We start from the raw sequence: 253,169 nt of genomic DNA, 5'->3' as shown, positions 1-253,169 counted from the left end.
GTGTTGCCTTCCAAGAAGTTGTGTGCACCTAAATTCGAACCCATTACACTTGTATCTGCGTGTTGGTCAGGAGAGTGTCCACTACACTGAGTAAAATAGAAGCATTAAAGGCGAACTGTAAAACGGCCTCCGTCTTTGTAGTTGTTTTAATCTATGTACGTTTAACTTCTTTGGCACCGTACATAACCAACCGTGCTAATCGGAGGTGCAGGGGAAGGACAACAAATTATGGGTCTCTGTGTGAGTCTGAGTCTCTGTGCGAGTCTATGTATGTGTAGTGTAGCACTGAAACACGCAGTCTTGATTAAGTTATATATATATACATGTATATTTATTATATAAATAGTCCACCCGACTCGATGACGTTATCAGGTGGACGCAGGTTGACTATATACAACTGGGTGACTATGTAGCTGCAACATGACATTCACTATATATCTGACTATATAGGAGTCGTCTATATAGTAGCCACGGCGAAGATATATAACTTCTTTCCCAGCCTTCCAAGAACATGAGGGCAATCCACAGCGACGACGGTCCGGACCCCGAATCCCCACGGCAGCCCCGAGCCCCGCTACGCACTCCCTTATATCTCACTTCGGCTGGGCCACGCCCCTATTCCCGAACCCTCTTCTGTCAAGAGTTTTTCCTAGCCTCGCTTGCACCTCGCAGGTTACTCCCTCCCCCCGCGGTGACTCCTCATCCAGTTACCTCACTTGACCTTGCCTGTCCTCATCACTGCAATCATTACTCACGGCCACCAGGCCACGCACCATCCTTACATATGTATGTACGTTGAACTTCTTTCGCACCGTATATAGCCAACTGTGGTAATCGGAGGTGCGGGAGAAAGACAACTAAACACCAAAAGCAGTTACAAAGACATTCGTTTTAAATCTAGACAGTTGTGTTTTTGTCTTTTTTTGTGGTTGTTCGTGTTGTTGTCGTTGTGCATGTTTTTAGTTGTGTTTGAGCGGTTGTACAGTGTGTAGTTGTGTCGGCGCACATTTTGTGATGTATATTTCAGTGGCTGTTACGCTGGTTTGGTCGTCTGCGTGCGTATCTGGACGTTAATTTATTTACGGACCCGCCCAAACAGCTCGCTCTGATTCGATGAAAATAAAACAGCCGGCAAAAAGCCACAGCTCACTTTGATTCGATAAAAATAAATAATTAACACGCCCGGAAGAGAGCGATAGCATAGGTTTGGCAAGGTCTGCGCCGCAGTGCTGCAGTGCACTGTGGGCGCAGACCCTGTGCTGTGTGAGTGTGGTGTGTATGCAAGTGTGCGAATGGTAGTTACGCTAATATTACGTATATTTACGTAAAAAATGGGTGCTGCGTGCTGCGATTAGTGGAGTCCCCAAACAACTTTACCTTACGAGTAGGCAGGGGTCGCTATACAGTGAGTCTTAGCGGACTAAGCTGGCAGCTTCACCTGCCGGGACCACGGCCAGTTGCTTAGCGCCCCCTACAGTTTCGCACATAGGTCAATACCCCCATGGGGCAACCCAGCTGACTGTTTGATGGGTACAATGGGTATTTTTTGGTTTATCCGGCTTATTAGCATTATTATGTATTGACGTTGATCACGTCTCCATGGACGGCTTGCTGTCTACTTCGGTTGTGTAATTCAGATGTTGTGCATGCTGCTGCTGGTAAGGGCATGTGTTGCATAATATGCAGCACGTGTCCGCGTATCATGTTTGCCACGGATGCAGTTGGCGTTACTGTACATTTATCATGTTTTGGAGTGCCAATTCCATGCACTTTTAAATGTAATACTGTCTAAAAAGCTTGCAGCCCGGCCCCCGCTGCTGTCACTCTCTGGCCGTTGCACAAGCCATATCGGAATTTGCGACATGCTAAATCAATGAGTACAGTGTGACACCACCCGGGTAACTCCCGGGATCAAAATGGGCATTGGAAAGTGATCGCTTTATTGAGATGATTATGGTACTACCACAGGGTATTGTGAACGGTTCAGGAGGAGGAGAGGTCTGGATTTGTAAGTCTCACAGTACCGGTAAGAAGCGCCGGGTGGGGGATGCCCTCCACTGAGGTACAAATTCTGTCATTATTAGTATACGATCATGCAATGTTTCTATCTGCAAGCTGTCATAACTGAAACGATCCCCGTTATTGGTCGATTGAGAGTGACCCACACCTCTGATACCATATGTGAGGAACCCAAAAATCTGATGCATACGTAAAACACCGACAATGGCAATACGTAAATGTAAAAACACCAACTAAATACATTTTTTATGAGGAAAAAATAGGTGGCCCCATAGCGGATCTGTCTGTGTGTGTAAATACAGACGGAGGATGCAGGGGCCAACCTGTGTGCGATCGGAACGGTGCAATTGCTGACCAATGTCACTGTGGATGGCGCACACTCGCTGACGCACACCGGAGCTGTGTCTTTGCGATGCAAGGGCATGGTGGATGGTGGAGCGCATATGGATGGTGCGTTACGAAGAAAATAAAACAAAACAAACCGCTGGAAGCAGCCATGCGAGCAGGCTACCTTGAGAGCGATCGCGAATGGGTTGCGTGTCTGGAAGAAGCCTCGCTCTTTCAGATGCCGTACCAGCTTCGTCAACTCTTCGCTACCATTCTGCTGTATTCCATGCCAGCAGATACGAAGGCTCTCTGGGATAAATTCTACGACGAATTGGCTCGCGATTACGAGTACCAGTACCGCCAGCTGACCAACAAAGAAGAAATGGTAAATCTTCTTGGTTCTTTCGGTAAAGTCACGTAGAAAGGAAGTAATAAAATAATAAAAATGAAACATAATAAAATAATTCTCACGACGTTTTGGCCACAACGCAAGCAGCCGTCCTCAGGTGAAAACCAGGTCTGTCGAGGCGACAGCGTCTGAATGAAACAGCACACGTGCTTGGAGCATATATATAAGCTGGGTTGGAAGGGGGGGAAAGGGCGCCTTGACAAAAATGTGCATATCAAGAGGAATTTAGCATATTTATGGGAAATGCAGGTATGTGATTAGTACTACTTATGCCCGTGCATTATGCAGGATTAGCAGCATCAAAGGGAGGGGATATGGGAAATGCAGGTATGTCATTAGTACTACTTATGCCCGTGCATTATGCAGGATTAGCAGCATCAAAGGGAGGGGATATGGGAAATGCAGGTATGTGATTAGTACTACTTATACCCGTGCATTATGCAGGATTAGCAGCATCAAAGGGAGGGCATATGGGAAATGCAGGTATGTGATTAGTACTACTTATGCCCGTGCATTATGCAGGATTAGCAGCATCAAAGGGAGGGGATATGGGAAATGCAGGTATGTGATTAGTACTACTTATACCCGTGCATTTTGCAGGATTAGCAGCATCAAAGAAAATAAAAGAAATGGTAAAGTTCAAGACCCTTCACAGCCTCCACGAGTTCCTCACGGCAGGTGGGATGGGCAAAAGGCTAGTTGTTAAATAATCGACTTGATTGACATTTATTGTAGACGCTGTCTGCCGCAGCAAGGATTGTGCCAAAGCCAGTCCACAACTAGTGTGTGTGTACAGTGAGGGAAAAAAGTATTTGATCCCCTGCTGATTTTGTACGTTTGTCCACTGACAAATAAATGATCAGTCTATAATTTTAATGGTAGGTTTAATTGAACAGTGAGAGACAGCATAACAACAACAAAATCCAGAAAAACGCATGTCAAAAATGTTATACATTTATTTGCATTTTAATGAGGGAAATAAGTATTTGACCCCCTCTCAATCAGAAAGATTTCTGGCTCCCAGGTGTCTTTTATACAGGTAAAGAGCTGAGATTAGCAAGATTGTAGACCTACACAAGGCTGGAATGGGCTACAAGACCATCGCAAAGCAGCTTGGTGAGAAGGTGACAACAGTTGGTGCGATTATTCGCAAATGGAAGAAACACAAAAGAACTGTCAATCTCCCTCGGCCTGGGGCTCCATGCAAGATCTCACTTCGTGGAGTTGCAATGATCATGAGAATGGTGAGGAATCAGCCCAGAACTACACGGGAGGATCTTGTCAATGATCTCAAGGCAGTTGGGACCATAGTCACCAAGAAAACAGTTGGTAACACACTACGCCGTGAAGGACTGAAATCCTGCAGCGCCCGCAAGGTCCCCCTGCTCAAGAAAGCACATATACATGCCCGTCTGGTTTGCCAATGAACATCTGAATGATTCAGAGGACAACTGGGTGAAAGTGTTGTGGTCAGATGAGACCAAAATGGAGCTCTTTGGCATCAACTCACCTCGCCGTGTTTGGAGGAGGAGGAATGCTGCCTATGACCCCAAGAACACCATCCCCACCGTCAAACATGGAGGTGGAAAAATTATGCTTTGGGGGTGTTTTTCTGCTAAGGGGACAGGACAACTTCACCGCATCAAAGGGACATGTACCGTCAAATCTTGGGTGAGAACCTCCTTCCCTCAGCCAGGGCATTGAAAATGGGTCATGGATGGGTATTCCAGCATGACAATGACCCAAAACACACGGCCAAGGCAACAAAGGAGTGGCTCAAGAAGAAAGCACATTAAGGTCCTGGAGTGGCCTAGCCAGTCTCCAGACCTTAATCCCATAGAAAATCTGTGAAGGGAGCTGAAGGTTCGAGTTGCCAAACGTCAGCCTCGAAACCTTAATGACTTGGAGAATATCTGCAAAGAGGAGTGGGACAAAATCCCTCCTGAGATGTGTGCAAACCTGGTGGTCAACTACAAAAACGTCTGACCTCTGTGATTGCCAACAAGGGTTTTGCCACCAAGTACTAAGTCATGTTTTGCAGAGGGGTCAAATACTTATTTCCCTCATTAAAATTCAAATCAATGTATAACATTTTTGACATGCGTTTTTCTGGATTTTGTTGTTATGCTGTCTCTCACTGTTCAAATAAACCTACCATTACAATTATAGACTGATCATTTCTTTGTCAGTGGGCAAACTTACAAAATCAGCAGGGGATCAAATACTTTCTTCCCTCACTGTATATGTGTGTATGTGTGTGTGTAGCAGTGGGAGTGTAGGTATAATGGTAGTGTATGTGTGTGGTAGTGTGTGTGTATATAGTCCATCCGGCAAAACAACCCCCTACCTCCTCGCGGTGCCGGACGGGCAACAATGTTGTGGACATTGCTATGGAGGGAGGGCCAATGCCCATTGGCCCTCTCCCCTAATGGCGTCTGTGACCACCCCAGTGGCTAAACGGGGGCTCTGGACGGGTGCGAGGGGCTGGTAACCCCTCCACCTTCAATTCATTACCAAGAAACCACGACTTTAACAAAAATATGTAACTAATAAGCTTGTGCCGGAGGCCCCGTGGGAACAGGCGTCTATGACGTCTCCTGGCCAAACCCCAATTGGCGGAGCCAGGAAATTGAATCTTCACCCTCGGGGCTCCTCCAGAAACAACTAAAAACCATTTCGGATGGCCACGTGGAATGTTCGAACGCTCACTGCGGAGGAGAGGCTGCCACTCCTTTGTCGGGAGCTGGACCGGTACTGCCTGGATCTCTGTGGAATTCAGGAGGTCCGGTGGACCGGTTGTGGCTCCTGCCACCATGAGGGGTGGACAGTCCTCCACTCGGGACAGGAGACTGCCAAACAACAGGGTGTGGCTCTTCTTCTGAACAAAAGAATGAAGGGGGCGTGGGAGCGTGGCGGTGAGGTGTGGGAAGCTGTAAGCCCCAGGATACTTTGGGTTTGCCTTCCCATCAACCGGAGGCGACGAGTGGTGGTCATGGTTACTTATGCCCCCATCGAAGATGAACATCCGTGGAGGGATGCAGGCAAAGCCCATGAGTCAGATGCCTTCTATGACCTCCTGTCACAGGTGCTGGCTAAAGTGGCCACACGGTACAGAGTCATCTTGTTGGATGACTTCAATGCCCGAGTTGGTCATGATGCTGACACCTGGTCTGGAGTGATTGGAAGGCATGGGCCAGATCAGCTCAATAACAACGGTAGGAGGCTGCTAGATTTTTCTGCAGCCCATGGGCTTATAATTACCAACACGCTCTTCCGGCATCGGCGCAACCACACAACATCATGGATGCATGCCGGGTCCAAGCAAGAACATCTGCTGGACTACATAGTGACGGATCAGCGGATGCGAGCACATGTCCTTGACACCAGGACCTACCGTGGAGCTGATCTGCCCTCTGACCATCGACTAGTCATCTGTAAGATGCGCCTGCCATTCTTCCACTCCGGTGGCGGGTGTACACCCAGGACCCCATTCCAACCAAAAGTGGCCTGGTCTCAGTTAGCCGATGAAAGTTGCAAGCGAGAATTTCATCATGGCTTGCCGCTGGGGTTGGCATTGTCCCCCACTCCTCCTGATGTCGAGGGTAAATGGGCGAGGTTTATTACTGTGACTCATGCAGCTGCAATTGCTGCTTTGGGTACGCAGTCCAGACCTCCCCAGAAACCCTGGCTGACAAAGGAGGTGTTCAGGTTAGTTGAGAAAAAGCGACAGGCCCACTCTCATCGGCTACAGCATCCCACGTCAGAGAATGAGGAGGTTTACCGCAGCCTTCGCTCGGAGGTTCAGAGAGCCGTAAGGCGCTGCAAGGATGGGTGGTGGTCGCGGGTTGCTGAGGAGATGGAGATAGAGTCTGCCTCAGTGGCCCGCGATCACAAATCACTATTTAACTCCATCAAAAAAGTAACCTGCAGCGCCACACCTATTTCCATCATTAGGGGAAAAAACGGTAATCCAATCTCCGACCCCCAGGAACAGGTTTGCAGATTTGCTGAGCATTTCTGAGGTCCTGGGGGAGGGGAAATCCCTCAGCCAGGAAAACATCATGGCACAAAGTGGGGATAACCCTGCTGAGGCTGCGGTGCCTCAAATATTGGAAGAGGTCACCCCCTGTGAGTGGCTGGCTGAGGTGCCATCTGTTGAGGAAGTACTGAAGGCGATCCGGAGTCTGAGACCAGGAAAGGCACCGGGCAGAGATGATCTCCCAAGCGAAATGCTGAGGGAGGGTAACGTTTGTGCACAGACTGCCCTATATGACATGATAACAACAGTCTGGACCACTAGACGGGTTCCGCAGGATTGGAAGGATGCCCTGGTGGTCCCCCTCTTTAAGAAGGGGGACCGCACAGACTGTAACAACTACAGAGGCATCTCACTCCTCAGTGTGACGGGAAAGGTCCTGGCAAGGATTATTCCACATCGCCTTGCTAGGCACGCTGAGGAGAGGCTTGCAGAGCCCCAATGCGGTTTCAGGAAAGGGCGGTCCTGCACAGATGCCATATTTTCTGTCCGTCTGCTACAGCAGAGGTGTAGGGAATTCCAACAAGACCTACATCTCTGCTTGATTGACCTGGTCAAGGCCTATGATACTATCAGTAGGACTGGGCACTGGGTTGTTCTGCTCATGATCATTAAGTACCTTCATGATGATGAGCGGGACCGGGTAAAACTACGTGGCTGGGAGTCAGAGCCATTCCCTGTACACCTCGGGGTGCGGCAGGGATGTCCTCTGGCTCCCACATCATTTAACATATAATTTGACCCCGTAGTTCGTGAAACCTTCAATAGCTGTACCGGGGGAATTTCCATTTGGTACAGACAATGGGAGGCTGATCGATTCCCGGGTGCGATCAAGGGATGGCTCCCTATTGGTCAACCACGTTATGTATGCCGATGATTTGGTAATAGCTGCTCATTCAGTGGAGGAGTTGGAGACGCTGCTGCTGAGACTGGAGCGAGACACTAAGAGGTGGGGTCTTACCATCAGGCTTAATTTTGGAGCTTTCGTGACTGCAGGAATTACTCTTTGGTTTTTTCGGTAAAGCCACGTATAAAGATAAAATAATAAATTAAATAATAGCATACGATGTTTCGATTGCAACACAAGCAATCATCATCAGGTATAAATAAAATAGCAATACAAATCTAACCAGAAAACTATAGACAGACATATAAGCAGACAGATATCACCAAGATACATAGAGAGAGAGCAACACATAGGCACACAGAGAGAGCGTCTCTGTGACGAGGCCTTAAATAGAGAGAAGGGGGCAGGGGCGGAGAGAGGGAGGGGGTTAGAGAAAATTAGCATGTCAATGGGTAGGACGACGGGTGGTAAAGTAAGAAAGCTTGAAAATTAGAACAGGAGAGAGACACATTAAATTAAAAAACCTAGCAAAATATCGAAATGTAATGTAATGCAACACATAGAGTCGGTCAACACACAATTAACGCATAGCCTGGTCGATTACGTATTTCAAAGATTGCTAAGTTAGAATTTAGGTGTGAAAATTCCAAAGAGAGACAAAACACAAAACACGAGGAACGGAGACACACAGACAGAGCAGAACATAAGAACGACAAAAAACGAGTGGAGACAGAAAAAGTACACTAAATACACTTCTACGGGGAAGTTTTAAGTTGATCTTTTTCTCTCTCTCTGGGTTTTTTGTTTTCTCTCTCTGCCTGTGTATTTAGTGTACTTTTTCTGTCTCCACTCGTTTTTGTCGTTCTTATGTTCTGCTCTGTCTGTGTGTCTCCGTTCCTCGTGTTTTGTGTTTTGTCTCTCTTTGGAATTTTCACACTTAAATTCTAACTTAGCAATCTTTGAAATACATAATCGACCAGGCTATGCGTTAATTGTGTGTTGACCGACTCTCTGTGTTGCATTACATTACATTTCAATATATTGCTAGGTTTTTTAATTTAATGTCTCTCTCCCGTTCTCCTAATTTTCAAGCTTGCTTACTTTACCACCCGTCGTCCTACCCATTGACATGCTAATTTTTTCTAACCCCCTCCCTCTCTCCACCCCCGCCTCCCTCTCTCTATTTAAGGCCTCGTCACAGAGACGCTCTCTCTCTCTGTGTGCCTATGTGTTGCTCTCTCTCTCTCTATGTATCTTGGTGATATCTATCTGCTTATATGTCTGTCTATAGTTTTCTGGTTAGATTTTTGTTGCTATTTTATTTATACCTGATGATGATTGTTTGTGTTGCAATCGAAACGTCGTATGCAATTATTTAATTAATTATTTTATCTTTATACGTGACTTTACCGAAAGAACCAAAGAGTCTTACCATCAGCCCTACCAAAACTAAGCACCTGCCTGGGTATTTTGTACCATCGGACACTCCACCCACACAACTCACAATCGGTGATGGGGCAGTTGTGGAAAGAGTGGAAAGTTTCCCATACCTGGGCAGTGTGCTTATGACCGGCTCCAGTTTAACAGCAGAGGTCTTCACTCTGAATCAGTCGAGCAGCAATATCTTTTCATCGGTTGCGTAACGCTGTGTGGAAGCTACCTGGTCTGTCGCTCCGCACGAAGCTTCAGGTCTTCTCGGCCACAGTCATTCCCTCCCTTCGCTACGCTTGCGAAACGTGGACCCCCCTAATGGAGCATCTTCGCCGGTTAGAAATATTTAGGCTGGCCTGCCTACGATCCATCCTGGGTTTAACCAGGCTAGATTGTGTGAGGAGCTCACAAATCCTTGAAAGATCTGGGCAAAGTTCCATCGGTGAGCTCTTCTGGCAGGCAAGGCTGCGTTGGCTGGGTCATGTAGCCCGCATGCCCAGCCACCGCATGCCGAAACAGCTTTTGTTCGGCCGGATCGAGGGGGCTAAACGGGCGCGGCACGGGTTAGAGAAGAAATGGAGTGATGTGGTACAGGAGGACGTGGAGCTGAGTGGACTTGCTGATGACTGGTACCAGCGGTGTCAAGATCGGCCTCAGTGGAGGAGGCTCGTGAAGGACGCTACTGGGCAGTTGGAGGCAGTCGTCCTCCAGCAACAACGGAGGGCGGAGGAGCGACGCTCACAACAACGAGCGGAGCGCCGGGTGGCTAAAGCACAGCAAGTTGGCACAGTAGGGGGCACAGGTGGTGCATCAGCCAGTTATCTCGGTCATCTCAGTCAGTCGACCCGTGGCACCTGGGTCTGCCCCGTGACCTCCTGCCAGCGGGCGTTCGACACTTCACGTGGCCTCAAGGTGCTCATGGCCTGGCACAAGCGTCGTGGTAACATCACCGCCACTTAGTGGCGAATAGTGGTTGTTGTTGTTGTGTGTAAGCGGTAGTGTAAGTACAGTATAGTGGTAGTGTGTGTGTAGCAGTGGGAGTGTAAGTATAGTGGGAGTGTGTGTGTAGCAGTGGTAGTGTAAGTATAGTGGTAGTGTGTGTGTGGGGGAGCGGTAGCGTAGGTATAGTGGTAGTGTGTGTGTAGCAGTGGTAGTGTGTGTGTGGGAGGGAGCGGTAGTGTAGCGGTGAGCGTTCCACGCTACAAACCCGGCGACCCCGGTTCGATTCCCGATCACGGCTAACACCAGTGACGAATATCTGAACTGGCACTGGGCCTCCCTAGGTCGACTCAGCTTCAAATGAGTACCGGGTGCAGTGGGTAAACATCGCCACTGGGGATACAAAGGTGGCCGGGCGTGGTGCTGGCCACCCACTCCCTCATGTACTGTTTCGGCCTTCATAGGTGATCGCTAACAGCACTTGCCCCAATAGTCTGTTTAGGCTACAAAAAATATCTTTGTTGTAATATTAATAAACTCAAATTCCCTCCCCCCTCAACTACGGTGCTGTAGGCGGTAGAGCGAGATGTCTCACAATCGGAAGGTTGCAAGTTCAATTCCTGGGGAGCTGAATCATCTCATCACCACTCCAGGGTAGATAAAATCGGTACTGGTTTGTAGGAAAGTCAACAGTGGTTGTCCAATGGACAGACTCACCCCTGTCATGGGAATGTGGATTTTACACCTCCGGCTCTGGGTTCAATGCTCATTTGAGTAGGACACCACTTTGATAACTACCTCAAAATAATGATTGTCAAACAGAACTTGTCCTCAACACGATCATCAGCCCTGAATTCTGATACCGATGCCTACCTTATCTTAAACTGTATGTGGAAAATACAATCCATCTAGTTGGTTATTTCCGGTTGCCGAACGAATACATTGCACTCATTACCCACAAAGTGCTTGCCACAAGTGAACCACAGCACCTCGCTGATCTCATCAAGCAGCATAAACCATCACGCGGGTTTTGGCTTAGCCATCAAACAAAGAGGGTGGTCACCGCATCACACGCTTTCAGATGCGCTTCTGCAGCCGTCTGGAACGCTCTTGCTTCCAATATTAGGAAGCCGCTGGAGCTGTATGCACGTTTAAATCTAAACACAAAAATCAGTTCCAAAGAAATTAGTTCAAGACTCCTGAGGAAGAGTATCTCAATCTAGATTATTTAAAAGTACGTAGGGCCGGTGGATTTTCTCTCCTTCAAAAATAGTTTTTTTTGGGTTATATCGCGTAACTATGTGTCGTTAAATTTCGAATTAAAGCTTTCGTGACTGCAGGGATTCATCTCTATGTGTCGTTAAACGCGCCACCACCTGCCACAGCCAATTGGTAAGGTTTTTCACGTAAATAAAACACGTCAATTAGTTACTAGTTCAGTAAACCCACATTTACAATTCGAGTAGGATAACAGGTAAAGTGTTAACTTGAAGATAAACAAACTTTTAATGACATTGTTAAAAAATGAAATAACCCTGTGTCTTGACTTTTGGGCCACCCTGTATTGAGCCATACCGCGATTGTGCTGCGTCCAACATCAGCACTGTGACGCACATGCAAACGACCGCTGCGACGATCATGGTGACTGACTCGCAAACGTCTCTCTCAGCGTAGGGTGGGTTTATTTGAATAACGTGCACCGTCAACCGCTGTCTGTGTGCTGCATAACGGTGAACATGCAACTCCACATCCAAACGCTGAAGCACGATCGTGAACCCTTCACTTCGCATGCCTGGCCACTGGGCTCTTTTAATCGCCCACTCTTCCTCCTACACATATTCTCAGCATCCACCCTATGATTACAATTTTTTATTTTACCAGGTAGTAGCAAGCTGAATGCCCATTTGTACCCACATGTTGAAAACTAATTTCCTTCTCGATTGAAAACTCTAGGTTGAAAACTCATTATTTAGAAGTGCTTTTTGTTTTTTATTTGTCCCATCCCCCCGCACCTCCAATGACCATGGTTTTTGTTAAACGCTTTCTTTTATTTTACCAGGTAAGGCCCACTACGGAGCCATGTAGCTCTTTTGCAGATGCGACCTGGCTATCACAAATGATAGCTCAAACAAGTGTCTTATCACGTGGAAATTTATAGCAGCCAAATACTATAATTGCGTGATGTTGATTCTAAATGTGGAGGGAAAAACCGGACGACCCGGATACAAAAATTAATACGATCACGGGCAGAGACACGCAAACTGCAAATATACAGCAGGCATCAGTGTCTGGATCTAACCCACAACCTCCTTTATCCCAGGCGAGGTAATTAACATCTCGCCACCCACACTTGTCATGCTCTCTGCCCAGGCTCTGGTTTTTCCCTTCAGATTTAGAAACATGCATTGAAATTATTTAGATTATTTTGCTGCTTACTCTTAGTTCTTTCGGTAAAGTCACGTAGGTAAAAAATAAAAATATATATATAATAAAATAAAACAATGAAAATCACGACGTTTCGGAGGCAACACAAGTCTCCGTCATCAGGTGGGACCGTCACAGCCAGATTAGCTGCATCTTGTGAGGGAGAGATTCAAGATGTAGGCTCTTAAGTACCAGTTAAGGGAGGAGGAGGGGAGGGGCTTATCAGAATGTGGTAGCCAATGAATGGAAAGTATCCATGGAAAGTATCCATTCATTGGCTACCACATTCTGATAAGCCCCTCCCCCCCTCCTCCCTTAACTGGTACTTAAGAGCCTACATCTTGAATCCCTCCCTCACTTGATGCAGCTAATCTGGCTGTGACGGTCAAACCTGATGACGGAGACTTGTGTTGCCTCCGAAACGTCGTGATTTTCATTGTTTTTTTTTACCTACGTGACTTTACCGAAAGAACTAAGAGTATGAATCCTTGCAGTCACGAAAGCTTCAAATCTAGAATTATTTTGCTGCTATAAATTTCCACGTAATAAGCCACTTTGTTGAGCTATCATTTGTGAACAGGTTGCTTCTGAAAAATAAGTTAATACCTCAATGGGCTTTGCCTGCTAGGAAGGTGATGGTTTAGTTTTATTTATGTGTTGGGGTGATTTGTTTACCTTTCTTGTACCTTGCACTATCATATTTTTGTATTGTTTGTTGTAGTAACGTTTTTACCACGTGCCCCTACTAGACATCTGTGAAAAAGAGCTTTATAGCTCATCAGATTCCTCCAGTATAACTACGTATTCTGATTCAGATTCTGAAACTCCTCCACCCCATCTCTCTCGCTCTCTCATCTCTCTCTCTGCACAGCCGTGTTTTGCTCCTTCACACTGTGACGCGTTACCGTTGCAAACCACACGCACAGTGAATTTGCTATGAAGAAGAGCCACGTGGAAAGTTGCAATGTCTAACGAAACATGATGCAAGCATTGCACACCGAACGAAAATACATTGCAAACAAAACAAGTTTGGTAATGCACCGTCGGATTGGGACATTTAAAAAAAAAATGAAAGCACACAGATTATCGCACCCATCACACTGTCCCCATCACTTCATAGTGAATAAAACATTTAACTTTTTTGTCTAAGATCGATGATGTGATTGACATACATCCATTTGAAGAAAATTTAAAAGACATACATTTTTAAGTCCTGGTAGTTCCTTTCTTGTTGGAGAGACAAAATGCTGACCAAGATTAAACGTGAATATTGGCACAAGCTATTCAGAAAAATGTTGCTGCGCAAATGGTGAAGTTACACAGACTCGATGCACTGAACCATGGTCATATTAATCTGTCCTTCACTTTACATGAATTACTTATATGTTATGTAATTACGGCCCAATTCAACATTATTCACAGTTTCAATCAAGCAAGGGGGACACACAGTCCCACCTACACAGTGCCCTCTGAGATTGAGTACGTATGCACTTTTAAATCATCTACATTGAAAACTAATTTCTTGAACTGCTTTTTGTGTTTAGTTTATCCTTGCCCCGCACCTCCGATTAGCACGGTTGGCTACGTACGGTGCAAAAGAAGTTCAACATACACACTCACACGTGAATGTCTGGATAAAAAAAATCAATGCTTTTAATCCTGCACACGAGGCGTTATCCTCTTGGTTGTGTAAATGTTGATGTTTAATGATTATAAAAAAAAACGATGAGTGCCCGAGGTGAACCCAGTGTCTGAAAGCCAAACGTGTGTGCATTGGCTGCAAAAGAATTCTGTATTAGCCCACGTTTGTTTGCAGTTCAGCACGAAATCTGTTTCAGAGAAATATTTACTAATTTGCCAACTGCTGTGACCCTGAGGCTTGCCGCATTGTTTTCGGCCAAAAAAATTAATCCTCCCCCACATCAAAAAAGTCATCACGCAAATTTTTACACGTAGAAGTAGTCGTAGTCTTTCGCGACCAAATGGTATTCACGAATAAAGGTTTTTTGTGTTAGATCACATAAATATGAATACCCCATCGTTTGAATAATAATGAATTTGCACAGCTTTGTCAATCCAGACCTTTGACAAAGTCATACCCACACCATATCAGCTGCTTAGCCATGTTAGGCCATACTTTAGAATGTTTGGCCATACTTTAACAATGTTTGCCCGTGCTTTTACAATGTTTGGCCATTATATAGAATGTTTGGCCATACTATAGAATGTTTGGCCATACTTTAAGAATGTTTGGCCATACTTCAGAATGTGGGTATTGCCCTCTGAATTAAAAAATCTCATGAGAAAAAGTTTTAGTTGTATTTGATTTCAAAATGAGTCATCTTGGTTAAAATTCAGATTCGATTCCATTTTTGGCGCCAATTAATTGGTCCCATTGTAGTAAACACACACCGGGGTTAAATTCACAATCACAGTAACGTGCGGATAGACCTCGCTTAGCACGTCCCCCCATAGAACGACGATTCGTTAGAGCTCTTTTTGTACTTGAGAAAATGTTGTATGAAAATAAAAAAATGAAACTAAACGAATCTACAAAGCGCTTTTCGAGCGAGAACGGTTCAGCGGGGTCGTCCGAGAAAACGTCCCCCCACCCCCATCATTAGCTCAGCCAATAAGAGCGACGCATGGCTCTGAGCCAATCAGCACCACCACCACCCAACCCCGCCCCCCCGTGATTCGATTATCACAAATTGTGGTCACGATTACATTAAAACAAAAACAACAAAAAATCTGTTTGTTTAGCCAGGTGAGAACTCACGAGACCAGGAATCAGAGTTTCAGGCTCCTCCTAAAAGAAACCTCACCACAGACATTTAGACCGAGGGCATCGCTAAGACCATGGAGGTCTCCTGGAGCACTTCTCTGAGAATGACCCAGATTGGGAGCGCTTTGACTCCCCCCACCACCGCCATGTAGTAGTATACTGGAATGCAGTCATGAGTACAGTACATAATACTTCATGGATGATGTTTTAATATTATTTTCACTGATTTAACATTTATCGTCTACATTATTATTATTATTAGAGATGTTACCGATAGACCAATGAAGCCCCTCGTATATATATATTGCTCATACGAAAGAAATAACTCCGGTGTGTCGGGAACGCGTTCCCCCCCGTACGCACAACGGTTTGACGGTTTGAGGGCCCCCTGTTTTTAGCACCAAATCGACGAGCGCTCCTTCCTCCGGGAAAGCGCGTGCAGAGCGCTAAGCGAGGTCTGCCCCGCCGTGCAGCTGTTGAGAGCGACCGTTAAAAAAAAATGTGATCGTCCTCGTGACTTTTAGAAGAGGAGCCCAAAATCACAGAGGGCAAGCGACGAGGCAGGGTAGACGCCGAAGGCGGGGTACAGGGGTTGCGCGAAGCTACCCGTGAACGAGTGGAGCAGCGCCATCGACTGCGCATTGTAAAACGCGATAGTGCCGGCCTCGTAGTCGAGGTGCACACCCAGAACCTCGAGCGGCTGGCGAACGTCGACGACCACTTTGTTGCCGTTGTGCCAACCGGAAAACTCGCCGTTGGCCAGCGAGAAGCACCAGGACACGGAATTGTTACCCAGCACGTTCCTCTCGTTGTGCCGCTTCCTGCCGATGGAGCCGTAGGCGACGCCCACCTCCCACTGAGCGCCGCACTTCACGTACACCTCCCAGTAGTGCTGGCCCGACGAGAAGCTCTCCGAGCAGAGCACCTGGAGGACGCACTCGAACCGCTGGGCGTTGTCCGGGTAGTCCTGCACTTCCTCCGAGTACGTTGCCATGTGGTAGTCTTTGGAAATCAGCAGGTTGGGATGCGCAGTGCTGACGTCCATCACCAGCTTGCGCTTGTCTGCGGAAAAAATAAATAAAGCCAAGGGTTTTAAGTTCGGTTTACACCGGTGGTTCTCACGTGGGGGGGGGAGGGGACACGGACCCCCTGGGGGGTTGACGTGACAATGTTCCAGGGGGGTTACGTGAGGCGATTTATAAACGTGTAAAATTATATTGTACGTGAGAATCATTGGTGAATCATCATCATGTATGAATCTGCCAATATAAAATAACTACGATAAGATTTTAATCCGTATAGTAACCTACAACGATATAAAATACCTTTCTAAACTCATCGATCGTAAACAATGTGGTGTCCAAGAGTAACCAGCAAGCGCGAATAAATAACGTCACACGCATGCAGAGCATGCATTGAATTTCTTTTTTATTCGCTTGCAGTTGCGAGCTGGTTAGGATGGCATTACAAAATGGACAATTGGTTAAAATATTTATGATCATTATTCATACATTTATTTCTCAGAACCATGTTAGGTCTGTTGTATATGTCGGATTACTAAATTTTGATAAAAATAATAAAAAGTAATGAAATTGTAAAAAAGTTCATAAATCGTATAAATTATGCTAATGTATGTATTTATATGCATAAATTATGATAATCACGGAGATAATCATAGTAATTTATGGAAATGCTTGCGATTATGTTAATGTGTGCAGTTATGAAAATTAGGCTTAGCTTCGTTATCCAGAGTTGTATCAATTGGGATAAAACGATTATCTTTGATTAAACATGTACTGATTATCTTAGTGTGTTTATGTTATGTTAGGTCTCCAAATTCATATCTCATCGCAGGATACAGTTCTTATGAATAAGACAGTTTTGCATGGACTTGTAAAGAAACACTCGAGATACTTCTGTGTTAACAATTTTTATTCTAAACTAACATATGACACTCTAATATGCAAAGGCAAGAGTATACGTCAATATATTCATTGGCGAGATTATGTAATTAACGAAACTGAAGGGCTAACACTCTTCTAACAACCGTAATTTCTACTTTCCCACCAGACATCTCAGTAGTTCCCCCATGTATCGAGCACAGGCATGCAACGATATTCATGAAGGCAATACAAGCAACTGATTGTATCCCAAAGGCGAAGCATACGTCAATCGATTCGTCGGCAAGATTATATTTGTTAACGGAATGTTTGAGACAATGGTGGTTGCGGGCGTCTGTGTTGGTGGAAGAGCGAATCTGGCTCTGTTTTAATTAATTCTTCGGCGAGACTCTATGACAAAGAAACAGGTTTGACACGATATTCTCTCTCTGTAAACGTGTTGATTCGCAATGAGGATTTCGAGAGTTTTAGTTTGCATCGACGAATCTATTGGTCGTTTATGCGATAAGAGAAACGAAAATAAAAGGCAAGAAAAACTTTACACTCTTATAATCGACGGATTCTTAATTACTCAGAGGGCCACGATTCCTCACGGCCAGCTGGTGTTCCAACTTTATAATTAGTCTTCTGATGATTGTCTAGGGTTGGTCCCATTGTGAGAGAGGTGGATTGTCTCTTGGATAAATTATTGCATGCCCCGCGGAAAGTAGATGTGTGTGTGTGTATGTGCTTCCTTGAGGTTGTGAGTGGGGGAGGTGATACGACCGACTCGGAGATTTTCCTCTCGCCCGTGCAGGTTGCAGCCGCGACTTTCTCCCCTGGGAGATGAGCGGCGTCGGCCCGCTGCTGTTCGTGGAGAGGCTTGCCCGCTGGGTGGTGCCCGGCGGCGCTTGGCGGCGCTTGGCGGCCCTCAGCGCAGGCACCCGTACTCTGTGACTCTGACGGCGCGGTGGCGCATTCTTTGTAGCTGACGGCACGGTGGCGCGTTCTCTCTCTCCACTGCTGGATGACGACTCGGTTCTCGTTGGTGCTGGTCGATCTGTGCGTGTGTATTAAACACACGGCGCATGCACTGGCGCTGTCCTCTTCCTCACGGCCGTTCGATCAGGCTTCCTCCACTGCTTCGTGCTCTCTGCTTTGCTCGCTTGGTCGACGCTTGGCGATCTCCGCCCTTTCTCCAGGTTGCTTGCTGGTTGTCGCTCTGGCGATGAACGATGCTTTCGTTCGTTGCTGGGTGGACGTTGGGTGTCTTCGTTGGCTCGAGAGCGATAACTGGAATCTCCGTCAGTTTCACTCGCAGCTCGGCGGCTCAGTGTAGCGATTCTTCTTAGGTGGTGCAGACCTCAGCTTGTCAATGCACGTCGCTACCCCGCGAACATCGTCAAAATGGATGACGAAATAGCTCCTTCGTTGGCGGCGACGAGGTGAGATGGGGGGGGGGGCTGAGCCCCGGTGGCATATTGTTGAAGGGATTTTGCCTCAGCTTATATCGGGAAAATCCACTCGTTTTTTTTCGAGTTGTTCAAAGGACCGGAACCATAACTTTTTTTTTGTTTGTGTGCGTGGACACATCTGCATCCGTGTGTGTCGTGTGTGTGTCCATCCGTGTGTGTCGTGTGTGTGTCCGTATGTGTGATTTATTGGAGGAATAAGGTTCTTCAAAGAAACAGCTGTCCGTAATAATTCTGGAAAGAGGGGGGGGGGGGTTCCTCGCGAAACGGCGTCACATGTGAGTCATCCGACGAAAACCGGACTGACATTCGCGTTTGCACCGAGATTGCAAAATCATAATCCACGTTTTCGGTTTGGATTATGAATAATATTGGTCGCGAAAGCCTACGCGTTAAGCGAGTCTATAATCCCTTCCCTCGCTCTGGGCGTTTATCCTTTGTTTCACACAGCTTTAAGTTGTTCGTTTGGTTTGGAAGTTAAAATGAGACTCACTTTGCTGCTTAGTATTATTGTGATTTTATTGTAAGTGATTCAAGGTATGTTGTAGCCGTGTTCACGGTATTTCCATCGTGGTTTGATTTCTTTATGGGGAGATGTTATTTGCTCGTGTGCGCAAATCTTGCTTTTCGTGCTGCAGGGAGACAAAGACGGCTGTGCTCGCTCTCCCCACTCGCTGCAGTTGTGTGTCTTTAATTAGAGTGAGGATCGATAATGTTTGCTTAATCTTCATGGCTAAGTTGGTAACTTGTATAACTAATATGGCTCGAAACCCATTTGTTTGCTTTCTTGTTGCCAATTCTATTTTTTTTTAGCCGTTAAGAATATAATTATATGTGTCTCTTGGTGCCTGTTTCTTGTATTGTGAGGGGGCCTTTTGAAGTGTGTGTATTGTCCTAACACCCTCTTGCAATTTCCCCCCCCCCCTATTTCCTCTTGTGTGCAATTCGGGGAGGTTTTATGACATGTATGGCTGTCTCTGTCATGCTTTCTGGCCTTTTGAAGCGAGGTGTGCGTGCATCTGTGGAAGTGGGGAAACGGGTTTTCGCTCGTCTTTGTTTGCTACCAAGTTGCTTGCTTGGTGTCTGTTAAAAAATATATATATTATTGGCAGAATTATTCTTAATATTCATTTTTGAAAAAGGAGCATAGATACAACAGGTCAGGCAAGGAGATACTCGGTTGAAACTAAATTCAACAAGGGGTGCAGTAGCCAGAAAAGGTTGAGAACCACTTGAGGAAATCATCTCAGTACGGGGGCATGGGAATTAAACGATGGCAAGAATCCTCCAAACACCACTGCTGAAAGCTTAAAATTATTTTAAACGCACAGACACTTCAATTTGCGAACTGCAAGTCGCTCACACGTACTGAACATCCTCCACGGGTAGAGATTTCTCGTCTTTTGCATCTTGTCCATCTGCGCGAAAATGCTGTCCAGCCACGACAAGTGCTCCGTGATGCCGCGCTCGTCCAGGGCAGGAGGCTCCACCTTGTCTGGGATCTGCGTCAGCGCCGCGTCAATCCTGCACCACGACCCGCACGGCAAACACACGCGCGCGCACGCACGCACGCACGCACATGCATGCACAAACGCACACGCACGCACACACGCGCACACACGAACGCACGCACGTACGCACACGCACGTGCAGTCATTTAGCTCTGTCTATCGCTCCTGGTGGATCGTGCAACGATTATCTGAACCGGTCCTAGGCCACCCCTAGGTCAACTCAGTCTCAAATGAGTACCCGGTGCGGTGTGTAAACATCGATACTAGGGAGACGAAGGCGGCTGGGCGTGGTGCTGGCCACCCACCCCCTCATGTGCCGTGCCGGCCTTGATAGGTGTTTGCTAAAGGCACTCGCCCCAACAGTCTGTTAAGGATATACAGGGGATCTTTGTCTTTGTGTGAAGGTGAACGGTGGATCATTCACAGCCCCTCGTCCATCCACTGCTGAATGAAGGGCCGCCTCGCGAAAATTTTTAATCGGGCAAGTTGTTTAACCGTACTTCATGCCGGTCGGCGCGTTGTGGTGCAAGTAGGGGACAAGGATCGGTTTAGACATCACCCAGAGCAGCTGACGTTAGCCACGGCTCGGACTCGAACTCGGGTCACCAGGGTCTTATCGCAGTGCACTAACCACTGTGCCACTTTCTACTCCCCCAAAAAACACACACATGGCACAATTAGTGAGAAAATGTGAAATAATTACCTTTGAGAATGTATTGGATATTCCTAAAAAAACAAAGACATTTACATTATTAATTATAACACACAAAATGCATTGTTCAATAAAATTTAATGCATCACGTTGGTTATAGTATCATGTGATATAAAGTAAATCTTTTTTCGAATGGATTAATAGCAACAGATTAAAATGTAATTTTCAGATTAATTATCCACTCAATTGTCTGTTCAGAAGCAAGAGTGGATCTCGTCCGTTCCTCCTAAAAAGGAGTGAAGACAACGGCAGATTGTTTCCGATGCAGGCCACGGTTTGGGATTCATGGCCGCACAATTCGCAGGCCGCTTAATCTTCTGATGCGCCATTTGTGCATCAGGTGGCCATGTCGGCCATGCCTTGTCCTGATTAAGTAAATGACAACACAAGTTGCACAAATTTGGATTCCTATTGGTGTCACAATGCGACCGCATCTCCAAATGGTGTACGGAATCAGTGATCATATTATTTCACGGAAAGGGTAAAGGAAGGGGAAGGTCTGCGAGCCTGGACCTGAACAGGGGCATGGAGTTGACAGCACAGATGGCTGGGGGGGGAAAGGGAATTTCAGACTGTGGGGTCAGCGGAGGAGAATGAGTGACCTCCCACTCAGTAAAATTTCATTGGGTGGGGGGGGGGCTTTGACAGAAAGCCTTGTTTGGTGGAGCGGAGAGTGTGCGGAGGGGGAGTAGAGTGAGATGGGAGGGGAAGGGGCCAAGTCTTGAGGATGGTGAATGTGATTTCGAAGTTGATCCGGGATAAGCATTGGAAGCCAGTGGAGGGATTGGAGCACTGGAGTGATGTGGACCCTGGTTTTGGGTTGAAGTGGGAGGTCTAAGCCATGACATTTTGTATCTTCTACGGTTAGGAGATGAGGGATTTTAGGAGGCTGCAGAGGAGAGTGTGTACAGTTTAACACGTAGTAGTAGTAGGCTTTCGCGACCAATATTATCCATAAGAGGTATTTTTTGGTTAGCTCACATATAGATGTGTCGTTAAACCCGCCACCACCCGACACAGACAATTAGTAAGGCCATGTAAACAAAAACATGCTAATTAGTTACTAGTTCAGCACACCGGAGTGTTGGAGGTGGGTTGTTGTGGGTTTACTTTCCAACACACAACCCGTGAGTAATGAACTAGTTAACCAATTGGCACGTTTTGTTCACATGACAAACCTTACTAATTGTCTGTGGTGGGTGGTGGCGGGTTTAACGACGCATTTACATTTTTATATTTACGCGATCCAACCCAAAAAAAAACACCTCCATTATAGTGAGAGTTGCAGTTATCGATTCGGGATATGATGAAAGCCACGGATGAGGGTCTGAGCAGCAGCTTGGTGCAAGGATATGGCGGAGACTTTCGCAGGTCGGAGGAGTGAGGCAGGGAGATAATGAGAACTTCTTAACCCTTTCCCGTTCCGATTGACGCACGAAACAGAAGAAAAATAAAATAAAATAATTTTATCTGTACTGAGGCTCCCAAAAGGCCATGCGGGAGGGGTGTGTGGCAGATTTGGCGCTGGCTATAGTAAAGTGCGGCGGTCGTGTCACTCCGGTTCTCTGCGATGACTAACAACGTCTTTAAAAACAACGAAGCGCTACTACACCTCTCTTAATAAAATTAACGCTGAACCGCTCGCGCGTTCCCAAGATCCAGCAGTGAACGGGACACCCACCAACCCTGCAACTTGCGGTCGTCTCGAACACGGGAGAAGGGTTAACGCCGGCCTCGGCGGGGGATAAGCAAAACGGGACGGATTAGCAAAAACATCGAGATGCTGACTACGGTGCGTTGCTAGCGTGGGCCCCCTCGTGGAGTAGACGACGGGCAATTGTTGCGGATCTCTCTCTCACTGCATCTGCACACCGATATTGCTGCTGCTGCACAGGGCGTCCTCTCACCTGCACGAACGACAAGCTGTCCGTCGTCTGCAGCAGCTGGCGCGCGGCGGCCTCCAGCGCCTGGATCTCGGCGAGGCGTGCGTCCAGGCGGTCGGCGTCCTGCTTGGTCTTCTGCAGCGCCTTGGCTTGCTCGCCGCTCAGTGCCTGCTTTGCAGCCTTCGCCTCTCGCTCGAGGAAAGCCTTCACGTCCTTTTGCCTCCCTTCCACCTTGCCCACGTGGGCCGTGAAAGCAGTCTGTCTCAGGAGAAGACCGAATGCGCGGGCGTGCGTAGGGGAGTCATTACGAACGATGAATGTCCCTTCTCCCCCCCCCCCCCGGTACCTCCGATTAGAGCGATTGGCTACGGTGCGAAGGAAGTTCAACGTACACATTATGGCTGAGGTGGCTGAACGGGTCAGGGGGTTAGAGCTGCGAGCTTGGGACACTGAGAACCGCGGGGGTTTGAATCCAGGTTTTAGCCACCCCGTGGTCGAACTGGGTTCTCAATGAAAGCACGCATGTTGAGCGCCTCGACCCAAGTCAGCAACGCCCGAGCGGGAACCATCATCAAGGCAGAAACGTAAATGTTAGGTAAAAGTATCATTAACCAGGTCTGGATTTTTCGATGGCGCAGCCATTATTGCAACCAATGGAATTGAATTTCAAGAACTGATTGAAGAACTTAACAAAGGAGGCTGCAACGCTGATAAATTGAATGTGATTCGAGTAAAGAAGACAAATCTAAAAGAAAATATACATTTAAAAAGACCTTCAGGCTATACTGTGACTCACACAAGACATGCCATCACTTAAATTACCTTTATTTATTTATTTATTTATAACAATTTAAAAGGCAATATATTACAAGTGTCAGATTTTTTTTTATTGGATTCAATAAAAACATTTATTGCAATAATGGCTTCATGCAAAATAAATAACTTTGTCACTGTAGTTGTGTTTACACAGTTCATCATTTTTTAAATAAATTCCGCAAAGCAGCGCGATAGGGGGGTCATGGCCCCCCGAGGCGTGATCGTTGCAGGGTGGGTGTTGAGGAGATCGAGCGTTGCTCCCTCTGTCAGAGGAAAGATTTTTTTTACTATTTTTATTTTACCAGGTAAGGCCCCACTGAGCTGTATAGCTTTTTTTCAGAAGCGACCTGGTTATCACAAATTACAGCTCAACAAAGTGGCCTATCAACATCACTTGGAAATTTATAGCAGCCGAATATTCAAAAATGCGTGATGTTGATTCTAAATGTGGAGGGAAAAATCGGAGGACACGGAAAAAAATCCTCGCGAGCACGGGAAGAGAGAGACACACACACTCCAAATATGCAGCAGGCATCAGGGTCGGGATCAAACTTCATCGGAATAAACACCTTATCAGAATAAAGCACACGCAGTGTTTATCCATTTCGATGGATAAACTACCACTGTTGTCAGTAACAGGGTAGTCACCTACGTTTATATAAAACATCAGAAAACTGGAGCTGCATGGCCTACTCACCAACCAAGTCAAATAATTCTATATTTCTTATATATTTATGTCAGTCGGTATTATTGTTCAGTTAGAACTACCCCAATCACTCAAAATTAGACCGATTCCCTAAACACTATCCAATACACAACCGTGTGACAAGTGGGATTACCAGAGAGAGAGAGACGGAGTGCATACACAGAAAGAGGGAGTGCAGGGAGAGAGAAGAGAGTGCACAGAGAGAGAAGAGAGTGCAGAGGGAGAGGGAGAAGGGAGTGCAGAGAGAGAGAAGCGAGTGCACAGAGGGAGAAGGGAGATAGAGAGAGTGCAGAGAGAGAGTGCAGAGAAGGGAGTGCAGAGAAGGGAGTGCACACAGAGAGAGATGCGTGGTCCAAGGAGCCCATGAGCTGTAAACTTTTCACCGAGTCGCTCGTTTTAGCCACGCACTTTTGGTTCCGTTCCACTTGAGAGGTCCGTCCGTATTTGTAAGCGATTCAAATACTGCCAACGTACTCAGAAATACACCTATAATGTGATGGACATCCTAGTACAATACCAGGATTTGAACAAATATTTGTCGGCATTTCCCATTAAAAATATCGTGGGGGAAAAAAAAACACGCTTAAGCACGCGTGCCTTGATGTTTGCCCGTGAATATTAACGAAACTTTGAATATCGAACTTGGGGGTATGAAATTTAAATAAATAAAATTTTAAATCATAAATTCCAGCGGGCTTCATGAAACATACATCAACGATTCAGGTACACAACACAGAGGACATGAAAGGGGGTTGACACCAGCACAGCCCACACAATACGGATTACAGTGCAATGGAAACCTTAGACCGAATGTTTCATCGCTCTGATAGCCCTGTATGAGAAGCAAAAAAAGGGATTGGGGGGATGCCAAAATGCCCTAAATGAATGCTCTTAAGAATGAATGCCCACTGGGGGAAGAGGTAGTGAAGGGGATCCATGTTTGGTGGTACACTTCCTTCCTGCCCCTTAGTTCGGCACGTAGATGCTCTAGAGAACATGCATTAACTTTTAAAATAAGGTCGGACTTGTGTGCGCCGTGCCTCATACAGTTGTGCGCAGTGCAGCACAGCACATGCGTGTGGCTGGTACCTGCAGTCCCATGCCACATTAAAAGTTAAGAGTTGGAAACAGATTTTTTTTTGGGTTAGATCGCGTAAATATGAATGTGTCGTGAAACTCGCCACCACCCGACACAGCCAATTGGTGAGGTTTGTCAGGCTGAGTGCTGTTTGGAAGCGTATTATCAAGTAATACACAGTTTAACTGCATTCCTATCTATACTGGTTACCATACATCAATGATGATTAATTGAGCAGCCAATAAGAGTTATTGCGATTTTTGCACCCAAAAATGACAGGATGTACATACATAATGTAAATACATAATGCACATATATAATGTGCATGCATAATACGCATGTGTGATATGCATACAAATGTATGTTGAATAACTGTGAATAACCCAAGTAATAATATAGATCCATTGTAATATATGACATTAACCCACCCCCGCCTCTGGTCTTCGCACACCTGATTGGCTCACAGTGATGACATCACATTTACCCCCACCTCTATTTAAGACCAAAACAGTATGAGGATATCTCCACAACTCTGTGGCTGTCGCCTGATGATGCTGGTTGTTGTTATAATTACTAGCGAAACGTCACGGTATTTGAATTGTAAATATTGTCGTGGGTGTATTGTCCAACATGAGTGTGCTGAACTATCAGTTAACTATTTGGTTATTTCGGTAAAGTTTTTTCTTGCTGTGGTTGTGCCACCTGATGACGATTGCTTGTGTTGCGATGAAAACGTCATGATCTATTATTTTTCTACCTACGTGACTGACCGAAAGAACCAAAGAGTATGGATTCCTGCAGTCACAAAAGCTTAAACTCAAGATATCAGCTAACTGGTACGTTTTGCTTATGTGACAAACCTTACAAATTGGCTGTGTCAGGTGGTTGGAGGTTTCACGACACATTTATATTTACGAGATCTAACCAGTGGCGGCTCGTCAATAGAGGGCGCAGGGGCGCCGCCCCCATCAAGATTCAAGAATATACATATGTAGTGGTGATACGCGCTGGGTGTGTACGTCATGTGCCAGCGCGTATGTACGTGTGTGTGTGGTGACGCGCGCTGACGGGGAGGAGCAGGCGTCAGTGCGCGGGTGGGGGTAGTGCTGCTGATTGGCTGTGTGCCGGTGACGCGCTGAGAGGGAGTGATCGGGTGGCAGCGCGGTGTGATTGGTCGAGGAGTGGAAACACGCGCTGGGCGGAAACGGATCGTAGAGATAGCGCGTGGTGATTGGGTAACTGAGGAGCGGTGCCGACGTTGAGGTCCGCATCCGCTCCGTCTCCCGGGAGGAAGAGATATATAAGATGATGCACAGAGGAGTAGAGGGCAGAAGTGGAACCATCTAAGAATGAAGACGAAGGTGCAGAGATAGAGCCCGGAGAGGAGAGTAATGGAGAGGAGAGGAGAGTAATGGAGAGTAGAGGAGAGTAAGGTATAAGTGTGTAGCCAGAGAGAGAGAACGGTCTACACGAGCTGAGTAATGTATAGTGTGTAGCCAGAGAGAGAGAACGGTCTACACGAGCTGAGTAATGTATAGTGTGTAGCCAGAGAGAGAGAACGGTCTACACGAGCTGAGTAATGTATAGTGTGTAGCCAGAGAGAGAGAACGGTCTACACGAGTTGAGTAATGTATAGTGTGTAGCCAGAGAGAGAGAAAGGTCTAGTACGAGCCGAGTATGCATACGGTGTAGCCAGAGAGAGATGCAAAGTCTACACGAGGCAAGTGGAGAGTGTAGCAGAGGCGCAGAGTCTACACGAGACGAGAGAAGAGTGTAGCCGAGGCGCGGAGTCTACACGAGGCACAGAGAGCCAGCAGCACAGAATCTAAGAGAGTCAAGAGAAGCGTAGGGCGGAGAGAAGAGGTCACGAGTTGTACCGTTGTATGGTGACCGCATTGTGAAGAAGAGAGGCCACGCGTTGTATCGTTACAAGTCAAGATTTAATAAAAGAAGTGTGTTCCCGTCAAGGAGTTTCCTGCCGTCATTTTCCAATACTTCACATATACAAAAATTATATAAAAATACATAAATAAAATATTTTTTTCATACGATGTGCCGGCTGGTAGTAAGAAAAGCATCAGCATTTAATAAAAACTGGCTTTAATCGGTCAACTATTTTCTATGTTTTTCAATGTGTTTCATGCGGGGCGCCGGACAAATGGATGTCTATGTGAGACTTTAAATTTTCGGACAGCATGTGACCTGAAGCTGGTCTCTAATTGGTTTCTTAAAGATTCTCCTCGGGGCGCAAGTCGTTGCGTCCCTGGCCAATCAGAATTGGATACATGTTATTTTATCCAATCTGATTGGTTCTCATCACCTGTCATTCAAATTTACGCTCTGGGCCACTACTGCGAGTGCGCAGGCGACACCACTTCGACACTTGCTAGGCTGATCAAATTTTTTGTGTAAACAATGGCAGCAGTTCATCCAAATTCTGTAATTTATTTACAAAAAAACCCTTTCACAAGGCTTTCGCTGGAAGAAATAAAAAAGATAAAGGATCTCGGACCGGACCAACCCGATTTACAAATCCAGCAGCAGGCCAGTGACAGAGGACGAAGCTACACACGAAGCTTCACCCGCGCTTGTTATGAGAAACAGAGGTGGCTGGCTGGATGTGATGTTAGCAATTCTCTTTTTTGTTTTCCCTGTCTTTTATTTCAAAGTGTCGGCACTGAAGTTTTGTGGACAACGACGGGGGTAAGAGACCTCAAACATCTCTCTGACAAATGCAAACGTCATGAAAGTAGCCGCAGCCATATTGATAATAGCATGAAACTAACGTTTTTATGTTCAAGTAGGAAACATGCTTTTTGGTACTTTGGTCTGAAATGAATATAAAAGAGAAACATTTATGTTCAAGTAGGAAACATGCTTTTTGGTACTTTGGTCTGAAATGTATATAAAAGAGAAACATTTATGTTCAAGTAGGAAACATGCTTTTTGGTACTTCTTTTGGTCTGAAATGTAAATAAAGATCATCAAAATTTATATTCAAGTAGTCAAAATGGTTTTTGGTACTGCTTTATATTTATTTGCCCCCCTCAATAAAATAAAAAAAATGCGCCCCCCCAAAAAAAATATCACCAGCCGCCACTGGATCTAACCCAAAAAATGACTTTATTATGGAGAGTAAGAACTCATCTGCAACGATGGCAGCTGTGTAGGGATTGCCACCAACCCCTGCGTGCAACCCGGTACAGTCCAGGGTTTGGCGTTTGTGCAGCAGGAATTGATTTTGTACCGACATCTGCTACTGGTATCTTGTTCAACTTAATCGCAGTTTTACTGCACAGCTTTGACAGACCATTCTCTCTCCTCGCCCCTCCCACTCCATCCTGTCCCTCCCCTCTAATCCTTTTGTGACCCCACGTGTGCCCTCTGTTGCAGTCACTCATTCCTCGAACCCTTGCACCGCCCCTTGGTCTCGTGGATTCTTCTCCGGGTCCTCCGGTTTTTCCCTCCACATTTAGAATCAACATGCATTTACAGTATTTGGGCTGCTATAAATTTACACGTGATAAGCCACTTCGTTAAGCTATCACTTGTTGGCCTTACCTGATAAATCACTCTTTGTAAAAGCGCCTTGAGCTAAGGCGCTCTAAAAATAAATGAGAAATATGTCCGGGTTTCATCTGTCGGAAAGGTGGGGTGTTGTGGCTGAGAAATGTTTGAAAGGAGAGCGATTACCTTCATGTCGCGGTCTCTGGCCGAAAATTCCAGCTTGTTGTCCCTTATTGCTTTCATTTTACGCTGCAAAGCGTCCAGCTTGTCCCTTAGAGCTTTCTGAAAATAAAGGTTGGACAGAGATTTCATCAAGGAGCATAAACCATGGTCGCGCGAACTCCGGTCATCCTCACAGCAGCAGCGGCAGCTTTTGGCTGGACATTGAACAAAGACGGTCGCCACATCATTGCGCGGCGCTTGCAGATGCGCTTCTGTGGCTGTCTGGAACGCTCTTCCTTCCGAAATTAGGAAGCCATTGGGAGCTATGCACTTTAAAATCATCTAGATTGACAAACTCATTTATTTAGAACTGCATTTTGTGTTTATTTTGTTGTCCTTCCCTCGCACCTCCGGTGAGCGTGGTTGGCTACTTATGGTGCGAAAGAAGATCAACATACATATGCTAAATCGCAGTAGTTATCTGTTGGTTGGGTGCAGTGTTTAGAGTGTTGCCACTATGAACCCAGCCACGACTAACATCACTGGCGAGTGGCTTCTGAACCGGATCCTGGACCCCCAACCCCCTCTTCACCAACCCGAATATTCCTTCGGCCCCCAACTTTAGACTTCAAGCCAGCGTGAAGTCTGGTAAAACCACCCCCATGACCTTTAGCCAGCAGTGGCATGATAGAGATCTATACATTATGATATATAGCATTATAATGATTATTATATTGATGGATGTATAAGAACTCGCGTGGCACCGTGGCAGGCTGCTCTGCCGATATCAGCCAGGGCAATCATACAAAAGCAGACCAGACATAAGCTATGGGCTGCACATTAATCAAGCTGGGCGTTGTGACGTACGAAGAGAGTTCGCTGAACGGACGCTGCTGGTGAGAGGCATTTTTTTTTGTGCTGTGTTTTGACAAAGACTGTGTTGCAGCCATCACGATGAATGCCGGTGCACCAAACGCAAAGAACCCCCATCACAGTCAGTGGTGGTGGTGGCACGCCCCCATCTGCCACCTCCTTGTGGACCAACCTATGTGATTTTGAAAAAAACAGTGGGGAACCCAGTGGTGGACCCATTTCCTATTGTCCATCCAAATTCCGCCATGTTGAATGCATCTCCAGGTGCGGGACGGCAGCTGGTCACCCCAACCGGTGTTTTGCCTCTCAAACAAAAGACACAACCTCAACAGCATTCATCGGCTGCGTCCCACAGTTATTTAACGCGATTGTAAGCCTCATTAATGAGAAGGATAAAAAAAATACTTTAAAATCACGGCCAGGTTATTTCCCAAAGCACTCCAGGCAATGGCACTGCTTCGACGTTGTATTTGAACGTATGCAAGTGGCATCAGTGGCGAGATGTTAACTACCTTGCCTGGTATACAGAAGGTCGCGGTTTTGATCCCGATCCTGATTCCTGCTGTATATTTGTAGTGTGCATGTTCTCCCCGTGGTCACGTGGATTTTTCTCCGGATCCTCCGGTTTTTCCCTCTACATTTAGCATCAACATGCGTTTAGAGTACAGTGGTACCTCGGTATACGTCGTTAATTCGTTCCAGAAGGTAGGACTTATACCGAAAATGACGTATACCAAACGAATTTTTCCCATAAGAAATAAAGGGAAAGGAAACAATCCGTTGCAGAGTATAAGAAATTATATTTTATATGGCATATTATACATTAATGGGGTTGTATAAAATAATTTAGACACTACTTATTACTAAAATTCATACATAAATTAAAATAAATGCATAAATACATTAAAATCAGTTTATTTTTATTTTTACATCACTTTACCTTGCTGAGAGGAGTTGATAGCCTACGAGGATGGTGGTGAGGAAGGGGAGGAGGAGGAGATGTTATTTTTTGGAAGGAGAGTCCCCTTCCATTAAAACTTCAGGAAGCTGAAATTCTGGGGTTTTTTCTATTTCACTTTTCTGTCTTTTTTCTTGACTTGGACCTGGTTGAGTCTCTCCAGGTTTGAGTTTTACTAAAAACCTGTCCATTGAAGTTTGTTTTTGCCTTCTTCTAAGAATGTTCCTGAAGTGTGCCATTGTCTGGTCATTCCACACAATACTGTTACGGCTTGTTAGAGCCATAACAGTATTGTGTAAGCGGGTACTGTACGCTGTGACTCATCCCGACCCATACAAGTTCTAGCAAGCGCGTCGTATCCCAAACAAGACGTCGTATCCCAAGACATTTATTTTCTCATCAAAACACGACGTATACCAAATTCGACGTATTCCAAAGCGGTCGTATACCGAGGTATGACTGTATTTGTCTGCTATACATTTCCACTTGGTAAGCCAATTCGTTTCGCTATAATTTGTGATCGCCAGGTTGCTTCTGAAAAAGAGCTATAGAGCTCAGTGGGCCTTGCATATTAAAATAAAAAAAGTTTACTTTTAGTGTAAACACATAACGGTGACCTTAGCTTTCTTATCATTCCCAAGGCATCAGATGGCTGTCTTGACAGCCCAGGACACACAGCGTCTGCGGGCTTTTACTCTGCTCTCAATTTAACAAACGTTGCTAGGATCTCAAACGCATCGCTTGATGGGCAAAATATGCAACTCTGCGCGTGACAAATTATATTCGTAAAATATATATATATATTTCTGCAATGAAACAGTCACCTAAAGTATTTCCCCAATGTTTTTATTTAGTATATGTGCTACATAGAGAAATCTTCACATTCCCCAATTAATGCGATGAAGGAAGTAATTTACCCATTTACAGGCACATTTCTACGGGGAGCCAAAAAAAAACAACATCAACAAAGACAGCTTGGTGATCATACAAACGGCCAATTAGCACAAGCAACATGTTAAAATAATAACATCCTGACAAGCCGTTATTTTGAACCATTATAATACGTCTAATTAGCGTACTTCCAACTTCAAATCGCAGACAGATGGCCCCTCGGCAGGCTCCTGGCTGGGCGGGTGAATCGAGGGCAAAGCTGCAGGTGCGGGAAGCTGAGAGAGCTCACACGATGGGTGTTTAAGTGCGCGCCACACACTCGCGTCTCCTCAAACGAACAGAACCGTGAAAAAAAAATAACAACCCAACAGACAATTGAGGCTGACTGCTCATCTACGTTCCGGCAGGAGAGTGCTACTCATTTTTGTTTTATCAACCCTGGAGGGACAATGGGCCCAGTATAACTCCAATCAGAATTTAAACTGCAAGTTAAACTTCACTAGTGTTGTATTTGACCAGGTAAGGCCCGCTGAGCTCTACAGCTCTTTTTTAGAAGCGACCTGGCCACAAATGACAGATCGACGAAGCAGCTCATCAGGTGGAAATTTTCGCAGCCAAATTCTCTAACCGCACGTTTCTGCTCTCTCAACCGCTGAGCCATCCAGCTGTTTTAAAACTGAACTCCGAGTATAAACATGCCATGAGTAAATAAGTACATTTATAAATGCGCCAACTTTTATAACCCGTGGTTATCCCGAGTGCGCAATATTCACACATTCTAAGCCCGATTAAAGAGTTCTTTCTCGCATTTTCTCCTGAACTTGTTCAATGTCTTTAAAGAGTCTCGAACACGCAGAGGTAGTGAGATCCAGACCGATGGACCCCTGACTGCAAAGCTGCGAAAGTCCAAATCTCGCTGTCCCAGTGTGCGGAACGATCACGGGGGTCACCATGAGCTGCCGAATGAAGATGGCGACGATTGACAGTGGAGGGTGACGGCGCAGAACCTGCACCATTTTACTTTTCAGCGAACGACGAATATGAGCAGCGGTTACATCCTGAAACCAGCAGCATGGATACACACAGACAGGGTGCACAATTCTGCCACGTGTGAACCGTAAATACCATCATATAAAATCCTCACTGGCGATGGCAATAAGCTAGAGGGCAGTGGTTTTCAGAGTGTGGTTCCTGCACCACTGATGGTCCGGGACGGTCCACGGGGGCTGTGATGCAAAATGAAGGTAGGCAAGTTCGACACGTAGCCTTTTTCCACCAATATTATTCATAATAAAGATGTTTTTGGGTGAGATCGCGTTAAATATAAATGTGTCTTTAACCGGCCACCAGAATTATGGTGGCTAGTTGTCATTACCAGGGAAACGTCACGGTACTGAAATTGTAAATGTTGTGGATTTACTCTCCAACACACCGGTGGGCTGAACTAATGAGTGTGTGGGTGGTGAGGAAGGGAGGGGATGAGTAGTGAGGAAGGGAGAGTGCAGTATGTGAACCACCCTACAATTGCTGCACCACACACGTTTTTAATGAGATGATGATGACGACGATATTATTATTATTATTACGGTCCGTTCTCCTATAACGCGGTGCTAGTTGCATTCCTGAAGAACACTGTGTTTTTTTGAAAAAATGCATTATAATAAACAATATATAATATAGGGTAATTCAACAGTCCGTGATAACACGTGAGATGCATACGCAAGCCGAACAAAGACTGAGGCATATGGGTAGCATCTAGAAACATCCAGCAGCATCCCAATGCTTTGTGTGATGCTTAGCTGTGCGACATCGTTCCATTCACTTAATAGCATTATATCCAATTCTCATCCGCGTTATATATATTTTCAAAAATCCTGATACATTCATCACGTTATATCCAATTGGCATTATGAAAACAACACGCGGTGTTGAGGGAGAACCAGACTGCATTTGGCCAGATGCTTGTGCTGTGGCAGCGCGCGGGTCTCGGAACCAGGTCATGAGTTCAAATCCCGTTCAGGAGTCAACTCAGCCTATGTATGTTTAACTTCTTTTGCACCGTACATAGCCAACCGTGCCAATCCGAGGTGCGGGGGAAGGATAACAAACTAAACATGAAAATCAGTTCTAAAGAAATTTGTTTTCAATCTAGATGACTTAAAGGTGCATAGCTCCAGTGGCTTCTTAATATCGGAAGGAAGAGCGTTATAGATGGCCGCAGAAGCGCATCTGAAAGCGCAGCGATGTGGCGACCGTCTTTGTTCAATAGCTTAGCCAAAAGCCGCTGCTGCGAGGATGAAGTAGAATACCACTTTGCGGAACAGCGATTCGAGATAGTTATTAAAACCGGTCCCTGCCACCAATGCTGCAGAGTTCCCACTACTGCGTCAGGGGGACTGCCAATGGAGATGGCGCGCTGCCCAGCTCACTGCCTTCCACTAAGAAGTAGGCGGCAGCACGCTGGCTAGGAAAAGTTAACTACCTCGCCTGGTATACAAGAGGTCGTGGGTTCGATTCCGACCCTGACGTTTGCTGCATATTTGGCGTTTGCTTTTTTCTTTGCCCGTGGTCGTGTGGATTTTTCTCCGGGTCCTCCAGTTTTTCCCTCCATATTTGCAATCAACATCACGCGTTTAAGAGTTTCTGGGCTGCTATAAATTTCCACTTGATAATCCATTTCATTGCGCTATCATTTTTAATTGCCAGGTCACTTCTGAAAAAGAGCTATGGGGCCGTCCATAAATTACGTCACGCGATTTTGGACGATTATTGACCTCCCCCTCGTCACACGGCGTCACAAAAAGTCAGACCCCCCCTAAAATATGACGTCACAAAGCTCTGCCCCCCCCCCCCCCAAATAAATAAAACATGCTTAAAATCGCTTTAAACTATTGTCAATGTAGTGCGTATTTAATATGGCGCTGCACTCTGATGTTGTAGAAAACATTTATTAAAAAGTGTATTTAATTAAGTAGAACGTGTTGTCTATACTTATTTAAAGTTGCGCATTTTCATGTGACGTCACATTTCTCAACCCCCCCCCTCGTCATACATCGTCATTTATGGACGGCCCCTATATAGCTTACTGGGCCTTACCTGTTAAAATAAAAACATTTGTTTCGTTTATAGCTGCACTATTTTGGATGTTCCAAAGGCCTCGGTATGACATGGGGGCGGCTGCAGCAGGCCTCGTGATGCCACGGGCCGGCTGCGGTTTCACACCGCGGTGGGATATGGCTGGACACGCTGCTTTCCACCGTGAGTGCGGGAGGCGATAACAAACATTGCAATCGCCAGCGCAATAGATACGCTGAGAACGACGATAGGGAGCTACGACTTAGCGTGCGCTGTGCTCCCAGCAAGCGAGTCTGTGAAAGCGGGAAGCACTGGCCACGAGGAATGGGGGGATTGAATGCTCCGTTCTCATTACGTGACCCCCACCGCTCTGACCCTGCGCTGCTTCAACACGGTGGGGTGGGGGTGAAAACAGCCTGCGGAGAATTTATTTAGGGTTGTGTCGAGTCGCATGTGTGTCCCGTATTCACGCGCGTGGAGGAGGCACCGATGCACACACCCACAGCTTATCAGTGTAGGCAATGTCTTGAAGGCAGATTGTAGATGCATATGTACGTGTAATAAAAGACTCCGTCAGGCACTGCTGGTCTCCGTTGGTCTTTTATTTAGGTTCTTTCTCCGCACTCCGCTGGTCCTGTCCGCGGACCAGCGTCGTCTCGCGCGCGCCCCGCACGCGCTCCCTCGTCAGCTCCTCCACTCTTCCTCACACCCCGCTGACAGGGGACCAGCGTCTCCTCGCGCGCGCCCACGCACGCTCCTCCGTTAGCTCCTCCACTCCCGCACTCCGCACACCGCTGGCCGACGGCGTGCTGAAGGTCCTTCAGCCACATGGCCGATGGCGCGGATCTCCTCTCACCACCCAACGTGGCTCAGCCTCTTTACTCCCGCAACTCCCCCGATCTCTTCCGGGCTCCCACTTATATCCTCTCCCCCACGTGACCCTGACTCCTCCCCTTCCGGATCGTCAGATCCGGCCTTCCCATACTGCCCTGCTGGCTCCACCCCCATTCACCTCGCTTCCAATTGGAGCCGAAGTGAACGGCGGCCCCTCCCACACGCCCCCCATACTGGGCTCCGCCCCCCAATACCCCGGGCCGTGTGATTGGGCCAGAGGCCAGCAGCAAACCCCATTTATGCTCGCATTACATACGTATGCATTTACTAAAAACAAAACCATTTTTATCTTACGAGGTAAGGGCCACTGAGTTGTACAGCTCTTTTTCAAAAGCAACCTGGCTGTGAAAAAATTATAGCTAAATGAAGTAGCTCATGTGGACATTTATCGTAGCCAAATACTCTAATCGCATGGTTATAAATGTGGAAGGAAAAACCGTAGGACCCTGGAGAAAAATCCACACGACCACAGGGAGAACATGCAAACTCCAAATACTGTATACTTTCTTCAAGGTCAGGATCAAACCCAACACATTCCTGCGGAGGAAGCTGGTAGGAACGTTGAATTGCTCGGTCAATGGCCAGGGTCAACGGGCGTGGTGAGGGCGGGCACAAGCCGGCGTGAGTAGGTTATACGTTGAGTTTTATAAGGGCACCACGGGGTGACCAGCCCCTCCCCCCACCCAGCCTCTCCCCACCCCACCCTCCCCACCCAGCCCCTCCCCACCCAGACCCTTCCTGCACGACGGACGGACACAATAATCCCCTGTGGGCTGGTGTAACCAGGAGGTTCCTACCAGTATAACCTCCTGCATACCAGGCGAGGTAGTTAACATCAGCGGTATTGTAGCAGTTAACGTGATGCGCTATGAACCCGGCGACCTGGGTTCGATTCACGCTCATGTCCAACACCAGTGAAGATTATCTGAACCGGTCCTGGGCTTCTCCTAGGTCGACTCAGCCTCAAATGAGTACCTGGTGCAGTGGCGATACAAAGGCGGTCGGGCATGGTGCTGGCCAAACACCCCCTCGTGTACTGTTCCGGCCTTGAAAGGTGCTCGCTAACAGCACTTGCCCCAACAGCCTGTTTAGCCTAAACGGGTGATCTTTGTGTTTGTGGCAGTGTCACCCAGCCTCCATCCGTTGACTCAACACACACGACCGCCTGCGTTGGTGAGATACGAGGCCCTGATTCAGCAGGAAAATTAATCTTAGGTCTCTAAAACTTTGTAAGAAATGTTCAGTGAGCAATCGGCTTGTTGTTGTTGTGTGCGATTACATCACCCGAACGGTAAAAAGTAAAATTCGCAAATGGTTAAGACGGCGCAACTGGTTTTGCTGCTCCACCCAAGGTATGTACACAGGACGTTGAACTTGTTTCGCAAGCGTGCGTAGCCATCGTTCTCATCGGAGAGGTGCGGGGGGGGCTCAGGTGAAGAGGCCACACCTGCGGAGCGCCAGGCCTTCACTCCCACTGGGAGGAATGTGCGTGGTGTCAGAGGCCATCGAGTGGCTCTGTGAGGGCTATAAAGAGACTCAGCGTAGTAAAAATCCACTGGCCAATACAGACCAACGCGATACAAGTGTACAAGCTGGTCCAGATGGGTCTTGTGACCCCCAATTAATTGGACCCCTAACAATAGTTTTCCATTGAATATTCATTTTGTTTTAAATAAACCCTACTATTAAAAAAAAATTACGTTTTTAGAGAATTCAACGGTGGGTCACGAGACATCTGGACCGGCCTGTACAATGCTGACGTGAATTGATGGAGCCTTCGCCTGGCAAGCTGCTCTAATCAGCTCCAGCGAGTGGCCGTGAGCAGGTGAATTCGCAGGGCTGTCTGCGCCTTCAAACAACAGCGCACGGGGCCATCGGATTCCGGCAGAAATGGTATGGCTACCGACGGTGCTAATGAAGTTCAACATACGTACATAAGAATGATGATGAATGTACGTTCATGTTGAACTTCTTTCGCACCGCACGTAGCCCAACCGTGCTCATTGGACCAGTGCAAAGCGACGTTTGAGTGACTGATGTCACTCAACTCAATGACATCCCAGCGACAGGCTCTATCCACTGCTCTCGCCTGGCGGAGTTCCAACCGAAATATTTCTCCTTGCGCTCCACCACCAACTACCACCACCAACCACTACCAAAGACAAAGATCCCCCGTATAGCCTTAACAAACCGTTGGGGCAAGTGCTGTTAGTGTGTACATATGAAGGCCGGCATGGCACACGAGGGGGTGGGTGGCCAGCACCACGCCAGGCCACCAACCACCCAAACACAATAACCACCCACCAACCACCACCACTACCACCACCAACCACCACCAACAACCATCACCACCCGATCACCACGACCATTAACCACCCGACCACCACCACCCTCTCTCTCCGTCTCACCTTGAGCACGGGGTCCTCCTGCTCCACCCTCACCGCTGCGTGGTTCCTGTGCGCGCCCACCGTGGTGCAGTCGACGCAGACGAGCGCGCCGTCCTGGCGGCACACGTAGCGCAGCCTCTCGCCGTGCTCGGAGCACTTCCTCGCCGCCACGTCCACGGCGGGCTCCACCACCACGTGGTGGCCGTAGGCAGCCGTCGAGTGGGGCAGCGAGTGCTCGGCGCAGAACGAGAGGTCGCAGGTGAAGCACGACTTCACGGCCGCGCGCATTTGCGGAAGGCACAGGGCGCATTGCGGCTGCTGCTGCGGTTTCTGCTGCTGCTGGTGGTTGCGGTGCAACATTGGCGGGGGGTTGTCATCGAAGCAATCCCGCAGCGCCAGCTGCTTCACCACGTTGGCGAGCACGGTGTTCTTCTGCAGCGAGGGACGCGCCGCGAAACGTCGGCGGCACTGCGGGCACGACGGCGCTGCGCCGGCACCCTCCTCGGCCTCCCAGCAGCGCTCAATGCAGCCCTGGCAGAAGTTGTGGCCGCAACCGAGCGTCACGGGCTCCGCGAACTCCTCCATGCACACGACGCACGTCAACTCCTCGCCCAGCTGCTTCAACCTCGAGGCCATCGCGGGCGGGCGGGCGGGCGGGCGGGCGGGTGTCGTGGCGAGCTCAGTACACCAACGTTGCCGGTCCCCCCAGACCCCCTTCACCCAGAGTGAGTTGCGATCACGGCGAGTTTGTCGCAAGGGCGACTTGTTGATGTTGACAGGCGTGAAAGGAGAGTCAAAGTCACCAGGGCGACTTGTTGGTGGTGACAGGCGAGAGAGGTGAGTCAAAGTCACCAGGGCAACTTGTTGCGGGCGACAGACGTGAGAGGAGAGTCAAAGTCACCAGGGCGACTTGGAGGTGGTGGTGGCTCCAAGTCGTTGGTGGACGCGCGGGGAGAAGTGGCGCGGGGTTCGCGCGGCGGATTCCTCAACCTGGCCAGAGGTGTCTCGGCGAGACGATGCCGGAGTGGTCGAGATGAGAGAGGCGATGGCCGGAGTGGTCGAGATGAGAGAGACGATGGCCGGAGTGGTCGAGATGAGAGAGACGATGGTCGGAGTGGTCGAGGTAAGTGAGAAGATGGTCGGAGTGGTCGAGATGTGGAGGGCCGTTGCGGGGTTGAGAGGCTGCCCTCCAATGCCCTCTCCACCCGGGCGGTCGAGGCGAGGCGCTTGAGGAGGAAGTTGAAGTCCCCAAACCGAAACCGGACGACAGCAGCAGCCGCAGTAGCAGGGAGGGCCTCTAGCGAAGCTCTCCCCGACTCCAGCAGCCCCACAAGGCTCACAAAGTCACGAACAGCGCACACATTGCTATGAAAACACTCACAAACTCACTCGCACACAAACTCGTGACACTCGCATGAACACACACAAAACGCATACACTCACGTGAAAACAACAGCCTCACACATACACACACGAGCATACAGTAAAACCCGGAAAGACACCACACACACCACACACCCCCTACAGCACCAACACGGGGGGAGGTTCTCATCATCGCTCGCCACGAATGAGCGCCACCGCCTGGAATCGAACTTGGCAGGGAACGGGGTTCTTGGTGGCGGCCGCGGCGGCGGAGCGCAGCGCTTGCAAATATCGCATTATATCGTCATCACATTATCATCGTCATCACATTATCATCGTCATCGCATTGTCATCGCATCATATCGCATTAGCATTATTGCATTATTATGGCATTAATATTGCATTATTATTGCATTATCGTTGCATTATTATTGCATTATTATTGCATTATCGGGATCGCATTATTATCATCGTTATCGCATTATCACCATCGCATTATTATCATTATCGCCGGCAATGAAAGTGCCACAGAACCTCTCAAGAGTCGTGCTTCTCAAGAGGACCTCTGGGGGTTGAGTCCGTACGCATTTGGTAACCCAAATGCGTGGCTTGCGTATGGGGGGGTCTACTGACAACGTACGCATAGGAAGGGGGGGTGAAGCCTCGATAATAATTTGTCTACATTGGCCTTCAAATGTTAGATAGTCCGGCTTAAACACGTTAATATGATTCATCCTTGATCGTTCTGCGTGGATTAAACATCGGCCGTTCTATAGGATTCGGGGGGGGGGGGGTGTAAAAAGTCCGCGTGCCTACAGGGAGGGGGGAGGGGTCAAGTTTTGACAGATTTTTGCGTTCGTACTAAATGGATGGCCCCTAACGTGATAACAATGTCCCGGGTGTTCTTTTTGTACTCGAGGTGAAATTATATCATACGCGAGAGTCATCGGTGAATAATCAACGTGTGTGAATCTGCCAATGTAAAATAACTACGATTTAAAAATGTTAATCCTCATGGTAACCTAGAACGATATCAAAGACCTTTCTAAACTCATTGATCTTAAACAATGTGGTTTTGAAGTGTCCGTTGATTTTTTTTATTCGCTTGCAGTTATTAACCAGTTAAGTTATACCTCACAAAATGGACAATTCGAATATTGACCTTCATTATTCCTACATTTATTTCTCAGAACTACGTTGGGTCAGGCAAGGGGGGTAACACTCGGTAGAACCACTGACCTTAGAGGATACCTTGTGGTGTATCGTCATCATCACCGCACCACAACAGGTCATAAGTAGAACGCTGGTGCGAGTCACATGAGTGGGAAATGCATTTTCCGAGGAGCAAATGTTTAACGTGGCTCGAAATTGTAAGGCACGCGTGTTCTCTTTGTGTATGAATGTTTAAAGGCTCTTAGATAAGTTGTAACGGTCCAGTGGGCAGGCAAAAGAAATGAGCGCCACAGTGGCTATGAGATGTTAACTCCCTCGCCTGGTATACAAGGAGATCGTGGGCTAGATCCCGACAATGACGCCTGGATATTTGGAGTTTGCATGTCTCTCTCTCAGTGATCGCGTGGATTTTTCTCCGGGTCCTCCGGTTTTTCCCTCCACATTTAGAATCAACATCACACGTTTAGAGTATTTGGCTGCTATACATTTCCACACGATAAGCCACTTCGTTGAGCGATCATTTGTGATAGCCAGGTCACTTCTGAAAAAGAGCTAAATAGCTTAGTGGGCCTTACCTGGTGAAATAAAAAATAATCTTGAATATGTTTATTCATAGGTGAGTGATTACCACGATCAACACCTTCGTGGTGGTGAGATGTTAACTCCCTCTCATGGTATACAGTAGGTCGTTAGTTCGATCCCGACCCTGACACCTGCTGTATATTTGGAGTTTTCGTGTCTCTCTTCCGGTGGTCGCGTGGATTTTTCTCTGGATCCTCAGTTTTTCCCTCCACATTTAGAAACAACATATTTGGGCTGCTATAGATTACCTCACAAGCCACTTCGTTGAGCAATCATTTGTGGCCGGGTCGCTTCTGAAAAAGAGCTACATAGCTCAGTGGGGCCTTACCTGGTAAAATAAAAAAAAATAGATAAATAGCTTTCCCCCATTCAGTTGGAACATTTATGCACGAACAGTCCGTAACTCATTTTCCACTCTAGTCAGTCGGCCTTCCAAACCAAGCCGCGGGCGCGGAAAGCCGTGACTCCGGTGGCACGACGAGCACACTCACATTTACATTTCTAACAGGTTTTTTTCTTCTCTTTCCTTTCATTCCTTAATAAACAGAAAATTGCTTCCCGAGTTTTGCCGCTTTGGTGGCTACGCGCACACCTGCACGCCAGTGACACGTGGCGCGGCAGGTGGTTTCTGTGCTTGTGTTCAATGATCCACACAGAGACAAAGATCCCCCGTGTAGCTTTAACAGACTTTTTGGGCAAGTACGGATTTGCAACACAGGACCTCTAGTTAGCATGGTTGGCTACGTACGGTGCAAAAGAAGTTCACCATAAAGTAATTAAATACGACGTTAAAGGGGGAGTCATAAATTGGGTTATTGCTGTATTAACTATAAGGTGTAATATTTGCGTGACGCCGCCGGCCGTCGAACATATAGCAACAAAGATTAATCGTAAATGTACAATGTATCACGGAGATAGTCATAAACAGTAATTGCGTTAAAGACAAATCCCTTCAATATAATGGTCTCGATATAGGTATTTCAAGGTGGAAATGTGATGCTGTTTAAATATTGAATCAATTTATATCATCTTTTCAGATGAGAAATAGATTTTTTTTTTCAAGAGAAATGACTTCTGTGAAGCAGCGTGTGCCCTTTATGGATGGTACGTGAGCACTGGGAATGCAACAAGTCCAGCACGATGCTAAGAGCACCGCACGCCTCCCTTACACGGGGGAGGCTAAACGCACAGTCCCGGGGGGTAGGCAGCATCATTAATGTCGCTAGAGTGGAGCGCGGCCAGTGCATGTTAGTGACACGTGAAGAACAATCTGCTCAAATCAATCTTCGCTGTGGCCTTCGCGGTTTCGCATTATACGCTCTCGTGTGTAAATGGATCGTTGATATTTTGTCATCTTTGCCGTTTATTTTAACAACTCGAAAATCAATGTTTGCCGTTTAATTTATGATCGGCTGGTTAGCCGCTGGGGTTAGAGTGACTGATCCGTTTGGGCTGCAAGGTTGAAACATCCCTGGGGTGGTGATTGTGATGACTGTTGTAACACGAAGCAACAGATGAGCCGAATGTACTCTGCTGCTCTACGAACGCAGCTCTTGCTGCTGCTGCTGCTACCATCAACGAGGGAGGAAGATAATTGCCATTGGTGCCATTGCTGCTGCACAGGGCGCTATCAGTATGCATGCGCGTTGTGAGTGGCATTTCGAAATGCGTGACCCTTATCCACATTGTGGAAGGGTAGAATAACTCGGAGGATCGTTTTAAGCTGCAGATGATGACGATGATGGTGTGGGATGTTTGACGACGTGTCATCTTTGCGACTACCCGCGAGAGACGGCCCATGATGATGCGATTCAATACCCTGCACCGAATGGCAAATTCATCATGTCATCCGCAACAACTGTGGATAGCAGTGATATTTGGGGATGCAACGAAAACTTTTTAATCTTAAAATAATTTTAAGCTGCAAAAAGGGTCACAACTTATCATTGCAAATCAAAAAAACGTAACCGTATGCAAATTTCATAATTTACAGTGAATTGACCAGCCTGGCGGCACTGTGAGTAGCGCGTTCGACTCGTGATCGAGTTCAAATTGAACCCCGAGGGTTGACTCAGCCCATCGACTATCTGGTCGATAAAGATGCATTCCAATTTGTGAGAGGTCAAACGTAATAACTTGACGGAGCGAATCGCATTTGCCACAGGAGTAAGGAACTTCCACGAGGGGTTCCGTTGTTGTCAAGGAGATGTGCACCATCATGTTGAATGTGAATGTTCATTTGAACAAGAAGACAATGACTTTTCTTGTTTGTTTTTATTCAACCCGAATCAACAGTCATGACAGAAGGCACGTCAACATACGGGTCTGTTCTCCTACAACGCGGTGGTAGTTGCGTTCCTGAAGAACACCGCATGATGGAAAAATCGCGTTATAATAAACTATATAATATAGGGTAAAGCAACAGTCTGCAGTAACACGTGAGATGTGTACACAGGCCGAACAGACTGAGGTGTGTGGTTAGCATCCAGCAGCATCCCAATGCCTTGTGTTATGCTACGCCAAGGTAGCCGTTACGACCGCATATTCCTACTCACGCGACGTAGTTCCGTTCACTCGATTTGCGTTATATCCAAGTCGCATCCGCATTGTAAAATGCATTTCCCTAATACATTTGTCGCGTTATGTCCAATTCGCCTTATGAAAACAACACTCGGTGTTAGAGGAAAACTACGAGTAAAACTTTGCATGTCCAGGGAGTGCGCCCTGAGTAGTTCATTCTCCCCAAATACCGGGTTCGAGAAGAAAATTACCTTTAAATAATGAACCAACGTCAGCGTGTAGAAGGATATCTTGTGCTTTTGTCCATTCTTTACAATATTCCGGAAAAGCACGCATACGGACCACAAAATGCACTATATCGTGCGCGAATCGTCGACCATCAACCGAATCGGGACAGGGCATGGCCGACGCGGCCACCTGATGCACAAACGGCCCATCAAAGATTCGGCGGCCTGCGAGAGTGCGGCCACGAATCCCAAAACCATCGACAGCATCGTAAACACTCTGCCGCTGCTGCTGTATTCACTCCTTTAAAAGAGAAATGGACGAGATCCACTCTACTTCTTAATAGACAATTGAGTGGATAACAATTCTAAAATTACATCTCTAATCTGCTGCCTTTAATTAATACGAAAGAAGACGATATCATATATGTTTTGTGCGCACGACATCGTGGTAATTTTCACAATACGCCATGAGCTCAACCAGGGGCATGTACACAGCAAATGTAATGTGGTATCTCCGAGCGACCAGCAGCATCGCAACCCTGAATGTGCCCCCCTTTTAATAATATATTTCAGCAGTAGCAAGGCAACATTGTGTTTGTGTACAGCACCGGTGTTAGCCTCATTATAAACAGCACTGCTCCGTTACCTTCACCATTATGACTCTACCTATTGCTGGTAATGGAATGGGTGTGGGGGAAAGGGGGGAGTCAAGGATGGGTGATACATCTGGCAGGGTTTTTCCAAATGACAGTTTCCCAGCGTATAAACATCACATCTGCTGGACCTTAACCTTGACCCACTCACTTGCCAAATTTCTGGGAAAAAAATTGTTTACCAGGTAAGGTCCACTGAGCTATGTAGCTCTTTTTCAGAAGCGACCTGCTATCACAAGTGATAGCTCAACGAAGTAGCTTATCACATGGGAATTTATATCAGCCAAATACTCTAACCGCACGTTGATTTTAAATGTGGAGGAAAAAATAACAGAGGACCCGGAGAAAAATCCACGCGACCACGGGGAGAGACACGCAAACTCCAAATATACAGGCGTCAGGGTCGGGATCGAACCCACGACCTGCATACCAGGCAAGTAGTTAGCATCTCGCCAACATGGAGCCCATCGAACGCTGACTTCCAATTAGTTGAAATTACCTATAAGCGCACGCGTTATTGTGTTGTTGCTCATAATTAATTTGAAGGCTTTTTAAAATATATATTTCAGGAGAACCATAATCTTATCAGTGGGTGATACATAGTAATGGTTAAATCGTGCCCATTAGGGTGATTGGCAGGGCTATAATAAGCATGACGTATAATCTTATCGTTTGAGTAATTGTCTCTTTATTTAATACTCTATAAGCAACAACAAAAAAGACCTGTCAGGTGCAATTAACAATTTCAGAATAAAATTTTAAAATTTCATGCCTCTTAAATGTCTTACAATTTAGACGTGCGTAACCTCGAATATTACTTGAGAGCTCGCTGTTGGTTTCTTAATTGTCCAATGCGATGGACACTGTTTGGTAAAGAGTAACTGCATTGAGGTGCAATATTAAAACAATAAACGCAATCTGTGTGTGGATGTTAACATGACTAGACGGTTGTGAGATTGCCGGTGTGGTCATGTCATATGTTTTGGACAATCAAGAAGGCCGTGCTTATCTAAACACATTTTTAGATTTTACCAGATAAGGCCAACTGAGCTATAGAGCTTTTTTTTCAGAAGCGACCTGACCATCACAAATGATAGCTCAACAAAGTGGCTTAACACGTGGACATTTTTCGCAGCCAAATACTCTTAAATGCACGTTGATTCTCAATGTGGAGGGAAAAACCGGAGGACCAGGAGAAAAATCCATGTGACCATGGGGAGAACATGCAAACACTCCAAATACAGGTAGTCCCCGAGTTACGATGGTCCGATATTTCGATCTTACGATGGCGATAGCGATATGACAAAATTGCCATGAACAACCTAACATCGTTCAAGTATGCAGACGACGGACATAATCTTGGTGAGTACAGTACAATGATACGTTACGATACGTTCAATGCATGTATGATACGTAGCTTTAGCGATTTCATTTTAGGGTTACCACGATACGATACGTTCAATGCATGTTAAAAGTTTTTATATAGATAGGATTGTTTCCTGAAAAAACTTTCTATTAAATTGCAGTTCATATAGGTAGGCTAATAATTTACCTGTTTTTTTTACTTTACATTTTACTGTGCAATACAGTATTGTAATTAATAAATACATACCGTATATAGTTTATACAATACGGTACTGTAAATTGCTCTGTTTTGCTAAATTATCACCATTCTTTAAGACTCCTGGGTAGGCTAGGCCATCTTCGACTTACGATATTTTCTATTTACGATGGGGTCGTCGTAACGCATCTCCATTGTAAGTAGAGGACTACCTCTATACAGGCGTCAGGGTCGGAATCGAACCCACGACCTCCCATATACCAGGCGAGGGAGCTAACATCTTGCCACCGCGGCGCCCTACGTGTAGTACACACACGCACAAAACACGAAAACAAATTTACAAATGTACATGAACCTGCCGTGAGCCTTACGTGTGCGCTGGGAGAGATGGATCTATATATAGATGGTGTGGGTTTGCAGAAATCAATGTGTGACTTGATTTTCATGCCGGGTGACCTTCGGAGACTCCACCTTTCTTGCCCCCCGTCCCCTCCCAGACGCTTCCTTCTGTGGATTGACACAGCCCTCTGTGATGGCTGTACAGAGAAAAACGGTTTCATGCATACACAACAGCCACCATTCGCCACAAAGTGGTGGTGATGTCATCGCAGCGCCTGTGCCAGGCGAGGTCCCAGGCTAGGTCCCAGGCTAATGCATACACGACAAAGACCCCCCGTATAACCTGAACAGGTTTTTGAGGCAAACGCTGTTAGCGAGCACCTATGAAGGCTGGCATGGCACAAGGGAGTGGGAGGTCAGAACCACGCTCGACCACCTTTGTCTCTCCAGTGACGATGTTTACACACTGCACCAGGTACCCAGTTGAGGCTGATTCGACCCAGGGGAGGCCCAGAACCGGTTCAAATATTCACCAGTTTATGGTGAGCGGGAATTATTAGTGAGTGGGAATTGAACTTGGGTCGCTGGGTTTGTAGCACAGCGTGCTAACCATTGCTCCGACACTCCCCACAAAGAGAAGGAATACGCATACACACAAAAATACAGTATTGCTCTTTTCAGGGCGGTAACTTTTGATTTTCTGCACGGATTGTGACATCGCGAAAACATGAGTGTCAGGATGCATTTATCGAGCAGTGGATAGACGACAATGACGATGCTGATGGTTGAATGCTACTATATTGGCTGAAAGGCCAATCTGCTTTGTATCCTTGATCTCCGCAGGCAAAACTAAATGCGAGATACATTTTATATTAATGCATGGGAAGGCGACCATGAAGCAACGCAGTCACGTGGTCAACCAGATGCTGTCCATCCCATGAGAGAGGTGTTATGACGATATCAAAACAGAATGAGGTGAAAAGCCATTGTGAACATCAACGGTTTCCCAAATACTATAGAGTAAAAGCTGGGTATAATGGGAGCAATGGGGGCGCTATGGTGGCGAGATGTTAACTCCCTCGCCTGGTATGCAGGAGATCGTGGGTCCGATCAGAACCCTGACGCCTGCTGTATATTTGGAGCTTGCGTGTCTCTCGGTGGTCCTGTGGATTTTTCTCCAGGTGCTTTCGAGTATTTGGCTGCTATACATTTCCACGTGATAGGCCACTTCATTCAGCTATCATTTGTGGCCAGGTCACTTCTGAAAAAAGAGATATATAGCTCAGTGGGGCCTTAGCTGGTAAAATAAAAATACAGTAGTTTAGTTTTAACACACTTGACTGTGAGTTCCATTTGGGATGTTCGTTCAATCCCTTGTAAGTGTTTCTGTTGTGTGTAGAAGGGCCTTGTGTGCATGTATGTGTGCGTGCGTGGATGACGCGCGCGATTCATTGCCACGCTGCCTCATGTGCAGCCTCGATCATCGCCGCCTGGCAAACGTAACGTTAATACGACAGGCGGTCCCCGCTTTTACGTCACAACGCGTTCCTTGAAACCTCGTCGTCGTAAATCAGACCCTTATTTTCCCCACAGACGGTAGAAACAGTGGATACATCACTAGCCGATGTGTTTTTCCTTTTATCAGCCGCATCTAACAGGGTTTAATTGGTAATCGTCCACAAAAAACACTCGGGAAGAACAAAAGCTCCACGCCAAATCACATCGGAAACCCGACCCACAGACTCCGTTTCAATGCGTTCGGAGTTGTGTCAGAAGATGTGTCGTAAGTCAAGTTTCTGCGTCATAAATCTATCGACGGTGGCGTTATAAAAACGTCGTAGATGTGGATCTTCGTAAATCAGACCGCCTGTATTTGTTTTTTCCGAGGGACATGACATGACCAGCAGTAAATCTGAAACTGCGGGGTAATGAGCCGAGCGAGACACATTGGGCTTTTACTGCATGACACAGTTACTTCGACTAAAGCTAATCATGAGCATCGTTGCACATTAACTATAACCAGATCAGATAACTCCATACTCTTTGGTTCTTTCGGTAAAGTCAGATAACTCCAGTTATGGAGGCGTTTGTTGAGTGCATTTTTCAGAAGGGTGGTCGCTGAAAATGCATGACGATCTTCTTTTCACAGTCTCAGGCCATCTCAGATAGCCTCCGAGGATATAAACGTCCACATTGGACACTCATGAACAGAGTTGGTGAGACATCATCCCAATGTATGACCCACAGAGGTTGTGGAATTGTTGGCACTGGATCTGGCTGCTTTCCCCCAGACTCGTTCTCTCTCTCTCTCCGAAAGTGAATAAAAACTGTGCGTGTTTTTTAAATTCCTATTGTTAAAACGCAATTAAATGCAAGGAGATGCACTTTCAACGAAGTTCATTTGAATAAAGTACGCCTACTAAAAAAAAGTGAATTGTACATATGCGCGTTGAACTTCTTTCGCACCGTACGTAGGCAACCGTGCTAATCAGGGGGGAAGGACAAACAAGTAAACGCAAAAGCCGTTTTAAAGAAATTAGTTTTCAATCTCGATTTAAAAGTGGCTTCCCAGCAAAATGAACACTGCGTAATATTCACTGCATATGTGTGTGCATGTTAAGTGGTATTTGCGTGTATCTGTTGTGTATATCAGCATTACCTGTGTGCGCATGTCAATCCTTAGCCGGGGTTTCATTTGTCCGTCTCTCGTGCAGAAGGACTCTGCATCACAACAGCCAGACACAGGTCACCACCGCACAGCAGAAACACTGCAACGCGAGCAGCGAAGCCAGAGATGGCAGCTTTCTTAATTGTATCGCTTATGCGACCTATTGTGTACAGTGATAACAATGTTTTTTTATAAGGCGTCATTCATACAAAATGGCATCTCACGATGCAATAATACGAATGTGTAGCACGTGTACGCATCCAAACCCTACACCGACGATTAGCGCGATTGGCTGTGTACGGTGCAAAAAAAGTTCAACGTGCATACAAGAAGTCAAGAAAAGCAAAAAAATAACCAAACAAGACACGGAGGACACCCAGGCCAAGGTCAACTCAATTAAAGGCCAAAGTAATCCATAAGGTGTTTAAATGGGACTTAAATAATAGAAGGCAGAGCCCATCCCGAGGGTACACGGCGAATTAGGACGACTGCCCCAGGCCCCGCACTTTGGGGGGCCCCCGCGCGCTTCAACGGCACGGTGGTGTAAGATGGAACACTTCCGGTTTAGTTCGATGGCGTTGGGGGGGGGACCCACATGGTGGGATTTTCCCCCATGCCCGGGTGGACGCCACAGTGCCACGTGTGACGTGTGCGTCCGTGCACGTGTCCACGCGTTTGCTCACTGAAAGTCGCGCGCCTGGGTGAGGTGTGCACGCGCGCGGGCAATCTCGTCGGCCAGCCTCCTGAGGTCGTCTCCCTCGAACGCCGGCAGGATGGGATCCTAGGCCAACACGGAGAGAGAGGGGTGGGTGGTGGTGGGGACGGTGGCAATTAGGGTCTGGGCAGCTGGGGATTTACAGCGCCACTGACCTGATGATCTCACGATTCTCGTAGCTTTCCGGTTGTGTACACAGGACATTACCAACGCACACTGAACAGCATTAAAAGTATTTGGCTGCAATACATTTCCACGTGATGATAACCCACTTCGTTGGCCAGGTTGCTTCTGAAAAAGAGCTACATGTAGCTCAGTGGGCCTTACCCTGGTAAAATAAAAATACAAAGTTTGGTTCATTGATATTATTTTGGATGCGTAAGACGCGCACGATGACGAGCGTAGACGCGCGAACATCATCGTCGTCGTCGTCACGTGCCGCCACCGAGCTCTCACGTGTTCGTCGCTGAAGCCTCCGGCGAACATGCGGTGAGCGGCCAGTTGGGCGTCCGGCGCGGGGGCCGGCCACGAGTGGAATCGGCCGCCTGAGCCCACGGCCAGCCTACGCAGGAAGTGGCGCGCACACCTGGAGGGTGGGAGGAGGGGCACAGATGCAGTGCCCGCATCGGCTACAGCACCCACATCGCTCACATCACCCGCATCGCTCACATCACCCGCATCGCTCACATCACCCACATCGCACAAATCAACCACATCGCTCACATCACCCGCATCGCACAAATCAACCACATCACCCACATCGTTCACAATGCTCACATCGCTCCATAACACTCACAATGCTCACAATGCTCACATCATCCACATCACCGACAATACCGTGAACACATCCTGCGTCTTCGGCCAGGTAGCTTAGCGGTAGAGCGAGCGGCTCGCAATCGAAAGGTTGCGAGTTTCAATTCTTGGTTGGAGGCTGACTCGGCCCATTATATCTGCAGGGTCATGAAAGTGAGAACCACATTGTGGGGAAGTCAACAGTGGTTGTGCTGTGTATAGACTCGCCCCCCTGAACCATAGGAATGGGGAATTTCCACGCCACCATAGGAATGAGGACTTTTCACCACCGCCTTAGGGCTGTAAAACAGGAAAATTCACTTCGACTTGGACCAATGCATTCGGCTCGGGACATTTTAGCCCAAATTCCACAACGAGGAAGGTGTAGACAACAACCCATGCAGGGAGCGGAGTTACAGTCGGGGTAGCGGTGGGGGCAGGAGGATCCACACGTACGGATCGTGGCAGTGGTAGGCGACGGTGTGGATGGTCATGGAGCCGTGCTCCCCGCCGAGGCGTTTCGCTTCTTGCAGGACCAGGTCTCCGCTTGTGTCCGGGCGGCCGTCCGACACCACGTAGAGTCCCCGCACGCCCTCCTGGGAGAATGCCGCCTGCGGATGCGCGCACCACCAATGGGCGTGGAACGGATTGAGCGGCGCGGCTGCCGTGCGCTTCGTCGCGATCCGGCGGTGGGTTTTGCCATTTCACCGCGGCCGGCAATCGGACCCAGAGAATATTTATTTTGGCGGAGCTGGCAGAATGCTAAATTTTCATAACGGCAACGTCACTGCGCATCGCAATGAGCAGTGCATCTCGTTTATTGCCGCTTTCAAAAACCGAGAAAGGGCACACGCGCGCGATGCGGAAGGCATGGCAGTCGTCTTCTCTCATGCACAGCTGTGCCAGCGCAATCAGCGTTGCACACTTGGTGCCCGGGGAATGCGGCCAGCATGAAAATGGTGGGATATACGGCAGCGTCGCTGGTTGTGAATCCGCCTCCCTCCCCCATCGCAGGTCGCGGTGCTCGCTGTGCCTGTGGAGCCAGCCAGGCCCGATGCCTAAATGATGCCATGCGGTCAGCACCGGGCATGGGTGCTGACTGGCAGCCTGCTAATAGCAATACCCCGCCATTCGCCACTTAAGTGACGGTGATGTCGCCACGGCGCCTGTGCCAGGCCAGGTGCACTTTGAGGCCACATGATTTATTGAAGGCTCGCTGATGGCAGGTCACGGGGACAGACCCAGCAGGTGCCATGGGTTGACTACCTGAGATGACTACTGGCAGATGCACCAGCTGTACCCCCTACAACAACAACCGCCATTCGCCACTAAGTGGTGGTGATGTTACCAGGGCGCTTGTGCCAGGCTATGTGCACTACACACTGACTTGTGATACAAGCACTCCCGTCTATAACGACATCGCACCACGACCCCCCCTCCCCGCTGGGTGTAATTGCTTTGAGCAATGCGTAGCTTTGCTGGGTCGGTAACATTTGAAGAAAGGATAATGAATGAATGAATGTATAAAGGAAGGGTGGGGGGGGATATGCCATAAACGCTTTTTGTAGAGAGAGAGGATCGTGGCAGATGTCACGGGTTTTTCAAAAGCGCAAAAAAAACAAGAGTAGGTTTTCGTCACAATTTAAAAAAATTAGGCATTCTTTACGCACGAACGCACGTTCGGTTGGGCAAGTCAATGGCTGTGGATGCGTGCGTTGTTAATGATTGTTGTACAGGCAACACCGCAACGTCAATTCACCGCCCATGCTTCTTTCCTCCTGAAAATGGATTTGAATCTTTTAGTACTATCAGCCGTTGGGCTTTCCAATCCCAAAATATGAATTCACTTTTTTTAAATGAGGGAAGGCTGCTCAAGGAGCCCTGAAGGTCGGTGGACTAAACGAACGTTACCCGTACGTGGAGAGATGAAAGGTCTACTTATTTATTTTATCGTACAGTTTGATTCTCCTGTAACGCTGCGTGTTGTTTTCATGATGCTAATTGGGTATAATGCAATGAACGTATTTGGGAACGCATTTTTTTACAACACGGATGGTGAATTGTATATAACGCAATTGAACGAACGGAATTACATTGCGCGAGTAGGAATAAGCGGTCGTACGGCTGCCTCGGCGCAGCATCACAAAAGGCATTGGGATGCTGCTGGATGCTTCTAGATGCTACCCACGCGCCTCAGTCTTTTTCCGGAGTTCTTATGCATTTCTCACGTGTTATCCCGGACTGTGCTTTACTCCGATATTAAATATTTCATTATAACGCGATTTTTCCATAACGCACTGTTCTTCAGAAACACAACTACCGCGTTGCAGGAGATCAAACTGGACATAGCAATAATGCATTTTTGCGGTCGTCTGGAATGCTCTTCCTTCCGATATTAGGAAGCCACTGGAGCACTTTTAAATCATCTAGATTGAAACTCAGATCCTTAGAACTGCTTTTTGTGTTTAGTTTGTTGTCCTTTCCCGGCCCCTGCACCTCCTATTATCAAGGTTGGCTAAGTACGTTTGTGGAAGAAGTGCAACGTACAAACATGCATATGTATGAGGGTATGATTAACATAATTAACATAGATAAATGTGTTACCATGCCCTTAAATGACCCCTTCCCAGATCTATGGGGGGGGGGGGAGAGAATGCTTTTGGCTGCAGTTGTGCAACAGCAGAACAAGTTTGGCAGTCACCGTGCATCACTATGAAGAAGAACCCCGGTATGTATACGGGTTTAACTTGTTTACTGGGCTTCGACTTCTTCTTCTTGCGTGTGATGGCAATGTGGTTCAGGAGAGCTGAATACCAATGTCGACGTCTGCTGGCCACGAAAGGGCTCCAGGAGAGAGTTCGTGCAGTTTCGATATTCCAGCATTGAAGCGAAGACTACAAAGGTTTGCTGTGTGTGGAACTTCTTTCGCAACGTACGTTGCCAACCATGCTAATCGAAGGTGCGGTGGGGGGGACAACAAAGTAAACACAAAAAGCAGTTCTAAAGAAATGAATTTGTCAATCTAGAATTAAAAGTGCACAGCTCACAGTAGCTTGCTAATCTCAGGAAGGAAGACCGTTCCAAACAACCGCAGCAGCGCAACTGTTTCATGGTCACAGTCGCACTACCGTAGCATCCCTTTATTTTTCGAAATTTTCTTCAAAGCCTCTCTGTGAAAATCCGTTTGTTCTTTCGAAATGCGTAATGACATTAACGGAGTGACTATACATACTGGGCTGGATGTAAATATTCACTGTTTTACACTTGCCGTCTTCATACGTACTTGTGCAGTAATGCGCATCTTTAAGTGACCGTATGGTTGCATGCATGGGAAACATCTGTGTGTGTGCGTATACGTGCGTGTGTGTGCGTGTGTGCGCGTGTGTGTGCGTCCGCGTGCGTGCGCGTGTGTGTGCACGTATGCATTGAACTGTGAACAGGGGGAGCGGTAGTGAAGTGATTAGCGCGCTGTGCTATGCACCAGTTCGATTCCCGCTCACGGCCAACACCAGTGACCATTCACTGAACCGATCCTAGGCCTCCCTTATGTCACCTTAGCCTCAAATGAGTACTTGGTGCGGTGTGTGAGCATCGCCACGAGGGAGACAAAGGCTGCCGGGCGTGGTGCAGGCCACCCACCCACTCGTGTGCCATGCCGGCCTTCATAGGTGCTTGTGACCAGCACTTGCCCCAGAAATCTGTTAAGGATATACGGGGGATCTTTGTCTTTGTCGAACTGTCAACAGGAGGAGCGGTAGAGGAGTGGCTAGCATGCTGTGCTACGAACCCGGCGACCCGAGTTCGATTCCCACTCACGGCCAACACCAGTGATGATTATCTGGACCAGTCCTGGGCCTCTGTTAGGTCAACTGAGCCTCAAAAATGAGTACCTGGTGCGGTGTGTAAACATCGCAACTGGGAAGACAAAGGTGGCCAGGCGTGGTGCTGGCCACCCACCCCTCGTGTGCCGTGCCGGCTTTCTTAGGTACTCGCTAACAACACTTGACCCAAAAGTCTGTCAAGGCTACACGAGTCTAACAGCACACATTTCATTTCTGATCGTGAACCACAACACTGTTGGCAAATATCCTAATCCGTCCTGGGGGGGTCTGCAATAACCTTATATAAATATCTCGTGCGGCGTGACAATATTAGCACTGGCATGACAAATGTAGTGGTGTCGCGGCGCTGACAGCGCTGCCCTCACAGCTTCACCCTCGCAGCAGTGGCGGCTTTTGGCTGGCCATTGAACAGAGACGGCCACCGTGTGGGGGGCTTTATTATATCGCGAATTTTCCGTAACGCGGTGGTCTTGAGAAACTACCACCGCGTTAATGGAGAACAATGCACATTAGCAATAATGCGCTTCTGCGGCCATCTGGAACGCTCTTCCTTCCGATATGAGGAAGCCACTGGGAGATATGCACTTTTAAATCGTCATCTAGAATCACAAAACTCGTTTCTTTAGAACTAGATTTTTTGCGTTTAGTTTGTTGTACTTACCCTGCAATACAAACGACACTATACACTACACACTACACTACGCTACACTATACACTACGATACACTAAACTACTTTACACCACCACTATATTAAATAGAAAATGTATTTCTTTAGAACTGATTATAGTGTTTAGGTTGTTGTTCTTCCCTCGCAGCTCCGATTAGCGCGGTTGGATACGTATGGTGCGAAATAAGTTAAACATCCATACGTACATACATATGTACGTACATCCCGGGTGATGGGGATACGTCCACCGTCGTTATGTAACACAACTGCTGATGGAAGATACCCGCGACACCGGTTCGCATGGCTCAGAAAACGGGGTGGGGGGCGGGGTCGCACTCCGTGTGGGTGTGTGGATGCGTGCAAACCCGCAGCGCCCCCAGCGTGTCGGTGCCACCGTGCGCCACCAGGGAGGAGACCCAGCGCACGGCGTCGCGGCACGACTCGTCCGTCACCTCGACCGGCCGCTCCTGCCAGCACGCCACGTCGCCCGAGAACCGTATCATGTTGAACCTGCGCACACGCACGCACGCGCAGACACACACACACACAGACACACGCACACAGACACACACATGCACACACACACGTGCAGACAAGCACACAGACACATAACAACCGCCATTCGCCACTAAGTGGCGGTGACGTCAACACGACGTTCGTGGCAGGCTATGTGCACCTTGAGGCCACGTGAAGTGTTGAACGCCCGCTGGCAGGTCACGGGTGTTGTATATGTTGGTTATCAAAATTTGTTATGTTGTATGCGTGCGTGGGTGAAATTATTATGTTGTATATGTGGGTTATGAATATTCAGTGAAAATAATAATAATCAAATGAAATTTGGCCAAATGTGTAATTATCCGGAAATATGTTAATTTATGTAATTATGCACATTTAATTATGCCAATTCGAGAGGTAATCGTAGTAATTATGCGAGTGGGTGTAATTATGATAATGCAAGTCGTTATGATAACCAGACCCCGCCTCGGTGACGAGGGTGGGTTACCGATCGGAATAAGGCAATTAATCGTATGCAGTTATGCAGGTGTGGTGTAAGTATGCAAGATTAACTTAGATTAACTCGGCATCGTTGTCTAGGTTCGTCTCATTCTCGCTTATATTTTAGGTCCCCGGTTCACCCCGTTATCGCTTTAACATTTACTGAGTATGTATTAGTGTGTTTATTAAGGTCACCAAGTTCAGATCTCAACGCAGAAGCAGATCTTATGCATAGATTTCAGGAAAGAATCACACAACCACTTCTGTATTAATCAATTTATTACTAATTCAACCTCAACTATGATATAGTATGCGAACTCTCCATCCCGGAACGTTAACACGGCATCAATACAGTATCATCAACGATTGTCTGATTTCACTTTGACAACGGCACATGGATCCCGCATAACGCGATGGTTGTTAGTGAGAGAGAGAGTCGTTAAAATATGCAAATACTATGCTAAGAAAAACCTTAACGTTAATGAATGATTATACTCAATATTGTTCATGCAGTACCGCACTCCTTATTGATCATACGCAACCCTTATCACGTTGTTAGCACCTTGGGTCACGGGACAGTTGAATATTCTGTAGAGGATGCGAGTACGTGCGGCGATTATGACTGAAAGATACTTGAAAGATTATACGGCGATAAAAAAAACACAATCAAAACAGTTATTATTCTTAATGGCACCAATCTCAACAGATACATCGGCAGGTTATCTGACAACAGAATGGCTCGGAGTAAGGGCCTGCGACGGTGCTCCTTTTCCGAAGATCGTTATCTTATACCAAGTTTACTAATTGGGGACCAGATCACCTGATAAGGATCTGGTGGGCCACCACTCCCCACGTGAGCGTGGCTCGGCGGAAGGAGGTGCCAAGAATCAATTCGTATTGATGGATCTGTTGGGAATTTATGCGATTAAGAGTACAGCCCACTAAATATTAAAGATAAAAATTACGAATACACTTATAAACGACGGATGGCCATCACTCGGTCTCGTTGTGATGCCTTCACAGCCACGGATGGCTTATGTGTTCGAGTGTTTTTGAGTGGTAAGAGTTGTCTTGAATAGTCAGTGTTCGGAGTCGGTTCTTTATGTCAAACAGACGCCTGGTGGTCGTGTGGTGAGGGGGCGGTGCGCGTCATACGTATCAGTCGCTCCCCTGTCACCGTGGTGAACTGGTGGATGCCCGTTGATACGCTGTCGCAGTTCGGAACCCGGTCGGTAGGTGGCGCCCACAGCTCGCTCGCAGCGTGCAGTGTTGGGTCGTCGACCAGGGTGAGCACGAAGCCTCGTCGCCAAACCGCGATTCTCACCACTCCGGCGGCAGCAGAGACCTCCGACTCGGCAGAGGTTGACCCACGCAGGCCGAGTTGAGCTGTCAAGCGGGTCTTGCCCGCCTGCAGAGGAGATGGGGAGCCGCTTGAGTCGAGCCCCGAGAGCCGGCTCCGGTGAGCCGATCGAACTCGGCTGAGTCCCAGACGAGCTGAAGAGTCGAGCCGACCCGCTGGTCGCAGCTCGCTCCTGAGTCGACCCTCCCGGTCGAGCCCCTGAGTCGACCCTCCCGGTCGAGCTGAAGATGAGTCGAGCCGACCCGCTGGTCGCAGCTCGCTCCTGAGTCGACCCTCCCGGTCGAGCTGAAGATGAGTCGAGCCGACCCGCTGGTCGCAGCTCGCTCCTGAGTCGACCCTCCCGGTCGAGCTGAAGATGAGTCGAGCCGACCCGCTGGTCGCAGCTCGCTCCTGAGTCGACCCTCCCGGTCGAGCTGATTTCCAATGCTCAGGGTCCTTTCTTTTATGCCGAAAAATCCCTTTGGGTCCTGCCCACAAGGCGGGGTTTCTTTCGATTTTTGCTGTGTCAGGATCTGTCCGTAGGTAGGTGTGTCCATGTGTGTGTCCGTACGTCCGTATGTCCTTGTGTGCATCACCCACGGTATATTCCGTTGTCATACTCCCTCCATAAAATCCACGAGCAAACAATCAGATGTTACAAATTGCCTCGAAGTCGTCTCTCTGTCTGGGTGCGATATTATCTCTTGTCTGGCCTTCTTCATGAACCAAAACACAGACGTTACAAATCGTCTCATAGGCGTTTTTGTCCGTGTTGCACGACCTGGAGGGAGGGGCAACACTCCCTCCGACCCTCACCGATGCACAAAGAAATGGTTAAAAAGTTTTAAGTTAACATTTGTCCCTTACCATTTCACAGTTATGATTCGGTATGTAACCTAAGGTCTGTCGTTTCCCATCGTGGTGCTTGACCCAAGTGGAGGTGCCTCCCCGAGCGCATACACACTCCCATCCCGCGCTGCGGGGATACAAAGACGGCCGGGATCTCCCTTTCTCTCCGACCCTGGGTTTAACATCGCTCTTTTATTATGTATTTTATATTCGACCTGGTGGTGATTCATCCCGTTATCCTGGCTTTTCATAAGTTTTACTTTTGTCTTTTCATGCATAGGCTTATTATTATTAATTTATTTCCGATATCTTAGGTTAAGGGGTAAGTTTCTTGATCCTAGGAATTCGTATTCCTTGGTGTCTGCATGGTTATATAAGCGGAATATAGTTTACGGTGAATAGCGTTAACATTGATGTTATGTACGATATTATGTATTGTGATGTCTTTAACTTAACTTGTTTATCAGGGCTTTACTGACATGAAGTTGCATTTCATAGCCCCGCAGTCTTTGCCCCACCCTGTCTCTGCTCGCCGTTGTTGTTGCTGTCCAGCTGACGCCGTTAACTCAAGGCCTCATTAATTTCCGTCACTCCTTGTAGGTGAGGGCGGTTGAACCTTGGAGTCAGTTCTGGTTTTTGTCTGCCTGCTTCTTCTGGTGTCCCCTGACCCCGGGAGTTATTATTTCTACTTTTATGGCCTGTCGAAGCCCGACTCGCTGTTGCTGGGCTGGTGGGTCGCTGGGTTGGTGTCGTTCCCGGCTTTTTGCTTACGTTTGCAGTTCGCCGTGCTCTTAATTTCCTTCCCTCTTCAACCTTATATCGACTATTCGCTCCTGTCTGGGTGCGATTCAATTTTGACTTAGGAAGGTGCTGATTGTCATATGCTTTGGGTTGAGTTGTATAGATGGAAATAACATTTCATATTGACTTAATGATGGTGATGGTTCAGTAGGCGTAACTTGTGGCCTGGTTTAATTGGAGTGGGTGTGAATATCAATAACTTTAGCCTATCCTGTTGTTAAATTCCGACTTTAACGTTACTTTAATAGCAATACAGAATAATTGAGCTTTTTGTCTTAACTAGGCGAACGCGAACTTCTGGTGACCCCCGCAGCCTTGTTATTCAGCTGAGTCTGCATCCTTGAGATATACAACGCTCTTATTCGTCTCACTGTGGCCATCCAACCTTCTGCTCTGGGAGTGTTATTCTTAATTTCAGGTCAAAGGCCCCCTCACGTTCAGACGTGCAGGGTTGTTTACATCAGCTCCCTCCCCTGTGCACACAGCCTTGAGCTGACCCACTTCGTTTGACCACTCACCCTGGATTTATCTTTCCTTGAGGCAAGGTTGCAAATTCTGCCATCCTAGCCCTCCTCCAGTTCATTACTTAACAACCCCTGGTGTTTTGCAGTTTGCTGCGCTTTGGTGTGTTTTCATTCATTAAAAAAAACAAGTAAAAAGATAATATATAAAAATATCATCAAATATTATTAATATCAATTTTGGAAGAAGGGGTTAGTATACAACATTCCGCCCTTTTAAAAATGACCAGTGGTCAAATGGCCACGGGTTATTTTAAAAAAAAAATGTATACCCTTCTTCCATCAAGAACCATCGATTGTCCTCAAGTTTTGCTGCTATTTCCTTACAACGCGCGCGTACGTGTCACAACTTAACATGGTTATATGTGACAAGAGAGAGGAAAAAAAATATATATATTCTAAAGGAAGGTAAAACGATAAGGGAGGGAGAAATTATTCTATTGACTACGTGTTATAGGAGATATCGTTAAAAAGATAGTTTCTACGGTTATTCTTGGGTGGCATCATCAGGCCTTGGCTCCCTTCTAGCTTGGCAAGGTACGTTAGCAGGAGCATGAGCAGGAGGGCTGCCATTTCCTGGAAAACATGTTACACATTATTGTAGTGTGATATGCCCATTAGTTTAGTTCCCCCCCCCCCCTTTTTCCACCTTTATTCCTCATCTTGCTCCACCAGCACAGGGTACGGTTTGATTTGGTTGATGTGCACCCACTTGTATTGCTGCTCTCTTCCTGTCTTTGTGATTTTTAGCTGATATACTACTGGGGACATTTTGTCAACAACCTCGTGTGGTCCTGTCCAGGAAGGCAGGAATTTCCTGCACTTGTTTTCTTTTCTCGTAATTGAGGTACCACACCTGGTCTCCTAGCTGGTATTCTGCGTGGCTGGCTTTTTGGTCATAGTATGCTTTGCTCCCCTGAGCCTCTACTTGCAACTGGTCCCTGACCATAGCGAATGTGCTCTGTAGGTGACTATTGAGTCCCGTCAGGTATTCAGTTGGCGTCATTGCCGTCGGGGTCTCGTCCTCCGCTGGGACATATAACAGGTGTACTGGGAGGGTCATTAGCCTCCCTGTCATGATCTCGAAGGGTGTCCTGCCTGTAGCTCGGTTGGGTGTGGCTCGCATGGCCATCAAGACTAGGGGTAGTTTCGTATCCCAGTCGCGGCCCGTGGTAGACACATATTTCTTTAGGAGGCTCACGATGGTCCTGTTGGCTCTTTCCACCTGTCCTGAGGATTGTGGATGGTATGCGACATGCAATTGTCTTTTTACTCCCAACATCTTCCACACTTCTGTGATGACCTCGGCTGTGAAGTGGCTTCCTTTGTCTGAATCGATCGTTGACGGTAGACCCCATCTACTGAATATTTGGTTGATCAGTAGGATAGCGGTCGTTTCCGCGGTGTTGTTGGGTGCTGGTAAACACTCTGTCCATTTAGAGAATGCACAGGTCACAGTTAGCATGTACTTGTTCCCTTTGGTTGATCGGTTGACAGGTCCTATCCAGTCGATTTGTAGGTTGGACCAAGGATAATCTGTTCCCCTCCTCTGTAGGGGTGCCCTATGCTGTGAGGTCGTTGGCTGGTACTTACAACACACGAGACAGTTGGACACATGTTTGTGTATGTCTTCCCCCATTTTTGGCCAGTAGGCCACCTGTCGCAGCATCTGTCCCGTATTCACCTCGCATCGGTGGCCGCTGCACGGTTCATTGTGGGCGTGTTGTAACATTATTTCCCGATATTGAGAGGGGACTACCCATCTAGGTCGACCGTCTTTTTCGTTTGTGTATACCAGTAGCCCTTTCCGCATTGAGAACCTTTTGATTTGGCTATGCATGATCTCGAGCTCTTTGTTGTCATTCAAGTTGTCAGTAGTGATCGGTTTTCCTGCTGGATCTTGGATATGATCGGCGAGTGTCTTTAGTGTTTCGTCCTCTTGTTGCATTCTGATCAGGTCTTCGGAAGGCTAGGCACTGTTCAATTGGGCTCTGGTTCCAGCTTCTGCCGGGTTCTTCCCACTTCTTGTGACCAGTCTTATCACGGCGATGTCTTGGTTCGTCGACTCTTGTTGTCCGTCTCTGTCAGTTTGGTCTTCTAGCTTCCACGGGGTGCCTTCCAGGCTTCCCACTTTTGCTATGGCATCTGCTTGGTCGTTCCCAGTTTTCTCTTGACCAGGTATCTTGGAGTGCCCTTTGACTTTCTTCCAAAATATCTTCATATCCTTGTTCTGAACCATCTTATCTATGGCCTCGAATAGTTCTCGATGGTGAATTGGTTTATTCCTATGGTTCTTCATCTCGTTTTTTTTCCATATGGGTAGGTGGTGCAGGAAGCTGTGCTGTACGTAGTTGGAATCAGTGCACACCACCATGGTCCGTATTTGGTTATCGGATGCCATTTGGACAGCGATGTGTACCCCGACCAACTCTGCATACTGGTTTGACTTTGGTCCCAGCTGAAATCCCTCTTGAATCCCTGTGAGTGGGCCAGTTTCCCAAATGACTCCTGACCCAGCGTGAAGCTTGTTCTCCCTCATCTGGGAGCATCCATCGATGTATACCACTGGTAGGTCGGCACATGTCTCCTTCCTGAAGGGCAGGTACCTGTTGTCCTCCGGGGGTATCTTTTCATCCTCTGCTTCTACGCTGTCAAAGGTACAATCATGTAAATCGGCAAGACCTTGGGCCATTGGACTTTTCTTGTTTTTTGCGTATTTCACTGTGATTGGTAGGCCTTGGAGTGTCAGTGCCCAGCTGGCTATTCGGCTGCTGGTTACGCGGCCCTCTCGAATCTTCTTACTGTTGAGGTATGCCAAGGATTCATGATTCGTTTCCAGGATGATCTTCTCTCCGTGCAACAAGTTCCGAAAATGTTGTATGGCCCAGATGTTTCCAAATATCGCCTTCTCACACTCGGAGAACTTCATCTCCACTCCCCGGAGGGCTTTGCTGGCATAGGCAATAACTCGTTTCTCTGCTTCCTGTCTCTGGCACAGTACCGAGCTGATACTATGATCTGAGTATGCGGTCTCCAGGTAGTATTCTTTCCCTTTCTCTGGGTATGCTAGGCAGGATGCCTCTGTGATCTGTCGTTTTAATTCTTTTTCTGCGGCTTCCTGTTCCTGTCCCCACTCCCATGGTTCGTCTTTTTGCAGTAGTTTGACTAAGGGTCGAACGATTCCTGCGTAGTCGTCCACGAACTGTCGAAGGTAGTTGCAAATCCCTAAGAAGCTCCGAAGGGTCGTGACTGTGGTGGGCGATTTGAGTGCGAGGAGGGCTCCAAGTCTTTTGGTTTGGGGTAACATTCCCTCAGTGCCGACCTGGAGCCCGAGGTAGTCCACCCTTTTGCGTGCCCACTGTCCTTTTTGTATTGAAATCTTTGCGCCTGCTTCCTTTAACTGCTCGAGGGTATGCTGGAGGCTCTCGAGGTGTTCTTCCCATGAGGAGTCCTTGACCAGTATATCGTCGACATAGACGATGGTACCTCGCTCTTTTGCGTCGTCCATTGCCTTGTGTAGGAATGTGTTAAAGTCCGCAGGTGAATTTGAGTATCCAAATGGACATCGGTTCCAAGTATACTGTATTCCATTGAATGTAAATGCCAACTTGTATTGATCCGCTTCTTTCACGGGCATGGTCCAGAAGCCATTTGATAGATCCATGGTGGTGAGAATTTTTGCGCCTTTTATTTGGTTGAGATTCTGGTCGATCTCTGCCATTGGCCATCGAGATAGGGGAACCGTTTTGTTGAGTTGCCTATAGTCGATGGTGAGTCGCCACTTGCCTGTGGGTTTCAATACAGGCCAAATCGGTGAGTTGTAGGTTGAGTTGCATTCTCGAATTATATTCTTCTTGAGTAGGTTCTCCAAGGTTTATTGGATTGATTCGTAGGCAGCCAGTGGAATCTTGTATTGTTTCACATATACCGCTGGCGCTCCTTCCAGTGTGGGAATAGATACCACGTGTAGGTCGGTTTTGCCGCAATCATAGGGGTCTTCTGAGAACAGGAAGTGGTATTTGTGGAGCAGTTGACGAAGCTCATTTCGTTGAGTGTCGTTCTCGAGGGCGTCTGCTGCTTCAATTTGTTGTTCGATTTGTTCTTCTATTATGGAGACTCCTTGTCCTGGGTCTGGGTCCAAGGCCTTCGTGGTTTCGGGCGGCTCGGTTGAAAGTTCCTTTTGCGTTACTATCGGTTGAGTTGCCTTGGCTTCATCCGAGGGTAATACGCTCTTGCCCTTGTGTTCTCCTTCATCGGTTTGCAGTTCGTCGGTTTGGCCTCCAGGGGGCGGTATATACTCCATGAGGGGACGGTCATTTGGTGATACTGACTCTAAGTCGGCTTCCTTTCGGTCTTCTCTCAGTCTGTTAGTCATTAGCTGAGTGATTCGAATTCCTGCTGGGAGCTCGTCTTCGTTCCTGATTGTCGTTGATAGGTCGTTGAGCTCTTGTGTTATCACTTGGATTCCCGTGGAGTCTCTCATAACGTCTTCATCTTCTGAGTCCCTTTGTTGCTCCGGCATTGACTGTGCCCAAATTTGTCGGGATTCAAGGTTCATAATGGGTTTCAGGCGATTCAGTAGTTCTATCCCAATGATCAGCTCTTTTCCGGGGTTCCGTACGACATATAGGGGATGGTTCATGTTGATTTTGTTGAACGTCAACTTCGTCATAATTTTGCCCAATGGTCGCATGTGGGTCCCTTCACATCCTGAGTAGGTAAGTTTACTTGGCATCATCTGTAGTGTTTCATTCTTCCTCTGGAGGGCAGTCTGGAGTTCGTCAAATAATTCTCTGGATATCATGGATATTTCTGCTCCAGTATCACAAAGGCCCTGGCTGGTCAGGGTGTCTTGCAGTATTACTTCCACGTGGACTCGTCCGACTGGTCCTACGGGAATCAATTCCCCCAGATGGTACCCTTTTCCCTCTGGTACCACTTCGGTGATTGCTTCGGGGCTTCTTGTCTTCCCTACGTTCACTTGGGCTACCTTTGCGCTGGGTGTGTCCTCCTCCTGTGTGGGTATAGTTGGTATTCTTCCCTTCGCTATTTGCATGGGAGTCTTCATACTCCCTAGGAGCTCTTTTTCCATCCTAATGTGGTGAGCATATCGATTCCTGTTAGCTAACGGTGGTCTATGCTCTATTGTTAGTGGAGGCGGCAGTGGGGGACGATATGGTGACTGGTTTGGTGGGCGTCGGCCTCCGCGGGGTAGGTATGGCCCGTCACTCGCTTTTCCTCCTCCATAATTCCAGCCTCCGCCCTCTTCTGCATTCCATGGTGGTGGCGGCCGTGGGTGCCAGGTTCCTCTGGTCTCGTTCCTCCCCCCACGTGGAACGTTATTCAGCGTGTTGTGGACGGGTGTTGATTCTATTGGGTTAGGCGCCCTCTCCTGGGGGAATTCATGTCCACCCCGTGTGGCGCTAATATTATTCCTTGGAGATTCGCTTCCCTCCAGATCGAGGCATTCTTTATCTCTGGTGACGATGTGGGTTTTGGCTATGCTAGTGGTTTTCCGTCCGTTCACCCAGGCCGTGTGGGCCTTGCTTTCAATCTGGCGTAGGGAGGCAGTCTCGGGGTCCAACATCATTCCTACTATTCTCACTATTTCAGGTCTCAATGATTGAAAGAACATCACTTTTAAGACTGTCTTATCTCCCTGGGCATTGTCCACGTCCCCTGCGTAATATGCTTTCTTAAGGCGTAGGAGATAATCTCGTGGGTCTTCGTCTACACGCTGGGTCATCAACTTTGCCGCGTTCCATCCTTCGGATAGTGTGGAGTATTCCCCAAATCTCTTAACTACTGCTCGGCTCAATTGTTTTTGGCAGGGAGGCTACCCATGGTCTGGCGGGTTCATGTAGGCTCCTTGATAATAAACATGCCTTTTCTGCTGATTTACCCAGACCCCGGATCTTAGCCTCCTGGTCTACTGTAGCTATGTGAGTGTGTATGTCCCTGTTCTTGTTATGTGGATCGAAATAGGGAATTCTCACGAGTGCTTTGTCCATTAGTTTTAGTGTCTTACTGTTAAAAGTGTGTTGTTCGTCATCAGTGGTGTCGGTTCCTGAGGAGTGCTCACTTGAGCTAACCTTGTCTCTACTATCACTGTTGTCATGTTTCCCGTGTCTGTGTCGTGATCTCCCTCTGTCCGATGATTCGTATCTGTCCCGTTGCTTGTGTCTCTTGTTTTCCTTACGTGGGTCTTGTGATTCGTGCTTGTGGGTTGGTGTGCGTGGTCTCCTTGAGCGGTGTCTATGTGGTGAGTGTTTTTGTCCTTGACCTTCATGCTGCCTACTACGTGTGTGGTGCCTGCTAGGTGAGGTGTTGTATTTATGTTTGTCTTGTGCTTCATGGTTATCGGGATTCCTGTCTCTGTCATCTGTGGTGCGGGTGGTTTTGCGTGGGTGATTTTTACGGGTCATGCGTCCCTCTGGTGAGCTCTCTCTGTTACCCATGTCGTGTTGATAATGTTTACGTGAGGTGCGTCTCTCTGGTGAGCTGTGTCTGTCATCTGCATCATGTCGGTCATGTTTGCGTGAGGTGTGTTCCTCTGGTGAGCTCTCTCTGTTACCCGTGTCGTGTGGGTCATCGTCAGAGGAGTCAGTGTCAGATGAGCCGTCACCATCACGGTGGCTCTGCTTAACATAACTTTTGTAGTGCCTTTTGCACCTGTAACGTGGGTCAACTTGGCTCGGTGATTTCTGCTTATCCCATGGCTCATGCTTGTGTGATGTGCGTCTCTCTGGTGAGCTCCTGTTACCCGTGTCGTGTTGGTCGTGTTTGTGCGAGGTGCGTTTCTCTGGTGAGCTGTCTCTGTCATCTGCATCATGTCGGTCATACTTGCGTAGCGTGCGTCTGCCTGGTGTGCTGTTTATGTCATGTTTCCCGTCTTGCACCAGCTCCGCCCTTTTCCGCCCTATCATTACAGTGTATCCTGATGACTTAGGGTTAATTATTTGTCTCTCTCTAACGTTGGGGTGGTCGGCCTCATGTTTTCCCGTTTGTATTATTATTTCCTCTTCTCTCTCCTCGATTTGCGAGGGTGTTACTTCATCAAAATTGCTTTGCACAGTAGCCATACTCATTGTGGGATCTGGCCCTGGGCTACGTCCACGTGGCTCGGAGTGTGGTAAATTGTTACTCCCGTATGTGTTCTGTGTATCAGCGTCTGGGTGTTTCACTGGTGCATTTAGTGCGGATTCTTTCTCTCTCACGAGGGCGTGCAGACTCTCTACCTGCTCCATTAAGGACAGTTTCTCTTGTCTTTCCCTTTCAAATTTTTCCTCATTCCATAATCTTTCTCTGTCTGTCTGTGCGAGGAGATACGAGTCTACCCTCGCTATTTCTGCAATTTTTACGTCACGTTTGGCTTTGCCACATTTCATCACGTCCTTAAGTAGTTTCCTTCTATGGGCCTTAACATCTTCTGTATGGCACCCCTCCCATATATCTCTCTGCTCCGTCTGCTGGCTAGCAGTCCGTCCAGTACGTTTTAACACAAATTCCCGATACTGTTTTTCCATAGATTCCATCTCCTCCTCAGAGGTCCACTCTGTATCAGTGTTATGCGTTGGTGTGTCAAACTCAGAACGTTGTGGATCCTGTGCCATCTCTATTACGTAGTGTGGTTAATAGACTTAAGAGTGTATCTTAATTCTAACATCTCATGTGCGGCGTGAGTTACTCTAGAATTCCCCTTCAAAGCACATATAAACAATTGTATCACAGGATGCGTCAGTTCAACTCGTGCAAATAATCTCAGCCCAGCTGTCTTTGTTATACTCTGCTACTCTGGTATTTCCTTAGAGGGCGTTTTTTGTTTTGTTTTACGCCCGTTTACAATCACAAGGCAACGTTAGTTCACAACACTTTGATTAACACAACAGTGATTCGTTCCTGAATTCATGCATAAACTGTCTGCGAGAAATCCCGAACGAGCCCCCATTATGTTGTATATGTTGGTTATCAAAATTTGTTATGTTGTATGCGTGCGTGGGTGAAATTATTATGTTGTATATGTGGGTTATGAATATTCAGTGAAAATAATAATAATCAAATGAAATTTGGCCAAATGTGTAATTATCCGGAAATATGTTAATTTATGTAATTATGCACATTTAATTATGCCAATTCGAGAGGTAATCGTAGTAATTATGCGAGTGGGTGTAATTATGATAATGCAAGTCGTTATGATAACCAGACCCCGCCTCGGTGACGAGGGTGGGTTACCGATCGGAATAAGGCAATTAATCGTATGCAGTTATGCAGGTGTGGTGTAAGTATGCAAGATTAACTTAGATTAACTCGGCATCGTTGTCTAGGTTCGTCTCATTCTCGCTTATATTTTAGGTCCCCGGTTCACCCCGTTATCGCTTTAACATTTACTGAGTATGTATTAGTGTGTTTATTAAGGTCACCAAGTTCAGATCTCAACGCAGAAGCAGATCTTATGCATAGATTTCAGGAAAGAATCACACAACCACTTCTGTATTAATCAATTTATTACTAATTCAACCTCAACTATGATATAGTATGCGAACTCTCCATCCCGGAACGTCAACACGGCATCAATACAGTATCATCAACGATTGTCTGATTTCACTTTGACAACGGCACATGGATCCCGCATAACGCGATGGTTGTTAGTGAGAGAGAGAGTCGTTAAAATATGCAAATACTATGCTAAGAAAAACCTTAACGTTAATGAATGATTATACTCAATATTGTTCACGCAGTACCGCACTCCTTATTGATCATAAGCAACCCTTATCACGTTGTTAGCACCTTGGGTCACGGGACAGTTGAATATTCTGTAGAGGATGCGAGTACGTGCGGCGATTATGACTGAAAGATACTTGAAAGATTATACGGCGATAAAAAAAAACACAATCAAAACAGTTATTATTCTTAAAGGCACCAATCTCAACAGATACATCGGCAGGTTATCTGACAACAGAATAGCTCGGAGTAAGGGCCTGCGACGGTGCTCCTTTTCCGAAGATCGTTATCTTATACCAAGTTTACTAATTGAGGACCAGATCACCTGATAAGGATCTGGTGGGCCACCACTCCCCACGTGAGCGTGGCTCGGCGGAAGGAGGTGCCAAGAATCAATTCGTATTGATGGATCTGTTGGGAATTTATGCGATTAAGAGTACAGCCCACTAAATATTAAAGATAAAAATTACGAATACACTTATAAACGACGGATGGCCATCACTCGGTCTCGTTGTGATGCCTTCACAGCCACGGATGGCTTATGGGTTCGAGTGTTTTTGAGTGGTAAGAGTTGTCTTGAATAGTCAGTGTTCGGAGTCGGTTCTTTATGTCAAACAGACGCCTGGTGGTCGTGTGGTGAGGGGGCGGTGCGCGTCATACGTATCAGTCGCTCCCCTGTCACCGTGGTGAACTGGTGGATGCCCGTTGATACGCTGTCGCAGTTCGGAACCCGGTCGGTAGGTGGCGCCCACAGCTCGCTCGCAGCGTGCAGTGTTGGGTCGTCGACCAGGGTGAGCACGAAGCCTCGTCGCCAAACCGCGATTCTCACCACTCCGGCGGCAGCAGAGACCTCTGACTCGGCAGAGGTTGACCCACGCAGGCCGAGTTGAGCTGTCAAGCGGGTCTTGCCCGCCTGCAGAGGAGATGGGGAGCCGCTTGAGTCGAGCCCCGAGAGCCGGCTCCGGTGAGCCGATCGAACTCGGCTGAGTCCCAGACGAGCTGAAGAGTCGAGCCGACCCGCTGGTCGCAGCTCGCTCCTGAGTCGACCCTCCCGGTCGAGCCCCTGAGTCGACCCTCCCGGTCGAGCTGAAGATGAGTCGAGCCGACCCGCTGGTCGCAGCTCGCTCCTGAGTCGACCCTCCCGGTCGAGCTAAAGATGAGTCGAGCCGACCCGCTGGTCGCAGCTCGCTCCTGAGTCGACCCTCCCGGTCGAGCTGAAGATGAGTCGAGCCGACCCGCTGGTCGCAGCTCGCTCCTGAGTCGACCCTCCCGGTCGAGCTGATTTCCAATGCTCAGGGTCCTTTCTTTTATGCCGAAAAATCCCTTTGGGTCCTGCCCACAAGGCGGGGTTTCTTTCGATTTTTGCTGTGTCAGGATCTGTCCGTAGGTAGGTGTGTCCATGTGTGTGTCCGTACGTCCGTATGTCCTTGTGTGCATCACCCACGGTATATTCCGTTGTCATACTCCCTCCATAAAATCCACGAGCAAACAATCAGATGTTACAAATTGCCTCGAAGTCGTCTCTCTGTCTGGGTGCGATATTATCTCTTGTCTGGCCTTCTTCATGAACCAAAACACAGACGTTACAAATCGTCTCATAGGCGTTTTTGTCCGTGTTGCACGACCTGGAGGGAGGGGCAACACTCCCTCCGACCCTCACCGATGCACAAAGAAATGGTTAAAAAGTTTTAAGTTAACATTTGTCCCTTACCATTTCACAGTTATGATTCGGTATGTAACCTAAGGTCTGTCGTTTCCCATCGTGGTGCTTGACCCAAGTGGAGGTGCCTCCCCGAGCGCATACACACTCCCATCCCGCGCTGCGGGGATACAAAGATGGCCGGGATCTCCCTTTCTCTCCGACCCTGGGTTTAACATCGCTCTTTTATTATGTATTTTATATTCGACCTGGTGGTGATTCATCCCGTTATCCTGGCTTTTCATAAGTTTTACTTTTGTCTTTTCATGCATAGGCTTATTATTATTAATTTATTTCCGATATCTTAGGTTAAGGGGTAAGTTTCTTGATCCTAGGAATTCGTATTCCTTGGTGTCTGCATGGTTATATAAGCGGAATATAGTTTACGGTGAATAGCGTTAACATTGATGTTATGTACGATATTATGTATTGTGATGTCTTTAACTTAACTTGTTTATCAGGGCTTTACTGACATGAAGTTGCATTTCATAGCCCCGCAGTCTTTGCCCCACCCTGTCTCTGCTCGCCGTTGTTGTTGCTGTCCAGCTGACGCCGTTAACTCAAGGCCTCATTAATTTCCGTCACTCCTTGTAGGTGAGGGCGGTTGAACCTTGGAGTCAGTTCTGGTTTTTGTCTGCCTGCTTCTTCTGGTGTCCCCTGACCCCGGGAGTTATTATTTCTACTTTTATGGCCTGTCGAAGCCCGACTCGCTGTTGCTGGGCTGGTGGGTCGCTGGGTTGGTGTCGTTCCCGGCTTTTTGCTTACGTTTGCAGTTCGCCGTGCTCTTAATTTCCTTCCCTCTTCAACCTTATATCGACTATTCGCTCCTGTCTGGGTGCGATTCAATTTTGACTTAGGAAGGTTCTGATTGTCATATGCTTCGGGTTGAGTTGTATAGATGGAAATAACATTTCATATTGACTTAATGATGGTGATGGTTCAGTAGGCGTAACTTGTGGCCTGGTTTAATTGGAGTGGGTGTGAATATCAATAACTTTAGCCTATCCTGTTGTTAAATTCCGACTTTAACGTTACTTTAATAGCAATACAGAATAATTGAGCTTTTTGTCTTAACTAGGCGAACGCGAACTTCTGGTGACCCCCGCAGCCTTGTTATTCAGCTGAGTCTGCATCCTTGAGATATACAACGCTCTTATTCGTCTCACTGTGGCCATCCAACCTTCTGCTCTGGGAGTGTTATTCTTAATTTCAGGTCAAAGGCCCCCTCACGTTCAGACGTGCAGGGTTGTTTACATCAGCTCCCTCCCCTGTGCACACAGCCTTGAGCTGACCCACTTCGTTTGACCACTCACCCTGGATTTATCTTTCCTTGAGGCAAGGTTGCAAATTCTGCCATCCTAGCCCTCCTCCAGTTCATTACTTAACAACCCCTGGTGTTTTGCAGTTTGCTGCGCTTTGGTGTGTTTTCATTCATTAAAAAAACAAGTAAAAAGATAATATATAAAAATATCATCAAATATTATTAATATCAATTTTGGAAGAAGGGGTTAGTATACAACACGGGGCAGACCCAGATGCCACAGGTCGACTGACTGAGACGACCACCTGTACCCTCTACTGTGCCAACTTGCTGTGCTTTAGCCACCTGGCGCTCCGCTCGTTGTTGTGAGCGTTGCTCCTCCGCTCTCCGTTGTTGTTGGAGGGCGACTGCCTCCAACTGCCCAGTAGCTCTAGATTTGAAGCTTTCGTGACTGCAAGGATTCATATTCTTAGGTTTTTTCGGTAAAGTCACGTAGGTAAAAAATGTAAATTAATAAAAGTAAAATAAAAATAAAAATCACGACGTTTCGAAGGAAACACAAGCTTCCGTCTTCAGGTGGAACCGTCACAGCCCGACAGCTGTATCAAGTAAATGAGGAATTACAGGAGATACCACTCCGTATATATAATGGTTGAGGGGGGCAGGGCCAGGAACGGCACACTTTTATTAATATGGTAAGGTGAGGCTTAAGACTAAGACTAGACTGCATAACAAATGACTGAGCCTTTGTTATGGAGAGGTGCGGTTTGTGACTAACGCATAGCCTACATAACAAATGCTGCAAATGAGACCGAGCCTCTGCCATGTAGATGGTAATAGGCTACATAACAAAAGACTGAGCCTTTATTATGGAGAGGTTCGGTTTGTGACTAAGCCTGGCCTACATGACAAAAGTGTGAAAAAAGAAAGCTAAACCTGGTAAAACAGAACTGGCTGTCTATCAGTAACCTGTAATAGTTGTCTGTCAAGATGCCCAGTAGCGTCCTTCACAAGCCTCCTCCACAGAGGCCGATCTTGACACCGCTGTTACCAGTCATCGGCAAGTCCACTCAGCTCCACATCCTCCTGTACCACATCTGGGCATGCGGGCTACATGGCCCAGGCAACGCAGCCTTGCCTGCCGTAGTAGCTCACCGATGGGACTTTGTCCAGATCTTTCAACGATTCGTGAGCTCCTCACACAACCCAGCCTGGTTAAACCCAGGATGGATCGTAGGCAGGCTAGCCTAAATGTTTCTAACCGGCGAAGATGTTCCATTCGGGGGGTCCACGTTTCACAAGCGTAGAGAAGGGAGGGAATGACTGTGGCTGAGAAGACCTGAAGCTTCGTGCGGAGCGAGAGACCAGGAAGCTTCCACAGAGCTTTACGCAACCGATGAAAAGACTGATTCAGAGTGAGACCTCTGCTGTTAAACCGAAGCCAGTCATGAGCACACTGCCCAGGTATGGGAAACTCTCTACTCTCTCCACAACTGCCCTATCACCAATTGGGAGTTGTGGGGGTGGAGTGTCCGATGGTACAAAATACCCAGGCAGGTGCTTAGTTTTGGTGGGGCTGATGGTAAGGCCCCACCTCTTAGTGGCAAGCTCCAGGTTCAGCAGCAGCGCCTCTAACTCCTCCTCTAAGTGAGCAGCAATTACCAAATCATCGGCATACGTAACATGGTTGGGCAATAGGGAGCCATCCCTTTACTGCACCCGGGCATGGATCAGCCTCCCATTGTATCTGTACCAGATGTAAATTCATCTGGTACAGCTACAGTGTGGGAAAAAAGTATTTGATCCCCTGCTTATTTTGTACGTTAGCCCACTGATAAAGAAATGATCAGTCTATAATTTTAATGGTAGGTTTATTTGAACAGTGAGAGACAGAATAACAACAACAAAAATCCAGAAAAACGCATGTCAGAAATGTTATAAATTGATTTGCATTTTAATGAGGGAAATAAGTATTTGACCTCTCTGCAAAACATGACTTAGTACTTAGTGGCAAAACCCTTGTTGGCAATCACAGAGGTCAGACGTTTCTTGTAGTTGGCCACCAGGTTTGCACACATCTCAGGAGGGATTTTGTCCCACTCCTCTTTGCAGATCTTCTCCAAGTCATTAAGGTTTCGAGGCTGACGTTTGGCAACTCTAACCTTCAGCTCCCTCCACAGATTTTCTATGGGATTAAGGTCTGAAGACTGGCTAGGCCACTCCAGGACCTTAATGTGCTTCTTCTTGAGCCACTCCTTTGTTGCCTTGGCCGTGTGTTTTGGGTCATTGTCATACCCATCCACGACCCATTTTCAATGCCCTGGCTGAGGGAAGGAGGTTCTCACCCAAGATTTGACGGTACATGGCCCCGTCCATCGTCCCTTTGATGCGGTGAAGTTGTCCTGTCCCCTTAGCAGAAAAACACCCCCAAAGCATAATGTTTCCACCTCCATGTTTGACGGTGGGGATGGTGTTCTTGGGGTCATAGGCAGCATTCCTCCTCCTCCAAACACGGCGAGTTGAGTTGATGCCAAAGAGCTCCATTTTGGTCTCATCTGACCACAACACTTTCACCCAGTTGTCCTCTGAATCATTCAGATGTTCATTGGCAAACTTCAGACGGGCATGTATACGTGCTTTCTTGAGAAGAGGGGACCTTGCGGGCACTGCAGGATTTCAGTCCCTCACGGCGTAGTGTGTTAACAACTGTTTTCTTGGTGACTATGGTCCCAGCTGCCTTGAGATCATTGACAAGATCCTCCTTAGTTCTGGGCTGATTCCTCACCGTTCTCATGATCATTGCAACTCCACAAGGTGAGATCTTGCATGGAGCCCCGGGCCGAGGGAGATTGTTCTTTTGTGTTTCTTCCATTTGCGAATAATCGCACCAACTGTTGTCACCTTCTCACCAAGCTGCTTGGCGATGGTCTTGTAGCCCATTCCAGCCTTGTGTAGGTCTACAATCTTGTCCCTGACATCCTTGGAGAGCTCTTTGGTCTTGGCCATGGTGGAGAGTTTGGAATCTGATTGATTGATTGATTGCTTCTGTGAACAGGTGTCTTTTATACAGGTAACAAGCTGATATTAGGAGCACTCCCTTTAAGAGTGTGCTCCTAATCTCAGCTCGTTACCTGTATAAAATACACCTGGGAGCCAGAAATCTTTCTGATTGAGAGGGGGTCAAATACGTATTTCCCTCATTAAAATGCAAATCAATTTATAACATTTTTGACATGCGTTTTTCTGGATTTTGTTGTTGTTATTTTGTCTCTCACTGTTCAAATAAACCTACCATTAAAATAATAGACTGATAATTTATTTGTCAGTGTGCAAATGTACAAAATCAGCAGGGGATCAAATACTTTTTCCCTCACTGTATTGAAGGCTTCACAAACTACGTGGTCAAAATAGATATTAAATCATGTGGGAGCCAGAGGACATCCCTGTCGCACAGGTGGGGGGGTTGGTGGAGCCGTAGCAGGCTGGAATGCCAGCCGATTGTCGCCAACAAAATACTGCAGTGGGGTGGAACGATGGTGGCTGGAGGCATCGAAGCGTAACCAGAGGCTAGACATGAGCTGCCTGAGGCTGCAGAGACCTTGGCCGTAAGTAAAATGCTTCAGACACCGCCGGAGGTGATCTTTGTGAATTTAATCACGTGTCTGTCTCATTGCTGGTTGCATACAAAATCAGCCCCAAACTGTTATCTCACAGCTGTCCATGTGACTATTCAAATCCAAATTAGACTTTTCTCATCTCTGCCATTTATTTTGAATATATGCGTACATATGTTGAACTTCTTTCATACCAGTTTAACATATAGGCTTTTGCGACCAATATCATCCATAATATAGGGTTTTTTCTGGGTGAGACCATACATAGCCAACCATGCTAATCGGAGGTGCAGGGGAAGCACAACCAACTATGCGTCTCTGAGTTGAGTCTCTGTGTCTGTGTGAGTCTATGGGGTCTCTGTATGTGATTATATATGTTCTTTCCCACCGTACGTAGCCAACCGTGCTAATCGGAGGTGCGGTCCAGACACACAATGGACCATGGTGCGGTGGTGGCCTTCAAACCAGCAGTGGAGTGACAAAAGGGTGAGGGGGGGGCAGCGGTAACAATCAGCACCTGGTGCAGCGGTGACGCAGCTGGTCCCAGACAAGGCTGGTGAGCTCCTTCTGAAGCTCGCAAAGGTGAGGCGTCATGGAGCCGGACACGTCGATCAGCAGGCACACGTTCGCCTCCAGCACCACGCCAAACACGCAACGGCTGCCTGCATGGCAGCGAGCGCGCAACACCAAGACGTGAGATCGCCCCCTGCTGTAGCCTCCAACAGGCTGTTGGGGCGAGTGGCAGCCACGCCCGTGAAGGCCGGAGGGTGGGTTGCCCGGCACCATGCCCGGCCGCCTTTGTCTCCCCAGTACCGATGTTTATCTACATAGCGCACCTGGTACTCATTTAAGGCTGAGTCGAGTTCGGGGAAAGCCCAGGAAAGGTTTGACCGGTTGAAATGACTGTTGGCCGTGAGTGGGAACCGAACTCGGGTTGATTGGCTTATTATTACTTCCATACAATTTCTGGATGTTTAGGTCACAGGCAACGCTCTCTCTCTGCCCTTTCTACACTCTTAAACCATGGGCCACCGTCACGAAGCACCACGTGCTCAGTTGAACCAATCAGGCTGGCTGCTTCCACGTTGTCGAGATGTTAACTACCTCGCCTGGTATACAGGAGGATCCTGGGTTCGATCCCAACCCTGACGCTTGCTGTATATTTGGAGTGTGTATGTCTCTCTCTCCCTGTGGTCACGAGGATTTTACTCCGGGTCCTCCTCCGGTGCTTTCCTCCACATTTAGAATCAACATGCATGTATGAGTATTTGGTTGCTTTACATTTCTACATGATAAGCCACTTCGTTCGGGCTATCACTTGTGGCCATGTCGCTTCTGAAAATAAAAATGTTTAGTTTAGTTTTATGATCAATGCTGGGGCTTTTATGTGCGTGTTTGTAGCTTAGATACCTTGGAAGATCTAAAAGTATTCTCTCACTTGTGGACTGCTTAGGCTAGCGAAGCTTTGTTGGCTGTCATGTGGCTTTCCCAATAATATATTTCAGTAGACTCTCGATTATTCACGTGCGGTTTATCTGATTTGCGAATTAAACGCGTACCTGAGATTTTGACGTAAATTAATAACTCATGTAATTTCCATTAAGCCCAAATTAATAATCTGAAAACAGTTTCACATTGTTATTCTTGGAAATGTTTATTACAAGTCACATGAAGAAATATGTGTTACGAAAATCCGAAATCCACGTGATTGCCTCTACAGTATAGTAGTTGCAGATCTTTACAACGGTGAAGTTTGATGTTGATTGGCGTGGCTCTGCTGCTGTCCACTTAGTGGGCCGAATCTTCTGCGTGGGAGCAGGAAAGTGTTATTATCACTGAGCACGTGCATCATTAATCAGTCGATTCTTTACTACAAATTAATATTTTAACAAACTACATTTTCTTAACGTAAACATAATTTTTTATCAATATTAGTTGTTTTTGGCATAGAGATCCGCAAAAAATAGATATTTTTGGATTATCCACGATTTTTAATAATCTGCGGCCGTCCTCCCCCTCATTAGCGCGAATAATTGAGTCTGCTGTGGTTGGTTGCATGGAAGGCCTGAATTGATGTGGCATAGATTAAGACAACATGGCAGGTGTCAGTGGTGTCCTTTGGCTGTTTATTGCGGAGGTCGATAAAATAACCGATATTGATAAATAACCATGACTGGAAAGCTTGCAGCAGCAAAACTTTCACCAAGAATGGAGGACCGAGATGCAACAATGAGCAGAGCACTGGGAATGTGAAAGTGCAGCAAAGGTGGCACAATGGAAACCATGAGCAATGTATTGTGCCAGTCACCGCCCCCTGCCCCCCCATCTATTAACCCACAACCACACACTGTGCCGTGACCTCCCGCCTGCCCGTGTGAGCCTTCTCCAAATTCACTTGGCTTCAGAGTGCACCTCACCAGGCCAAACGTTCAATGATAACCACTACTTAGTTGTGAATGGTCGCTATAAACTATTTTTATTTTACCAGGTAAAGCCCACTGAGCTATATTAGCTTCTTTTTCAGAAACAACCTGGCCATATCACAAACGGCAGCTCAACGAAGTGGCTTTTCATCATCGCGTGGACAAGCAGCAGCCAAATACTCTCAAATGCTGACTCTAAATGTGGAGGGAAAATAAAACCGGAGGGACCCAGGGAGCAAAATCCACGAGACCCGCGGTGCGGTTTTTGGCTTGCCAGCGCCTTTTGATAGAAACGCCTTGCAGGGACTGATTCTTTGAGCTGCAGTGATCCAATGATTATGTCTGATGTGGCTATTGTTCACAATTGCACCCAATAAAACAAATAAAATAAGGGTAGGTCGTCGTGGTATTGTGCGTGCGGCTCGCGTGCGGGATGGCGGCGCGCTACCGGACAGGAGCCAGTGGAGGCGTGCAAGATAGCGCCGCAGGACCCGCTGCAGCACCTCCGCGTATTCCTCCAGCTCGTGCAGCCCAAACTGCAGGTGCCGCACTTTGCCCTGGCACGGCGACAGGACACATGCGCGCGCACGTGTACACTGTGCATTCGTAGGCGACAGTCCGCACGGCGAGTCTCCCTGTTTAACGGGCCGGCGGTAGATGCGTACCTCAAAAAAAAAAGGGCAGCACTCAGTGGAAAATGCGTTCAGTGAAAACTATTTCCCCCATGAATTCTGTAGTAACGATAAAGTTTGCCCAGATACGAACTACTACTATGCACGCACAGCGCGATGGCGGGACAAATAACTGAGGGTACGCCGCCGTGTTACTGCATCTTTCCGCGTACCGTATCACTGCACTTCTCAGCTGTACCGCTCAAGAAAGTAGTTCATCATCGGCCGCTCAGAAACCATGTTATAACGGAGCACGTTCCGCATTATAACGGTTTGGTATGCAGGTCACAGGTGGCATGGCATGGAGGTCACAGGTGGCATGGCATGGAGGTCACAGATGGCATGGCATAGAGGTCACAGGTCTGCTCGTGTTCCTGCCCCCTTGGCATCAGCGTAGTTCTTGCTGATGGGCAACGTGACCACGTATGACGCTTCCACATGGCCTCGCTGCTAAACACTGGAACTCATTAGCCTCGTGTTCTTTTTCTCCCCTATGTTGACAGTGAAATATATTTAATCTGATGTCAATTGTTTACTCTGTTCACATCTGCATTGCTGAAATTTAAACTTTTTTTTAAGTGTTGCCTTATTCCGCAAAGAATGATAAAAGGAAATTTAACACGCTAGATAAACCTGGCTAATCTAGCTAATGTAACTGCTAATAAAAACACATTTGTATAGTTGTGCCAGTGGAAAAAACTAAATGCAAACGTTTCTAAGAATTAAAATGAGTTTAATGAATTGTGACAATACATTTCAGCACTTGCATTAAATCCAAAATTCACAAACGAACGGCAAAGCAATTCGCCACGACATGGAACAATGGTGCCGTGGGCTTTCTGCCCCTGCGCCAAAAAGGGTGGTTGACGTTATGCCTGTTCAGCGCGCGGCTGGAAAAGGCAGGGAATAGAAACCGGCTTACGAGCGCGCTGCTACTCCGTTTGACGCCTGCACAGCAAAGGGACCCCGGTGGAAACCCATGGAAAGGGTGGAGCCAGGGGCGACCAATTCACGTGGGGCGGAATAGGGAGCTCTCGTTTGCCGCGTCGGGGTTCAGAATCAGAATTTTATACTGCAGGAGGAATCCGATGAGCTATGAAGCTCTTTTTTCACAAATGATCAGTAAGGAGCACGGGGGTCAAAACATTACAACAACAAACAACACAAACACATGATAGTAGTGCAAAATTGAGAAAAAGGTAAGCAAGTCACTGTAGATAAATAAATAGAAATAAAGTTTGTACAGGTGGTATCCATCGATGTACGAATGTTCAGTTTTTACGAAATGTCGCTTGAATAACAATTGACAAATTATGAACATTTTTCGATGAACGAAATCGAATTTCTGCATTGACGACGTTTGACTAAGGCCACGCGCCGTGAGATTATCAAACTAACCAAAGAACGAGATTTGGAATAGGTGGACAAAGCCTTTGCCGTTGCAGCACCAACGTTTTGGAGCAAGCTTGTTTGCTCCCTGAACATCGTAAATCTTCAAAAAATATTCTGAAGCATACGATTAGTGCTGGATATGCACATTTGCAAATGTGATTTGTAAATGTTATTCTTAACAAGGTGTCAAATGTAAAATGTATTGTATAATCAAACTTGATTTGAAGCTTTCGTGACTGCAGGAATTACTCTTTGGTTCTTTCGGTAAAGTCACGTAGAAAGAAAATAAATTAAATAATAGTATACGACGTTTCGATTGCAACACAAGCAACCATCATCAGGTAAGAATGAATGTGAAAAAACAAACATAGTAAACTTAGAAACACAATGCAACACAACGCAGAGAGCCGGCCAACACAACAGCCAACACCACACCTGGCTGACCACGCTCCTCCAAAGAATGACAAACAGAAAGACAGCGCCACTGTGTCAAGGCCTTAAATAGAGAGGGGGGAGGGGTTGGGGCAGAGAGAGAGGAGGGGGGATTGGGGCAGAGGACAATGAGAGAGTTACGTGGAATTCCGGACCATAGTGGCCAGAGGAGAGACAATGGACTATAAACAAACCACCACGGCAATATTTAGAGCAAGAAAAGTTTGAGAAAGCAAATTTAGTAAAATTAGAAAGTGTAATGCAATGCAACACAGAGAGAGATGGTTAACACACAATTAACGCATAGCCTGGTTGATACGTTCTTCCAAAGATTGCTAAATTAGAAGTTAAGTGTGAAACAGACAAGCAAGGAAAAATATAGAGAGAGAAATAGGAAGTTTGCCAACAAATTGTGTAAAATTATGATCCGGAATTACACGCAACTCTCATTGTCCTCTGTCCCCCCCCCCCCCTCTTTCTCTGTCCCAACCCCTACCCCCTCTCTCTATTTAAGGCATCGACACAGTGGCGCTGTCTTTCTGTTTGTCAATCAAGCAGAAGTTTACTATGTTTGTTTTTTCTCATTCATTCTTACCTGATGATGGTTGCTTGTGTTGCAATCGAAACTTCGTATTCTATTATTATTTGATTTTATTTTCTACATGACTTTACCGAAAGAACCAAAGAGTTTAATGTATAATTTTATTGAGGGACTGTGTGTTGTACTTGGTGTGATCTGGGACTGTATTTGCTGTTTTACTGCCTTTCCCAGGCTTCGGAATTTATGTAGTAATACAATTTTTACTTACATGCGTTATTTTTTTATTTAAAGGGCACCACGGTTGTGGTGTTATCGTCCTTGCCTGGTATGCAAGAGGTCGAGGGTTTGACCCTGATGCCTGCTGTATATTTGGAGTTTGCGTGTCCCTCTCCCTGTGATTGCGTGGATTTTTTTCTCCGCGTCCTCCGGTTTTCCCTCCGCATTTAGAACCAACACGCATTTGGTGTATTTGGCTGCTATAAATTTCCACGTGATAAGCCACTTCGTTGAGCTATCATTTGTGGCTAGGTCTCTTACGAAAGATAAGCTAATAGCTCAGTAGGCCTTGCCTGGTCAAATAAAAAAATTGTTTTAGTTTTAACCACCACTGGGCCGACCGGCAGGGCGATGTGTGAGAGGCAGTTCGTGAAGACATGAACGTGGACATTCATACATTCCGTTTCAATATTCAATCACTTGAAAACTTGTGCATTTTCTGGTAATAAATAAATAACAAGCCGGTGCGAGCCAGAGTGGAGATGCAAACCCCGGTGCTGCCAGACTGCCAAATAAACAACATAGGGGATCCATCATTACCCTTAGTGGATTGGTACTCGCGTGCCAGATCGTACAACCCTATGTTATTGTCAAGAACGTCTCTGTGGTGATGAACCACCCGTGCCAGTAGCAATGTATCTCAATGCTACTGTAAGCCATTTGAAAGTTGGCCTTCTAACTTTTTTTTGCAGCTCAAATTGCAACTTATACTGCAAAGAAAACCAAAAATTCTACTTGCCAAAATAACGGAAAAAGAGGGCACATAATTACTCATTCCAGATATGACTGCATTTTAAGGCCGGACCCAACGGGCGAACGGGGTGCGATCACAAACGAGGCCACGCTTAAAAAGGGAGCGCTCCATGGAAGCGTAACGGATTTACGATACTGGCAGTGGTGCAGTCACGGGGGTGGGAGTCGTGAGAGACATCGAGATCTGGCGGTACGCAGAAAGTCGGCAGCGCCAACGCAAGATTCACGAGCGACAGAAGCCTAAAAGTGTTACAGGCTTTTATTGCTCATTTGACAACTCTTCCGTTGGCAATAAAGACTCAATTGAGAATATGATTTTCCCTGCATGTCTTATCTGTATTACTGTGTTTTTCCCAGTGTACTGTCGTTGTTCGTGAAGGCGCATTTATATGTTTGTAAAAATGTTACTATTTTTATTCGAGATTTTAATTTAGTGTTTCGTGGGAAACGGTGTATTTTACCACTGGCACTTTTTAAGACTAAATATTGCACTTTTTTATTCCTTACTTAGCTCAAAGCCTTTAAAATAAAAAATATATATTAGAAATTATATTTCTTACCTTTTTCAATCATTGTATTATTCATTTATCTTCCTCTGCTAATTCTGTCATGGAAACGGTGTGTGTTTTTATTGGTGAAACCCGACTTAGGAGCTCACAGGGTACTTCAAAATAAACTAAAACTGTCTGTAAACGAAAGGGGACAAATTGTGTTCGAGAGCACGTATGAAGACCCGGATTGTACATGCGGGGGTGGTATGGGCCTTCATCTCCTCGTTTGTCAATGTTAATACCACCACAATTGCTATTCATTTTAAGCTGAGCCTACCTAGAGGTGCCCCTGACCAGACCAGGTACCAATTTGGTGTAACCCTTATTATCCACTCAATCTCTCTGCTGCCTCTCATTTACATGGAATGACGAAGGGCTGTTGCCTGAAACGCCGCTTATCGTGGGTGTGATCCCGATCCTGATGCCTGCTGTATATTTGGAGCTTGCGTGTGGTATCTCTCTCTCTCCCCATGGTCACGTGGATTTTTCTCCGGGCCCTCCGGTTTTTCCCTCCACATTTACAATAAACGTCACGCATTTAGCGTATTTGGCTGCTGCTATAAATTTCCACACGGTGATGATAAGCCCACTTCATTGAAGCTATCATTTGTGATCGCCAGGTCGCTTCTGAAAAAGAGCTACATATTTTTCGATTTAAAGCTTTCGTGACTGCAGGGATTCATCTTCTTGGTTCTTTCGGTAAAGTCACGTAGAAGGGAAGTAATAAAATAATAAAAATAAAACATAATAAAACAATTCTCACGACGTTTCGGCCACAACGCAAGCAGCCATCCTCAGGCGAAGAATGAAACACCCCAAGCTTGGAGCGTATATTTAAGCTGGGTTAGAGGGGGGGAGGTGGGAAGAAGAGCGCCTAACAAAATAATTTGCATATCAAGAGGAATTCAGCATATGGAAAATGCGTAGGAGGTGGGCGGGGGGGGTTCCAAATCAATACTATGCCCGTGCATTATGCAGGATTAGCAGCATCAAAGGGGGGGGGGGGGAAGGGGGGGAGCATTAACAAAGGAAAGGAATGTTAATAGTATGTAGCTGTAGTTACTAAACAACCACGTAAAAAACTACAGTATAAACTGCATGACAAACTAAAGTATAAACTACATAGCATCATCAGTAAACTTACTATACTCTACAATAAGCTGAGTTACTAACAGTAAGTAATACATGAAAATTCTACGTTGTAAAAAATTATATAATATGCTTCCATCTAAACTTTATTCTCTTACATCACACGCGTCTATACCGTACTATATACTTCCATAGGCAAAACCAACATTAAATTACATACTGTATTGCTATAAACCACCCTATACCTTATACATTTTTAATATAACACTATGTATTATTCTACCCACCCTAATGTGTATCAAAATGGTTTATTACGTCCTTCCAGTGATTGCTAAGCCAGAATCCATCTTCTCGGTTAAAATTGTCTCTGTGTTTGTAAATGTGGATCGCCTCATGTACGAATCTCTCATGATAGCCAGATGGCTTGCAGAGAACCTCTGTCTTGGAGAAGTCAATGTCATGTGAGCCCACTGAGTTGTAACAGTGATCTGCCACGGCTGAGGTGTTTGTCCTACAGTGTTTCAGGTCAGCTTTATGTTCACGGATGCGGTCCGAGACATGTCGTTTGGTTTCCCCAATGTAACTGCTACCACAGAGGCAACTTAGTTTGTAGACACCAGGGTACTGTATGTCTGGAACCACATCTTTTACAGACGGTACCAGATCACGGATTTTATGTACTGTGTTGAATCGGACCTGGATCTTGTGTTTAATCAGGATTTTGGAGATCTTTTTTGTGACCCCAGCAATGTAGGGTAAGGTGATGGTCTTGAAAGGCTCCTCAACAGGATCCTTCTTGGTGGTTGGAGTGATGGCTTTGCGGATTGTGTAGTCGGAGTAACCATTAGCCTTAAGAGCTTGGCGTACGTGTTTGAGTTCACTGGAAATGTGTTCATGGTCGGTGATGCATTGGGCTCTATGATATAGAGTCTTGATGAGGGAATTCTTCTGGGATGGATGGTGGTGGGAATCCGGTTTTAGATAAGCATCCGTGTGGGTGGCTTTCCTGTAGACAGAGTGGCTCATTGAACCATCAGGTCTCCTTTTGATTAGGACATCCAAAAAGGGTAGCTTGCCATCATTTTCGACTTCCATGGTGAATCTGATGGCTGGGTGTATGGAATTGATATGGTCGAGAAATTGGTCTAGAGCAGGCCGGCCATGTGGCCAGATGACAAAAGTGTCGTCTACGTACCTCTTCCATAAGGTCGGGCGTAGAGTGGCATTCTGGATGGCGTCCGTCTCAAATTTCTCCATGAAGATGTTGGCTACAACCGGAGATAAGGGGGAGCCCATTGGGGTGCCCTCAATTTGCTTGTAGAAGGTTCCATTCCAGGTGAAGTATGTATTGGTTAAGCAGTGTCTCACCAGGGGGGGTACCCCAGCATTCAGTCCTTGATGAACCAAGTCTTCAATGATTGCGATGGTGTCAGGCACAGGCACCTTGGTGAACAAGGAAACCACATCAAAACTGACAAGCAGGTCGTCTGGGGACAGGGCAATCCCCTTGATTGTTGATACCAGGTCAGTAGAGTTTAGTACTGCAGAGGTGGTTTTTCCCGTGAAAGGCCGTAGGATTTCGGACAAAAAACGAGCCAGTTTGTAAGTCGGGGAGTTGATAGTAGAGACAATGGGACGAAGAGGTGTATCTTCTTTATGTATCTTTGGCAAGCCGTACAATCTTGGTGGCCTGGCTGCAGAAGGTTTCAACGAGAACTGTTTGGTCTGATCAATTAATGCGGTTGAAGCAGAAATGATGTTGTTGGTTTTGGAGACGAGGCTGTTGGTGGGGTCTCTTTTTATTTTTGTATAGCTGCCATCGGTGAGTAGTTCTTGAATTTTGTTGTTGTATTCTATTTTGTCCATGATGACAGTGGCATTGCCTTTGTCGGCTGAGAGGATGACAATGTCATCCCTCTTTTTTAATTGAGCTAATTCAAAACGCTCATCTTTGCTGATGTTGCTAGCTGGCATCTTAGCGTTTTTGAGGGTTACAGAGATTTCCGATCTTGCTACGTCTGCAGCGATGTGACTCAAGCCCTTGAGAGCTACATCTACTCGAGCAATTATATCATTAACTGGTATGTGTCTAGGTGTGACTGCAAAGTTTAGTCCTTTAGCTAAAACGGATTTCAAACCTTCAGAAATAGGACTGTTACTGCGATTAATTACGACTTTGTTAACATCTAGCTTTTCAATGTGTGGGTCCGGTTTCTTGTTTGAGAGGCGGTTGAATTTGGAAATCAAGTTGTCCTTACATTTAGTCGACATAGCGGCAGCTGAAGAGGCAGTCATTTTTTCCACATGTTCCCAATCCGATGTGGACATTGTTGCACTCAAGGATAAGTGTGATTTGTAGAGTGTCTTGTCTAACTGATCTAGTTCGGTGCGCGTAAGTCTGATTTTCTCTGAGATAAGAGCTAAGCTAGTTCTAGACAGAATTCGTTTCGCATTAGAAGAAGTTACAGCAGCAGATGTTAGTGTAAATGCGTTCGGTATTACCTTAGAGTCGCGGCATCTCTTCAGAAAGGTGAGAGACTCGATTAGCTGAGCCTTCTTGTCCCGGAGCTTGTTGAAGGATCTCAAAGTTATGTGGAAACCCTCCCCGTAGAGGCGGTTAAATTTCGATTTAAAGCTTTCGTGACTGCATAGCTCAGTGGGCCTTTTTTCAGGCCCATAGTAGTTGATTGTTTGGTGAAGCCCATAGAGGAATTGTTGTCCCTCTCTCTGTAGGGGAGGGCAACGGAGGGAGCCGTTCACAGGTTCTTACATTGATGCGCACGCTGGGGAAGATGCTGCAGTACTTGGCGGAGATGCTCTTGCGAAGGGAGCGCACGACGGTCTGGCGATGGTTGCAGTCCGGTCCCAACATGAGCCTCTCCACATCCAGACGTAGCTTCTTCAAACCAAACCTCTTGAGCCACTGAATGGGGGTTACGGTAGGGGGGGGGGGTATACGGCGTAGATTAGAGCGAGGACAGATAGCAAAAGGGGTGAGAGATAACAGGGTGTGTGAGTGCAGAATGTGATTGGAAGCGTCAATGATATTGACAAAAAATGCTTTATCTCAAACGCCACAGGAGTGCACAGTGTAACAAAGCACCTACTGTATTCCAAATGTATACACGCGCATGTAGATATGCTATTCGTGTCTCCAGATTGTAATGTGTACATATGACTTAAAGAAATATACATTTGTGGTTATATTTTTCAGGTTGTTGCTCATTTGTGAATTACATTCTTTGATACAATCTTTTTTTGAAGTTAGCAGAATCAGAATGTGTTTATTGTGGAGGAATCCAATGGGGTATAAAGCTCGTTAACGCAAATGTCCGGTAGCATTTCACTTGTAGAAAAAAGGGGAGGGGTGGTGGGAGCTGAAGGGGAGGGGTGGTGGGGGTGAAGGGGAGGGGTTGGGGGTGGGAAGGGGAGGGGTATGGGGGGGTGAAGGGCAGGGGTGGGGGGTAAAGGGGAGGGGTGGGGGGTGAAGAGGAGGGGTGGGGGGGTGAAGAGGAGGGGTGGGGGGGTGAAGGGGAGGGGTAGGGGGGGGGTGAAGGGGAGGGGTATGGCGGGTGAAGGAGAGGGGTGGGGGTGAAGGGGAGGGGTGGGGGTGGATAAATGTCCGAATGAACGATTCGGGCATTGATTATTATCAGTTGGGCATTGATTATAAACATTGATTATAATTCAATGCCCAACTGAAAGAGAAGCCATGAAGGGATTCGGGGTTTGGTGATTAGCTTCTTCCCTGCCCGTTAATTTTGCACACTCAAATGTTCTAGAGCGGCTATTTTTTGACAATGTATCGACCCATACCTGCAACGATGGGAGGGCGTGCTGACAACGATTTTGTTTAAATGTTCTGCAGCTCTTGGAGCATGGGGGCGGGTCCACTGCTCTCACCTGGCTGGAGGAGAGAGCGTTCTCCCCTGGCGGGAGAGTGACGTCCGGGACGGCCTTCCTGACACTGCGGTTCTGCGCGTAGCTCTTGTACACAACGCCTGCTCCCGGCACCGCCACGCGTGGACACAATCACACTCACAATCACACACACAGTCACAACGACAACAACCGCCATTCGCCACTAAGTGGCAGTGATGTCACCATGGCGCTTGTGCCAAGCTATGTGCACGTTGAGGCCACGTGAAGTGTTGAACGCCCGCTGGCAGGAGGTCACGGGGCAGACCCAGGTACCATGGGTCGAATGACTGGGATGACTGGCCGATGCACTACCCAGGGGTCGGCAACCTGCGGCTCCGGAGCCGCATGCGGCTCTTTTGAACCTTGACCGCGGCTCCGGGGCGGATGCTAGCGAGGGGAGGAGGCGCACTGTGACACCTGCTCTGGCGTTGCCGCTGCTGACAGGTCGCCGCTCCGCTCCACACTGCCCGCCCGGTGACAGGCAATAACGTTGCCGTTGCTTTGTCACATGTTTGGAAGAAGTAAAAACCTTCCTGGGCAGCAAAGAGCTCACCTTTGCTGAGCTGGAACAGCCAGAGTGGCTGGAAAAATTACATTTTATGGTAGACATGACAGCACATCTAAACACGCTAAATACAACCCTTCAGGGGAAAGGAGGCACAGCCCTGCACATGCTGGAGGAGGTTTTGGCATTCGAGCGCAAGTTGACAGTGTTTGTCAAAGATTTACAGAGAGGTACACTGTCTCACTTTCCCTCTTTGAGAGAGTTCAAACAAAGTCATGATACGATAAATTTGGAATATTTCAAGTCTGCAATCACCACAATGCAAAGTTCGTTTGGGAAACGATTCTGTGAGTTCAGAGAGGAAAAAACGACATTATCCTTCCCTGTCACTCCCCTGGCGATCGATCCATCCCTATTGAATATGACTGCATTTGCAGGTGTAAGTCAACCTGATCTTGAGATGGAACTGGCCGATATAGCCGACAAAGATATATGGGTGTCCAAGTTCAAATGCTTGACCGCTACTCTTGAGGATGTTGCCCGTCAGAAGGCCATTCTGGCTCAGAATCATAAATGGAGTGATATTGAAAACCTTCCCAAACAGGACAAACTTGTATTCGAAACATGGAATGCCATCCCCAACACTTATATAAACATGAAAAAGTATGCATTTGGAGTCCTGTCGATCTTCGGCTCCACATATGTATGTGAGCAGGTCTTCTCCAACATGAACTATATTAAAAACAAACATCGATCACGCCTCACAGATGACAGCTTGCAAGCCTGTGTGAAAATGAAGGTGACGTCTTGCAGCCCTGATGTGCAGACACTGTGCACTGAGGTTCAGGAGCAAAAATCCCATTAACCAGGTAATTTAGCTATTAATTTGCAAAAATATATTTTACATTGTTAAGTGAAAAAGTCCTTTTTTTATTCAGATTGACAGCTGATCCTGTATATAGCAATAAGGTAAGAAACAATATATGCAGTGTTATATTTGTTTTAATAGTTGCAATGGTTTTGCGGCTCCCAGTTTATTTTTTCCTTCGGAAACGGGTCCAAGTGGCTCTTTATGTCTTAAAGGTTGCAGACCCCTGGCACTACCTGTGCCCCCTACTGTGCCAACTTTTTGTGTTTTAGCCAACCGGCGCTCCACTCGTTGTTGTGAGCATTACTTCTGTGCTCTCTGTTATTGTTGGAGGGCGACTGCCTCCAACTGCCCAGTAGCGTCCTTCACGAGCCTCCTCCAGAGGCCGATCTTGACATCCCTGGTCGCAGTCATCGCCAAGTCCACTAGCTCCACATCCTCCTGTACCACATCACTCCATCTCTTCTCTAGCTCGTGCCGCGCCCGTTTAGCCCCCTCTATCCGGCTGAACAAAAGCTGTTTAGGCATGCGGTGGCTGGGCATGCGGGCTACATGACCCAGCCAATGCAGCCTTGACTGCCGGAGGAGTTCACCAATGGGACTTTCAAGGATTTGTGAGCTTCTCACATAATCCAGCCTTGTTAAACCCAGGATGGATCATAGGCAGGCCAGCCTAAATGTTGCTAACCGGCAAAGATGTTCCATTAGGGGGGTCCACGTTTCGCAAGCATAGATAAGGGAGGGAGGGCATGACTGTGGCTGAGAAGACCTGAAGCTTCGTGTGGAGCGACAGACCAGGTAGCTTCAACACAGCGTTACGCAACTGATGAAAAGATAATGCCGCTCGACTGATCCGGAGCGAGACCTCTGCTGTCAAACTGGAGCCGGTCATGAGCACACTGCCTAGATATGGGAAACGTTCCACTCTCTCCACAACTGCCCCCTCACCAATTGGGAGATGTGAGGTTGGAGTGCCTGATGGTACAAAATACCCAGGCAGGTGCTTAGTTTTGGTGGGGTTGATAGTAAGACCCTAGCTGTTGTATCTATGCCCCTATTTCCAAAAATTAATATTAAGAATAATTAGGGCAAATTTTTTTAAATTAAATAATGAAAACAACCCGCTAACCCTCGCATGCCACACCAAAAAAAAACGTGGAAGGCCATTAAACGGCAAGACTTCGGAGCACAGAGAGATCAGAGATATCCAGATGGACAAAAGGTCGATGGCCTAACCTTCCCAAGACGTCTGGAGATGCACGGATAACGTGCAGAGCAGAGAAAAACAACTGTTGCAACTCGCGTTTTCTTTAACGTTTTCCTTAACGAAAAGTAGAAACTTAAAAAGAATCAACCAACGGTATAAGACTGCAGCCTACAATAGGGGCTTTTTATTAGTAATTCCCTTATTTTACTCGTATTCACCGCATATATATTATTTTGTATTGTATGTTTCTATCTACATGACCTTACTAAAAACTAAAGAATACGAATTCCAGCAGTCAAGAAAGCTTAAGTGGAAACTTAGTTACACTTAACATCAGGACATTAAAATATAACTCGAGTAAAACAGTGCAATCCCTGAATACAGATAGACAACAAACGTCAACATCTCCTCGGCCACCTTTGTCTTCCCACGATTCGGCACGAAAACAGGCCCACAATAAATCCGTGGAGGGAACCTCTCTGGTCGCGAGGAGGGGTCGGGGGGACGTCTGTTTTTCTGTTGTTGTTTCTCTCGCAAGAGATGCGAAGAGGGGAGGGGTTCACGTTTTTGAGTTTTAAACACAAATGCACAGAAGTCTGTGTGCAGTCTGGTTCGAGTCGCGCTCAGTCTTGCAACTCGGCTTGCGGCGCAGCGTTGCGAGGGAGGCTGAGTTGGGGCACGTCGTGCCTCGAGGAGAGATGGGACGACGAGGGGTCGTTAAGGCAGAAGTCTGAGTTCAGCCTGGGTCGAGGCTGGGTTTCAGCCGTGCTCCGGCTGGCAGAGCGTCGTGAGGGAGCAAACACCGATACCGATGGCCGGTGTTGTTTCTCGCAGAACGAAGTGGCGAGGTGTGGTTAAGTGCGAGTGAAGCTTGCGAAATTCCAGCTATCATTCTCGTGAGAGAACCTGAACCAACGAAACCCCTGAAGTGAGAGCGGGAGAAGCATCAGCGAGTACCCGCGTGAAGCTGGTAGCTGCACGCCAAGGGAGAAAGAGTGTCAGCACTGACGACCTGCGGATGAGCTGCGAGCGCTATTGGGCACCGCCGAAGGCGAGCATCGTGCCGACTCAACAATCATCCAGCAGTGGAGAAGTCTGGAGCTGCCACCAAGAGAGAGAGAGAGCGCCATCAAGCGCCAAGCAACCAAGTTTCCTCAAGGAGCGTCGTGCCGACGCCACTAATCTAGCAGTAGAGAGAGAGAGCGCACGAGCAGCACACCCGGGCATCACCGAGCGTCGTGCCAACTCGTCATCCAGCGGTGGAGGAGCTGCGCGCTATCCGACAACGGAATCATCGCCCACCACGATGGCGAACATCGTGCCAACGCCGCTCAATCTAGCAGCGGAGAGAGAGTGCACGAGCAGCACCAAGCCCCAGGCGCCATCAAGCGCCAAGCAACCAAGTTTCTTCAAGAAACATCGTGCCAACGCCGCTCAATCTAGCAGTGGAGAGAGAAAGCAGGACGGGCTCGCTGCGGCCACGCCCAAGCGAGAGGGAACCTCTCTGGCTGTTGGTGGTATAACCCCTACCCCACCCCTCGCAAGCTAATGACACAACTCCCGGCTATAAAAAATAATAATTAATTTTACAAGGAGACAATGCACACACAACACGCACACGAATAAGACTTTCAAAAAGTTATCTTTGTGTTTCGAAAAGGGTTGCAATTTCAAGTTGGTACGTTCAATATCAACTGATCGTGCAAAGCAGTTGCTGCCGTCGGGTTACATAAATAGAAATGTTTTAGTAATTTAATTTCGTTAATTGCATAATCTTGCCGATGAATCTATTGACGTATACTTTTGCCTTTGCATATTAGAGTGTCATATGTTTGTTTAGAATAAAAATTGCTTAACACCAAGTGTTCGAGTGCTTCTTTCCCAGTCCATGCAAAACTGTCTTATTCATAAAAACTGTAACCTGCGTTGAGATATGAATTTGGAGACCTAACATAACATAAACACACTAAGATAATCAATAAATGTTTAATCAAAGATAATCGTTTATCCCGATTGATACAACTCTGGATAACGAAAATAAGCCTAGTTATCATAACTGCACACATTAACATAACCGCAAGCATTCGCATAAAATAATACCAGAAGCTCCATGATTATCATAATTTATGCATAAATTAGCATATTTTATGCGAATTACGTATTTTCGCAATTTTATTACATTTTATTATTTTTATCAAAATTTAATAATCCGGCATATACAACACACCTCTTAGTTGCATGCTCCAGGTTCAGCAGCAGCGCCTCCAACTCCTCCTCTGAGTAAGCAGCAATTACTAGATCATCGGCATACGTAACATGGTTGACCTATAGGGAGCCATCCCATGACTGCACCTGGGCATCGATCAGCCTCCCATTGTATCTGTACCAGGTGGAAATTCCCCCGGTACATCCATCAAAGGCTTCACGAACTACGTGGTCGAAATAGATGTTAAATAATGTGGGAGCCAGAGGACATGCCTGTCGCAGGTGAACAGGGAATGGCTCCGACTCCCGGCCACGTAGTTTTACCCGGGCCGCTCACCATCATGAAGGTCCTTAATGATAAATAAAATAGAGATGTAGGTCTTGTTGGAATTCCCTACAGCTCTGCTGTAGCAGACAGACAACATATGGCATCTGTGCAGGACCGCCCTTTCCTGAAACCACATTGGGGCTCCACAAGCCTCTCATCAGCGTGCCTGGCAAGGCGATGTTGAATAATCCTTGCCAGGACCTTTGCCGGCACACTGAGGAGTGAGACATCACTGTAGTTGTTACAGTCTGTGTGGTCTCCCTTCTTAAAGAGGCTGACAACCAGGGCATCCTTCCAATCCTGCAGAACCTGCCCAGTGGTCCAGACTGTTATTATGATGTAATGTAGGGCAGTCTGTGCACAAACGCCACCCTCCCTTCCTGGTCTCAGACTCTGGATCGCCTTCAGTACTTCCTCAGCAGATGGCACCTCAGCCAGCCACTCACAGAGAGTGACTACTTCTTCCAATATTTGAGGCACCGCAGCCTCAGCAGGGTCGTCCCCATTTTGCCCCATGATGTTTTCCAGGCTGAGGGATTTCCCCTCCCCCAAAATCTCACAGAAATTCTAAGCAAATCTGCAAACATGTTCCTGGGGGTTGGAGATTGGATCACCATTCTTTCCCCTAATGATGGTGATAAGTGTGGCACTGCAAGTTACTTTTTTTATGGAATTAAATAGTTATTTGTAGACGATGAGAGTCGGTCTGTCGCTTTTCCTCAGCCAGCCTGAACACCTCCTCTGTCAGCCAGGGTCTCTGGGAAGGTTTGGACCATGTACCCAAGGCAGCCATTGCAGCTGCATGAGCCACAGTCCTAAACCTCGCCCATTTCCCCTCGACATCAGGAGGAGTGGGGGACGATGTCAACCCTAGCCGCAAGCAATGATGAAATTCTCGCTTGAAACTTTTAGCAGCTAGCTGAGACCAGGCCATTATGGGTTTGAATGGGGTCCTGGGTGTACACCCACCACCCGAGTGGAAGAATGGCAGGCGCATCTTACAGATGACAAGTCGATGGTCATTGGGCAGATCAGCTCTACGGTAGGTCCTCGTGTCAAGGACATGGGCCTGCATCTGTTGTTCCCATCACTATATAGTCCAGCAGATGTTCTTGCTTGGACCCGGCATGCATCCATGATGTTGTGTGAATGCGCCGATGCCGGAACAGCACAAAAGTCGAGCAGCCTCCTACTGTTGTTATTGAGCTGATATGACCCATGCCTTTCAATCACTCCAGACCAGGTGCCAGCATCATTACCAACTCGGGCATTAAAGTAACCCAACAGGATGACTCTATCCCGAGGGGCCACTTTAGCTAGCACCTGTGACAGGAGGTGATAGAAGGCATCTGGCTCATTGGCCTTGCCTGCATCTCTCCACTGATGTTTATCTTCAGTGAGGGTATTAGTAACCACGACCACCACTCCTCGCCTCTGGTTGATGGGAAGGCGAGCCCAAAGTAGCCTGGGGCTTACAGCATCTCACTGCCACGCTCCCACGCCCCTTTCATTCTATTGTTGAGAAGAAGAGCCACCCCCTGTTGTTTGGCAGTCTCCTGCCCCGAGTAGAGGACTGCCCACCCCTCATGGTGGCAGGAGCCAGAGCCGGTCCACCGGACCTCCTGAATTCCACAGAGATCCAGGTGGTACCGGTTCAGCTCCCAACAGAAGAGTGGCAGCCTCTCCTCCGCAGTGAGCATTCGAATATTCCACGTGGCCACCCGCAGTGGATTTTTGCTGTTTCTGGAGGAACCCCGAGGGTAAGCATTCAATCTCCTGGCTCCGCCAAATGGGGTTTGGCCAGGAGCCGTCATAGACGCCTGTCCCCCCGGGGCCTCCGGCACAAGCTTTGTTGGATATTGTTTTTATGGTTTAGTGGTAATTAATTGAAGGTGGAGGGGATACTAGCCCCTCGCACCAGTCCAGATCCCCCTTTGGCCATTGTGGTGGCTACAAATGCCATGAGGGGAATGGCCAATCGAAATTGGCCCTCCCCCCATGGCACTGCTCACCACAGCGTTACCGTCTGGCACCAATCACACTCGCAATCACACACACAATCACACACAATCACACACACACAATCCCAATCACACACTCACAAACACACTCACACAATTACACACACAATCACACTCACAATCACACACACAAACACACAATCACACACACAATCCAATCCTTTCATAGAGGTTTTTTGGGTTATCGCTAAACCCACCACCGCCCGACACAAATGTTGTGGGTTTACTCTCCAACACACGACCGGTGTTGTTTATTTGATAAACCTTACTAATTGGCTATCGGATGGTGGCGGGTTTAATGACACATTTATATTCACGAAATCTAACCCAAAAAACCTCGATTATGGATAATATGGTCGGGAAAGCTTACATGTTAAACTGACAGAATCAGAATAGAATATTTATTTATACTGGAGGAATCTGATGAGCTATGAAGTTATTTTCCACGGATGTCCAGTAGGGGCATGGGGTAAGAACGTTACAAAAACAAACAATGTGTAGAGGAGTACTGCGGTGACCCAACGAGGGGTAACCGCGGGGAGGGGGCCAAGCAAAAAGGGGAGTGCCAGAAGGGCGAGAGAGGAGGGTAAGTAGAAAGAGTGAGACGTCTGCTAGAGGGGGGAGCCAGGTAGAAGGAGGACAGCCAGGTAAACGGGAGGAGCCCGGGCTAAGGGGATGAAAGGGGAACCTGGACGGAAGGGGAGATGGGTCAGAGACAAAGGAGAGCCAGGAGAGAGCGAGGAGCCAGGTAGCAGGTAGAAAGGCTCCTGGGCCGAGAGACAAAGGAGGCTACGGGTGGAAGGGTACGAGGTAGCCTGGACGAAGGTCGAGGGAGTCAGGAGAGAGGGCTAAGAGACAGGGAGTCGTGAGTACCCGTGACGGAACTAAGAGTGCGAATGTTGGCGTGAATAAATGGCAAGCAGCCCTGAATATTCGACCCTGGTCTCCGTCTGAGTCTACAATCCCACAGGGCATCACGAAGCACGACTTTACAAATGCAAAAACACGATAGGAATGCAAAGTATAGGAAAAGTAAACAAATGACTTTAAAAAATATATAAATAAAACTAAACGATTTTTTCAGCTAAAGCCCACTGATCTATTAGCATATTTTTCAGAAGCGACCTGGCCACAAATGATAGCTCAACAAAGTGGCTCATCATGTGGAAATTTACAGCAGCAAACTCATTTAAATAATCTAGATGCATCATTCTAAATGTGGAGGGAAAAACCGGAGGACCCGGAGAAAAAAATATATGCGACCATGGGGAGAGAGACACGCAAACTCCAAATATACAGCAGGAGTCAAGGTCAGGATTGAACCCATGACCTCCTGCATACCAGGCGACGTAGTTAACATTTGGCCACTCCAGCACCCAAGAGTAATTCCTCTATCGTGTATTCTGCTCTAGCTCCCACCCACTGTGTATATTAGGAAAGGCTGTGATGCCATTCGCTTAATTGACCTCCTGCATACCAGGCGAGGGAGATAACATCCCACCAGATGGGAGCATTGTACACACAGAGACCGTGTTGTGGGCTGGCCTCAATTAAGAGTAGCGTCTGTCACCTGCACATTGACCCGTGGAGCACCATGCTCGCAGAAGCTCCTCTTAAATCAGTTTTCAGCGTAAAAATAACATCTCATCACAGTGGTGCCCATTAAATAAATCAAGAAAAAGTAGGAAACTATATCACTTGAAATTGTATGAGTACATCAATTCCCAAGCTTGCAAAAGGCAGTTTAAACAACAGTAACAACAGTCCCAGACCACACGCCGCCAGCATCAGCGCATCTCAAGCCCTTTGCTGCCCACGGCAAGAACAATCTCACATCCTGAGCTCGTGGCTCTGACAAAACCGTGCTGACAAAAAATGGTGACGTCATCTTGACATGCAAATTATGTATGGGGCACTGCGGTGGCTAGATGTTAACTCCCTCATCTGGTATACAGGAGGTCGTGCATTTGATCGACCTCCTGCGTGTTCTCCCCGTGGTCATGTGGATTTTTCTCCTGGCCCTCCGGTTTTTCCCTCCACATTTAGAAACACGCGTTTAACAGTTTTTGGGCTGCTATAAATGTCCACGTGATAAGCCACTTCGTTGAGTTATCATTTGTGATAGCCAGGTCGCTTCTGAAAAAGTGCTACATAGATCAGTGTGGCCTTGGTAATAAAAAAAAAGATTTCATGAAAAAAATAGAATAGATGCTGGTATTCTTGCTGGCTTTTGCTGCTGTGCATGTTATCATTTATATACAGCAGTTGGCCAAAAAGGGTTATGTACATGATGAACTTCGCAAATGACGACTAAGTTTACGATTTACTTTCTTAGATTTTGCTCTGACCACTTCGGCTGTTACAAACGACTGAAATATCAGGGGATGTGCGCGCGGATGACGAACGCCATGAGTAACGGCAGGTGGAGTTTCGACCGAGACGAGGCGTAGCAACAAGGCCGGACGTGGACGCGAGCCAGTGTTAAATCCACTCCGCCATTCGGCTCAGCACACCCCCCCCCCGCCCCCCCCGGTGCCGGCACTCACCTACGTGGTTTCCATCGTCCGTGTAGAATGCACTGTGGGAAGTGGAGCCACAGAAGCGTCTACCACCTCCTCCTCCTGATCCCCTCCTCCTCCTCCTGGGTCTATCGGCAGAGGCCCCTTGTCTGGGTGGGCACTCTGGGGGGCCTAACCACACACAAAGAGTCAATCTTAATTTTGGAGCTTTCGTGACTGCAGGAATTATTCTTTGGTTCTTTCGGTTAAGTCACGTCTAAAGATAAAATAATAAATTAAATAATAGCATATTACGACGTTTCGATTGCAACACAAGCAATCATCATCAGGCATAAAAGAAATAGCAACAAAAATCTAACTAGAAAACTATAGACAGACATACAAGCAGACAGACATTACAAGGACACACAGAGAGAGGACACATATCGGCACAAAGAGAGAGGTCGTTTCTGTGACGGTGCCTTAAATATAGAGAGGGGGGCGGGGGCGGAGAGAGGGAGGGGGAAGAGAAAAAATTAGCATATCAATGAGTGGACGGCAACGTGATGCTGCTGCAAGTAAGATGACGACGCGGCACGGCACGCAAGCTTGAAAATCAGGAGAAAGACACACTACAATTAAATAACCTAGTAAAAGATCGAAATGTAATGTAATGCAACACAGAAAGTCGGTCAACACACAATTAACGCATAGCCCGGTTGATTACGTATTTCAAAGATTGCTAAGTTAGAATTTAAGTGTGAAAATTCCAAAGAGAGGACACAGGCAGAGATAACAAATAGCCAGAGAGAGAGAAAAAAGGATAAGCTTAAAACTTCCCCGTAGAAGTGGTTCAATCTTAATTTTGGAGCTTTCGTGACTGCAGGAATTATTCTTTGGTTCTTTCGGTTAAGTCACGTCTAAAGATAAAATAATAAATTAAATAATAGCATATTACGACGTTTCGATTGCCTGTGTCCTCTCTTTGGAATTTTCACACTTAAATTCTAACTTGGCAATCTTTGAAATACGTAATCAACCGGGCTATGCGTTAATTGTGTGTTGACCGACTCTCTGTGTTGCATTACATTACATTTCGATATTTTACTAGGTTATTTCATTTTAGTGTGCCTTTCTCCTAATTTTCAAGCTTGCGTACCTACCGTACCACGTCGTCATCTTGCTTACCGCTGTCTGTTCTCTCTGCCTGGGTCCTCTCTTTGGAATTTTCACACTTAAATTCTAACTTAGCAATCTTTGAAATACGTACTCAACCGGGCTATGCGTTAATTGTGTGTTGACCGACTCTCTGTGTTGCATTACATTACATTTCGATATTTTACTAGGTTATTTCATTTTAGTGTGCCTTTCTCCTAATTTTCAAGCTTGCGTACCTACCGTACCACGTCGTCATCTTGCTTACCGCTGTCTGTTCTCTCTGCCTGGGTCCTCTCTTTGGAATTTTCACACTTAAATTCTAACTTAGCAATCTTTGAAATACGTACTCAACCGGGCTATGCGTTAATTGTGTGTTGACCGACTCTCTGTGTTGCATTACATTACATTTCGATATTTTACTAGGTTATTTAATTTTAGTGTGTCTTTCTCCTGATTTTCAAGCTTGCGTGCCGTGCCGCGTCGTCATCTTACTTGCAGCAGCATCACGTTGCCGCCCACTCATTGATATGCTAATTTTTTCTCTGCCCCCTCCCTCTCTCCGCCCCCGCCCCCCTCTCTATATTTAAGGCACCGTCACAGAAACGACCTCTCTCTTTGTGCCGATATGTGTCCTCTCTCTGTGTGTCCTTGTGATGTCTGTCTGCTTGTATGTCTGTCTATAGTTTTCTAGTTAGATTTTTGTTGCTATTTCTTTTATACCTGATGATGATTGCTTGTGTTGCAATCGAAACGTCATAATATGCTATTATTTAATTTATTATTTTATCTTTAGACGTGACTTAACCGAAAGAACCAAAGAACACACAAAAAGATCTGCCCCCCGTAATAGGCTTGACAGACTGTTGTGGAGCAGCACCTATGAAGACCGGCACGGCACACGAGGTGGTGGGTGGCCAGCATCACGCCTGGCCGCCTTTGTCTCCCCAGTGGCAATGTTTACGCACTGCACCAGGAACTAATTTTAGGCCGAGTCAACCTAGAGGAGGCCCGGGTTCAGATAACCGTCACCGATGTTGGTCATGAGCGGGAATCAGTCTCGGGTTTCCGGGTTGGTGGTGAAGTCTGCAAACCAGTGTCATCGCTCCCCACACACACACTTATCCCCACACAACAACAAGACAAAGACAAATATCCTCCGTTGTAGCCTTAACAGACTGTTGGGGTAAGTGCTGTTCGCAAGCACCTATGGAGGCCAACACAGCACATGAGAGCGGTGGGTGGCCAGCAGCACGCCAGTGCCGATGTTTACACACCGCACCAAGTACTCATTTGAGGCTGAGTCGACCTAGGGGAGGAGGCCCAGGACCGGATCAGATCATCGTCACCGGTGTTGGCCGTGAGCGGGAATCTAACTCGGATCGCCGGGTTCATAGCACAGCGTGCTAACTACTGCACTCCCACACCACACGCACGTGCATAGCCATTAAAGCAGCTTGGCAAATGCAATGGATAGCATTGCATGCCTACAAACAGATTGGCATTGTTAAAAATCCCACACTCAAATCGGCACTGGACAGTTCCCAGGTCAACTGGCAATGCTATAGTATGAAAAATAAGACTAGAATTTACCCTTTCTGGGAAAAAAATAGGCGTTACTGTGTTCAAACACCAAATAGAAAGCTTTTGCAAGGAATCAAGTCTTCATTAACCACACGTACTTGTGGTGAACATGCAAACAAACACGCTCTGATAATATAGGAATTGTCTTTGAAACTGATTGGCCTACACCAGAGACAGCCTTCTTTATGGCCTAGTCCAGGGGTCGGCAACCTACGGCTCCGGAGCCGCATGCGGCTCTTTACGGGCTGCTTCTTGACGATATGTACGTATGTACAGTATGTACTCAGATGCATTGCGGCTCTTGAAATACTGAATTTTGTACCGAATTGGAAAGAAATGGCTCTTCTTGTTATTTTGGTTGCCGACCCCTGGCCTAGTCTCACCACCAGTGTCACACCAGAGAATGCTTTGTCAGCAGTGATGCTAATTCCACATTCATGTGAAGGGGTTCCTTCCATGTTGCTGGCCTGGCCTCAGCGCTGCCTCCCGGCCCTCGCTTTAAAAGCCACACTTCACAGCAGTCCCGGGATATTGACCGTGGATGGGATATTGACCGTGGATGTGATCTACACGTGCAAGATGAAAGTACCACCCGCCTGCAAGTGCACACTGATGCCGCCGCTTGTAGAAGAGCCCCCACGAGAGCGAACTCGAGGGTACTCGGTCTGCTCTTGACGCGTCGACCAGACATGTCTGAAGAGGGGTGCCACGGTGGTGAGAGTATCAGCAGCAGTGCGGTGTTTGTGGTGGTGATGGTATCAGTGTGGTGCTTGTGGTGGTGATGGTATCAGTGCGGTGTTTGTGGTGGTGAGAGTATCAGTGCGGTTGCTTGTAGTGGTGAGGGTGAGCGCCAGCAGCAGTGGTGTGTGGCGTGACGCACGTGCCGGGATGACAGCGCGGGCGCTCGCTGGCCGCCACGCCCCCACGAGGGGGCCTCCAGAGCCAGGCTCCTCCCTGCCAGCGCCACCTCCAGCACCAACTCCAGCGCCACCGTCCCGCGCAGCCTGCACACGGCAGCCAGGGCGTGACGTCTCTCGCTCGAGGCCCCGCATTTAAAGAAGTCGGTCTGAAGGTGATTGTATTCTGACGGTACTGTAATGCCATTCGCCAAGAAACGTATTCGTGATGAAATGTCCTCCATCAAAGAAAAAGCCCCCCATCGCTAACGAAGCACAATGTGCGCAACTGGGGAGTCCAGTTGTACGCCATCACGATTGTTGAACTGTTGAAAAACGTGCATCCGTTTCCAATGCAAGTGGATAATATCAGAATCGGAATATTTATTTACATACTGCAGGAGGAGGAATCCGACGAGCTATAAAGCTCTTTTTTCACAGATATCCAGTCAGGGGCACGGAGTCAACGTTACAACAACAAAATACATAAAATAGCAGTCGTGCAAAGTACAAGAAAGGTAAACAAATCACCAAAACACATACAAATACAAACTAAACCATCCCCATCCGACCAGGCAAAGCCCACTGAGGTATTAACTTATTTTTTCAGAAGCGACTTCGCCACAAATGATAGCTCAACAAAGTGGCCCATCTTTGGGACATTTATAGCAGCAAAATAATTTAAATAATATCAATGCATATTTCCAAATGCGGAGGAAAAAATCGGAGGGCCCGGAGAAAAAAATCCACGTGACCATGGGGAGAGAGACACGCAAACTTCAAATATACAGCAAGAGTCAGGGTTGGGATCGAACCCACGACCTCCTGCATACCAGGCGAGGTAGTCAACACCAGCACCTGTGAGTAACTCGTCTATCGTGTATTCTGCTCTAGCTCCTACCCACTGTGTATATTAGGAAAGGCTGTGATGCCCTTCGCTTAATTGACCTCCTGCATACCAGGAGTGGGAGATAACATCACACCAGACGGGAGCATTGCACACGAAGAGACCGTGCTGTGGTCTGGCCTCAATTAAGAGTGGCGTGTCATCTGCACAGTGATTCGTGCAGCCCCATGTGATGACTCGGAGGCCTGATGCGCATGCTCAAAGAAGCTTCCTTTACACCAGTTTTCAGAGTAAAAATGGAAAGACACTGGAAAATACCACCATAAAACATCCTCGCCATGCATTTTCTTCTTGTTTTGTACAGCTGCTAATGTTAGATGCAGAGCCAATGACTACAATTTTACATTCAGGTGGTCAAGCCAGATAACTGCATCAGTAGCATCGGAGTAGTGGTATCACTGTGATGTCTCCTTCGTATTTGTGGATTGGGACATTGCGTCGTTATACGTTGTATGGTCTGTTCTGGATGACCGCAGTCGCACACTGGAGAGTTTTCCATTTGTGTGAGTCGGTGAGTGGGTGAGTTGTTGTGACCTGCAGTATGGTGAGTGGGTGAGTTCTTGTGACCTGCAGTGTGGGGAATGGGTGAATTTTTGTGACCTGCAGTGTGGTGAGTGGCTGGGTGAGTTGTGACCTGCAGTGTGGTGAGTGGGTGAGTTGTTGTGACCTGCAGTGTGGTGAGTGGGTGAGCGAGTGTGTTGTTGTGACCTGCAGTGTGTGTCAATGAGATGACACAGTCAAGTCTGGCAGACTAAGCATTCAACGTGGGTTGGGGAAACCAGTAATGTGAGTGCGTAACAAGCTGGCGTGTTCAGTGCGAGGAACGTACCGCCCTGGCAAGAGAGAGAGCCGTGGGCCTTGGCTGCAAGAGCCGGGCAGGGCTGCGCTGCTCCCTGAGGGCCAGCATCTTCTTGTCCTCTATAGCCGCCACTCTCTCCACACCTGCCCCTGTGTCGGTTTCTCTCTCAGCTGCCGATCTCTCCTCCTGCCCCCCCTCCCCCTCCTCGTCCGAGAGGGGGCGGCCTGCACGCTGCTTGAGGCTCTTTATGAGTTCACCGCACTGGACAGGGGATAGGAAGAGGCATCACGCACTGGGCAGGGGGAAGGAAGAGGCATCACGCACTGGGCAGGGGGTAGGAAGAGACATCACACACTGGGCAGGGGGAAGGAAGAGGCATCACGCACTGGGCAGGGGGTAGGAAGAGACATCACGCACTGGGCAGGGTGTAGGAAGAGACATCACGCACTGGGCAGGGGGTAGGAAGAGGTATCACGCACTGGGCAGGGGGTAGGAAGAGACATCACGCACTGGGCAGCGGATAGGAAGAGACATCACGCACTGGGCAGGGGGTAGGAAGAGGCATCACGCACTGGGCAGGGGGAAGGAAGAGGTATCACGCACTGAGCAGGGGGTAGGAAGAGGCATCACGCACTGGGCAGGGGATAGGAAGAGACATCACGCACTGGGCAGGGGGTAGGAAGAGACATCACGCACTGGGCAGGGGGAAGGAAGAGGTATCACGCACTGGGCAGGGGATAGGAAGAGACATCACGCACTGGGCAGGGGGTAGGAAGAGATATCACGCACTGGGCAGGGGGAAGGAAGAGGCATCACGCACTGGGCAGGGGATAGGAAGAGACATCACGCACTGGGCAGGGGGTAGGAAGAGATATCACGCACTGGGCAGGGGGTAGGAAGAGGCATCACGCACTGGGCAGGGGATAGGAAGAGACATCACGCACTGGGCAGGGGATAGGAAGAGGCATCACGCACTGGGCAGGGGGTAGGAAGAGGCATCACGCACTGGGCAGGGGATAGGAAGAGGCATCACGCACTTGGCAGGGGATAGGAAGAGGCATCACACACTGGGCAGGGGATAGGAAGAGGCATCACGCACTGGCCAGGGGGTAGGAAGAGGCATCACGCACTGGGCAGGGGGAAGGAAGAGACATCACGCACTGGGCAGGGGATAGGAAGAGGCATCACGCACTGGGCAGGGGGTAGGAAGAGGCATCACGCACTGGGCAGGGGGAAGGAAGAGACATCACGCACTGGGCAGGGGATAGGAAGAAACATCACGCACTGGGCAGGGGGAAGGAAGAGACATCACGCACTGGGCAGGGGATAGTAAGAGACATCACGCACTGGGCAGGGGGTAGGAAGAGACATCATGCACTGGGCAGGGGATAGGAAGAGGCATCACGCACTGGGCAGGGGGTAGGAAGAGACATCACGCACTGGGCAGGGGATAGGAAGAGGCATCACGCACTGGGCAGGGGGAAGGAAGAGACATCACGCACTGGGCAGGGGGTAGGAAGAGGCATCACGCACTGGGCAGGGGATAGGAAGAGACATCACGCACTGGGCAGGGGGAAGGAAGAGACATCACGCACTGGGCAGGGGGAAGGAAGAGACATCACGCACTGGGCAGGGGGTAGGAAGAGGCATCACGCACTGGGCAGGGGATAGGAAGAGGCATCACGCACTGGGCAGGGGGAAGGAAGAGACATCACGCACTGGGCAGGGGATAGGAAGAGACATCACGCACTGGGCAGGGGATAGGAAGAGGCATCACGCACTGGGCAGGGGATAGGAAGAGACATCGAGCAACAGCTCTGAAATATTACGGTCGCAAGTCAACGTCTGTTCGCAGTATATTCATCATCATACTCCAGGCTGCTATTATCACATCATCGCTGCCATTACAATTATCACATTTCTACACATGGCCATCATCACATTATTATGCATGGCCTTCATTACACCTGCCATCCACTGTCACTCTCCTTGCTAAATATATACAAATGCAGCGGGAAGTAACATGATGGGTTTTTTTGGACTGTCTTTTCTTTCAAAGTAAAAAATAAATGTGCACAGTTTGCGAGTTATACCTAGAGTTGCCTTCCCTCAAATCTACGGTGATCACGTCCTGTGTGGCAATATTGATTATATAACATTCACAATCATTGAAGGATCGCAAAACATGAATAACTATATCTTAAAATGTGAATTTAAGGGGCATATGTGACAAAAACAAGATTGAAAAAAAATAGTAGCTAAAAACCACAAAACCTTTCAGCAAAATGATTTAGCGTGTTATTTGTATGAACTGAAGTTACATATTCCACCGGGAAAGGTTCCTTTGAACAAAGAAGATGTGTGTACCAGATCGAACTGGGTGGTAAGACTTGTCCTTTTTTTTCAAATTAGTTTTGCAGGTATAGTTGATCATCGATCATTCGGCACCCACGCGATTTATCCGGCAGCTTCCAAACATTATCCGGCAGTCCTGGGCCGATCCGGCAAAACCGCTCCAAAGGGCTGTAACCCAGTCGGGCGATTGGCACCGCGTGCATGACAAAAAGTAGTTATGTTTCATTTCAGTGTTAAATATTATATACACTACATACAACTTAAACAATAAAAATACTGCACGTATATACATCACCCCATGCAGAGTTTTCGAGATTGGAGTGGTAAATATGGCACAGTAAACAGAGTAATTTTTTACAGGATATTTATTTGTCTATTTGTATGTTTAGTTATGCCAATTTTACATAGTATACTAAAACACAAAAAACATAACAACACCTAAAAACATGTCATGCAAGAATGTGCAAATTATAAGTGATTTTAAATAACGATGATGATGATGATGCAGTGATTATCCGGCGTTTTAGAAAATCCCGTACCGGCCCTGGTGAGACACTGCCTCACCAACACTTACTTCACCTGGAATGGAACTTTCTACAAACAAGTTGAAGGTACCCCTATGGGTTCTCCCTTATCTCCAGTTGTCGCCAATGTTTTCATGGAAAATTTTGAGACAGATGCCATCCAGAAATCCACTCTACGTCCGTCCTTGTGGAAGAGGTACGTAGATGACACGTTCGTCATCTGGCCACATGGCCGACCAGCTCTGAACTAATTCCCCAACCACATCAATTCCATATACCCAGCCATCAAATTCACCATGGAGGTGGAAAAGGACAGCAAGCTACCATTCTTGATGTTCTAATCGAAAAGAGACCAGATGGCTCAATGGGACACTCTGTCTACAGGAAAGCCACCCATACGGATGCATATCTAAAGCCTGAATCCCACCACCATCCATCCCAGAATAATTCCCTCATCAATACTCTACACCATAGAGTTCGATGTATTTACGACCATCATCACCTCGCCAGTGAACTGGAACACGTACACCAACCTCTCAAGATGAATGGATATTCAGACTACATAATCTGTAAAGCTATCACCCCAACCGTTGGGAAAGAACCATCTGAGGACCCAATCAAAACCATCATCTTGCCATACATAGCAGGGGTCACTAAAAAGATTTCCAAAATCATGAGCAAACACAAGATCCAGGTTCGATTTAACACAGTACATAACATTTGTGATCTGATCCCATCTGTGAAGGATGTGATCCCTAACATGCAATACCCTGGCGTCTACAAACTAAGCTGTATCTGCGGTAGCAGTTACATTGGGGAAACTAAGCGACATGTCTCGGACCGTGTTCGTGAACACAAGACAGATCTGAAACACGGAAGGACCAATACCTCGGCCGTGGCTGATCATTGTTTTAATGCGGTAGGCTCACATTGGCTATCAACAAAGATTCGTTCATGAAGCCATCCATATATACAGACACAGACACAATTTCAACCGAGAAGATGGGGACAAACTGGGCAATCATTGGAAGGACATTATCAACCAGTTTAAGTCATAACTGGCTATGATGTTCCCATCCTACCACTTTCCGATGTTAGTTGTGCTTTATGCCCATCTCACACGCTTTCACAGGATTTACACCAACACAGCCACTCCGCGCGCCGACTACCCTCCGGTTGCGGCTCTGGGATTTTTTCATTAACATGCTCTCTCATTAACATGCTAATTCTCACCTGGCAGCCCTTTGATTGGTGGAAAATCAACCCCCGTTGGGTTGGCTGCCCACAATTTGCATTAACATTGGCTGCTGACGTTGGGGCTACGCCCATTTCAAGCCCTTATAAATAATTTGCCTTTGGTAGGTAACCCCCGTTTTCTTGAAGACGACCGCTTGTGTTGCGATCGAAACATTGTTGTTTTTTGTTATATTCTTTAAACCTATCTACGTGACTTTACCGAAAGACCCAAAGAATATGAATTCCTGCAATCACGAAAGCTTTAAGTCAATATTTAAGTGTTATTTAGACAATGGTCAGCTAGTTTTGGAATATCTTCTGGTAAACCTGTCTTCTTTAGCAGTGTATCAAGTAATTTAAGTGACTTGTTAACTGGAACCTTAGTGAACAGAGAAATTACATCAAAATATACCAGAATATCATTAGGGTTAAGTTTAATATCTTTAATCACATTCACAAGATGTTCTGAATTTCTTATAAATGAAGATGTCCTTCCGATGTAGGGCTGTATTTGTTTAGTTACATATTTTGCTAATTTATATGTGGCAGAGCCTATTGTACTTACTATGGGTCGTAATGGGATACCGATTTTATGCATTTTTTATAGCCCATACAATCTTGGTGATTTTGAGGGCTGTGGCTTAATTTGGTATTGCTTAGTCTTGGGGAATAATGAATTTGCAATGATTGCATAAGTCTTGTGTTCTAAAGCATTGGTTGGATCTCGTTGAATTTTAATATAGGTATCTTCCTCCAGTAAATCTTAAATTTGATTCTCATAATCTGATCGGGACATCACTACAGTAGTACGGCCTTTATCAGCTACCATAATTTGAATTTCTTTATTTAATCGAAGCTCTCTTAAGGCTTTTGCTTCACCAAAGCTAATATAAATTTTTGGTATTTTGCTATTCTTAACTAATTTGGCAACCTCGTGTCTAGTCTTCTCTGCCTCGTTATGTGGAAGATGTCTTACAGCCAATGGTGGAGCCAGGATTTTCAGGTAGGGGAGGCAACCCCTCCAGCAATGAAAAATGATAGGAGTTGTTAGTAATTAATGGCACAGCCATCGATCGAGGGTCGAATTCGAACCATGTGTGATCGGCATCGCGCTCACTGAAGGAATACCTTCAGGGAAGTCGTGTACTGTATACGCAACTGCGCACAATTCTGTGAGTCACTTATAACTGCTTTGCCGTTACTTATTGCCTATTATGAACTCAGACTATTGTCCTATCATCTCATAGAGTCTCTGGCACATAATAATACGCTACACAGTGGCAGTGGGGGTCGCAAAATGCCGATTTATTACTAATAAACCCCAATGATCCGATCGAAATTATGGATTTCGATCGGATCATTTGGGGGGCAAGTGCCACCCCCCCCCCCCCCCCACTGGCTCTGCCAGTGCTTACAGCTGGAATTCACTAAACAACAACAACAAATGTGCCTCAAATTATTTTGCACAAAGCATTGTTCTTTTACACCGATATTCACTGCTCACTTGAGACTTCGAGGAAGCTCCGATAAAAGTACATTTTCAGGATGTATGTATGTTGAACTTCTTTCGCCAACCGTGATAATCGGAGGTGCAGCACTCTTGCCTCTCCGGACGGGTGACTTGCTCAGCGGTAGAATGAGCAGCACGCAATAGTATGGTTGCGATTTCACATCTTGTTTGCGGGTTCACTAAACCCGTCATCCTTCCGGGGGTCGATAAAATTAGTACCAATTTGTTGGGAAGTCAACAGCTGTCTTATGGATAGACTTTCCCACACCATGGGAATGTGGAATTTCCACAACTAGCTCAGGGCTGTAAACAGGAGATAGTGACCGCCTCAATGCTCATTTGAGCAGGAAATCACGCTGACTGGATGTACAAAGACAAAGATCCCCCATATAGCCTCAACAGATTATTTATTACTGTTAGCGAACACCGGCATGGCACACGAGGGGGTGGGTGGTCAGCATCACGCCCAGCCGCCTCTGTCTCCCGAATAGCGATGATTACAAACCGCGCCGGGTACTGATTTCAGGCCAAGTCGACATAGGGGAGGCCCAGGGACCGGTTCGAATAATCGTCAACGGTGTTGGTGGCCGTGAGCGAGAATAAAACACGGGTTGCAGTTAGCGTGCTAACCGCTACACTACTGCTCCCCACACATCCACTCACCTGCCACTCACCCACACTCAATCTATTGTAATAATAACGTCACTCAATTCAAGAAAACGTGTCATCTCTTATTTACGACAAACTCTGATGGTGATGTGATTATTGTTGGGCCATTCGATGGGGCTGTGCTCAGCGATTGTGCGAGCAACAACAAAAATAACGTGGAGCGAGGTTCGTAGCGCAGCGTAGCGCTAACCGCTGCACTTGAACTAATGTGCTCTCTTTCCAAATTGAAACTTTCCTCAATCTTTCACCGTGAGCTTTTCCTCGCTTTCACAAATTGCACTGTCACGCATTTCACCGCCAAATGCCATAATCACAGTCACAACATGCACCAATATTATCCATAATCAAGGTTTTTTGGATGAGATCGCATGATAAAAAATGTGTTGTTAAACCTGCCACAAACCCGACAGAGGCAACTAGTAAGGTTTGCCACTTAAACAAAACGTGGTGCCAATTCGTTACTATTACAGCACTAACCGATTGTGTGTTGGAGAGTAAACCCACTACAACATTTACAATTATAGTGTAGTGTATAGTGTAGTGTATAGTGTAGTGTATAGTGTAGTGTATAGTGTAGTGTGTAGTGTAGTGTATAGCAGAGGTGTGGACTCGAGTCATGTGACTTGGACTCGAGTCAGACTCGAGTCATGAATTTGATGACTTGCGACTCGACTTGGACTTGCATAACAATGACTTTGTCCCACCTATGAGATGTGGACTCGAGTCATGTGACTTGGACTCGAGTCAGACTCGAGTCATGAATTTGATGACTTGCGACTCGACTTGGACTTGCATAACAATGACTTTGTCCCACCTCTGGTGTATAGTGTAGTGTATAGTGTAGTATACTAGTTCAGCACATACCGGTCGTGTGTTGGAGAGTAAACCCACGACAACATTTACAATTAATTTGTAGCCATCACGTGTGAAGTGACAGGCCACCACAAAGAGGGACTTGCTGTAAAATGTCAACAATACAGTTAGTTGATCATCGATTATCCGGCTCTGCGTGATTATCCGGCTTCCAACATTATCCGGCGGTTCCGGGCCAAGCGAGAAATAAACCGCTCAAAAGGTATAAACTCAGTGTGGCGATCAGCACCGTGTGCGTTAAACAAAAAGTAGCTATCCTTGATTTCAGCCATACAGTATATTATATACAGTACATTATACACTACATACAACAACTTAAATAATGAACATTTTGCACGTATATACATTTGAATCGAACAAAGACGGTCGCTGCATTTCGTGCTTTCGCATGCGCTTCTGCGGGTGTCTGGGACGCTCTTCCTTCTGATATTACAGAAGCCACTGGAGCCATGCACTTTAAAATCATCTAGTTTGTTGTCCTTCCCCCACACCTCCGATTAGCGCGGTTGGCTACATTTGGTGCAAAAGAAGTTCAACATACATAGTTTTAAAAAACGCCTCTCCCATTGTCACCACCGCCTCCACTCTAGCGCCTGCATTGCTCCTGGGTCCCTATCTTTGGAGAGCGTCTGGAGATTCAGTCACATTGAGATCCTTTATAACCACGGCTTGTTTGGTGCTGTAGTTATCAGTTGCAGGAAATTGGATTTCCCCCCATTGCCCCCTTTGCTGTGCTCAGCATGTTAAATGTTTTTTTGTTTATGATGATAACAAAAAAAAAATTTGGGTTTGAAAAAAGTTTTTGTTATTTGAAAGCTGTGTTTCACTTTGTGCTTTATTCTGCTGAGCACCAATTACAAAGAGACAAATATCCCCCGTTTCGCCTTAACAGACTTTAGGGGCAAGTGCTGTTAGCGAGCACCTCTGAAGGCCGGCACGGCATGCGAAGGGGGTGGATGACCAACACCACGCTTGACCGCCTTCGTCTCCCAAGTAGCGATGTTTATACACTGCACCAGGTACTCATTTTGAGGCTGAGTCGACCTACGGGAGGCCCAGACCAGTTAGAAAATTCGACAATGTTAATTGGTCGTGAGCGGGAATTGAACTCTGGTCACTGGGTTCGAAGCGCAGTGTACTAACCATTGTGCCACCGCTCACCATCTAATACACAAGTATAAAGACAAAGATCCCCCATATAGCCTTAACAGACTGTTGGGGCAAGTGATGTTATCAAGCACTTATGAAGGCTGGAACGGCACACAACGGGGGGTGGGTGGCCAGCTCCATGCTTGGCCGCCATTGTTTCCCTAGAGGCGATATTTATGCACCGCACCAGGTACTCATTTGAGGCTGAATCGACATAGGGGAGGCCCAGAATCGGTTCAGATAATCGTCACTGGAGTTGGCTGTGAGTAGGAATTTAACTTGGTCGCCGGGTGCGTAGCGGAGTGCGCTAACCAATGTGCCACCACTCGAAATCTAGCACACGCCCACAATGTCACTGATGTTGTGGGTGACAGTGGAGTCACTAGCTTTAGTATCACAACACACTGAACAAACAAGCGGACAATTTGGCTCCTTCACGTAGCTGTCCTTCCGAATACGCATCCTGTCAGCCACACAATCGCCTTCTCGCGGAGCACATCACTTCAGCGACATTGCTGGTACAAGCTGGCCAAAGCACCGGCTTCAACATTCGGCATCTCGTGAGCAGAGTCAGACCTGTTTGAGGCAATACTAGTGGACTGCGTTGGGTCGCTCAAGGTTTCCCACAAAGTCTACAATCTGTCGCCTCCCTCTTGTCGCTTTCAGGCGAGCTGCTGGATTCCGTATAAAAGTTCAGTGTCCTCGGACCCTACAATATCCTACCTTGCACGGTAAAGCCGTACAATTGCAACCGAAGCTATCCGATATTCTCAATAGGTTTTCCTGCGGATCTCACCACCAACTGCCTGGCCGTTTTGCGCTCTCTTCCAACATAACGTGCAGGATTCAAATAGTGTCGTCAAGTTTGTCTGCGAGTGTTAACTGGTCCGTGAAGTTATATTTTTTTTTAATGCTCACCGAATCTGTGTGCCATCAAGTTATGATATTGTGACGATAAACCTCTGTATTAAATGTTCGTTTCATAGCGCTTAATTTTAATTGGTTTCCAAAATGTATTGTAAACCGTTTACGCTACATTCTTCATGTGTGCAGATATATTTTATGTAAAAGGACGTCCCGGGTGAATTATAATTTTATGTCCGTGTCTCCCTTTCAGCTTCGACGAAAAAACGGTGTCCAAAGTGACGGCGTTTCTCCTGTCGGTCATCACTCAAGAGTCACGCATCTCAATCGGCAAAATAATTTCACGGCCTCAAATGTACGGACGTGAGCTTAAAAAAAAAAACACATCAACACGCACGCAGACACACCGCAGCTCCATTTACAATTTTTCTTGTTTGCACGTCATCGTGAAAGCGAAAGTGAAAGCAAAAATGGCACCTTTCGGGAGTAAGCGACGGCCGTTTCCATCTCGGCGAGCAGGAGCTGGATGTCGTCGCTGTCCGTGATTCCTGTCGCACCGCAACACAGGAGAGGGGACGGCCGTGTCATTGTCGTCGTCGCCGAGGTCACGGAGTGGGGGGCAAGCGCACGCAACCCGGGAAGAGGAGAAACAAAACGCCAGCGCTCCCGTAAATAGCGCAAGTGACCTTTGTAAGGGTTTTCAAATCTAGATTGACCTTTGTAAGGGTTTTCAAAAAAAAAAACCTGCGCAATTAACGAGCAGTCACAGATTTTTTTCGATTCGTCGTCTGAAAGGGGTTTACGTGCGACAATGACGAAGGTGCGCAAACTCTCTCTATGCGAGGTCAAGCACACGTTGCTCCATTTTAAGCGGCATCGATAAAGAGTGATTTTAAACGTGTAAAACGCACACGGATGCTTGGAAAATAAACTCCTGTCGTGCTTGTGAATCCATGATTGTCACTTCTGAGGTCTGCGTTGCACTTGCATAACGTGGGCTAGTTATGCAAACATGAGCACCCCTGATTCATGTTAGTGAAAACTATATTTCTGCCAATGTTCTGTGGGAAACACGCCAAATTGGAAGAACACCACGGCAGAAACTGATTTAAAGTTTCCCCGTTATTTGTCATAATAGTGCTCACCGTAAAAAAAAAGCCTTTTTTTCCAAAAATGGATTGGAGCATGGACAGGGCCAAGCCAGAAATATCAAACAGCTCCTCCGTGTAATCAAAGGTGGTGTGGAACCCTCCACTGGAACTACCAAAAAAACAGAAAAGGAAATGTCTGTGTGCAAAAAAATCCGCCTGCTATTTCCACATAAATAAGGCCATTACGGAAGCATACATGGCTTTCTGAAATGGCCTTTTTTTTGCTCCCATCACCGCAACCGGACGTTTGGCCGTGGATTCTGTGGTTTGTCTGGAATGTTTGCAGCTCATTCGCTGAACCCCCCCCACCTCCTCCTTGCAAGGCGCGTGCCTGAGACACCGAAGATTATTTGTGTGCCTGTGGCTGAAACACAGATTATCAATCACAGATTCGCGACCCTTATCTAACCCGCACTTATTTTTTATAATGTTTTACTATTTCTTATTTCACCAGGTAAGGCCCCGCTAAAGCTATACATCTCTTTTTCAGAAGTCGACCTGGCCATCACAAATGATAGCCCAGCGAAGTGGCTTATCACGTGGACATTTATAGCATTGGCCAAACACTCTAAACGCGTGATGTTGATTATAAATGTGGAGGGAAAAACCGGAGGACCCGGAGAAAAATCCACGTGACCACGGGAAGAGACATGCAACTCCAAATATACAGCAGGCGTCAGGGTCGGGATTGACCTTCTGTATACCAGGCAAGGTAGTTAACATCTTGCCACCGTGGCACCCTTTAGCTCTGCCATGGCCATGCCAGCTTTGTGTGTTGTTTTTTTCCTCCTCCATGAGCACAGGAGGCGAAATTAATGAAAATTTTACACACAAGACTGAGGCTTGACTGTGTAACAGTAAACCCTTCCACCACTCACTACGGGATAATTTTTTGCCTGTATCAAGACGATAGGCTTTACCCCTTTCCGGCAATAACACAGGAGACGTTCAGATGTTCACCTACCAAATAGACACACCTATTGCAAGGCACCAGGTCTGCATTAACCACACATGCTTGTGGTATAAAACATGCAAACAAACACGCTCCGATGCTGTGACGCATTGTCCTTGAAACTGATTGGCCTACACTGGAGCTGCAGCCTCCTTTATGGCCTTGTCTCACCACCGGTGTTAGACCAGAGAACAACGCATACCTGTCGACCCATATGGTTTAGCCTGAATTTTAGTACGAGGAAATTGAGTTTTCAGGTCCATACGGCGTACAGCCGTTTCCATATGGGTAAAAAAAAAACATCATTTGTGTCTATTTGTTTGTGTTTCTCCCTTGTGATGGGACTTTGTATGATGAACGTTAAGTTCTGTAATAAGGTAGGCACTGATAAGGGGTTGACAGGTATGACAACGCCACAAGGCGAACAGCACAAAAGGCAATGCAAATATCAAGGCATTAATATCTCGGGTTGAGCAGTTATATATTCACCTTTATATATAACTTGCCGAGAGTTTCTGCTCGTTTTGCACGTATTCAGGCTTCGCCAACAGCTTTCAGGGGCGTAGCGCCGTTTGCATCTTTTTTATGGCTTGCCCGTTGTTAAAGCGCGTTTCGTATCTGAATGTTTTAACTTTCAGTGGTTTGAGAAGCCAAACGTTGTTGTGAGAAGTTATAACTTTTCTTATGCCACAGATCAAGGGCCATAGTTGATGCCAGCCCTTCATAGCTACATTGTGCCATCTACTGCCCTGCTCTGGTATTTTTACGTGATTTCGACCTTTGCAGCGAAAGCAATTATTGAGGAAAATGTCAGTTCGCGCAGGACTTTAAGTCGTGAAATGTCACTTCGCAGGCCATGTGAGATATTTTGTAATGGTTGAATAAAACCTACATTTTGAGAGAGAATAAAAATATGTAATGTAATGAAAAATCAAGAAGTAAAATGTTAGCTCTCAAGACGAGTTTGCAAGCATTTCCCAGTGTCGAGGTTTGCATTTTCAACTGAGACACATTCGAAAGGATCATCAATTGAAGAATATTGAGAGGTCTAAATGCAAACAAGATAGAAACTGCAGGATTGTAGATGGTCATGTAACTAGCATTCGTAACATTGCAATTAGAATCTAGAATTTCCCCGATGATATATAATAATTAAAGATTGTGCAATATAAACTGAAAATCTCAATTCCGTGAAATGTTGGTCTAATAGAGAATAACATTCACATTTAGCAGTTTTTTTTTAATCAAAGTACAATGCAGTAAACCCTCGCTATGTGCTAGGAGAGGGGACGTAAGGCTGGGGGGGGGGGGCAAGTGGGCGGGGCTGGAAGTGGGAGGCCGAGAAAGCTGGGGATGCGGGGGGAAATTAACTCGGAACAAAACACAAAGTTTTTCACTATAAATCCTTTATATGCGTGGCGGCTAGAGTCCTCTCGTCCTCTGGCTTGAGATGGCTGCCACCTATGGGTCAGATGATTGCATGGCAGCATTAAGCAATTGGTAATTAAATATAATATTTTTGTCCTAAAAAGTGTAAAATTTTGGAAAAAATATTTCACGAACATTAATTGTCACGCAAAACGAGTCTGTGTGCAAAATGTCAGCTCGATTGGATCACGGGAAGTGGGTTAAAAAATGACTGAAAGATTTGCACGGTCCTAAGCAAGCAAGCAAGTGAAGTTAATATAAAGGATTTAAAAATAGACTAGTACCCGGCAGATATGATAGACACAACCATAAAGCAGTTACGGTTTTACCTAGTTAATAACATCCTTCCAATGATTGCTAAATTTGCATCCATCTTTTCGGTTGAAGTTATGTCTATGTTTACAGTGAGGGAAAAATGTATTTGATCCCCTGCTGATTTTGTACGTTTGCCCACTGACAAAGAAATGATCAGTCTATAATTTTAATGGTAGGTTTATTTGAACAGTGAGAGACAGAATAACAACAAAATCCAGAAAAATCCATGTCAAAAATGTTATAAATTGATTTGCATTTTAATGAGGGAAATAAGTATTTGACCTCTCTGCAAAACATGACTTAGTACTTTGTGGCAAAACCCTTGTTGGCAATCACAGAGGTCAGACGTTTCCTGTAGTTGGCCACCAGGTTTGCACACATTTCAGGAGGGATTTTGTCCCACTCCTCTTTGCAGATCTTCTCCAAGTCATTAAGGTTTCGAGGCTGACGTTTGGCAACTCGAACCTTCAGCTCCCTCCACAGATTTTCTATGGGATGAAGGTCTGGAGACTGGCTAGGCCACTCCAGGACCTAATGTGCTTCTTCTTGAGCCACTGCTTTGTTGCCTTGGCCGTGTGTTTTGGGTCATTGTCATGCTGGAATACCCATCCACGACCCATTTTCAATGCCCTGGCTGAGGGAAGGAGGTTCTCACCCAAGATTTGACGGTACATGGCCCCGTCCATCGTCCCTTTGATGCGGTGAAGCTGTCCTGTCCCCTTAGCAGAAAAACACCCCCAAAGCATAATGTTTTCACCTCCATGTTTGACGGTGGGGATGGTGTTCTTGGAGTCATAGGCAGCATTCCTCCTCCTCCAAACACGGCGAGTTGAGTTGATGCCAAAGAGCTCCATTTTGGTCTCATCTGACCACAACACTTTCACCCAGTTGTCCTCTGAATCATTCAGATGTTCATTGGCAAACTTCATACGGGCATGTATATGTGCTTTCTTGAGCAGGGGGACCTTGCGGGCGCTGCAGGATTTCAGTCCTTCACGGCGTAGTGTGTTACCAACTGTTTTCTTGGTGACTATGGTCCCAGCTGCCTTGAGATCATTGACAAGATCCTCCCGTGTAGTTCTGGGCTGATTCCTCACCGTTCTCATGATCATTGCAACTCCACGAAGTGAGATCTTGCATGGAGCCCCAGGCCGAGGGAGATTGACAGTTCTTTCGTGTTTTTTCCATTTGCGAATAATCGCACCAACTGTTGTCACCTTCTCACTAAGCTGCTTGGCGATGGTCTTGTAGCCCATTCCAGCCTTGTGCAGGTCTACAATCTTGTCCCTGACATCCTTGGAGAGCTCTTTGGTCTTGGCCATGGTGGAGAGTTTGGAATCTGATTGATTGATTGCTTATGTGAACAGGTGTCTTTTATACAGGTAACAAACTGAGATTAGGAGCACTCCCTTTAAGAGTGTGCCCCAATCTCAGCTCGTTACCTGTATAAAAGACACCTGGGAGCCAACACTCTTTCTGATTGAGAGGGGGTCAAATACGTATTTCCCTCATTAAAATGCAAATCAATTTATAACATTTTTGACATGCGTTTTTCTGGATTTTGTTGTTGTTATTCTGTCTCTCACTGTTCAAATAAACCTACCATTAAAATTATAGACTGATCATTTCTTTGTCAGTGGGAAAACGTACAAAATCAGCAGGGGATCAAATACTTTTTCCCTCACTGTATATATCTAGATGGCTTAATGAACAAACCTTTGATAGTAGCCAGAAGGTTTGCAGAGAAGGATGATAAGCTACCATTCCTAGATGTTTTGTTTGAGAAGAGACCTGACGTTGGGACACTGTCTACAGGAAAGCCACCCACACAGATTCCTATCTGAAACCTGATTACCACCACCATCTGGCACAGAAGAATTCCCTCATCAAAACACTACACATTTGATGGTCTCTCCCAACTCTAGCATTGACGTCGCCGAAGAGAATCAGCTTGTCAGTTTTTGGTGTACTCTGAAGGATTTGGTTGAGTTGGCTGTAGTAGGTCTCCTTAGTGTCTTCTTCAGAGTCCAGTGTAGGTGCATAGGTGCTGATGATGGTTTCATGTTGGTCTTTTGCGCGTTTCAGGCATAGGGGCATAAAACGCTCATTGATACCAATTGGGAGCTCACTTCAGCTGCTGATGAGCATGTTGTCTATTGCAAACCCTACGCCATGCAGGCGTCGTTCATGTGCTGGTTTACCCTTCCAAAAGAAGGTGTAGCCTCCACTTAGCTCGGTCAGTTGGCCTTCATCCGCCAGACAGATTTCGCTGAGCGTGGCAATATAGATATAAAATCGTCTCAGCTCGTGTGCCACAAGAGCTGTTCGGCGCTCTGGACGTTGCGAGTTTGGGTTGTCTGTGAGGGTCCTGACATTCCAGGATCCAATGTTTAGGTTATATTTCTTTTTGTTTATTATTGATGCTCCCTCTGGTCGCGCTAAGCTAGACAGGATGTTGCTAGGCAGGCTATGTGTAGGGCACCTTTTCTAGTCCCCTCCCCATTTGGGGTGAGCAGAGGGGATCCTCGTGGGTTGCTCAGTCACAGCCAGAGGTCGCAACCAGGTACCCGATACCCGTACCCTACCCTATACCCGGCTACCCGTACCCGGCCGGGTACGGGTACCCGTTTGCGACCCTGGTGCGGCCGGGTACGGGTACGGGTAGGCCGTGAGTCACTGGTGAGTAACCGTTTGTCACTCATTTCGGGTAGGGTACGGGTATGGTTAAGGAATCAAAACCAGTTTGCGACCTCTGATCACAGCTACAGCTGCCGGGATGTACTCCTGCCTAATCCGAATGCATGACGACCTAATAGCTGCCGCCTTGGTGCTGGGTTGTGACTAGGAGCTTCGAGCTGTAATAGGTCTGCCCCGCTCGCCACTTGCCAATCGCCCAAGGGCTTTAGGTGTGTAGTGTGGTGGTGCGATGGCACAGTTTCCCTGGAGGGTGCCAGTGCATGAATTAATTTAAGTGCAGTGTCTGTTGCACACAAGCTACCGCACGGGGCTTAACCAGGAACCAATGACGAGGCAGAACACCAATAACGATTGGAAGGCTTGTCCTGAAGCACCAGACATCCAGTGGCTCCTCCGCCATATGCCGTTGGCCATCTGGACCGTAGCTCATCCACCCCACCGAGGTGGCCACTTGGTATCCACCCGGGATGTTATCAGGGTTTACTCCCTTAGCCTAAGTGGCTAACCAGAGCCCCGTTAGCCAGCGCGTTTCCAGGTGAGTCCAGGTTACTACTGTACTATACATGTTACGACATTTGAAACTGCCAAGAGTAGGCACGCCACCTCGGCTGCCCGCTCAGTCCTCAGTCTCACAGTAATCCTGCTGTGAACTCGCTATAGTGCGTGATTACTTTCTATACGTACTTACAGTCGACTCGTTTAGACATTTTGGTATAAACCAGTGGACTGTTGGGTCCATTATTAAAAAGAGCACGAATGCAATCGGGGACAATGATGCAGGTGAGCACTATCTCCCAGAGTGCTAAAATGATAACAGCTGTGCGACGTTGTTATCACCTGTGTTGTTATCAACTTGTGATCACCTGTGTTATAACCTGTGTTATCACCTGTGTTGTTATCAACTTGTGATCACTGTTGTTATCACCTGTGTTATCAACTTGTGATCACCGTTAATATCACCTGTGCGTCGTTGTTATCAAACACCCAGCATTTCCCGAGGAGTCATCCTCCTGAATTCCTCAACATCACCATCAACTCCATCGTCATCGTCAAATCATCATCAACAGGTAATTTTAAAAACACATTCATAACACTATATAACACAATTTTTGTTCCTGGGTAGTAATTGTTATTTCGTAATTGCTTATGCCTAAAAAGTATAGAAAATGGCTATTATTCCCCATAAACTTTGCTTTTGTGACCAGGACAGTAATATTTTGAAATGTACCTATTTTCAATGAGAAAACGGGCGAATTTGTGTCTTTTCGTTCACATAAAGTCAGCAAAAAACAACATATGAATAAAAATGAACATGTATTTATACTAAAGTAATACAAAAATGACATAAGCAATTAGGAAATAACGCTTGCTACCCAGGAACAAAACAAAATAAAAAAAATTGTTACACAGTGATAATCATTTGTTATTTATTTTAGTAATTGTTGTTAAACATTTACCATTTAATCCACCTATGTTCACTCGTGCCAGGAACCATAACCCCATTTTTCCCCAACGGAAGAAGGTTTTCTGCATTCGCCAGTATTTTCAAGAGCGTGACCCTCGCGGATAGAGAGGAGGGTTTTCTGCGTGGGCTATTTGTTACTTGAAGACAAGTGTAAGCTACAAACGGCATCATTTTACATGCTTGTTCGTGTTTAAAAACGTGAATTAGCACAGTAAGAGTAGAGGGAACGTGTAATAGATTTATTTGAACACGGTTGCTGGGCACAGTCCCAGAGACACGAATACATGAGGCGAGCAGTAAAAAGACAGCACTATAAAGGTTGTAATAGAGAAGTTGTTAACACTATCCTTGAAATTAAAATGGTTGTTTTAAGATTATGGGAAAAAAAGTCGATGGGAGGGAATTCCAAAGTGGATGAATGCAGTGTGGTGAGTGGGTGGGTGAGTGTTGTTGTGACCTGCAGTTTGGTGAGTGGGTAAGTGGGTGAGTGAGTGTTGTTGTGACCTGAAGTGTGGTGAGTGTTGTTGCGACCTGCGGTGTGGTGAGTGAGTGGGTGAGTGTTGTTGTGACCTGCAGTGTGGTGAGTGGGTGAGTGAGTGTTGTTGTGACCTGCAGTGTGGTGAGTGAGTGGGTGAGTGTTGTTGTGACCTGGAGAGTGGTGAATGAGTGGGTGAGTGTTGTTGTGACCTGCAGTGTGGTTAGTGGGTGAGTGTTGTTGTGACCTGGAGTGTGGTGAGTATTGCTTGACCTACAGTGTGGTGAGTTTTATTGCCACTAAGTGGCGGTGACGTCAACATGACGCTTGTGCCAGGCTATGTGCACCTTGAGGCCACATGAAGTGTCGAATTCCTGCTGGCAGGAAGTCACGGGGCAGACCCAGATGCCACAGGTTGACTGTGACTGAGACGACTGGCTGATGGACCACCTTTGCCCCCTACTGTGCCAACTTGCTGTGCTTTAGCCACCCGGCCCTCCGTTGTTGTTGGAGGGCGACTGCCTCTAACTGCCCAGTAGCGTCCTTCACAAGCCTCCTCCACAGAGGCCGATCTTGACACCGCTGGTACCAGTCATCGGCAAATCCACTCAGCTCCACATCCTCCTGTACCACATCACTCCATCTCTTCTCTAGCCCGTGCCGCGCCAATTTCGCCCCCTCGATCCGGCTGAACAACAGCTGTTTAGGCATGCGGTGGCTGGGCATGCGGGCTACATGGCCCAGCCAATGCAGCCTTGCCTGCTGAAGGAGCTCACCGATGGTACTTCGTCCAGATCAGTGCCGGCCCGAGCCTCTTGGGGGCCCTAAGCAGAATTTGATTTGGGGGCCCCCCTCCCACCACGCAGACTCATCTGTGCTAGAAGATTATTGACACAAATGTCACACTATAATGTTATAGCGAATATTATAAACGAATACAGTGAGGTTATGTATTAATAAAAAATAAAAACAACACTTAAAATACTTCACTCTTTTATTAAAACTTCTGAATACAAACGGTCACAAAAAACATATTAAATAAATTATTTGCAAATGTGCATTAAATGTGCAATCTTTTAAATAAAACCAAAATAGACAAACATTAATCTAATCAAAAATAGAATGTTACAAAAAAAAAGATACTTAAATAATGAAAGCAAACATAAGAACAGCAAGGGTTCAACAATGTCAACTGTACAACAATGACCTCAAAATCGTTCCTTCCTAGCTTTTCTGGAGGCAAAGTCACTAATGACATCATTGTATGGTATTGCTTGGCCAACTTTGTTATTAATACTAATGACTGCAAGTCCACTTAGTCTTTCCTGGGCCATTGATGATCTCAAATATGTTTTTATCAATTTGAGCTTGGAAAAGCTCCTCTCTGCTGAGGCAACTGACACAGGCAGAGTGCAGGCTATCCTGAGAGCTACCCAAAGATTTGGGTAAAGCTCACACATCTCATTTTGTGAGAGGTATGTGAGAAGCTCAAAGGCAGTCATCATAGTTTGGGGAAGTTCAGGAAGACAGAATTTTCTTGTCTTGAATCATTTATTCATTCATTCATTAATTCATTTATATCACTTGTTTAAGTTATTTAATTGTAAAAAAAAAACGATTCGGGGGCCCCCTGGTGGCCAGGGGGCCCCAAGCAGCCGCTTAGTTCGCTTATGCCTCGGGCCGGCCCTGGTCCAGATATTTCAAGGATTTGTAAGCTCCTCACACAATCCAGCCTGGTTAAACCCAGGATGGATCGTAGGCAGGCCAGCCTAAATGTGTCTAACCGGCTAACATGTTCCATTAGGGGGGTTCACGTTTCGCAAGCGTAGAGAAGGGAGGGAATGACCGTGGCCGAGAAGACCTGAAGCTTCGTGCGGAGCGACAGACCAGATAGCTTCCACACAGCGTTACGCAACCGATGAAAAGATAATGCCGCTCGACTGATTTAGAGTGAGACCTCTGCTGTTAAACCGGAGCCGGTCATGAGCACACTGCCCAGGTATGGGAAACTCTGCACTCTCTCTGCTGTAGCAGACGGACAGAAAATATGGCGTCTGTGCAGGACCGCCCTTTCCTGAAACCGCATTGGGGCTCCACAAGCCTTTCCTCAACGTGCCTAGCAAGGCGATGTTGAATAATCCTTGCCAGGACCTTTCCCGGTACACTGAGGAGTGAGATGCCCCTGTAGTTGTTACAGTCCTGCGGAACCTGCCCAGTGGTCCAGACTGTTGTTATGATGTCATGTAGGGCAGCATGTGCACAAACGCCACCCTCCCTCAGCATTTCTCTTGGGAGATCATCTTTGCCCGGTGCCTTTCCTGGTCTCAGGCTCTGGATCGACTTTAGTACTTCCTCAACAGATGGCACCTCAGCCAGCCACTCACAGGCACCGCAGCCTCGGCAGGGTCATCCCCACTTTGTCCCACGTTGTTATCCAGGCTGAGAGATGTCCCCTCCCCCAGGACCTCACAGCAATGCTCAGCAAATTTGCAAACCTGTTCCTGGGGGTCGGAGATTGGATCAGATCACCGTTCTTTCCCCTAATGATGGTAATTGGTGTGGCGCTGCAGGTTACTTTTTATGGAATTAAAGAGCAATTTGTGATCGCGGGCCATTGAGGCAGACTCCATCTCCTCAGCAACCCGCGACCACCACCCATCCTTGCAGCGCCTCACGGCTCTCCGAAACTCTGAGTGAAGGCTGCGGTAAGCCTCCTCATTCTCCAACATGGGATGCCGTAGCCGATGAGAGTGGGCCTGTCGCTTTTTCTCAGCCAGCTTGAACACCTCCTCTGTCAGCCAGAGTTTCTGGGAAGGTCTGGACCATGTACCCAAAGCAGCCATTACAGCTGCATGAGCCACAGTCCTAAACCTCGCCCATTTCCCCTCGACATCAGGAGGAGTGGGGGACGATGCCAACCCCAGCCGCAAGCGATGATTACATTCTAACTTGCCACTTTCATCAGCTAGCTGAGACCATGCCACTAAGGGTTTGAATGGGGTTCTCGGTGTACACCCACCACTGGAGTAGAATAATGGCAGGTGCATCTTACAGATGACAAGTCGATGGTCAGTGGGCAGATCAGCTCCACGGTAGGTCCTGGTGTCAAGGACATGGGCCCGCATCCGCTGTTCCATCACTATGTAGTCCAGAAGATGTTCTTGCTTGGACCCAGCATGCATCCATGATGTTGTGTGGATGCGCCGATGCCGGAACAGCATGTTGGTAATTACAAGCCCATCGGCTGCACAAAAATCTAGCAGCCTCCTGCCATTGTTATTGAGCTGATCTGGTCCATACCTTCCAATCACTCCAGACCAAGTGCCAATATCATGACCAACACGGGCATTGAAGTCACCCAACAAGATGACTCTATCCCGAGGGGCGACTTTAGCTAGCACCTGTGACAGGAGGTCATAGAAGGTATCTGACTCATCGGCCTTGCCTGCATCCCTCCACGGATGTTCGTCTTCAGTGGGGGCATAAGTAACCACGACCACCGCTCCTCGCCTCTGGTTGATGGGAAGGCAAGCCCAAAGTAGTCTGGGGCTTACAGCTTCCCACACCTCACCGCCACGCTCAGAAGAGGAGCCACTCCCTGTTGCTTGGCAGTCTCCTGCCCTGAGATGAAGACTGTCCACCCCTCATGGTGGCAGGAGCCAGAGCCGGTCCACCGGACCTCCTGAATACCACAGAGATCCAGGCGGTACTGGTCCAGCTCCCGACAGAGGAGTGGCAGCCTTTCCTCCGCAGTGAGCATTCAAACATTCCACGTGGCCACACGTAGTGGTTTTTTGTTGTTTCTGGAGGAGCCCCGAGGGTAAGGATTCAGTCTCCTGGCTCCGCCAAATGGAGTTTGGCCAGGAGACGTTATAGACGCCTGTCCCCCCGGGGCCTCCGGCACAAGTTTATTAATCAAAATTTTCCGTCGTGGTTTAGCGGTAATTAATTGAAGGTGGAGGGGTTACCAGCCCCTCGCACCCGTCCAGAGCCCCCTTTTGGCCGGTGGTCACAAACGCCATGAGGGGAAAGGCCAATTGGAATTGGCCCTCCCCCCACAGCACTGCCCACGACAGCGTTTCCCGTCCGACACGACGAGGAGGTAGGGGTTTGTTTTGCCAGACAACGCACGCACACTAATACACGCACACACGCGCGTGCACATGGCACCTTGCTCGCTGAAGCAGTGTAGACGGCCCCTGCCGGCGCGTGCCAACGCCCGCAAAGCCTCGGCCGTCTCCGCGCCGCTGGCGTAGCAGGCGGGGCCGCTGGTGCCGCCACCACCGCTGCCACTTCCCCCCGCGCTGAAAAGGCAGGCGTGCAGCCGCACCTCCTGGCCCAGGTTGACCTCCTCCACGTAGCCGCACACGGCCGCCTGCATTGCCACAACAGTCGATAGGGGGTGCCATAATTCGCAATATGTTTCATCGGCGCATTGTTGTTGTTGATTTTATTTTACATTTATCTAGAGAGTGCCTTAACTCAAGGCGCTTGCACGTCTTTTAAAAAGCGGTCACGACAACGGTAGTGGTTAAGATGGCAAAGGGGCGGTGCGAGGGGGGCCGAGGAGTGAGTTAGTGACCGCAACGGAGGGCACGCAGGGGAGGGACGGCAAGGAGTGGAGGGGCGAGGGTTAAGGAGGGGGACTGCTCAACGTGCAGGGGAAGTTTATTAGTATTGTTATTTTTATTCCCCAGGAAAGCCTCACCGAGTCTCGAGATTTTTTTTTCAGAACGGTCCTGCTATGTGTAATCCCAAGTGAGTGATTTGTACAAAATTTTACAGCATTTCAGATGTTTTTTGGCCAATATCCATAACAGATGTTTTATAGCCTTTTAATCTGGCAACAAAAAAAAGTGTCAGTTTTGTTGCCAGATAAAAGGGTAAAAAAACAATTATCATATTTTGCTACTGGCAAAGGAGCTTTCCTCCCATAACAAGCAACACAACAACAAAAACATACTACGTAACTGGTATTAGTCAAACAATCCCAATGCTGAAAAGTTACATCTTCAATTTACTCAATTTCACATAAGCAACATTACCCCACTACTGAGTGTTGAGAACTCGGCGAGGTATTCCTGGATAAACAGGCAAAGCAATAATAATAATCATAATACAGTCAATCACCGATTATCCGGCAGCTTGGGGAGGGGTGCTGGATTTAGAAAAATCCAGGATCACTCATCATCATTATTTAAAATAGCTTTTTTTAGCTGTTGTGGTGTCTATGTTTTTTTGTAGTGTTAAAAAAATTGTTTACTATGTGAAATTGGCATAAATAAACAAATAGGCAAGTAATAAATATCCTCCTGTAAAACGTGACTATATTTACCGTACCGTACTTACCACTCCAATCTCGAAGACTCTGTATCATGGGGTGATGTATATACGTGCAGTATATTCATTGTTTAAGTTGTATGTATGTAGTGTATAATGTACTGGAAAAATATTTGACACTGAAATCAAGCAAAGCTCCTTATTTTTGTCATGCACGTGGTGCCAATCCGCCGGACTTGGTACAACCTTTGGAGCAGTTTTGCCGGTTTCGCCGGATCTCCCCAGGACCGCCGGATAATTTTGGAAGCAGCCGGATAATCACGTGCTGAATAAATCGATAATCAACTGTAATAATAATAGCAACACGAATAACAAAATAAAATACGGTTACCGCCATACCAGATCCTGGTCGGGCACGCCGCTGGTGAAGACGTAGATGCCCTCAGGAGGCCCCTCAGGGTCCTCCAGTACCAGGCGCAGTGCACCCAGTAAGTCCCGGCCACCCCCGCACCGCCACTCCAGCACCCAGCTGCCGTGAGATCCACAACCACGGCTGATGCTGACGCGCACTTCACACGTCGGTGATCGCTCGCGGCCGGTCTCACGATTGGACGACCGATTATGTTGATAATAAAGTTAACACGTAGTCGTAGTAGTAGGCTTTCTCGACCAACGTTATCCATAATAAGAAGTTTTTTTCGTGCATTAGATCACGTAAATATAAATGTGTCGTTAAACCTGCCACCACCTGACACAGCCCATTTAGTAAGGTTTGTGACGTAAATAAAACATGGCAATTTGTTACTAGTTCAGCACACTGGTGTGTTGGATAGTAAATTCTAGCTATAGCCTGATGAGGCTGGTTGTTGTTATAATCACTGGCGAAACGTTGTACTCGAATTATAAATGTTGTGGATTTACACTTCAACACAGAACTGGTGTGCTGTACTAGTAACTAATTGGCACATTTTGTTCACGTGACAAACCTTGGTAATTGGCTGTGTTGGGTGGTGGCGGGTTAAACAACACATTTATATTCACACGATCTAACCCAAAAAAAATCTCTATTGTGGATATGTTTCAAATAATTCTGTACTCGCGCCATTCTCATAGTGCAAGGCCATCACGAAGGTGCAGTGTTTCACAGACACAATGTGCATTAGTCTGCCAGTAGAAGACGATGATGAAGATGATGATGACGATGATAATGCTATGTAATCCCAATTCAGTAATGTGCGGGCAATTTTTTTTATATTGGGAAAAATTTGGATCGTGATAGCGGCACAAAAATGGTCTATTCATTTCCAATGATGTCATGGGTTCTTTAACGTCCACTGTGAAGCGGACGGGGAGTAGTATTTTATGGTTTGTACGCTACTGCAGTATTAACCACAGCAAATTCATGCGCTATACTATATATTTTTTTGTATATATATAAAACTAAACTATATACTAAACTATACTAAAATAAACGATATTTAGATTTTTACCAGGTAAGGCCCACTGAGCTATGTAGCTCTTTTTCAGAAGCGACCTGGCCACAAATGACAGCTCTTATCACATGGAAATTGTATAGCCGCCAAAATACTCTTAACACATTTTGATTCTAAATGTGGAGGGAAAAACCGGAGAACCCGGAGAAAAATCCATGCGACCACGGGGAGAGTAAGATACAAACTCGAAATATACAGCAGGCGTCAGGGTCGGGAACGAACCCATGACCTCTTGCATACCAGACGAGGTAGTTAACATCTCCTAGCCACCGTGATGATGATGAGAGACATGCAAACTCCAAATATACAGCAGGCGTCAAGGTCGGAATCGAACCCACGGCCTCTTGTATACCAGGCGAGGTAGTCCACCGTGGCGGCATGCTACCGCTGGGCCCCCGCGTTACCGCCCCCAACGCTTCCTCCCCACAGGAAGGGCGTTCACAGCGCCCACACTGACGGTGTAAGTGGGGGCTCCCTATGGCGAGGGACACGGTTAAGCGACAATTTCTTTATATATAAATGACAGACACCATTTGGTTGCGTAGAAGTAAAATAGCAAAATCAACATCATCTAACAAGGGAATCAGTCAGGGTGACTAGAATCAGCGAACCTTCACCTCAAAGGCAAAGCGCTCGCATTAGAAAGCCGCAAATCAAGCGCATTGTGACGTCTGCCTCAGCTGTGTTTGAGGAGGCGCGTGTGTGCGTTTGACAGCTCTCATTCTCCACCGCTTCTTCAAGGTAGCTGTCACTGATTTCAAGGCGCGTGCGCTGTGGACCCACCTCCAGGCCGCCTGCAGGTTCTCGGGGCTCGGGGGAACCGGCGAAGGACGAAAGGCTTGAATTTCCATCCCGAAGCTATTGTGGGTAGCGCACACGCACACACGGGCACGTCCACAATGTAGCTATCATCAATGCAATCAGACTTGAAACTCACGGCGTTAAGGCTGAATAATTAAATGTTTTCTTTTATAACCGTGCAACACAGTAGCAGGAACTTTAATATTTAAATAGTTAAAACGAATGAGAAGTGTCCATAACAGGGTTTTTTTGTGGGTTAGATCGTGTGAATATAAATGTATCATTAAACCCGCCACTACTCGACAAAGCGAATGAGTAAGGTTTCTCAAGTAAACAAAACGTGCCAATTAGTTACTCGTTCAGCACACCGGTTTTGTCTTGGAGAATAAATTCACTACAATATTTACAATTCGAGTACCGTGACATGTCGCCAGTAATTACAACAACCAGCATCATCAGGCGACAGCCAGAGCTGTGGAGAAATTCTCCTCCTGTTTCGGTCTTAAACAGAGGGATAAATGTCATGTCATCACTTGTGAGCCAACCATGTGTGAAGGCCAGAAGGGGGGTTAATGTAGTCATATAAATTAAAATGGATATCTATTATTCGTTCGGTTATTCACAGTAAAAATGTATAACATACATAGGGGCCGTCCATAAATGACGTCACGCACCTGGGGGGGGGGGGGGGTCAGACATTTGTGACAATGTGTGACGAGGGGGGGGGGGTTTGAGCAATGTGACGTCACATCAAAATGCGCAACTTTGAATAAATATAGACAACACGTTCTACTTAATTAAATTGATTTTTTAACAAATGTTTTCTCCTACAACATCAGAGTGCATCGCCACATTAAATACGCACTACAATGACAATAGTTTAAAGCGATTTGAAAATATGGTTTTGGGGGGGGGGGCAGAGCTTTGTAACATCATATTTGAGGGGGGGGTCTGACTTTTTGTGACGCCGTGTGACGAAGGGGGGGGGGGTTAAAAATCGTCCAAAATCGCGTGACGTCATTTATGGACGTCCCCATACATAATTATGTAATTAGCACACTATTTTGAATGTTTGGCTTTAAACTCTCACTTCCAGATTGGATTGCAACGTGAACTTTAGGCTCAATAAATCCACGTTTTTAAAGCCGTCAGGAGCCAATGTGTCTCTATTGGCGTTTTTTTTGTCCACAATTGTAACATTTCAATTATATATGCAACGCCGCAGTAGGAGTCTGTCTCTTTCCCTCCACGAGTGTTTGATTCTACGGCAGTCAACCAGAGGCATCCCGCGCGGATGTCACGACGTGCGTTTGGATTTACACGAGCACACACAGACGCTGCAGTGCGAAGCTATCAGAATCAGAATATTTATTGATGCTGCAGGATGAATTCGATGAGCTATAAAGCTCTTTTTCACAAATGTCCAGGAGATGTCCAGGAGGGGCATGGGGAAAGAATGTTACAACAACAAACAATACAAAAACAGTAGTGCAAAGTACAATAAAGGTAAACAAATTACCCAAACACACACAAAAAAACTATACCATCCCCATCCTACCACGCAAACCACACTGAGGTATTAACTTATTTTTCAGAAGCGACCTGGCCACAAATGATAGCTCAACAAAGTGTAATATAATTTGGAGATTTATAGCAGCAAAATTATCTAAATAATTATCTCAATACATGATTCTAAACGTGGAGAAATCAGGGTCGAGATCGAAGCCCCGACCTCCTGCATACCAGGTGAGCAAGATAACATCACAACCAACGTGGCGCCCCTGGAATAAATAAAACACATTCACATTCAATACTCTTTGGTTCTTTCGGTAAAGTCACGTAGGTATAAAATAAATTAAATCACGACGTTTCGGGCGCAACACAAGCACACAAGCATCCGTCATCAGGTGGGACAACTACAGCTAGAAACAATTGCTGAAGTGGGCAAAAGGGCTGCTGTAACAAGAGGCTATATAAGTTAGAGAGAGGGACGGAGCCACTTCTCCCCCCCCCCCCGCATTTTGTCGTGCTCGTGCCTTGCTCGCCCTGTAATCCCTCTAGCTTGCAGCACTCCACTCCCCCTACCCCACACCCCCCTCTCTATCTCTCCTCCCTGGCTCCTCGTGACTTTACCGAAAGAACCAAAGAGTATGGATCCCTGCAGTCACGAAAACTTCAAATCTAGACATACGTTCAAATTGCATCATCTTATCTCGCTGACGTGGCTAAGAAGGTGCTGATATATTTGCAGCATGTTCAGAATGTGGCTGCTAGGGTGTTAACCAGAACACCTTCTTCACATCGTATTACACCCGCTGTGGCCTCCTGCACTGGCTTCCAGTTTCGCATAGAATACAGCTTACAATCCTATTGTTAACTTACAAAACCATCTTGCCCCAGCTTACATCATTGACATGCTGCACCCCCATGTGTCCCCTCAAGGTCCCTAAGATCTGGGGGATGATGCAGATCTTCTCTCCATTCTCAGGTTGAAGCTTCTTCGGTCTATGGGTTACCGAGATTTTTCCCCGTGTAGCCCCCAGGCGATGGAATGCTCTTCCACGATCTTTGAGTCTTTGAACATTTTTAAAACGCGTCTTAGAACCTATTTATATGCTTCCCCTTATTTGACTTTTAGTTAATTTAGTAAATGGATTCTTAAAATATGTTTAAAATAGAATTCGTTTTATGCTGAGTTTCTGCTGCTGCTGCTGCTGTGTCCTGTACAGCGCTTTGAGATCCTTGATGAAAAGCGCTATATACATGGAACTAGCGGGAAGTACCTGCCGTTGCCCGGGGGAAAAATATATTTAAAAACTTCTCAAAACTTAAAAACATAACATATACATACACAAATACGAAGCTATTGTAAAAACCCGGCGTGCGGACTCTATAGTCGTATCTACCAACTCTGCAGCAGTATATATTGACTATAGTAGTAACTGCACACATTGGGGTGGGAGGGGGAGAAGAGGACATCACACTTTGAAGAATTACCTCAGCGTTGTGTCTTTTTTTTTGGCATCAAAGCGAATGAGAATTTTTCCCCGTCCCCCACCGATCGCGCGTGTGCGTTGCTATGAGAACCACGACGTTTCGTGCATGCGAAGATGCGTGCTTTGGCGCGCGCTCAGCATAGTAATATAATAATTAATAGTACTAAATTGTCAATTTAACTACTTTAAAGTTACAAATGTAAACCCCAGTTAAGACGGAAAAACGTTTAACGAACTACATGTAAAGTTTGCACACAATAACCCTATTCTTTATAATTCATATTATTATATATTTTTTAAGCAATTTAATGATACATTTAAATAAAACTTTGATCATTATCCGGTTAATTAAAATTAAACCCAACGCGCAGTGGGAAAAAACACAAAGGAATCAAATTTTTTGGCTGCTGCAGCTCCTTACTATTAAAATTTCCCTCCCTTTATTACTGCGAATCCTACTTCCTCCCTTTATTACTGCTAATCCTACATAATACACGAGCATAATATGACTTTGAGACCCCCCCCCACCACCTACACATTCCACAAGTAGTGACGAATACCATATCTGCATTTGCCATAAATATGCTAAATTCCTCTGTTGATATGTAAATTCCTTTGTCAAGGCGCTCTCCTCCTCTAACCCCTGCTTAAATATATGCTGCCAAGCTTGGTGGTGTTCATTCGGACGCTGTCTTTCCGACAGCCCTGTTCTTCACCTGAGGACGGCTGCTTGCGTTGTGGCCGAAACGTCGTGAGAATTGTATTGTATTATTTTATTATTTCCCTTCTATGTGACTTTACCGAAAGAACCAAGAAGAAGAAGAAAAAAAGGAATCGAAGGTTGTAGATTTCTTTAGAATCGGCATATTCCCGTTTAATCGATACCACAAACGCTCACCATATATCGATTCTCGCCAGTCCTGTATGCGGGTTGATGCCACACACTTCATGGTCATTCCCTACCCCCCCCCCCCCCCCCAAAATACAAAAGCCTATTTTCATACGTTTGTATTCAGTATGGGAGCTACACATGTGTCAAATTTAAAGTTTGTAGCATGTTGGGAAGTATGCTAAACATTTAGAACAGACACACATATTCACAAATTTCCCTTTTAAAAATAAGATAATTATTTAGATTTAAAGCTTTCGTGACTGCAGGGATTCATATTCTTGGTTCTTTCAGTAAAGTCAAATAGAAGGGAAATAATAAAATAATATTAATATATAACTCTCATTGTTTTAGATTTATATTATTTTATTATTTCCCTTCTACGTGACTTTACGGAAAGAACCAAGAATAAGATCATTATTATCATCATCAATTCCAAAGCTTCAGAAAGGGCAGTAAAGCAACAGCAAAAACAGTCCCAGACCACACCAAATTGTACACAAACTCGGAAGCATTTGCCCTCGTCGAGTGCAAAGGCAGAGATAACGTTTGTACAACAACAACAAATGTCAAATCACGATTTATTATCAAATTATACTCAAATCTTTTGTTACCATGCCGAAAGTGCAATACAACTCGGACAGGAAGTCAGCTGCACTTCTTACACAGAGTGAAGACGTTCACTGGGAGTGAGGTGTTCACTGGGAGTGAGGGTGTTCACTGGAAGTGAGGTGTTCACTGGGAGTGAGGTGTTCACTGGGAGTGAGGGTGTTCACTGGGAGTGGGGGTGTTCACTGGGAGTGGGGGTGTTCACTGGGAGTGAGGGTGTTCACTGGGAGTGAGGTGTTCACTGGGAGTGAGGGTGTTCACTGGGAGTGGGGGTGTTCACTGGGAGTGGGGGTGTTCACTGGGAGTGGGGGTGTTCACTGGGAGTGAGGGTGTTCACTGGGAGTGAGGTGTTCACTGGGAGTGAGGGTGTTCACTGGGAGTGGGGGTGTTCACTGGGAGTGGGGGTGTTCACTGGGAGTGGGGGTGTTCACTGGGAGTGGGGGTGTTCACTGGGAGTGAGGTGTTCACTGGGAGTGAGGTGTTCACTGGGAGTGGGGGTGTTCACTGGGAGTGAGGTGTTCACTGGGAGTGAGGGTGTTCACTGGGAGTGAGGTGTTCACTGGGAGTAAGGGTGTTCACTGGGAGTGGGGGTGTTCACTGGGAGTGAGGTGTTCACTGGGAGTGAGGTGTTCACTGGGAGTGGGGGTGTTCACTGGGAGTGGGGGTGTTCACTGGGAGTGAGGGTGTTCACTGGGAGTGAGGCGTTCACTGGGAGTGAGGTGTTCACTGGGAGTGGGGGTGTTCACTGGGAGTGAGGTGTTCACTGGGAGTGAGGGTGTTCACTGGGAGTGGGGGTGTTCACTGGGAGTGGGGGTGTTCACTGGGAGTGGGGGTGTTCACTGGGAGTGGGGGTGTTCACTGGGAGTGAGGTATTCACTGGGAGTGGGGGTGTTCACTGGGAGTGAGGGTGTTCACTGGGAGTGAGGGTGTTCACTGGGAGTGGGGGTGTTCACTGGGAGTGAGGTATTCACTGGGAGTGAGGGTGTTCACTGGGAGTGAGGTGTTCACTGGGAGTGAGGGTGTTCACTGGGAGTGGGGGTGTTCACTGGGAGTGAGGGTGTTCACTGGGAGTGGGGGTGTTCACTGGGAGTGAGGTGTTCACTGGGAGTGAGGGTGTTCACTGGGAGTGAGGTGTTCACTGGGAGTGGGGGTGTTCACTGGGAGTGAGGTGTTCACTGGGAGTGAGGTGTTCACTGGGAGTGAGGGTGTTCACTGGGAGTGGGGGTGTTCACTGGGAGTGAGGTGTTCACTGGGAGTGAGGTGTTCACTGGGAGTGAGGTGTTCACTGGGAGTGAGGGCGTTCACTGGGAGTGAGGGCGTTCACTGGGAGTGGGGGTGTTCACTGGGAGTGAGGGTGTTCACTGGGAGTGAGGGTGTTCACTGGGAGTGAGGTGTTCACTGGGAGTGAGGTGTTCACTGGGAGTGGGGGTGTTCACTGGGAGTGAGGGTGTTCACTGGGAGTGAGGTGTTCACTGGGAGTGAGGTGTTCACTGGGAGTGAGGGTGTTCACTGGGAGTGAGGGTGTTCACTGGGAGTGAGGTGTTCACTGGGAGTGGGGGTGTTCACTGGGAGTGAGGGTGTTCACTGGGAGTGAGGTGTTCACTGGGAGTGAGGGTGTTCACTGGGAGTGAGGTGTTCACTGGGAGTGGGGGTGTTCACTGGGAGTGAGGGTGTTCACTGGGAGTGGGGGTGTTCACTGGGAGTGAGGGTGTTCACTGGGAGTGAGGTGTTCACTGGGAGTGGGGGGCGTTCACTGGGAGTGAGGTGTTCACTGGGAGTGAGGTGTTCACTGGGAGTGAGGTGTTCACTGGGAGTGGGGGTGTTCACTGGGAGTGAGGGTGTTCACTGGGAGTGAGGTGTTCACTGGGAGTGAGGGAGTTCACTGGGAGTGGGGGTGTTCACTGGGAGTGAGGTGTTCACTGGGAGTGGGGGGCGTTCACTGGAAGTGAGGTGTTCACTGGGAGTGGGGGTGTTCACTGGGAGTGAGGGTGTTCACTGGGAGTGAGGGTGTTCACTGGGAGTGGGGGTGTTCACTGGGAGTGAGGTGTTCACTGGGAGTGAGGGTGTTCACTGGGAGTGGGGGTGTTCACTGGGAGTGAGGTGTTCACTGGGAGTGGGGGTGTTCACTGGGAGTGAGGGTGTTTACTGGGAGTGGGGGTGTTCACTGTGAGTGAGGGTGTTCACTGGGAGTGGGGGTGTTCACTGGGAGTGGGGGTGTTCACTGGGAGTGAGGGTGTTCACTGGGAGTGAGGGTGTTCACTGGGAGTGGGGGTGTTCACTGGGAGTGAGGGTGTTCACTGGGAGTGAGGTGTTCACTGGGAGTGAGGCATTCACTGGGAGTGAGGTGTTCACTGGGAGTGAGGCGTTCACTGGGAGTGAGGGTGTTCACTGGGAGTGAGGGTGTTCACTGGGAGTGAGGGTGTTCACTGGGAGTGAGGGTGTTCACTGGGAGTGAGGGCGTTCACTGGGAGTGAGGGTGTTCACTGGGAGTGAGGTGTTCACTGGGAGTGAGGGTGTTCACTGGGAGTGAGGTGTTCACTGGGAGTGGGGGTGTTCACTGGGAGTGAGGTGTTCAGTGGGAGTGAGGTGTTCACTGGGAGTGAGGGTGTTCACTGGGAGTGAGGGTGTTCACTGGGAGTGAGGTGTTCACTGGGAGTGGGGTGTTCACTGGGAGTGAGGGCGTTCACTGGGAGTGAGGGCGTTCACTGGGAGTGAGGTGTTCACTGGGAGTGGGGTGTTCACTGGGAGTGGGGTGTTCACTGGGAGTGAGGGTGTTCACTGGGAGTGGGGTGTTCACTGGGAGTGGGGTGTTCACTGGGAGTGAGGGCGTTCACTGGGAGTGAGGGTGTTCACTGGGAGTGGGGGTGTTCACTGGGAGTGAGGTGGTCACTGGGAGTGAGGGTGTTCACCTGGAGTGAGGTGTTCACTGGGAGTGGGGGTGTTCACTGGGAGTGAGGGTGTTCACTGGGAGTGGGGGGCGTTCACTGGGATTGGGGGCGTTCATTCACTCTGCGTGAGGAAACGATGCTGCCGTGCCCCGCAGCTGCCAAACGCAACACTAAAACAGCGGCGTGCACGGCACTTCACAGACATAACAAACTGTGTCAGAATCAGACATAGGCATGCACAAGCCGTGTACAATTTGTCCCAAAAAAAAAGATCAATCCCGACCCCAACGCCTGCATGTATTTCTACCCGTGGTCGCGTGATTTTTCTCTGGGTTCACCGGTGTTTCCCTCCAAATGTATAATCAACGTGCGTTCAGAGTATTTGGCTGCTGTAAATTTCCACGCGATGAGCCACTTCATTGAAGCTATCGTTTGTGGCCAGGTCGCTCATGAAATAGAGCTGTATAGCTTAGTGGGGCCTTACCTGGTAAAATATATAGTTTTTACAGTTTTAGTTTATATGCGTATCTGTGCGTGCGAGTGTGCGACCCACGTGATGATGTTGAACGACTCTTTGCCAGTGAGCTGCGTCTGCAGTAGCAGACGCATCGAGTGCTGGACATGCACCAGGTAATCGGCATTCATCTCGGATAGGTCCACCAGCACTGCCAGCCTGTGCACACACACATATCACACCCTGTCAATTTCCTGGGTACGTCTGAGAATATCAGATTCGCAGTGACTCTTCCAAAGCTGCACTTTAACAACCGTTTGATTAAAAGACAGAGGTATCCATAATATAAGTTTTTCTTGGATTAGATTGCCTAAATATAAATGTGTCTAGATTCAAAGCTTTCGTGACTGCATGCATTACTCTTTGGTTCTTTCGGTAAAGTCACGTAGAAATAAATTAAATTATATAATAATAGAATACGACGTTTCGATTGCAACACAAGCAATCGTCATCAGGTACGAATGAATGAGAAAACAAACCGAGTAAACTTAGAAATATAATGCAATACAACACAGAGAGTCGGCTAACATAACAGTCAACACCCTACCTGGTTGATTACGTTCTTCCAAAGATTGCTAAATTTGAGAGAGAGACAAAACACAGACACGGAGACATAGACAGACACACAAGCAGAAAGAGATAACACAGAGACCCACAGAGAGAGACACACACATAGGCACACAGAGAAACAACGCCTCTGTGTCGAGGCCTTAAATAGAGAGGGGGGGTGGGGCAGAGAGGGGGGGGGGGTAGTTAAGCACACTGGTGTTCTGAACTAGTAACTAACGGGTAACTAATGGCACGTTTGTTTACGTGACAAACCTAACTAATCGGCTGTGTCGGGTGGTGGCGGGTTTAACGACGAATTTATATTTACGCGATCTAACCCCAAAAAACCTCTTATGAATTATATTGGTCGCAAAAAGCCTACTGCTACAACGTGTTAATCAGAGAGAGATTTGTTTGCTGAGTGTACCTCAGAGGTGCATACAATTAAGCATGCTGTAATTAAGGGCAACTGGGAGACAGTCTAGAATTTGACATGCTTTGAAGCTTACTCTTCAATTGTGTCTAATACGTTTTAAGGGGAAGTTTGCTTCATGATGGACAACTGACATCAAAGCCTGACCCTGTGGGTGGGATGGCTTTGTGTGACGACAGCTCTCGTGTACAAACAATAGTGTTATGCTACACGTGTCAACAGCATACAAAGCTCTAACATTCACCACTTCTAAATACGCAGGGTGGCCCAAAAAGTCAGGACATGTAGGGTTATTTCAGTTATCTTAACACTGGCATTTAAAACATTGTAATTATTTATTCTTTAAGTTAATATTTTACTTGGTGTAGACCAATCAGTTTCAAGGACAATGCATTTATTATCAGAGTATGTTTTTGTTTGCATTCTGACCATAAGTATTGTGGTTAATGCAGACATGATTCCTCGTAAAAAGGTTTCAGTTTTGTTGCCAGCAAAAAGGGGAAAAACCTATTTTTAAAATTTTACCTGTTATCATTATATATATTTTTCGGAAAGGTCACCTCAAATAAAGCGCTAAATTAATTGAGACAAGCATAATTGATGAATGTTCAAAGGTTACACACCTGTAATCTTAAAATTAATTTCACAAGATAATTCATGCAGGAATTAATGTTTATTAAATTAAACAGTCAAATGTAATTTGTTAAAATAAATATAATAACCCGATGTGTGCTGACTTTGAGCCACCCTGTGGGCAAAGACAAAGATCTCCCATATAGCCGTTAATAGCCTGTTGGGGAAAGTGCTGTGAGCGAGCACCTATGAAGGTCGGCATGGCACACGGGGAGGCGGGTAGCCAGCACCACGCCCGGCCGCCTTTGTCTCCCAAGTGGCAATGTTTACACACCGAAATAGGTACTAATTTTAGGCTGAGGCGACCTACGGGAAGCCCATGACCGGTTCAGATAATCGTCACTGGTGTCGACCGTGAGCAGGAATCGAACTTGGGTCGGTGGATGTATGTATGTTGAACTTCTTTCGCACCGTACGTAGCCAACTGTGCTGACCGCTTTGCTACGCTCGAGATATCTGAATATATATGTAGTGAGTCCAACTGAGTCACATACATTATTCTTCAGAGGCAACACATTTATTGCAACACGTAAATACAAAGGGGTAACTGCCCCTTTACCAGATACAGCCTGGGGTGGTGACCACCCAGCTAACTACACTATACGTAGGAGTTACAGCGACGAAGAGTCGGACCCTCACGTGCTGATGCCTCGTAGGACGTACAGTGAGGGAAAAAAAGTATTTGATCCCCTGCTGATTTTGTACGTTTGCCCACTGACAAAGAAATGATCAGCCTATAATTTTAATGGTAGGTTTATTTGAACAGTGAGAGACAGAATAATAACAAAAAAAATCCAGAAAAACGCATGTTAAAAATTTTATAAATTTATTTGCATTTTAATGAGGGAAATAAGTATTTGACCCCCTCTTAATCAGAAAGATGTCTGGCTCCCAGGTGTCTTTTATACAGGTAACGAGCTGAGATTAGGAGCACACTCTTAAAGGTAGTGCTCCTAATCTCAGCTTGTTACCTGTATAAAAGACACCTGTTCACAGAAGCAATCAATCAGATTCCAAACTCTCCACCATGGCCAAGACCAAAGAGCTCTCCAAGGATGTTAGGGACAAGATTGTAGACCTACACAAGGCTGGAATGGGCTACAAGACCATCGCCAAGCAGTTTGGTGAGAAGGTGACAACAGTTGGGGCGATTATTCGCAAATGGAAGAAACACAAATGAACTGTCAATCTCCCTCGGCCTGGGGCTCCATGCAAGATCTCACCTAGTGGAGTTGCAATGATCATGAGAACGGTGAGGAATCAGCCCAGAACTACACGGGAGGATCTTGTCAATGATCTCAAGGCAGCTGGGACCATAGTCATCAAGAAAACAGTTAGTAACACAGTACGCTGTGAAGGACTGAAATCCTACAGTGCCCGCAAGGTCCCCCTGCTCAAGAAAGCACATATACATGCCCGTCTGAAGTTTGCCAATGAACATCTGAATGATTCAGAGGACAACTGGGTGAAAGTGTTGTGGTCAGATGAGACCAAGATGGAGCTCTTTGGCATAAACTCAACTCGCCGTGTTTGGAGGAGGAGGAATGCTGCCTATGACCCCAAGAACACCATCCCCACCGTCAAACATGGAGGTGGAAACATTATGCTTTGGGGGTGTTTTTCTGCTAAGGGGACAGGACAACTTCACCGCATCAAAGGGACGATGGACGGGGCCATGTACCGTCAAATCTTGGGTGAGAACCTCCTTCCCTCAGCCAGGGCATTGAAAATGGGTCATGGATGGGTATTCCAGCATGACAATGACCCAAAACACACGGCCAAGGCAACAAAGGAGTGGCTCAAGAAGAAGCACATTAAGGTCCTGGAGTGGCCTAGCCAGTCTCCAGACCTTAATCCCATAGAAAATCTGTGGAGGGAGCTGAAGGTTCGAGTTGCCAAATGTCAGCCTCGAAACCTTAATGACTTGGAGAAGATCTGCAAAGAGGAGTGGGACAAAATCCCTCCTGAGATGTGTGCAAACCTGGTGGCCAACTACAAGAAACGTCTGACCTCTGTGATTGCCAACAAGGGTTTTGCCACCAAGTACTAAGTCATGTTTTGCAGAGGGGTCAAATACTTATTTTCCTCATTAAAATGCAAAGCAATTTATAACATTTTTGACATGCGTTTTTCTGGATTTTGTTGTTGTTATTCTGTCTCTCACTGTTCAAATAAACCTACCATTAAAATTATAGACTGATCATTTCTTCGTCAGTGGGCAAACGTACAAAATCAGCAGGGGATCAAATACTTTTTTCCCTCACTGTATAGCTTCCAGCTTGCAGAACGAAGTGACCCTGGTACCTCTCAGGGACCCACTTTATATCCTCCCGGGTCGGGGCCGGCTCCGCCCTCGGCCCCGCCCTACTTCTCGAGCGTTCTAGCTCACTCTCCATCAACCTCGAGAGCTCTCCCTGGACACATGATCACCCCCTAGCCCTCCCACCTTGGGCCTTCTCTGTGCATACTCCGGATCACGTGTCTATGGGGTCAACCGAAGTGCCATGGCCCGGGGCAACTCTGTCCCTGGGCTGACACTCTCCCGCTCCCCCTTGTAGGAGCCCGCACTACACGCCATGCGTGGTGCCCGCGCTATCCCAGCGCTCACCAAGCCCCGCTAGGGCTGGTACTACACCCATCTACGGGGTGTAGGCGATGACGGTGCATCGCACGCTGTGCTGTGCGAGAGCCGGTCTCACACAGCAACCCACACAGTGACGTAGGAACATCGCACGCCACGGCCCTCCCGGGCCCGCACCATGTCACTACATCTACACACGCAATAGACGGAAGGAGACTTTGTAATAACTTTTTGAGAAGAAGCGTTCACCGCGGCCGTGCGCACCTCATCTCACACACTGTGCCCCAGATGCGACGACTCCCGGACGACAGCCAGCTGACGCGTTGCTCGTAGGTCCTCACGGCCTGGCCCAGCCGCTTCTGTGATGAGAGAGAGAGAGAGGCGTGTGCACACAAGAGCATTTGTGGCCCATAGCGGGCCAGGGCTCCCATCAGTCCAAATACGTCTCCCATCAGTCTCCGTGTTACAAAACTCTGGTGGGGTTTTACGCGCGCACGCGTGTGTGTGTGTATGTGTGGCAAGCGACTAAATTGTCTGCTCACGATTGACTTCGGTGTTTGGGGTAATGGGTAAGGGGGCGATGGGTCATCAGTTACTTTAGGGCTGCCGAGATGTGTGAGTTCTGCTTTACCGGGCCGAGGCTGCACCTGTGTGAATTGTATTATGCAGATCATCGATTATCTGAGGAGGGGGAGGGGGGGTGCTGGATTTTCAAAAACGCCAGATAATCACTCATCATTATTTAAAATAACTTATTTTTGCACATTCTTGGATGACATGTTTTTAGGTGTTGTTGTATGTTTTTTGTGTTTTAAATTAGTTTACTACGTGAAATTCACATTAACTAGATAATGAACCAGATCATTAACTAGATAATGAACTAGATCATTAACTAGATAGTGAACTAGAGCATTAACTAGATAATGAACTAGATCATTAACTCGATAATGAACTAGATCATTAACTCGATAATGAACTAGATCATTAACTAGATCGTGAACTAGATCAGGGGTCGGTAACCTACGCCTCGGGAGCCGCATGCGGCTCTTTGGCTGCCCCCTTGCGGGCAGCCATATATATTTTAAAAAATCTTAAACACAATTGTACGTAAAGATAACTGATTAAATATGGCAGGGAATGGGGTCACAGTGGAATGTCTTGGTCACGACAAAATGTGCAACAGCCAAACTGTGTCGTTCAAGAATAACTAAGGGAGGACAAGAACTAAATAGACAACAGTTTATTCCATCACCTATTTTGTTTTTTTAAGTCAGAATGTGTGTTGTCATCTGCTGTATACCTGCTGTGTCTGATGTGTACAAGTAGCTCTGCGTGGTGTGATGCGTGGTGTGCTGCGTGGTGTGATACAGCTCTCATAACTTTTGGTCAAAGACAAAAACAAAAAAATGGCTCTGGAAGTTTGCCGACCCCTGAACTCAGATCAACAACTGCAGCAACTTGGAAAAAAAGGCGAAGACCGCGGCCAGAAGAACGAGACGAAGTACGTCGTACGGGTTGCGCGCACAAGTGAAGAGGTCAACAGGGTGCGAGAGATTGTCAACGGATTCCAAAGGTTCCATGGTATCGGTGAACTGCAAGGCGGCGTGTAGAAATCAGCCGTTATTTGTCGTACTTGGTAGTTGTGGAGCATCGGGAGATCCACGTGCATGTTTTTCACCGTTCCGTTGTGCCATTCGAACTGCGTCATTGCTTTCTGAAATGCACAAACGCGTTCCAGTGAACACGCACACACACACACCACCGTGCGCACGCTGTCACGCAAAGGGGGCATTCCTGCCATCCTCCCATCACAACAAGTCACGGAGAAACGAGCCATCGCCAAAACGAGGACACGGACGCCCTGCTTGGTCGGCCGTATGGAGGCGTCCATTAATTTGACAGGCACGATCGCATCTCTATTCAATAATGAGTGCGCTTCTCACTTCAACATCTAGTATTGCTTTTATTGCATGCATGTACGTCTGTTGAACGTCTTTCGCACCATACATAGCCAACTGCGCTAATCGGAGGTGTGGGGGAAGGAAAGCAATACTAAACACAAAATGGTGTTTTGAAAGTAATTTGTTTTGTCAATGTAGATGATTTAAAAGTGCGTAGCTCCCAGTGGCTTCCTAATATCGGTAGGAAGAGCATTCCAGACGGCCGCAGAAGAGCATCTGAAAGCACCACACGTCTTGTTTGTGAAGTTTGTTTGCTCCACTGTCTCAAATGGAACATCACATTATCACTTGCATATTAATTTAATATGTTGTAAATAATAAACTAAAAACTAAACTATTAAAAATTTTACCAGGTAGAAACCACTGAGCTATGCTGCTCTTTATCAGATGCGACCTGGCTATCACAAGCCCAACGGAAGTGGCTTATCACGTCGAAATGTATAGCAGCCAAATAATCTCAAGCGCGTGATGTTGATTCTAAATGGGGAGGGAAAAACTGGAGGACCCGGAGAAAATCCACACGACCACGAGGAGAAAAACATGCAAAGTCTAAATATACAGTCGTCAGGGTCATCTCGCCACCGCGGCGCCCTCGTTTATCACACGCACTTTCGAGACACATATTTTGAGCAACGTCTGTTAATGCTGTACGGTATTCATAAAACCATATCTGTCAACCCCTTATAAGGGGCTATCAGTGTCTACCTTATTACAAACCAATTCAGACCTTATTGGTCACCCCGTGCCCTTATAAATCTAAAAGTTCATCATACAAAGCTCCATCACAAGGGAGAAACATTAATAGACAAAAAAATGTTGCCCGTATTGAAACGGCTGTATGCCGTATGGACCTAAAAACTAAATTTCCCTGTACAAGAATACGGGTAAACCGTATGGGTTGACACGTATTTATAAAACTGCTGGAGCAGTGCATCTATTGAGACACACATCGCAAGTATGCCACGTCATCATAACTGTTGATAAACAGCCTCGGGCAGACATTTTAGTCTGAGTCAACCTCGGCGAACTCCGTGCCAGGCCAAATGCCATACAGCAAATGCCACTGTCATGCATAGACAAGAATAGAACCAGGGTGGCTGCAGCAGTAGCAAAGTGGATAACCATAACATCAGGTGACTAAAACATACATGCATATATTAGTTTCTAGAGATATATGTAAACACACATAAGCTCACATACACACGAAAAAACAACCCTAAGGCTTCATCTTCTTGGTTCTTTCGGTAAAGTCACGTAGAAGGGAAATAATAAAATAATAAATATTCTTTTTATTTGTATTACTTTATTATTTCCCTTCTACGTGACTTTACCGAAAGAACCAAGAAGATGAATCCCTGCAATCACGAAAGCTTTAAATCGAAACCCTAAGGCTGTTAGTAAGTAGCACCTATGAAGACCGGCACGGCACACGAGGGGGTGGGTGGCCAGCACCATGCTCGGTCGCCTTTATTTCCCCAGTGGCAATGTTTAAACACCGCACCAGGTCCTCATTTTAGGCTGAGTCGACCTAGAGGAGGCCCAGGACCGGTTCAGATAATCGTCACCGGTGTTGGCCGTGAGCGGGAATCGAACTCGGATCGCCAGGTTCATAGCGCAGCGCGCTAACCACTACACTACCACTCCCCACACAGACACACACACAAGGACACATGCATCTAACAGATGCATCCAATTACTAGGTTTAATTTTCTAAAAATAACTGAGTAAATGATTGCAACTTCACGGTTTCGTGTAAACTGTTATTTTAGAGTGAGAAGTCTTTGGTCGTATGTTTAAGATTGGTGTGACTTGCTGGACATCTGTGAAAAAGAGCTTCATAGCTCATCAGATTCCTCCTCCAGTCGCAATAACGATTCTTGTTCAGGTGTGTGTGTGTACACAGAGTGTCTGAGAAGCGGCTAGGGTGAGGATCGCGTCGTAGTTGGTGTCGAGGGGGGAGATGGGGAGAGGGGGAGATGGGAGACGGGGAGATGGGAGATGGGGGGGGGTACAAAAGATGGCGGGGGAGGGGGAGACGGGGGGGAGGAAGACAAGAGATGGGGGGGGGCGAGGGGGGGAGACGGGGAGACGGGGAGACAGGAGGGGAGACGGGGAGATGTGGGCAGGATGTGACGACTGGGAGACGAAGTGGGGGGGGCGCTCACTGCGTGCACCGTGGCTGTGACACTCTTCTGCAGGATCGGCACGAACCCGTGCCGCGTGGAGAACGCGTTGGGCGCCAGCACCTGGTACAGGCCCAGCTTCTGCCCTGTGGGACAAGAGTCACGGCTTAGGGATTCTCTCCCATCGTCTCTTACCAAGCCCCCTGATAACCTTACTCTGCTTGAAGAAACGCGTTCCCGCTCTTATACGTTACAGCTCTGACAGTGCCGTAACGTATGCTGGCCGCTTGACTTCTTCAAATGTGATGAAAAACACATTACATGTACACAACACACGGTCTCATATTCTATGGATAACATACAACAGCTCAACACACAAACGGTGACATTGAATGTCGTTATATTTCAGACGTCGCCCATGCGGGGTTATGCAAATGTGTGCTGTTGCTGTCGCCAGAGAGTTTTGATGAGTTGGTTGTCAAGAAATTATTATCTGCTAGAGCTGGTTCGCGTCCTCATGCAAAGTGTGTAAATAGCACACATAACAAATCAAGGCGCAGTTAACACATTCCAAATCTTGTTAAGATCCATCGTATTCTGCATAGAGTTATCGTTCTTTGTTCTGTCGCCGTTAAAGCAACGATTAAAAGATAAAATCTGCATCAGTGTCCTATAAAAGTATTGAAGGAATTGCATGGGAGAGAAAATGAATCAGAACTCCTCACTCATCCCATATTAAAAATGAGCCAAACCCTCACAGGCCAGCCAACGGCATGATCGCGACGATTTGACATTTTAGCTTCTTACACGCAGGACGCTTGGCACGTCTGCATGCATCCAATCGATGGCTGCTACGACTGAAGACTGCCCAAACAGAATTCAATTCCGAGGCCAATCTGATTTTTATATCAAGATTTTTTTCAAAATAGCCCATGGATAAATCTTCACTGTGCAGTCGTGACTGTCGCATTATAGCAATTCGTTGTAAGGGCCAGATTCTGCCAAGTCGTCCAGTTACCGGCCAAATGCTGTACGGCCACATTTATCACAGCTAATGAAATGGTGAGGAGTGATTCTTAAATTGGTATCAGTCCAAATTCAATAAAACGATGATTGGATGTGGTTGCTATTGCAACATCTCACAGTTTAACGATGTCAGATATTTGTTGAGTCATGTTCTTTTGTTGCGGAATATTTCTGTGCAGCCCATGAGAGGAGTTGCAATCTGTACACAGGAGGCTGGTACTGTATGTCTGTAACAACTTGTAATTGGTTGGCATGCGTGTCGCGTGCTAAAAAACGCTATGCATTCATCACTAACACCCTGCCTTAATAGAAAGCAAGTATGTATCTAAAATAATAGGCCCTTCTTCATGGCACACAGAGAAGCCCGAGAATGGATAAAAAAAAACAATTATTCTGATAATCAGTTTTAAATTGGAATAAGAATAATTACCTAATAGTAGCTATTGGATAAAAGACAAACCCTTCAATAATCCAAAAAGTATTACCTTACTAAATCAAAGTAAGGTAATAAACATTTGCTTCCACAGCGCCAAAGAGACATAAAGGTCAATTTCAAATTTGAAAAGAGGGTGGCGGCAGATGGCGGTGACTCTCCTCGTGGCTAGGAGGAGTTGACTACCTCGCCTGTTATGCAGAAGGTCGTGGGTTCGATCTCGTCCCTGACACCTGTTGTATATTTGGAGTTTGGGTGTCTCTCTCCCCGCGTAGATTTTTATCCGGGTCCTTGGGGTTTTTTCCTCCACATTTAGAATCAACGTCACGCGTTTAGAGTACTTGGCTGCTATACATTTCCACACTTCCTTGAGCTATCATTTGTGGCCAGGTCCACTTTTGAAAGTATAGCTCAGTGGGCCTTACCTGGTAAAAATATATAGTTTTGAGTGAATTTCCCAGGGCGGACGATGCTTTGGGGTCGCTCGACCCGCAGGGTTCCACTGCTGCTGTGAGCATCACAAACGTGGAACCACGATTCGGGACGGAATCTTTTGATTATCCCACCTCTCTCGACGAGGTGGGACACTATTTCTGGATAAAACAACGACCGGGTCGTTTCTCTCTTAAGAATCTCAGAATGGGTCTTTGACACACACATAGATGTCTACTTTTAACAACGTACACTTCATGTAACGTACATTTTATATTTGTATTCGTGAGGATGGGAAGTCCTATGAAAATTATATTTTATTCCATTTATTTTTGTTATCACAGTTGCTTAGCATACGTGCAAAGGTCCAAAACGTCAAACAGCCAGTAATGAACAGCACTTTTGAAGTTGTAATAGATGAGGGTTAACTCGTTTCTCGAAGTGAGCGAAGTTATGGTAATTGGCAGAAACACGGAATCGGTACCTGATACTCCTCAAATAAAAGTGAGCAAGTCTGATGCCTACGTGTGATGTAGAGGATTTTTATTCACGATGTAAACGATTATAAATGTTTCTAAATTAAAGTTATCGATATTTTGTAGATCTCTAAAATAAATCCGTTTGTGTGGAGGTGCTGGATGGATTGTTGCAGGATCGTGGGAGGTGGCATTAGCTCAGGGAGGCCTTCATCCAGCAGTGGACTGGTCATGGCTGATGATGATGACGATAATGAAAATACTACATATTCTCTGCACACTGAGATAAACATAATGTACATGCATTGTATATGTTGATTAACTGTGAATAACCCAACCAATAATAGGTACTGCATTTTCTCAGATTAACATGATCCATTGCAACTTATATGACCACATTAACCCCCCTCTGGTCTTCACACCTGATAGGCTCACAGTGATGACATCTCATTTACCCCCCACCTCTATTTAAGACCGAAACAGGAGGATGTCTTCACAATTCTGGCTGTCACCTGATGAAGCTGGTTGTTGTTGTAATCACCGGTGAAATGTCACGGTTACTCGAATTGTAAATGTTGTTGTGGGGTTTACTCTCCAACACACAACCGGTGTGGTGCTGAACTAGTAACTAATCCGCGCGCTTTGTTTACATGACAAACCTCACCGATTGGCCGTGTCGGGTGGCGGCGGGTTTAACGACACATTTATCACTTACGCGATCTAACCACGCCACATTTTGCAACTGCGCCACAAGATCATCCCGAAGGTAGGTTTCGCTTCGAGAGTCGCGAGAGTCACGCAGAGCCCCCACCCTGTTCCTCACCCTTGAGGCCGTGCCGCTGAAGCCACTGAGCCGAGGTGCTGGGCAGGAAGGTGGCGGCCGGCGCCAGGACGAGGGGACTCTCGTGGCCGGGTGGCCGTGGCAGCGAGCGCGACGCTGGCAGCCGCTCCGCCTCCAGGGAAACCTGCAGCAAAGCGGTGCCCTCTCCACGCTCAAATCAATTCCGCGCAAAATCGATCCATGGCAAGAAATAAAAAAGTATACACCGTCGTCGTGGCTCAAAGCCGTCGGTGCGTGTAGCGTAGCTTAGCGTGGGGTGGCAGCCAGGCAGGCGAGGAAGGTGCCTTTCCCACCACCCCCCCCAGTCCCACCGGTGGCCAAAGCTACGAGCTGAGGGGGGGCCCTCTTTGACGACCACCACCGGTGAGATTTGTTCTCAACAACAGTGTCAAAAATTTAATTTACATTGGACGTTTTATTTGAATTTAATTATAGAGCTGTAACGTTAATATTGCAAAGAGGTACTACTACTGCTACGGAGCTGTAGCGGCTGTATTTTGCGAGAAACGGGAGTGCCCCCTGCGGCGTTAAATATTCGAGACCGTCAGCTTAATGACGATGAATTTGGGGCAAGAGGAGGCCGCAATGTATAATAGCCTCTAGGTGCGAAGTGACAAATGTACAGGCGCACCTCGCTTTATTGTGCTTCATCAGATCTCAAGATAAATGTCGCATCTCAAGATTCTCAACGTAGCAAGAGAATAAGATTGGATGAATAATCACGTACGTACAACATTTACAATCTGATTGGCTTATCATCATCTGTAACTCCCGCTTTTTGCATGTGAACTTAGCGAGTCAGTCGGCGTAATTAAACTTTTCTATTTATTTACGGGCATCATTTAGTTAGGCATACTGTAGCTGCATTGCGCGTTGAATATAGTGTAGTTTAAACATGTTTTAAGGCTTTTATATGCATTCGTAGGTGAAAAAAAAGCATGTGACTTGCTTTATTGATATTTTCGGTTTATTGCGGTGCTCTGGTCCCTAAGGAGCAATTATACAGAGGTACGCCTGTATGTATGTTCAACTTCATTCACACCCCGCTGATCTGATGTCGTTACGACTGCGCCACTGCATTGATGCCACCACACGTCGCTACCAACACTCTCTACCCTCTGCCAGATCCCATGGCTGCTCAGCAGTCGGCACACAGCCTCCACAATATCCCCTGACAGCCTCCCATCATCTCCAATGCCTGTCTCGCGTCCCACCAAACGCTACCGTACATACGTGTATATATGTTGAACTTCACGATACAAGTTTGTGAAAACGAGGGGGGGCATAGATGTATGGGAATAGTACAGTAGAACAATGGATTTTACTGTGATGCCCTCTGATGACAATGCTGTTCCACATCGGACCTACAGCACCCATGTGTGGTGGTCACCCAATCAAGCACGATCCAGCCTGAACCCTGCGAAGCTTCTGAGATCCTATGAGACTGGGTGCATTCTGGGTGATCTGGTCACAGTGAGAGTGCATCATTTTAAGGATCCTTCAGCAGGCGTTCTCAGACCTCGTAATAGTGGCACTCACCTGTTGCATGATGCTAACGATGGTCTCTCCCAGAATCCCTTTCCGCATCTCTCTAATCTTGCCCAGGATGTCCATCGCAGTCTGCAACTCCTGCACGAGCAACTTAATGTCTGTGCTGCTGTACATCGCCTCCTGTTGAAGCAGAATCGATGCGGTGCATGCACGCGGCACACGCTGAGCGTTTCTCTCTTGCTTGCAAAAAACGAACATGGTGAGTGTTTTTTATTTGGTGAGACCGCATTTGGCAGTGGGGTTAGATCGCATAATTATAAATGTGTCATTAAACACCGCCACCGCCATCCGACGCAGCCAATTAGTGAGGTTTGTCAGGTCAACTAAACGTGGCCAATCTGTTACTAATTCAGCACTAACCAGTTGTATGTTGAAGAGTAAATCCACTATAACATTGACAATTCGATTAACCGTGACGTTTCGCCAGTAATTACAACCAGCCTCATCAGGCGACAGCCAAAGTTGTGGATAAATCCTCCTCTTGTTTCGGTCTAAGATAGAGGGGGGATAAATGTGATGTCGTCGATGTGAGCCAATCAGGTGCAAAAAGCAGAGGGGGGGCGGGGGGGAGTTAATGTAGTTATATAAATTCTAATGGATCTCTATTATTAGTTGGGTTATTCATACTCGAATTGTAAATGTTGTAGTGGGTTTACTCTCCAACACACAACCCGTTCGTGCTGAACTAGTAATGAATTGGCATGTTTTGTTTAAGTGACAAACGTTACTTATTAGCTGTGTCGGGTGGTGGTGGGTATAACGACATGTTCATATTTACGCGATCTAACCCAAAAACAACTCTATTATTACTGATATTTATAGCAGTTGATGTGTCGGGTCGGGCAGTGGTCCTTCATCACTCGCTGTGGGTATTAGACTTGATGCCTTGCAGACTTTATGATGCCTTGTAATAGGTGTTGTCTGTGGTCTCTGAACATCTTAACATGTCCTGTTTTATTTCCAAAAAGGGTAAAGCCTATAATTATTATTGTTTCACCATTGTGATACTGGCAAAAAAGGTCCCATAGATATCCAGTTCTGTAAAAAAAATATTCAGAGCCTGCCTTTAACACCAAAACCAAACTTTTTGCAGCAAATAAAAAAACCCTTATAAATAGACCAAGGCTTCATCATCTAGTCTATGGAACCCTTTTTTCCAGTATCAAGATGATGAAAAAAATAATAGGCTTTATCCTTTCCGGCTTCAATCCAGGAGGTGTGAAGATGTTCACACACCAAATAGGCACACCTATTTTGCAAGACATCAAATCCACATTGCGGCTGACTGTGGTGTAAGCCAATCAGTTTAAAGGACAACACGTACATTAGCGATGCATGTTTGTTCACATTTTTTACGACTTGATGCCTTGCAATAGGTGTGTCTATTTGGTGATTGAACATCATAACACCTCCTGTATTATTGCTGGAAAGGATGAAGCTTATTATTTGTATTATTATAATCTTCATCTAGTGTCTGTATATAAGGATAACCAGGCTATCCTTGAAGGCACACCAAAATTATTCTCCCTGTATTTTATATTCTGTATATATTTTTTTACACGTAAGAACGTGCAATGGTAAATGGACATGTTGGCGGTACACCGGTGCAGCATAACAACACACTGGTCCTCATAAAGCAGTCTTACGATGTCGCTGTTGCCCCCTGAGTGAGCTGCAGGACTCTCCGTCAGACGTTGCCACATTGAGATTCAGCAGCCGTTTTTCCCATTCGAACGCGTGGCGGTGACACCACCACCACGAGTCGTAATCATTTGATGCCACGGTCCGCCCAAGAAATAATTCCGGAAATGAATCAAGGAATGACCATCAGACCAAGTCGAGGGCACGAGGAGTCAAATCTTTTGCCTTTGGAACATGGAGCCAGCCAATCATCAGCAGGACTGGGTGCTACTATATGGCAAAAGGTCGTGTGAAGCTTCATGTTACAGCCGGTCATGTAAACATTCGTCTTGCCACCGCTTCGGCATCACGAGAACCGATGTTGACACAGTAGGGGGTTGTGAATCGCGGGAAAATTAATATTTATTGCAACAACAACAAAAAGGTATTCCACGCACCACTGCCGGTGTACCACCAAATGAGTTAAAATGGAACTTTGACGTTTTGGAATTTACCAATGGATTTTTTGTGTTGGGACCGGTGAGCACAAGAGCTGTTTGTGAGCAGAGCCCGAGTGCTGGGGAACGCAGCAGTGTAAGGCGATGATAAGCCACTTTGTTGAGCTACTATCGTTTGTGGCCAGGTTGCTTCTGAAAAATAAGTTGATAACTCAGCGGGCTTTGCCTCCAGGATGAGAGATGGCTTAGTTGTATTTGTATGTGTTGGGTGATTTGTTTACATTTCTTGTACTCTGCACTATTGTAATGTTTATAAATATTCTTAGGTTTTTTCGGTAAAGTCACGTAGGTAAAACATCAAAATTAATAAAAATAAAATAAAATAAAGATCACGACGTTTCGGAGGCAACACAAGTCTCCGTCATCAGGTGGGACCGTCACAGCCAGATTAGCTGCATCAAGTGAGACAATGATTCAAGATGTAATCCCTTAAAAGCGAGTTGAGGGGGGAGGAGAGGGGGGGGGGGGAGCTCATCAGAATGTGGTAGCCAATGAATGGAACGTATCGGGAGGGAGGGGGGCGGGGCCAAAAGGGTGGGCGACGGCGTGGAAGCGATTGTGCGCAAGCGACAAACTGCTGCACACGCCAACGCATTGGACAGAGAGGGGGGAGGGGGAGGCCTGATACACATGATAGAAAAGAACGAAAATGCCCATGTTTATACCAATGCTGGCTGAACAATGAAGAGATTACTGTTAAACACTGGGGATGTTAACACTCGGTAAAGTAAAGTAAAATAGTGCCTGTCAGATAAGATGGTCCAAAAAAGTGTAATTAAGTCTTTTTTGCGTGGTTAATAACATCTTTCCAATGATTACTAAGTTTGTACCCATCATCACGGTTGAAATTATGTCTGTGTTTGTATATTTGTATGGCTTCGTGTACAAACCTTTGATGGTAGCCAGGAGGTTTGCAGAGAACCTTGGTCTCGGAAAAGACAATTTCATGAGAGCCCACCGAGTTGTAGCAATGATCGGCAACGGCCGAAGAATCAGTTCTGCCGTGTTTCAGATCTGACTTGTGCTCGCGGACACGATCAGCAACATGACGTTTCGTTTCTCCAATGTAGCAATCACCACAAATGCAACTCAATTTGTAGACTCCAGGATACTGTAAGTCAGGAACGACATCCTTCACAGATGGAATCAGATCACGGATTTTATGCACTGTACTGAATCGGACTTGGATCTTATGTTTGTTTAGAATTTTGGAGATCTTTTTGGTCACGCCTGCTATGTATGGTAACGTGATAGTTTTGGTTGGAGTTTCATGTGGCTGTTTCTGTGTGGTGGGAGAGACAGCTTGGCGGATAGTACGGTCAGAGTATCCGTTCATCCTGAGGGCCCGATGTACATGTCTTAATTCACCGGTCAGGTGGTGTTGGTCAGAAATGCCATGGGCTCTGTGGTATAGCGTTTTGATGAGAGAATTCTTTTGAGATGGGTGGTGGTGGGAATCCGGTTTCAAGTAGGAATCTGTGTGGGTGGCTTTCCTGTAGACAGAATGTCCCAAGGATCCGTCAGGCCTCCTCTCAAACAGAATATCCAAGAATGGTAGTTTACCGTCTTTCTCCACTTCCATGGTGAATCTGATGGATGGGTGTCTAGAATTGATGTGGTCCAAGAAGTGGTTCAGTGCTGGGAGGCCATGTGGCCAGATGACGAAAGTGTCGTCCACATACCTCTTCCACAAGGAAGGACGCAGGGTGGATGTCTGGATGGCGTCTGATTCAAACTTTTCCATGAACATGTTGGCTATAACTGGTGACAAGGGGGAGCCCATAGGGGTACCCTCATTCTGTTTGTAGAAGGTGCCATTCCAGGTAAAATAGAGACACATCCATGCGGATGTAGCAAGAGTGAAATAGCTACTATTCTTAAGAATGCTAAGAAACCCACTAGTAACATCAGCAAAAACGAACGCTCTGAACTCGCGGACCTAAAAAAGAGAGATGATATAGTCATCCTCTCGGCAGACAAGGGCAATGCCACGGTCATCATGGATAAAGATTCATACAACAACAAAATCCTGGACCTTCTTAATGATGGGAGTTACTCCAAAATTAAAAACGATCCTACTAAAAGCCTAACGACGAAAACCAACAGTATCATCACGAGTTCGACTTCCCTAATCGAACCAAGCAAACGTCCCTCTCTAAAACCATCGGCGGCTAGACCTCCCAGACTCTATGGTCTTCCCAAAATCCATAAGGAAGGCACCCCGCTACGACCCATCGTGTCGACGATAAACTCTCCTACGTACAAACTAGCCCGTTTTCTATCAGATACTCTGCTCCCCTTCACAGGCAAGACCTCTTCGGCAGTACTCAACTCAACCCAATTAGTCTCTATGGTTAAGGACATGGTACTATCTCCTGATGACATCCTCGTCAGCTTTGATGTAGTATCTTTGTTTACCAAAGTCCCAGTACCGGACACCCTAACAATAATTGAGGACTTAGTCCAACATGGATTGAATTCTGATGTACCTGCGCTGGTTAGGCATTGCCTCACCAACACCTATTTTACCTGGAATGGCACCTTCTACAAACAGAATGAGGGTACCCCTATGGGCTCCCCCTTGTCACCAGTTATAGCCAACATGTTCATGGAAAAGTTTGAATCAGACGCCATCCAGACATCCACCCTGCGTCCTTCCTTGTGGAAGAGGTATGTGGACGACACTTTCGTCATCTGGCCACATGGCCTCCCAGCACTGAACCACTTCTTGGACCACATCAATTCTAGACACCCATCCATCAGATTCACCATGGAAGTGGAGAAAGACGGTAAACTACCATTCTTGGATATTCTGTTTGAGAGGAGGCCTGACGGATCCTTGGGACATTCTGTCTACAGGAAAGCCACCCACACAGATTCCTACTTGAAACCGGATTCCCACCACCACCCATCTCAAAAGAATTCTCTCATCAAAACGCTATACCACAGAGCCCATGGCATTTCTGACCAACACCACCTGACCGGTGAATTAAGACATGTACATCGGGCCCTCAGGATGAACGGATACTCTGACCGTACTATCCGCCAAGCTGTCTCTCCCACCACACAGAAACAGCCACATGAAACTCCGACCAAAACTATCACGTTACCATACATAGCAGGCGTGACCAAAAAGATCTCCAAAATTCTAAACAAACATAAGATCCAAGTCCGATTCAGTACAGTGCATAAAATCCGTGATCTGATTCCATCTGTGAAGGATGTCGTTCCTGACTTACAGTATCCTGGAGTCTACAAATTGAGTTGCATTTGTGGTGATTGCTACATTGGAGAAACGAAACGTCATGTTGCTGATCGTGTCCGCGAGCACAAGTCAGATCTGAAACACGGCAGAACTGATTCTTCGGCCGTTGCCGATCATTGCTACAACTCGGTGGGCTCTCATGAAATTGTCTTTTCCGAGACCAAGGTTCTCTGCAAACCTCCTGGCTACCATCAAAGGTTTGTACACGAAGCCATACAAATATACAAACACAGACATAATTTCAACCGTGATGATGGGTACAAACTTAGTAATCATTGGAAAGATGTTATTAACCACGCAAAAAAGACTTAATTACACTTTTTTGGACCATCTTATCTGACAGGCACTATTTTACTTTACTTTACCGAGTGTTAACATCCCCAGTGTTTAACAGTAATCTCTTCATTGTTCAGCCAGCATTGGTATAAACATGGGCATTTTCGTTCTTTTCTATCATGTGTATCAGGCCTCCCCCTCCCCCCCTCTCTGTCCAATGCGTTGGCGTGTGCAGCAGTTTGTCGCTTGCGCACAATCGCTTCCACGCCGTCGCCCACCCTTTTGGCCCCGCCCCCCTCCCTCCCGATACGTTCCATTCATTGGCTACCACATTCTGATGAGCTCCCCCCCCCCCTCTCCTCCCCCCTCAACTCGCTTTTAAGGGATTACATCTTGAATCATTGCCTCACTTGATGCAGCTAATCTGGCTGTGACGGTCCCACCTGATGACGGAGACTTGTGTTGCCTCCGAAACGTCGTGATCTTTATTTTATTTTTATTAATTTTGATGTTTTACCTACGTGACTTTACCGAAAAAACCTAAGAATATGAATCCTTGCAGTCACGAAAGCTTCAAATCTAGAATTATGTTTATAAATAGTTTGTTGTAACGTTCTGACCCTGTGCCCCTACTGGACATCTGTGAAAAAAAGCATTATAGCTCATCGGATTCCTCCAGCATAAATAAATGTTTTTATTCTGATCACCTGACTGCCAGAACTGTAACAGTGGTACCGGCCTCCCGTCATCTTGGCCAATCGTCCCAGCAGCGTCTGCAAGCAAATCATCGCGAGTGTTAGGTTTGAAAAAACGCGAGACGTAACTCGGTCCGCTCTTGACGCTTAAAAATCACGCCACCCCTTCTGGATCGCAGCAGCGGCCTCACTCCACGCCACAAGCACAAAGGAATGCGAGAGGTGGAAGCGAGAGTCTGTACTGCGACTGACATCAAAGAGAATCATCTAATGCAGGACACTTCGACCGTCGAACTTCCCAGCTTCAACCTTCCACGCCGCCAATGGTCGAACATCGACAGAATCGGGACCGGGCGCATGGCGGATGCGACCAGCCGATGCACAAATGGCACCGTCAAAGATTTGGCGGCCTGCAAGCGGTGCGGCCATGAATCTCAAACCATCGACCGCCATCGTAAACACTCCGCCGCTGCTGCTGGCTTCACTCCTTTAAAGGAGGAATGGACGAGATCCACTCTTGCATCTGAACAGGAAACTGAGTGGATAGCAACATCTACAATTACATCTATTAATCTGCCACTATTAATCCATACGAAAGAAGAAGAGTTTAAATTGATAGTGGCGACGATGCAAATACCGGTTTATGAATTATTAATTGCACTTCATCTAATCCGTGTGTCTCTCCATGTTAGGAAATGTATATGTGTCGTAATTATCTAACCTTATAAAGATGTATATATAGCACCTAATTCCGAGGTGCTTTACAAGGCGCTATAGAACGATTATAAAATTTTACCTAAGATGATCGTGGTTGAAATAAATATAGGGTTTATTAAAAGTCGGGGTGTAGTTATGGTGACAGGAGAACAGGTGGGAGTGGTTAAGGGAGGGTTGGGGTAGTAATAGGGGTAGTGATAGGGGTTGGGGTAGTGATAGGGTTTGGGGTAGTGATAGGGGTTGGGGTAGCGATAGGGGTAGTGATGGAGGCTGGGTAAGTGAGAGGGGTTGGGGTAGTGATAGGCGTTGGGGTAGTGATAGGGGTTGTGGTAGTGATAGGGGTTGGGGTAGTAATAGGAGTTGGGGCAGTGATAGGGGTTGGGGTAGTGATAGGGGTAGTTATAGGGGTTGGTGTAGTGATAGGGGTTGGGGTAGTAATAGGGGTTGGGGTAGTGATAGGGGTTGGGGTAGTGATAGGGGTTGGGGTAGTGATAGGGGTTGGGGTAGTGATAGGGGTAGTGATGGAGGCTGGGTAAGTGAGAGGGGTTGGGGTAGTGATAGGCGTTGGGGTAGTGATAGGGGTTGTGGTAGTGATAGGGGTTGGGGTTGGGGTAGTGATAGGGGTTGGGGTAGTGATAGGGGTAGTGATGGAGGCTGGGTAAGTGAGAGGGGTTGGGGTAGTGATAGGCGTTGGGGTAGTGATAGGGGTTGTGGTAGTGATAGGGGTTGGGGTAGTGATAGGAGTTGGGACAGTGATAGGGGTTGGGGTAGTGATAGGGGTAGTTATAGGGGTTGGTGTAGTGATAGGGGTTGGGGTAGTAATAGGGGTTGGGGTAGTGATAGGGGTAGTGATAGGGGTTGGGGTAGTAATAGGGGTAGTGATAGGGGTGGGGTAGTAATAGGAGTTGGGGTAGTGATAGGGGTAGTGATAGGGGTTAGGGTAGTGATAGGGGTTGAGGTAGTGATAGGGGTTGGGGTAGTGATAGGGGTTGGGGTAGTGATAGGGGTTGTTGTAGTGATAGGGGTTGGGGTAGTGATAGGGGTTGGGGTAGTGATAGGAGTAGGGGCAGGCCTGGTCATAGCTGGGGGGCAGGGAGTAGCAGTAGCAGCAGGATGATGATGCTGGGCTAGGGTAAAAGCGATGGGGGTTGTTTAAAGGGAGAAACGGAAGCAGGTTAGATAACACTGCGTCATTTTGGAAGCAACTGGTGTTTGACACCAGTAGCCATCAGTGTGTGACAAGACCATGCGATAGTTCCTTGAGGCTACGGCGTGGAAGAGTGACCGGGCGAGCGGACGAGCGACCGAGCGTGCAAGTGACTGAGCGACTGAGTGGACGAGCGTGCGAGCGAGCGAGCATGCGGCACCTGGGCGTCGTGGCTGCTGCAGTCGAAGGCCACCGTGTGAAAGGGCAGACTCCTGCCCAGCAGACTCTCCTCCACGTAGCCACACACCAGCTCGGGACTCTGGTCAGGGCTGCCAAAATAAGTAATATTTAAAAAACCTTTTTAAAAACACACTTTAATTAAATGTACCGTACTAGTAATGGAAGAACTCCACGACTCCAGGAAGTGGCCACGAAGCTTGCCATAACATAAGGGACCATGGTGATTTACAGCCCAGTTGAGCGTGGACAATTAGACCCAAGCCGAAACATAACACAATATATATTTTTTTATTTTTAATGATAGAATATAGTATTGTCATCAATATGACATAAGTATACCAAGATTGCAGTCGATACCACATTGGGAAGTGGGTAAAAATTGAGTTGCCAGATTTGAGGATACAACTGACAGTGAAGAAAAAGCGTGTAATAAGCCGTTCGTAGCCGTGGCAAAAAGGGAGAGTGAGAAATAGTTTTGTGATGCTGCTGCTGCTGCGCTGCATTCGCGTTGGCAGTGGTGCACAAGCACAATCAACACAAAAACAAACCAACACGTCCGTCAAAAAACACTGCGGCCTTAAATGGAAATATATATAGTCGGTGACGTTTTAAGCAGGAGGTCCTTAATCACAAATATGTTGAGGTGCAAATGACGACGCAGAGGCAGGTCTTCAGGTAAGGGCTTGCGCCGGTTATTTATTAAGGGTTTAGATCACTTCCCCAAGGGTAGGGGTCCTATACTGGGTCCTTCACACGACCCTTCACTCGATCTGTTCTTAGCTCGGCTAGCTCCAGAGCTCTCTCCCTCGAGTCGGATCGGGGGTTCAGCCAACACCGACCGACCGAGAAGAGTAGCACCTGCTATGACGACTGCCGGCTTCTCTCCGGACTCCTTGAGCTCTACCCCTGCCTGGCTCTTCGACCGTTCTCTATCCCGGGCTCCCGCAGTGACCCCGCTTTCGTCACGGGGTCCCCCTTAGGTACCTAGAGGAGACATGACGTCATCGCCCTGCCCAGCGCACATGACGTCACGTCCAAAGACATCATCGCACTGGACAGCGCGCATGACGTCCCGTCCCCAAATTACTCCTCTACACATAAATCTAATTAAATTAAAAAGTAAATATTTGTAAGCTGTGAGGAAGGGCCGTAGCCCGAAATGTCACCTATTATATATTTTATTTTTCCTTTTAAAGGCCACTGTTATTGACAACAAAAATCAGTCTATATTGCTCATGCATCAAATTGGCAATATCAACCCTATTCTTGGATCTTTCGGTAAAGTCACGTTGAAAGGCCGGCAGGGTTACAATAGAGTGTGGGTGGCCAGCACCACACCCATAGTGGCGATACTTATACACACAGCACCGGGTACTCATTTGAGGCTGAGTTAACCTAGGGAAGGCCCAGGACCGGCTAAGATAATCGTCACTAGTGTTGGCTGTGAGCGGGAATTGAACCCGGGTCACCAGGTATGTCATGCAGTGCGTTAACCACTATCTACCGTTCCCCACGAGGAAATCAAATATACACACACACGAGTTGAGGAAGTGGGCCGAGTACAGTTAAACCACTCTCCCTGCGCGGGTTTTGGATTCGCGAGTTTCACATACAGGGACTCCTCTACTTACGAAGATTCGACTTACGAACTTTCAGAGATACAAACCTGTCCCATATCTTCTTGGTTCTTTCGGTAAAGTCACGTAGAAGGGAAGTAATAAAATAATAAAAATAAAACATAATAAAACAATTCTCACGACGTTTCGGCTACAACGCAAGCAGCCGTCTTCAGGTGAAGAATGAGACACTGCCAAGCTAGGAGCTTATATATAAGCTGAGTTGGAGGTGGAAGAAGAAGAGAGCCTTAACAAAAGAATGTGCATATCAAGAGGAATTTAGCATATTCATGGGAAATGCGTAGGAGGTGGGCGGAGGGGGTTTTCAAAGTCATATTATGCCCATGCATTATGCAGGATCAGCAGCACCAAAGGGAGGGGGGGGTAGCATTAACAAAGGGAGGGCATGTTAATAGTATGTAGAAGCAATGACACATGTGAATGGGAAAACGGTGGCAGGAGATCCGCAGCGGAGCAAATAATGCATTCCCTGTGGAGAACACAAGATACACAGTTAATGCCAGTGAGTGGACTGCGGTCTGAAAGTCACCATAAACGTGAACAACAATCAATTAAGATCCGAAGTGGTTTATTACGTCCTTCCAATGATTGCTGAGCCAGAATCCATCTTCTCGATTGAAATTGTCTCTGTGTTTGTATATGTGGATCGCCTCATGAACGAATCTCTCATGGTAGCCAGATGGCTTGCAGAGAACCTCTGTCTTGGAGAAGTCAATGTCATGTGAACCCACTGAATTGTAACAGTGATCTGCCACGGCTGAGGTGTTTGTCCTACCGTGTTTCAGGTCAGCTTTATGTTCACGGATGCGGTCCGAGACATGTCGTTTGGTTTCTCCAATGTAACTGCTACCACAGAGGCAACTTAGTTTGTAGACGCCAGGGTACTGTATGTCTGGAGCCACGTCTTTTACAGACGGAACCAGATCACGGATTTTATGTACTGTGTTGAATCGTACCTGAATCTTGTGTTTAATCAGGATTTTGGAGATCTTTTTTGTGACCCCAGCAATGTAGGGTAAGATGATGGTTTTGAAAGGCTCCTCAGCAGGATCCTTCTTGACGGTTGGAGTGATGGCCTTGCGGATTGTGTAGTCGGAGTAACCATTAGCCTTAAGAGCTTGGCGTACGTGTTTGAGTTCACTGGCAATGTGTTCCTGGTCGGAGATGCATTGGGCTCTATGGTATAGAGTCTTGATGAGGGAGTTCTTCTGGGATGGATGGTGGTGGGAATCCGGTTTTAGGTAGGCATCCGTATGGGTGGCTTTCCTGTAGACAGAATGGCTCATTGAACCATCAGGTCTCCTTTTAATTAGGACATCCAAAAAGGGTAGCTTGCCATCTTTTTCGACTTCCATGGTGAATCTGATGGCTGGGTGCATGGAATTGATGTGGTCGAGAAATTTGTCTAGAGCAGGCCGGCCATGTGGCCAGATGACAAAAGTGTCATCTACGTACCTCTTCCATAAGGTCGGGTGTAGAGTGGCAGTCTGGATGGCGTCAGTCTCAAATTTCTCCATGAAAATGTTGGCTACAACCGGAGATAGGGGGGAGCCCATTGGGGTGCCCTCAGTTTGTTTGTAGAAGGTTCCATTCCAGGTGAAGTATGTATTGGTTAAGCAGTGTCTCACCAGGGGGGGTACCCCAGCATTCAGCCCTTGATGAACCAAGTCTTCAATGATTGCGATGGTGTCAGGCACAGGAACCTTGGTGAACAAGGAAACCACATCAAAACTGACAAGCAGGTCGTCTGGGGACAGGGAAATCCCCTTGATTGTCGATACCAGGTCAGTAAAGTTTTGTACCGCAGAGGTGGTTTTTCCAGTGAAAGGCCGTAGGATTTCAGACAGAGGTTCTCTGCAAGCCATCTGGCTACCATGAGAGATTCGTTCATGAGGCGATCCACATATACAAACACAGAGACAATTTCAACCGAGAAGATGGATTCTGGCTCAGCAATCATTGGAAGGACGTAATAAACCACTTCGGATCTTAATTGATTGTTGTTCACGTTTATGGTGACTTTCAGACCGCAGTCCACTCACTGGCATTAACTGTGTATCTTGTGTTCTCCACAGGGAATGCATTATTTGCTCCGCTGCGGATCTCCTGCCACCGTTTTCCCATTCACATGTGTCATTGCTTCTACATACTATTAACATGCCCTCCCTTTGTTAATGCTACCCCCCCCCTCCCTTTGGTGCTGCTGATCCTGCATAATGCATGGGCATAATATGACTTTGAAACCCCCCCCCCCGCCCACCTCCTACGCATTTCCCATGAATATGCTAAATTCCTCTTGATATGCACATTCTTTTGTTAAGGCTCTCTTCTTCTTCCACCTCCAACTCAGCTTATATATAAGCTCCTAGCTTGGCAGTGTCTCATTCTTCACCTGAAGACGGCTGCTTGCGTTGTAGCCGAAACGTCGTGAGAATTGTTTTATTATATTTTATTTTTATTATTTTATTACTTCCCTTCTACGTGACTTTACCGAAAGAACCAAGAAGATGAATCCCTGCAGTCACGAAAGCTTTAAATCGAAACTGTCCCATATGTCCAGTTGCCTGTTCGGACCGAGAGTCGTAAGTTCAACCGCCGCGCAATAGGTGGCGGTGGTTGCTCGGTGTCAAGCACCGGCTTTAGGCCGCTGTACGTGAGCTGTATCGTTCAGTTTCGTTCCGACAAACGGGGCACTACTTTTTCTTTTGCTCAATATGTTCAACGTTAATAAAAGGTATCCAAGCAAAAAGTTATCCACGCATTATCCTGCAGTTAATCAGAAAAGTGTAATTTATTGGCGCACTATATTGACTGCGTATTGAGACATATAAAACTGTTGAGCTCGATTTTCAACCAATCAGCATCGAAAATGTAAGTATGTCAGAGCCAAAATCAAGCCAATATCACTACGCACATGTAAACATGGAGGAGGACTTAAGCAGCGCAGCTTCATCTGATAGCGGCGATCAAGCTCGATTAACACAGGTATGTTTACTCACTTGAATTGAATGTTATGCAAGCTAATATATTGCCAACTGGGTTTATAATTTATTCTTCATATCTTTAATATAGGACTTCTTCGTGAGGCAGCTCAAATGAAATCAGATGAGAGCATTCTGACACACATTCGTGGGAAAGACTGCATTGCAATCGAGGTCCGATACCACAAATCCTGCTATCGAGATTACACAAGATTTATCAGCAAAACTGAAAAAACATATAGGTAGGTACAAAAAAATGTTTGTTCACAAATCTGTGGGGTCACTCCAATTACATTTACATATTGCCTGTGAATGCATTGTAATTCCATAATCAAATTATTTCTCTATAGAAGGTAGGGCTTTAAATATACATGTCCTATCTAATGCTCTGACTGGAGCCTTCACTTAGCAACAGTGAGACGTATGCTGGCATGGTATTTTGCATATGACCGCCAAAATTATGCAAGGTACCTATCAGCATATTGGGTCGAGATGATCAATCTTCCAAAGACTCATCCACACTGCTATGAAGAAGTTACTGCAAAAGGAAACTGGACAGTACAGCGTAAGGATGCTAACAGGTTCTCATCCATAGCTTGTGACCAAGCAATAGAACAAATCTGCAACCGTGATTCAAAGACCAAAGGCGGCATAACTAAGATAACATTGAACAGAGGTGCCGTCCAGAAATGAATACTGTCTCATCCTGAACGTTCTGCAATCACAAGGCAGTGTGAAATGATGGCTGGAATGCAACATGAAGAGAGGGGTCATAAAGAGTTGGATGCAACAAGAATTGCAAAAGACAATGCTGCTGTTATATCTTTGGTTTCAGCGGTTGAGTCTATGATCAATCCCTTGCTGCCTCGTGAAGATCTTGTATGTATTAGCTCTGGTGTTGTTGCTACAAAGACTATCAGAGATGACATACAAAGTGCTTGTGATAAAGGTGAAACAGCTCTGAAAATTTTCATCCAAGATCGAGTCCAGTCATCAAAAACAGACTTCTTCTCTCCAATAAAGTCCTTGAAGCTCACTACGTTTGGGGATCAAATGAAGAAATCATCCAAGACAAAAGATGGAAATCAAGTCATTCTAAAAAATGACAGGAGACTCTTTGCACGACTGTTAGTGATAAGTCAATCCCTGTCTGTAAACTTGAAAGAGATTCTGACATATTCACTTGGCAATATCTCATCCCCGCTAGCAAGCACTGATGGTTCATTAGCCAAAACAAATAAGGCTGCTTTTCTAGCTTGTTTAGAATCAAAGAACAAGGACTGTCATGTGAACAAGACTGTTGGTGATAATGGTGCCCTACTGATAGATGACATGGCATTGATCAGGAGTCTCAAGAATATGCCAGACACATTCGGTGAGCTTGCTGATGATCTTCGTCAACTTATGATTAAGATGGGTAGAAAGTTCAGTTGTCCAAGGGTCGATTTTGTCATTGATCGCTACCCGGCAGTGAGCATCAAAAATGCTGAACGATCAAGACGTGCTGTTGCTGGACAACAATTACTGCAAATATACAGCATCAAGCAGAAGACTCCAAGTCAGTGGACCAAGTTTCTAGCCAGTGGTGAAAATAAAGAAGCCTTGACAGACTTTCTCTTTGAGACATGGAGAACTGTGCCTTTACAAGCAGCTGGAAAAGACATAGCTATCTTTGTGGCACACAGAAATGTATGTCATCAACTCACTCTTAAATATGGAATTATGTCTGTCAAAGAGGTAGAATCTTTGACTTATGACCATGAAGAAGCTGACACGAGCCTCCTACTTCATGCAAAACATGCCTGGAGTGAACTTTATAATAAGATAATCATCCAGAGTCGTGACATTGATGTTGCTATCATTTCACTTTCAATAATGGCTAAGCTTCCCTCAGCAAAAATGTACTTTCTGACAGGAACAAAAGACAGGCAAAGAATGTTAGATCTCCAGGCTATTGGTTCTGCTTTGGGTCCTTCACTAACAGAGGCACTGATAGGACTACACACATTCACTGGGAAAGGAAAAGAGAAACCACTAAATATAGTGTCTGGAAATGCAGAGTACATCAGTGCATTTGTTGCTCTTGGGAGGCAATTTGAAGTGGACAGCACCACATTTGTGACCATAGAACGTGTTGTGTGTGAGCTGTATGGAGAAAAGGTATCAGATGTTAATTTGGCCAGATACAATAGGTTCTGTGTCCAGGCCTCTTCCGAACAGGCATTACCTCCAACTAAATATGCACTTACAGAGCACTTCAAGCGTATTCTCAGGTTTTTTCGGTAAAGTCACGTAGGTAAAACATTAAAAGTAATGAAAGTAAAATAAAACAAAACAAAAATAAAATTCACGACGTTTCGGAGGCAACACAAGTCTCCGTCATCAGGTGGGACCGTCACAGCCAGATTAGCTGCATCAAGTGAAGCAATGATTCAAGATGTAATCCCTTATAAGCAAGTTGAAGGGGGGGAGGAGAGGGGGGGGGGAGTTCATCAGAATGTGGTAGCCAATGAATGGAAACGTATCGGGAGGGAGGGGGGGTGGGAGGGGGAGGGAGCCAACAAAAAATTTGGCGACGGCTTGGTTGGCTCCCTCCCCCTCCCACCCCCCCTCCCTCCCGATACGTTTCCATTCATTGGCTACCACATTCTGATGAACTCCCCCCCCCCCTCTCCTCCCCCCCTTCAACTTGCTTATAAGGGATTACATCTTGAATCATTGCTTCACTTGATGCAGCTAATCTGGCTGTGACGGTCCCACCTGATGACGGAGACTTGTGTTGCCTCCGAAACGTCGTGAATTTTATTTTTGTTTTGTTTTATTTTACTTTCATTACTTTTAATGTTTTACCTCCGTGACTTTACCGAAAAAACCTGAGAATATGAATCATTGCAGTCACGAAAGCTTCAAATCTAGAATCACTTCAAGCGTGCTAACTACCAAGCTGCAATCCACAGGAGAGCATTGGATCCTTTTACAAATGCTCCCAGTCCAGACGGCTTTGGATGGATTGTCAAGGATGGTGATCTCATCATATCATGGATGACTAAAGCTTCTCAACAGATTTTGGGGTCACTCCACTGTGGGTGTAAGTCTGGTACTTGTACAGGTGGAAGGTGCTCATGCACAAGGCTGACCTGGCCTGCATTGACCTATGTAAATGTGTTCATTGTGACAATGTGAGATTAACTGAGGATATTGTTTCATGTGAATCTGATAGTGAGGACAGTGATCTTGATATTTATTGATATGTATATGATAATAAAATTAATATAGGACATATATATTTAATATAAATCAATCAAAATTAAATCTTGTTTACAATAATCATTGCTGTGAATATGTACATGTAGTGCAGTTGCTGCTCATGTATGCGAATTGACAATTCACCATTAAATGTGTTATTTTGAAAAGTGCTTTTTTTATATATTATATTTTGGCTTAATTCTATTTATTATTCAGATTTTACCTCAAATATTACCTTTCGATTGGAACAACATAATGAGAAGTAATTGGGATGTTAATGCTACAGCAGAAGTTTTCTTGATAATCTTATCATGTTTACTGTGCATATGTAGTAGGTTCGAATTAGGTGCACACACACGCAGCTTGGAGGCAACACTATTTATTAAACGGTAAGTAATATAACACTGTACATAAGGTGGTGAGCACCTTCCTCAACTCACTAACACTCTGGAACACGACACAGACTGGACCAGGCAGGCAACGGCCTGCCTGGCCCAGGACGACTCGGGACTTGACGGCCGATGATGTCTTCACTTTGGAGTACAGTACAACAGCCTCGCTCTGCGTTCACACCACGCTTATATCTGCTTTGGCGTGGCCGGCTCCGCCCAGGCGTGGCTGGCTCTCTCCAGGCCACGCCTCCCTTCCCAGGACACGCCTTACTTCCCCCACCTCTGGGAAGGTCCGGATCCCTCCAGCACGTGACCCCACAGGCACCCCCTTGGGGCCCCCAGCCGTTGTAAAGGCCGACACAGTAGTGACCATTCTATGTCACTACATCACCCCCCCCCCCTGTATAAACACACAGCCGTCCCCGGCTGTAACACAACTGTGAAAAATCGAAAAGGTGTGCCTCCGAACCAGCAACATCAATAAATGACCGGCGACCGATAAGAAATACAATCACGTAATATATACAGAATCGACGAGGGTAAAAGGGAACCGCACAGAAAACGGGGAATTAACAACAAATATACATGAAAACTGGCTAACCCACTTACGCTCCAGCACAGCCCCCCCCCCCCCGTTAGAATCACGCATGCAATGACAGTCACCCATTAGCACCCCCCCGCCTTTCCGACGTGGCGTCACAACCAGTAGCACGCGTCGGCCATATCGGGGGGGGAATTTCCATGTTACCACCCCACCGCCTTTCCGACGCGGCGTCACAACCAGCAGCACGCATCGGCCATATCGGTGGGATTTTAACCCAGTCTCTCTCCAAGACTCGCATCGCAGCATATAGCTGTACCGACCGAGCTGAGACGACCCAGTCTCTCTCCAAGACTCGCATCGCAGCATATAGCTGTACCGACCGAGCTGAGACGACCCAGTCTCTCTCCAAGACTCGCATCGCAGCATATAGCTGTACCGACCAAGCTGAGACGACCCATCGTTCACTCACTGCACAACATGCACCCTAACAACTGAGGGATACAGTCTCAACGTAACAGGACAACTCCACCTGAACCTTACGAATCTCTAGCCCACTGTTTCAACGCGCCTCGGAGGGTCTCAACCTCCGAGCCGTCAGGTCAAGCTGTCAGCCATAGCATGACGGGACCACACTCCCCGAGCCATGTGAGCGCACAGCCCACAAGGCTAGACAAGCCACAGAGTGTCTCGATCTCCGGGCTGTCAGGTCAAGCCGTCAGACACAGCATGACGGGACCACACTCCCCGAGCCATGTGAGCGCACAGCCCACTAGGCTAGACAAGCCACGGAGTGTCTCGATCTCCGGGCTGTCAGGTCAAGCCGTCAGCCATTGCATGACGGGACCACACTCTCCGAGCCATGTGAGCGCACAGTCCACTAGGCTAGACATGCCACGGAGTGTTTCAATCTCCGGGCTGTCAGGTCAAGCCGTCAGCCATTGCATGACGGGACCACACTCTCCGAGCCCTGTGAGCGCACAGCCCACTAGGCTAGACATACCACGGAGTGTTTCAATCTCCGGGCTGTCAGGTCAAGCCGTCAGCCATAGCATGACGGGACCACAACGTTCATGTTAGACACGCAACTCTCACTGGGCCATCCTGGTCAGGACCTGCGCCCCAAGATAGGTGACAGCCAGCAGCACAATTCCAAATCCCTGGCAGCACGTCACCATCGCAATTTAACACCATCACAACACATACAATTTGAATTATGATCCCCCACAGAACTGATCCAATGCCGAACAGGAACGCACAATTTGTGACGATCCCGAATATTCAATGGTCACAACAATACACCTCACATCCCGTATCCGTACACATCATCTCCGAGACTCGCATTGCAGCATGCAGCTGTACCAACCGAGTAGAGAGAGCAACGCAATTTGACAGCAATTAATGGAAACGCACCCCGATCGATGTAGAACACAAGGGGCATTCCCGCACAAAAGACATCATCTGTGCAACAACGGACAGGGGCCAACCAGTGAGGTTGAAACACACCGAACCTGTCATTTCAAAAACCCCTTCAACATTAACCATGGGACTCAGGGCATTCGAATTTTGAGAGCAAAAAAACTATACACAAACCCCAAGAATCGCCGAATTGATTAATACAGTATATGCAGTATATGAAATTCGTACAGTCAATCATTTGGCGCAATGCTCCATCCAGTCCCCACATGGCAACACACACAACCAATACTCCAGACAATCCGTACATAGTAAATAATCACAAGCAAGTACCCAACAGTCCCTACACTGTTAACAATTTCAAGCAAAGCTCCATACGGTCTGTACATTGGCAACAATGACGATCAAAGTTTCTGACAGTTACAAGTGACAATCACGAGCGAAACTCCATACAGTATACACAATAACAATGGCGATTTCGCAACACAGCGATGTAACAACACGAGTCATTAACACGGCAACATAAAGGATATCAACGGAACTCGGGACACCAACAACGAATTAATCATTAACTACACCCAGAAGATACCGATCTCGACGCCGTAATTAACAACAACACTGTTACAAGCAGAAACCCGCATGGTCGCCGCGTCATTTTATCACGCACACAACCGGACGAACACGCTCCGCAAACCAGCGAGTAAAAAAAAACCCCGCGATCGCAACCCGGCACACGCAAGATCGGTGAAGTTATTATTATTTTTCTCGTGTCATGTCACGACTCGCCTGGCAAACTGTGAATATCGGAGGGCGGCAAGGTGGAGCACTGGGACGGCCCGAAGAATCTTGCATGGTGAACACGGCCTGCTCTTGCGAACCCCCATCCACAAGACGGGGGCGCCACCTGCACGTGTGGAACTCCCCCTCCGCAGGCGTTGATGTCGGCGGGAGCGGCGCTTTGGCGGGAACAGCGCCCCGACCCGCCGCCAAAATGGCGGGAGCGGCGCTTTGGCGGGAACCGCGCCCCGACCAGTCCTCGAGTTGGCGGGAGCAGCGTTTTGGCGGGAACCGCGCCACGATCAGCCGCCGAGTTGGCGGCCCCACCGCGTGGCCCGCATGCCTGGGCCTCCCCCCGCCAGCCCCCGCAGAGACAACGGTGTCCTCTCCCCGAGGCTCCATCACTCCGTTCCCGATGGCGGCGAAGCAGCGGTGCGATGCCAGTCCCGCCGCTCCGCATGCAGCGCCATCTCTCTCTCTCTCTGTCACCGGGGCTGCCATCCCCGGGGCTGTCCGAAGGATGGTCGTCACACCATCCCCGTCGTACGAAGGCGTCCAGATGAGTTTTGTCTTTGTTTTTCGTGTGCCCATTTTACTTCCCTAGGATAACACCTAGCAATATTTATATTTCCACAACTTCTGACACCAAATGTAGTAGGTTCGAATTAGGTGCACACACACACGCAGCTTGGAGGCAACACTATTTATTAAACGGTAAGTAATATAACACTGTACATAAGGTGGTGAGCACCTTCCTCAACTCACTAACACTCTGGAACACGACACAGACTGGCCCAGGACGACGACTCGGGACTTGACGACCGATGATGTCTTCACTTTGGAGTACAGTACAACAGCCTCGCTCTGCGTTCACACCACGCTTATATCTGCTTTGGCGTGGCCGGCTCCGCCCAGGCGTGGGTGGCTCTCTCCAGGCCACGCCTCCCTTCCTAGGACACGCCTCACTTCCCCCACCTCTGGGAAGGTCCGGATCCCTCCAGCACGTGACCCCCCAGGCACCCCCTTGGGGCCCCCAGCCCTCGTACAGGCCGACACAGTAGTGACCATTCTATGTCACTACACATAGATAGCAACTTCAGGTATATCACACATTTCAAACTGGTTTATTTTGTACTTCAAGTGGTAATTCTGCATTTTTGGGTTTATATGATAAACAGGTTTAAAAGTGCAAAATTCCCTATGGTTTCCCTTTTTTCAAAATGGGCACCTTTAGCATCATTTTTCTCAAAAACTGCAAGGTTGTGTGCGGATAACTTTTTCCTAAGGAATCTCTATATATTTCTGATGTTAAATATTAAAAAAGTAGGTAGTGCCCCACTTGGTGGAACGAAACCCTATTTCTAGGCCTATTTTAGGCTACCGACAGCGGCCTACTTGGTTTGAGTCTTAGGACCCAAACACTGAAATGTTTGCTAAGGTGTCGGCAGCTGTTCACGATGCTATTTCCTGTTAAAAGTTGATTTGTGAAGAGAAGAAGAAGAGAGCAACTATTGCAGATATCTCTTGGTAGGTTTTTCAGAGTACAGAGGAAACACAAGCACCAAGGGGAATTAATATCTACATCTGCAGAACGTGAAGAACCAGTGGCATCTACATCTGCAGAACATGAAGAACCAGTGGCATCTACATCTACAGGAGATTATACAACTTTTAAAGCCATTCCCCATGTTTAGTGTACGTACAGTACAACATGTTTGGAATCGACGAGAGTAAAGTTGGACTCATGAACAAATCGACTGACGAACAGACCTCTGGAACCTGACTCGTTCGTAAGTAGAGGAGTCCCGGTATTCACAAACAGCCACACTCGCCCTCGTGGATTCGACGGGAGAGTATTGCTTGCCTCATTGGGGACGCAGCGCTCAAACTCGAGTTATCGACACGCAACTGAACATCGCGATGCATGCCATCTCAGGTACACTGAAGTCGACGCCGACCCAGTGGCTCCCAGTGATCATCCACATCGCTCCGCCGCAAGTCCGTCATGAAACAGTGGCCGTCTGTTAACCAACGTCATTTCTCGATTGGGATCACACGGGGCTTGCAGGCCAGGTGCCGAGTCACCTTCGTGGACACGCAGAGACGGCTGTCGCTGAGAGCGACCTTTCAAAATGAGGTGAGATGTAAGTTACTAATCGCGTGTAAAGCACGCTCTCTCTCTCTCTCTGAGACACCCCAGCAATAAATGTGGGGCACCGAATCAAACATTTAAAGTATCACTATAACTCAGGGGGGTCGGCAACTCGCGTAACAAGAAGGGACTATTACTTAACTTGATTCCTCTGTTTGTCGTGGTCAAATCTTGTAATCAAAATTTCGTCCACTTCCCGTTGTCCAATCAATTCCACATTTTGCATACGTACTCAGATCCGGTGACAATGCATGCCTGTATCAAAATTAATCAATTAATTCGCTACTTTAAAGCAATTTACATTTTGTATGGACGCCTTATTATTTATATATATATATTTGTGTAGGTTAAAAACGCCGCGGTCCTTAAACTGTGGAATCGGCTCGCACAAAAGGCAGGCGCCGCGTGTCTCAGGCGTCATTGACGTACTTCTCGACCTGAGTTAAACAAACCGTTGAATAAAACCGTTGCTTTTAAAATACTTTTTAAAAGGAGTTTATTTTTGCTCGAATTCGGTTTGAGACGGTGGCGAGTCCTTCGTGAATAGATAATAACGTCATGAAGCAGCAGCGGTCCCTAACGAGCCGGCATGTGGCTCCGGAGACGCAGATTGCTGACCCCTGCTCATGGTGAACTGGACTTCCATGGTGAAGTGGACTCCCATGGTGAACTGGATTTCTATGGTGAACTGGACTTCCATCGTGAACTGGACTTCCATGGTGAACTGGACTTCCATGGTAAACTGGACTCCCATGGTAAACTGGACTTCCATGGTGAACTGGACTCCTATGGTGAACTGGACTCCTATGGGAAACTGGACTTCCATTGTAAACTGGACTCCCAGGGTGAACTGAACTTCCATGGTGAACTGGACTCCCATGGTGAACTGGACTCCTATGGGAAACTAGACTTCCATGGTAAACTGGACTCCCATGGTGAACTGGACTTCCATGGTGAACTGGACTTCCATGGTGAACTGGACTCCCATGGTGAATTGGACTTCCATGGTGAATTGGACTTCCATGGTTCGGGGTCGGAAACCAAAAGAAGAAAGAGAGCCTATTTTATTTCAAGAGCCGCACTGCAGTCCCTCAAGAGCCAACGCGTGCGGCTCCGGAGCCCCGCAGGTCGCCGTCCCCACATTAATAACTCACGTTAAGCGGTAAAATGTAAAACGGATTCCTCACATATTGACCTGTCACCCGAGCAGCGGCTCCTTCCTCACACAAATCACTCAGCCGCCCCCCCACCCCCTCCACCCCTCACAAACTCCGTACTCTCTGTAAATCACTCAGACCTTGTCCCTATCCTGCAAATGTTTTGGACCCCCTTCAACTTATGGGTTATTGCAGTCTCCCTCTTGTGAATCACTTGGGCCTCCCTGCTTCATCACGAGAGTGCAAGCCACCGATCATCCCCACCTCCCCCCCCCCCATGAATGAATGAAGCAATTCGCTCTGTCGCCTTAATAATGAATATAAATAATTCCTCATCCTCCATCCTCCTCCCTCATGGCATCGTTACCTTCTGATGGTGGATGTGGCGCGTCTCGCAGAACAACACACACGCTGTTAGCTCACTCGTGTACACCCTCCACCCCCTGTATTTCTGAAGAATAATGTTGCCCGTGCGCAGATGCCATATTTTCCACGGATAAGTGGCCCTTCCCTCTATGAGCCCCGTAAGAAGCGCTGGCATGTAATAGTGCAAAACTTGGCTCCGTGAAATTTTTGAGAGAGGAAATGTTCATGTTTTCCTCATGCAGCAATTTCTATTTTTTTACTTACTACACATTAAGCTGCTTTGGCATTCAGTTTCGCGGCATTTACGTCAATCAGTCAGTCGGTCGGTCGGTCAGTCAGTCATTCAGTCGGTCGCTCGCTCGGTCGTGGCAGAAGGGTTTTTATTGCGTCGGTGATTTTTATCCTGACGAGCCAATTTGGAAAAATCCGCAGTTGTCCAAATTAATTGTTGCTTTTTCATCGTGATGTGTCGTTTTTTTTTTTAAACCCCCCAGTGCACTCTCTTCCGTCTCTTTAATGTGATAATGCAAGGCAACAAACACTCGAATGTGCCGACAAAAATAAAAAATAAAACATTGGCATCTATCACCTGCATGACATTAAGAGCAGACAGAGAAAATTAAGAAAGAATTTTTTTTAAAAAAAATAACATAATTGTGGAGGTGCATGAATTGGAATTAGACTGAGATACAGGACAAGAAACAAATGAGAGAACATACACCCACACGTTAAAGATAAGATGTTGATTGTGAAGGAAAGCAAATGGACTTGAATGGGATGACCGGTGGTCGAGACTGCCTTGAAACAGTGGTTCACTGCACACAACCTAGCCCTTAATCCGAAAAATTCAGTGGCCATCATGTTAGGTACCAAGCAACGTCTCAACTCATCAGCACTCCCAACACACATACACATCTTCGGTCACAGCATCAGATTCACCGCTCACTTCAGCTTCCTTGGTGGCATCCTAGATTAAACTTTATCCTTCGACCGTCAAACCAACCATATCATCAGTTCATGTATCTTTCACCTCAAGGCTCTCAGACACCTACATCCTCTCATCTCCACTGAAATTCCCAACACATTGGCATGTTGCATAGTTGGGTCTCGCCTTGACTATTGCAACTCCGTCCTAGTCCGGACCTCCACTGGCAACCTAAAAAAACTTCAAAGACTACAAAACAACCTAGCACGTGTCGTCATTGGCTATACTCTACTCATCCCCGTCTCGACTCACTTGCCTGTCTCCGTGCCCTCAACTGGCTATCCATCGCCAGTAGGTTCATATACAAGATCGCCTGCCTCTGCCACGTTGCCTTCACATCTGCCTGCCCGCCGTACCTTTCTTCATTATTGACAACTTGCAGCTCAGCACACGGCAGATGCCTGGCAACGCGACTCACGACCTCCTCTTGATACCAAGATCCAGGATGGTCATGTCTATGCGCCGCTTCTCGGTGGCACATTCGCAGCATCACCTCAATAGCCTCCTTCAAGAGAGACTTAAAAACTTACCTCTATAACCATACTTTCGAGCGACTCTGAGCTTGGCTCCACGCCTCTGAGTTGGGGCCGTTACATCCACAAATTTGCGCGTGTTATAAATTGCATTATTATTAGTAAACCCATCACACGTGGCTGATGCTGAAGTGGGCATTGGCTAATTATTATGGATAAACATGCTGCCCATCGTACGGTACACTTCCACAAGGGGTGTAAAGTGAGCGGGAACTTTGCGAGGGTCTATGGCAGCGTTTGTTGCAAGGCCACCGCGGGGCCACTGGCAAGGTCCCTGAGTGGCCTTTAGTGCCGGCCCCTGACAAGCGGCCCCCCGACAATACGGAAGTGTGAAAATCCCCCCTCCATCACCACGTCGTCCTGCTGTCACCAATGGTTTCGAATGTGTGGCGGCCAACAAACTGATGATGTCTTATCAGCAAAAGTAGCCCCCTCTGAAAATTAGTGAAGAACACCGCTCTACAATCTCATGGCCGAGAGACGGTCGTTTCCCTTCTGTGTGCGCGGTGCACACGAGAAGGCTTTAGTGATGCTTGAGCAGGGCCCTGATAGAAACACTATTGGTGTACATGTGCCCAATGGTGTCTGTGTCTGATAGGGGCGCCGTGGTGGCGAGATGTTAACTACCTCGCCCAGTATGCAATGGTCATGGGATCGATCCCGACCCCGTGTCTCTCTCCGCATGGTCGTGTGGATTTTTCTCCGGATCCACCGGTTTTTCCCTCCACATTTATAATGAACATGCGATTCGAGTTTTTCGTTGCTATAAATTTCCACACGATGATGATAAGCCACTTCATTGAGCTATTGTATGCGATAGCCAGGTCGCTTCTGAAAAAGAGCTACATCGCTCAGTGGGCCGTACCTGGTGAAATAAAAATAGTAAAATAGTTCTTAAATCCCCTCCTCCTCTCTCTGTCCACTCAGCGGTATTTTTTTTAGCTCTACTCCAGGCAAGGGTAACGGTCAGGGGTAGGGAATGCTGTTGGACCGCTAGGGAGGGTAGGTCACAATTCTAACTCCAGGTAAGGGTTAGGGTCAGGGATTGCTGGTGGACCTCTAGGGAGGGAAGGTCACGTTTCTACTCCAGGTAAAGGTAAAGGTTAGAGGTCAGGGAATGCCGGTGAACCACTAGGGAGGGATTGTCACGGATATACTCCAGGTAAGGGTCAGGGTTAGAGGTCAGAGAATGCCGGTAAACCACTAGGGAGGGATTTCGATTTAAAGCTTTCGTGACTGCAGGGATTCATCTTCTTGGTTCTTTTGGTAAAGTCACGTAGAAGGGAAGTAATAAAATAATAATAATATATATATTATTATATTATTTTTATTTTATTATGTTTTATTTTTATTATTTTATTACTTCCCTTCTACGTGACTTTACCGAAAGAACCAAGAAGATAGGGAGGGATTGTCACGGATATACTCCAGGTAAGGGTCAGGGTTAGAGGTCAGAGAATGCCGGTGAACCATTAGGGAGGGATTGTCACGGATATACTCCAGGTAAGGGTCAGGGTTAAAGGTCAGAGAATGCCGGTGAACCGCTAGGGAGGGAATGTCACAGTTCTACTCCAGGTAAGGGTCAGGGTTAAAGGTCAGGGAATGCCGGTGAACCGCTAGGGAGGGAACGTCATGGTTCTACTCCGGGCAAACGTTAGGGTCAGGGAATACTGTTGGATTGCTCGAGAGAGAAGGCCACGGTCCCACTCCAAGTAAAAGGCTCAGGGTTAGGGGTTCACATCCAGCAGTATTAATGAGCACGCCGGTCGACTGTAAAGTGGTGTGCGTGATGGGGTAAAGCGTGGGCACGTCCGCCCCTTTCGAGACGTCTCTCGTCAGCGTGGAGGAGTCAGCCTCAGTACCCTGAAGCGGGGCACTCCAGAGCAATTGCAGGGGCTGCGCCTTTTCCCGTGTTTGCCTTCGTTCAGTCAGGCTGATATAAGAATCGTAATAATCAGAATCAGATGTATTTAATACTGGAGGAGGAACCCGATGACTATAAAGTTATTTTTTCAGAGATGTCCAGTAGAGGGCGCGGGTCAGAACATTACAACAACAAACAATACTGAAATACGATACGAGTGCAAAGTATACGAAAGGTAAACAAATCACTTTAAAATATACAAATAAAACCAAACTAACTTTTATCTCACCAGGTAAAAGTCATTGAGGTATCAACTTATTTATCTTTCCACGGTGGCAAGATGTTAACTACCTCACCTGGGATACAGGAGGTAAATTATAAACTACTTTTATTTTACCAGGTAAGGCCCACTGAGCTACAAATATTTTTTTCAGAAATTACCTGGTCACAAATCATAGCCCAACGAAGTGGCCTATCACTTGGGCATGCGGAGGTATATTCTAAGCCTGATAATTATCAGAGGGCATGCAAAGCATGGCAGGTTTTCTCCAGGAGCTTCTGAGCACCTATCACTGTAGCTACATTACAGAGTTGTGCATTTAATACTCTGTATTTTGCTTTCTCACTCTCCTAATTTGATGGAGAATCTTGTGGCCTGGAGAAAATACTAGCTCGTAAGGCAGTCAATCGTCCAATTCGACACGGCTGCCTTGCAATTCATGAACGACATTTTGCTGGCATAACATTTTTAAATCTCCACCATAAAACTCAAAACACAAAACCACTACAACGTGAGGACCCTACAAAAAAACTACGGACACACACAGGGGTCCACCTCATAACAGCGATAATGAATCTCCGTGGCCCGTTCACCCAATCTGTAAAAAAAAATGCGATCGATGTAAACTGAAAATCCACAGGGACGTTTCAAACCAAGATAAAATCGTCCCCGAGTTACCAGAAAACTAAACTACCAACATCGAAAACCCCCCGGGGGGCCAAGCACCCTTCAATCACACGCCACCGCAGTCACCGTGACTCCGTCAGCTCCACAGGGGTGAAACCCCCATTCTCGATTTCCTCACCACGAGCCCAGGACGAGCAGCACGGAGGAGACGTCGGGAGCGCACAGCGCCCGTTTAACCGCGGCCAGCACGTTGTTTCCTCCGCTGCCCGCCAGCTCGCTCGCCCACTGCCGTGCCTCGTTCACACTACAGGGCGTTCACACGCGGGGAGGGCGCGTTGAGCGTGATCGTGAGACGAAGACAAATGCATCGCGCAACCGCTGCCATGCACGAGGAGCTCGCCGCAGAATGACATCCGGGGCATGAGGGATGATGGTCACGATGGAAGCTATATGCACGCATTCTTTGTTGGAAATGAACCCTTTCCCGTTTCCGGGACTATAAAAAAGAATACAAAGTATAGGAAAGGTTAAAAAATAACTTTTTTTTTAAATATACAAATAAAACTAAACAGAAATGTATCTCACTAGGTCAGGGGTCGGCAACCAAAATAACAAGAAGAGCCATTTCTTTCCAATTCGGTACAAAATTCAGTATTTCAAGAGCCGCAATGCATCTGAGTACATACTGTACATACGTACATATCGTCAAGAAGCAGCCCGTAAAGAGCCGCATGCGGCTCCGGAGCCGTAGGTTGCCGACCCCTGCACTAGGTAAAGCCCACTGAGGTATTAACTTATATATCTTGCCATGGTGGCAAGATGTTAGCTACCTCACCTGGTATATAGGAGGTAAACTATAAATTATTTTATTTTACCAGGTAAGGCCCATTGAGCTATGTAGCTGTTTTTCAGAAGTGACCTGGCTCTCACAAATTATACCCCAACAAAGTGCCTTATCACCATGTGGAAATTTATAGCGGCCAAATACTCTAAACGCGTGTCAATTCTAAATGTGTAGGGAAAATCCGGAGAAAAATCCACGCGATCATGGGGAGAACATGCAAACTCCGCATATAAAGGCATCAGGGTCGGGATTGAACCCAAGCCACCGTGCCGCTGAGACGACCGCAAATTGCAGGGTGGGTTTCCCATTCACCGTTAAATCTCTGGAACAAGCGAGCGGTTCGGCGTCAATTTTATTTAGAGGCAAAGCGCCGTTGTTTTTAAACACGTTATTCATGATAGAGAACTGTAGCGACACAACCGCCGCACTCTACGATAGCCAGCGCCAAATTGTGCCACACACCTTCCCGCATGGCTTTGTGGGAGCCTCGGTACCAATAGTTATGACATACGTAAGTCATCGGAATGGGAGAGGGGTTAACACTGCATTAAGAGACTGTTGTGAAGTTAAGCCAAGCACATTCTCGTGTGCTTTAAGATGTTATGTGGGAAAAAAGGCCACGGTGTGCTTTCGGTGCGTGATAAGGTTGACAGCATCGTTTGTAAAAATCTCTGTGGCAATTTTTCATTCGAAAGTCGATGACAGTATATCATCCGAATTGTACGCTCGCAGAATGGCATTTGAGAGCCACCATCGGTTACACGTGGCACGATGACATTCACAGCGGGCTGGAGATAGGCTACAAGTTAAATCGTTGTGCGGGAACGGCTCAATATAATTACGTTACGATAACCGATTTGTATTGCAGGATCCGAAAGGCAAAGTGAATAAATGAAACCAAGGATTTACTTTACTTTGACCACGTATGGCAGATTAAATCAGAATATTGTATCACTGAGTGACCGAAAAAGGAAATCATCACTTGTAAAAGCGTGTATCATCGCCAATGAATTCCTTTAAAGGTCTATCCGCACCTCCGAATAGCACGGTTGGCTATGTACGGTGCGAAATAAGTTCAACATACATACAGTACACACAATCCGCTGAAAGGTTCAGCTACATGTGTTAGCACGTACAAGCTTCATTTTATTTACTGTTTACAAATGTGTTTCGTTTACGAATGTGGCTGTAATGAGCATTAACATACTGCAGTTTATATCAGTTTTATTTTCATAGCGTGTCATTGCACTTCGCTTCACTTATTTTCATTCCAGCCGAGTAAGTTCCGTTTCCGTCTGTCCACTTTATACCCTCGCTTGTCGTGACGGCCTCTTAATATGTTTTTACCCTGAAACCGTCTCATCACCTTTCTGTACATCTCACTGCAGTTTAACTATAATAACTCTTATTATAACGTTTGATGGGTGTCAGTTTTCCTTCCCTGCGAGTTAAGCGTCCTTCACACTCAATGAGACAGGGTTCCATTCGTGTACATACTCGGGTTGCCGCGATATTATATTTTGTATTCATGCTACGAGATCAAATTTCATAACTTCGCATTTTGTTACGCAATCTTACTGTGTCGTGCTTGTGCTTAGCTGTAGTACTTCCAGCGTAAATTGAGATTATAAGTTATTCAACTGCAATTAACCAAAACATAAGCCTGCCATGAACATGTCTGACCGTTATAATCTCTCGTGCTTATTATAACGCACAAGTTGTCAATTAAACGAAGAAATAAGCGGTTAAGTTACACGAGCTAATAAAATGATGACGTCATGCAACCATCATTCCATGAGTTTACTCCAGAAAACATTTAGCAATAAGTGAGACTGGTTGTTTTTAGTAAAGCATCGTGAGCCTATTTAATAAATGTTTACACATAAAGTTCTGGAATATCAGATTCTACTGGATATGAAGAACTTGACCTTTTTTTATACAGTTGTGATAACGTGCGACACACGTGGTTTCTTCGTTACTTAAGAGCCTTTATTCGGACACGGCACTATCCCGAGGCCCGCACTTCGGTTCTTGATGCACCAACTTCCCCTTCTCCCCAAAGCGTCGCCTCTCCTATCCCCTTTTATATCCTCCGAGCCCCCTTTCTGGAAGCTTCGCTCAGCCCATTTCACTCAGCCAATCCTCGTCCTCCAATGGTCGTCTCCAATCAACCCTCGTTTCCCGCCTTTTACGTTTGAATCTCTCCTCCAATCCCCTTTGAATCTCATACCCTAACCCATCGGCTTTGAGGCCTCCCTGCACCAATCAGACGCCTTGATTAACTTCCAGACTTTCCGCACGCACGCACGCTATCTCAGGTAGGTGGTCTGTTGCCTCGGTCATGCTTTGGTCATGACACGGTTATGCAATGTGCAAGCAGAGTGGAGCGGTGGCGCAGTGGGTTAGCGCACTGCGCTTTGAGCCCAATCACCCGAGTTCGATTCACGGCCAGGGCTAACATCGGTGGCGAGTGAGAGTCCTGCACCAGTCCTGGGACCCGCCCCTCCCTCCACACTAATCCGCCCTGACCACTCTGGGGGTGATGGATGGCCACACGAGCAGCCATGTCCGACAACGGCATGGGGGAATCTTCATCCATCCGTGAGTTGACAAAGGGGCAGTGAATGGCTGTTGTTGTTATGACGCAGTGCGCAGCGTAGCCGGGATATGTTTCATTTTACAAGGCTGTTGTCCGTAGATCCGCACTCTGTATTTGTCTGACCTGTTGTTGCTATTACCATCCCTAGCACAGGACCGACCTGCCTGGAGAAGAAAAGTACAGGACGGTGCAGTCCTCTGTGAGAGTAGGAGAAGCTCCTGTGCTATCTTGAAGAGGCAGCAGCGCAAATCTACCAAGGAAGGACGTGTGGTTGCACCTCAGAGCTCTACATCCTCCCTGACCTGTCCAGTGTGCCACAGAGAATTCTGGGCACGGATTGGCCTCTTCAGCCATCTGCGCACTCATCAAAACCCAACAAAATGACAAACGTGCCATGGTCATCATCAACTTTGATGGACGAACAAGAAGAAGAAGAAGAAAGAAGAATTACCATCGGACATTCCTAAAAAGCTGTGGCCCGCGTCTGATTGTTATTCACACAGTCGATCGTCGACGATCATCGATGATTATCCGGCGGTTTCGGGGGGAGGGGTACCGGGTTTCCAAAAACGCCGGATGATCCCCCGTCATCATTTAAAATTGCTTATTTTTGCACATTCTTGGATGACATTACGTTTTTAGGTGTTGTGTATATCTTTCTTTGCTAGTATTTTACATTTTGCCATGTGAAATTGTCATAAACATACAAGTAGACCAAAATGATTGTATAAGGTTCACGTATTTACTGTACTGCACTTACCACTCCAATCTGAAAAACTGCATAATGTTGTGATGATGTACGTAGCACCACGACGCTCTTGTATCAACACAACCAAGCGTGTTTGGCAATCGCCGGAGTGATGCAGCCTTCAGGCCCGGTGCTCCGGCGAACGCCGAATTGCACGCAACTTTTCGCCGGATCGCACCGTGTATAATTTGTTTTTATTACTGTAGTTATTAGTCACGAAAGATGGATATACATGCAGTATATTCATTATTTAAGTTGTATGTTGTGTATATAATATTTGACATGGAATCAAGCATAGCTACTTTTTTTTGTCACGCACGCGGTACCGATAGCCAGACTGGTTACAGATTAGCCCGGGACCGCCGGGTAATGTTGGAAGCCAGATAATCACGTGCCAGATAACCGATGGGTCATATTTCGCACCCAATTTGTATTAAAAGCATTCAATGTAGCTGCTGCCCAAAAGTGTTTTGAACCCCACCATAGTTTCATCTCTTGGCATTCTGTTATCTCTGTCCTCATTTAAAATGACTCCATTAAAATCACGCATGTTTCAGTGTGAATGTAAGATTACAACATAATTTTTATCTGTAATTGTGGATTGCTTTGTTGTCTGCCGACTGAGTCACCCTTAAAAAGAGCTTCTTAGCTCGACGGGCTTTACTGAGGAAATCAACTTCTAAACTGAATCTAAACTAAACAATTTTGTATTTTACCAGGTAAGGCCCACTGAGCTGCGTAGCTCTTTTTCAGATGCACCCTGGCCACAAATTATAGCTCAACGAAGTGGCTTATCACATGGAAATGTATAGCAGCCAAATAATCTAAACACGTGATATTCTAAATGTGGAGGAAAAAACCGGAGGGGGACCCAGAGAAAAAACCATGCGACCATGGAGAAAGAGACATGCGAACTCCAATATACAGGCATCAGGGTCGGGATCGAACCCATGAAAACTCTGGGTCCTCAGGTTTTTCCACTCAGATTTAGAAACGTGCATTTGGAGCATTTGGCTGCTTTAAATGTCCATGTGCTAAGCCACTTTGTTGGGCTATCATTTGTGGCCAAGTAGCTTCTAAAAAAGAGCTCTACAGCTTAGGGGGCCTTACCTGGTTATAGTTTACCTCCTGTATACCAGGCAAGGTAGTTAACATGTCGCCACCATGGCTTCAAGCTGGGATGCTTTCTAACTTCTAGCTGGATGCCTGTACATCCCGGAGTGACGCGGGCGAGCTTACATGCGCAGGTTGACGTGTCGAGCCGTGTCCCACAGTGGCTTATCTTTGCTTCCACAGCTCAGCAGGTACAGCTGCTTCCTGTAGCACAGCTGCTCATCCACCAGTTGCTGTGGTGACATCGGCACAGGAATGCATCGACAATCGCACTCCAGGAGCATGACACCCACACACGCAGGTGATTCCACTTCGCAAACCAAGCTCACGACGGCAATGCACTCAAGACACCACGCGTGACGCCACACTCGATGTGCTGTATATAAAATGTGAAGGTGATAACTATTCAATTTTTTTTTCTGTTGACACTGTGGCTCCTCGGCGGCGAAATGTTAACTACCTTGCCTAGTGTACCGGAGGTTGTGGGTTCGATCGCGACCCTGGCACCTATATATTTGGAGTTTGCAGTGTCTCTCTCCCTGTGTTCACGTGGATTTGTCTCCGGGTCCTTCTCCGATTTTTCCCTCCACATTTAGAAGCATGCATTTAAACTCTTTGGCTGCTGTAAATGTCGACACGATAAGCCACTTCGTTGAGCTATCATTTGTGGCCAGGCCACATCTGAAAAAAGCTACATAGCTCAGTGGGCGTTACCTAGCTAAATAAAAAAAGTTTATCGTATAGTTTATAGATTTAAATTTTCAAATAACCTTTTTCTTGACGTATAACGCATTTATACAGCACTAGAATAGCGCCGTTTATGCGCAGGCACATGTGCGGTTTGTTCCACGCGCTGCTTTGACGTTTGTCTGCCGGCCGAGTCGCCCTTTGCCGGGAAACAGCTTCTGAGCTCAATGGGCTTCACTCGGTGGGAAAAGGAAACTTCGGGTCCTGTTTCGACGTCGTGACATTTTCCTCCATCAACGTGCCCGAAAAGAACCCCCCCTTTCAAAATGGGTGAATTGTCTCAATGGGCTCTCATCAATGGTGGTTATTTATTCACTCGTTTCACCACTGAGACCAGATTTTAAAATATTTAACAAGCTGATGAAACCAGCCCATTCAGACAGAAACAAGTTCCTTTGAATGTGTTGTATCAAATGCTGGTTGGGGGCTGACACACGGCCCATCATCCCTCTCGGGGTCAATAAAATAGGCAATACTTTGTGGGGGAAGTCAACAGTGGTTGGCCTTCTCTCTTCAGTTATTTTCAAACGTCTTTCTCGCGTCTTCTTTCCTCGGTTGATGTTTAACAATTTCCGCCTTTTCATGCATAGCGCCCTGAGAACAGTTGTTTTAGGGCGCTTCATGAATTTAATTATTATTGTCTCATGAAGAGACTCACCCCTGCCATCGGAAAGTGGAATTTCCACCGCTGACTCGCGGCTGCAAACGGGGAGACGACCAGTGCCTCTAAATGCTCGTTTCGAACTGGAAATCAACTCAGAATTTAATTGTGGCCTTTAACCCTGCCAGTCGGCAACCTGAGTGAAGGCCGCTCTGCCAGACCACACGGATGAAGAAAAACCCCGTCTGGGGCCCGAGGCGATGCAGCCACGCGCTCGAAAACGTCGAGTGAATCCAACCACGTTGCTCCTGGTTCATGTCGCAATGACCCACACACGGCGGCGGTTTGGAGGGTACCCCCCGATGAAAAGTGGGGGGGGGGGCAAGGCTTGACGTTATCCCGATGCAAAATTGTCATAACCCGGGCCGAAAAAGCAAAATGCGTGAAAGTTACAAAACTCTCCTTGGCTGTGCTCGTCGAGAGAGGTTACCAGAAGCGACGTCCTGAGATCCGCGAGGCGTCCGGGCACACAGTTAGCATCGGACGCATCCACGATGACGGCCACGCGAGTGCCCTGCACCAGGCCAAACAACTGCACGGTTCCAAACGTGACCGGCAGGGAGCGGGCGGTGGGGGGGTACGGGGAAACGCAAGAGAACACAGAATTGATGTAGTAACACCGTCCACCGCCAACAAACTTGATTGTTATCTGTAACAGAGGTTTTTTTGTTAGGTTGGATCGCGTAAATATAAACATGTCATTAAACTCCGCCACCACCACTCGACACGGCCAATTAGTAAGGGGTTTTTCACGTAAACAAAACGTGCCAATTAGTTACTAGTTCAGCACGAACCGGTTGTGTTCGAGAGTAAACCCACTACAACATTTACAATTCGAGTACCGTGTAAATTCAACGGTAATCACAACAACAACCAGCATCATCAGGCGACAGCCAAAAATGTAGATAAATCATCCTCCTGTTTTGGTCTTAAATAGAGGTGGGAGTAAATGTGATATCGTCACTGTGAGCCAATCAGGTGCAAAGATCAGAGGGGGGGGGTTAATGTAGTCATATAAATTACAATGCATCTCTATTATGAGTTGGTTTATTCACCATGGCATTGGTGGCCAGATGTTAACTACCTTGCCTGGTAAACAGGAGGTCGTGGGTTTGATCCTGACCCTGACGCCTGCTGTATATTTGGAGTTTGCATGAACATCTCTCTCTATGTACACATGAATTTTTCTCCGGGTCCTCCGGTTTTTCCCTCTACATTTAGAATCAAAAACACGCGTTTAAGAGTATTTGGCCACTGTAAATTTCCACGTGATAAGCCACTTCGTTGAGCTATCATTTTCGGTCAGGTCACATCTGAAAAAGAGCTACATAGCTCAGTGGGCCTTTACCTGGTAAAAATAAAAATTGCGTAAATAGTTTTAGGTAGTGTGTAGCGTTGTAGGACCATAAGAAACGACAGAGGCAAATGGGGGCTCTCATCCATCGGTGTGAAAGACAATGGCTGATGATGATGGTGACATAGAAGGGAAGTGTATCTTTCTATCACGATGAACATGATGTTCCAGAGGTCTCAACAGGTATTTTATTTATTTATTGACGGTTGTTGTCAGCCGTGACAAAATAGCAGGCCTCGTGCGACACAGCTGCAAGCTTATTGACTTTTCCCCGCCTGCCATCGCTTCACCAAATGAATCGTGAACATTTCCCAAACGGCCCTCGCAACGGGATAGGCGTGCTGCATGTGCGTTTAGATACACGGTGGCGAGCGCTTTCCTCCGTCCCCTCCGCCTGTTACAGGAAGCAGGTGCGAGCAGATTCAATGGGTCGCGGGTGCGTCGCGACGCATCACAGTCAGCAGAGGCACCTGAAATATTCTCCGCATACATCGCCATCAATTCCACGAGAGGGTGGCTGTCTACAAATCCGCATTTTGAAATGTGAATTGTCACACAAAATAGCCCGTGATGTGGTTTTAGGGCTGCCGATTATCTGACGTACATTCAAAAACTTTACAAGTACTCTCTAAACTATACACATACGTAGTTATAATATTCAACACTATAGATGAGGGAAAGTTATAATTGTTGTTATCTCTGGGGGCGCCACGGTGGCGAGATGTTAACTACCTCGCCTGGTATACAGGAGGTCGTGGGTTAGATCCTGACCCTAACGCCTGCTGTACATTTGGAGTTTGCGGTGTCTCTTTCTCTCCGTGGTCACGGGGATTTTTCTGCGGGTCCTCCGGTTTTCCCTCCACATTTAGAATCAACATCAAGCGTTTTTGGCTGCTACAAATGTCCACGTGACAAGCCACTTTGTTGAGCTATCGTTTGTGGTCAGGCAGCTTCTGAAAAATAAGTTAATACCTCATTTGGGTTTTACCTGGCAAGATAAAAAAATAGTTTAGTTTCATTTGTATATTTTATCTTTCCTTTACTTTGCACTCCTATCGTTTTTTTAGCATTGTTTTTTGTGACCCACCCCGACTGGACATCTGTAAAAAAAAGAGCTTTGCAGCTCATCAGATTTCTCCAGGATAAATAAAGATTTTGATTATCACCACGATCCTTCATGGTCCTGCAATGCCACCACGTACAATCTGTATCGCCCATGGCATGCTCTCTCCTTAGGCTGCCATTCCATCACCAGTCTCTTCAATCTACTGTCATCCATTCTATCGGTGTGTGTCATTTCGACTCACTTTTATTTTTGAAGAGAGTAGGCCATCATGTGCCAGCGTTATGGTCCGAATTTGCCGAATTTTGTAAATGTCCTACCCTGTGATAGCCTTTCACTATAATCAGGGAAGCATACCAAAAATACTAACGCTGGGAGTATTTATAGGATCCCTGAACGTACTGGAAAATATCTACTTGATGATGAACCTCTGAATCCACTAATCAACATGCAAAAGTAAATACGCAATTCCCAGTCCCTATACAAGTGTAATGTAGTAACTCGGTGGGAGACGACTTCACGGGTAACACACTCTTTATTTTACCAAACTCGTTCACAGGTGACTAAGACCTACTTTGTATCTCGGGTGACAAACACCCACTTAGTATCTCGGGTGACAAACACCCACTTAGTATCTTGGGTGACAAACACCCACTTAGCTACCCTGGCGACTAACGCCCACTCAGCTACCCTGGCGACTAACGCCCACTGAGCTATTCGGGTGACTAACACCCTCTTAGCTACCCTGGCGACTAACGCCCTCTTAGCTACCCTGGCGACTAACGCCCACTGAGCTATTCGGGTGACTAACACCCTCTTAGCTACCCTGGCGACTAACGCCCTCTTAGCTACCCTGGCGACTAACGCCCACTGAGCTATTCTGGCGACTAACGCCCACTGAGCTATTCGGGTGACAAACACCCTCTTAGCTACCCTGGCGACTAACGCCCTCTTAGCTACCCTGGCGACTAACGCCCACTGAGCTATTCTGGCGACTAACGCCCACTGAGCTAATCGGGTGACAAACACCCACTTAGCTACCCTGGCGACTAACGCCCTCTTAGCTACCCTGGCGACTAACGCCCACTGAGCTATTCTGGCGACTAACGCCCACTGAGCTATTCGGGTGACAAACACCCTCTTAGCTACCCTGGCGACTAACGCCCTCTTAGCTACCCTGGCGACTAACGCCCACTGAGCTATTCTGGCGACTAACGCCCACTGAGCTATTCGGGTGACAAACACCCTCTTAGCTACCCTGGCGACTAACGCCCTCTTAGCTACCCTGGCGACTAACGCCCACTGAGCTATTCTGGCGACTAACGCCCACTGAGCTATTCGGGTGACAAACACCCTCTTAGCTACCCTGGCGACTAACGCCCTCTTAGCTACCCTGGCGACTAACGCCCACTGAGCTATTCTGGCGACTAACGCCCACTGAGCTATTCGGGACACTCCCTGCCCGGGCTGTCCGTCTTGACTGTGGGTCCCCAGGCCGACCCACGTGGGCGTCGGACCCCGGGTCCCACAGTCTCGCCTCCGAGCCACACAGGGCCCCGGTCCCCACAAGGACGGCGGGACTAGGGGTCTCGGGGCACCTGGTCTTCAGCTCCGTCTTCTGGTCTTCAACTGGGTAACTCTCCCCGAGTGCTCTCGCGCGTCCCCCTTTATACCCCACCTGCGGACGTCGCTGCGAGCACCCATCTTATTCGACCAATCACTGGGCGCTGGCTACGATCCTGTTTTCCCACATCTCAGCGTGCCTCACCACCCACACCGCGCCGCCCCGTCATCTGTCACTCCCGGCGCGCGCGTCCACACCACGCCCACAACGCGTGCCCAACCCCGCACCCCGCGCCGCCCCGTGATCCATCACTGTCACAGTCGGCGCACGTCAACACCACCACTACATCACCCCCTACCACATAGCTCGCAGCCGACCCGGCTGCTATAAAAATATACAAACCCCCCTGTGTGCCCCGTAACACAACACAACAACAAGAACAACAACTAACGTAACAACACAACACAACGCGAACACTACCATCCGCAACCATCAACCAATGCCACCGCGACAACAGAACAATATATACAATCCGGCGAGTGACAATAGCAATGTGTATGCAGAAAGAAAAATAAATGGAAATTTTTTTTTTTTTTTTTTCTCTCTCGACTCGTGCAGCGTCCCATTCTTTCCGAGCGTCCCTACAACGGGACATTACCCCGGCAGAGGGGAACACCGGGCGAGCTCGGTGTCGAAAAAAAATGTCTTCATGAAAATTGTTGTGCCCTAGCCCGAGTCCGCCTTGCCGGTCCGTCGTACGGCACCAGACACGGTTGAACGTCCGGTGGTGCCGGCAGTTCAGGAAGACATTGGCCAGGCATCGAGGACCCGTGCGTGCCGCGGGGTTCAGGTTCCCGACGGTCAGCAGCCGTCAAGCCCGAGGCACCTGGGGGTGGGTCAGGTGGAGACACGTGAGGAGCAGCCTGCGACACCTCCCTCCCCAAGTCGACGGTCACATCACACGCCCGGTCGTTACGGCACAGAACGGGGTCACACGGTGCCGCATAGGGCTTCAGTCGGGAGGGGTGCACGTACCAACGGCGTTTTTCCCATTTAATCTGTATACTCTGGGGTCGTGCAACCCGCACAATTTCCACCGGTCCCCTCCAAGGTCTCAACAATTTGGGGGACGTAGCCAATGGTGCATGTGGACAATGCAGCCAGGCCTCATCGCCTGGTTTCCAATCATGCGTATGCACCCTCCGCCCATGCAATCTCTCGTTCGCGATTTGCCGAGACCGCGAATTCAACCTCGCCGCCTCCCGCGCTTCAGTCAATTTGGCGATATTAAATTTGATGTGGTCTGCCAATTTTGATTTTGCACGTGGCTGGGAAATCCCCAGTTGGACGTCCATGGCCGGATCGGCCTCCCGCCCATACATAAGAAAAAATGGGGAAAACCCCGTCGCCGCATGAGGGGCCATTCGATAGGCCGCGAGTACCCCCGGCACCTGTAAGTCCCAATCAACCTGATCGTCGCAGACCTGTTGGCACAGCATAGACGTAATCGTCCTGTTCAGACGCCCAACCATCCCGTCAGTCTGCGGGTGGTAGGGGGAAGTACGCACTTTCATTGTACCCAACAGGTCGCACACCTCGCGCAACAAAACGCTCGAAAAATTCTTTCCTTGATCCGTCAGCAAGCGTTCGGGGGCGCCCTTGTCCAAAACATAACCCTGGACGAAGGCGTCCGCCACCGCTGCAGCCGACTGGTTGGCGAGTGGCCATGCCATGGGCCATCGGGTGAAGTATTCTACGCCAACCAGCAGGAACCTATTTCCCCTCGGTGTAGCAGGAAAGGGCCCCAAGATGTCCAACGCAACCAATTCGTTTGTGCGCGAAACTTGAATGGATTGCAGCGGTGGATTAGCTGCCAATGGTGGCGGTTTTCTTTTGGCGCACCCTACGCATCCCTTAAGAATGTTCGCCACGTCGTTACCCATCCCCGGCCAATAATAGTCTCGCTGGATTAGGGCGAGCGTTTTGTGAAAACCCAGATGCATGAGCCGTTCATGAGCTGCCAGAACGACCCTACCCCGCATAGCAACAGACACAACGAGCACGTGACGCCGGGACATGTTGTCCCACTTCATCAAAAGGCCCTGTCTGCACACCCAGGAACCGACCCGCGCATCCCCTACCTCGGGAGCGCCAACTTTTCGACGTAGCGTAAGTAGGGAGCTGTCGGACATTTGGAGACGGCCCCACTCGATGAGGGGCAACGACAACAGCGAATCCCTCCCCGTGGGAGCGTCGACTCCCAATTGCACTTTGGACAAGTTAGCAGAACCGGCACACAATGAGTCCAACCACTCTGTCCCCTCATCACTTGGAGGATGCGACTCGACAGTGAAATCCGCTTGAGCCACGAGCCGTTCCTCAACGGGTAGCGGCGCGGCGTGAGCCAGCACCGTTCCCTGCGCAATTACGGCCGGCCGCAACCCCGTATTCAGGACCCTTACGAACGGCTCACTGTCCCCTCTCACCATGGTTTGAGCAACCGCTAAGTCGAGGCCCCTTCTGGCCCTGTCAGACGGCCCCAACAGCACCCCCTGTGCCACCGCACCCACCTCGAGTGGCTTCCTCAACCGAAGGGGTACCAACATTTGCGATCCCGGGGGCACCCGTACAGTCTGAGTTGGCAGCGCCTGCACCGTCGCACAAACCGTGCGTATTTTGGTAGGGCTCGTCAAGAACGCAACCCGCCGACCTGACGGAAGCTCAATGCAGGCCTGATCTATGAGAATTTTGATGGGCATTTTGGACAAAAAGTCCGTACCTAGCAAACAGGGAACGGCCAGCGATGATGATACAAAAATAGGGCCCGCCAATTTGACGTCACCAATGCAAATAGTCGCCCGAATCTGGCCGATGATTCCCAGGGATCCCCCATTCGCCGCATAAAATGGCACGTCCACTGGCAGAAGGGGTCTACTTTTGACGGGAAGAATGTTATAAATAAGGTCCGAAATTATAGTGGCCGACGCACCCGTGTCCACAAGCACCCGGACCTCAACCCCGTCAATAAACCCCGTTACCACGGACGACCCGGCCGACGCAGCCACTATCCTGTGGGCCAATTCGGACCATTCGACTGCTTGCGGGCCGTGTACGGACCCCCCTCACCGAAATGAACCCCCGGCACCCAGCCGCGAACCCCCCACCGCCAAGCGGCGACCCGAATGTGCCGTGTTTGTGGACCGAGCGTGTGAGGTGCCGCGACTTGCCGGGTTTTGTTGGGATGCCTTGTGGGCCTGGTCGTCGTCCCGACGTGGTCCTGTGGCGCGCTGACGCGGGGCCCGGCACCCGGCTGCGACGTGACCCCGAAGGCCGCAGTTGTAGCAGACGACGAGGGACGTCGTAGGTTTCGGTTGCTCCAGCTTGCGGGATGAACATGTGGGCGAACGACCTCCCGTTCTCCACTCCCCCGGACGCGATGCAGCGAAGGCCTGCTCCTGATCCGCAGCTGGCTGAGGTTCGGCGATCGTGGCGGCCAGTACCGCGTTCCCCGCCAATTTGCAGACGACCCCCGGCTTGCGTTTGGGGACCTCGTACGCGTGAATGCTCGTGGCGATCGCCAGGGAGCAGATATCCATTTCGTCCGCCACATTGATGGGGACCCACAACTCGTGGGCCAACGCCAGCAGCTGCTCCGTCACCATGGCGTCCTTCCCCTCCTTATCCATGCGGGGAAAAGCTGCGTCCGCCAAGGCGAGCAGTGCCGTGCGATAGGCGAGCGTCGTTTCTCCAGCCACCTTCCGCCGATCGTAGAACTGGTGGCGACACGTGGAGGGCGGTCCGAACACCTTCGCCATCAGGTGTAGTGCGGCCTGGAGCGTAGAGCGGGACGACCTTGCAGCAGATGTGAAGGCTGCAAGCGCGTCGTCGTCGAGCATCGCTGGCAACGCACGCAGGGCAGTGATGTCGGACCACCCCGACATCTCCTGATGAGCGAGGAACCTTCGTTGGAAGGCTCCCCAGTCGCCCCCATCCGCCTTGAACGCCGACAGCGCGGGCAATCTTTGCTGGAGGACCCGATCGTCGTCGACGTCGGAGAGATTTTCCCGCGCTCCGCTGTAGTTGTGTAAAATGTCGGCTCGGTTGTCAGGCGCAAAATGGAGAGCTCCGGCGCGCGCTGATGACGTGGGCTGCGCTGAGCGGAGGTCTCCGGCCACGTGGTGTCCGTGCTTCCCGCCAATCGATGGCGGCCCCTCAAAAACGGCGGCAACTTCCAGACTTTTGGCGCGAAGCGCCTTTTGGCGGGATCCCTCCAATCTCGCTTTCTCCACCAACCCCGCAGCCGTTTTTTCGCTCGCCGGAACGGAGATGTCCGCCAAGACAGCGGCGGCGGCGAGTAGCAACTCCGCCAACCTGGAGTGTGCGTCTTGGAGGCTGGTGTCGGAGGCGAGCGGAGCGTCGGCCATCACCGCGAAGTGCTGCATCGGCGGCAACTCCTCGTCCTCTCCTCCCGAGGTTGGTGTCCCCGGTACGCCGTCGTCTTCCCGACCTCGCTCGTGGGTACGGGTAGTCTTCCTCGTGTCCATTCTTCTTGAAGACAGGTTCACTTCTGACGCCAGTTGTAATGTAGTAACTCGGCGGGAGACGACTTCACGGGTAACACACTCTTTATTTTACCAAACTCGTTCACAGGTGACTAACACCTACTTTGTATCTCGGGTGACAAACACCCACTTAGTATCTCGGGTGACAAACACCCACTTAGTATCTTGGGTGACAAACACCCACTTAGCTACCCTGGCGACTAACGCCCACTCAGCTACCCTGGCGACTAACGCCCACTGAGCTATTCGGGTGACTAACACCCTCTTAGCTACCCTGGCGACTAACGCCCTCTTAGCTACCCTGGCGACTAACGCCCACTGAGCTATTCTGGCGACTAACGCCCACTGAGCTATTCGGGTGACAAACACCCTCTTAGCTACCCTGGCGACTAACGCCCTCTTAGCTACCCTGGCGACTAACGCCCACTGAGCTATTCTGGCGACTAACGCCCGCTGAGCTAATCGAGTGACAAACACCCACTTAGCTACCCTGGCGACTAACGCCCTCTTAGCTACCCTGGCGACTAACGCCCACTGAGCTATTCTGGCGACTAACGCCCACTGAGCTATTCGGGTGACAAACACCCTCTTAGCTACCCTGGCGACTAACGCCCTCTTAGCTACCCTGGCGACTAACGCCCACTGAGCTATTCTGGCGACTAACGCCCACTGAGCTATTCGGGTGACAAACACCCTCTTAGCTACCCTGGCGACTAACGCCCTCTTAGCTACCCTGGCGACTAACGCCCACTGAGCTATTCTGGCGACTAACGCCCACTGAGCTATTCGGGTGACAAACACCCTCTTAGCTACCCTGGCGACTAACGCCCTCTTAGCTACCCTGGCGACTAACGCCCACTGAGCTATTCTGGCGACTAACGCCCACTGAGCTATTCGGGTGACAAACACCCTCTTAGCTACCCTGGCGACTAACGCCCTCTTAGCTACCCTGGCGACTAACGCCCACTGAGCTATTCTGGCGACTAACGCCCACTGAGCTATTCGGGACACTCCCTGCCCGGGGTGTCCGTCTTGACTGTGGGTCCCCAGGCCGACCCACGTGGGCGTCGGACCCCGGGTCCCACAGTCTCGCCTCCGAGCCACACAGGGCCCCGGTCCCCACAAGGACGGCGGGACTAGGGGTCTCGGGGCACCTGGTCTTCAACTCCGTCTTCTGGTCTTCAACTGGGTAACTCTCCCCGAGTGCTCTCGCGCGTCCCCCTTTATACCCCACCTGCGGATGTCGCTGCGAGCACCCATCTTATTCGACCAATCACTGGGCGCTGGCTACGATCCTGTTTTCCCACATCTCAGCGTGCCTCACCACCCACACCGCGCCGCCCCGTCATCTGTCACTCCCGGCGCGCGCGTCCACACCACGCCCACAACGCGTGCCCAACCCCGCACCCCGCGCCGCCCCGTGATCCATCACTGTCACAGTCGGCGCACGTCAACACCACCACTACACAAGCACGGTTGGCTACGAAATAACTTGAACATACATACACACAAATTAGTGTAACGAACCTTGTGCAGTGAAATGAACCCACGGTGGCATTCACTTCTGTGCCTCACCCATTCCACTTTTGGAAAATTACAAAAGATAACATTAAGTGTTTGACCTTCCGTCGTCAAATGTACATTTAATACACAGTACCTTCCTGCTGTCTTGCAACAGCCACTTGATCCTCTGATGATAAAGGGCAATCATTCTGAAAATAAAAATCAACGCTGGACGGTGAGGATCGATGCGCGCACGCACTCAATCGCGCTCACGTTAATGATTATCGCTACGCACATCCACACGTGTTAGGGAAATGTAATGTTTACTTGCATAATTCCTTTTGGTACAGTCACAGTCGTGACATTGGAAGTCAACACTTGTTCTATGAATAAAATCACCCCCGTCATAGGAATATGGAATTTCCATCACTGTTTCAGGGTTGTAAAAAGGAAATGAGCAACACCTTAACGCTCATTGTGCGATGTTTTGTACAATGTATCAATGAAGACGATCGTGAAGAGGCTTTCCGGCTAGTAACTAGTTAACACGTATTAACCGGCACTTGCCCTTAACCATAACCGCAGTGCTCCGCTCTGTCACCTCATCGTACTTGTCAATGAGCCACATCTCCACACCTCGCAGGTAACGGCGAGCCCTATTTCATGAAAAAAATACCGCCTTACAAAAATAAAAGCGAAGACCATGGAGGCTGTGCGGTGACGCGTTGTGTTAACACTCGCGTCTTCATCCTAGACGTACCCACAACGTTACGTTACGTTACCAAAAATACCACTCAACGCAGTAAACTTAAACACAAATGACAGAGTACAATAAGATGCAGTTCACTATACAAACAAATAAAAATACTGTACATAAATAATATATTGTACTCTACAGTTCAGTATATTTATTTAAGCGCGACACAAAGCGGTTCCAGGTGGAGGCGAAGGCTGAGAGGTTACAGATAACGAGATAAGACGAACAATTATGCTGTCAGCAACGTGAGTGGGGTTGAGGTGACGCAAATCAGGTAGCGGTGTTCATAATAACGCGACGACAGATTTGCGAAACGTCGTCAAAGGGAGAGACATATATCGGGTATGCTTTGTTTCACAAAAAAATATATAAATATACAGACATATATAAAAACTAATGCACAGCCAAAATTTATCCACGGAAACTCCCGACTGTCTGCAGCCATTTCATGAATAAAAGGAGTTGTGCAGGCAATGCCTCCATTCATCTAAGCCTTTCACAATCACCGGCCATGGATGATGATAATGGATTGATGGAGCTGGTGATGATTATCAAAACAAGCAATCTACTGGACATCAGCACAATAACGTGGCTTTATGTACGATTTATCGTAGAAAGTTGTGTGTATATATTAATATATACAATATTAAATATGCTCTTGACCCTTTTCCCGTTCCAAGACGTCTGCAAGTCGCAGGGTGTGGTGGTGTCCCATTCACCGCTGAATCTCGGAACGCGCGAGCGGCTCGACGTTAATGTTATTTAGAGAGACGTAGTCGTGCCGTTGTTTTTAAAGACGTTATCGCCGAGAACCGTAGCGACACGACCGCCGCACTCTACGATAGCCGGTGCCAAAACTGCCACGCGCCCTCCCCCGCGGCCTTGTGGGAGCCTCGGTAACGATAAAGTTTTTTCATTTTTTGTTTTTCTTCGGGTTCCGTTCCGATGATCTGTACATATACAACACCGGAGCGGAATTGGAAGAAAAACTGCATATATTATCAGAGCACGTTTGTTTGCATGTTCACCACAAGTACGTGTGGTTAATGCAGACTTGATTCCTTGCAAAAGGTTTCTATTTGGTGTTTGAACATCTTAACACCTCCTGTTTTATTGCCAGACAGGACAAAATCTATTCTTTTTTTATACCGATGACAAGTATGTTATTGGAACGGGAAAGGGTTCAAATTGCCATACATACAGAAAATTGTCTGTCGCAACATTTTTTTTTGTCCAACACATTATTGAACGTCATGCAAAATTAGACAAATTATGTCAGACGGCTTATGAGTATCACTGCCTAATCATGCGCGATTTAGTTGAAGACAAATGCAGTTCACTTACTGGTGCAGTTTGGTTTCGAACTCGGCAATGACATCAGCACTGAAGTGTAAATGCTCCTGCATGTCTGGCCCAGGGCTCCTGTTGAAACACAAAACAGCAAATGACAGCGCAGAAGATTCACCCGCCGCCCAGTTCATCGGCGGCATTGCAGGTGCACGAGCTGTCAAACAGCAAACTGGATGCATATGCAATTAAAAATAAAAAGTCAGAAAAAGTATTGCAAGCACAATCTTTCCTTTTTTTTTACTACCAGCTAACTTTTATAATCTATCTACATTAAACTTCTTGGCACCATACGTAGCCAAACTTGCTGGGAGAAGGACAATAAACAAAAAGACAAGAAGTAGGTCGAAAGAATGAGTTTCCAATCTAGATGATTTAAAAGTGCATAGCTCCAGTGGCTTCCTAACATCGCGTTCCAGACGGCCGCTGAAAGCGCGTGATGTGGTGACCGTCTTTGTTTGATGGCCAGCCAAAAGCTGCCGCTGTGAGGATGACCAGAGTTTGTGTGATGGTTTACATTCCTTGACGAGATCACCAAGGTGTTGTGATTCATTTGTGGCAAGCACTTTGTGTGTAAGGATTGCGACCTTATAACGAATTCGTTTGGCAACCGGAAGCCAGTGCAGCTCGGCGAGCACTGGCCGGACATGGTGGGAGGCCTTTGTGAATTAATGTCATCACAAAAATGTGCACCTTTTTGGAACATGTCTTTTTTAATGTTCTGCTGGGTTATCCGGAAAGCCTCACAGAGTCTCAAGACTCTTTTTCAGGAGGATGCTGCAATGTTTTTGCAGAACGGGGGCGATGTTATGTAATCCCAATTTTGGCATTGCAGTGGCCAGATTTTAACTACCTCGCCTGATATAAAGGAGGTCGTGGGTTCCATCCCGACCCTGACGATGCCTCTATACTTGGAGTTTGCACGTCTCCCTCTCTCTCTCTCCCTGTGTTCATGTGGATTTTTCTCCGGGTTCTCCGGTTTTTCCCTCCACATATAGAAACATGCGTTTCGAGTATCTGGCTGCTATACATTTCCACATGATAAGCCACTTTGTTGATGTATCATTCGTGGCCACGTCGCTTCTGAAAAAGAGCTATATAGCTCAGAGGGCCTTACCTGGTAAAAATAGTTTAGTATCTTGCTGGTACATTTTCAGCGTGAGATGTTTAGTGAATACCAGCAGCAATGAGGGAAAGCTGCAGAACTCCGGAGAAAACTCGCGCATAACAGAACAAACTCCACGCAAATAGACGCCCGAGTCAGGCATCAAACCCATGGCCTTCTTGCCGTGAGGCGCAAAGTGTTACCACAACGCCAACCCTGCTGCCCCAGAAGGTGTTCATATAACACTCACGTCAACGGGATATTATACAGAACCAGAGTAATGCAAAGTGTTGAATAACGCGGAACAGAGCTGCGTGACCGTAGTGAGCAAACCTGCGAGCTCTGATCTGTCCGTGTCTGGATGTCACCGGTCGTCTGTTGCCTTATATGACTGCTACCGTGCCCACTGGCGATGTGGAAGTACAATGGGTGATTGTTAAGGTAGCAGGCAAGTGCACACACAGGCAGGGTATAGGTGAGTTAAACGTCATGGTCGCTAGCACTCAGGGGCATTTCAATGTCAGCAACATGGCACTGGGTACTGACGAGGGAATGGGCAGCGTGGAAATAATGTGTGAAATGTCCTGTAACGCGCACAGTATGTAACTTGTCCCGTAACTTGTTTCTGCAACTTGCAGTGTGAATTCCACTTGTGCACGCTACGTATTAGTGTCTCCGAGCGGAATTCGTCATTGGCAATCCAATGGTTATCTTCCTCGCCTGTTTTGCAGCAGGTTGGAGGTTCGATCCTGACCCTGAAGTCTGTATATTTGGAGTTTGCATGTCTCTCTCCCCATGGTTGTGTGGATTTTTTCTCCAGGTCCTCTGCTTTTTCCCTCTACATTTAGAAATTTGCGTTTAGGTTATTTAGAGTTTTGGCTGCTATACATTTCCACATGATAAGCCACTTAATTGAGCTATCATTTGTGGCCAGGTCGCTTCTGAAAAAGAAGCTAATAGCTCAGTGGGCTTTACCTGGTAAAACACAAGTATAGTTTTATTTGTATTATTTTTTTAGTGATTTGCTTACATTTCCCATACTTTGCACCCCTATTGTGTTTTTGTATTGTTTGTTGTTGCAACGTTCTGACCCTGTGCCCCAACTGGACATCTGTGAAAAAGAGCTTTAAAGCTCATCAGATTCCTCCTGCAGTATAAATAAATATTCTGATTCTGATTATCACCACTATCCCTCATGGTACTGCGGTGTCACATACAATCCCTATTACGTATGGAGTGCTCCCTCCTTTGGCTGCCATTCCATAATCAGTCTCAATCTGCTGTCATTCATTCTAGCGGTAGACCACAGCACTTTCCCACCCGCTCTGCTGTGTGATGCGTACGTCAAAATCTATGTTTTAATTCTCAGAACAGGAATGTACACAAAATGAAGTTGCAGAACTAAGTTGAATGTTGATGGGATTTTTTTTTTTTGGCAGTCATCGGTGATTGGGCTGAGGCCATCGACTCGCTACGGTTGCAAACTCAACTTTCATCACATGGCAGCAGCTGCCTAGATTCGAACCCAAGTGTCAGCGGTGACAGCTCAACGCTCTCCCCTGAATTCACCAATCCACGATTGACCAGTGTGGATGACCTAACTTAAGGTCAACCCACCCCTCACGACCAACGTGGAATGGTGGAAGGCCTTTAGCTGAGGCCCTGATTAAGGTTCTTGTCGGCCTTCAGCACTAACTCTACAGCTGATACTGCTGCTGCCCCATGTCACTACTACCGCCGCTGTCACTCGCTTGTCTCATGTGTAACTTCGTCCAGACGACAACGCCTTTGTCTTCCCTTGCACTGCTCTCTATTGAAAATGAGCAAAAACACCATTTGAAGATGTTATTGATAATTTTGCAATGAAAAAAGTCTCCAAAAGTTAATCTACGGTGTTAATTTCGCTCTCACCTTATGAGAAAAAACTATTGACATCTACTTGACTCTGCCTCTTAGTATGTACAGTTGCCTATTCTTGCTATTTAAATATATCTTGGTTACATGTTTTATCATACAAAAAAAACATGGTGACATTTTTTTTTTTTTCGTAGGCCCTAGGCACCGTGCCTACTGTGGCTTATTGGATAATACAGCCTTGGTCATCCATAGCTGTCAACCCATACGGTTTACCCCGTATTGTTGTACAGGGAATTGAGTTTTCAGGTCCATATGGCATACAGCCATTTCAGAACGGGCAAAAAAATGTCTGTGTTTCTCCCTTGTGATGGGACTTCATAGGATGAACGTTGAGATTTATAAGGGTACAGGGTGACCAATAAGGTCTGAATTGGGGATGACAGATATGGTCATGGAGTGTCTGAAATCAGCGCTTTGTGCATTATAACCACAGTGAATAACATAAAAGAACCCCGTGGAAGAAGTCAGTAATCCTGCTTCAGCCCGCAGTGGAATGTCAAGGGGCTGCAATTTAGTTGGCGTGAAAGTGGCGGTGGCAGCAGCGTCGAGGTTGTGCAGAGCGTACGCGACGACGGTGCCCTTGTGCAGGAGGTGCGGTAGGGTGAGGCGGTGGCTCTCCAGGCTGCGCGTTCTCAGCCACTGCGCCGAGTTCTGTCGGTCGCTGCACGAAACCTCCATCCCCTCAGCTCTCTGTCGCAGGCACCCAAAACAAAAAAACGCGTCCGCAGTGGCTCGCAACGAGAGGGCCTTTGCGGATTGCTAAACGGAGGGCGTTGCACCGCGCCTGCACCTTGGGGCACGAGCTTGGTATCCTGGATTACGTCTCGAAGCATAACAACCGTTACATTGTATAACATTCACACGGCGCGCGCTCCCGATCTACTTTCTGTACCTCCCTCGCCCCCGCGCTGAGTCTCACCCTCGTTCCTTCACCCTTCTTGCTCCCCTTCACTGAAACAAACTTCCACTGCACATAGGACAATCGTCTTTACTATTACCGGCTTCCGTTCCTCCTGTAATAAAGAACATCCACGACGACTGCTGACTTGTGCATTTTATTTAACAATGACTGCACAGCTCCGCTCTCTCTCTCCGGATGGCTTCGCTCTCTCTCCTTGCCGTAACGCGCACACTCCCTCGTCCACCGTTGCGGCGCGTCTCTCTCTCTCCACACTCGCCGCTGGCTGGCGGCGCGCTGGGAGGAGAGAGGGCTTCGCTGGAAGAGCCCGCCACGTCGCCGGTGGCGAGAAGAGGTAGGCAATGATGCAGTCCGGACTCCAGGCTTCCCACACCGACCCCAAGTCCTCTCACCGCCTCTCCTTATATTGCTCTCGGCGGAGCTAGGCTCCACCTCTAGCCACGCCCCTCGTGGAACCTTCCAGATATTTCCCGTACATACCCACGAGCTTTGGCCCAGATGGAGCCCTTCCTTCTGATTGGATATAAGTAACCCAGCAGTGACTATGCAAAACCCCTGGTTGTCCCTTAGGTGGCGCTCTCTCATTACACTCCCTTAAAACAACCCCCATCTCTTCTCCCTTCCCCATCTGACTACTATTGCTACTCCCTGCCCCACCTCCCAGCTACAACCAGGCCGACCCCAACCCCTATCACTACCTCAACCCCTATCACTACCCAAACCCCTATCACTACCCCAACCCCTGTCACTACCCCAACCTCTATCACTACCCCAACCTCTATCACTATCCCAATCCCTATCACTACCCCAACCCCTATCACTATCACTACCCCAACCCCCATCACTACCCCAACCCATATCACTACCCATATCACTACCCCAAACTCTATCACTACCTCAACCCCTATCACTACCCTAAGCCCTATCACTATCAGAACCCCGATCACTACCCCAACCCCGATAACTACCCATACCCTAACCCAGACATGGGCAAAGTACGGCCCGTGGGCCGTATACGGCCCGTTGGGCTTTTTAATCCGGCCCGCCGAACTTGTCCAAATATTATTATTAAATAAAATGTTACCTTCCTCATGTAATGCTCCCATTTCCCCATTAGATGGCACACTTTGTGTAATTCAACAAAACAAACAAAACTTAACTCCGAGTTCTCTCCGAATTTCACGAGTCCATTCTAGACCGCACAGTTTTTTAAAGAGTTTTAAGCACAGAAAACATAATTAAAGTTTGAAAAATCATTAATTATACAAACTTTTCAATAATTTCCTTCTTCACTTCGATTAAAATTTTCTTTAAAAACTTCTTTCTCCGAAGGCAAGTTTGTAAAATAATACATGGTACAGACAGCAGACATCTTGTGTCCGGAGATCAAAAGCAAATTTGAAAAAGTCAGTTTATCACGCAGGACTGTGACTCGCCGTGTGGAACTGATTGATAAAAATATAGCCAGTCAATTAAACAAAAAGTCTGATTCCTTTGAATTATATTCACTAGCACTGGATGAAAGTACGGACGTAAAATACACTGCTCAGCTCCTCATTTTTATCTGAGGCATTTTGTGATAACAGAGGAGTTTTTGACCACGGAGTCACTGAAAGGAACAACGCGGGGAGAGGACTTGTATAACCAGGTATCTGCTGTCATCGAAATAATGCTACCTCGGAGTAAACTTGTCAATGTCACAACGGATGGATCGCCAAATTTAACTGGAAAAAAATGTTGGGCTGCTGAAAAGAATCCAGGATAAATTGAAAGAGGAAAACCCTGTCCAGGATCTTATTTTCCTTCACTGCATCATCCATCAGGAATCCCTGTGTAAATCTGTATTGCAGCTTAATCATGTCATGAATCCAGTCGTAAAACTTGTGAACTTTATACGAGCAATGGGACTTCAGCACCGTCAGTTTATTACGTTCCTGGAGGAAACTGATGCGGATCATCAGGACTTGCTGTACCACTCTCGTGTCCGCTGGTTAAGTTTGGGGAAAGTGTTACAACGAGTGTGGGAGCTGAAAGAGGACATCATCGCATTTTTGGAGTTGATGGGCAAATCTGACGAATTCCCTGAGCTAAGCGACAAGAACTGGCTTAGTGACTTTGCGTTTGCTGTGGACATATTTTCACACATGAATGAGCTGAATGTGAAACTGCAGGGGAAAGATCAGTTTGTTCACGACATGTACAAACATGTGAAAGCCTTCAAATCCAAGCTCACTTTGTTCTCCGGACAAATTGCGAACAAATCTTTCGCTCATTTACCCACACTTGCCATGCAGGAAGAGGCACCGCGAAACGCTAAAAAATACAGCAAATCGCTTGAGGACCTGCACGGAGAATTCTGCCGTAGGTTCTCTTGATTTCGAAAACATTGAACAGTCACTTCAGCTGGTGTCCTGTCCCCTGTCACAAGACCCTGAAACAGCACCACAGGAGCTGCAGTTGGAACTGATAGATCTTCAGTCTGACTCCGTCCTAAAGGAGAAGTTCAACTCTGTTAAACTGAATGACTTTTATGCTTTACTTAACAGAGCCACGTTTCCAAACCTCCGGAGAACTGCACAGAAGATACTGACTTTGTTTGGCTCGACTTGTGTGTGTGAGCAGACATTCAGCGTCATTAACGCCAACAAAGCCCGTCACAGATCAAAGTTAACGGATCAGCACCTCAGATCTATCCTGACAATTGCCACAACCAAAATAACTCCAGACTTGGATGCACTGGCAAAAATGGGAGATCAACAACACTGTTCCCACTGAAACTGAAAGTGATGATCTGTTGCTGCAGCGAGGTTGGAGCCAAATCTCCATCACACAGCCTGCGTGGCTGCTCTAACCTGTTAATGTAGATAATAAAGAAGTTCAAGTGAGGTAATTGGTTTGGGCGCAGGCCTCAGATGTTTTCATGATGTTTCATCAGTCACTTTACGACATGTTTTGTATTGTTCATGTTCGTGCAATTTGTTAAATTTCCTTGCAAATAAATGTTTTGCTACCTGTTAAAGGCCAAATCCTTTCATGTGTAGTAAGTATTTAGGAGGCTTTGACGACGGGGTCGGAGGCACACTTATTTATTAATACCAACTCGTGTACAGTAACGGATAACCACAACACTTGAAGGGGTATCGTCCCCTTCACTCGTCTAACAGGGAGACACAACGTCTAACCCCGCTAACCTACGCCCGAGTCCTCCACTATGGAGCTAGGGGAGGCTACCTATCCCAGCCCTGGTCAAGCTGGGATCCCGGCACCCTGAGTCTCCAGACCGGCTCTTATAAGAACGTCAGTCTGGGCTCTCGGGGCCACGCCACCGGCTTGCCCTGGTCGGTCCTGACAAGGACAGCGAGCCAGGGGAGCTCCGGGCCTATTCTAGCTGGTCTTCACTCTTCGCTGGTTAAAGTTAACACTCGACCTCGAGCCCTCCGGCTCACCACCTTTTATAGCACTCGGCCCCCGGGAGGGGCCCGTGGGGGATGCAGGTGCGGACGTCGGTGTGAGCACCTCCTCTGTGTACGGCCCTAGCCACGCCCCTTGTGTTTGTTACCCATCCGTGCCCATACATTTCCACAATTACACCTCTACATCACCCCCCCCTGTAAATTTCGCAGCCGTCCCCGGCTGCAACAAAATCACAATAAAGGTGCATCCCCCCCCCAAAACCGTGTGTGCTTCGCATAATTTTAACAAGAACAACAACAATAACAACAGGAACAGAAAAAAAAAACACCCCGATGCACCCCCCCTGAATAAATACCCCATTCAGCAAACCCAACATATATACACGCACTCCGGACGCCCCCCCTTCTTCCGCAAGGGCCCCCCAACGGCCGACCTCACAAAAGTCTGCGCGTTTTGGCGCGCGTTCTCGCGGCGGGCCCGTCACAAGGGTCCGCCCCGGCTCGCCCAGTGGCGGGTGTCGACAGTCCGGGTGCGAGAGTGTCCGGCTTCGCTGCTGAGTGACCCCCAACCCCCCCGGGAGGGGTTGGCGGTCGTGGACCCGTCACTCCTGGTGCACCTGGAGATGGAACAGTCGGTGTCAGGTTAGGCGAAAGCAGCGAAGCCGGTGAGTCGGCGGACCCCTCACACGTTTGGCCATGCGTGTGTGTGTGCGAACCACGGGGCGGCGCAATGAACGGTTTAAACCTGGAGGGGTGCACGTACCACCGACGCCTCCCCCACTTGACGCGTACACATTGCGGCCGCAAGACCTGTACGACCTCCACGGGCCCCCGCCACGGCCGTACCAGCTTTGACGAGGTCGCCAGTGGCACCTGGGGACAGTGCAACCATGCCCTGTCCCCCGGTTTCCATTTGAACACATATGCCCGCCCCAGCCTAAGCCTCTCGTTCGCCTTCTGGCGGAGTTCAGAATTTTGCACGGCCGCTTCCCGCGCCTCAGTTAATTTCCCGATGTAAAATTTAACGTGTTCGGACAATTTAGACTTCGCCTGAGGCGCCGAGAGCTTCAGCTGAGTCGTCACAGGCGGGTTAGCCTCGCGGCCATACATTAAAAAGAAAGGTGAAAATCCGGTGGCCGCATGGGGAGCCATCCTGTAGGCTTGTAACACACCGGCAATGCGAAGGTCCCAATCTGTCTGGGATTCCGATACCTGCTGGGACAGCATGGACGTGATAGTCCGATGCAGCCGTTCCACCATCCCGTCAGTTTGTGGGTGATATGGGGAGGTCCGAATTTTCTCCGTACCCAAGAGGTCGCACACCTTGCGGAGGAGTTTTCCCGAAAAATTCTTACCCTGATCAGTCAGCAGCCATTCCGGAGCACCCTTGTCGAGGACATAGCCCTGGACAAAGGCCTCCGTGACGGCTGCTGCCGACTGGTTGGGCAGGGGCCAGGCCATGGGCCATCTCGTGAAGTATTCGACCCCTGTCAATAAGTACCTATTTCCCCTGGGTGTAGCGGGAAATGGCCCGAGAATATCCAGAGCAACGAGCTCGTTAATCCGGGAAACCTTTATGGACTGCAGCGGAGGGTTGGACCCCCTCGCCGGTGGCTTCCGCTGCGCGCATTGCGTGCACGACCCCAGGAGATCCCCCACGTCCTTTGCCATGCCCGGCCAGAAGAAATCGAGCTGGAGCATGGCAAGGGTCTTGTGAGTCCCCAAGTGCAGGAGCCGCTCATGCGCAGCCCACACCACCTTACCCCAGGCACCACCAGCCGTTGGCGGCGGGATTTCCCGTCCCAGTGCATTAAAAGCCCCTGGAACAACCCCCACGAGTCAACGTTCGCCGTCCCCTGACCAACCCCCCCGATGCGACGGCGCAGAGCGAGGAGGGAGGTGTCCTCCATTTGGAGGCGTCCCCACTCCGCAACGGACAACCCCAGCAAGGAATGCCTCCCTTCTTGCTCGATAGGACCCGAAGCTGAAGGCGCATCGGCGGCGGCCACGAGGACCGAATCCGTGTTCACGTTCAGGGGCCTACAACGCCCCGAACCCAAGAGGCAAGCGCACTCCGAAGTGGGTGGCAACCGCGACAGAGCGTCAGCGTTCGTGTGGCGGACGCCCTTACGATATGTGGTGACAAAGTCGTAGTCTTGGAGAATCTCCGACCATCGAGACAACTGCCCCGATGGTTGTTGAACCCGCAGGGCGTACTGCAGAGCCGCATGATCTGTACGGACGGTGAAACGTCGACCGTACAGATACGGGCGGTACTGCTGAATGAAATGAACAATCGCCAATAGTTCCCGACGGGTAACGTAGTACCGTTGTTCCGCCAGAGACAACACCCGACTACCGTAAGCCACCACATGCTCTACGCCACCAATGAGCTGGGACAGCACGCCCCCAATGCCCGTGTTACTTGCGTCTGTATCGAGCAAGAAGGGTTGTGAGAAATCGGGATAATGCAACGGCGGAGCCCCCACCAGGGCATCCCGGAGGGCGCGAAAAGCAGCCTCCTCCTCCGGCCCCCAACGAAACCTGCCTCCCTTGGACGTCAAGGCATGCAAGGGTTTCGCGATCGTAGCGAAGTCAGCCACAAACCGTCGGTAGTACGACGCGAACCCAATGAAACTCCTGACCTCCCCCACCGAGGTGGGAGTCGGCCAGGAGCTGACGCATTTCGTTTTGGCGGAATCAGTGGATATCCCCGAGCGTTCAACAATATGACCCAAATACCACACCGATTCGCGGAGCAAATGGCACTTCTGCGGTTTAAATTTTAAATTGGCAGCCCGCATTTTGAGAAAAATAGCACGCAACCTCTGGAGGTGTTCATCGAATGTTTTGCTAAAGACGATGACATCGTCCAAGTAAATTAAACACAAATCCCATTGCAAGCCCGCCAAGACCAGTTCCATTAACCGCTGAAAAGTTGCCGGCGCAGAATGTAAGCCCATCGGCAAGCGGTTAAATTGGAAGAGGCCATGCGGTGTACAGAAAGCAGTCTTAGATTTTGATTCGTCATCCAGAGGAAGCTGCCAGAATCCAGAAAGTAAATCCAGGGTGGAAAAGAATCGCGCCCCCGCCAAGGCATCGAGCGACTCATCCATTCGAGGAAGCGGGTACGCATCTGCCACTGAAATTTTGTTCAACCGCCGAAAGTCGACACAAAACCGCAGTGAGCCGTCGTGTTTTTTTACCAAAACGATCGGTGCGCCCCACGGGCTGTTGGAAGGGGATATGATATCGGCGGCTAGCCTGTCATCAACGGCCGATTTGACATGATCCTTTTCGGCGGGACTCAACCGAAAAAGATTTTGGCGGATTGGCGTGCTGTCACCCGTGTCAATATGGTGTCGCAGCAATTTAGTACAACCAATATCAAATTTGTGTTGACTAAAAACGTCGGCAAACTCTTTCAGGAGAACTCGCAGCTTCCCACGCTGTGAGTCGGACAGGTCCACTGATCCCGCGCAAAGCGCATCCAGCCATCCGTCATCACAGTCCGAATGCGGTCGCGACGGAGGATCGGTGCTTACCTGACCCACGAGTGGTTCCTCATAGGGTGCCGGCGTTGCGTGTACAAGCACGGTCCCTTGTGGAACCACGGCAGTTCGCGATCCCACATTAAGGACTGCAATGAAGGGGTCCCCATCCCCTTTCACCATGGTCTGAGCCGCTAGCAAATCGGGTCCATTGACCCCGGTTCGAGATGGTCCCAACAAGACCCCCCGATCCGCAACCCCCTCAGCAAACGGCCGACGCAACCTAAGAGGGACGAGCATCTGAGCCCCCGGGGGTACGCGCACAGTTTTTGCCACGAGCGCCTGCACGGTCGCAAACGCCCGACGCTCCGTGGCGGGGGAAGACAAAAATGTTACACGTCGGCCCGACGGGAGCTCGATGCACCCCTGGTCGATCAATATACGAATGGGCATTTTGGCCAAGAAATCCGTCCCAAACAGGCACGGAGCCGCCAGCGAGGAGGAAACCAATACAGGGCCAGATAATTTAATGTCTCCAATGCAAATTTTGGCGCGGATTTGCCCAATGATGCCCAGCGAGCCCCCGTTAGCAGCATAGCATGGCACGTCAACGGGGAGCAACGGACGACTTTGAACGGGAAGGATGTTATAAATCAAATCAGATATAATGGTCGCCGATGCTCCTGTGTCAATTAGAATCCGCACCTCAACCCCATCAATATGACCGACCACGACCGCCGACCCCGCCGACGCTGCAACGACACGATGGGCGAGCTCCGACCACTGGCCCGGTTGGAGCGCTCGCCGCATTTCAGAACAATCCGACGCAACGGCCGGCGATTTGCGAGCCCTGTTCGTTTCATCGCGTGAGTGTGTGTCGGATGTGTGCATGGGCCAAACGTGTGAGGTGCCACGACTCGCCGTATTTCTCTGCTGGAGCTTGGGTGGAGACGGCGTGGCGTCCTGACGAGGTGTCGCCCCGCGTTGACGGGGAGCCCGGCATCCTGAAGCCACGTGGCCTTGAAGGCCACAGTTGTAGCAGCGTGTGAGCGCCCCAGATGGCCTGGGCTGCTCCTGGCAGCTCGGTCCGTTCCGAGCCTGTGGTCCCGCAGATCTCCATTCCTCCCGCCGCTCCACCCCGCAGACCTCCACCGATGGAAGGGCGGGAGCCGCCATGACATGGCCGGCCACCCCCTTGGCAGCCTTGCGACGCAGGGACCGCAAGCCCCCGTGGATGTGGCGCGCGACCAGCAGGGAAGACATCTCTGTGTGGTCTTGAGCCAAGACGGCGACGTCCAGCTCATCCGCGAGTAGCAACAACTTTTCCGCCACCATAGCGTCCACTCCCTCCTCATCCATCCGCGGAAAAGCTGCCTTCACCAGGGCCAGGAGAGTCGTCCGGAAAGCCAGCGGCGATTCGGTGGCGCCCCGCTGGCGATCGTGGAACAGCTGCCTGCAGTCCGAAGGCGGCCCGTAGACAGCGGACAGAAGCTGCAGCGCCAAGTGCAGCGTGGCGCGCTTTTCCTTAGGCGCCGAGGTGAGGGTAGCCAGGGCGTCGTTGTCCAGCATCGCTGGCAGCGCGCGTAGTGCTTCACCGTCCGTCCAGTTCGCCATCTCCTGATGAGCGAGGAACCGTCTCTTGAAGCCACCCCAGTCACCGTCCGCGCCCACGAACTCTTTAAGAGGCGGCAGTCGCTGCTGTAACGCGACGTCTGTGGTCGTGGATCACGCTCCGTCGTTCCCGGCACACGTTACAGTGTGGGCGGGCTGCGAGCATGGCATCGCCGGTCGCTCCGTTGTTGACGCGCTGGCCGGTGTTGATGATGTCACGGCTTCTGCTTGGCCCTCGGCAGTCACCTGACGTGGGCCGGCCCCGCCCTCTGATCCCACTGTAGCGATGGCGGGAAATTTAACCGCGAGCCGCGACGGGGTGGCGGGAAACGGCGCCGCGCGTCGGCTGCCGTCGTCGTCCCGCGCAGCCCCTCCAGCCCCCAGCCGCGTGATCTCCTCCAACGTGGCGGCCGCAGCGTAGAGCAACTCCGCCAGGCGGGAGTGAGCCAGCCGAAGTCCCTCGGCCGATGCATCCCTCCCTTCCTGTCGTAGCGGCGCGGGTGTACTCGGTCCCGGCTGCTCTGATCCGACCTCGGCCATCTCTGGTGCCAATTCGGCCGAGGTGTCCTCCATCTCCGACTCCCTGGTACGCGTCGTCCCTCGTGTGTCCATCGTTGAACGATCACTTCTGACCCCAGATGTAGTAAGTATTTAGGAGGCTTTGACGACGGGGTCGGAGGCACACTTATTTATTAATACCAACTCGTGTACAGTAACGGATACCCACAACACTTGAAGGGGTATCGTCCCCTTCACTCGTCTAACAGGGAGACACAACGTCTAACCCCGCTAACCTACGCCCGAGTCCTCCACTACGGAGCTAGGGGAGGCTACCTATCCCAGCCCTGGTCAAGCTGGGATCCCGGCACCCTGAGTCTCCAGACCGGCTCTTATAAGAACGTGAGTCTGGGCTCTCGGGGCCACGCCACCGGCTTGCCCTGGTCGGTCCTGACAAGGACAGCGAGCCAGGGGAGCTCCGGGCCTATTCTAGCTGGTCTTCACTCTTCGCTGGTTAAAGCTAACACTCGATCTCGAGCCCTCCGGCTCACCACCTTTTATAGCACTCGGCCCCCGGGAGGGGCCCGTGGGGGATGCAGGTGCGGACGTCGGTGTGAGCACCTCCTCTGTGTACGGCCCTAGCCACGCCCCTTGTGTTTGTTACCCATCCGTGCCCATACATTTCCACAATTACACCTCTACACATGTAATGATTTTTACATGTCATTTATATTAGTTCACACAAACACTCCATCCATCTGTTCCTGGCCCGGCCCCTCTGTCATATTTTAGAACCCATTGTGGCCCGCGAGTGAAAAAGTTTGCCCACCCCTGCCCTAACCTCTACCACTACCCCTATCACTACCCCTACTGTTACTCCCTAACCAGCTATGACCAGGCCTACCTCAACCCAGCGGCGTCACGAGAGGGGTGCGGACCGCACCGGGTGACACAATCAGAGGGGGTGACACCAAAATGACTATACAATTTTTGTGCAGTTTTTCAGCAGAAATGTATTCTTTTTTAGAAAAATATCCCCGTAGTTACAGTGAGGGAAAAAAGTATATGACCCCCGGCTGATTTTGTACATTTGCCCACTGACAAAGAAATGATCAGTCTATAATTTTAATGGTAGGTTTATGTGAACAGTGAGAGACAGAATAACAACAAAATCCAGAAAAACGCATGCCAAAAATGTTAGAAATTGATTGGCATTTTAATGAGGGAAATAAGTATATCATTTCTTTGTCAGTGGGTAAACGTACAAAATCAGCAGGGGATCAAATTTTTTTTTCCCTCACTGTAGTTATAACAACAACAATTTTTGTAAACCAAGATTACATGTACAATATACCTACAAGGCTAAAACACTATGCTAATTTACTTTATGAACCTTCTAATGTGCTCCGGTCATAGCTTCGAGTCAAGTGGTTTCGTCTGCACGCGCTGCTGTTTTCGTTGCTGCTGGTGTTTTTATAGTCGCTGATTCTATCAAATTTTCTGGTGTTTTAGCTACAATATTGTGGTAATTATTATTTGTGAACCTATATCAATAACTTTTTTGAGAATTAAGTAGTAATTCAAGTAAATATTGTAATTTGAAGGTATAATTTTACTTTTGCTCGTTGTTTACGTCACAACTATTGCCATTACATTCAGTGATATACGAGAATTACGATTTACGAGTAACATTAGTACAAAAAACATTACTAAGGATTCTGTATGGTCTAGTACGGGCGGAGGTCCATGAGGTGTGACACTAACCATGAGTTACCACACTGGGTGACACAAACCCAAGTGACGCCACTGCCTCAACCCCTCCTTAACCACTCCCGTCTGTCCTCCCGTCACCACGGCTACACCACCACTATAAATGACAACCCCACTCTTTATCTCAACCACGATCACCTTACGTACAAATTTGCAATAGTTGTAAAGTGCCTAGGAATGCGGCACTTTATGCAGTACGTCTATATAAGATAATATACACTTGAGTATAGAAGACTAATATAAACCGCCAGGATTTTCCAACCGTTTGCTGTCTGTGCCTCCCCAGACTGGTGTTGTGAAGCCCGGTTGCACGGTGGCTCTGTAGTGACATCTACAGAAGAGACAGCAGCAGCTCTGTAGTGACATCTAGAGACCCCATTGGTGTGCTGCCCGACAGCGGTTTCGGAGGCCCAATGCGTAGAGCCCAATCCGTGACCTCCTGTTCCAAACTATATGCGTAAAAAAATACTATATTTTTTTTATTTTACCAGGTAAAGCCCACTGAGCTATACAGTTTTCTTTCAGAATCGACCTGGCTATCACAAATGACAGCTAAACGAAATGTCTTATCACGTGGAAATTTATAGCAGTCAAATACTCTTAGACGCGTAACGTTGATTCTAAATGTTGCAAGAAAAACCGGAGGGACCTGGAGAAAAATCCACACAACCACAGGAGGAGAGAGAGAAAACTCCAAATGTACAGAAGGCATCAGGGTCGGGATCGAACCCACGACCTCCTGCATACCAGGCGAGGGAGTTAACATCTCCTAGCCACCGTGGTGCCCGACTGCAGCCCTCTCCTCGGGCCCCAGTCACCAGATGCAGCTTCCCTGCCGGTCATTGCCGTGGGGGGGGGGGGGTGCTACATTGTGAACAGAGCAGTGCAGAAAAAATCTAATTTAACCTAGGTGCATTATATCAGTCCATTCGCCCCAGACCGGATGTTTCCCTTGTTAATATCACCCGTGGTGTGGCATCGATTTAATAGTTCCAATATCTTTACGTGGTCAATATAACAGTACATTATATGATAAGCATTTGAAATGAGTGAGTTGTCAAAAAATGCATTCTTATTGGCCATATAAATACTTCTGAGGTTTGCTACCCGAGGTACGGTACCTATTTTTCTCTGGCCTATATGTTACATCTGCCTCTCAGTATAATTCCAAGCATGCATCTCTCCACGGCTCCTTTATTCACCTTTGAGTGTTTATTCCAATAGCTGCCCTGGGTACACACACGCACTCTGCGTTGCTTTCCAGCTATTGAGTGAGTTTGGGCGCCGCAGTGGCTAGGAGATGTTAACTACTTCGCCTAATAAACTGGAGGTCCTGGGTTCGATCCCGACCGTAACGCCTGCTGTATATTTGGAGTTTGCAGTGTCTCTCTCCCCGTGGCCGCGACGATTTTTCTCCGGGTCCATCCGGGTTTTCCCTCCACATTTAGAATCAACATCACCCATTTAGACTATTTGGCTGCTGTATATTTCTTCTTGATAAGCTACTTCGTTGAGCGATCATTTGTGGCCAGGTCGCTTCTGAAAAAGAGCTCAGTGGGCCTTAGCTGGTAAAATATTTTTTTTTGTTAATTAATAGTTATAGTTAGTTAACTTGTTGTACCTGACCTTTCTGTTGCTCATTAATCCAGAGCCTAACTGTGCAGCCTTCTCTACGACTGGACGTCCCGACATGGGTGGTTAGCAATGAACCGCTGATAGTTCACCTCCCTTGTGCGTGCAATTACCGGTAACACAACTATTTTAACAACCCGAATAGAGAGACCTTGGAAACGCAATGATCCCCCTGACAAACGAAGCGCGTGCGACAGAGCTCACTTTCATTGCAATCGTCTCTACACCAGCTGGGATGCGGTGGAGCAAACACTAAAGCAGCTATCGGTCTGCTCTGCAATTCTGCAATGTATGCAATCTGTCGCAATGTAAGGCAATGTATGGCAATTCAGTATATCTAATCTGTTGCGATGTAAGCAGTCTGTTCCAATATATGCAATCTGTTTCAATATATGAAATTTGTTGCAATGTATGCAATATGTTGCAATATATGCCATTGTTGTTGTAATGTAAGCAATCTGTTGCAATGTATGCAATCTAAGCAATCTATTACAATGCATGCAATCTGTTACAATGTATGAAATCTGTTGCAGTCTATGCAATCTGTTGCAATGTACGGTATCTGCTGGGAACGTGTCGGTGACTTTGTGGTGCCGATGATGAGCGCACCAGGAGGTCGTGCGTATGGTTCACGTGAGTCACGAGCAGGTCCGAGTTGGCGTGCTGCACCTTTGCAGACTCCACATCTTTCCACGCTGGCCTCTGCACACACAAGACAAAAATCCCAAGTGTAGGCTTGACAGACTTTTGGGAAAAGTGCTGTTAGCGAGCACCTCCGAAGGCCGGCACGGCACATGATGGGGTGGGTGGCCAGCACCACGCCTTTGTCTCCCCAGTGACGATGTTTACACACCGCACCAGGTACTCATTTGAGGCTGAGTCGATCTCGGGAAGGCCCAGGACCAGTTCAGATAATCATCACTGGTATTGGCCGTGAGCGGGAAACGAACTCGGGTTTCCAGGTTTGTAACCGCTGCACCACCGCTCCCCACAACCGCTCCACAGACACACAAAGACAAAGATCCCCCGTGTAAACTCAATAGCCTGTTGGGGCAAGTGCTGTTGGCGAGCACACGCATAGTCCACACGACTCGTTATACAGCGATGCCAACGAGCAGGCGTTCTCACTTCCCGGATTGTTATTCTGACCGATGATGTTTAATGCGGTTTCCAGTGAAATGCCGCACTGGAATTACTTGATTGTTCCTCAACTTACCGCTGAGCTGAAACAATAAAAAAAATTTACGTGTGTAACGCTTGCGTACGTGACAATGTGTTTGGCAGTGTCGAGTAGTGGAGGGTCATAACGACACAAATTTGGTCAGATCACTAAGTGGTCTCACCCAGAAATCAAGTGCAGCTATTACTGAACTAAACAATGTGTTATGTTACCAGGTAAGGTCCACTGAGCTATAGAGCTCTTTTTCAGAAGCGACCTGGCAATCACAAATCATAGCTCAACGAAGTGGCGTATGTGCAAATGTATAGCAGCCAAATACTCTAAACTCACACAGGCTCATAGACCACTCACACAGAGACCCATAGACTCACAGAGACCCATAGACTGATACAGAGAATCATATACTCACACAGAGACCCATAGACTCACACAGAGACCCATAGACTCACACAGAAACCCAGACTCACACAGAGACCCATAGACTCACAAAGACACATATACTCACACAGAGACCCACAGAGACACAGACTCCCACATAGACTCATATACTCACACATAGACTCATACAGAGACACAAAGTCCCACACAGAGACCCATACACTCACACGGAGACCCATATACTCACACAGAGACACAGACGCACACACAGCAGACTAATAGACTCACACAGAGACCCATAGACTCACACAGAAACCCATAGACTCACACAGAGACCCATAGACTCACAAAGACACATATACTCACACAGAGACCCACAGAGACACATAGACTCCCACATAGACTCATATACTCACACATAGACTCATACAGAGACACAAAGTCCCACACAGAGACCCATAGACTCACACGAAGACCCAAATACTCACACAGAGACACAGACACACACACAGCAGAGACTAATAGACTCACACAGAGACTCATATACTCACACAGCAGAAACCCATAGACTCAGAGACCAACAGACTCGCACAGAGACCCAAAGACCCACACAGAGACCCATAGACCCACACAGAGACACAGACGCACACAGCAGAGACCTATAGACTCACACAGAGACTCATATACTCACACAGAGACTCGCACAGCAGAGACCCATAGACTCACACAGAGAGACGTAGTTTGTTGTACTTCCCCCGCATCTCCGATTTGCGCGGTTGGCTACGTACGGTGCGATAGAAGTTCAACTCACTTACATTTAATATCGCATCGTGAAAACATGCAACTCTGCTGTCAGCGAGAAACTCACCTTCTCCTCCATGCTCCGCGTAAGACTCGCCGTTGCGTGGAACTCGCTGCCCGTGTTTATGAGGCTCGATGTTGCGTGCGACTTGTTGCGTGCGACTCGATGTTGCGTGGGTCTCACTCCCCGTGTTGACTCGCGTTGCCTGGCGACGCCGCGGAAGCCGCGAGCGTGAGACGCGATTGGCGGCGGTGGTGGTGGAGGAGGAGGGTTGTGGTGGTGGTTTGAGAGTCGTGGTGGTGGTGGTTGTGAGAGTCGTGGTGGTGGTTGTGAGAGTGGTGGTGGTTGTGAGTGTTGTGGTTGTTGTGAGAGTTGTGGTGGTGGTTGTGAGAGTTGTGGTGGTGGTTGTGAAGTCGTGGTGGTGGTTGTGAAAGTTGTGGTGGTTGTGAGAGTCGTCTTGGTGGTGGTGGTTGTGAGAGTGGTGGTGGTGGTTGTGAGAGTGGTGGTGGTGGTTGTGAGTGTTGTGGTTGTTGTGAGAGTTGTGGTGGTGGTTGTGAGAGTCGTGGTGGTGGTTGTGAAGTCGTGGTGGTGGTTGTGAAAGTTGTGGTGGTTGTTGTGAGAGTCGTGGTGGTGGTTGTGATTGTGAGAGTCGTGGTGGTTGTGAGAGTGGTGGTGGTGGTTGTGAGAGTCGTCGTGGTGGTGGTGGTTGTGAGTGTTGTGGTTGTTGTGAGAGTTGTGGTGGTTGTGAGAGTGGTGGTGGTGGTGGTTGTGAGAGTGAGAGTCGTGGTGGTTGTGAGAGTCATGGTGGTGGTTGTGAGAGTGGTGGTGGTGGCTGTGGTGGGTTTTGTGGCTGTGGTGGGTGTTGTGGTTGTGGTGGGTGTTGTGGTTGTGGTGGATGTTGTGGTGGTGGGTGTTGTGGTTGTGGTGGGTGTTGTGGTTGTATTGGGTGTTGTGGTGGATGTTGTGGTTGTGGTGGGTGTTGTGGTTGTGGTGGGTGTTGTGGCGGATGTTGTGGTGGCTGTTGTGGTTGTGGTGGTTGTTGTGGTTGTGGTGGGTGTTGTGACTGTGGTGGGTGTTGTGGTTGTGGTGGGTGTTGTGGTGATTTTTCTTGCACAGTGTGGTCCGGATATCTTGTGACCCCCACATTTAATTCTCAAAAACTTCATATTTTTGTCTGTAAGCTTTCATTAAAACAGACCCGAACATTCAAAGGAAAGACAATGTTCGGGGTGTCCATTAGTTGGGTGTCACAAGACCACCTGTGGAACCCTTTACAGTAAAACCGCTCAGCTACTCTCCTTCTATGGAGGAGGGACAGCAAACACGACACGAACTCTCCACTCCTGAAGCCCTCTCGTGTCCACCAGACCTCGACTTTGGCACCCACAGCTCTTGAACACAGTGCAGCCGCCGCTGCTTTGTGTCAAGCTTGCATTTGGTGTTGACAAATCCGCAGGAATGTACTTTATTTGAAGCTTAAGTTGTAATTATATTCGGAATTGTATTACTTACGCGTCCGTTTTAGTGACTTGCTTAACTTCTCTATACCGTTGCACTCCCGTCAATGTTTTGTGTTGTTTTTTTATAACTTGCTGACCCTTACTGGACGTCTGTAAAAAAATACAAAGAGCTTAATAGCTCATCGGATTAATCTAAAAAACGATTCCAATTCCGCTAGAATCGCGATCGGATACCACGAACAGCAGCAGCGCACGCGCGAGAGAATCGATCGCGAAGTCGCGAGGTCCGATTCAAATCCCTCGATCGTGAAATTGGAATCGATTCCGCAATCTCACAGCAAGGACCCCCCCCCTGAGGTGTCCACCGCGCGAGGTTCTGAGTGCCTGCTGGAGTCTGCTGCGGATAAACTCCGAGGCGGCTGCGATCCCTCGGTGCCCGTGCTGAACGGGCGATCTCATCTCCGCGGAGAACATTTAACCCACACGGTGCAAGACTCGTATGGAACGCGGTGGGTGGCGGCGGGAAGCTCGCGATTAGGCGCAGTGTCGGTGGTGGTGGTTGTTGTGACTCCGGGCCGAGGCCTGTGCCGTGGCACGAGCCTGGCCCCTCGCATGGCACGCACAGCCCGAAGAAGCGGGCCAGAGGCTTCGGGATGATTCAGGCGAGGGGCACGCCTCTGTCGAGAGCCGGGCCTCGTGCTTTAAACTGCAATAAACCGGTTAAGCGCGTGTACGGAATTCGTGCCATTTGACGTCCGAACTAATCTGGATAATCCATAGAACAAACATGAGGAATATGTATGAGTATATAAAGCAAAGTGATAGAGGCTACGACCCCCGCAGTCTTGCGCTACCCCCGCTGTCAACACTCCCGTTTGCATCTCTTACACGTATTGTCACGCATTGAAACAACACACGACACGGAGCGCACTTGATCCTAACACCCTTCCCCCTCTCACCCCCGCTGATCGCAGTCACGCTACACTCAGGATCTTAAACACAAGTGAACTCATCGCAGCAATGTCTCCCCTCAAACCCGTATCAACACCCTCAGCTACCGAGAAACAAACTGCTCGTGAATTGTGATACAATTAAGTCGTGTGTGACTTTTAAAATGATTACAGTGTGTTCATTTAATTATGTGTGTGCTCCCTGCACATTCCATACCTGTCAACCCCTTATCAGTGTCCTACCTAATGACATCAATTCAGACCTTATTGGTCACCCCGTGCCCCTATAAATATCAACGTTCATTCTACAAAGTCCCATCACAAGGGAGAACACAAACAAATAGACAAAATGTGGGTTACTAAACAAAAACTGTTTATGTATTCATTTTGATCATTGGTGTCAATACTACTTATGTTGCTGCTTGCTTGATATGTGGATGCACACACTCATGTTGTAAATGTACATAAATAAACACAGAAAATTACGAATGGTTTAACAACTTTTGTTTTTATTTGGCCGTATACATTTTTTTGTTGCGCTATTGAAACGGCTGTACGCTGTATGGCCCTGCAAACTCTTTCCCTGTACAATACGGGGTAAACCATATGGGTTGACAGCTATGACATGTGGCTATTTATATTATCTGGACCAGAATGCCACCAGTGCACCTAAATGACCCCAAACCACAAAACTCTCGCTTACAACCCCACTCCAACCCTAGTAACTCACGACTCCGAAGTCAAAATCTAAACCTCGTAAACCAAACCCCATTTTTTTATTAAAACCCAACTGCGCACTACAAAAGCGCTCTTTTAAATCTTCCCAGATTGAGTGTAATTTAAGCGTATGGTTAGGAAAATGTTACTCATTGTTTGCTTTGTTCATATGAACGTGTACATGTACGGTTCAGTTCCCCCTTTGAGTAAAAACAGACTGTAAAGGCAATTAGCAAATTATGCGTGAACTTGTAAGTAAAGATTTTCCATATTAACCAGATTACAGAGTTATGACAAAAGGTAAACTATATATAAAATGCACTTAAACGTACGTGTGTAATCCGATCATACTGTAGCTAACCCAGATTATAGACGTTAGGAATGCACAGAATTATTAATTATGCGTCGTACCCCCTATGGCTTATGTGAACATACATATCAGTACATTTTTAAACCCTTCCACCACCCTAAATCATTTTATAAACATGCGACAATGAATAGTTACTTCGACGTATTCTGCAGCTCACGATAATATAATTTGTCCCTGGTTGCATATGTACGTTATAAGATTTATTTAAGAGAAAGAAATGCTTTCAACCTTTACCTAATCGTAAACACTTGAGCCGCTCTGGATTTTTGATCCACGATTATTCCCAGATGTTAAGCAGCAAACATTTCGTATCTTTATACTGTATATATATTATTTGTTACAAAACTAGCACGGCCCACTCATTTGCACGGGATACACGGCCAGAGTGGAGCTTTGGCCGAACGCTGTGGGATGTGGGTGACGTCATCACGCAGATGTGGGACGGTGACATCAACCAAGTAGCCAGCCATCCAGCAAAACTTTTCGAATATGCATATTAATATTTCGGCTGAAAGTTATCCGACAGTGGAATATATCTTCTGCAGACTTGGGTTCAATTTCAATTGTAATTATGTAATTTTTGTAATGAATTACAATCACAAGGTAACTGTCATTTCTGCTGTATTGTAATGATAATTGACCACTCTTTTGTTTTTTTGTGTCAACCTCACAGGCTGAGATGGAGGAACATGCGATGTCACTGTTAGCGCAGCTCCGTGCGCAGCGTGCCCGCGGAGATTTATGTGACTGCATGTTTGAAATTTCCGGGGGAGCCACATTCCCAGCACACCGCGCCGTTCTCGCTGCCTTCAGTCCCCATCTGGCGGCGCTGTGCTGCGGTGTCTCTGACAGCCTCCCATCGCGGATCCTTGAGCTACACACGCCGCCCAATGGGGGAGGACAGACGCCCAAGGAGGACACTTTTCCTTCAGGAAGCAACATAGCAGATACGTACACGCACGGGAACTGCCGTGTTATTATGGCTCAAGAAAGTGCCACGTCGACAGGAGATTCGCGCTTCGATAATGGTGCGGCCAACGGAATGGAGGACACCGCTGGGATGAGCGGTCAGAGAAGAGCGATGGCAACAAAGACTGGATCACAGAGTGGCTCTGGCATCGCTGTGGTCACTCTGAACAATAACATCATAAGCCCCTGTGCCATCGCTGCCGTCTTGGACTTCATCTATTCTGGACAAGTTAGGCTGAATGGGTAAGGGACGTGATTATTTCATAATTACTCACCATCGCTCTGTATTGTTTATGCTATGTATAGATAACATCCTTTGAATGCTTTCAACAAATTAGCTCGGTCTGTAATGGGGGTTTGCAAAATAACTTGTAAAACAAGTTAATATGTAATTGGAATCAGAATATTTATTCATACTGGAGGAATCTGATGAGTTATAAAGCTTTTTATGTACAGATGTCCAGTAGTAAATTTGTGTTGCTCTTGAGCATTTATCCTGTAGAAACCGGCCAAATTTATCACATGGATGCCCGTGCCCTCTTCATTAGAGATGCTGTTGTCTCATCATGGCTTGGAGGATGATCTACTGCTTCCAGCATGCATAGCACAAGCATCACCATTATTGCGAAATAAACACCACAGAGTGTTGGAAAGTATATTCTTTGGTTCTTTCGGTAAAGTCACGTAGGTATAAAATATAAAATAATTAAATCACGACGTTTCGGGCACAACACAAGTGCCCGTCATCAGGTGGAACAACCACAGCAATAAACAATTGCTGAAGCGGGCAAGAGGAGACTGCTGCTAACAAGAAGTTACATATAAGTAGGAGGGGGGGGAGGAGCCAGGGAGGAGAGCTAGAGAGGGTGGGCGTAGGGGGAATGGGGGAGGAGTGTCTGCTTGACACCGAGTAAAGCACAATGCCGGGGGGCTGGGAAGTGCAAGATCCAACACGGGAACAACAAAATGCCGGGGCTGGGAAGTGAGCGGGGCTGAGGGGTAGGAGGCTGAAGAAACTGGAGATGCGGATATGAAGTCAAACTATAAAGCAGTTAAGGTTTTACCTGGTTAATAACATCCTTCCAATGATTTCTCAATTTGTATCTATCTTCTCGGTTGACATTGTCTATGTTTATATATCTGGATGGCTTCCTGAACAAACGTTTGATGGTAGCCCGAAGGTTTGCAGAGCACCTTGGTCTCGGAAAAAAACAATATCATGAGAGCCCACAGCGTTATAGCAATGGTCGGCCACAGCGGAGGTATTAGTCCTGCCATGTTTCAGATCTGCCTTGTGTTGCGCCCAAAACGTCGTGATTTAATTTATTTCATATTTTCTACCTACGTGACTTTACCGAAAGAACCAAAGAGTGTGGATCCCTGCAGTCACGCAAACTTCAAATCTAGAATGTTGGAAAGTGTTACAAAACCACACACACACATATATATGATATTCATTGTTTAGGTTGCATATAATCTTCTATATAAAGACCCTAATCTATATGTCCCAAAAACCTCTTCGGTACTTCCTGACAAGGTAGAAAGCTGAAATATGGTACATAGGTAGCTTTTAGGATACAAACAACAGGAGAAACCTGAAAATCCGAGATTTTTCGTTTTAAGCCCCCCATATCTCGATTTTAAGTGCCCATAAACATGTTTGTGCGTGTCATTCAGAAACCGTTCAAAATATAACATTGCCGGGTTTTTTTCATTTCATAGAGTGTTAAACAGCAAATAAAGTTAACGCAAGAACCATTGGGTTCTATCTTTTATTGTTTTTGAGATATTTTGTATTCAAGTGGTTTTGATTGAATAAATATGCATTTCATGATGTTCAAATCTGAATGATTAGAAAACGGTAAAAGATAGGAGCTTCCCCTCGTAGAGCATTACGTCAATTAAATGTTCGTTCTAATAAAACAACTTAATCTTTACATTGAGCGGTTTCCGATGGATACGTCTTTAAAAAGAAGTTGAATCAAGTCGTCAACAATTTTTATTTGTTTTTTTTTCCGGAAAAATACACATTTTTGGAGTTGTTCGTTTCTGATTGTAGATACAAATTGTAAAAAAAATCACATCAGCTTCATTATATTTATTGAAAACTTTTGCCTGGCAAAGACAGGCTCTATGAACGAGTCATAAATACAATTGAAAATCAGTGTTGAAAGTATTACAAAACCAGACCCATATTACGATATTAATTCATTGTTTAGTTTGCAAATAATCGTAAATATAATCGAAGATATCACATGCTCTAATTAAAATGTTCTGGCTACATGGCAGTTAAATTTGTGAGTGGCAATATACATTGCTGTGGGTATTTGTACAAGCGGAATTCTTTGTGCAGGTGCGTGTGTGTTTTTTTCTTGCTGAACATCTCTCTGTATATGTCTTATGTGGACATCTTCCTGATTTATGTTTTTTTATCTGATCCAACAATCTAGGATTTTAGTCGAGAACAGGGGGATATTTGTGAATGTAAACATTCAATAATGTGCAGCTCAGTATGGCTAATTGCATGTATACATTTCCGCACGGTTTGTACCATTGTGATGAGTAGATTGAAACTTTTTTTTAATTACCTGATCGAGAAAAAAATATTTAGGGCCAGAGTTTAATACTAGCATTTACTTCGTGATATTGGGTGACTCCGTCTAGCCATTATTGCAGCGTTTCAGGTGGGGGAACACGAGGTCAAACTCGTGACATCACAACCGATGGGTATGACATTTCTCCCATGTGAACAAGTGTTGCACGGCACTCAGTGCAACGGAAAAAATCCACTGTCGAGGTCAATTAGCTCTCAATTATCAAAAAACTATGTAAGTATAAACTATGTTTTAAGGGCCCCACTGAGCTATAAAGATATTTTTCAGAAGCGACCTGGCCACACACAAATGATAGCTCAACAAAAGTAACTTATCATGTGGAAATTTACAGCAGCCAAATACTCTAAACGCATGTTGATTCTAAATATGGAGGGAATAACTGAGGACCCGGAGAAAAATTCACGCAACCACGGGGAGAGAGAGACATGCAAACTCCAAATAAACAGGCTTCAGTGTCGGGATGGAACCCACGACCTCCTGTATGCTAGGCGAGGTAGTTAATATCTTCTAGCTACCGTTACCATGGCATGGGTGGTAAGAACCTATCTCAATCCAGCACGTAAGCTTATATCTCATCACTTAAATTTTCTAGCGGGTATCAGGGTCGTTTTTATGTTCCCGGCAGGTGCGGCCGTTGTCATTGTTTCCCACCGTGGAGTGAACATGGATGCGATGCAGGGTCGCCACTCCCTCCGCTTTGCACCGCGGAACCAGTGTGTGACACATTGGAATTTTTTAAGATTAAATTTTTTGACTTAAAGCTTTCGTGACTACTTTCGGTCAAGTCACATAGATAGAAAAATCATGACATTTCTACACAACTCTCATTGTTCTCTACCCCAATCCCCTCCACTCTCTCTCTATTTAAGGCCTTGACACATAGGCGTTTTCTTTCTGTTTGTCTATGTGTGTGTCTCTCTCTGCTTGTGTGTCTGTCCATGTGTCTCCGTGTCTGTGTTTTGTCTCTCTCTCAAATTTAGCAATCTTTGGAAGAACGTAATCAACCAGGTAGGGTGTTGACTGTTGTGATAGCCGACTCTCTGTGTTGTATTGCATTGTATTTCTAAGTTTACTATGTTTGTTTTCACATTCATTCTTACCCGATGATGGTTGCTTGTGTTGCGATCGAAACGTCGTATTCTATTATTATTTAATTTATTTTCTTTCGACGTGACTTTACCGAATGAACCAAAGAGTGTAATTTGCATGTAAATGTAAGATCGGAGAGCCTGATATACCCCACTACTACGGTGCTGAAGAGGGGGCTATTGTATTGCTAGAGATTAGAGATTAGCATGTCAATGTGAGTTGGCTCCCGAAGCAGCAGCTATGTAGAAGATTGGCATGTCAGCGTCAGAGAACCGGGCACAACGCCACCTCGTGGGCAACAAAAGCTGCGGCGTTGGCCGCTGCACTGAGAGACCAGCATGTCAACGCAAGAGAACCACCGCAACAGTGGCCATGCCAGTGAGACATTCAGCCTATTAAACATCGAGAGCCACCGCCACATGGAGGAAAAAGGAGCAGCAGCTATGTTAGTGAGACATTTAGCCTGTTACTTTCTGCCCCGCCTCCTTCCCACCCCCCTTCTCTCTCCCCCCCTACTGCCGAGGCCTATATAACCTCTTGCTGCAGCAGCTCTCCCGCTATATTTCTCCTGCCTCAGCAGTTCGCCTGCTGCATTTTTTCAATCTTGACTTGAAGCTTTCCTGACTGCAGGCATCCATACTCTTTGGTTCTTGCGGTAAAGTCACGTAGGTAGAAAAATAATAGATGACGACGTTTCGATCACAACAGAAGCAATCATCATCAGGTGGGACAACCGCAGCAAGAAAAAACTGCTGAAGTAGGCGAGAGATGTGCCGTGGCACGAGGTTATATAGGCCTCGGCAGTAGGGGGGGAGAGAGAAGGGGGGAGGAGGAGGCGGGGCAGAAAGTGGACCCCGCAGCAGCACCCGGGTCACTGGAGTAAAGTGGGCCACCGCGGCAGCACTGGAGAGGTCGGCTGCAGGGGGGAGAGAGAAGGGGGGGTGGAGGAAGCAGGGCAGAAAGTGGACCCCGCAGCAGCACCCGGACCACTGGAGATACCTGAAGACGATTGCTTGTGTTGCGATTGAAACGTCGTGATTTTTATTTTTCTATCTTCGTGACTTTACTGAAAGACCCAAAGAGTATTACATTTTTTTTACTGTTTATTTTTCTCTCTAAAATGTTCTTTTTGGGAAATATGTTTATAGAAAATAATGACGGTTGAATTTGTTTTAAGCTTGTTAGTGTGTTTATTTTTGTTGCCAGATAAAGGAGGTCCCATGATGTAGATGCTCACCTCGAGCTCTCATTACTCTGATAGTGCATTGTCTTTGTGCTGTATGCCTTTTAGCGTCCTCTGGTCTAACACCGTTTGAGATGAGGCTCAAAAGAAAGCTGTCTCTGGTGTTGACCAAACAGTTTCAAAGACAATGCATATATTATCAGAGTATTTTTTTTTGCTTTTTGGCCAGAAGTATTGTGATTAATGCAGACATCAGTTTGGTGTTTTAACAACTTGACACCGGTTTTGTTGCCAGATAAAAGGGGAAAAACCTATTCTCATCTCTTGTTGGTTTTGGATATAGAGTTGAACAAATTCGGGACACGTGGCTATGATTATATTATGTGGCATCAACATTGTTATCGACAACGTCATCGGCCATTGTGCCATGTTGATCTTACACAGTTTGCGCTTTGTAAATTCTGGCTCGGTTCATCGTAACAAATGTGAGTGGTTGATGCAAAAGGCTGTGTGTTGTATGTTACATCTTGGGGGGGTGCCTCTTTTAGGGGAAGGGCTCTCATAAACTTTTTTAAGTCAATATACATCCATATTTAAAAAAAATGGGATATTTTTAGCCAGTATCAAAGTTTGAAAAAATAAGAATAGATTTTACCCTTTCTGGCAATAAAACAAATGTTAAGATGTTCAAACACCAAATAGAAACATTTTGTAAGGAATCAAGTCTGCATTAACCACACACGGCACTTGTGGTGAAACATGCAAACAACATGCTCTGATAATATATGCATTGTCTTTGAAACTGATTGGTCTCCATCAGAGAATCCTTCTTTCGGGCCTAGTCTCACCAGTGTCAGACCAGAGAACGCATTTTGGCGTTTTTTGGCGTTCTCTGGTTTGCATGTTCACCATGAGTATGTGTGGTTAATGTAGATATGATTCCTTGAAAAAGGTTTCTACTTGAACATCTTAACACCTGTAATATTGCCAGAAAGGGGAAACCTATTCTTATTTTTTTATACTTTATCTTGCTTTTAATTACCTTCCCACTTGTTATTTAATGCTGAGTGTTACTATTTCGATTTTTTTCCTTCATGATTTTTTGTTTATTGTTGAGCATGTAATGTTTCATATTGTTTTCTTTTGAAGTGATCTTTATGTTTAAAACTTTTTCCAATCTTACCTTTTGTTACACGTCTTTTACGTGCATACGCATAGGATATTATTCTGTCCCTGGTGAAAATTGGTACCCTGTAGCCTAATAGCACCAAGAGTGAGACACCAACATCATTGGGGGGAGCGGTGGTGCAGCGGTTAGTGCACTGCACCCTAAACCCGACAGACAACCTGAGTTAAAGCTCAGGCTCTGGTTAACATCGGTGGTGAACGATATCTGCCATACGATTTGATGTAAGGTTTGAATCGATGTAAACTAGCAGCTGTATTTATATTTTTATAGTTGAATAAGAAACCCCTGATGCGTAGAGACCACATGAACGGTCTACCCATCTCTCTCATTGTGTAGGTGCAGTGCCGAGGAGCTGAAGTCCGCGGCGCTTCATATGCAGGTGGAAGCTCTCACGACGCTCCTGCGCACGCAAGGGGTGGACGGACAGATTCCCACGTGCAAGCAGAATGTACCCAGCCCCTCCCACCCGGAGGCAGCAGCGACGACGGTTACGTCCAGCAATGGTGCGTGGGTACCGGTGGCGTCGGCGTTGTCGTCTTCGCGAAGGCGCGGATTCGCCGTGCCGAGCCGGCCGCGCTCGGACGCGCTGGAGGAGCTTCTGCTTCGCCAAAGCGTGGAGCAGGGTCTGAGCCCTGTGGCGGCATCGGCAGAAGACGCCGCTTCTAAAGCCGTTACTCCGGTGTCCTCTCTGTCGCCGTGCCACTCGTCACCACCATTATCTTCGGATGAACTGGAAGATAAGCAGCACTCCGATACCCCGGCGCAGAGCACCGGTGAAACCGGGAGACTGGTGGAGAACAGCTTCAAAGAGTTTGAGCACGATGGGATTCGTAACAGCAACAGCAGCGTAACGGATGTCGTAAAAGGTGCTATGGTAAATGATTCAGCACCCGCGCCTCTGACTTGTCATGTGGGTGATGTTCAAAGCGTGGCAGCAGTAGATGAAAGGGAATCGAAGCAGACATCAGAAGAAGAATGCAGAAGCGTGGATGGAGCAGGAGACACGACATTGAGTGATGGCGGGAACAGTTCGGCGTCGGGACAGAGAGAGGCGCGTAAAAACCAGCGTAAACAACGCCTGCCAGTGAAACAGACCGATCTGTGCTGGTCGTCTCCAGGCCAGCGACCCAGCTTCCGCAGACGCAACCGGGCCAACGTCGCGAACCGCAGGAGGCGGGCGCTGAGCTTGGAGACGACGACGTCGGAGTTGTGGCCAGGGAACGGTGCCGAGGCAGAACGGGACGTTTCGAGCGTATCCGATCGGTCATCGGACGGGAGTTCGGAAGGGCGGTACGAGAGGCCACGCTGTGCAAAAAGCGGTGGCAAAAGGGGCCCCACGGTGGCTTCCGACAGAAAGGCAGCGCGCAGGAAAATCCGGCGTGTGGCTGCTCCCAAGGTGGCAGTGTCGGCGGCGGCGGTGGAGAGGAACGTACCAGCGGGGGAGGCCGCCGGGCGATGCTGCACAAACAGCACCCCGGCCTCATCAAGAGCCCCCACGGGGCACGTCGGTGAAAAGGAGAGCTGGATGTGGGTGCCATTAAGAAAAAAAAAATTACACACCGCTTTTAATTCATTCTGTCAAAAAAAAATCAGTTTTTTTCGACAATGCCGCGGGCACGGGTATACGTTACCGCCTCTCTACCATCGACAATGAATGGAGAGCCATTCTTCAAGTGAAAATGCATATTTCGGAATATAACTTGTTTTCTGTCGCTATAACATTACCTTCATTTCAAGCGTCTTGGTCTACCAGATGGTTTCTCATCACATCCACACTTCAAGCACTACACCACAGGTCACGACGCTCCTCTCTCTGCTTCTGGCCTCACACCACTCCACTTTGGAATTCCCTCTCATTGTGTCTTTTCCTCAAGCTCTTATAATCTCATGCACTTCAGGAAACTTGTTGACTCGTTATCTTTTCGAACCTTGATAGCCCTGTTTTTTGCCGGGCCGCTTGACATTTTTGTGCCTACGAGTTCGGCGGCTGTGTGAAAAAAACAAAAGCCATATAAATGTATTGCGGTTACTTCTACTTATCTTTTAACCACATGCGAATTTTCTTTTTTTTTTCTTCTTCAGGGATGCCGGCTTTCCGACCCAACCTTCGGACGCTGAACACGCCACCTCCGAGATGACCGGAAGCAGCTGCGCAAGCAACGGCAAGGCACCCGAGCAGATTCCCCCGGGGGCCAGCGAGGAGGCCAGCGAGGAGGCCAGCGAGGAGGCCGGCCGGCACGAAAACGCGCCGGGCGGCTGGCCGGACACGTGGACGCCTACGGGCTTGGAAAGAGATGACGGTGGGAACGACCCGGCCAGCGTGCGCCTTTCCAGGAGGAAGCCCGTATGCCAAACATGCGGTAAAGAGTTCTCGGAGCCAAGCAGCCTGCGGCGCCACGCGCGCATCCACAAGGGCCTGCGGCCATTCGTTTGCTCGCTGTGTGACAAGGCGTTCACGCAGGGCAACCAGCTCAAGACCCACATGCGGATACACACAGGTGCGAGCTGGCCTCTCCCCCCCCCCTCCCCTTTGCATTGCGTGTACTGAACGATTTCACCCCGGCCGCGCAGCGTTTTACTCCACTCGGCCCCGTTCCTTCGAGCCGGAGAACGGTCGTGTGAAAAGTCTTAAAAAAAAAAATTAGGGCGTGTAAATGTGGGACGAGGAAGAAACCGCCGTTATGATACGACCAGCACCACCACGGTTGTTTGGTTTTTTTGGCAGGCTCTCAATACATTCGTCGGTGTCGGATATCAGAAAAGAAAGGTTTTACTTTCACTGTTGACGCTTGACGTTGCTGTGTTGTTCTCCAAAGTTTTGGTCTGGGCACTGAGTGCATTTGGGGATACCTGCAGCGGCGCAGCTTTTCACATTTTGAGGGCGAAGCTGTCTGCAGAGGCAGTGTTATGTCCAATTAGCGTTTTAGAACAGACTTTAATGAACGACTCGGCTGAAATCATGCCCTCTTTAAATTGAGTATGGTAAACCCTCCCCACTATCCACGGCGACTTACATTCTTGAAAATGCCCGCAAATGCAGAATTCGCTAATGCAGAAACCTTGTTCAACGCGAAAACTGGGGTTCCATTCCTGGTACCTGGTACGAGTTGGGGGTGGGGGGGGAATGGTAAATGTTTAATACCTATGACGTTGCAGTGTTGTTCTCCCTGGCTTGGGCACTGAGTGCATTTGGGGGCACCTGCAGTACCGCAGTTTTATGAAAAAATGTCGTGGCAAAAGCCATTGTTGCACTGTACGTCTATGGTCCTTCACCGAGCCGCACTGACCAGCGTGGTGAAGTATGGTCACGTACACTGGCGGAGCCAGTGGAGGGGGGTGGGGTGGCACGTTCCCCCCCAATGATCCGATCGAAATCCCTAATTTCGGTCGGATCATTGGGGTTTATTAGTAATAAATCGGTATTTTGCGACCCCCACTGCCACCGTGTAGCTTACAGTATTATTATGTGCCTGGGACTCTATGAGATGATAGGACAATAGTCTGAGTCCATAATTGGCAATAAATAACGGCAAAGCAGTTATAAGTGACTCACAGAATTGTGCGCAGTTGCGTATACAGTATACGACTTCCCTGAAGGCATTCACCTTCAGCGAGTGCGATGCCGATCACACACGGTTCGAATTCGACCCTTGATTGATGGCTGCGCCATCGCCGCACACGCGTCAAATAAAAAGCAAGGGACAAGTCCTTACTAACAACTCCTCTATCATTTTTCATTGCTGGAGGGGTTTCCCCCCCTACCTGAAAATCCTGGCTCCACCATTGGTCACGTAACTTGACCCACGAGGCGTGAGATGATGAAGGTAGTACAAAGACATGGTCTACGCACACCACTCGCTTACACGACATACATAAAGACAAAGATTCCCCCACATAGCCTGAACAGATTGTCGGAGCAAGTGCTGTTAGCGAGCACCTATCAAGGCCGGCACGGCACATGAGGGGATGGGTGGCCAGCACCACACACGGCCACCCAGTGGTGATGGTCACTACACACACCGCACCAGGCACTCATTTAAGGCTGAGTCGACCTAGGGGAGGCCCAGGACCGGTTCAGATAATCCTCACTGGTGTTTGCCGTGAGCGGGAATCGAACTGGGGTCGCCAGTTTCGTAGCGCAGCGCGCTAACAGCTGCACTACCGCTCCTCACGACGTACACACACACGCACGCGCGCGCATGCACACAGAACTTCCACATATACACGTCACTTTCTAACTCCACTAGCACAGCATTTGCATACACATACCACTGAAAATGCGCCACTTACACCATTTGTAAACACGCACATCGCCCGCACCCGCATACCTATCACAACTCACTCACTCGAGCTGCGGTCAGAAAATTACCGAGTCCATAATGATGGCAACAAAGCCTGCACAATCCTCAGAATTAAACGCGAGAGACAGAGAGAGAGAGAGACAAACACAGAGAGAGAGACACGCACGCAGAGACAGAGAAACAATGCCTCTGTGACAGGGTAATAGAGAGAGGGGGGGGGGGGGGGCAGAGAAATTAGCATATCTGTGTGTGTGTCTCTCCGTGTCTGTGTTTGTCTCTCTCTCTGTATATTTGTCTCTCTCCGAGCTTGCATTCACACCTGATGACGGTTGCTTGTGTTGCAATCAAACGTCGTATTCTATTATTTATTTTATTTTATTTCTACGTGACTTTACCGAAAGAACCAAAGAGTCATTCCTGCAGTCACGAAAGCTTAAAATCAAGTCTTCAGGACTCCTGCTCTGTTTCTTGAATTTCAAAAAAGTCGACCCCCCTCCTATATTCTCTCACATCCCCAAAACGTCACCTGGGATAGCAGAGCCCATTGTACACATTTGCATTTTAAAAATGCTCTCCACCGACACAGCAGCTGTCGCATTGAACAAGGCGACTTTCATTTCGTAAATGTCATGCAAAAACGGTCCACGCCTTGGTGTGTTGCGCGCACGCAGGTGAAAAGCCCTACGTGTGTGAAGTGTGCGGAAAGGCGTTCGCACAGAAGTGTCAATTGGTGTTTCACACCCGCATGCACCACGGGGACGAGAAGCCGTACGGCTGCGACGTCTGCGGGCTGCGCTTCGCCACATCCAGCAACCTGAAGATTCACGTGAGGTGTGTATCGCGGGTCATGATAATTGCAGCACTCACCGACGCGTGGCGAGGAGATGTTATCTCCCTCGCCTGGTATGCAGGAGGTCGTGGGTTAGATCTCGCTCCTGACGCCTGTTGTATATTCGGAGATCACGGTGTCCACGGTGTCTCTCTCCCTGTCGTCGAATCCTCCGGTCTCCGCGTCCTCCTGTTTTTACCTCCATATTTAGATACGCGCTGCTGTAGATTTCCATGTGATAAGCCACTTTCGTTGAGCGATCATTTGTGGCCAGGTCGCTTCTGAAAAAAGAGCTACATAGCTCAGTGGGCCTTACCCTGGGAATAATAATAATGAATAAATATTTTTTTAAAGATGTGATAAATGTGCTAAACGGTACTCAGTGACTCAGCTGCAACCATGCCCTCTTTAATTATGTAAGTACATTAAACCATCTCTATCCGCACGGGTTACGCTCGTGAATACGCTCGCGAATGCAGAATTCACGAATGAAGAAAACCTTGTTCCACTGGGGAAAAATGGAGTTACGGTTCCTGGTTCGAGTGAACATGGGGGGGAAATTGTAAATAATTAATAACAATCACTTAAAATAAATAATTAACAGCGATGTGGCTTTTATATTACCTTTGATGCTTTGATGATGATAGAAGTGGTGAAATTGAGGAATTCAGGATGATGATTCCTCGGAAGATGCAGGTTGTTTGATGTCAACGGCGCACAGGTGATAACGGTGATCACAAGTTGGTAACAACACAGGTGATAACACAGGTGATAACAACGGTGATCACAAGTTGATAACAACACAGGTGATAACACAGTTGTGACGGGATGAATGACACATTTATATTTAGACGGAGAGATCCGAGCTCGCATGTTCGCTCACTACGGTCACGCAGTTCCGTTCCGCGTTATTCAACACTTGGCATTACTCTAGTTCTGTAGAATATCCTGTTGACGTGAGTGTTACATGAACACCTTTGGGGCAGCAGGGTTGGCGTTGTGGTAACACTTTGCACCTCACAGCAAGAAGGCCATGGGTTTGATTCCTGACTTGGGCGTCTATTTGCATGGAGTTTATGTTCTGTTAAGCGCAAGTTTTCTCCGGAGTTCTGCGGATTTCCCTCATTGCTGCTGCAAAAACAAAACAAAAAACACGCAATTGTCAGTGGTCGTGACCAAACATCTCACGCTGAAAATGTACCTGAAAATTACTAAACTATTTTTATTTTACCAGGTAAGGCCAACTGAGCAATATAGTTCTAGATTTGAAGCTTTCGTGACTGCAAGGATTCATATTCTTAGGTTTTTTCGGTAAAGTCACGTAGGTAAAAAATTTTAATTAATAAAAGTAAAATAAAAATAAAATAAAAATCACGACGTTTCGGAGGCAACACAAGCTGAAGACGGAAGCTTGTGTTGCCTCCGAAACGTCGTGATTTTTATTTTATTTTACTTTTATTAATTTTAATTTTTTACCTACGTGACTTTACCGAAAAAACCTAAGAATATGAATCCTTGCAGTCACGAAAGCTTCAAATCTATTGCTCAGTTGGCCTTACCTGGTAAAATAAAAATAGTTTAGTAATTTGCAGGTACATTTTCACTGAGAATATGAGCAATATAGCTCTATTTCAGAAGCGACCTGGCTATTACAAATGATAGCGCAATGAAGTGGCTATTCACGTGGAAATGTATTGCAGCCAAATACGATAATCACATGTTTTTAAATGTGAAGGGAAAAACCGGAGGACCCGGAGAAAAATCCACAAGACCACGGGGAGAGAAACATGAATACTTAAAATATGCAGCAGGCGTCAGGGTCGGAATCGAGCTCACGACCTTCTGTATACCAGGTGAGGAAGTTAACATGTTGGCACTGTGGTCGAGATGTTAACAACCTCGCTTGTCCTGTACAAGGCAATGGTCCAAGCCGTCACCACCACCACTGCCGGCCTGTCAAACGGCACCAGGGACGCATGAACTGGGCCGCGTGAATATTTTAAAGAGATGCTCGTCCCCTTCGTGTGCGCGCCTCTGCGTCGTAGTACATTTGATATAAAAAGTTAATATTTAATATTTGTACAGTATTTCAAAGTGTTGATTGCAACATTTTTTTTACCTTGATACTCCCAAGCTATATTTATTCCATTGATTAAATGGCATCTAATGAGAAGCGTCTTGACATTGAAATAAGTAATATTTAAAAATACTTTACAAAAAACAAGCTTTAATGAAATGTACTGTACTCGTAATGGCAGAACTCCACAACTCCAGGAAGTGGCCGCAAAGCTTGCCACAACGTGAGGGACCGTGGTGATTTACAGCTAACGTCAGTTGAACGTGGACAATTAGACACAAGCCGAAACATAACATATAAAAATGAATGTTTAAAAATACTTTTTTTATTTTTTATAAAATATAGTATTGTCATCAGTATGACATAAGTATACCAAGTTTGCAGTCGATACCACATTGGGAAGTGGGTTAAAATTGAGTTACAAGATTTGAGGATATGAAAACGACAACAACAGACAGAGTGAGTTAAATAAAAGCATGTAAAATAGTGTGTCAGCGGGCACTCAAACAGCAGGAGCGGCGCATTCGCCGTTCGCTGCAGAGATTCACGTTTCATTTCCAGCAGGCCACCCTGGTTAACGCTGCGGGTAAATCATGCACACGATGCACTGGCCCCGCTTGCTTTGCAATGGAGGTTTATATTTTTTATTATTATTGTTTATATGAATTTTTGTTTAATTTTTTTTTACAAATATGTTTTTATTTTTTTCTTGGGTGCAATTGTGAACAATAACCATATCCGACAGTTCATCTAGTCGTTGATAACCACTGGTTCACCGCACGTCAAAGGACCCGTGACCGTCGTTGGATACGAGTAGGCCATTGTGTCGCTGGTGCCATCGTCCAAACTTGCCAAATTCCCCAAAATGTCACCCCGAAAATTTCTCAATTGCGGCAACCATCCTCCCCTTTCCCCAGCACCACACCTGGAAAACTAAAGCCTGCTCACAAGCCGGTGGAAAAGTTCCCTTTTTCCGCACAGGGACAGCAGCGACCAGGGTTGCCCTTATAATGTTTGAGACGTGATGCGAGGTGCTTTGAGATGCTGAGGCATTTAAGCGCCGTAATGGACGACTGATTTTTTGGAGTTTGGTTCTAATAACCTTTTTGTTGTTGTTTGTTAGTGCTTTCTGTTTCGGTGCCATTTCTTAATTTGTGTATTCCCTTGTTGATTTTGCTTGGTAGTAGTAGTAGGGGGTTTTCATTTGCTCGGTGTGAGTGTGCGTTGGGCTTCTTTCGCGCCATACGTAGCCAACCATGTGTACGGGATTCAGTCCTTATATATAATTAATGTACAGCGGTGTAGGATACTTTTGCCATGAATGACGCAATGTAAAATTAAAGCCTTAAATTAACCGGAAGAGGGGAAGACCAAATAGAGAATGGATTAACGGCGACATCATTGAGATTTTTGCCAGAAAGATGTGGCACCACTTGAGCATACTGCCACTACAAGACGAAATGTGCAGCGGACACCTACGGGGTTGTGTGCCTATGAATCGTGAAGATATTAGGAAGCCACTGGAGCTATGCACGTTTAAATCATCTAGATTGAAAAACTAGTTTTTTTTTAAACTGCTTTTTGTGTTTAGTTTATTGTCCTTCCCCCGCACGATTAGCGTGGTTGATGACGGACAGTGCGAAAGAAGTTCAACATACATACATACGTACATACATGATAATGATAATTAAGTATTATAAATGCAAAATACGATGATTTAATGTATGCAATGAAAAGCGCCGTTTCGTAAAAGCAAACAACTTTTAAGGGGCCATCTCGTTCCCCTGCCAGCAGGAAACACAGCGGAGAGAAGCCGTACATGTGTGACACGTGCGGGCAGCGGTTCGCTCAGGCGAGCACGCTCACCTACCACGTGCGCCGGCACACGGGCGAGCGCCCCTACGTGTGCAACGTGTGCGGCAGGACCTTCGCCGTGTCCAGCTCGCTCATCACGCACGCGCGCAAGCACACCGGTGCGTCGCCTTCTTCCTGTTCACTTTCTCTTCAACTTCTTCTTCAACTTCTTCCTCTTTCTCTTCACCTTCTCCTCCTCCTCCTTCTTCCTCTTTTTCTTCTGCCTCTTAGAAGGGGACGACGGCAGGAACGACCCGGCCAGCCTGTCTTCCCGTACAGGCGTACGTGTACGTCATCAGTTTTTCTTCCGATTCCGTAACCTATGACGTGCGTATGTGTACATCATCAAAACGAAACCGGAATAAAACATTTTAATAAAATAACTTAATCGGTACCGAGGCTTCCACAAGGCCATGCGGGAGGGTGTGCGGCACAGTTTTGGCGGCGATTATCGTAGAGTGCGGCGGTCGTGTTGCTACGGTTCTCTGCAGTGAGTAACAACGTCTTTAAAAACAGCGGCACTACTACGCCTCGCTAAATAAAAAATTACCGCTCGCGCGTTCAGTGGTTCAGCGGTTAATGGGACACCGCCACACACTGTGACTTACAGACGTCTCGGAACGGGAAAGTGGTTAAGCCGGGTTCTTGATTGTTTTGAGGAGTTGGTCTCAGTCCAAATCTCTGACTAGGCCAAGACGATTTGAGAACACGATTTGATGAAGTTATACACGGTAGAACCCCTCTTAACGCCGGTAATTGGCTCCACACAACGAGTCATTAAGTGATTTGGTCGTTAAGCGAGTATAGGAAGTACACGTTAAAGGCTTAATTTGTTCCGACAGCATCGAAAGTTACCCTTTTTCACCCAAACAACTTACTTTCTAATATTGAAACAATGGATATTAACACATAAAGATACCATCAACATTGTAAACACACAATATTTAAATAAACATACTTAATAAATACACGCATTAATATTTACTGTACGTACAACAGCCTGTCGTTAACTGGGGAATGGTCGGTAAGCGAACACATTGGGCTCTATGGAGGCAGTACACTACTATACACTACACTATACACTACACTATACACTACACTATACACTACACATTGGGCTCTATGGAGGCCCGTCGTTAACCGATTAGTCATTAACAGGGGTGGTCATTAAGAGGGGTTCTACTGTACGTATATATTTCAGAATCATTTTATTTTTCATGTTCTCTGTAGAATGTTGGTTTTGACACGCCAACGAGCACTGTTCCCTAGGTCTGCAAAGATTGGTTCCCCTCGTATGGATAAGAAGTTACGTAATGTTCTCCTTTGGGGGCAGGGTGGCATTATTTAATTCGGGTGGTGCTGAATGTGAGAGCCCCATATGGAGACATATCTTGATGTCATGAGAAGATACCAACAGCACAGTTTGAATGAGGAAGCAAAAACCCTAGTTTTATATCCAGTTTCCTTTGTCTTCGTGATTTAATCAGCTTCCGGTTTAGCTGAATATTGTCATTGTCTTTTTCAACATTTTAAATGTATTGACTTTTGTTGTAAAAAATATTAATCTTTAAAAAAAATGGTTTTAGAAATAACCTGGCCAATTAAAATGAGGACCACTTTGTAACATGTAAGTGGAGATACTGGCCCTTGTCAAGGGAATGTGGAATTTCCACCACTGGCTTGGAACATTGGTGAAGGTCCGGTGATGTCCTGTCCAGCTCATTTGAATGTGGGAGTTTATTTTGTTGTACTGTACGAGTTTACAAGTGGTTGTTTAACCAATGCAGTGTAAACAATATCCTGTTACCCCTGCGTAGGTGAAAAGCCCTACATATGTAACACCTGCGGGAAATGTTTTTGCTCCTCGGGGGAGTTAAAAAAACACTCGCGCTCGCATACTGGTGAGTTTGTTGAATGACTATGAATATATGTGCATAAATGGCCGCACGTTCAGTGGTTAGCACACTACTGCACTGTGAACCTGGTGACCTGAGTTTGATTCCCAGCTACGAATAATATCGGCGGTGAGTGATAAAAATTAAATAATAAAAACTGAAATAAGTAAATATTTTTTTATTCTTAGGTTTTTTTTTACCTACATGACTTTACCGAAAAAACCTAAGAATATGAATCCTTGCAGTCACGAAAGCTTCAAATCTAGAAATATTTTTTTACCAGGTCAGACCCCCCCACTGAGCTATGTAGCTCTTTTTCAGAAGTGACTTGATCACAAATGATAGCTCAACAAAGTGGCTTATGTGGAATTTTTTTAGCAGCCAAATACTCTAAATACATGATGTTGATTCTAAATGTGAAAAGTTAAAAACCGGAGGACCCGGAGAAAAATCCACACGACCACAGGGAAAGAGAGACGCAGACTATAAATACAGCAGGCGTCAGGGTCGGGACCGAACCCACGACCTCCTGTATACCAGGCGAGGTAGTTAACATCTCGTCATCATGGCGCAAATATAAACTCGTTCTGGCCACCACCACCCAACCCCCTCTACACACACGCTGACCAGAATGGAGAAGTATTGTAAAATGAAATCAACATTGCTGGTACAGCATGGGAAGTTCGTCATCCAGCACTAGATTGTTTAAGCCTCTAACTATTTTATCACGATAGACAGTGAGGATAGCAATTCCATATTCTTTGGGTCTTTCGGTAAAGTCACGTAGATAGGTTCAAAGAAAATAACCAAAAACTACGACGTTTCAATCGCAACGCAAGCGGTCGTCATCAGGCTGAAAAAAGAGAGGAAAGCTGCTGAGGCAGACTGTTCTAAAGGTTTTGAAATGGGTGTAGCCCAAGGGTCATAAACGAAGTGGGCGGGGCTGTTGATGTTAATGTGAGAAATTAGCATGTTAATGTCAGATCGGAGGGCGACCTCCACGACGAGCGTGCGGAGGTGGCTATTCTAGACTTGAAGTTTTCGTGACTTCAAGGATCCATACTCTTGGTTCTTTTAGTAAAGTCACGTAGGTAGAGAAAATAAAATAAAACAAAACACGACGTTTCGGTCCATCATCAGGCGGGGACAACCACAGCGAAAACAATCGCTGAAGTATGCCAAAGAGATGACTGTGACAAGGGATTATTTAGCTGAGGGGGGGGGGGGGGAGCCAGGGTGAGTGTGGGGGCAGGGCGTGGGCTGGAGGAGAGCGTCAAGGATGGTCCTAAAAGCTAAAGCACGACCTAAAGTTGTGACATGTTGGGGGGTGGGGGAGAGCTCTGCAGGCTCGAAACACTGCACGGCAAATTTCTAAGTGATGGGAGTGAGCAGGGCTGGGAGTAAAATACTGGAGATACGGATATGAATACAAACTATAAGGCAGCTAAGGTTTAACTTGGTTAATAACATCCTTCCAATGATTGCTCAATTTGAATCCATCTTCTCGGTTGAAGTTATGTCTTTTTTATCTATGTTTGTCCCAAAGAGCCATTAGGCCTCCTCTCTGTTTGAGAGGAGGCCTAATGGCTATTTGGGACATTCTGTCTCCAGGAAAGCTACCCACACAGATTCCTATCTGAAACCTGATTCCCACCACCATCCGGCACAGAAGAATGCCCTCATCAAAACACTACACCATAGGGCCCACTGCATTTCTGACCAACACCACCTGGCCAGTGAATTAGAACATGTACACCGGATCCTTAAGATGAATGGATATTCGGACCGCATCATCCGCAAAGCTGTTTCTCCAACCATGGAGAAACAACCCCCTGAGACTCCGATCAAAACCATCACATTACCTTACATAGCAGGCATTACCAAAAAGATTTCCAAAATCTTAAACAAACACAAGATCCAGGTCCGATTCAGTCCAGTACACAAAATCCGTGATCTGATCCCATCCGTAAAAGATGTCATTCCTGAGTAGCAGTACCCTGGGGTCTACAAACTGAGTTACATTTGTGGTTATTGTTACATGGGGGAAACGAAACGACATGTATCAGACCGTATTCGCGAGCACAAGGCAGATTTGAAACACGGCAGGACGAACTCTTCCGCCGTGGCTGATCATTGCTACAACGCTGTGGGCTCTCATGATATTGTTTTCTCCGATACCAAAGTGCTCTGCAAGCCGTCTGGATACCACCAAAGATTTGTCCATGAAGCCATCCAGATATACAAACATAGACATAACTTCAACCGAGAAGATGGATTCAAATTGAGGATCTGACATTAACATGCTAATTTCTCTCACATTAACATAGCCACCTCCGCGCACTCATTGTGGAGGTCGCCCTCCGATCATACATTAACATAAATTGCCCCGCCAACTTCGTTAATGACCCTTGGGCTACACCCATTTAAAAACCTTAAAACAGTCTGCTTCAGCAGCTTTCCTCTCATTTTTCAGCCTGATGACGACCGCTTACATTGCGATGGAAACGTCGTAGTTTTTTGTTATTTTTGTTATTTACTTTGAACCTTTCTATGTGACTTTACCGAAAGACCCAAAGAATATGAATTCCTGCAGTCACAAAAGCTTTAAATCAAGATTTAATAGCAATTCCACTTCACCAACCAGTTTATAGTATTTTTATTTCCCACTTGGGATCTTAACTGCAAACCACTGATATTTCTGGTTTTAAACATTGGTCACCAGCTTAAAGCAGCGTTGTTTGTATATTAATACAGATGTGTAACATTTTTGTGTTTTCTGCAGGCGAGAGGCCGTTTATTTGTGAAATATGTGGAAACTTGTACACGGATGCAAAAAATCTGCGCAAGCACCTCAACCGCGTGCATTTGGGTAAGCTGGCGTAGGCTGCAAGGATTGAATGGTGAACATAAAACCAGCGCAGCATACACGGTTTTCTAAACATTTACCTTCGAACGCTACATTAGGGCGGCAGTGTTGCAGAGCTGTAACACTTATACGTGTATATGTTGAACTTCTTTCGCACCGTACGTAGCCAACCATGCGAATCGAAGGACAACAAACTAAACACAAAGTAGTTGTAAAGAAATTAGTTTGTCAATCTAGATGTTGATTTCAAAGTGCATCGCTCCAATGAGCCGAATATCGTAAGCAAGAGCGTTCCAGACAGCCACAGATGCGCATCCGAAAGATGTACACCAGATGAGGTAGTTAACATCTCGCCACCGTGGTGCCTTTAGCAGGGTAAACTAGCATCAGAATAATAGCAACTTCAAAGGAAATGATTTACTGTAATCACAGGACCCACACCGCTATCATACAGATCACACTTTCAGGTGATGTTTATTGCATAAACCATCAAGCAAACTCCAGTCAGCCTCACAGTGGCTTTTGGCTAACCATCGAACAAAGACAGTTACCGTATCGCGCGCTTTCAGATGCACTTCTGCGGCCTTCTGGAATGCTCTTTCGATATGAGGAAGCCACAGGAGCTGTGTGTACTTTTAAATCATCTCGATTGAAAACACATTTCTCTAAAACTGCTTTTTGTGTTTAGTTTGTTGTCTTTATCCCGCACCTCCAATTAGCACAGTTGGCTACGTACGGTGTGGAAAAGTACAACATATGTATATATCCATAATTGAGGTTTTTTTGGGTTAGATTGCGTAAATATAAATGTGTCATTAAACCAGTCACAATCCAACACAGCCTTCAGGTGACAACTAGATTTGGCTGTCACCTGATGAGGCTGGTTGTTGTAATTACTGGCGAAACGTCATGGTACTAGAATTGTAAATGTTGTAGTGGGTTTACTCTCCAACACATTGGTGTGCTGTACTAGTAACTAATTGGCACATTTTATTTACGTGACAAACCTTACAAATTGGCTGTGGCGGGTGTAACGACACATTTATATTAACGCGATCTAACCCAAAAACCTGTTATGGATAATATTGGTCGCGAAAGCCTACATGTTAAACTGTAGGTATATCCATATGCAGATCTGATTCGAATTTTTTTCTTCCACAGGTGAAAATTTTTCCAATAAGAAGACCGACATGGAGGACTCTTCCACGGCATACCTGAAAACAGAACCGAAATCCGAGGCCGATATTCTACCCATAGAGCAATTGGTTGCCATGACAACATCCCACCTTCCCACGGAGGTGATCGTCACAGACGGCGGCGGAGGAGGGCAGGCGTCTGTGACCATCGCTACGGGGGAGGCCAACGCCCACCTGGTGTACCTCGCCTCACAGCTGTACTGCGACCAGGCCTGAGCATATGCGCCAGGCTACGGCACAGGCACGGATTCAACGTCGGCATTGAAATAAAACTAAAAACCATTTTTTTTTTTAAATGGCTGGTGTACGAAACAAGACGTCGCCTTTTGGAATGTAAACAAACGTGGTTCAATGTTAAAACTTGCAATGCCTGATTTTACGGAAATGTTCGTATTTAATATAAAAACGCTGAAAGGACTGAAGTTGGGATCAAACGTGCAGCACTTATCCACAAGAGGGTGTTTTTGGGTTAGAAAACTGTCGTTAAACACCGCCACCGCCAAACACGGCCAATTGGTAAGGTTTGTCATGTAAACAAAACGTGCCGATTTGTTACTAGTTCAGCACACCCGGTGTATTGAAGAGTGAACCCACAGCATTTACAATTTGGTGAGTGCCAAATGAAAGCGGAATCGGAACGAGCGGCACGAGAGACCCCACGTGCGGCAGTCTCTCGCCCGCGAAGCTTGGGGGGGGTCACGCGTGCGGCAGTGCCGATTCCTGGCGTGGCACTGTAGCTCTGTGCCGTCGGGGACACGCTGGCATCCGCCTCTACGCGCTGCCGTTAAAACGCCAACGTTCTTGTGGGTAGCGAGAGAGCCGTTGGCTTGTTTCGTGCTTTGTAGCCGCGGTGGTGCGCGAAGCACTGTTAGGATATTGAAAATTTGAGCGTTGTTCTTTTTGACGATCTCCAACGTCCCACATGAATGTCAGTCCCCATTCCAAGGTTAGTTTCCAAGATTAGCATACATTGTCCTTGCAGAATAACAAATCTACCGAGTTAAAGTTTTTCACCCGCATATTCTGAAATGACGACGGTTTATGCTCTCCGACCAAACTTTTTCAGTTGTCGAAAAACTGTAAATAACAAATGAGAGACTCGTGTGCTCACTAATATTTCCCATTTTTTTGCCAAACGCTCGGTCAGTAATGTAATGTTTGGCATGTAAAGACCTTGCATGCCTTCATAAGTGGAAGTTATTTCTACATAGGACGTTATATATTTATCGTGCATCTTTTACAATTCAACATTTGTTTAAATTGAGGTCGTCGTCTTTGTAGCTGGTCTGGTATTTTTAACGCGAGGTTGCAGCTCGCCCCTTGCTGCTCCTTAGCCGGTTCGCCAGTGATGCATGGAGAGCATGATGCCTGCTTTTTATCAACTGGGAATGTGTGTATACACAATGTGTGACCACGATATATGGCTTCGCAATAATTCTTTCGTGAAGACGAACAAAGAATGCCACCTATTGGGGCAGAGACCCCCCCCCCCCCCCGATCGCGCGGCAAACACTGCACGCGGCAGAGTTTCAAGCGCTTTTTGCGCCTTTCGTGAAGTGGCTGCCCGTCAGATGTTCTCTTTAGGATGCCAAGTGCACAGCACCCGACGTGTTGGGAAAGCGCTGCCAATGCAGGTGCCGAGAATTCGGTGATCTCGGAAGGCATTAATTTAGGCAAACGATCGTGAATTTAAATAAAAGGTTGTGTGCTCTTTTATATTCTGGCTATGAATTCACGCAGTTTACTGTCGCAGGAAAAGAACTTTGTTTTCCCTCAATGTACAGGGTGCTTCAAAAAAATATTTTCACTTATATGGGACTATCGTTTTTAATGGAATAATAACAAATGTATGTTAATAGCTTCAAAAAGTCAGTCTTCATTTGTTCGCATCATTGTCAACACATGCCTGGAATCTTCTCCAGATGGTTTCCAGAGCCCGGAGGCACATTTCTTGTGGTATTGTTGCAAATTCTAAGAAGGGTTAAACAAAAATTTGACTGCACCCTGTACTACACATACATAAGAGTTCATGTCATCTTGTAGGAAGACGGGTAGCAACACTGAGCTGAATGCACCTCCAAGTATGCAATTCAAACAGCACCGTACGCATACAAAAATAAGGACATAAAGGATTGCAACTTTTTAAGTAAGATGTAATCAAAGGATATATTTAATATATTGCTTAGTGTATTTAGCCTCATTTTACAGAGTAGTCTGAACCCATAGGAATGTTTGATTTACACTCGCTGGCTCAGCCACCGACAAATGCGCATTACCTAACATTTCGTCAATGAACGTTGATGGCAGTTTTAATATGAATTCATCACGTGAGACATTACACATTTTTGCACATCCCCAGCAGTGAGCAAACGCCGCGGGATAGCTCAACTCCCGTGCCGTGGCCACGTGGGGTGGAGGCGCCGTGGCTGCAGAGCGAGGCCACTCGTTGGGCGCAAGCCTGCCAGGCAGGGGTTGGTGGATCACGGAGGTCTGAGAGAAACTCTTGAAATCCCCCCCCACCCGTTGCGTTCCGACTAGCCAGGACCTTGTGGAGACAGCATTGCGATCCCACTTACATGGAGGAGACCGCTTGGCTCGTCATAATCAACTTCACAGAATTATCAATTGCGTACAATTAGTTGTTTATGTCGTATACAGTCCATATTTGATGTTTGGGTTAGACCGTGTAGTTATGTCTGTTGAACTTCTTTCGCACCGTATGTAGCCAACCGTGCTCATCGGAGGTGCGGGAGAAGGACAAACTAAACAACAAAAAGCAGCTCTCAAGGGAAAATGTGTGTTGTAAATCCTTCTCCACCCGACAGCAAATTAATGAAGTTACGTGAACAAGCGGCGGGCAATTGCCAAAAATCCTGAAAGTGTCAGATGATGCTGGTTGTAACTAGCAGCGAAACCTTGTACCAAGTTATAAATGTTGTGGATTGTTCGCTCACACACCGCCATGCTCAAGCAGTAGTAAATTTGGACGTTCGTTCAAGTGCGACGACTTTATTAAGCAGTCTGACCCAAACATCGATCATGAACCATTGGTTGCGAAGGTTTGCATGTTAAACGTAAACAGTCCATTGAGATAGAATGTATTTATAATAGGACCAAAGTAAAACAAGGTTAGATTGTAAAAAAAAAATACTGACTTGTGTATGATTTTACATTAGTAGTTTTGATCGGTGATCGCCTAAAATCAATTGGCACTGCATCCTTTGCGGTATTGTCGTCTTAAACGTAAAACTGCAGTCCAACTGCTCACGGCAATTTTCGCCCAATGCTTTTGTGTCAAAATAGGAAAATTATTTAACAATTTTTGTTGTTAAATAATTCTTTATTTTGCATGTTCTCACCATGCTTTGTTTTTCGGTTATCATTTGGAGGTGCACTTGACCTGCGCCCATCATCCCATACCTGTCCAATCCCTTATCAGTTGCCTACCTTACTACAGACCAATTCAGACCTTATTGGTCACCCCGTGCCCTTATAAATTTCAACGTTCATCCTATAAAGTCCCATCGCAAGGGAGAAACACAAACAGACGTGATTTTGTTGTTTCCCGTATTGAAACGGCTGTACACCGTATGGACCTGAAAATAAAATTTCCCTGTACAAGAATATGGGGTAAACCGTATGGGTTGACAGCTATGTAATCCTTTCGTGCAAAGCCAGCTAATGCTTTACATAAAAAATATCACCAATGTTAAAAACTGCCAAAGTTTTTTTTTTAATGGAAACGTACAATAGTACGGCATTCGGAAGTTACTTCAGCTCGACGGGGTATCAAGCAACAACACTTGGGCCGGTAATGTCCCTGCCGAGACTCGTTTTGGCACGATAACACGCCAGTCATTGCACTACATCGACCAGAGAGAGCCACTATCTCGCATGTCATCAACGGGAGCCATTTATTGAATTACAGAAAACGATGAAGGTGATTAATATTTTTTATTTCCCCCCCCCCCCCCCAAATATTCTGACCTTGCATTTTGTAGCCGTTCTTTGAGCCCAGCGGGGGGCCGCTTATACCTTGCCTTGCGGTGTTGGAATGGTGCTAGGAACCCTTGCAATAGTGTACCTGTAGCGGTCTCTTCGTGGGCATTTTGAGGCATACATTGAGCCCGTTTGATAGCATCCAAGGTCGTTGTTTGTACAGTAGCCCCCTCGGTTTACCATGCCAATCGATTAACGATATTTTGATTAAAGATCCGCCTCTCCCCGTAAAGGGTCCCCATTGTTTTTATTAACGGAACATTTTCGATTAACGTTTTTGTTTTACGGTGTCACGTGGCTCCGCCAATTTCGGCCAATCGAAGCGCTCCTAAAGTGGGTTCTGCAGCAGACCTCAGCCAGTCGGCGACGTCCCCTTACGATGAGCTTTTTGGGAGCAACTGGCTGCTGGCTTTTCAATGTTTGATGTGTGTTGTTTATGGAAAAAAAACTGCTCTTTAATACTTAACATGTTCTTATAACGTTTATTTATTAAAATTTCGTGTTTCAATATTACAAAGTATATTTTTAGGGTGGGAAAAAGGTCAACTTCTGATCGTCTCGGAACAAATGGAGCCCTCTAAATGTGCATTTCCTACATTCGATTCACGATTATTTCTATTAACGACGGGTTTTCATGGAACCCATTAACATCGTTAACCGAGGGACCCTACCGTATTGATCATTCGGGACTCGGGAGAGCGGTTTAACAACGCGGTGTAGTGCCACCTGACGGAATGCCAAATGGTTTGCGAACCGCTTATAATACAGCTAAAGAAACTCGTTCAAACTGTACATTGACCCGTGCATGCGACGTGAATGAATAATATTTTAAATTTATAAAGCGCCCTTTAACAATCGTTCTCAGGGCCGCTATGAACTCGGGTAAACCTCGGTTAATGCATCTGGTTTGGTGAATGCATCAGTTTTGATGGCAGGATCTGCTTCGTTGTACGTTTGAAGTTTGAAACACAGGGTGATCCATTTATAATAGGGATATTTTTTGTATTAAGAAAACGGAATTTGAATGCGAAGCTCCGATCTCAATACAGTGTACGTTATTGTTCTACATCTCGCCTGGTGCACTTTTCCAACCTAGCCAGTATTAATAGTTTTTGGTTGGACACATATGAGGCTTTCGCGACCAACGTTATCCATAAGATAGTTTTTTGGATTAGATCGCATAAATATAGATATGTCGTTAAACCCACCAGCACCCGACACGGCCAATTAGTAAGGTTTGTCACGTAAACAAAACATGCCAATTCGTTACTAGTACAGCACACCGGTTGTGTGTTGGAGAGTAAAGCTACAACAACATTTACAATTAGTAACGAATTTCCACGTTTTGTTTCCCTAACAAACCTCATTAATTCGCTGTGTCGGGTGGTGGCTAGTTAAACGACGCGTTTATATTTATGCGAACTAACCCAAAAAACTCATGGATAGTTTAAATGAGGACACACACATACGGAGATGTGCCAAGAGACGAAACGGGGCAGGTTCCAAATGTGTGGGGGGCAGCAGCTACGTTCAAATGCGTTTCGATCCAAATTATGCGGCTCGAAATTCCGATAACCATTAACAGACAATCGTACACGCGTGCGCGCGTCGCAGCTCGTGCAAGGGGGGCCAAACCCCAATTTGTTCCATTGTGGGAGGGTGGGGGCTGTGGGGAGGGTGTTGGGGGTGGTCCATCCAACACAACATCCCCTTGTAACCCAGTCGCACGCTAACGCACGGGGAGCGAGGCGTGGATAGTATCGCTGTCGGGATCGATGTCGCGCGTGAAGGGCTGCTCCGGCAGAGCAAGGTCGCTTTCCTGCAGTGAACGGTGTCCGTTTTGTGCGGGTAAGAATGTGTTGAGCAATCGGGGGTTTCATCGGAACTGGCAAACCAGAATGGGGCACTCGGTCGGGGTGTTGTCGGTCTATCAAATGAAACTAATCTAAATCATGTTTTTTTTTTATTGTACCAGGTATAAGGCCCATTCGAGCTATAAAACGACCTGGCCACAAATGATATCTCTACGAAGTGGCTTATGTGGAATTTTATCGCAGCTTAAATGCTCTTAAACGCGGAGAAAAGTCCTGACCACGGGGGAGAGAGACATGCAAACTCCAAGGGTCGGGTCAGGATCGAACCTACGACCTTCTGTATAACAGGCGAGGGAGTTAACATCTCGCCAACCAAATCCTGGATGGGGGTTGACTCAGCCCATCGTCTCTGTGATCGATACAATAAATGGATCACCCTGCACTTCGTTCATTGTAATCATCGGAACGATACATTTGAGTTGATCGGCTGTGTGAGACTGTGCCTGTGCACGTACGATGTGTTTACGTTGTGTTTATGCCGGTTTATCCCAAAAGGTTTGTGTAACCTTCAATCAAGTACCTTTGAAGCTGTGCTACTTTATAGGCAAGAAATGTTGTTGGTTATAAATCAATAAAACAAATGCTTGAATAAAAAGGAGTAACCTGGTCTACGAAATGATGAAAAAAACCTTTGCTCGAGTGCAGGTGTCATCATTGCAAACTAAATGCTATGAAAAGGAAATACATTAACGGTAAACAATGATGCCGTTCACAGACCGCGTTAAACCGTAGATAGTGGAGTTTTATAGCGTAGCAATTGCCACAGCTTGTTTTTTTGTGCTGAACGTATCCGTAATCAGACCTGAGTTTTAGCGGCTTATAGATGTTGATATATTGAACTTCTGTCGCACCGTACATAGCCAACCGTGCTAATCGGAGGTGTCTGCGTGTCACGTTTACGATTGGTGCTTCAATTTAAGGCTTTGTAGATAGGTCATTTGACAGTCCGTAATCGGGAATGGCAATACCACGATGGGGCGATCGGCCAGCAGTAGATAAGAGATGTCTGCCAAAAAGACTCCAACCTGCTCTCGCGCACCGAATTCCTCGTCTGCCTTCAGGAACTGCTTCGGTACACGTGTAGTGACAGGCGAGAGAGACACGATATCAGGAGGCACTCTATAGCATTCGCAGCCACTGAGAATACTATAGTAAGGTCAGGACAGCAACGGGCTGCGTGACCCACAACGATGAGACCAGGGTAAGACGATGTTGTCGATGACGAAGACTTGACGAGACTTAACGGAACTTGACTTGATGGGACTTGACGGGCTCCAGGGGTCCACTCCAACAACGGTCCTGAGTCCTCTCCGGGGTCCCCCTTATATCCCCCCAGCGCAGCCTCGTTCCCCCTTGGCTACGCCCCCCTTCTAGAACCCCCTAGAAGGTTCCCGGGCTTCTCCCGTACCTCCTCCATCCCCACATCCCTTCCTCCCGCCTACCCCGTCACCTCTAGCCGACAGGGTTGCCATGGCAGCTAAGCTTTTTGCCAGCAGCCAGCGCTACAAGGCGTGGTTACCTATTCCATATCACTACACACGCAACAAGCAGGGCTTCAATACAGCCTGACATCTGTAACTTGGAAATGATGACCAGACCCGGCTCACCACTTCCTCTCCACCTCTAGCTTTTGGCTTTAAACCATAAACACTTTTTTTATTTTACCAGTTAATGACCCACTGAGTTATATGGCTCTTTGTCAGAAGCGACCTGGATGTCACAAATGATAGCGCAACAAAGTGGCTCATGCGGATAGCCAAATACTCTGAAACGCACGTTTCTACCTGTAGAGAGAAGACCTGGAGAAAAATCCACGCGACCACGTGGAGAACACGCAAACTCGATATATACAGCAGGCGTCGGCGTCGCCAACAAACTCGCGACCTCCTGTATACCAGGCGAGGTAGTTAACATCTCTGTTCAGCAAGATAAATGAAGCCCGGGATACGTTGGCTGTTTCGGCCATCCCTCGCGTAAGGCGCTTGCCTCCCTCTTATAGCGCGAGTTCTCAGTTACGCGATTCACCTTTTATGGACACACTTCATGCGTACGCCATGCGTTTCACAATTACTGCACTCGAGAAAAAAAAGTTATGAAAATTTACATTTATAAATAAAACATGTGCTTTCGAAAAAATGTTTTCCAAAGTTTTAAAATATTTATTACTAGCGATAAGTACCTGGCGTTGCCCTGGCGAAAAAGGCAGACACACATGGACTTACACACAGACATTGACCCACACACATAGAAACACATGGACTTACACGCACACACACACATATGGACTCACAAACATACAGACATGGACTTTCGACACATGTAGTTACACACACAAATCGACTCACACACACATAGACTTACACACACATATCGACTCACACTTACATATGTAGTGACATAAGACGTCACTACTGTGTCGGCCCGTACGAGGGCTCGGGGCCCCAAGGGGGAGCCTGGTGGGTCACGTGGTGGAGGACCCGGACCTTCCCAGAGGTTGGGGAAGGGAGGCGTGGCCTGGGCAGAGCCGGACACGCCTGAGCGGTTATAAGCGGGGTGTGAACGCAGAGCGGGGCTGTTCAACCCCGAAGTGAAGACGACATCATTGGTCCTCAAGTCCCTGGGTCGTCGTCCGTGACCAGGCTGCCCGTTGCCTGCCTGGGTCACGCTGTAAAGTGTTCCAGAGTGTTAGTGAGTTGAAGAAGGTGGTCACCAACTTATGTACAGTGTTATATTACTTACCGTTCTAATAAAGTGTTGCCTCCAAGCTGTGTGTGCACCTAATTCGAACCCACTACACATACATAGACTGAACAACAACAACCACCATTCGCCACTAAGTGGTGGTGATGTTACCACAACGCTTGTACCAGGCCGTGTGCACATTGAGGCCACGTGAAGTGTCGAACGCCTGCTGGCAGGAGGTCACGGGGCAGACCCAGGTGCCACGGGTCGACTGACTGAGATGACCGAGATGACTGGCTGTTGTTGGAGGGCGACTGCCTCCAACTGCCCAGTAGCGTCCTTCACGAGCCTCCTCCACTGAGGCCGATTTTGACACCGCTGGTACCAGTAATCGGCAAGTCCACTCAGCTCCACGTCATCCTGTACCACATCACTCCATTTCTTCTCTAGCCCGTGCCGCGCCAATTTAGCCTCGATCCGGCCGAACAAAAACTGTTTGGGCATGCGGTGGCTGGGGATACGGGCTACATGACTCAGCCAACACAGCCTTGCCTGCCGGAGGAGCTCACCGATGGGACTTTGTCCACATCTTTCAAGGATTTGTGAGCTCCTCACACAATCCAGCCTGTTTAAGGATGGATCGTAGGCAGGCCATCCTAAATGTTTCTAACCGGCGAAGATGTTCCATTAGGGGGGTCCAAGTTTCGCAAGCGTAGAGAAGGGAGGGAATGACCGTGGACTAGAAGACCTGAAGCTTCATGCGGAGTGATAGACCAGGTAGTTTCCACACAGCGTTACGCAACCGGTGAAAAGATAATGCGGCTCGACTGATTCGGAGTGAGACCTCTGCTGTTAAACCGGAACTGGTCATTAGCATACTGCCAAGGTATGGGAAACTTTCCACTCTCTCCACAACTGCCCCATCACCCATTGGGAGTTGTGGGGGTGGAGTGTCCGATAGTACATAGACTCACACACACACATTGACCTACACAAACACACATATGGACTTACAAAGACACACATATTAATTAAGACACACACACAGGGACTTACACACACACATGGAGCCACACACACACATCGACTTAAAGCCACATATGGACTGTCACTCACATACACACACTGCCGTACACACATCGACTGACACACAGACTCCCACACAAACAAACATGGACTCACACATGCACATAGAGCCACACACACATGGACTGACATACACACATGGACTTACGACAACAACATTCGCCACTAAGTGGCAGTGACGTCACCACCACGCTTGTGCCAGGCCATGTGCACCTTGAGGCCCCGTGAAGTGTCGAACTCCCGCTGGCAGGAGGTCACGGGGCAGATCCAGGTGTCAGAGGTCGACTGACTGAGATGACTGGCTGATGCACCACCTGTGCCCCCTACTGTGCCAACTTGCTGTGCTTTAAGCCACCCGGCGCTCCGCTCGTTGTGAGCGTCGCTCCTCTGCCCTCTGTTGTTGTTGGAGGGCGATTGCCTCCAACTGCCCAGTAGCGTCCTTCACGAGCCTCCTCCACTGAGGCCGATCTTGACACCGCTGGTACCAGTCATCGGCAAGTCCACTCAGCTCCACGTCCTCCTGTACCACATCACTCCATCTCTTCTCTAGCCCGTGCCGTGCCCATTTAGCCCCCTCTATCCGGCCGAACAAAAGCTGTTTAGGCATGCGGTGGCTGGGCATGCGCAGCCTTGCCTGCCGGAGGAGCTCACCGATGGGACTTTGCCCAGATCTTTCAAGGATTTGTGAGCTCCTCACACAATCCAGCCTGGTTAAACCCAGGATGGATCGTAGGCAGGCTAGCCTAAATGTTTCCAACCGGCGAAGATGCTCCATTAGGGGGGTCCACGTTTTGCAAGCGTAGAGAAGGGAGGGAATGACCGTGGCCGAAAAGACCTGAAGCTTCGGGCGGAGCGACAGACCAGGTAGCTTCCACACAGCATTATGCAACCGATGAAAATATATTGCCGCTCGACTGATTCGGAGTGAGATCTCTGCTGTTAAACCGGAGCTGGTCATGAGCTCACTGCCTAGGTATGGGAAACTCTCCACTCTCTCCACAACTGCCCCATCACCGATTGGGAGTTGTGGGGGTGGAGTGTCCGATGGTGCAAAATACCCAGGCAAGTGCTTAGTTTTTGTGGGGCTGATGGTAAGGCCCCACCTCTTAGTGGCACGCTCCAGTTTCAGCAGTAGCGTCTCCAACTCCTCTTCTGAATGAGCAGCAATTACCAAATCATCGGCATACATAATGTGGTTGACCAATAGGGAGCCATCCCTTGACTGCACCCGGGCATCGATCAGCCTCCCATTATATCTGTACCAAATGGAAATTCCCCCGATACAGCTATTGAAGGCTTCACGAACTAGGTGGTCAAATTATATGTTAAATGATGTGGGAGCCAGAGGACATCCCTGTCGCACCCCAAGGTGTACAGGGAATGGCTCTGACACCCGGCCACGTAGTTTTACCCAGGCCCGCTCACCATCATGAAGGTCCTTAATGATCGTGAGCAGAGGGTCAGGGACTCCGAAAACACGAAGAATAACCCAGAGCCCAGGCCTACTGATGGTATTATAGGCCTTGACCAGGTCAATAAAGCAGAAATGTAGGTCTTGTTGGAATTCCCTACACCTCTGCTGTAGCAGACGGACAGAAAATATGGCATCTGTGCAGGACCACCCTTTCCTGAAACCGCATTGGGGCTCTGCAAGCCTCTCCTCAGCGTGTCTAGCAAGGCAATGTTGAATAATCCTTGCCGGTACACTGAGGAATGAGATTCGCCTGTAGTCGTTACAGTCTCTGCGGTTCCCCCTCTTTAAAGAGGGGGACCACCAGGGCATCCTTCCAGTCCTGCGGAACCTGTCCAGTGGTCCAGATTGTTGTTATCATGTCATGTAGGGCAGTCTGTGCACAAACGCCACCCTCCCTCAGCATTTCGCTTGGGAGATCATCTCTGCCCAGTGCCTTTCCTGGTCTCAGACTCTGGATCGCCTTCAGTACTTCCTCAACACATGGCACCTCAGCCAGCCACTCACAGGGGGTGACTTCTTCCATTATTTGAGGCACCGCAACCTCAGCAGGGTCATCCCCACTTTGTGCCACGATGTTTTCCTGGCTGAGGGATTTCCCCTCCTCCAGGACCTCAGAAATGCTCAGCAAATCTGCAAATGGTAGTTTTCCCCCCTAATGATGGTAATAGGTGTGGCACTGCAGGTTACTTTTTTGATGGAGTTAAATAGGGATTTGTGATCCCGGACCACTGAGGTAGACTCCATCTCCTCGACCACCACCCATCCTTGCAGCTCCTCACGGCCCTCCGAACATCCACGCGAAGGCTGTGGTAAGCCTCCTCATTCTCTGACGTGGGATGCTGTAGCCAATGAGAGTAGGCCTGTCGCTTTTTCTCAACCATCCTGAACACGTCCTCTGTTAGCCAGGGTCTCTGGGGAGGTCTGGACCGCGTACCCAAAGCAGCCATTGCAGTTGCATGAGTCACAGCCCTAAACCTCGCCCATTTACCCTCGACATCAGGAGGAGTGGGGGACGATGCCAACCCCAGCCGCAAGCGATGATGAAATTCTCGCTTGCAACTTCCATCACCTAGCTGAGACCAGGCCACCTTAGGTTGGAATGGGGTCCTGGGTGTACACCCACCACCGGAGTGGAAGAATGGCAGGTGCATGTTACAGATGACAAGTCGATGGTCAGAGGGCAGATCAGCTCCACGGTGGGTCCTGGTGTCAAGGACATGGGCTCGCATCCGCTGGTCCGTCACGTAGTCCAGCAGATGTTCTTGCTTGGAACCGGCATGCATCCATGATGTTGTGTGTATGCGCCGATGCCGGAACAGCGTGTTAGTAATTACAAGCTCATGGGCTGCACACAAATCTAGCAGCCTCCTACCGTTGTTATTGAGCTGAGCTGGCCCATGCCTCCAATCACTCCAGACCAGGTGCCAGCATCATGACCAACTCGGGCATTGAAGTCGCCCAACAAGATGACTCTATCCCGAGGGGCCACTTTAGCCAGCACCTGTGACAGGAGGTCATAGAAGGCATCTGACTCATGAGCCTTGCCTGCATCCCTCCATGGATGTTCGTCTTCGGTAGCCTGGGGCTTACAGCTTCCCACACCTCACCGCCACTCTCCCACGCCCCCTTCATTCTTTTGTTCAGAAGAAGAGCCACACCCTATTGTTTGGCAGCCTCGTGCCCCGAGTAGATGACTGTCCATCCCTCATGGTGGCAGGAGCCAGAGCAGGTCCACTGGACCTCCTGAACACCACAGAGATCCAGTCGGTACCGGTCCAGCTCCCGACAGAGGAGTGGCAGCCTCTCCTCTGCAGTGAGCATTCGAACATTCCACGTGGCCACTTTTTATTGTTTCTGGAGGAGCGCCGAGGGTTGAGATTCAATCTCCTGGCTCCGCCAGATGGGGTTTGGCCAGGAGACCCCATAGACGCCTGTCCCCCTAGAGCCTCCGGCACAAGCTTATTAATTAGATATGTTTCACGTGGTTTAGTGGTAATTTATTGAAGATGGAGGCGTTAGCAGCCCCTCGCACCCGTCCAGAGCCCCCATTTAGCCACTGTGGTGATCACAGACGCCATGAGGGGAAAAGCCAATCGGAATTGGCCCTCCCACCCACAGCCCTATCCACGACAGCGTTGCCCGTCCGGCACCTCGAGGAGGTAGGGGGTTGTTTTGCCGGACACATGGACTTACACACACACACATGTACGTACAGACACACACACATGGACTCACACGCAAACACACAGAAAGAAATGGACTTACACTGACTCACATGGAGCGACGTACACACAGCGACCAACACACACGCACACCGACTGACACAAACATATCGACTCACACACAAACACATCGACTCTGACACACAGACACATCGACTTACACACACACATCGACGCAGACACGCACATCGACCCACACGCACACATGGAATTAGACGCAGGCATTATTCTTGTGAAAAGAAGTAACTTAATGTAAAAATAGTATCGATTTAAAGCTTTCGTGACTACAGGGATTCATCTTCTTGGTTCTTTCGGTAAAGTCACGTAGAAGGGAAGTAATAAAATAATAAAAATAAAACATAATAAAATAATTCTCACGACGTTTCGGCTACAACGCAAGCAGCCGTCTTCAGGTGAAGAATGAGACACTGCCAAGCTTGGAGCTTATATATAAGCTGGGTTGGAGGTGGATATGCACATTCTTTTGTTAAGGCGCTCTTCTTCCACCTCCAACCCAGCTTATATATAAGCTCCAAGCTTGGCAGTATCTCATTCTTCACCTGAAGACGGCTGCTTGCGTTGTAGCCGAAACGTCGTGAGAATTATTTTATTATGTTTTATTTTTATTATTTTATTACTTCCCTTCTACGTGACTTTACCGAAAGAACCAAGAAGAAGAGGTAAAAATAGTAGTTGTCTACACACGCACAACACGCACACACATTGACTAACACATACACATCGGCTTACGCGCACACACACATCGACGGTATGCACTATCACTACAGCAGTGCATACTTACTGTGGTGGTACCTGCTTTCACTACAGCAGTGCACACGAACTGTGGTGGTACCTGCTTTAACTACAGCAGTGCAAACCGACTGTGGTGGTTCCTGGTATCACTACAGCAGTGCCTAGTGACTGTGGTGTAACCTGATATTACAAAGACAGTGCATACTGACAGTGGTGGTTCCTGGTATAACCAGAGCAGTGCATACTGACTGTGGTGGTATCTGCTATCATTAAAGCAGTGCATATTGTGGTGGTCCCTGCTATGTTTACAGCAGTGCATACTGTGGTGGCACCTGCTTTCACTACAGCAGTGCATACCAACATTGGTGGTACCTGCTTTCACTACAGTAG

At 47.4% G+C, this 253,169-nt stretch overlaps 3 protein-coding genes across 5 annotated transcripts; 1 reads left to right on the top strand and 2 right to left on the bottom strand.

Annotated features, from left to right (window-relative positions):
* Window positions 1-15,156: 15,156 nt before the first annotated feature.
* On the bottom strand, window positions 15,157-39,500 carry LOC144934538 (E3 ubiquitin/ISG15 ligase TRIM25-like). The gene is made up of 6 exons (XM_078860438.1): window positions 38,044-39,500; window positions 28,969-29,064; window positions 22,700-22,933; window positions 20,784-20,806; window positions 19,939-20,093; window positions 15,157-16,279 (listed from the first exon to the last, which is right to left on the bottom strand). The coding sequence occupies exons 1-6, from the start codon at window positions 38,656-38,658 to the stop codon at window positions 15,738-15,740; spliced, it is 1,665 nt and encodes a 554-aa protein (XP_078716564.1). The 5' UTR covers window positions 38,659-39,500; the 3' UTR covers window positions 15,157-15,737.
* A 6,570-nt stretch (window positions 39,501-46,070) lies between these two features.
* On the bottom strand, window positions 46,071-213,455 carry VWA3A (von Willebrand factor A domain containing 3A). The gene is given in 33 exon segments (XM_078860424.1): window positions 46,071-46,627; window positions 49,099-49,160; window positions 49,791-49,888; window positions 50,279-50,408; window positions 51,071-51,225; window positions 55,490-55,634; window positions 75,443-75,587; window positions 77,797-77,905; window positions 85,824-85,976; window positions 86,957-87,054; window positions 96,655-96,798; window positions 100,226-100,349; window positions 101,978-102,208; window positions 111,605-111,675; window positions 123,781-123,985; window positions 125,290-125,419; window positions 127,167-127,241; window positions 135,120-135,239; window positions 139,541-139,635; window positions 140,910-140,990; window positions 143,403-143,506; window positions 146,551-146,692; window positions 148,108-148,239; window positions 154,506-154,571; window positions 156,578-156,686; window positions 175,730-175,855; window positions 180,982-181,088; window positions 182,694-182,795; window positions 192,464-192,518; window positions 194,411-194,488; window positions 198,001-198,125; window positions 211,379-211,471; window positions 213,196-213,455. Coding segments are annotated over 33 exon segments (3,726 nt in total). The 5' UTR covers window positions 213,208-213,455; the 3' UTR covers window positions 46,071-46,523.
* A 1,470-nt stretch (window positions 213,456-214,925) lies between these two features.
* On the top strand, window positions 214,926-245,213 carry LOC144934525 (uncharacterized). 3 transcript variants are annotated; one of them, XR_013637174.1, is made up of 10 exons: window positions 214,926-215,098; window positions 217,300-217,838; window positions 224,008-225,198; window positions 225,754-226,169; window positions 228,644-228,803; window positions 232,670-232,851; window positions 232,964-233,019; window positions 234,550-234,633; window positions 237,410-237,496; window positions 238,655-238,673. XR_013637174.1 is itself a non-coding variant. In XM_078860405.1 (9 exons), exons 2-9 carry the CDS (start codon window positions 217,306-217,308, stop codon window positions 238,903-238,905), a joined length of 2,901 nt encoding a protein of 966 aa, XP_078716531.1. In that variant the 5' UTR covers window positions 214,926-215,098; window positions 217,300-217,305; the 3' UTR covers window positions 238,906-245,213. The 3 variants fall into 3 exon arrangements, 2 of the variants coding, with proteins under 2 accessions (XP_078716531.1, XP_078716523.1); XM_078860405.1 differs by lacking the exon at window positions 232,964-233,019 and having other exon boundaries at window positions 232,673-232,851; window positions 238,655-245,213; XM_078860397.1 differs by lacking the exon at window positions 232,964-233,019 and having other exon boundaries at window positions 238,655-245,213.
* The last annotated feature ends 7,956 nt before the right edge of the window (window positions 245,214-253,169 follow it).

Source organism: Lampetra fluviatilis, chromosome 1 (genome assembly GCF_964198595.1).
Source record: "Lampetra fluviatilis chromosome 1, kcLamFluv1.1, whole genome shotgun sequence".
NCBI lineage: Eukaryota > Metazoa > Chordata > Hyperoartia > Petromyzontiformes > Petromyzontidae > Lampetra > Lampetra fluviatilis.
This window is presented reverse-complemented; position numbering and strand designations above follow the sequence as displayed.

Excerpts from the sequence above, each read along its gene's own strand:
- LOC144934525 (XM_078860397.1), top strand. The coding sequence starts at position 217,306 with ATGGAGGAACATGCGATGTCACTGTTAGCGCAGCTCCGTGCGCAGCGT. Across the intron at positions 226,170-228,643 it reads CCACATGCGGATACACACAG|GTGAAAAGCCCTACGTGTGT; the intron begins GTGCGAGCTGGC and ends GCGCGCACGCAG. Across the intron at positions 234,634-237,409 it reads ACACTCGCGCTCGCATACTG|GCGAGAGGCCGTTTATTTGT; the intron begins GTGAGTTTGTTG and ends TGTTTTCTGCAG.
- LOC144934538 (XM_078860438.1), bottom strand. The coding sequence starts at position 38,658 with ATGGCCTCGAGGTTGAAGCAGCTGGGCGAGGAGTTGACGTGCGTCGTG. Across the intron at positions 22,934-28,968 it reads CCAGAGACCGCGACATGAAG|ACTGCTTTCACGGCCCACGT; the intron begins GTAATCGCTCTC and ends CTCCTGAGACAG. Across the intron at positions 20,807-22,699 it reads ACAGCTTGTCGTTCGTGCAG|GAATATCCAATACATTCTCA; the intron begins GTGAGAGGACGC and ends TTGTTTTTTTAG.